Raw genomic sequence first — 286,296 nt, 5'->3', positions numbered from 1 at the left:
CCAAATAAGGAGACAACCTTGTTTAATGAAGCATGCATTTCAGTACAAAAATTCATGATTAACCTAGTCAATCTGGATGTGTACACAGTCCCAAGCAGTATGCAAGAGCAATCTACAGATTTTATAAATAAGTCAACTGCTTGGCATTCTAATGAAACCATATCACTGACTAAATTGTGTGTAGATAAGCCAGTCTTGCCCACTGGATCCCAACATGGCCATAATAAAATTTTTAATGCTTCTCACAACATACCTATGTGAGCATAGATTCTGTATTGTGCATCATACTAGGCTCTTTGTAGAGGATGACCTCAGGATGGATCAGTATACAGTTTGTTTCCCAAAAAAACATACAAAGTGTTATAAGTTTTGAAAAGCCTACAGAATGCCTATAGGATGCACACTACTGTGGGCACATTTCAGATAACAAAAACCTGCTTAATAATATATTTTAGTGATATTATGAATTTCCAAAAAAAAAAAAAAAATAATAATGAATGATTTTTAGTATGAAACAAGTCCATCTTGTATTATTATCCAAATAACCATATGCAAAATATAGGCACGTGATAAAAAAATTCACATGCAAAATACATCTAAACTGTTTTATCCGAGCGCCTCTGCAAAGACAGTGATTATGTATGAGTAATGGTGAAAGTGTTGAATGATGATGAAAGTTTTTTCTTTCTTTATGGATCAATCTGCCTCAGTGGGACACGGCCAACGTGGAAAAAAACAAACAAACAGATTTCATGAAAAAAATACAGTGGTACGCCGAGTTTCATACAGCTCCCAACTTGAACAATATATATATACAGTGGACCCCCAGTTTGCGTTATTAATCCGTTCCTGAGAACTCATCGTAAACCAAAATTATCGAAAAACGAATAAATTTTCCCCATAAGAAATAATGGAAATCAACTTAATTAATCCATGCAAGACACCCAAAAGTATGAAAAAAAAAGTTTACCACATGAAATATTAAGTTCAATGCACACAAACTGAAGAAGACATGCACAGTTTGTAGTACTCTACTAACAATAGAATACATGACACTTACCTTTAATGAAGATCTGGTGATGATTGATGGGATGGGAGGAGGGGAGAGTGTCGAACTTATTGTTTAGAAGGGGAATCCCCTTCCATTAGGACTTTTTGGTCCGAACTGGCAGCATCACCATGCCTAATCACACTATGTATGCCACTACGATTCTTAAATCTTTCAAACCAACCTTTGCTGGCCTTAAATTCACTCACATCACCACTAGTTGCAGGCAATTTCTTTACCAAATCGTCATGCAACTGCCTAGCCTTTTCACAAATGATCGCTTGAGAGATGCTATCTCCTGCTATCTGTTTTTCATTTATCCACACCAATAACAGTTTCTCAACATCTTCTAACACTTGCGGTTGCTGTTTTGTAATCACAGTTGCACCTTTTGCAACAACAGCTTCCTTGATTGCCGTTTTCCTGGTCACTACAGTAGCGATGGTTGATTGGGGTTTTGTATACAACCTGGCCAGCTCCGACACACGCACTCCACTTTCATACTTTGCAATTATCTCTTTCTTCATTTCAATAGTCATTAGCACCCTTTTTCTCAAAGGGTTGGCACTGGAAGCTTTCTTGGGGCCCATGGTGGCTTATTTTGCAGAAACGAGCACACTGGCTGGCTTGTAAACACTGGCACACACGGAGCAGTTCAGGCCACATGTGGACACGTCTTGGACGAATCACGTATACCGGGTTTTTTAATGGGAACCAAGGCAAAATTTTTGCATTAAAATGTATCGAATACCGGATTTATCGGATACCGATGTCATCGCGAACCGGGGGTCCACTGTATATGTAAGAGCGGTATTGTAAGTGCTTTTGTAAGTGTATTTTTGGGGTCTGAAATGGACTAATCTAATTTACATTATTCCTTATGAGAACAAATTCGTTCGGTAACAGCACTCGAACAGCCTTCTGGAATGAATTATGTATGAAATTCGGGGTACCACTGAATATGGAAAATGCAAACAGATCTCATAGCAAAAATACATACGTAAAATACAAACTGCTGTGATAAAAGTAAATTTGATGCTCATTCACCAACTTAAAAATAAAGGTGACCAATCATCCCCCTATGCCCCCCAAGAATATGATCCACTTCTATCAATTACAGTATAGTGGAACCTTGGTTGTCGACTGCATTACTTGTCAAACAAATAGTTTTTCAAACAAGGAATTCAAGAAAAAATGTCCAGGTTTTCGTACATTCGTCTCCATTCACTCCTATCAAACACGCTCACGCACGCCTGCTGGAAGTCCAAGCCCCTCGCACACAAAACCTCCTTTACCCCCTCCCTCCAACCTTTCCTAGGCTGACCCCTACCCCGCCTTCCTTCCACTACAGACTGATACACTCTTGAAGTCATTCTGTTTCGCTCCATTCTCTCTACATGTCCGAACCACCTCAACAACCCTTCCTCAGCCCTCTGGACAACAGTTTTGGTAATCCCAAACCTCCTCCTAACTTCCAAACTACGAATTCTCTGCATTATATTCACACCACACATTGCCCTCAGACATGACATCTCCACTGCCTCCAGTCTTCTCCTCGCTGCAACATTCATCACCAATGCTTCACACCCATATAAGAGTGTTGGTAAAACTATACTCTCATACATTCCCCTCTTTGCCTCCAAGGACAAAGTTCTTTGTCTCCACAGACTCCTAAGTGCACCACTCATCCTTTTCCCCTCATCAATTCTATGATTCACCTCATCCTTCATAGACCCATCCGCTGACACATCCACTCCCAAATATCTGAATACATACACCTCCTCCATACTCTCTCCCTCCAATCTGATATCCAATCTTTCATCACCTAATATTTTTGTTATCCTCATAACCTTACTCTTTCCTGTATTCACTTTTAATTTTCTTCTTTTGCACACCCTACCAAATTCATCCACCAATCTCTGCAACTTCTCTTCAGAATCTCCCAAGAGCCAGGAGAGACAAAAAACCAGTGAGATTAACAAGTTAAGGAAGCCTAGAGAACAAATGGATTTGTCAGTTAAAAATAGGAGAGGGGAGTTATTAAATGGAGAGTTAGAGGTATTGGGAAGATGGAGGAAATATTTTGAGGAATTGTTAAATGTTGATGAAGATAGGGAAGCTGTGATTTCATGTATAGGGCAAGGAGGAATAACATCTTGTAGGAGTGAGGGAGAGCCAGTTGTGAGTGTTGGGGAAGTTCATGAGGCAGTAGGTAAAATGAAAGGGGGTAAGACAGCTGGGATTGATGGGATAAAGATAGAAATGTTAAAAGCAGGTGGGGATATAGTTTTGGAGTGGTTGGTGCTATTATTTAATAAATGTATGGAAGAGGGTAAGGTACCTAGGGATTGGCAGAGAGCATGCATAGTTCCTTTGTATAAAGGCAAAGGGGACAAAAGAGAGTGCAAAAATTATAGAGGGAGAAGTCTGTTGAGTATGCCTGGTAAAGTGTATGGTACAGTTATTATTGAAAGAATTAAGAGTAAGATGGAGAATAGGATAGCAGATGAACAAAGAGGCTTTAGGAAAGGTAGGGGGTGTGTGGACCAGGTGTTTACAGTGAAACATATAAGTGAACAGTATTTAGATAAGGCTAAAGAGGTTTTGTGGCATTTATGGGTTTGGAAAAGGCATATGACAGGGTGGATAGGGGGGCAATGTGGCAGATGTTGCAGGTGTATGGTAGAGGAGGTAGGTTACTGAAAGCAGTGAAGAGTTTTTACGAGGATAGTGAGGCTCAAGTTAGAGTATGTAGGAAAGAGGGAAATTATTTCCCAGTAAAAGTAGGCCTTAGACAAGGATGTGTGATGTCACCGTGGTTGTTTAATATATTTATAGATGGGGTTGTAAGAGAAGTAAATGCGAGGGTCTTGGCAAGAGGCGTGGAGTTAAAAGATAAAGAATCACACATAAAGTGAGAGTTGTCACAGTTGCTCTTTGCTGATGACACTGTGCTCTTGGGAGATTCTGAAGAGAAGTTGCAGAGGTTGGTGGATGAATTTGGTAGGGTATGTAAAAGAAGAAAATTAAAAGTGAGTACAGGAAAGAGTAAGGTTATGAGGATAACAAAAAGATTAGGTGATGAAAGATTGGATATCAGATTGGAGGAAGAGAGTATGGAGGAGGTGAATGTATTCAGATATTTGGGAGTGGATGTGTCAGCGGATGGGTCCATGAAAGATGAGGTGAATCATAGAATTGATGAGGGGAAAAGGGTGAGCGGTGCACTTAGGAGTCTGTGGAGACAAAGAACTTTGTCCTTGGAGGCAAAGAGGGGAATGTATGAGAGTATAATTTTACCAATGCTCTTATATGGGTGTGAAGCATGGGTGATGAATGTTGCAGCGAGAAGGCTGGAGGCAGTGGAGATGTCATGTCTGAGGGCAATGTGTGGTGTGAATATAATGCAGAGAATTCGTAGTTTGGAAGTTAGGAGGAGGTGCGGGATTACCAAAACTGTTGTCCACAGGGCTGAGGAAGGGTTGTTGAGGTGGTTTGGACATGCAGAGAGAATGGAGCAAAACAGAATGACTTCAAGAGTGTATCAGTCTGTAGTGGAAGGAAGGCGGGCTAGGGGTCGGCCTAGGAAAGGTTGGAGGGAGGGGGTAAAGGAGGAATATGTGTGAGGGGCTTGGACTTCCAGCGGGCATGCGTGAGCGTATTTGATAGGAGTGAATGGAGACAAATGGTTTTTAATACTTGACGTACTGTTGGAGTGTGAGCAAAGTAACATTTATGAAGGGGTTCAGGGAAACTGGCAGGCCGGACTTGAGTCCTGGAGATGGGAAGTACAGAAGGAGGGGTGTTAATGTTGCAGTTTAATTCTATTTACATTATTCTTTATGGGAAAAATTACTTTAGTTGTTTTTCCTAAGAGCATAATACCGAATTTGTAGTCCTGAGTTTCTTGACGAGGAATGTACATACATTCACCAAACCTTCACTGATTTACATTTTCCTAACTTTTTCATCAAAGACTGCAAGAAAAGAGCTCTTCAGATCACTAATTCTCCACGCACCAACACCACTCCCAACAAAGTTATAATTCTTCCCAACAGCCAAGTTGCACTGAACGTTTCTAAAGTACTTTAATAAGCTAACACCAGAGTCACCATTGTTTCCAGCACTTCGATAAAGGATCTAACCAGAACAAAATCCAAGCACCACGAACCAGTCAATGCAGCGGTTTACACTACACCCTGTGGAGGCTGCGACAAGATTTATGTAGGTGAAACAGCAAGAAACCTCGACACCCGCCTCAATGAACACATTTACTCATGTAGGAACGATACTTGAACAACGCCTGTGTACAACACCGAAATTCCACCAATCATCTCATGAAGTTCAGGGACGCCCAACTAGCGATCAAGGAAACTAATTTCTGCAGACACAAGTGCCTTGAATCTTCACTAATAGCTGTTTCTAATACAATTAAACAAAACAAAGGAAGCTTCACCATCTCTGAAGTTTTAGCAAGAATCCTCCTGAAAATAGTAAACCCTGCCATCACATAGTCTCTTCTGTTAATACTACACAAGCACATGAACACTGAAACAGCCCTTCTCTATCCAGCCTCCAATAGAAATATTTGTCTAACCTATTTTTATATTTCCCAAATAATAGCCTTCATATCCTTTTACTCATGTGCAGGTTAATTGTTGTAACATATTGTATTACTACTAATACTACTACCTACAACTTATATCACTACTACTACCACTAGTACTGCGCCTCGCTCTGAACCTATATATATCCTCTGTGTCCTTGTACTGTTTGTAACGGCTTGATAAAGCTCCTGGAGAGCGAAACGTTGCCACAATAAAATGTCACATTAGTTGCACTTGTGTCCTTTTACTTTACATATTGTCGGTAATTCTACAAACTTTATTACAAGATTGCAATACTCCAATCCCTAAAGCAGAGATTAAAGTACGTAAGAACATAAGAACATAAGAAATGAGGAACACTGCAGGAGGCCTGTTGGCCCATACTAGGCAGGTCCTTTACAATTCATCCCACTAACATATAATCAGCATATAATCAGTGAGACACACACATCAAGATGAATAAAAACTGACTATATTGTATAATAAACAACAGTGAAAACTTCTAAGTGTAACATCCTGGTAATTTTAGAACTTCCAGACTGTGGATTTAAATTCTCTTTTCACAGAACTACTTATGCTCCCTCATAGTAAATTTCCCAGGAAAACTTAATAAATTTATTGAAAAATTACCACTGAATAAAAAACAACACTAATATTATAGAAAATTCCCCATACAGCACAATAAACACATAATAAATTTATAGAAAATTCAACATGCTGTATCAAAAATATACATACTATAAAACATATCAATCATGCAGTCAAGTCGCTTAATTCTCGTGGACAACATCTCGTGAGGTCTGACGATCTTCTCTGTGAGTAGTTCTACAGGCACCTGAAATACAGCACTGTACAGTATCACTCAATGTTGTATCATGAACTTGTAGAAATAAAAATTATTATTATTATTATTACATACCCATAAAATAAACCCAGCAATCACATAGCTGCTACTATTACTACTGCTACAAGTACAGTAGGGCACTGCTTTACAGCATTTCACCTTATGACATTCTGCTAATATGGTGATTTCAAATTATGACCAAAATTTGCTAAACAGTGAGTGGTCTTTCAAATATGGCGCACCCCACCCGGTTTGTTTACATTCCCCATCAGCACATCTCTCTATTATGTCTGAAAATTTTTCAAAATTTCAAGTGTTTTCAAGTTATTGCATATTTTATATATACTCTGATTATTATACTTATAGAAAAACTTTTGTTTTTCTTTTTAGGCTACCCTGCCTTGGTGGGATACGGCCAGTTTGTTGAAAAAAAAAAATTATACTTATGTGTACCTGTACATAAATATAATTACACACTGTGGTGGTGTGCAGGTACACATTAAAATCACTAAGTCTCTCGCTACTCAACACCATATAATCTCTTGGGCACACTAAATGTCGTCTATTACGTTAATATAAACATTTCCAATAATCCATCTGTGATATTTTTTCAAAATTATGTAATAAACATGCTACATAACATATAAACATGATACATACACCCACAATATAAAAATTAACATAAATATGAGGTTTGTTTACCAAGCGGTTGGTAGGAGAGTCAGAAGAATTTTGTTTTCTCTAGTCAAACACCAGTTACTTAACTGTGGAAAAATATTCCTTTTGTATGCCTTCACTCTAACTATAGCTATTCATGACCCTTGTGGGTTTAGCACTTCTTTTTATTATGATTATAATAATAACTTGAAATAATAATTTGTAATAGTAACTTGTAATAATAATAATTTGCCAGAGCATCATTCCTTCTAAAAATTACATGTGAATGAAAGTGCTGGTCTTTATTTATTCTACTGTATCACTGTGGAGACAACTTGTACACAATGTAAAGTGTTTGCATGAACGTGTATGAACTATTACCAGACAGTTTGTTTATATAAGTACTCTGCGGCTCTGTCATCTTCCTCATTCTCTCTCTCTTGTTTATTCATTTTTATCTCGCTTACTCACCTCTCACCCTATATTAAGACTGCAAATACATATTTTAAGGTAAGTAATGAGTGTACTGTACACTATATGCATTTTATCGCTCTAGAGTGCTTTAAATGTTGTAGCAGGTGGGGTGGCCAGGTGGGCTACCATACCCTACCTCCTACACAACTTTCTACAAATAAATACTTTTCACCTCTCACCCTACATTAAGACCATTAAGACTACAAATATTTTAAGGTAAGTAATGAGTGTACTGTATATGCATTTTATCACTCTAAGGCGCTTTAAGCGTAGCAGTATATTATGCGTGGGTGGGGTGGCCAGGAGGGCTAGCCACCACACCTGACTTTTTACAATAAATACTACTCACCTTTTTGCCCTACATTAAGACTACAAATATTTTGAGGTAAATAATGAGTGTACTGTCTGTGTATTTTACATTTTATTGTTTTTAATGCTTAGTTCTATTGCTAACTTAATATATGCTAGTGTAAACTTGTTATCTGGCATTTATATGCATTTATAAGTGGAAAAAAGGCATTTTGCTTTCCAGCATCGTCTGCTTTGCGGCAGTAGCCTGGAACCTAATCTGCCGTATAAGTGGGGCCCTACTGTACTACTACTACAAGTACTACTATTTCTACTACTACCACCACCACTACTATTACTACCTACAACGATTATATTTTAGTTTTACATCTCAATCTAACAGCTATATATATACCCTCTATGTCCTTGAACTGTTTGTAATGGCTTGACAAAACTCCTGAAGGGTAAAATGATGCCACAATAAAATTTCACATCAGCTGCACTTCGTGTCCTTTTACCTAACATATACCCATAGTTTTAATTAATATTTAATTCTGAGTATTAACCCTTTGACTGTCGCAACCCCCAATCCTGAGGTGTCTCCTGGTGTCGCAAAATTTAAAAAAAAAAAAAATAATTTTTTCTTATGAAATGATAGAGAATCTTTTCCCGATTGTAATGACACCAAAAAAACGAAATTTGATGGAAAACTGACGGAATTACGCTCTCGCGAAGTTAGCGACCTCGGCGCTGTTTACAAATAGGCGATTTCGCCCACTTTGAGCCCTATTCTCGGCTAATTCCATTGTTCCCGTCGACCAAACTCATAGCTATTTCTTTAGAACTCCATTCTTTCTATCGACTGAGTACAAGAAACTGCCCATTTACCGATTTTAACTACCTAATAATGTGGTCAGAAATTTGCAATTTGGCCAATTTCACGAAAACTAAAAAATATGACAATTTCAAAATAAGGTCCAGAATGAACAATGCAGACATTCCTGGCTCTAAAATAACATTTTCTTTGTTCATCAATCATGTCTCCAGGCCTCTCTGATATTACTCTTGCTTTCTATTTTGAATTTTTATTCAAACAAAAAATTGAAGACTTACTATTATGCAGACTACTGCAATACTGTAATAATTGTATAAATAACATCAACTCATTCATGACTGCATATTAGAATGGCTAATTGGACATTTATTGGACAATGGCATCATTTGTTTACTTTTGAACATTGCCAAAAATCAAACATTTCCCCTACTTTGAGCTCCATTTCTAGGTTCTTTTTATAGTAAAATCAATCAAAATCACCTCTATTTCTATAATATGTTTTCCATTCTATCAAATGAGACCAAGAAAACGATAATACAACCATAAATACTATACGAAAATAGACCACAAAGTCGGCATTTTAATTAAAAAAAACGGTCAGAGCTTTTTTTTCCCCATTATGCACTGCGTGCTCCAGGAATTTTTTAATATGGTGCACACTGACCACACAGTCCCATTCTTTCACATGTGGGCCTACCAGCTTTCTCCTGCTTGATTTGAAGCCGCTAGAATTTATGAGTATATATACGTCAAACACGGTACCTCGTAAGACGTACATATACGGCCGCGACAGTAAAAGGGTTAATATCACAGTATTATCTGAAGTTCCATTATAATACACAAAATTAGAAAGAAAATTTCATTTCTTATAAAATAGTTATATATCATTTTACAATTATTATTTCAAAGAAGTTCGGGCGAGATATAAGCGACTATTGGCAGAAAGGTGGGCTAGTGCAAAGATGAGTAGTGGGGGGGTTGAAGAGGGTTGGAATAGTTTTAAAAATGCAGTATTAGAATGTGGGACAGAAGTTTGTGATTATAGGAGGGTGGGGGCAGGAGGAAAGAGGAGTGATTGGTGAAATGATGAAGTAAAGGGTGTGATAAAAGAGAAAAAGGTAGCTTATGAGAGGTTTTTACAAAGCAGAAGTGTTATAAGAAGGCAGAGTATATGGAGAGTAAAAGAAAGGTGAAGAGAGTGGTGAGAGAGTGCAAAAGGAGAGCAGATGAAAGAGTGGGAGAGGCACTGTCAAGAAATTTTAATGAAAATAAGAAAAAATTTTGGAGTGAGTTAAACAAATTAAGAAAGCCTAGGGAAAGTATGGATTTGTCAGTTAAAAACAGAGTAGGGGAGTTAGTAGATGGGGAGAGGGAGGTATTAGGTAGATGGCGAGAATATTTTGAGGAACTTTTAAATGTTGAGGAAGAAAGGGAGGCGGTAATTTCATGCACTGGCCAGGGAAGTATACCATCTTTTAGGAGTGAAGAAGAGCAGAATGTAAGTGTGGTGGAGGTACGTGAGGCATTACGTAGAATGAAAGGGGGTAAAGCACCTGGAACTGATGGGATCATGACAGAAATGTTAAAAGCAGGGGGGGATATAGTGTTGGAGTGGTTGGTACTTTTGTTTAATAAATGTATGAAAGAGGGGAAGGTACCTAGGGATTGGCAGAGAGCATGTATAGTCCCTTTATATAAAGGGAAAGGGGACAAAAGAGATTATAAAAATTATAGAGGAATAAGTTTACTGAGTATACCAGGAAAAGTATACGGTAGGGTTATAATTGAAAGAATTAGAGGTAAGACAGAATGTAGGATTGCGGATGAGCAGGGAGGCTTCAGAGTGGATAGGGGATGTGTAGATCAAGTGTTTACATTGAAGCATATATGTGAACAGTATTTAGATAAAGGTAGGGAAGTTTTTATTGCATTTATGGATTTAGAAAAGGCATATGATAGAGTGGATAGAGGAGCAATGTGGCAGATGTTGCAAGTATATGGAATAGGTGGTAAGTTACTAAATGCTGTAAAGAGCTTTTATGAGGATAGTGAGGCTCAGGTTAGGGTATATAGAAGAGAGGGAGAATACTTCCCGGTAAAAGTAGGTCTTAGACAGGGATGTGTAATGTCACCATGGTTGTTTAATATATATATAGATGGGGTTCTAAAAGAAGTAAATGCTAGGGTGTTCGGGAGAGGGGTGGGATTAAATTATGGGGAATCAAATTCAAAATGGGAACTGACAGTTACTTTTTGCTGATGATACTGTGCTTATGGGAGATTCTAAAGAAAAATTGCAAAGGTTAGTAGATGAGTATGAGAATGTGTGTAAAGGTAGAAAGTTGAAAGTGAACACAGAAAAGAGTAAGGTTATGAGGGTATCAAATGATTTAGATAAAGAAAAATTGGATATCAAATTGGGGAGGAGGAGTATGGAAGAAGTGAATGTTTTCAGATACTTGGGAGTTGACGTGTCGGCGGATGGGTTTATGAAGGATGAGGTTAATCATAGAATTGATGAGGGAAAAAAGGTGAGTGGTGCGTTGAGGTATATGTGGAGTCAAAAAACGTTATCTATGGAGGCAAAGAAGGGAATGTATGAAAGTATAGTAGTACCAACACTCTTATATGGATGTGAAGCTTGGGTGGTAAATGCAGCAGCGAGGAGACGGTTGGAGGCAGTGGAGATGTCCTGTCTAAGGGCAATGTGTGGTGTAAATATTATGCAGAAAATTCGGAGTGTGGAAATTAGGAGAAGGTGTGGAGTTAATAAAAGTATTAGTCAGAGGGCAGAAGAGGGGTTGTTGAGGTGGTTTGGTCATTTAGAGAGAATGGATCAAAGTAGAATGACATGGAAAGCATATAAATCTATAGGGGAAGGAAGGAGGGGTAGGGGTCGTCCTCGAAAGGGTTGGAAAGAGGGGGTAAAGGAGGTTTTGTGGGCAAGGGGCTTGGACTTCCAGCAAGCGTGCATGAGCGTGTTAGATAGGAGTGAATGGAGACGGATGATACTTGGGACCTGACGATCTGTTGGAGTGTGAGCAGGGTAATATTTAGTGAAGGGATTCAGGGAAACCGGTTATTTTCATATAGTCGGACTTTAGTCCTGGAAATGGGAAGTACAATGCCTGCACTTTAAAGGAGGGGTTTGGGATATTGGCAGTTTGGAGGGATATGTTGTGTATCTTTATACGTATATGCTTCTAAACTGTTGTATTCTGAGCACCTCTGCAGAAGCAGTGATAATGTGTGAGTGTGGTGAAAGTGTTGAATGATGATGAAAGTATTTTCTTTTTGGGGATTTTCTTTCTTTTTTGAGTCACCCTGCCTCGGTGGGAGACGGCCGACTTGTTGAAAAAAAAAAAAAAAATTATAAATCTGTAGTGGAGGGAAGGTGAGGTAGGGGTAAGCCTAGGAAAGGTTGGAGGAAGGGGGTAAAGGAGGTTTTATGTGCGAGGGGCTTTGACTTCCAACAACCATGCACGAGTGTGTTAGATAGGAACGAATGGAAACAAATGGTTTTTATGACGACGTGCTGTTGGAGTGTGAACAAGGTAACATTTATGAAGGGATTCAGGGAAACTGGCAGCCCGGACTTGAGTCCTGGAGATGGGAAGTACAGTGCCTGCACTCTGAAGGAGGGATGTTAATGTTGTAGTTTTATAAGTGTAAGTGCGCCTCTGGCAACGCAGTGATGGAGTGAATGATGAGGAAAGTTTTCCTTTTTGGGGCCACCCTGCCTTGGTGGGATATGGCTGGTTCAATGAAAACAAAAATTATAAACAAAAGGTTTTCCCGCTCTCCTCATGTATTACCATAATACAGCCTCTCCTCACTTAGCAACGTACTCGTTTACCGACGACTTGAACTTACGACGGGCTCTCTGACCAGTATGCATAACTAAATACGTAATGTATATTAGAGCTGATTTCCTTCACTCTGTTTATTACAATACTCAGTACTCTATAAACATTTAAAAATATACTAAAACTGTTATAAATGGTGCAAAAGTGACATTAAAACAACATAAAAGATGGTTGACACAAACCCACTACCATTACAGTATCCTCCTTCCTTAGCAATAAATTCGTTTACCGATGTGGCCACTTAGAAATGGAACTTCGTCTTTAACCCTTAAACGGTCCAAACAGATCGACGTTCAAATTCGTAGTGCTACAAGAGTAGATCTACTTTTTTTTGCATATTTTCAAATGTAAAAAAAAAAAATGTAGATAAAAGTTTTTTTTACACGTTTTCACATGTAAAACAAAAAAAAAAGATCTACATTTTTTTACATACTTTCAGATGTTGAAAAAACGTATATATATGTTTGGACCATTTAAGGGTTAAGTGAGGAGAGGCTGTATTATATTCTATGGGGAAGCGATAAACCCATAGAAGGAATACACCTGAGTAATCAGGTTTGATCCAAGAGAAGAGTAGTAGCAATTCCTGAATCAAGAGCTTATCATCAGTACTAATGAACCAGGGGTGACCCAAAATATACGTATCAATAGACACTGGTTAATTCTGATGGCATCCATTTATTTATTTATTTATTTATTTATTTATTTCCAATTTGAGCACACATACAGAGGTACAAAAAAATACAGATAAGAGCAGCATGCCAAAGCCACTTATACTATGCATAGCATTACGGGCTGGCTTAAAATTAACTTAAGATTAACTAAGCAATGATGAAATCAGTGATAAAACATTAATGTAAACAGATTACTATAAAGCACAAGTGAGTATTACAAAGACAGGTCATATGGTTGCATTCAGTTAGGTAGTGATTCTGTTAGGTAGTGTATTTAAAAAATAATAAAGTTAGATTGGGAGAAAAAGAGAGAAGTTAAGAGAGTGGTGAAGCAATGTAAAAAGAGAGCAAATGAGAGAGTGGGTGAGATGTTATCAACAAATTTTGTTGAAAATAAGAAAAAGTTTTGGAGTGAGATTAACAAGTTAAGAAAGCCTAGAGAAAAAATGGATTTGTCAGTTAAAAATAGGAGAGGAGAGTTATTAAATGGAGAGTTAGAGGTATTGGGAAGATGGAGGGAATATTTTGAGGAATTGTTAAATGTTGATGAAGATAGGGAAGCTGTGATTTCGTGTATAGGGCAAGGAGGAATAACATCTTGTAGGAGTGAGGAAGAGCCAGTTGTGAGTGTGGGGGAAGTTCGTGAGGCAGTAGGTAAAATGAAAGGGGGTAAGGCAGCCGGGATTGATGGGATAAAGATAGAAATGTTAAAAGCAGGTGGGGATATAGTTTTGGAGTGGTTGGTGCAATTATTTAATAAATGTATGGAAGAGGGTAAGGTACCTAGGGATTGGCAGAGAGCATGCATAGTTCCTTTGTATAAAGGCAAAGGGGATAAAAGAGAGTGCAAAAATTATAGGGGGATAAGTCTGTTGAGTGTACCTGGTAAAGTGTATGGTAGGGTTATAATTGAAAGAATTAAGAGTAAGACGGAGAATAGGATAGCAGATGAACAAGGAGGCTTTAGGAAAGGTAGGGGGTGTGTGGACCAGGTGTTTACAGTGAAACATATAAGTGAACAGTATTTAGATAAGGCTAAAGAGGTCTTTGTGGCATTTATGGATTTGGAAAAGGCGTATGACAGGGTGGATAGGGGGGCAATGTGGCAGATGTTGCAAGTGTATGGTGTAGGAGGTAGGTTACTGAAAGCAGTGAAGAGTTTTTACGAGGATAGTGAGGCTCAAGTTAGAGTATGTAGGAAAGAGGGAAATTTTTTCCCAGTAAAAGTAGGCCTTAGACAAGGATGTGTGATGTCACCGTGGTTGTTTAATATATTTATAGATGGGGTTGTAAGAGAAGTAAATGCGAGGGTCTTGGCAAGAGGCGTGGAGTTAAAAGATAAAGAATCACACACAAAGTGGGAGTTGTCACAGCTGCTCTTTGCTGATGACACTGTGCTCTTGGGAGATTCTGAAGAGAAGTTGCAGAGATTGGTGGATGAATTTGGTAGGGTGTGCAAAAGAAGAAAATTAAAGGTGAATACAGGAAAGAGTAAGGTTATGAGGATAACAAAAAGATTAGGTGATGAAAGATTGAATATCAGATTGGAGGGAGAGAGTGTGGAGGAGGTGAACGTATTCAGATATTTGGGAGTGGACGTGTCAGCGGATGGGTCTATGAAAGATGAGGTGAATCATAGAATTGATGAGGGAAAAAGAGTGAGTGGTGCACTTAGGAGTCTGTGGAGACAAAGAACTTTGTCCTTGGAGGCAAAGAGGGGAATGTATGAGAGTATAGTTTTACCAACGCTCTTATATGGGTGTGAAGCGTGGGTGATGAATGTTGCAGCGAGGAGAAGGCTGGAGGCAGTGGAGATGTCATGTCTGAGGGCAATGTGTGGTGTGAATATAATGCAGAGAATTCGTAGTTTGGAAGTTAGGAGGAGGTGCGGGATTACCAAAACTGTTGTCCAGAGGGCTGAGGAAGGGTTGTTGAGGTGGTTCGGACATGTAGAGAGAATGGAGCGAAACAGAATGACTTCAAGAGTGTATCAGTCTGTAGTGGAAGGAAGGCGGGGTAGGGGTCGGCCTAGGAAGGGTTGGAGGGAGGGGGTAAAGGAGGTTTTGTGTGCGAGGGGCTTGGACTTCCAGCAGGCATGCGTGAGCGTGTTTGATAGGAGTGAATGGAGACAAATGGTTTTTAATACTTGACGTGCTGTTGGAGTGTGAGCAAAGTAACATTTATGAAGGGATTCAGGGAAACCGGCAGGCCGGACTTGAGTCCTGGAGATGGGAAGTACAGTGCCTGCACTCTGAAGGAGGGGTGTTAATGTTGCAGTTTAAAAACTGTAGTGTAAAGCACCCTTCTGGCAAGACAGTGATGGAGTGAATGATGGTGAAAGTTTTTCTTTTTCGGGCCACCCTGCCTTGGTGGGAATCGGCCAGTGTGATAATAATAAAAAAAAAATTATGAGAAACATTTAAGATATACAATTTATAAGGTTCAGTTATTCAGTATTTATTTGGTTTTGGGTGAGTAAGTGATCTTTGAGAAGAGACTTGAATTTATAAACAGGTAGTGTTTCTTTTATATTTACAGGTAATGAATTCCAGATTTTAGGGCCTTTTATGTGCATTGAGTTTTTGCATAGTGTGAGATGGACACGAGGAACATCAAAGAGTGATCTGTGCCTTGTGTTATGGTCATGTGTTCTGTTGAGGTTGGCAAGGAGATGTTTGAGGGGAGGGTTAATATCAGAGTTAAGTGTTCTATGTATGTAATAGGTGCAGTAATAAGTATGGATGTTTTGTATGGTGAGTAGGTTTAACTAATTTTCAAGGCATCAGGATCGGCTAATTTTGATGGCAACAGTATTGGCTAATTGTGATGGCAACAATATTGGCTAATTGTGATAGCAACAGTATCAGTTAATATTGATGGCACCAGTATCAGTTAATATTGATGTCATCAGTATCAGTTAATACTGATGTCATCAGTATGTGGTCCTCTGGAAAGGCAACTCCTTCACATGTGTTTAACGAATACCAAGATTTTTCATTTGCAATGACTCATTACTATAAATTCTGGAAAAATAACCCAACTTTACCTAATGTAATAGCGCAACCATTACTATTAACAGCATTCAATAAATTGTAGATAATAAGTGTAACCTGTTTAGGCCTAGTCCCTAGACCCATTATGTGCCTCTATTTTTTTTCTGAATACAGTAAGTCCTTGACTGACAAACACATTATGGACCTCCTGAATTATATATAAAATTCATAATACAGGAAGTTTTCAACTTACAAACACGATAGGAACCTTCTGTATTATGTATAATAATGATATTATACACAATAATGATACAATAATGATATTATACACAATATTTTTTTTTTATTTATTATCACGCTGGCCGATTCCCACCAAGGCAGGGTGGCCCGAAAAAGAAAAACTTTCACCATCATTCACTCCATCACAGTCTTGCCAGAAGGGTGCTTTACACTACAGTTTTTAAACTGCAACATTAACACCCCTCCTTCAGAGTGCAGACACTGTACTTCCCATCTCCAGGACTCAAGTCCGGCCTGCCGGTTTCCCTGAATCCCTTCATAAATGTTACTTTGCTCACACTCCAACAGCACGTCAAGTATTAAAAACCATTTGTCTCCATTCACTCCTATCAAACACGCTCACGCATGCCCGCTGGAAGTCCAAGCCCCTCGCACACAAAACCTCCTTTACCCCCTCCCTCCAACCTTTCCTAGGCTGACCCCTACCCCGCCTTCCTTCCACTACAGACTGATACACTCTTGAAGTCCTTCTGTTTTGCTCCATTCTCTCTATATGTCCAAACCACCTCAACAACCCTTCCTCAGCCCTCTGGACAACAGTTTTGGTAATCCCGCACCTCCTCCTAACTTCCAAACTACGAATTCTCTGCATTATATTCACACCACACATTGCCCTCAGACATGACATCTCCACTGTCACCAGCCTTCTCCTCGCTGCAACATTCATCACCCATGCTTCACACCCATATAAGAGCGTTGGTAAAAACTATACTCTCATACATTCCCCTCTTTGCCTCCAAGGACAAAGTTCTTTGTCTCCACAGACTCCTAAGTGCACCGCTCACCCTTTTCCCCTCATCAACTCTATGATTCACCTCATCTTTCATAGACCCATCCGCTGACACGTCCACTCCCAAATATCTGAATACATTCACCTCCTCCATATTCTCTCCCTCCAGTCTGATATCCAATCTTTCATCACCTAATCTTTTTGTTATCCTCATAATCTTACTCTTTCCTGTATTCACTTTTAATTTTCTTCTTTTGCTCACCCTACCAAATTCATCCACCAATCTCTGCAACTTCTCTTCAGAATCTCCCAAGAGCACAGTGTCATCAGCAAAGAGCAACTGTGACAACTCCCACTTTATGTGTGATTCTTTATCTTTTAACTCCACACCTTTTGCCAAGACCCTTGCATTTACTTCTCTTACAACCCCATCTATAAATATATTAAACAACCATGGTGACATCACACATCCTTGTCTAAGGCCTACTTTTACTTGGAAATAATTTCCCTCTTTCCTACATACTCTAACTTGAGCCTCACTATCCTCGTAAAAACTCTTCACTGCTTTCAGTAACCTACCTCCTACACCATACACCTGTAACATCTGCCACATTGCCCCCCTATCCACCCTGTCATACGCCTTTTCCAAATCCATAAATGCCACAAAGACCTCTTTAGCCTTATCTAAATACTGTTCACTTATATGTTTCACTGTAAACACCTGGTCCACACACTCCCTACCTTTCCTAAAGCCTCCTTGTTCATCTGCTATCCTATTCTCCATCTTACTCTTAATTCTTTCAATAATGATATTATACACAATAATAATATAATAATGACATTATATACAATAATGATATAATAATGATATTATACACAATAATTATATAATAATGATATACACAATAATGATATAAAATGATATTGGTATAGGTTCTGTAGACTGGTTTAAGTCCTACCTTAGCAACAGGAGACAAATTCTCAAAATCAACAAAACGGAATCAGAACCCCTGCCGATAGCATGTGGAGTTCCCCAAGGTAGTATTCTGGGTCCCTTATTATTCTTATGTTTTGTCAATGACATGCCTATCAGTGTTAAGTGCAAACTCTTACTGTATGCAGATGACAGTGCTCTGTTAGTGTCAGGTAAAGACCCACAAGATATAGCTAATGTTTTAACACTGGAACTGGAGTCCTGCAGCAAATGGTTAGTAGACAACAAACTATCATTACACCTAGGGAAAACTGAAGCCATTCTCTTTGGCACGAAACATAAACTGAGAAGGGTAAATAATTTTAATGTCCAGTGTAATGGGGAGCCCATCACTTTGGTTTCATCAGTAAAATATCTGGGAATCCCCTTTGACCCATGCATGTCAGGAGAATTGATAGGGAACAGTGTAGTAAAGAAAGCGAATGCCAGACTGAAGTTCCTGTATAGACAAGCACAGTGTCTACCTACTGAGGCTCGCAGGACCCTATGTCTAGCCCTTATACAATGTCATATGGATTACGCTTGCTCTTCTTGGTACTCTGCCTTGACAAAAAAACTGAAAGATAGACTGCAAATCACCAAGAACAAATCGTAAGATTCATCCTGGGGCTGGGACCAAGACAGCATGTAGGCCAGAATGAATTACAGCAGTTGGATATGCTGAATGTTGAAGACAGAGTAAAACAACTGAAGCTAAATCATGTTTATAAAATTGCTCACAAACAGTGTCCAGAATATCTTGCTGTCAATTTTGTCAAGGTTGGGAACCAAAGCAATCATAGTATGTACTAGGGGGAGAGAGCACAACTTTGTAGTACCCACAGTCATTGGCCAGGCTTCAAACACCTTTTATTGTACAGCAATAAAGGAATGGAACAATCTGCCTGCACATGTCAAAGCCAGTCATGGCATGAACCAGTTCAAGAAGAGTGCCAAAAGGTGTCTGATGAATGTAGTTACAGAAAGGGAGGGGAATGATTTTCTATTTTTTAGCTAACATACGCGTAAATATTACCTTATTCCTAGTAATGACCCTCGTCATTGTAGTCATAATGACCCTTGTGCAGTAGATATTTTTTTTAGTATGATAATAAGATGCTATCTTCATTATAGAACAATAAAAAAATATTATAACCTTTATATTATAATAATAAGGTAAAAGGACCCCAATGGAAATAAGTCACTGTGTCTGACTTTTTTGGGTTATCCTAGGTTCTCTACACATATGCTGCTATGTATGATAATTCTATGTAACTGTATTTGTGTATACCTGAATAAACTTACTTACTTACTTACTAATGATATAATAATGATATTATACACAATAATGATATAAAAATATTATACACAATAATGATATTATACACAATAATGATATAATAATGATACTATACTTAATACAAAAGTTTCTCAATCTGTTGTTAAGTCAATGACTTACTGTACCGCCCTCATCAGAGGGAACATTATAAAAATAAAAAACTAATTTTATCAACATCTTACCTTCAACCTCTCTGCCAGATAGTATATACGGTTGGGATGATTGGGAAAATCAGCTGCTTCTAACTTGAATTTTTTTTGATAAACAGCAATTTTTTTCACTGGAAAGTAGCAAAATCCCAAACCATCTGAGAAATTTTGGAATAAATGAGGTTCTAACAATTTCTTGAATTTTTCTTGAAGGATACCTGTTCAGAGAGACGATAACTGTTATATTATATAATCTCCATAAAAAATACATATTCCTTCAAATCATACATGGTATTTTCATATAGCAAACCTTAAACTTTTTAGTCTAAGCAAGATCTACATTTTACTAAATTATTAGAATTCCTCCCATTAAACAAATTGTTATATACTGTATATCATTATATATATACGTATCATTATATATGCTATATGATAGAAAAGGCCTGAAGATGTCATTAGTGAACCATTAATGAATAAAGGAAAGGTTGCTTTAATGGCTGGAATACATACAGTTTACCTTGGACTCTGTTATTCCATTTTTTTTTTTTTTTGTAAAACAGGCTAAATTACTGATTCTGGTTATTTTACAGGGTAGTTCTAATAACTGAATAGGCAGTTTCTTGTACTCAACTGATAGAACAGAAGAAATACTAGCAAAATTGCCTGCATTAGGTTGGTTTGAGCACTGGAATTGTTCTAAAATAAGCCTCAAAGTGGGTGAAAATCACAATTATGTAATATCCTCCTAACCTCTGAGTTTGCACCTCTGTAATTCTGTAAATTTACCATCAAATTTCAAATACTATATGGTGTCATTGCCTCAACAAAAAATCCTTAAAATTTTTGAGGATAAAGTTATCATTATGTTTTTTCAATCGCAGCACTTTAAATTCCAGGAGTCACAACAGTGAAAGGGTTACCAGACACTCAGACAATTCTCCCCCCTATCAGTCCATTACATCAAGTGTATATTGACATATTTTTTTGAAACCCTATTCTCCAAAAGCTGCCACCCAACAACGAGTGAGAAAGTACAACCTGGATTTTAACAGTAAAAATTTAAATGGAAAAATAAGCTATACTTTCAAAATTGTACCATTTGTTCATTAGCTACCTTTCTTATTGTACATATAATTGTAGTTAATTGCATAAGAAATCATACTTGGGTATCCCATAGATCGATCATTAGCACACTCATTTCACACTGAGATCCGGGGTCAATCCCCTATATGGCTGGAAACATTAGGATGTTTCAACAACCCTTCCTCAGCCCTCTGGACAACAGTTTTGGTAATCCCGCACCTCCTCCTAACTTCCAAACTACGAATTCTCTGCATTATATTCACACCAAACATTGCCCTCAGACATGACATCTCCACTGTCTCCAGCCTTCTCCTCGCTGCAACATTCATCACCCATGCTTCACACCCATATAAGAGCGTTGGTAAAACTATACTCTCATACATTCCCCTCTTTGTCTCCAAGGACAAAGTTCTTTGTCTCCACAGACTCCTAAGTGCACCACTCACCCTTTTCCCCTCATCAATTCTATGATTCACCTCATCTTTCATAGGCCCATCCGCTGACATGTCCACTCCCAAATATCTGAATACATTCACCTCCTCCATACTCTCTCCTTCCAATCTGATATCCAATCTTTCATCACCTAATCTTTTTGTTATCCTCATAACCTTACTCTTTCCTGTATTCACTTTTAATTTTCTTCTTTTGCATACCCTACCAAATTCATCCACCAACCTCTGCAACTTCTCTTCAGAATCTCCCAAGAGCACAGTGTCATCAGCAAAGAGCAACTGTGACAACTCCCACTTTATGTGTGATTCTTTATCTTTTAACTCCACGCCTCTTGCCAAGCCCCTCGCATTTACTTCTCTTACAACCCCATCTATAAATATATTAAACAACCACGGTGACATCACACATCCTTGTCTAAGGCCTACTTTTACTGGGAAATAATTTCCCTCTTTCCTACATACTCTAACTTGAGCCTCACTATCCTCGTAAAAACTCTTCACTGCTTTCAGTAACCTACCTCCTATACCATACACCTGCAACATCTGCCACACTGATCTAATTTGCCTGAAATGCTCTGCATAACAATGGGCATTCTATATAGTAGTACATATGCCATTAATGTCAGCTAGGCCTGTATACCTTGTACATGTACTTCTAGAAATAAAGATTATTATTATTATTATTATTGTTATTATTATAGGTAGTAGGTTGGTAGACAGCAACCACCCAGGGAGGTACTACCGTCCTGCCAAGTGAGTGTAAAACGAAAGCCTGTAATTGTTTTACATGATGGTAGGATTGCTGGTGTCTTTTGTCTGTCTCATAAATATGCAAGATTACAGGTACGTCTTGCTACTTCTACTTACACTTAGGTCACACTACACATACATGTACATGTTTATTTATACACACTCATCTGAGTTTTCTTTGATTTTATCTTAATAGTTCTTGGTCTTATTACTTTTCCTTTTATATCCATGGGGAAGTGGAATAAGAATCTTTCCTCCGTAAGCCATGCGTGTTGTAAAAGTCAACTAAAATGCCGGGAACAATGGGCTAGTAACCCCTTTTCCTGTAAAGATTACTAAAAAGAATAAGAAGAAGAAAATTGTCGAAGTGGGAAGTCTGAATGTGCGTGGATGTTGTGCAAATGATAAGAAAGAGATGATTGTGGATGTTATGAATGAGAAGAAACTGGATGTCCTGGCTTTAAGTGAAACAAAGCTGAAGGGGGTGGGAGAGTTTCAATGGAGAGGAATAAATGGGATTAGGTCAGGGGTTTCAAATAGAGTTAGAGCTAAAGAAGGAGTAGCAATAATGTTGAAGGATAAGCTATGGCAGGAAAAGAGGGAATACAAATGCATAAATTCAAGGATTATGTGGAGTAAAATAAAGATTGGATGTGAAAAGTGGGTTATAGTAAGCATATATGCACCTGGAGAAGAGAGAAGTGTAGAGGAGAGAGAGAGAGATTCTGGGAAATGTTGAGTGAATGCGTGGGGAGTTTTGAATCAAGTGTGAGAGTAATGGTGGTTGAGGATTTCAATGCTAAAGTGGGTAAAAATGTTATGGAGGGAGTAGTAGGTAAATTTGGGGTGCCAGGGGTAAATGTAAATGGGGAGCCTTTAATTGAGCTATGTGTAGAAAGAAATTTGGTAATAAGTAATACATATTTTATGAAAAAGAGGATAAATAAATATACAAGGTATGATGTAGCATGTAATGAAAGTAGTTTGTTAGATTATGTATTGGTGGATAAAAGGTTGATGGGTAGGCTCCAGGATGTACATGTTTATAGAGGGGCAACTGATATATCAGATCATTATTTAGTTGTAGCTACAGTTAGAGTAAGAGGTAGATGGGAAAAGAGGAAGGTGGCAACAACAAGTAAGAGGGAGGTGAAAGTGTATAAGCTAAGGGAGGAGGAAGTTCGGGCGAGATATAAGCGACTATTGGCAGAAAGGTGGGCTAGTGCAAAGATGAGTAGTGGGGGGGTTGAAGAGGGTTGGAATAGTTTTAAAAATGCAGTATTAGAATGTGGGGCAGAAGTTTGTGGTTATAGGAGGGTGGGGGCAGGAGGAAAGAGGAGTGATTGGCGGAATGATGAAGTAAAGGGTGTGATAAAAGAGAAAAAGGTAGCTTACGAGAGGTTTTTACAAAGCAGAAGTGTTATAAGAAGAGCAGAGTATATGGAGAGTAAAAGAAAGGTGAAGAGAGTGGTGAGAGAGTGCAAAAGGAGAGCAGATGAAAGAGTGGGAGAGGCACTGTCAAGAAATTTTAATGAAAATAAGAAAAAATTTTGGAGTGAGTTAAACAAATTAAGAAAGCCTAGGGAAAGTATGGATTTGTCTGTTAAAAACAGAGTAGGGGAGTTAGTAGATGGGGAGAGGGAGGTATTAGGTAGATGGCGAGAATATTTTGAGGAACTTTTAAATGTTGAGGAAGAAAGGGAGGCGGTAATTTCATGCACTGGCCAGGGAGGTATACCATCTTTTAGGAGTGAAGAAGAGCAGAATGTAAGTGTGGTGGAGGTACGTGAGGCATTACGTAGAATGAAAGGGGGTAAAGCAGCTGGAACTGATGGGATCATGACAGAAATGTTAAAAGCAGGGAGGGATATAGTGTTGGAGTGGTTGGTACTTTTGTTTAATAAATGTACGAAAGAGGGGAAGGTACCTAGGGATTGGCGGAGAGCATGTATAGTCCCTTTATATAAAGGGAAAGGGGACAAAAGAGATTGTAAAAATTATAGAGGAATAAGTTTACTGAGTATACCAGGAAAAGTATACGGTAGAGTTATAATTGAAAGAATTAGAGGTAAGACAGAATGTAGAATTGCGGATGAGCAAGGAGGCTTCAGAGTGGGTAGGGGATGTGTAGATCAAGTGTTTGCATTGAAGCATATATGTAAACAGTATTTAGATAAAGGTAGGGAAGTTTTTATTGCATTTATGGATTTAGAAAAGGCATATGATAGAGTGGATAGAGGAGCAATGTGGCAGATGTTGCAAGTTTATGGAATAGGTGGTAAGTTACTAAATGCTGTAAAGAGCTTTTATGAGGATAGTGAGGCTCAGGTTAGGGTGTGTAGAAGAGAGGGAGAATACTTCCCGGTAAAAGTAGGTCTTAGACAGGGATGTGTAATGTCACCATGGTTGTTTATTATATTTATAGATGGGGTTGTAAAAGAAGTAAATGTTAGGGTGTTCGGGAGAGGGGTGGGATTAAATTATGGGGAATCAAATTCAAAATGGGAATTGACACAGTTACTTTTTGCTGATGATACTGTGCTTATGGGAGATTCTAAAGAAAAATTGCAAAGGTTAGTGGATGAGTTTGAGAATGTGTGTAAAGGTAGAAAGTTGAAAGTGAACATAGAAAAGAGTAAGGTGATGAGGGTATCAAATGATTTAGATAAAGAAAAATTGGATATCAAATTGGGGAGGAGGAGTATGGAAGAAGTGAATGTTTTCAGATACTTGGGAATTGACGTGTCGGCGGATGGATTTATGAAGGATGAGGTTAATCATAGAATTGATGAGGGAAAAAAGGTGAGTGGTGCATTGAGGTATATGTGGAGTCAAAAAACGTTATCTATGGAGGCAAAGAAGGGAATGTATGAAAGTATAGTAGTACCAACACTCTTATATGGATGTGAAGCTTGGGTGGTAAATGCAGCAGCGAGGAGACGGTTGGAGGCAGTGGAGATGTCCTGTCTAAGGGCAATGTGTGGTGTAAATATTATGCAGAAAATTCGGAGTGTGGAAATTAGGAGAAGATGTGGAGTTAATAAAAGCATTAGTCAGAGGGCAGAAGAGGGGTTGTTGAGGTGGTTTGGTCATTTAGAGAGAATGGATCAAAGTAGAATGACATGAAAAGCATATAAATCTATAGGGGAAGGAAAGAGGGGTAGGGGTCGTCCTCGAAAGGGTTGGAAAGAGGGGGTAAAGGAGGTTTTGTGGGCGAGGGGCTTGGACTTCCAGCAAGCGTGCATGAGCATGTTAGATAGGAGTGAATGGAGACAAATGATACTTGGGACCTGACGATCTGTTGGAGTGTGAGCAGGGTAATATTTAGTGAAGGGATTCAGGGAAACCGGTTATTTTCTTATAGTCGGACTTGAGTCCTGGAAATGGGAAGTACAATGCCTGCACTTTAAAGGAGGGGTTTGGGATATTGGCAGTTTGGAGGGATATGTTGTGTATCTTTGTACGTATATGCTTCTAAACTGTTGTATTCTGAGCACCTCTGCAAAAGCAGTGATAATGTGTGAGTGTGGTGAAAGTGTTGAATGATTATGAAAGTATTTTCTTTTTGGGGATTTTCTTTCTTTTTTTGGGTCACCCTGCCTCGGTGGGAGACGACCAACTTGTTGAAAAAAAAAAAAATTATTACTTAGTAGTCTATGTTTAAATCTTAATGTTTAAACATTAGAATTAGTTTGCCTAAAATGCACTGCATGTTAATGGCTTTCTTCTGTGCATGTAAATCAAGTGTTTCCTAACACTCGCTCTTCCTGTTTACTTAGCAGTAAGTAGGTACCTGGGTGTCAGTTGACTGGTGTGGGTTGCATTCTGGGGGGACAAGACTGAAGGACCACAATGGAAATAAGACAGATAGTCCTCAATAATGAACTGACATTCTTGGGTTACTCTGGGTGGATAAACCTCCAGGTTGATATACTCTTGATAAGTTTCGAGTTTCACTACTCATGGAGCCAGGTCATGGGCCAGGCTTGTCTGGTGCTTGCCTGGTTAACAAGGCTGTTACTGCTGGAGGCCTGATACCTCACATATCCATCACAGTCTGGTTGATCTGGCATCTGGTGAAGATACTTTGTATTGTACTGTATTGGTTTTATTCAATTTACACCAATCATAGCCACAAACCTGATGAATGTAAAAGTATCCATGGTATTCGCTGCAGCTGCTGTGATGTGATGCCATGATCCTTTAGGAAATACAGAGTTTTCCTCATATTTTTATCAGACACCTGTGGACACTGGCTGATGTGCACCATATGGACAGCCTCATCATTACTGATGTCATATATTTGGCTTAAATCTTTCATTGAAGCCTCACTGACATTTATCTATGGCAAGAACACAGAATAAAATTTAGAATTTAACAGATACACTATCTAAAAAATAATAATAATTAATAATCATAATATTTGTAGTTTGGAGGGGCAGCTGAACTGCTGTTTAAAACAGTTTATGACAGAACCAACTAGAGGAAACAACCTGCTTGACTTGGTTCTTGCCAACAAAGAATCACTAGTTATAATCTTGAGGTTAATGATGAGCTTGGGGAAAGTGATCACAAATCACTTAGTCTCAATACATCATGGAATTACCCAGATAACTGCAATCAAGTCACTGTTCCAGACTTTCGCTTGGCTGACTTCATGGGGTTGAGAAATTGCCTGGGTGGGCTAATATGATGCCAATATGATGTGTTTCAGAGCATAGTGCTAGCTGCCCGTACAACTTTTGTTCTGAGTAGGGAAATTAGATCTAACAAAAATGATCCCAAATTGATAAACAATAGATTAAAACATCTCATTGGTCAAAAGAGAGGCACATATAGGCATATCAAAAGAGGGAAAGGGCAGTTGAGAAATCAACATATTCAATTAGAGAGATATAAAAAAAAAGGAATAAGAAAACAAAAAGGGATTATGAGGCTAAAGTCACAAGGGATTCGAAGACTAACCCAAAAGGGTTGTTTCATGTATACAGAGGTAAGGCTAGGGACAAGATAGGCCCACTTAAGAGTAACTCAGGTCAGATCACTGACAGTGATAAGGAAATGTGTGAATTTTTCAATACCTACTTCCTCTCAGGTTTTACTCAGGAAGATACTAGCAAAATTCTAGAAATAATAAATTATGTAGAACAGGACAATAATAAACTATGCACTGTTGGTGTAACTAGTGACACGATCCTCAGACAAATAGAGAAATTAAAACCTAACAAATCCCCAGGAATGTAAAGAGGAAATTAGCATACCTTTGGCTAATCTTTTCAATGTATCACTACACACTGGCATTGTGCCAGACAAGTGGAAAATAGCAAATGTAATAGCTATTTACAAGGCAGGTGACAGGTCCTTAGCTTTGAACTATAGACCAATAAGCCTTACCTCCACAGTTGGAAAATTTATGGAATCAATATTCACTAAAGTATTTGAGGAGGCAGACCACAGTACTGAATATGATAGTGCATATGTGGATTTCAGTAAGGCTTTCGATAGAGTTCCACATCAGAGGAAACTTAAGGCACATGAAATAGGAGAAATTTTTTCCTGCATAGAGGCATGGTTGACAAATAGGCAGCAGAGAGTTTGCATAAATGGGGAGAAATCAGAATGGGGGCATGTCACAAGCAGTGTTTCACAGGGGTCAGTGTTGGGCCCCTTGTTGTTCACAATTTACATAAACAACATAGATGAGGGAATAAATAGCAACATAAGCAAATTTGCTGATGGCACCAAAATAGGCCATCCAATTCATTCTAATGAGGACATTAGAGCACTCCAGGATGATTTGAATAGACTGATGCAATGGTCGGAGAAGTGGCAGATGCAGTTTAATATAGACATATGCAAAGTTCTAAATGTTGGACAGGAAAATAACCATTTTTATTTATTTATTATCACACTGGCCGATTCCCACCAAGGCAGGGTGGCCCGAAAAAGAAAAACTTTCACCATCATTCACATCATCATGTTACATATAAACTAAATAATGTAGACCTTAATACTGCGGATTATGAAAAGGATTTAGGAGTTCTGGTTAGCAGTAATATGAAACCAAGACAACAGTACATAAGTGTTTGCAATAAAGCTAACAGAATCCTTGGCTTCATATCAAGAAGTATAAATAATAGAAGTCCTCGGGTTGTTCTTCAACTCTATATATCTTTCGTTAGGCCTCATTTTGATTATGCTGTACAGTTTTGGTCACTGAATTACAGAATGGATATAAATGCACTGGAAAATGTACAAAGGAGGATGCCATGTATCAGAAATCTTCCCTCTGAGGATAGACTAAGGGCCCTGAATCTGCACTCTCTAGAAAGGCGTAGAATTAGGGGGTATATGACTGAGGTGTATAAATGGAAAACAGGAATTAATAAAGGGGATGTAAATACCGTGCTAAAAATATCTAGCATAGACAAGACTCGCAGCAATGGTTTTAAGATGGTAAAATTCAGATTCAGGAAGGATATAGGAAAGCACTGGTTTAGTAATAGAGTTGTGGATGAGTGGAACAAACTCCCGAGTACAGTCATAGAAACTAAGAAGTTGTGTAGTTTAAAAATAAGATGGATAAATACATGAGTTTATGTGGGTGGGTGTGAGCTGGACCTGACTAATTGTACTACTAGGTCAGATGCTGTGCTCCTACCTTAATGAATGTGACTGACCTGACTAGGTTAAGGCACTGGCTTAAGCCGGTAGGCTTGCTGCAGTGTTCCTTCTTTCTTATGTTCTTAAGAGAGTGATAGAGTGAATGATGGTGAAAGTGTTTCTTCTTTGGGTCACCCCACCTCAGAAGGTGACAGTCAGTGTGTTAATTGTAAGAAGTCAACTGACAATAAAGAACAAATATACACAAATAACCCGCACATAGAAGAGAGGAGCTAACGACGACGTTTTGGTCTACTTGGACCATTTACAAAGTCACACTAACGAGAAGGAGAGCAGGATGGCTATATATAGGCAGGAGGTGGTAGTAGTGGAGGTTGAAGGAAGTAGTAGAGGGGAGGTAGTAAGAGTAGGAGGGGCCAGTCAAATACTAAGAAAGAGGAGCACTGCAAGGGAGCTGGTGCCCAAAGAGGATAAGAGCAAGAACACCGAGGGGGAAAACAAATAAATAAGTAAATAAAGAAGAAACAAATACACAGGGCAGAAGAAAGACAACCCAAAGGAGAAAAAGGAAAGGGGAAGAGGGAGAAGAAGAAAAAAGGAGGAATCAGGTTAGGTCACGAGTGTTCTGAACTTTGGAGCATTTTACAATGTAGTGGGAGAGGAAGGCATCTACAGAGACGAAGCCAAGACTAAGATTCATACAAGGAAAGTTGTGTATTAGGGAGGATTCAACCAGACGGTGACTGTTAAAGTTGGAAGTAGGGAAGACAGTTTTAGCAGAAGACCAGTCAATAGGATGGCTGTGATCTTTGACGTGACAGAAAAGAGCATTGTTAATGTCGGCAAGCCTAACACTATTTTTGTGCTCCCTAGGTCTGTCAGAAAGAGATCGACCAGTTTCTCCAAATTACTGAAGAGGACAGGAGGAACAAGAAATAGAGTAGACACCAGGAGCATCTGTAGAGGAAGGAGAGGTATGAACAAGATTAGTGCGAAGAGTATTAGTCTGGCGGAAAGTAAGTTTGATGTCTAAGGAACGGAGAGAGTTGTTGAGATTAGAAAGACCGGAAATGTAGGGAAGGCAAAGGACAGGAGAGTTCCCAGGAGTAGAGAGTTTGGGAGAGAAGAAATTACGTTTAGCACGTGAGAAGGCAGTCTATGGAATGGGAAGGGTAGCCAAGACGGGAAAATGAATTATGAAGAGTGGAAATTTCTGACTGAAGGAACTGAGGATCACATATGCGGAGAGCACAGAGAAAGAGGGTGGCTAACGCTCTCGCTTCACACGGCGAGGGCCTAGGTTCGATTCCCAGCCAGAGTAGAAACAATGGGAGTGTTTCTTTCCACTTGTTGTCTATGTTCCCCATCAGTAAAATGGGTACCTGGGTGTTAGTCGACTGGTGTGGGTCGCATCCTGGGACACTGACCTAATTTGCCCGACATGTGGAGCATAACAAGGGGCTTTCTATATAGTAGTATGTCATTGTTGTCAGCTAGGTCTGTATACCATGTACATGTACTTGTAGTAAATAAAGATATTATTATATTATTATTATAAACACTTTTCTTGACAGAGGAAGCATGATAAGAAAAGTAGTGAATGTACATGCCACTGTGCATAGCCTTGCAGTAAACGAAAAAGGCAACACCTGTATCTGAGCGGTGGACATGAACATCAAGAAAAGGAAGCAAGGAATTAGATTGCCATTCAGCTTTAAACTTTATGGAAGGGGCAAGATTATTAAGAGCATCAAGATATGGTTGGAAGAGACAAGAGTCACGAGGCCACAGAGCAAAGATGTCATCAACATAGCGGAGCCAGAGTGAAGGGCGCAGATCGATAGTAGGAAGAAGAACAGTCTCAAAGTATTCCATGTAAAGATTAGCAAGAACAGGAGAGATAGATTAGAGCCCATAGTGACACCAAAGGTTTGAGAATAATATTTCCATTGGAAGGAAAAGGAATTAGAGTCTACACAGGGGCGGATAAGATCAAGAAAGACATCAGTAGGTATAGGGAGATGAAGAAACCCTTCATTGGCCTTCTCTCTAAGAAAATCAAGGAATCATCAAGAGGGACATTGGTGAAGAGGGACTCAACGTCAAGACTAAACATCTTACAGGTCGGGAGAGAGCGAACCCATTCAATGAAGTCTGGAGAGTGACGGAGGTGGGCAGGAGAAAAAGTACCAAGAAAGGGAGTGAGGGTTTTGGCCAGTCAAGAAGCAAGAGAATAAGAGACAGAACCTCTAGAGGATATGATAGGACATAGGGGAATATCAGGTTTATGGGTTTTGGGAAGGCCACAGAAATAGGGCAGAGAGGGACAGATGACACAAAAACGTTGAACAAAGTCAAAGTCAGGAGGACAGAGGTCACACAGAGTCCTTAGTTTCTTGTTAAAAGTTCTCTTAATGCGATCAAGAGGGTTGGAAGCTAGAGGAGTGTAGGTACGTGAGTCAGAGAGCAAGACATCAGCTTTACGGAGGTAATCCTCGCAATCAAGGATAACTACCGAATTACCTTTGTCAAAAGATAGTATGACAATGTTGGTATTGGATTTAAGAGAGGAAAGGGCAAGTTGGTAACGGTGTGGAAGGTGGTGGTTCTTTGAAAACAGACTATCAAGAGGAGGAAGGAGAGTGCCACGAAAGGTGGACAAGTCAGGAAGATTACGGGAGCGAGACTTATGAAAAGAATCAAAAGAGCTAATCAGGGCAATACCAGCGTGAGGAGTAGGTGAAGTGGCAAAGTAAAGACCAAAACCAAGAAGTTCAAGCTCATATTGAGAGAGTGTGACAGAAGACAGGTTAGTACCACAGTTGGTAAGGGAGAATTTAGACCAAGGGCTATCTGAGATGAGATGTTAAAAGTGCTTAGGATACAACACTGAGGACAATCAGTTAGCATTGTATAATGTTAGGGAGATTATTTATATATAAAGAAAAATGCAGTACTACTTACTGTCTTACTGAACCCTTTCCAGTCTTGCTCATTTGAATCATTGGTTAATTCTTCCTCTTCAAATGTACACTCTTTATTGACTACTGCATCTTCTCTGCAAATTGTGAAATTAATAGTGCAAGTAAAACACACAAAAGGAATAAGGAAACTATATTAACAGATAATACTTTACTTAGACACCAAGCTTTATCAAGATAGGTATACTTCTATACTAACTTTAATTGGGCAGTTAGCCCAATAAAGAGATAAGATAGAGTACAGTTAACAAAAATCAAGTGAAAAACCATTAACCCTCTAAGAGTCCGTCCTGTAGTTCTACGGCTTTGAAGCCAGAGTCCAAACCATAATACTACGTCACGAGCTAAATTCCCTCAGATAAGCTGTGAGTGGTAAATTTGGGCCTAGATATGAGAGAATGTATCTATGTGGAAAGTGTGCACCATATAAAACAAATCCTGCAGCACGCAGTCCATAACGAGAAAAAAAACTGCGACCGTGTTTTTGGATTAAAACAGCAACTTTACGGTGTATTTTCATATGGTTTTTACAGTTATATTCGCAGTTCTTGGTTTCATTTGACAGATTGGAAGATATATTACAGAAATAGAGATGATTTTGATTGGTTTTAGTACTCAAAATAGCTTGAAATTGAGCTCAAAATAGCAGAAATGTTAAATTTTTGCCGATGTTCAAGAATAAACACATCACATCATGCATCCAATATACATCAGCTGGTAGGTCTAGTGTGTGTTCATGAATGAACTGATATTATTTATACAATTATTACAATATTGCATAACAGTAAATCTTCTATTTTTTGGCGTGAATAAAAATTCTTTATGTGAATAAAAAATCAACATGGAATTCATGTGTAATGTAACTAATAAACTTAAGAAATGTTAATTTAGTGCCAGGAATGCCTGCATTGTTTATTCTGGACCCTATTTTGAAATTGGATTATTTTGAAATTTTTGTGAAATTAGCCAAATTACCAATTTCTGATCACTTTACTGGGTAGTTGAAATAGTTGATGGGACACATACTAGCGAAATAGCTAAGAATTTGGTCTAGTGGAACAATGCAATTGGCCGAAAATAGGACTCAAAGTGGACAAAATCGTCAATGCGTAAATATTGCTGACACAGCAAAATTCACAAGAGCGTAATTTTGTCAGTTTTTTTTATCAAATTTTGTACTTTTTGTTATATTAGCTTCAGAAAAATAATCTCTACCATTTCATAATAAAAAATAATATTTTTTTTTTTTTTAAATTCTTGGACCCTGTGGGGAATTTTCAGATTTGGAGCCTGGACCCTCAAAGGGTTAAAATCAATACTTGGAGTTGGAGGCATTTTCTAACAATTAATTTTTCAGCTAAAATAAGTCAATTATCATACTTTTAATTGATACTTCTGATAATTTACAATTGTAATGCAATTTTCTTATGAATCATCATTTATTGTAAATGCACTGGAAAACATAGAAGAAAAGACTTCAGATTAGTAACCCATGAGACCTAATACCACAGAATAATTTATGAAAATGAAATAATGCGATCTATTTTGATTAGACTCTTTTTATGGCCCTTCCTGAGGATACCACCCATAACAGTTGGCTAACTCCTAGGTATTTATTTCTAGGTAACAGGAGCAACAAGTGTTAAACTTGCCTAAAGTGTAATGAACATTTGTCAATGCTCAATAATAACCCATACTGAGACTGAAACTCAGGAGATTACTTGATCTACATATTTCAACCCCCTTCTGGGATCCTCATCTGAAGAGGATCCCAGAAGGGGATCGAAATATGCAGGTCAATTAATCTCTCGAGTTTCCATGCGTACACGTCTTGCCTCGCCCAGGATCTGATTCCAATTGCTTTTGGCTGAGAGCCAAAAGCATTACCACTGCACTACGAGGTATCCAAGGAAATATTTACCATAACAAATTATGACACTTGAGAAACATTTGGTTATCTTCATTAGAGAGATGTTTTGCTAACCAGTGGCTTCTTCAGTTCATTACAGAGGAGAAAGGTGTTAAGATGAGCAGAGACTGATTACCTCAAACTCCTCCTTACCTGCCACCATTCCTCTCTGTAATGGACTGAAGAAGCCAATGGCTGGCAAAACATTTACATAATCAAGATTCCCAAAAGTTTCACAAATGTCTCGTTCTTCAATAAAATATCACATTAGTTGCACATGTCCTTTTACCTAATTTTTTCAACACACCGGCTGTCTCCCACCGGGGCAACAATTCTGCCGACATTATTATCCTTAAGCATACCTGGTACCAAGTGACTCAGCTTTTGAATATGAAGACAGCAACCCAACAGCAACATCACATCGAACATTCTGCAGCAAGTCATTTCTCCATGAAACACATCTTCTGCTTAATGCTCTTAGAGATGGTATTAACATAGGAGCAGCAGCTGATGTGCTACACCAGCAAGATGAGTTCCTCACTTGAACTACTGAAAAAAACAAGTTTAAATGATAATCATTACCCTATTTTTTTAGCATATAAGTGCACCTTTTTTCCCACAGAAAGTTTGGGAAAAATCACAAAGCACCTTATATGCTCAAGGTCAGGATCAAGGCTTAGGGTTATGCTTTAGCATAAAGTATCAAGGTCATTATCCCTTGAACATAATGACTGATTTATCATTATGATACTTGTCGTGCGCCTTATATGCCAGAAAATAAAGTATATTAATGAGGAAGGGTTATTTAGCACTAGGGAAAGGGGTGGAGGGGGGATGGTAATCAAGGTTGATCCAAGGGAAGTGCTAAATCATAAGTGTAATACAGCATCTTGAGAATGAGAGGAAATCAGGTTAATTCAAGGAAGGAGAGGACAGCTCCAATTTCTTGGATCAAAAGCCCTTCACCAGCATAAAGTCACTTTGACTTTTCATATACGTATTAAAATAATTGGCTAATATTTAGTTTACGAGTTCAATATATAAGTTCTCCAATATGAACTGGTTTGTGTACTGGGTTATCATAGTTAATTTACACTTATGTTACTATGTATGATAATTTGTGTATTATTATTATAATCATAACTAAGTGCTAAACCCGTAAGGGTCATACAATAATAATTTAACTATTTGCATACCTGTACCTAAACGAAGTTTACTATACTTTACGTTACTTTACTTAATTCACTTCCAGATCCATTTCCTTGGATCAAGAGCCCCTCAGCGACCACCAGGGCCCAGGAAATAAGTCAAGGACCCCAATGGTAGTAGTCACTCTTCACTTTTTGTGTTATCCTTGATAATTTATACTATGTATGATAACTGTACTTATGTATACCTGAACCTCAATAAACTTACTTATGTATACTTTATTATTATAAAAGTTGGAAGGTGGATTCAACCTGGCTGGACACAAGACGTTAAGTGTTGACCAATATGAGCCATTTATCTTGTTCCTGGCTGAGTAACACTGATGGAAGACACTTCTTAGTAACATCTCACTATTTAACAACACTTCTAGATGTTATATTTAGTTTTATTTCAGGAATGAAGGTGTAAAATATGATAAAATATTCAGTGCCAGTCCATCTTGTTGTTGTTGAGGGTTTATAGGGCCACTGGCAGTGTGCGCCGTATCGAGCCTTCCAGTGTCCGGAAAAGAAACCTCGACCACAGTGGAAGATATTATTATTATTATGGGGAGCGCTAAACTCTTAGGGATTATACAGGGCCTGTGGTGGGGAGGATGGAAGGAATTGAGGCTTAATTCAGGGAATTGAATCACGGATCCAATGTCCTAGAGCCCCTCACCATTCCTTCCCCCCTTGATGGGGGGAAGGAAATTAAAATTTTGATTGGACTTTTAATTCAGAGGGTTAGTCACCCAGGATAACCAAGAAAGTCAGTGCGTCATTGAGGGATTTTCTTATTTCCATTTTCCCTTCAAGGAAGGTTCCTTGATGTTGGTGAGGGGCTCTTGATTTAGGGAATTGGATCTGTGCTCCAGTTCCCCGAATTAAGCCTGAATGCCTTCCACATCCCCCCCCAGGCGCTGTATAATCCTCCGGGTTTAGCGCTTCCCCTTTGATTATAATAATAATAATAATATTTCCATTGTGGGCCTTCAATCTTGTTCCCCAGGATGCGACCCACACCAGTCAACTAACACCCAAGAACCTACTTACTGCTAGGTGGACAGGGACAGCAGGTATAAGGAAACATGCCTAATGTTTCCCCCCGGCCGTCGATCGAATTATGGACACAGTGTGTGAAGCGAGAGCATTGCCTACCAGGCCATGGGACACCTAACTTATTATATTTCCAGTATGCTCTGAGGCCAGCAAGAAGGCGCAGGCACAATCCAGGATCTCCTGACGTTCTGGAGGGTCAAACTCCTCCCCATTGAAACAAGAGAGGTAGGGTACAAGACTGCACCCTAAATGTGCTCAAGGCCGCACGGAGGAAAAGTCCATGCAGAATGGTAATGGGGGCACCACAGTAGGATGTGCTCCACCGTCTCAGGCTGAGAGGGACGCCATGGGCGTCTGAAGGCAGTGCAGGCAAGTTGCCAGCCATGAATCCCCATCTCAGAGGTGAGTGCAACATCCACTGAACGATTGAGATGACAAGCCCATGGGCAAGGGCCATTGAAAGATCGGACTGAGCTCAGTGCTGAAGAAGGGAGTGTGCCAGATCCTCCTGCCATAAATGGCGGATTTTCCTCCAAACACCTTTGGTGAAATCACTGGGGCCCAGTGCAAGGGAGGTAATGGTAGGGAGTGTGAACATGGGAGGCTGCTCGATCAGTCACTTCATTGCCCCGAATGCCATCATGAGCTGATATCCACTGAAGGAAGATGCTCCAACCTGGACTTCACAAGAAGTGAAACTGAAGCTGTCGGACAAAGAAATGGAGGGACCACGACAGGCAGAAGACATTGGGAATCAGAGAAGAGAACCACAGGCTGAGGAGGAAGGTGAGAAAGGGCGAAAATCAAAGCCTGGTGAATGACAAAGAGCTTCTATCCAAGGACTAACTGAGAGGGGTCTCAATGCCAAGTTTGACACAGAGAAAGATCAGCGATGAAAGCAGCTGTGGACGTTGGAGGGGAAGTTCGTGATGAACCGTCCATGTAGGTAGAGAATGAAGAGCCATACGTGACAGTATGAAACTCTTCAAAGAGAAAGGCTGCCATCCGAGGAGTCTCCCTGTTCCTGCATGGCTAATCCAGGTGGATGTTCCTTTCCAGGTAAATCCAAAAGGTTGACTAGGGAGTGGAGAGGAAAGGGGGTCAGCACCGGCACAGGGAGTGAGGTAGGTCAGGGAACGTCTGGCCCTGGCCATAAAGGAAGGCTGAACCAAACATGGGAAAACAGAGGCTACCACCCACACCTGTGGAGAGGCAAAGAGGCCATACGATGGAGTTGTACCGCAACCTCGCCACAGGCAGCTAACAGCTGCTCCCTCTCACGAAGTCTCCCTTCGATCCCCGCTGGGGAGGGAAAATTTTATTCTACAGACATCACCTCTACTCTTCCATGATGCTGGCACGTCATATGAAGATCAAACCTACCAGTGCTATGGTAAACGATGCCTCCAAGCTTGCTCTTGCAGCTGCCCTTAAAAGCAGCCTGAAAATCAAGTTCTCCTCTTTCAAGGCCTTCATAGTCGTCTACACCAGTGGTGAATAACCCCAAAAAATTATTACTACCACTGTCAAGATTTTAAAAGATCGTGGTTTCACTATCTCTATTTTCTCCATTTCTGAAGGTGAAATGTTCCGTTCTCGTGAATTGGCTTGACAAGATCGTCATGGCCTTCTCCAATGAAGAACTGAAGGCTTCCATCAAAGAACAGAATGCCTGGGCCTCGGTAGACACCATTACCAAGATTCCCATCTCCTCCATGATCAAGATCACCTTTTGACATCACTATGGCTGCCCAAGCTCTTTCTGACAGACTGGCCATCTCTTACATCCACCCAAGCTACATCGAACCTAAATGCTACAAACACATCTCTCCCTGCTGGACCTGCTATTCCTACAAGCATGCTGCCAATGACTGCCCCACCAAGGACAGGAAGTCTGTTTAAACTGTGGAGACGAAGGACACAACTTCAGATCCTCCACCACTACCATTGCTGCAACATGCCTTGTTCGCTAGAATAATCATTATACTCTTGCGGGAAAATGCCCATTAAGGAAGGAAATCATCTCTATGAAAATCCAAGAGGACTTATGCTGCCATTACCAAACTACAATCTGACACCACCAATATTCTCCAAGCCACATAAACACCTTCATCCAGCAACTCCTCAGCACTCCCTGACGGTGCTCCTTCCAATGTGCTGTACTGCATCGTGCAGGCACACCTTGTTAATGCAGCAAACCTTGGTACTCTTAATACCACAGTCAATGAACTCTTCCGTCTAAACATGTCCTTTCAATTTCACTAACACTACACCTTTGGCCGATATCCTTAAGATTATCCCCCAGCGTTGTTAACTTCACCGACCATCTAGGTGAGTACAAATAGGAAGCGTGTCTACCACGCGCTCAGCAGACGGAGGGTCGAGCCTCCACCACCACGTCTTGCGCTGAATGACCCACATGGGTTTAGCGCTTCACAAGAATTAAATATTAAATATTGTTAACTTCACCACACCTGCATACTTGTCACACTCCTCTGGCCAAGACACTGTTCCTGAACCATCTCCAAGTGCAGACAGGACTTCTACCAACAACAAGAATGAGGGGAGATATGATCTTAGTGTATAAGTGGAAGATCAAATCAAATCAAATCAAACCAAATCAAAGTTTATTCTCTATAAGGATTACAATGCGGGGTTTACAGATTTTGGTTATTGTGTGGTTTACATGTAACAAAATACTAATTACAGAGGGGGCCACTAGAACACCAAACAAGGCTGAGCATTTCGGGCAAACTTTGATTAATTCTTAACCCTAAATTATTACAAATTGTGGAGTAAGTTGACTAAATACTAAGTGACTAAATATTAGTTTGTGAGTTTAACAATGTGAATGCTTTTGTTTTGGCACAATACATAGTTTCTATATTGGAGTATAACAGGTATTAACTAAAGGGATATAAATAAGCTCTTTAGGATATCTCTCCAAGAGAGAACGTGCAATAATGGATTCAAATTGGACAAGTTTACATTTAGAATAGAAAGGATATAGGAAAGTATTGGTTTGGAAATACAGTATTTGATGAGGGGGAACAGTCTGCCTAGTAGGGTTATTGAGGCTAAGACCTTGGGTAGTTTCAAATTTAGGTTGGATAAATACATGAGTGAGAGGGCTTGGATTTGAGTGGGACTTGCACATGAGTAAATAGAATTATCAAAGCTTATTGCTAGGGTAGCACTGAAAATTGGGTTGGGCAAATATTGTAAGTGGGATGGGCCAACAGGCCTGCTGCAGTGTTCCTCCTTTCTTATGTTAATTTTAACAACGTTTCTACTGACTTAACCATCACCTCTCAAGTCTATTAGCCAGCTATCAAACTATCAACACATCTTACCACTACTCCTGACGAATCATAGCCACCTGCTAGTACCAATGAAAACCTACCTACTGAATCCTCTTCCGAGAAAGAGGATGAAGAGGACACCCACACCATTACACCAACACGAGACAATCTATTCTACTCATCTCCATCCAACTGCGATACCATGGCTGGCTTGGAACTGTATAAAGGACTCGGTGCTAGGACTGTCAATTATTATTATAATCAAAAAGAAGTGCTAAGCCACAAGGGCTATACAGCTAGGACTGTCAAGGTTTTCCTGTGAGCCATCACATCTCTTTATGCTTACACAAATACTGGAATTCGTCAAACCATACATATACACCTTTGGACACAAAACACAACTGTATCACCTCTCTAGAAGCTTAAATTAGCTTGAAAATGGTTCTTCAGTCAACCCACCTTAAATTATCAGTACAATCAACACCTGCTGCCTTGCTAATCAAGACCCCAATGAAGACCTGCTTGCCCGAGTGCTTAGTTGCTGGGTTTAGCCCTGGTATTTTCTCTTCAACTGAAGACACTTCTCTCCAGTGCTGTTCCCACTTCCCCCACAAGGGTCATACCTAGACTCTCACTCAGTTGTTCGTTCATCCATCACCATTCTTACTGATGAGAGGGGACACTATCCCAGACTCTGTTTCCAAGGCTGTGATAGGGGTGGAGGGAAATACCCCTAACATACTGCAGAGGACTGAATTCTGGAGAATGTCTAGGCAGCAAAAAAGAGTAGGGAGAGGCCGAGCCACATACCTCACTCGCATAGGTGAGCTTGCTGTGATTTATTATTATTATAATCAAGGGGGAAGTGCTAAACCCGGAGGATTATACAGCAGCTTGCTGTGAGCCATAGCCATATAGAATCTATAAAGAAGGCCTTGGTCTACCCCCACTTAGTTTAATATATTTATTATGCACCCCATACTCATCCTGTGGGCAGTAGTCAAAAAGATTAAGAGGTACATAATGGGTCCAGGGACTGGGCCACAAAGTTTTGATAGCTGAACTAGTTACAAAGATAACTAACCATTCACATGTCTACACCTGATCACAACTGCATTGATTTTTTAATGACTGCAATTAAGGTCATTATGGCTCATGTCGTTACATTATTATTATAATCATAACTAAGCACTAAACTCATAAGGGTCATAGAGTGCTGTTCATGGCCATACAGATGCGGGACTGTCTGGGATGTGCAAAATTTTGTTGGGTGATCAAAGTAAGAACAGTGCAATACCATTGTGGTAGGGCCATAAGCTCTCTTACCATCAATCACTGGTCTATACTTACTAATGGGAAATATAAGAATCAATGCAAGTAAATGGTAGATGTAGTACCAACTATCATTGTACAGTGATAGCTCGCATATCCGGCCTGATACTTTCCAAACCTCGCCAGTATCTGAACAGGCCCTGGGAAAGGGCAAAATTCTAAAATTATTGCCAAAACACCAGAACAGCCATTCAGATATTTTCTGCTGCCTCAAAAACTGGAAAAAGTGCCGAAAGAAAAGCGATGGCGAAGCCACAGAGCTTGGAACTCGAGTGCATGATGAAGTGGTACCTGCAACAATGTGGTAGTGGTATGATGGTTCGTGGTGCCAAACTTAAAATGGCTGCAGAAATCTGGGAGGCTGTTATTTGAACCCAGAGTGTCTGGTCCCACTGCCAGACGACGGACTCGTTTTTTAAACCTACAACACTGTTGCCGATGGCAATATGACAATACTGATGCAGATTTTTTTCCCCCTCACACATCCAGAAACTCTGCATTTCCGAACTGGTCTCAGCCTGTATAGTTCGAATATGAGAGGTATCACTGTACATATTATTTTCAGTTTCAGGACAAAGCTTGGGACGGAGGAGAAAAAATTAAACTTCCATGCAGTTTTCCATGGCTCAGGGAAGTGTCGTCATTGTCTAACTTGGCAGTGAATGTGTATTAGATTCATAAAAGTTATTTGTGGTTTTAAATTCCTTTGTAGTGCTCACTAATCTGAAAAAAGTTTGGAGGATTTCTGTACATGGGTTAGGGTGGGTTAGCCCAAAGATGTTAACACCAGTGAGGCTATTTCTTTATATGACACTATCTGATAATAGTGAAAAAAACATGCATTAACCTAGCACGAGTCACAGCAATGAAATGTGTTGCTCAAATTATATTCATGAGGAAGAACTAAACCTATGAGGGTTTTATGGTTAGTAATGTCCAGTTCATTTTTACATGTTAAGAATTTGTCGATAAATATTGACTTCCAAAGATGATCATCACTTCCTTCAATTTTTCAAGCCCTTTAAAACATTCTGACAGATACCAGCGCAAGTAGGGATGTAACAGTCAACTAAGCCATGCAAGATAAAATGATGCTGAAAGGCTTGATCCAGAATTTGGAGCCATTCTATCCTTGCTTAGACCAAATCTGAGTTTCTATTTCCCAAGAATTTTATGATCTCTTATGGGTCATAGTAGCCAACAACCAATATGTATTATCATGGTAAAGTACTAAATTATTAAATCATACAGCATTTGGGGAATAGGAGGGAATCATGTTCAATCCAAGGGAAGAACAGGTTCCATACTTCATCAAGAGCCCCATACTGGCATCAGTGCATCCCTTTAAAAATTAAGTTATTACTTGGCCTGAAAAATTATATAATATACAGTACTGCATATATAGAGCAATAAACCCATCCGTCAATTAACAATGGGTAAGAGAAAGGAGGAAGTCATAGTTGATTTAAGAAATATTTCAGTGAATCTGAACTCAGGGAAGGAGTACGAGCAATGGGAAGAAGCATTTTAATTATATTCAGAGGAAAACCACTAAACCCGTAAGGTTCTTATGGCAGAGGAATCATTATTATACTCGATGCAACATGCTGAAAGGCTGAGGAAGTGTGTTACTGTAAAAGGTGTCCCATAGTATAGCTGCCCTGTAGCTCAATTACTGGCACACTCATTATTATTAATCAAAAGAAGTGGTAAACCTACGATCTATTGCAATCAGCCCACACACTGAGGTCTGTAGTTTGATCACCAGTACGAGTGGAAATATTAGGAAGTGTTTAAGACACCTGCTGTCCCTGTTCACCTATCAGTAAACATGTATCCGAGTGTTAGCCAACTGGTGTCGGTTACAGCCTGGTGACAAAATTGACCTAATTTGCCTGAAATGCTATGCATAACAAGGGGCTTCTGTATAGTATTGTCACTGATGTCAGCTAGGCCTGTATGCCTTGTACATCTACTTGTAGAGCATGTTTATATACGGGTACAGGCGTGTGGATTCCCTAAAAATTAATTTGACAGAGCCGGGCTGCATGCCAAAGCAGTATTTTTATTATTATTATTATTATCACACTGGCCGATTCCCACCAAGGCAGGGTGGCCCGAAAAAGAAAAACTTTCACCATCATTCACTCCATCACTGTCTTGCCAGAAGGGTGCTTTACACTACAGTTTTTAAACTGCAACATTAACACCCCTCCTTCAGAGTGCAGGCACTGTACTTCCCATCTCCAGGACTCAAGTCCGGCCTGCCGGTTTCCCTGAACCCCTTCATAAATGTTACTTTGCTCACACTCCAACAGCACGTCAAGTATTAATCTGTTTTAAATATACAACTGGTAAAGCTCTTCCGATGAAATAGATGTACTTTCCACAAGCTACAGAATTCCTGTTAATGTAGACAAAACAAGTAGTTGGATAACATGTACACCATATTAGGATAAATGTGAATAAAGCAATCAGTCATGTACATTTCTTTATTATATTTAACTGCATTCAATATATTCCACTGTGGATCACAAAATAATTTACATTTTGTACAAGATTCACTATCACTTCATGTAAGTACGTACTTCATATGCAAACATTTACAACAGCAAAAAGTCTGAATAATTGAACATGAAGTGGATAAATGGGTCATAATAGTATTCAAATGAGAACAAAATGGTCACTTCTTGTTCCATGCCTCACGTTCCTTCCTCTCCTTGATCACCTCTGCAAGGTACGGCTGCAGGTAGCGTCCCTTCTCACGATCCTAGATTAAATAGATTTCAGGTTGTCAATTTGCCCAGCACCTCTGACACCAACTTACATAAGTTAAATCATTTTCCTCATTTATACTTTCAGGTTATTACCGGTTTAATATAATGTCGAGAGAAAAAATCTGTTAATAATAGCTGATGACAAAAAATACTGATTGTAGTTTTCCTAAAGCTGTTGTTTAATTTTTTTTTTGTTTTTGCATAAAATCTACTGATACAAGGAGTGAAAATATTCACAATACAATGGTCTAATAACCCTATCACTGTCTGTCACGTAGATCTACGTTATTGATGCCAGGGTTTGTCACATAGATCTATGCCATGAGGCCTGGTCTCAGACCGGGCCGCAGGGGCGTTGACCCCTGAAACCCTCTCCAGGTAAACTCCAGGTAATGCCATGTTCTCAGCTCACTCTGATAAGGTGTGAGAAATAAATGAATGGGTCTGTGCAGCAAGTATGAACAGTGAAGAAAAAAAAATCCTTTCTCACTTGGTGCATGATGGAAAAAAAGCAAAACTGGCCTTGCATTTGATTTAAAACAGAAACTCTGAGGTGTTTTCTAAGATGTTTTATGGTTTTCTTAGCTGCTTCTTGGTATCATTTGATAGACTGGAAGACATACTATTGAAGCAGAGGTGATTTTGCTTAGTTCCAGGGCTGGAAATAGCTTGAAATTGACATCATAGTGGAAATATTTGATTTCAGCCAATTTTCCTGAGAACAAGGAAGGCCCAATGTTCTGTTTTATGGGAATTTACTAGGCCTAATTTAATTGGGGTGCCATAAACCACAATCAATCATTCCTGGTTATGTTTTATTATCCGAGAAATAGCATAAATCCTAGACTCTTTTGTGCTGATGAATTCGAAATGGAAGGCCTAGGGATGTGATTAATGAACAGCAGAAATATTTTAGCGCCTAGAATATCTGGTGTTTATTTTGGACTTTTTGAATATTTTTTTTTTTTAATTTTTGAAAAAAATTGGCCAAAATTACCAACTTAGGTGCACTTTATAGGGTAGTTTTCAAAGTTGACTGGGCAATTTCATATTCAATGAATAGAACGTGAGGTATACTGTACTTGTATACAGTGAACCCTCGACCAACGCTGGCATCGTCTAACGTTAAATCTGACTAACGATACATTTTAACGCATAAATTTTGCCACGACTAGCGCTAAAAAACTCGACCAACGCGATTCGCTCTGTCCGAGACGCGTCCACTTGTGGCCAGTGTTTACAAGCCAGCCAGCCAGCCACCGCGGTCCCATCCAAACATACAATTGGAACATTTCACATTATCACAGCGTTTGTAGTGATTGCACCTGCAAAATAAGTCACCATGGGCCCCAAGAAAGCTTCTAGTGCCAACCCTACAGCAAAAAGGGTGAGAATTACTATGGATATGAAGAAAGAGATCATTGCTAAGTATGAAAGTGGAGTGCGTGTCTCCGAGCTGGCCAAGTTGTACACAAAACCCCAATCAACCATCGCTACTATTGTGGGCAAGAAAACGGCAATCAAGGAAGCTGTTTTTGCCAAAGGTACAACTATGTTTTCGAAACTGAGATCGCAAGTGATAGAAGATGTTGAGAGACTGTTATTGGTGTGGATAAACAAAAAGCAAATAGGAGATAGCATCTCTCAAGCGATCATATGTGAAAAGGGTACGAAGTTGCATGACGATTTAATTAAAAAAATGCCTGCAACTAGTGGTGATGTGTGCTAATGCTAGTGGTGATTGCAAAGTGAAGCCTTGATTGGTGTATCACTCTGAAACTCCCAGTGTTCAGGAAAAACAATGTCTTCAACTTGACACCTCAAGCCCTAATGGAAGGGGATTCCCCTTCTAAACACTAACACCATCCACACTCTTCCCTCCTCCCATTCCATCAATCATCACCAGATCTTCATTAAAGGTAAGTGTCAATTATTCTATTGTTATTAATCTATTGTTATTGTTGTTATTTTAATTATTCTATTGCATTAAACTTAATATTTCATGTGGTAAAATTTTTTTTTTCATACTTTTGGGTGTCTTGCACGGATTAATTTGATTTCCATTATTTATGTGGAAAATTAACTCGACTAACGATAATTTTGACTAACGACGAGCCCTCAGGAACGGATTAATATTGTTGGTCGAGGGTCCACTGTAATAGCTAATAATTTGGTCCGACTGAGCCTTGGACTGCTGGCAAAATATGCTGCTGCGTAAATTACACCCAGACCACTAATTTCGCACCTTGCTAATGCCTTATGTTTTTTTTCACCACATTTTGTATTTTTGGTCTCATTCCCATCAGAATTGTTTTTTAAATATGGACACTGAGCATTTTTAATTTCAGGGACTGGACAGTGAAGTGGTTAAATTAGAAAAAAAAAAAGCTGGTTATCAGATATCCATCATCTTATACATTTTTAAATAAGCCATTCAGTCCTTACATCTACCTGGTTTATTGTTAGGTGGAAAAATATATTGTAAAACATTCACTAAATCACTATGTATGATAGTTAAGAGAGCACCTAGTAGTTTGAGGATAATTAACAGGTTTTTCCTCTATATTTCAACTATCATTTGATAATTTTAACATATCTATGGAGCGAAGTTAACTTTTCTCATGCAGACCTACTCCCTATGTAATAGATTGGTATATAGATCTCACTATCCATGAAATCCCTGGCATGGGCTGCTGTGAAGGTTCCAAAAACTTTTTGTTTCTTTGAGGCCATTTTATAAAAATGGCCTCAAAGATGGCAAGGAGAGAAGACTATTTTGAATGGTTAGCCTTATTGTTACATTAAGTGCTGTGGATATATAGCTGTAAGCCAAGAAATGGGGTTATAAAGGTACTTGTAGAAAGAGTTTTTATACGTTTTACTCACTAAGGGCTCTATTTGTTTGTTCTGGGCCATTGTGACTTTAGTCCAGGAATGATCAAAACATCATAAGGCTTTTGGTGAATTTTTCCAGCCATGATACTGTAACATCCTATTTCAAATAATCAAATACCTTGTCTCAAAAAAAAAAGAAAAAAAAGTTTGAACTTAATTAACAAATTTTGACAAAAAATTAACAAATAGTTATGACAGAAGTGGATAACAATACAGCCTCTCCTCACTTAACAACGTACTCGTTTACCGATGACCCAGACTTACGATGGGCTCTCTGACCACTATGCATACTTAAATGTATATTAGACTTCATTTCCTCTACTCTGTTTATTCAAATACATGTATACAGTACACTACTGCATAAACATTTAAAAATATCCCAGAAATGTTATAAATGGTGCAAAGGTGACACTAAAACAATATCAAAGATGATTAACACAAACCCACTACCATTATAGTATGTTCCTCACTTAGCGACGAATTTGTTTACCAACGGAGTCTTAGGAACGGAACTCCATCATTAAGTGGGAAAAGGCTGTATGCTGTAACAGTTCTCCAATTTAAGATGAAACACTGAACACCAACCTCTTCATAACTAATCCATTGCTCCTTGGGTAGGATGCTTTTTGTCACTGAAAGCTGAAATGCAAGTTGCATTCTGTAGTGACGTTCATCTATCACACTTTGTGGCAAACGTCGCAAGGCTTCCGCTACATCTGGTGTTTCACGTAAGCAGTCATCGTGGTACAATCCTATGAAAATTAATTTAAATTATGGCACAAAGGTGACAAACTGAAGAAGGAAACAATTGCAGAGAGGAACTTTAATGAGATTTTGTTTGTAGAAGCTTCCTCAGTCAATGATTAAGAAGCCTGTTCCACACGTGAAACATCTCAGTTAAGTTTCTACACAACCTGCACACAGCAGAAAGAAACTTATGACTGTTTCAGTCTGACATGGACCATTAACTATTCACACAAAAGCACGAAGGGAAGGGAGCAAGTATATAGACGAGAGGGGAAGAGGGGGGGGGGGCAGGGATGGGAAGATGAAGGAAGTAGTAGAATCAAGTTAGTAGTAGTGGCAGTAAAGTTTCTCTTTGCATCTGTCTTTTTTTCTTCAAATTAAATAATGTATGTCTGTTGACAGTAATATCCTTCTGAAGGACAAATATTTTAACAATTTAGAGTAAATTAAATGCTCAGTTTGGAGAACAATTATACATTTAAAACTTTCTAGCTAGGCAGTACTATTTAAAACATAGTATTAGCACTGATGTTATAGTGTATATTAAAAGTGCTAGCTTTCATAACAAAAATGTACTGGGGTGATAAAAATATTTTTTTAACTAAACATCTGTCTACTACCAAAGCAGGTGACACTCACTATCGTTCATTCAAGCGCCATCTTTCCAGAAGTGTGCTGACATCACTATCTTATTACCCGTGGCTTGGTTGGCAACGTTCTCACCTCATACACTGAGTGACCATGGTTCAATCCCCAGCATGGTTGGAAACACTGGGGACAATTCCTTACACCTGCTGACCCTGTACACCTAGCAGTAATTAGGTACCTGGGCGTTAGCCGACTTGTGTGGGTGGCATCCTGGGAAACGAGACTGAAGGACTCCAATCGAAAGACAGTCTTGGGTTATCCAGGGTGGCTAACCCAAGGAAGAGTTCAGCAAATCATGGAAAATGCCTCACTCATAGGAACCTGTTGTCCAGTTTGGGCAGCTAGTTTCACACGTTCTGTCATTTACGTAATTTTGTATGCATTTCATTTCAGTGTGTGTGAAATTTGAAAAAATGGTGATTTAAAAAATCCAAACATATCTTAACAGGTTTGCCTGAATCCCATTTCATAAACCCAGCCACTCCAGGGTACAATATATAAGGTATTTGATTTTATTTACTTCAATTTCTACTGCAGTACTAGATAATGGTAATAGTACATTCATTATCAAAGACAATGATACTATATTCTTTAACATGATAATGATCATAGTATATTCATTAACAATGACAATATAGTAGCATATTCATTACCAAAGAATGATACAATATTCATTAACATGATAAAAAGAGTATATTCATCAATAAAGACAAAGTATATTCATTAACAGGATAATGGTCATAGTATATTCATTAACAAATTCATAACGAAGACAACAATAGCAGTATATTAACACAATAACGGTCATAGTATATACATTAACAAAGACAACAATAGCAGTATATTCATGAACATAATAATGGTTATAGTATATATATTAACAAAGACAATGACAGTAGTATACTGATTAACATAATAATGATCATAGTATATACATTAACAATGATAAAGACAGTACAGTACTATACAGTATACATTAAGATAAAATAAGATTAAGAGAGATAATGGTAAAAATCTTGCAATTTCATGAACTAGTAAATTGTAATAATATTCGTAGAATTACCGACAATATGTGAAGTAAAAGGACACAAGTGCAACGAATGTGACATTTTTATTGTGGCAACGTTTCACTCTCCAGGAGGTTTATCAAGCCGTAACGACTTGACAAAGCTCCTGGAGAGCGAAACGTTGCCACGATAAAAATGTCACATTAGTTGCACTTGTGTTCTTGTACTTTACAAGTAGTAAATTATCCTGCATTACTAACCTTCCAGGTTAATAATCCAAACAAAAGCTTATATATCTTACCAAGCTGATTGAAGCCTGAAGCCTTAAATGTGTATCTTTTGAGTGCGTTGGTAAGCTGGGCTGTTGAAACAGTAAGAATATTAAAATAAACAATAATTATAATAATAACTGAGATGTTGAAACATTAAAATGAAAAATAATTATAATAATTATAACTGGGATGGTTGAAAGAAATATCATTAAAACGAAGAATAATTATTAGCATAATAATAGGGTAGGTGACACAATTATTAAGAATATTAAAACAGAATAATTATAATAATAAAGTTAAGCGCTAAACCTGCAAGTCACGCAGCATTAAAATGAAGAGTAATAAGAAAATTTAATTGATATTTTCAAGCTTAACCTCTAATTCCCTGTAAGGTGGTTCCTTGGTGCTGGTGCGAGGCTCTTGATCTGAGGAATTGGATTTTTCCTCCCCCTTGGATCGAACCTGACTGTCTCCCATTCCCTCGGGAGCTGAATGACCCCTGTGGGTTCAGCGCTCCCTCACAGTAATTTAACACTACTGTATTCACGAGAGCGCTAAACCCGTATGAGACACAATCAGATTCGACCCCAGGAAAGGCAGAACTGGTCCAAATCCTTGGATCAAGAGCCCCTCGCCGGCATCAATATGTCGTAATAATCAAGGCAATTTCAGCTCCATTTACACAATAAAAAACAGGTTAAAGTAGCATTAATAATCGCAGACCATCATCAATTTTAGTAATGCATTTTGGAGTTAAGGATAATTGACTATTTACCCAAAAAACCGACGGATTTTGCAGTTGTGGCGGCCATGTTGCCTGGGTGGTGCAGGAGGTGTTAAGGGCCACCACCGCTCAACCTTTATTAACACCTCCTTATCTAAGCCAAAGTAGTAAATATAATAAGTAGATAAAGTAAATATAGTAAGTAAAGTAAAATATAGTAAATAAAGTAGGTAAAGTGTGGTAAGTAAAGTAGACAAAGTATAGTAAAGTAAGTATGGTAGGTAAACTAGGTATAGTAAATAAAATAGGTAAAGTAAATATAGTAAGTAAAGTAGGTAAAGTAAGTATAGTAAAATAAGTGTTAAAATATAGTAAGTAAAGCAGGAATAGTAAGTAAAGTACAGTAGAAAAGTAAGTAGGAACTCTCTCCAGGTAATAAGTAGGTGTCCCGTGTCCTGTAGAACTGTTGGTAGTGCACTCAGCTCACACACTGAGGTCCACAGTTCGATCCCCGGTACGGGTGAAAACATTAGGGACATGTTTCCATAAGACAACTGCTGTCCATGTTCACTTATCAGTACAATAGATAATGGGGTGTTAGTGGACTGGTGTGGGTCGCATCCTGGGATAAAACTAACTTAATTTTCCCGAAATGCTCTGCATAACAAGGGTCTTTCTATTATTAGTAGTATGTCACTGATGTTAGCTATGGTCTGTATAAGTTGTATTATGTACTTGTATTAATACTTGTTGTATTATGTACTTGAGTAAAATGAAGTAGGTAAAGTGAGCAAGTAAGTTTATTTAGGTACAGGAACACAAGTGCAATTATCATATATTGAGTGATAGCATAGTCACCTTATTTTCCACCATCCACAAGCAATTATGGAGGTCCCGCAAATTTCCTGTCCCAATTCTTCAGCCGGGGACATTAACACGGGTTCCTATTACAAATTCGGGCCGAAATACCCAATTATGACCTCGATGACACTGGATTAAATTTCACTATGAACAGTCCAGTGCTCACATTTATACTATGGCATTATCTTCCCTGTATCACTCTGCGGCCGCTGCACACCCTCCTTCACACAAAATTTATTGAAGGGTCAACTCAGCATCACATTTTAATACGAAATTATATAATAACAATGGTTATAAATGACCATAATTTTTAAAGGGGTGGAGGGGTAAGCCAGTGGAAGGCCTCGATCAGATGACCAAAAGCTCCAACGGCAGGTCATCATCTAAGACCCGCGTCAGGAAACACTTGTCCTGTTTCCTGACGAACCTTACCTAATCTAACCTACGAAATTATGTTATTCACATTTACGCATCCTGAATTTAGGAATATAAAAAAAATTCCACATACGTAGTGACCTGTAGTGGGATCGAATCCTGGTGACTGTGATTTTTTTCTGTATATACCTACTTGTTTCTGCATGATATAAAAATCGCTTGTAATGTCAGAACATACAGGAGACTGAAATACCTTGAAACCATAATTGAGGTCCACTGATGTGCCCAGGCTGGGAAGAAACATGGCTTGTAAACCAGGCTGCCCAGCTTATGAGGCATCTGTGACCGAGGTATCTAGAGCGTCACTTTGGGAACCTTGCTAACCTCTCTGTAGTGGGATCGAACCCTGCTGACTGCGATCTTTCTCTGTATAGTAACATATGTGTAAATTACTCACCAGGATAAATAATAGTTCTTATGCAGTGAAAATTTGTCTGTCATTCCAAGACACGTGTGCTAGATGTGTTAAGTGCTGCGGGTTTGGAGTAATTAACAAGTAGTACAGTGTTGGTAACTCTCGAGACGACTGTGGGCCCAGTGAATGACCTTGAAAATCGCACTGCGACCCTCAGGCCACTACACCCATATTGTCTGTGTCTAGCGAGGTGAATATTCCTTCCTTGTCCCTTCTCTCTTATGGAATAAAGGCGGTTTCGCTGACCCAAAAGTAACAGACTAACTCTTCAATCTCAAGCAGCTGAACTAAAAGTGACCTATGGATGTGAACGAAGTAAATGATGGTGAAGGCGAATTCGTACGTTTTAGAAGTAAGGGAGCTTTGAAAAAAGAAAGAGGATTTCAAAGGAGGCTTGCTGCAAGAAACAACGAGAGCAACAACAACCATTGCAAAACGGTTAGGCTTGATTTCCCTGCTAACACTGAGTTTGAGGTCAAGTTTAGATGGTTTTACGAAGCTTCATTAGACAACCCAGAAAAAAACCTTCGGATTCGCTTTCGTCATGACGAGGATAATTACGTTTTTGTTACTAACGACCCAACATTCATAGAAAAACTTCTTACTCATAAATATGCTATCATCCAACTCCAAGCTGCCCCACCAAGATCACCTAAAGTACTTATTGTTATCCACAATGTCAATAAGTACATGGATCCTAAATTCCTGTTGTCAGATCAAGTTGCAAACCCTCGTCGACTTCCAAATGATCTGATATTGGCTGAGTGGATTGGTCAAGGGACTCCACCATCATATATCTACTCTCGTGCAGCGCTTAACAGGAGTTACAAAATAGCTTTGTACAAACCACCTCACCGTAGATGCTACAAGTGTCAGCGTTGGGGTCACGTTGCTTTTAAATGCTTTAGTAAGTCACACTGGTGTGCAGTGTGTGCCAAGGCCCATCCTTCTCACCAGTGCTATGATATGATCAAGAAACACCAGACCGTTGCATTAGAATGTATCAATTGTAAGACTCCAGGAGTCACAGCTGCTCATGCTGACTGCAGAGCGAAAGCTGCCCACATCGCTAGCCGCAGGGCTCCCGCCTCACCCATCACCCCCATGATGAGGCAATAGGCCTACCAGATACTTCATGTCTGAATACTGACCCATGCCTGAACTCAGACAATATGGTTGAGCGAGTCACTCTGGGAGTACATCAACAGAGCACGATCACGTCTGCTATCAACACTAGTAATGCTGCTGGTGTTGACACCATCTGTCTGGCTGAGTCAGCTGTCAGTCAGCCACCTGACTCAGCTGATCGGGACTTCATACTTCCTGATGACGCTAGTCTTGCTGGGGTGGTACACAACATGCAGCTGCGCATAACAGTACTGGAGAAGCAACAATGGTGTTTGAAACAACAACTTGAGCACCACGAGGAAAAACTTACAGAGGTTGCAAATGAGTACATCAACCCACAGATTGTCAGCCATTATGAAAATGAGTGTGGTGATGATGAACAAACTGATGATTGCAGTGGTGTTAATAATTACAAAAACGATGAATCTGATAGTGGTGTTTACAATCACAGTGAAGATGATAAGGGCAGTGAAGACCATCATGATAGTCAACCTGATGAGTGTAATGTATTGGTAGATACTGAGTGTGGAGATGACCCGGTTGTTGATAATGGTGTATGTATCACTGGTATGTATCACTTGGGCCCCTACTTAAACAAGATGGGTCCTACACAGATGACAGCAAGGAAATGAGTGAGCTACTCAAGTCCCAATATGACTCAGTTTTTAGCAAGCCGCTAACCAGACTGAGAGTCGAAGATCAAAATGAATTTTTTATGAGAGAGCCACAAAATTTGATTAACACAAGCCTATCCGATGTTATCCTGACGCCAAATGACTTCGAACAGGCGATAAATGACATGCCCATGCACTCTGCCCCAGGGCCAGACTCATGGAACTCTGTGTTCATCAAGAACTGCAAGAAGCCCCTATCACGAGCCTTCTCCATCCTATGGAGAGGGAGCATGGACACGGGGGTCGTCCCTCAGTTACTAAAAACAACAGACATAGCCCCACTCCACAAAGGGGGCAGTAAAGCAACAGCAAAGAACTACAGACCAATAGCACTAACATCCCATATCATAAAAATCTTTGAAAGGGTCCTAAGAAGCAAGATCACCACCCATCTAGAAACCCATCAGTTACACAACCCAGGGCAACATGGGTTTAGAACAGGTCGCTCCTGTCTGTCTCAACTACTGGATCACTACGACAAGGTCCTAAATGCACTAGAAGACAAAAAGAATGCAGATGTAATATATACAGACTTTGCAAAAGCCTTCGACAAGTGTGACCATGGCGTAATAGCGCACAAAATGCGCGCTAAAGGAATAACAGGAAAAGTCGGTCGATGGATCTATAATTTCCTCACTAACAGAACACAGAGAGTAGTCGTCAACAGAGTAAAGTCCGAGGCAGCTACGGTGAAAAGCTCTGTTCCACAAGGCACAGTACTAGCTCCCATCTTGTTCCTCATCCTCATATCCGACATAGACAAGGATGTCAGCCACAGCACCGTGTCTTCCTTTGCAGATGACACCCGAATCTGCATGACAGTGTCTTCCATTGCAGACACTGCAAGGCTCCAGGCGGACATCAACCAAATCTTTCAGTGGGCTGCAGAGAACAATATGAAGTTCAACGATGAGAAATTTCAATTACTCAGATATGGTAAACATGAGGAAATTAAATCTTCATCAGAGTACAAAACAAATTCTGGCCACAAAATAGAGCGAAACACCAACGTCAAAGACCTGGGAGTGATTATGTCGGAGGATCTCACCTTCAAGGACCATAACATTGTATCAATCGCATCTGCTAGAAAAATGACAGGATGGATAATGAGAACCTTCAAAACTAGGGAGGCCAAGCCCATGATGACACTCTTCAGGTCACTTGTTCTATCTAGGCTGGAATATTGCTGCACTCTAACAGCACCTTTCAAGGCAGGTGAAATTGCCGACCTAGAAAATGTACAGAGAACTTTCACGGCGCGCATAACGGAGATAAAACACCTCAATTACTGGGAGCGCTTGAGGTTTCTAAACCTGTATTCCCTGGAACGCAGGAGGGAGAGATACATGATTATATACACCTGGAAAATACTAGAGGGACTAGTACCGAACTTGCACACGAAAATCACTCACTACGAAAGCAAAAGACTTGGCAGACGATGCACCATCCCCCCAATGAAAAGCAGGGGTGTCACTAGCACGTTAAGAGACCATACAATAAGTGTCAGGGGCCCGAGACTGTTCAACTGCCTCCCAGCACACATAAGGGGGATTACCAACAGACCCCTGGCAGTCTTCAAGCTGGCACTGGACAAGCACCTAAAGTCAGTTCCTGATCAGCCGGGCTGTGGCTCGTACGTTGGTTTGCGTGCAGCCAGCAGCAACAGCCTGGTTGATCAGGCGCTGATCCACCAGGAGGCCTGGTCACAGACCGGGCCGCGGGGGCATTGACCCCCGAAACTCTCTCCAGGTAAACTCCAGGTAAACTCCAGGTCATAATGATGAGGGAAGTGATACATGTGATGATAGTGATGACTGTAATAAAAGCGGAGAGGTGAGTGCGAGGGATAGTGACACCTTCCATACATTCACAGACAAAGAGCGCAGTGACCTCTGTGTACAAAGACTCCCAAGAGGTCTCACTAATGGAAGTGCACTTAGGAGACTCATGGATAAGGATAATACTGATGATATTGATATTGATTATGTCTGTTTGTTATTTAGTAAGTTTTTTCATTTTGCTGAGAAATTGAATACTATCCCTGGACTTTTATAATGGAACCAAACTCGTATAAACTATCCATTTTAAGTTGGAATATTGCGTCACTTAGAAAAAGATTTTCTGACCTGCATCATAAAGTAACCACTGAATCCATTGATATTGTGTGTCTACAAGAGTGCAGAATCCCTGAAAAATCCCAACCCCCTAAATTGCCATCGTTTGTTGCATATAACCTCAAATCTACTAATTCTTGTGTTCTATATATTAAAAAATCACTTCCCCATCAACTTCTTGCACATAAGAAAACAGAGGGGCTACAGTATCACGGTGTTAGGATTTATATTGGGAACTCTGCTCTCAACATATTTAACTTGTACGCTCCTGCTGATAAGTTTAATTACTTGGAGCTCCCAACTTGTGCTCAGTCTGAACCTACTCTCATTATTGGTGATTATAATGCAAGACACAAAAGCATTGGAAACTCTCAGTTTGGTAATCGTAATGGCAATCAACTGTTGTCACTCTTAAACAGTCATGATAATGTGCAAATTGTAGGTGACCTTGAACCCACACATATCTATGGAGGCGTCCTTGATCTGTGCCTGGGCTTCAACATTACTTCTGCCAGCTGTGAGTCTTCCATTGTAACAGATATAGCGTCTGATCATTTCCCAAGGCTAACCTCTCTAGATATTGGTAATACTATTCTCCCTGGTGGGATATTCAAACGGAAACGTCTTAATGTTTCCCCTGATCAACATGATGACTTTGTTGCACATGTGACTGACTGGTATAATTCCTATGAGTGTACCTCTGTCGAGACTTTTAACAATGACCTTGTGAGCAGTATTCAGAACTTCTTAGAGCTGCCTCTGAAGCCTCCAACTACTATAAATCCAAATGACTTCCATAATAATCATAAGTCTTATAAAAATCATACCTATTACAATGATTCTAAACTTCGAACATTGAAACGTACTGCTCGCAGACTAGGCCTAGCCTATAGAAACCATCGTACCCCTGAAATGCTGAGCCTCTTCCAAACTGCCCTTGCTGCTGCCAGAGAGCGTATGACAGAGCTGCGGCAAACAGACTGGGAACAATTTGTCAATGGTCTCAATGCTCACACCCCACTTAGCCGGGCATGGAGGGACATAAATAGAATTAAGGGTAACAGAACTGGGCAGATCGCGCACCCTCATCCCTTGCATAGGGCGAATGAGTTAGTCAGTGCTTGGGCTGCTACATCTAGCTATGACAGTCTTCCCAGTACCACACAGGCGAAATTAATGGACACATATGATGCAAGGGAGAGACTTGTTTGCTTTATGTTCAGCAAGGCAGATGACTGCAACATTCCTTTCACTAATTATGAACTTGATGCAGCACTAACTAAGGGCAACTCCACGTCGCCTGGTGAGGATGGTATTACTTACAACATACTCAGATTGCTGTGTCGAGTACCAGGTAATCCTTTACTTGAATTATATAACATGAGTTATGTCACTGGGGAGCTCCCTATATCATGGACCAATAGCCTCATTATTCCCATTCCAAAGCCCAATCAACAAAACTCATTTCGCCCAATATCCCTTACTAGCTGCTTGTGTAAAACATTCGAAAGGATGATTCTTAATCGTCTTATGCACAGAATTAAGGAATTCTTGTCACCCCGGTTGCATGGCTTCTTGCATGGAAGGAGTGTGCATCATTGCATTACCACCTTTCTCACTCTGCACACTGACAGCTCATACACTACGTTCCTTGACCTTAAATCCGCTTTTGACGTAGCCAACAGACATGTAATCATTAGTGAACTTGCCAGAATGGATGTTGGAGGATGGCTTCTCCGCTGGATTAAAGGTTACCTGTCCAACAGAAAGTCGTCTGTGTTGTTCCAGGGACATAGAAGTGTAACTAAAGATTTTGAATTAGGAACCCCACAGGGAGGTGTGCTTAGTCCCACCCTTTTCAACATTTTGATTAATGCCTTACTTAATGCCATGCCTAGCCAGCCCCATCATTATATGGTTAGTTTTGCTGATGACATAATGATTCACACTACCGGATTCTCCAACACCCAAAACATTCTTAATCATGTACTAGCCTCGTGTCAGGACCTGGGATTAATAATCTCAGGGGATAAAACAAAGATACTCAACAGGCGTCCTCCTCGGCAGAGAGGCACAGTTCGTCAGATCCAGTTGCATGATGGGTCTCTTCTAGAATATGTAAGCAGATACAGGTATCTAGGCTTTGAGGTTCCACTACTTGGACCTGTTGTAACGAGACTTTGTCGCCAATACAAAGAAAGGCTGAGAGCACTTAGAGTTGTGGCAGGTTTTCATCCCAGGTATGGTGCTAATGTTAAAATTGTGAAAATGATGTATCTTGCTTATATTAGATCATTGGTTGATTATGCGGCGCCACTACTTGCACTCGTGTCTGACTGGAAGCTTGGAGGGCTGGAAAAACTGCAAAACGAAGCAATGAGGATCATCCTAGGATGCCCTCGTACTGCCAAAATTTTAAATATGCGGAAAGAACTTAATATTCCAAGCATTAGAGATCGTGTTACTGAAAGAAATATCCTTATTGGGGTCAATATGCTTAGGCTAGCCCATTCAAACCCCTGCACAGAAGCCCTCCAAACTTTCCTCAGCACTGGTGAACATCCTTCCAGATGGATCGAGAAAACTGGAACCGACCTCCGCATGAACCAGCTACATGATCTCTGTTGTCTAACTTGATAAGATAAGATAAGATAAGATTTCGTTCGGATTTTTAACCCCGGAGGGTTAGCCACCCAGGATAACCCAAGAAAGTCAGTGCGTCATCGAGGACTGTCTAACTTATTTCCATTGGGGTCCTTAATCTTGTCCCCCAGGATGCGACCCACACCAGTCGACTAACACCCAGGTACCTATTTGCTGCTAGGTGAACAGGACAACAGGTGTAAGGAAACGTGTCGAAATGTTTCCACCCGCCGGGAATCGAACCCACACACGGAGGGCCCGGGTTCGATTCCCGGCGGGTGGAAACATTTCGACACGTTTCCTTACACCTGTTGTCCTGTTCACCTAGCAGCAAATAGGTACCTGGGTGTTAGTCGACTGGTGTGGGTCGCATCCTGGGGGACAAGATTAAGGACCCCAATGGAAATAAGTTAGACAGTCCTCGATGACGCACTGACTTTCTTGGGTTATCTTGGGTGGCTAACCCTCAGGGGTTAAAAATCCGAACGAAATCTTATCTTATCTTATCTTATCAAGTTAGACAACAGAGACATTTCCCTGCTCCATGGGATATTACCCCATTCCAAACTACCATTCCTCCATTTCCCCCCAAAACTCTTCTTAAATCACAACCAAAGCTTCGTCTTGAAGCCAAACATGATGCCTTAAGCTGTATTGATAACTTAGTCACACAGAACAATCTTTCACAAATTATTTACGTCGATGGTTCTGTTCACCAGTCCACTGGTGCAGCTGGTAGTGCTGCTGTTGTCACACAGAGTGATGGCTCTCATAAAGAAATTGGAGCACGCATCAATAACTGGGCCTCTACCCTTCAAACAGAACTGTTTGCCATACTCCTTGCACTCAAATGTGTCCATGTATCAAAGGTTGACACTTTAATTGTAACTGATTCTCTGTCATCCATAAATGCTCTCAACTCATTAAGTATAAATTGTGGCATGCTTGTGTCAGAAGCCAGACATAGATATGGTAAGATTGTGGACAGTGGAGTCAGAGTGCACATGCTGTGGATTCCATCTCACATTGGTCTTCAGATGCATGATAGAACTGATAAATTGGCTAAGCTGTATGCTTTCAAAGAGGGGGTAGATTACAATCTTGGGTTGTCAGTTAGCAGTTTGAGAACAATAATACGAAAAGAACTTCAAATGAACTTTATTGACTTAAGACTTAGGGAGATTGACACAAGTCAGTCCATCTATCATCATTCCATCATGCAAGAGGAGCCACATGTCTATGGTGCATCCAACAAGATAAGCAGACTCTTGGATGTCACTACTGCCCGGCTTCGGCTGGGTTACAAGTATCTATGGCAGGTTAAATCACCACCACCAGATGTAGACCAAACGAAATGTAAACTTTGCCAGATGGACTATTGTCACACATTGCGTCATTATGTACTGGAGTGTGATCAAATTAATGAATTTAGAAACAACTCGCTCAGAAATGTTCAAGAAATGGCAAAGTATTTTATCCACAGTGGTATATTGCAGACCATTCTGGAGAAATACCCTGACTTTGCTAGCTGTAAATAAAGCATTACCACATGTGTGCATGTGTGTGTGTGTGTGTGTGTGTGTGTGTGTGTGTGTGTGTGTGTGTGTGTGTGTGTGTGTGTGTGTGTGTGTGTGTGTGTGTGTGTGTGTGCGTGTGTGGGTGTGTGTGTGAGGGTGTGTGTGTGGGTGTGAGGGTGTGTGTGTGTGTGGGTGTTGGTGTGTGTGTGTGTGTGTGTGTGTGTGTGTGTGTGTGTGTGTGTGTGTGTGTGTACTCACCTATTTGTGGTTGCAGGGGTCGAGTCCTAGCTCCTGGCCCCGCCTCTTCACCGGTTGCTACTGGGCCCTCTCTCTCCCCGCTCCATGAGCTTTATCAAACCTCGTCTTAAAACTGTGTATGGTTCCTGCCTCCACTACGTCATTTTCTAGGCTATTCCACTGCCTTACAACTCTATGACTGAAGAAATACTTCCTACTATCTCTCTGACTCATTTGTGTCTTCAACTTCCAATTGTGGCCTCTTGTTTCTGTGTCCCCTCCCTGGAACATCCTGTCTTTGTCCACCTTGTCTATTCCATGCAGTATTTTATATGTCGTTATCATGTCTCCCCTGACCCTCCTGTCCTCCAGTGTCGTCAGGCCGATTTCCCTTAATCTTTCTTCATAGGACATTCCCCTTAGCTCTGGAACTAACCTTGTCGCAAACCTTTGTACTTTCTCTAGTTTCTTGACGTGCTTTATCAAGTGCGGGTGTGTGTGTGTGTGTGTGTGTGTGTGTGTGTACTCACCTAGTTGTACTCACCTAGTTGAGGTTGCGGGGGTCGAGTCCGAGCTCCTGGCCCCGCCTCTTCACTGATCGCTACTAGGTCACTCTCCCTGAGCCGTGAGCTTTATCATACCTCTGCTTAAAGCTATGTATGGATCCTGCCTCCACTACATCGCTTCCCAAACTATTCCACTTACTGACTACTCTGTGGCTGAAGAAATACTTCCTAACATCCCTGTGATTCATCTGTGTCTTCAGCTTCCAACTGTGTCCCCTTGTTACTGTGTCCAATCTCTGGAACATCCTATCTTTGTCCACCTTGTCAATTCCTCTCAGTATTTTGTATGTCGTTATCATGTCCCCCCTATCTCTCCTGTCCTCCAGTGTCGTCAGGTTGATTTCCCTTAACCTCTCCTCGTAGGACATACCTCTTAGCTCTGGGACTAGTCTTGCTGCAAACCTTTGCACTTTCTCTAGTTTCTTCACGTGCTTGGCTAGGTGTGGGTTCCAAACTGGTGCCGCATACTCCAATATGGGCCTAACGTACACGGTGTACAGGGTCCTGAATGATTCCTTATTAAGATGTCGGAATGCTGTTCTGAGGTTTGCTAGGCGCCCATATGCTGCAGCAGTTATTTGGTTGATGTGCGCTTCAGGAGATGTGCCTGGTGTTATACTCACCCCAAGATCTTTTTCCTTGAGTGAGGTTTGTAGTCTCTGACCCCCTAGACTGTACTCCGTCTGCAGCCTTCTTTGCCCTTCCCCAATCTTCATGACTTTGCACTTGGTGGGATTGAACTCCAGGAGCCAATTGCTGGACCAGGTCTGCAGCCTGTCCAGATCCCTTTGTAGTTCTGCCTGGTCTTCGATCGAGTGAATTCTTCTCATCAACTTCACGTCATCTGCAAACAGGGACACCTCAGAGTCTATTCCTTCCGTCATGTCGTTCACAAATACCAGAAACAGCACTGGTCCTAGGACTGACCCCTGCGGGACCCCGCTGGTCACAGGTGCCCACTCTGACACCTCGCCACGTACCATGACTCGCTGCTGTCTTCCTGACAAGTATTCCCTGATCCATTGTAGTGCCTTCCCTGTTATCCCTACTTGGTCCTCCAGTTTTTGCACCAATCTCTTGTGTGGAACTGTGTCAAACGCCTTCTTGCAGTCCAAGAAAATGCAATCCACCCACCCCTCTCTCTGTCTTACTGCTGTCACCATGTCATAGAACTCCAGTAGGTTTGTGACACAGGATTTCCCGTCCCTGAAACCATGTTGGCTGCTGTTGATGAGATCGTTCCTTTCTAGGTGTTCCACCCCTCTTCTCCTGATAATCTTCTCCATGGGTGTGTGTGTGTGCGTGTGTGGGTATGTGTGTGGGTGTTGGTGTGTGTGGGTGTTGGTGTGTGTGTGTGTGGGTGTGTGTGTGTGGGTGTGCGTCCTTGTGTGCATGCATATATTTGTACGCTCGTGTGCACATGTCCGTGCGTGCGCCCTCGTGTGTGTATGTGCGCGCGCGCGCTAGTGTGGGTGTATGATCCACTTAATATTTGTATTTATAACTCATTACAAGTGTGACCAGGTGTGGACGTATCAGTGGTTCATTACTTTGTAATTTGCTCATGACTGTAACCATGTATAGGAGTGAAGCTGATTCATTACCTCTGTAACTTGCCATGATTGTGACCAGATCTACCTGGAGTTCATTACCTTTGTAACTAGTTCAGCTATCATAACTTTGGGGTCCAGTCACTGGACCCATTATGTACCTTTGTAATCTTTTGACTACCGCCCACAGGATGGGTATGGGGTGCATAATAAAGATATTAAACTAAAGTGTGTGTGTGTGTGTGTGTGTGTGTGTGTGTGTGTGTGTGTGTGTGTGTGTGTGTGTGTGTGTGTGTGTGTGTGTGTGTGTGTGTGTGTGTGTGTGGTGTGTGTGTGACTCAACAATCAATATTTGCACCAATAACTCATGAAGGGGTTCAGGGAAACCGGCAGGCCGGACTTGAGTCCTGGAGATGGGAAGTACAGTGCCTGCACTCTGAAGGAGGGGTGTTAATGTTGCAGTTTAAAAACTGTAGTGTAAAGCACCCTTCTGGCAAGACAGTGATGGAGTGAATGATGGTGAAAGTTTTTCTTTTTCGGGCCACCCTGCCTTGGTGGGAATCGGCCAGTGTGATGATAATAAATAACTCATTACAGTTGTGACCGGGTGTGGAAGTGTGAATTGCTCATTACTCTATAATTTATTCATGATTGTAGCATGTATAAACGTAAGTAACCATTCTACAGAATTCATTACCTTTGTAACTTGTGAGCTCATTACCTTTGTACCTAGTTCAGCTATCAAAACTTTGGGGGCCCAGTCCCTGGACCCATTACGTACCTCTGTAATCTGTAAATACCTTTGTAACTTGTCATGATTGTGACCAGACCTACCTGGAGTTCATTACCTTTGTAAATTGTGAGTTCATTACCTTTGTAACTTGTCATGATTGTGACCAGACCTACCTGGAGTTCATTACCTTTGTAAATTGTGAGTTCATTACCTTTGTAAATTGTGAGTTCATTACCTTTGTAAATTGTGAGTTCATTACCTCTGTAACTTGCTCAGCTATCAAAACTATGGAGTCCAGTCCCTGGACCAATTATGTACCTCTGTAATCTTTTGACTACCGCCCACAGGATGGGTATGGGGTGCATAATAAACATATTAAACTAACTAACTAACTAAATAAAAGAAATCAAAGTGGTACTGTGGGTATTGTGGGTTATTTGTGTATTGTTCCTGTCATGGTATTGTGGGTTATTGTGCATTGTTCCAGTCATGGTATTGTGGGTTATTGTGCATTGTTCCAGTCATGGTATTGTGGGTTATTGTGTATTGTTCCTGTCATGGTATTGTGGGTTATTGTGCATTGTTCCAGTCATGGTATTGTGGGTTATTGTGCATTGTTCCAGTCATGGTATTGTGGGTTATTGTGTATTGTTCCAGTCATGGTATTGTGGGTAATTGTGTATTGTTCTAGTCATGGTATTGTGGGTTATTGTGTATTGTTCCAGTCATGGTATTGTGGGTTATTGTGTATTGTTCCAGTCATGGTATTGTGGGTTATTGTGTATTGTTCCAGTTTACCTGGAGAGTGTTCCGGGGGTCAACGCCCCCGCGGCCCGGTCTGTGACCAGGCCTCCTGGTGGATCAGAGCCTGATCAACCAGGCTGTTACTGTTGGCTGCACGCAAACCAACGTACCAGCCACAGCCCGGCTGGTCAGGAACCGACTTTAGGTGCTTGTCCAGTGCCAGCTTGAAGACTGCCAGGGGTCTGTTGGTAATCCCCCTTATGTATGCTGGGAGGCAGTTGAACAGTCTCGGGCCCCTGACACTTATTGTATGGTCTCTTAACGTGCTAGTGACACCCCTGCTTTTCATTGGGGGGATGTTGCATCGTCTGCCAAGTCTTTTGCTTTCGTAGTGAGTGATTTTCGTGTGCAAGTTCGGTACTAGTCCCTCTAGGATTTTCCAGGTGTATATAATCATGTATCTCTCCCGCCTGCGTTCCAGGGAATACAGGTTTAGGAACCTCAAGCGCTCCCAGTAATTTAGGTGTTTTATCTCCGTTATGCGCGCTGTGAAGGTTCTCTGTACATTTTCTAGGTCAGCAATTTCACCTGCCTTGAAAGGTGCTGTTAGTGTGCAGCAATGTTCCAGCCTAGATATTATTATTATTATAATAAAAAAGAAGCGCTAAGCCACAAGGGCTATACATCCAGCCTAGATAGAACAAGTGACCTGAAGAGTGTCATCATGGGCTTGGCATCCCTAGTTTTGAAGGTTCTCATTATCCATCCTGTCATTTTTCTAGCAGATGCGATTGATACAATGTTATGGTCCTTGAAGGTGAGATCCTCCGACATGATCACTCCCAGGTCTTTGACGTTGGTGTTTCGCTCTATTTTGTGGCCAGAATTTGTTTTGTACTCTGATGAAGATTTAATTTCCTCATGTTTACCATATCTGAGTAATTGAAATTTCTCATCGTTGAACTTCATATTGTTTTCTGCAGCCCACTGAAAGATTTGGTTGATGTCCGCCTGGAGCCTTGCAAGGTCTGCAATGGAAGACACTGTCATGCAGATTCGGGTGTCATCTGCAAAGGAAGACACGGTGCTGTGGCTGACATCCTTGTCTATGTCGGATATAAGGATGAGGAACAAGATGGGAGCGAGTACTGTGCCTTGTGGAACAGAACTTTTCATGGTATTGTGGGTTATTTGTATATTGTTCCAGTCGTGGTACTGTGGGTTACTGTGTGTTGTTCCAGTCATGGTATTGTGGGTTATTGTGTATTGTTCCAGTCATGGTATTGTGGGTTATTGTGTATTGTTCCAGTCATGGTATTGTGGGTTATTTGTGTATTGTTCCAGTCATGGTATTGTGGGTTCTTGTGTATTGTTCCTGTCATGGTATTGTGGGTTATTGTGCATTGTTCCAGTCATGGTATTGTGGGTTATTGTGTATTGTTCCAGTCATGGTATTGTGGGTTATTGTGCATTGTTCCAGTCATGGTATTGTGGGTTATTATGTGTTGTTCCAGTCATGGTATTGTGGGTTATTGTGCATTGTTCCAGTCATGGTATTGTGGGTTATTGTGCATTGTTCCAGTCATGGTATTGTGGGTTATTGTGTATTGTTCCTGTCATGGTATTGTGGGTTATTGTGAATTGTTCCTGTCATGGTATTGTGGGTTATTGTGTATTGTTCCTGTCATGGTATTGTTGGTTATTTGTATGTTGTTCCAGTCATGATATTGTGGGTTATTGTGTATTGTTCCTGTCATGGTATTGTTGGTTATTTGTATGTTGTTCCTGTCATGGTATTGTGGGTTATTGTGTATTGTTCCAGTCATGGTATTGTGGGTTATTGTGCATTGTTCCTGTCATGGTATTGTGGGTTATTGTGCATTGTTCCTGTCATGGTATTGTTGGTTATTTGTATGTTGTTCCAGTCATGATATTGTGGGTTATTGTGTATTGTTCCTGTCATGGCATTGTGGGTTATTGTGTATTGTTCCAGTCATGGTATTGTGGGTTATTGTGTATTGTTCCAGTCATGGTATTGTGGGTTATTGTGCATTGTTCCTGTCATGGTATTGTTGGTTATTTGTATGTTGTTCCAGTCATGGTATTGTGGGTTATTGTGTATTGTTCCTGTCATGGTATTGTGGGTTATTGTGTATTGTTCCTGTCATGGTATTGTGGGTTATTGTGTATTGTTCCTGTCATGGTATTGTGGGTTATTATGTATTGTTCCTGTCATGGTATTGTGGGTTATTGTGCATTGTTCCTGTCATGGTATTGTTGGTTATTGTGTATTGTTCCTGTCATGGTATTGTCTTTTTAATTATTTATGTAATAATCTTGTAATTCACATTTTAACCATGCAAAAAAAAATTGTCACTACCTTCTACTGTAATTTCTACCTCATATTTTTTTTTATTTAGGCCTCATGGCACAATTTCAAACTTTTACAATGGTCAAATACTATAGTAAATTGTTTAGATTTTAATCAAGAAAATTAATAAAGTGAAAAATTGATTTGTTTACACTGTGATTTTTTTATTCATATTCCTGGTGTTGCCTGAAATAATATATATATATATATATATATATATATATATATATATATATATATATATATATATATATATATATATATATATATATATATTCATATTCTTAGCTAGTCAAATAATATTGATAATGCTTTGAATATACAATTTTTGACATGATTTTTTTGAAAATGGCCATGAATTGCATCACATATGCCCGAAATGCCGAAAATACTACTGATTTTCTCTCCAAAAAATCTGTACTTCAATTGTTTTTTTTTTTTTTGGGGGGGGGGACTTTTATTTCAAGCAGCTTACTAAAATTATATACAATTTTCTATAATGATCTAAGTTAGTATATAGGCTCCCAGATAGTAATAATTTATATATACATCCATATTATGTATATTCACATGATAGTTTCTAAATTTATAGTCAGTGACCTTCAAGTTAATAGAAACGCTTATCTATATACTTCAACATTATAAACAAGTGTTTTTTTTTAATTATATTCAACATTTACTTGGCTTTTTAACGTTAAAATATGAAGGTTAGTATTTGAGATTTTTCTAATGTTAAATTTTGAGTTTTAAAATGAGGTGAAAGTAATTTGAAAGTGGTTAATACTTGCTTTCTCTTATAACAGATCTTGATCCAGGGATGTGGAGTTGTTTTGGTTTCCAATTACCCATTCTTACCCTCCCATTGCCCCATTTTCTGATTGTCTTATATTTCCCCCATTCTCCATGTGAAATATGGTGTAAAATAAGGTATCATGGGGTGGCGTTCCTCAAGGCAGTAATGAACCTCATGTGAACGTCCCGGGTACTGGGTGGCCCATATGGGCTTAGCGCTTTCCCTGTGGACTCTTATAACTGGGATTGACCTACACTGCCTTAGTGTCAGTGATGGGCTCTTGATCCGAGGGACGGGGCTTACCCTTCCCTTGGATCAAACCTGATTGCCTCCCATTACTTATGCATTTTATGACCCATGTGTGTTTAATGCTCTCCCTGGTTAAAATAATTACCTTATTTTTGCAAATATAATATTTTTTGCTTTACAGATAATTCATATATTAACTTCAGAGCAGGGCCCTTGATGCTGAAGAAAGGCTCTTGATCCCAGTGAAACTCAAGGAACCAAATGAGAACCAGTTATTCCAATGGAAATACAGTGCTGTATAACCTTCATGGGTTTAGCGCTTGTAATCGTAATAAGAATTATGTACTAGTAAAATGGAAATAAGTCACTTTGAGTATTGGGTTATCCTTAGTTAAATTATAAAATAAGATTCTGTTCAGATTTTTAACCTGGAGGGGTTAGCCACTCAGGATAACCCAAGTCAGTGCATCATCGAGGACTGTCTGTCTTATTTCCATTGTGGTTCTTCAATCTTGTCCCCCAGGATGCCACCCACACCAGTCGACCCCCGAAGATGCCACCCACACCAGTCAACCCCCCCAAGATGCCACCCACACCAGTCAACCCCCCCAAGATGCCACTCACACCAGTCAACATCCCAGGTTGCCACCCACACCAACGACACCACCCCTGGATGCCACCCACACCAATCAACACCCCAGGATGCTGCCCACACCAGTCAGCTAACACCCAGGTAGGGACAGCAGGTGTAAGGAAACATGCCCAAAGTTTCACTTGTACCGGGGATTCAACCACAGTCACTCTGTGTGAGGCAAGAGTGTTGCCAGCAGCAGCAACAGCAGTGACAACAACATGGAGGCCTGGTCATAGACCGGGCCACGGGGGCGTTGATCCCCGGAACTCTCTCCAGGTAAACTCCAGGTCTCCAGGCAAGCCACAAGAGACAATTTTCTACAAAAAAACTACTGTAAAACTTTAAAATTATGATTAACCTTAAGAAAAGGGAAACAGCGCGGGGCAAGTTCAACTCATCCATGCACACATACTCACATACTTGTCCAACCTGTATTTAAAGCCTGGTACGCAATCCTCTCGCCTCACACAGTGAGTATTCGTGGTTCATTCCCTGGATTTGGTGGAAACATTGGGTGTGTTTCCTTACACCTGTTGTCCCTGTTCACCAGCAAGACTGAAAAGGCAATAAATGACATGCCCATGCACTCAGACCCAGGTTCAGACTCGTGGAACTCCGTGTTCATCAAAGGTTGCAAGAATCCCCTATCACGTGCCTTCAGCATTCTATGGAGAGGGAACATGGACACAGGGGTCATCCCACACACACTAAAAAAACAGATATAGCCTTACTCCACAAAGCTGGCAGTAAAGCATTTGCAAAGAACTACAGACCTTCTCCTATACATAAATGACCTACCAAATGCTTCGCAATTACTCAAACCCACACTATTTGCTGATGACACAACATACGTCTTCTCCCACCCGAGCCCAGTCACGCTAGCCAATACTGTAAATACCGAATTACAGAAAATATCTACCTGGATGAGTACTAACAAACTTACACTAAACATTGACAAAACCTACTTCATTCAGTTTGGTAATAGAGCTACAGATGTCCCTCTTAACATAATGATAAACGGATCACCTATCACAAAGCTAACAGAGGGAAAATTCTTAGGAATCCACCTTGATAATAGACTCAAATTTCATACACATATACAACAAATTTCTAAGAAAATTTCCAAGACTGTAGGCATACTATCGAAGATACGGTACTATGCTCCACAGTCAGCCCTCCTGGCCCTATATCACTCTCTTATTTACCCCTATCTCACCTATGGAATTTGTGCATGGGGCTCAACAACAAGTAACCATCTCAGACCACTAATTACCCAACAAAAGGCTGCAGTTAGAATGATAACAAATTCTCACTACAGGCAGCACACTCCACCAATATTCAATACACTCAACCTACTCACCATACAAAACATCCATACTTATTACTGCACCTATTACATACATAGAACACTCAACTCTGATATTAACCCTCCCCTCAAACATCTCCTTGCCAACCTCAACAGAACACATGACCATAACACAAGGCACAGATCACTCTTTGATATTCCTCGTGTCCATCTCACGCTATGCAAAAACTCAATGCACATAAAAGGCCCTAAAATCTGGAATTCATTACCTGTAAATATAAAAGAAACACTACCTGTTTATAAATTCAAGTCTCTTCTCAAAGATCACTTACTCACCCAAAACCAAATAAATACTGAATAACTGAACCTTATAAATTGTATATCTTAAATGTTTCTCACAATTATATCACATAAATGTTAAACCTAAAACCCAATCTAACTTTATTATTTTTTAAATACACTACCTAACAGAATACTCCATTCTACTGAATTTACAACAATGCATGCAACCATATGACCTGTCTTTGTAATACTCAATTGTGCTTTATAGTAATCAGTTTACATTAATGTTTTTCACTGATTTCATCATTGCTTAGTTAATCTTAAGTTAATTTTAAGCCAGCCCGTAATGCTATGCATAGTATAAGTGGCTTTGGCATGCTGCTCTTATCTGTATTTTTTTTTGTACCTCTGTATGTGTGCTCAAATTATAAATAAATAAATAAATAAATAAATAGCGCTAACATCCCATATAAAAATCTTTGAGAGGGTTCTAAGAAGCAAGATCGCCAACCACCTAGATACCCATCAATTACACAACCCAGGGCAACACGGGTTTAGGGCAGGTCACTCCTGCCTGTCCCAGCTACTGGATCACTATGACAAAGTCCTGGATGCTGTTGAGGATAAACACAATACAGATGTAGTATACACAGACTTTGCAAAAGCTTTCAACAAGTGTGACCATGGTATAATAGCACACAAAATGTGTGATAAAGGAATAACAGGAAAAGTTGGTAGATGAATCTTTAACTTCCTGACAAATAGAACACAAAGAGTAATAGTACACAGAGTAAAGTCTCAGGCAGCTACGGTGAAAAGCTCTGTTCCACAAGGCACAGTACTCGCTCCCATTCTAATCCTCATCCTCATTTTGGACATAGAGATGTAAGCCATAGCTCCATGTCTTCCTTTGTGGATGACACCTGGATTGCCATGGCAGTGACCTCCATCAAAGACACCGCAAGACTCCAAGCAGACATCAACCAAATCTTCAAATAGGCCACTCAAAACAGTATGAAGTTCAGTGAGGAGAAATTTTAACTACTCAGATATGGAAAACTTGAGGAAATTAAAAATGTATCGGGGTATATGACAAATTCTACCCATACAGTAGAGCGAAAAAGAAATGTGAAGGACCTGGGAGTGATAATGTCAGAGGATCTCGCCATCAAAGACCACAACAATGTATCTACCTCATCTGCTAGGAAAATGATAGGATGGATAATGAGAACCTTCAAAACTTGGGATGCCAAGCCCATGACAATCCTCTTCAAATCGCTTGTTCTCTCTAGGCTGGAATACTGCTCCCCTCAAGGAAGGTTCCTTGATGTTGGTGAGGGGCTCTTGATTTAGGGAATTGGATCTGTGCTCCAGTTCCCCAAATTAAGCCTGAATGCCTTCCACATCCCCCCCAGGCGCTGTATAATCCTCCGGGTTTAGCGCTTCCCCCTTGATTATAATAATAATACATAATGGAATACTGCTGTACACTAATGGCCCCTTTCAAGGCTGGAGACATTGTAGACCTGGAGAGCATATAAAAGAACTTTCACGGCACACATATGTACGATAAGGCACCTAAATTACTGGGAATGGTTAAAGGGCCTTGATCTGTATTCCCTGGAATGCAGGCAAAAGAGATACATGATAATATACACTTAGAAGATCGTGGAGGGATTGGTACCAAACCTGCCCACGAAAATCACTCCCTATGAAAGCAAAAGACTTGGCAAGAGATTCAACATTTCCCCAATGAAAAGCAGGGGTACCACGAGTACAGTGAGAGAGAACACAGTAAGTGTCCGGGATCCAAGACTGTTGAACTGCCTCCCAGCATACATAAGGGGGATTACCAGTAGATCCCTGGCTGTCTTTAACCCTTTGACTGTCGCCGCCGTATATATACGTCTTACGAGGTACCGTGTTTGACGTATATATACTCATAAATTCTAGCGGATTCAAATCAAGCAGGAAAAAGCTGGTAGGCCCACATGTGAGAGAATGGGTCTGTGTGGTCAGTGTGCACCATATAAAAAAAATCCTGGAGCACGCAGTGCATAATGAGAAAAAAAAACTTTGACCGTTTTTTTTTAATTAAAATGCCGACTTTGTGGTCTATTTTCGTATAGTATTTATGGTTGTATTCTCGTTTTCTTGGTCTCATTTGATAGAATGGAAAACATATTATAGAAATAGAGGTGATTTTGATTGATTTTACTATAAAAAGAACCTAGAAATGGAGCTCAAAGTAGGGGAAATGTTTGATTTTTGCCAATGTTCAAAAGTAAACAAGTGATGCCATTGTCCAATAAATGTCCAACTAGCCATTCTAATATGCAGTCATGAATGGGTTGATGTTATTTATACAATTATTACAGTATTGCAGTAGTCTGCATAATAGTAAGTCTTCTATTTTTTGTTTGAATAAAAATTCAAAATAGAAAGCAAGAGTAATATCAGAGGGGCCTGGAGACATGACTGATGAGCAAAGAAAATGTTATTTTAGAGCCAGGAATGTCTGCATTGTTCATTCTGGACCTTATTTTGAAATTGCCATATTTTTTAGTTTTCGTGAAATTGGCCAAATTGCAAATTTCTGACCACATTATTAGGTTGTTGAAATCAGTAAATGGGCAGTTTCTTGTACTCAATCGATAGAAAAAAATGGAGTTCTAAAGAAATAGCTATGAGTTTGGGCGACTGGAACAATGGAATTAGCCGAGAATAGGGCTCAAAGTGGGCGAAATAGCCGATTTGTAAACAGAGCCGAGGTTGCTAACTTCGCGAGAGCATAATTCCGTCAGTTTTCCATCAAATTTCGTTTTTTTGGTGTCATTACAATCGGGAAATGATTCTCTATCATTTCATAAGAAAAAATAATTTTTTTTTTTTAAATTTTGCGACACCAGGAGACACCTCAGGATTGGGGGTTGCGACAGTCAAAGGGTTAAGAAGGCACTACCTGACCAACCAGGCTGTGGTTCATACGTTAGTTTGTGTGCAGCCAGCAGCAACAGCCTGGTTGATCACACCCTGATCCACCATGAGGCCTGGTCTCAGACCGAGCTGTGGGGGTGTTGACCCCCGAAACCCTCTCTAGGTAAACTCCAGGTAAGTAAGTAGGTGCCTGGGTGTTAGTAAACTGTTGCGGGTTGCATCCTGGGGAACAAGATTGAGGACCCCAGTGGAAATATAACAGATATTTCCTCGATGACACACTGGCTTTGTTGCGTTATCCTGGGTAGCTAAGCCTCTGGTTTAAAAATACGAACAATTCTTATCTTACCCAAATAACTCGCTTGAAGGACTAAAACGTCACAAGTTTCAGCCTCCTAAATTGGTAGGTAAGACACATAGGCAACAGTTAGGCAACTTCATTCCGAAATGTTCTGCCTACACAGTAGGCTTCTTCAGTCGAGTACAGGAAGTAGGCAGGAGCAGTAGGGATGTGAAGACGATGTAATCAGTCCATGGCCTTTGAAGTCGTAAATTTGAGGTCGTCAGTCCTTCAGCCTGAAGAAGAGTTCTGTTCCATAGTCTGAAACAATCAGATTGTTTCAGACTATGGAACAGAACTCTTCTCCAGGCTGAGGGACTGACAACGTCAAATCTACAACTTCAAGGGTGATGGACTTATCACATCGTCTTCATATCTCTACTGCTCCTGCCTACTTCCTGTACTCGACTGAAGAAGCCTACTGTGTAGGCAGAACATTTCAGAATAAAGTTGCCTAATTGGTGCCTATGTGTCTTACCTACCAACCTGTCGGCATTGTATACCATTTTGATATAACCTCCTCAGCGCTGGTTATTTGTGTATTGTTCCAGTCATGGTTTTGTAACATTATTTGCTTCGGTTAGCCATTTTCAGTACTTCAGTCATATTCCCTTTATTTATTCCTTTTTCCCATTTGTACACTTCATTGATATCCTTCCTAAATGACATGCATAGTTGTGGGCTTTACCATGTATGTATATGTAAATCATGCAATCTCGTATTTTGTACATATGTATATGTTATTATGGTCAATAATAATTCTACATCTTTCCAGAGAGTGGAGATTCAGTGTCTTCAGCATATCTTCATAGGAAACATTTCTGATGCATGGGATCAACTTCATCATCCTTCTCTGTTTTCCAGCATGTTTATGTCCATTCTGTAATACTGAAACTCAACATGATCTAAATGAGGCCTTGAATATTTCTTGATATGAAGCCAAGAATTCTATTAGGTTCATTGCAAACTCTTATGCACTGTTGTCAAATACAAATTTTTATTTCTTTATGCAGTACAAAATAATGTAGTTTACGTGTAATAAAAAATTAATACACAAAAAAGAGCCACCAGTATGCAGTGTGTTTTGGGCTAACTAATCCAAATGCTTAATGACTACTTAAGATTATAATAATAATAATAATAATAATAATAATAATAATAATAATAATAATCTTCATTTCTACAAGTACATAATACAACTTATACAGACCATAGCTGAGATCATTGACATACTATATTGAAAGCCCATTGTTATGTAGAGCATTTCACAAATTAGGTTAATATTGTCCCCAGGATGCGACCCACAACAGGGACAGCAGGTGTCTTAAGGAAATACATCTTAATGTTTCCAGCTATGCTGGGGATCGAACCATGGCCCTCAGTGTGTGAGCTGAGTACACTGCCAATGAGCTGCGGGACATAGATTATTAAGTCTTGTTAAGCAGAACTCCCAAGTCTTATTCCCATTCAGTCTGATTGAGGAAATAACTAAGGAGTCCTGGTTAAAATGAATTTAAAGCCAAGACAACTGTGCATCAGTGTCTGAAATAAAGCGAATACAATTCTTCCCTTCATATCAGGAAAAAAAAAAATACTGCAGTGAAAAATAGGAAATAAAACCTGAGCACTTTCATGTGCTTACACAAATTTTATTTCCTATTTTCACTGTGGTATTTTTTCATATTTTCAGTCACTAGTATTATTGTGATTTCTTTCATCAGGAACTATAAATAATAAAAATCCTAAGGTTGTACTTCAACTTTATATATCCTTGGCAAAGCCTCATTTAGATTATGCTGCTCAGTTCTCATATCCATATTACAGAATGCCTCCCTTTACCCATTGCTGTCTGACCCCTAGCTCAAGAGGAATCCCATAATATCGAGGAGGAGGCTCTTGATTCAAGACATTAATCCTGACCTCACTTTCCTTGAATCACATCTGATTACCTTCCACTCCCCTTGACACTGTATGACCCCTATTGGTTTAGCACTCCCACCATTAATTAAATAATAATAAATCTCTAAAAAAAATTTTTAACTATACAGGAGGGCCCCCGCTTGTACAGCAGGTTAGGATCCAGGCTACTGCTGTAAAGTGAATCATACCCTTTTTTTTTTTCACTGTCAAATGCATATAAAATCCTGATAACTTATTTACACTATCATGTATTAAGTGAGCAATAGAGCTAGGCTTAAAAATGGATATACAATGCACACACATTTCTTACCTTAAAATATTTTCATCCTTAGGTTATAGTCTGAATAAAAGAAGAAAGAGTATAATTGAAAACTGCTGTATTAGCGAAACACCATAAAGTGAAGCATTGTAAAGAGGGGCCTGCCTGTATGTATCTTATTTTTATTTTATTTCTTCTAGGTATCTGAAATACAGCCAAAAGTATTCCCAACACTATACAGTGGACCCCCGGTTAACCATATTTTTTCACTCCAGGTGCCAGTACTGACCGAATTTGTTCCCATAAGGAATATTGTGAAGTAGATTAGTCCATTTCAGACCCCCAAACATACACGTACAAACGCACTTACATAAATACACTTACATAATTGGTCGCATTTGGAGGTAATCGTTATGCGGGGGTCCACTGTATTCCTGCATTTTAACCCTTTGAGGGTCGACAGGCCCTCTCCGAGACTCGTTCTCAGGGTTGGCCAAATTTAAAAAAAAAAATAATAATAATTTTCTCTTATGAAAAGATAGAGAATCTTTTCCTGATCATAATGACACCAAAAGTTTGAAATTTGATGGAAAACTTAGGGAATTATGCTCTCGCGAAGTTAGCGGTCTCGGCGATGTTTACGCATCGGCGATCTTGCCCACTTTGAGCCCCATTTTCGGCCAATTCCAATGTACTAGTCAACAAAAAACATGAATATTTCGCTAGAACTCCATTTTTTCTATCGAATGAGTGCAAGAAACCACCCATTTATCAATTTCAACTATCCAGTACAGTGGTCAGAATTTAGCAATTTTGCCAATTTCACACAAATTTCAAAGAATGCCAATTTCCGAATAGGGTCCAGAATAAACAAGAAAGACATTCCTGGCATTAAAATGGCATTTCCTCTGTTCATTAGTCATGTCTCAAGGCCCCTCTTACATTCTTTTGCTTTCCACTTTGAATTTTTATTCTCACAAAAAATAGAAGATTTACTGTTATGCAGACTACTGCATTAGTGTAAAAAATGGTATAAATAATATTGGCACACTTGCGAAAGAATATTAGACTCACCAGTTGACGTGTATTGGACACTTGGCATGATTTGTTTACTTTTGAACTTTGGTAAAAATCGAACATTTCTGCTACTTTGAGCTCAATTTCAAGCTACTTTTCATTGTAAAACCAGTCAAAATCATCTCAATTTCTGTAATATGTCTTCCATTCTATAAAATGAGACCAAGAAAACTAGAATACAACAATAAATACCATATGAAAATACAGTGCAAAGTCGCGGTTTTATTCCAAAAAAACGGTCAAAGTTTTTTTTTTCTCATTATGCACTGTGTGCTGCAGGATTTTTTTTATACTGTGCACACTGACCACATAGACCCATTCTTTCATATGTAGGCCTACCAGCTTTCTCCCACTAGATTTGAGGGCGCTAGAATTTAGGCGTACTAGTACGTCAAAAACCCTGGGTCGTAAGCTGTACTAGTACGGCCGAAACCCTCAAAGGGTTAATACAAAATTGGAGCATTTCACAATTGTAATTCGAAAATAGAGCCATATTTTAAGACATCATTAATATTTATTCGTTTGGGTAAAAACCATAAAACAACTTATTGACTCCTATATAATAGTACAAGTGCTCTTCGACTTATGATGGGTCGACTTACAATATTTTGACTACGATGGTGCAAAAGCAATTACTCTGGAGATAAAACTTAATAATAATCACCAAGCATGAAGGCAACAAGTCCATAACTTGTATTTATTTATTTATGTTTCAACACTGGTATATAGTTACAGTAATTATTTGTTTATTTACTCATTTCAGTGATAGTAGTTATTTATTTACTTATTTATTTAGCATAAACAGTGGTACCCCGAGTTTCGAGCTGCTCCCAACTCGACCAATTAAGTAAGTGTATTATTGTAAGTGCTTTTGTAAGCATATTTTTGGGGGTCTGAAATGGACTAATCTAATTTACATTATTCCTTATGGGAACAAATTTGTTTGGTAACGGCACTCGAACAGCCTTCTGGAACAAAGAAAGTTCGAAACTCGGAGTACCACTGTATTCACATTTGACATATGGTGGGTTTGTTGGACGATAACCCCATCATAAATCAATTAGCGCCTGTACTTTATAATGCATTGCTTCATCTTTCTCTGTATTATTGTCTACAGTGAGCAAGCACATGAGAAGATAAAATACTTTATTAAAGTTTATGCAGCACCAAGTCAATTTTTTCCCCTGTGAATAAATCTGTAGTTTTTTGTTGCTATTCTGTATGTTTTTTATATGTAACACATGTTATATTGCTTATCTGTGTATATACTTGTATTAGGGTTCCTTCAAGGGATGGTAGTGGAGAGCTTATTTTCCAAGGAACTGGGCTTATCCTCCCTTTTCTTGGACCAAACCCAAGTGACTCCCATTCCCTAGTTGCTATATGACCCTTATGGGTTTAGCACTCCTTTGGTTTAAATAAATATATATCATGTCATAGCTTACACTAAAACTCATGAAAATATGGATGCAAGAACACTTAGGATTTCTTTATCCAGTAAAGATATCATAAGTGTTATGTACTTGTATCCTAACATCCACACTGTTGGTATTTGTTATACCTTGTACCCTTATGATATATGTCAAATATGCATCACCATCAGCAGAGATTAGTTTTTGCTCTGGCTGCCAGATAGCAGCAGTTACTGGACTGAAATTCCACCTTGTCTGCGGACTCAGCACACAGCGTGGGATATTCAAAACGTTTTTTTGTTGGCTGGAGAGAAAGCACAACTTAATGGTTTAGAAGTTGGACTACATATCACAGATTTGTGATGTATGTGACTAAAGACCTAGTATGTTGTATAACCCTTTTGCATTTAACATTTTCATGAATTTAATACAGTAATATTTATATACATAACAGTAATTTCAATAGGTGGCCAGTGAAGTTGCCAATTTTTTAAGTCACCAGTATCAATGAGTTATCAAAGCAGCTGGTTGGGTGATGTGTTAAAATATAACAAGTTATTCAAAAATATAATTTTGGTTTAAGTTAGGGTAGGATATGTTGTATTATAAAATTAAATTACTGGGAATGCTTTAAAAGTTCTAAATTTGAGCTCCCTGGAGTGTAGGAGAGAGAGAGAGAGAGAGAGAGAGAGAGAGACATGATAATGTATACATTATACCTGGAAAGTACTTGACGTTCTTCCAAACCTGCAAAATAAACCCAGTGAAAAGCAGGGGTGCTGTGGGCACAGTAAGAGAACACTGTATCAACATTTGCAGCTCCAGACTATTCAACATCTTAACCGGAAGATACCAGAAAGACTGCTGGGAAAAATGTAGAAGTCTATAAAAAAAATAGGTAAGTATCTTCATCAGGTGCCAGATCAACCAGGCTGTGATGGATATGGCGGTCAGTGGGTCACCACCAGCAATAATCTGGTTGACCAGGCAAGCATCAGACAAACCTGGCCCAAGGCCAGTCTCCAGAAGTAGAAAAACTTGAAACTCATCAAAGGTATACTATAGTTCTTGCTGATGGTTTTAATAAAACAGTAAACTATTTGCCAGTAGGAAAATACAAGATCTCTGGCTGATCTATACCATGGCAACATAGGTGGGATCATTCAGCATTCATAAAATATACAAATTTCAAATGTATAACAGAAACTTCATGCACTGACATTTGTTCTGCTGATTTATTTTTGTAGCAGCTATGTCTTTCTGGCAGAAAAAATTTTGGGTTCGATTCCCGGGCGAGTCAAAATTCATTAACAATAAGCATTGTTCAGGATACCTAAGAGTTACTTTACAAACAGTATTCTTTATTGCTGTGTAGATGGTGTTAAAGAACAGTAATGTGTTACCAGTTCATGTCATGGCCAGTAATAGTGTAAACCGGTTTAAAACTAGAGAATAAGAATATGGATCATGAGATCTTTTTATATAATGAGAATGTACAAGTTCCCTTATAAAACTAATGTACATACAGTGGACCCTTGGTTATTGGCCGTAATCCGTTCCAGAAGCTTGGCCTAAAACCGAAATGGCCGAAAACCAAAATAATATTTCCCATGAGAATTAATGTAAATACAATTAATCCATTCCAGACACCCAAAAATATCCACAAAAATTTTTTTTTTTAAAGATTAATTATAGTTTTACATACACTAAACAATGAGAACTAAATAAAATAAATACATCAACAATTAAATCAGTATTACATACCTTTATTGAAGACTCTTCTTGGCTTATGGAAGATAGGGAGGAGGAGAGAGGCTTGAGAGTCACTGTACCCCTGCAACTCGCTCCACTTTGCACACACGTCCTTAATCACTGAAGAAGGAACATTCTCCCCTCTCTCTTCCTCCTCCTCTGAAGCAATTTCCTCAGCTGTGGTCTGTTGCTGTTCCAAATGAAGGCCTTGCAGCTCTTCCCTCTACCACCACCACAACCACTACCACCCTCTACCACTATCGCTACCACCACCACTTTTGTACTTTACTACAATTTCTTTCTTAAATTCCATTGTGTTTCTCACTTTCTTTACCAAAGGAACATTACTAGGAACTTTCTTTGGGGCCATGGTTACTTATTTCGCAGTTTCACTTCAAAAAACCACCAAAAACAATGAATGTATAGTGAACTGTTTGAATGAATGAGAAGAAGCTTCAAGCGCCCAGAGACACAGCCAAACTGACGTGCAAGTAGCTGGGCCTTTTCACGGTCTATTCAGTTTGGGATGCACTTTTTCAATCACATTTACAACAAAATATATCTGCATAGAGAAACTTTGTAAGTGAGCTTACTATACCAACATTTTGCTGTTAAACAATTGTTTTTTAAATTGGACATTTTCTATCTTGTTAAAAAATGCAAAGGCCACAAAAATTGCCACATGTGAGTAGGCCATATTTTGTTAAATTACTTTTGTACTGTGCTGTGTAAGCATGAGTATGGTGTTGGAGTTCTCTTGATCCAAGGAGTATGAGTTACCCATCCCTTCCTTGAATCTAACTTAGTTACCTCCCATTCCCTAGACACTATGACCTTAATGTGTTTTGTGCTTCCTTGTGCATATGAGAATTATATACATTTTGTTAGTAAATTCAGTGTTAAATCATTTTTTCCAGAACTATTTTGTTCCCACTAAGGTAATACTTAGGAATGTAGTTTCATTTCTTGGAACAGATCTTGAATATGTAATGGGGGTTTGCTTTTAACAAATAACCTGAATTTTGGAGAGGAACTTTGTTCCATTCTGATCCATCTGGGATAGACCCAAATGTATTAAAATTCATATCTTAAATGTGGGTTATTTTAAAACTGCAGTATTGTATCCTTTTATTCTTTAACAAGGCATGCCAATGTAGTTAATATTACAATTAGTATTTCTGTTAAGTGATGCAGGATTGTATTTACATATTGTATGGTAAAATGAATTTTGATCAATGTAAAAAATATTATTTACTCTTAAAAATAATTCCTTATTTCTTTATCCTGACAGGCAATGACTATTTATTACTGAGGAAAAATTTTCTGCTAGTGATTAGATGAAAAACAGTACGAGATTAAAACGGAGCTAAAACATTATTGTACCTTCATGCAGTTATGTCATCTGTTGGAAATAAAATGTTGGCACATAATAAAAACGAAGGCCATCATAGTACAAGAGAAACTGTTAATAACCCTAATGGTGTAGAAAATGAAAGACTGTTAACCATTTCAAGTTTGCCTAGTGAAAGGGTCTCTACAAGTCATGAATCCCACAATGATTCTCTCACTCTTCATACATTGGACCCTTCAGTTATGTATGCAGATAATTTATTTTCATTTTGCAGTGGCAGTGATTCAGACTTTAGTGGTTTTCAAGTTTCAGGTAAAGATGCAAAAGGAAAAAATTTTAGTAAGGAATCTTTTTGTGACGATTTTAGAAAGGATAACCCTAGTACCAGCATGGCTGATAGTTTACCCCATAATAGCCAAGACAAAGGAGATGAACAAACGAGGTTTCGAGAACTTCGCAAGTTTGCAAACACTTTGGAATGGCACCAAGTATGTGTCTACACTGCTTATCAGAAATATATTATTAAGAGTAAGCTGGTAATTTATTCACATATGAAATTATGATTAATCAGTTGTAAGATTTCTTGGTGTAAAATAGTTTCAGTTTCCAGGTAAACTCCAACTCTCTTTTCTTTACAGGGTACCAAACAAGATACCAGTAAACGCTTAAAGAGTGCAAACTATAGCGAAGCTGAGAGAGAGAATAATAGTGATGACGACAGCGACTCGTCTTGTGAAGTAATGTTAAACGTAAGATATTATTTCTTTTGCTTAACCCGTAAATGGTCCAAACGTATATACATGTATACGTTTTTTCAACATTTGAAAGTATGTAAAAAAAAGATCTTTTTGTTTTTTTACATTTGAAAATGTGTAAAAAAACTTTGATATACTTTTTTTGTTGTTACATTTGAAAATATGTAAAAAAAGTAGATCTACTTTTGTAGCACTACACATGTGAACATAGATCTGCTTGGACCGTTTACGGGTTAATGGAAAAAAGTCTTAAGTTTTGATTGTATGGTTACATGGGTAATTGAAGTATACCTGGAGAGGGTTTTGGGGGTCACTGCCCCTGCGGCCCAGTCTGTGACCAGGCCTCATGGTGGATCAGGACCTGATCAACCAGGCTGTTAATGTTGGCCGAACGCAACCCGACGTATGTACCACAGCCCGGCTGGTCAGGTACTGACTTTAGGTGCCTGTCCAGTGCCTTCTTGAAGACAGCCAGGGGTCTGTTGGTAATCCCCCTTATGTATGCTGGGAGGCAGTTAACAGTCTTGGGCCCCTGACATTTATTATGTTGTCTCTTATCGTACTAGTGGCACCCCTGCTTTTCATTGGGGGGATGTTGAATTGTCTACCAAATCTATTGCTTTCATAGGGAGTGATTTTTGTGTGCAAGTTTGGTACTAATCCCTCTAGGATTTTCCAAGTGTATATAATCATGTATCTCTTCCACCTGCATTCTAGGGAGTACAGATTGAGGAACTTCAAGCATTTCCAGTAATTCAGGTGTTTTATTGCAGTTATGTGTGCTGTGAAGGTTCTTTGTACATTTTCTAGGTCAGCAATTTTGAAAGGCCTTGAAAGGTGCTGTTAGTGTGCAGCAATATTCCTGCCTAGATAGAACAAGCGACCTGAAGAGTGTCATCATGGGCTTGGCATCCTTAGTTTTGAAGGTTCTCATTATCCATCCTGTCATTTTTCTAGCAGATGTGATTGATACAATGTTGTGGTCTTTGAAAGTGTGATCCTCTGACGTTAATCACTCCCAGGTCTTTTACATTAGTTTTTCGCTCTATTGTGTGGTCGGAATTTGTTTTATACTCTGATATAATTTTAATTTCCTCATGTTTTCCATATCGGAGTGATAGAAATTTCTCATCATTGAACTTCATATTGTTTTCTGTGGGCCATTTAAAGATTTGGTTGATGTCCACCTGGAGTCTTGTAGTGTCTTCAATGGAGGACACTGTCATGAAGATTCGGATATCATCTGCAAAGGAAGACACGGTGCTGTGGCTTACATCACACTTGCTGTTTCCCACTGAGGCAGGGTGACCCGAAAAAAGAAGAAACACTTTCATCCCATTTTTATAAAGTTTTTCTTATTATTATTTTAAGTAATTTATGCAGGAGAAGGGGCTACTGGCCCATTGCTCCCAGCATTTTAGTTCCCTCTTTGGAAATGCATGGCTTACAGAAGAAAGATTCTTCTCCACTACCCCATGGAGATGAAGGGAAATAGATAAGAACAAGAACTATTTAGACAATAGAAGAAAATTCAGATCATTGTGTATACATATTTGTGTATGTGTAGTGTGCCTAATTGAAAGTAGAAGTAGCAAGATGTACCTGTTTTCTTGAGTGTTTATGAGACAGAAAGAAAAGACACTAGCATTCCTTCCATTGTTAAATTAAACTGTAAAGCTGAGGAGCCTAAACTGCTAACTTGACACCTGTGCAATTTTGTAAGTTTTTCCTCAATAGTTCCACCTCTTTTTTTTCTTTACAGGGTACCAAAAAAGATACCAGTAGGCGCTTAAGGAGTGCCAACTATGAAAGAGAGAATGATAGTGATGACAACAGCAACTCTTCTTGTGACGAAATGTTAAACGTAAGATTCTGTTTCTTTTGCTTTATGGAAAAGACGCCTTTAAGTTATAACTGTATTGTTACATGGGTAACTAACATAATTATTTATATATTTAAGTTAAACTGTAAACCTGAGGAGAGCCCAGACTATTAACTTTGCACCTTTGTAGTTTTTGTAAGTTTACCATCAAATTTCATACTATTTTTTTTACCTTCAGAAAAAGGTTCTCTACCATTTCAGAAGAATTTCTTTTAATTGTGCACACAGAGCAATTTTATTTTTGGGGGGTTGTGACAGTGAAGGGGTTAATATTAATTTATATTGTTTAGCAGTTTAACAGTAGCTATCATTTATAAATTCTGTACATCCATTACTTGGTAATTATTTTCATGCTTTTTTTATTATCCACCCCTACCCATCTTGTGGTCTGTAATTAAGAGGAATAATGGTAGAATTACCAACAAAATGGTAGGTAAAAGGGGCACAGATGCAACTAATGTGACATTTTATTGTGACAATGTTTTGCTCTCCAGGAGTGAAATGGCTTGACAAAGCTCCTGGTGAATGAAACATTGCCACAATAAAATGTCACATTAGTTGCATCTGTGTCCTCTTACCTATATTTATGAGACTAGAAGCACAGTGTATGGTAGAGTTATAATTGAAAGAATTAAGAGTAAGACGGAGAATAGGATAGCAGATGAACAAGGAGGTTTTAGGAAAGGTAGGGGGTGTGTGGACCAGGTGTTTACAGTGAAACATATAAGTGAACAGTATTTAGATAAGGCTAAAGAGGTCTTTGTGGCATTTATGGATTTGGAAAAGGCGTATGACAGGGTGGATAGGGGGGCAATGTGGCAGATGTTGCAAGTGTATGGTGTAGGAGGTAGGTTACTGAAAGCAGTGAAGAGTTTTTACGAGGATAGTGAGGCTCAAGTTAGAGTATGTAGGAAAGAGGGAAATTTTTTCCCAGTAAAAGTAGGCCTTAGACAAGGATGTGTGATGTCACCGTGGTTGTTTAATATATTTATAGATGGGGTTGTAAGAGAAGTAAATGCGAGGGTCTTGGCAAGAGGCGTGGAGTTAAAAGATAAAGAATCACACACAAAGTGGGAGTTGTCACAGCTGCTCTTTGCTGATGACACTGTGCTCTTGGGAGATTCTGAAGAGAAGTTGCAGAGATTGGTGGATGAATTTGGTAGGGTGTGCAAAAGAAGAAAATTAAAGGTGAATACAGGAAAGAGTAAGGTTATGAGGATAACAAAAAGATTAGGTGATGAAAGATTGAATATCAGATTGGAGGGAGAGAGTATGGAGGAGGTGAACGTATTCAGATATTTGGGAGTGGACGTGTCAGCGGATGGGTCTATGAAAGATGAGGTGAATCATAGAATTGATGAGGGAAAAAGAGTGAGTGGTGCACTTAGGAGTCTGTGGAGACAAAGAACTTTGTCCTTGGAGGCAAAGAGGGGAATGTATGAGAGTATAGTTTTACCAACGCTCTTATATGGGTGTGAAGCGTGGGTGATGAATGTTGCAGCGAGGAGAAGGCTGGAGGCAGTGGAGATGTCATGTCTGAGGGCAATGTGTGGTGTGAATATAATGCAGAGAATTCGTAGTTTGGAAGTTAGGAGGAGGTGCGGGATTACCAAAACTGTTGTCCAGAGGGCTGAGGAAGGGTTGTTGAGGTGGTTCGGACATGTAGAGAGAATGGAGCGAAACAGAATGACTTCAAGAGTGTATCAGTCTGTAGTGGAAGGAAGGCGGGGTAGGGGTCGGCCTAGGAAGGGTTGGAGGGAGGGGGTAAAGGATGTTTTGTGTGCGAGGGGCTTGGACTTCCAGCAGGCATGCGTGAGCGTGTTTGATAGGAGTGAATGGAGACAAATGGTTTTTAATACTTGACGTGCTGTTGGAGTGTGAGCAAAGTAACATTTATGAAGGGATTCAGGGAAACCGGCAGGCCGGACTTGAGTCCTGGAGATGGGAAGTACAGTGCCTGCACTCTGAAGGAGGGGTGTTAATGTTGCAGTTTAAAAACTGTAGTGTAAAGCACCCTTCTGGCAAGACAGTGATGGAGTGAATGATGGTGAAAGTTTTTCTTTTTCGGGCCACCCTGCCTTGGTGGGAATCGGCCGGTGTGATAATAAAAAAAAAAAAAATAATAATAAAGCACATGATGAGTCCAGGACTAGTCAGTGTTCTTTTGGCTAAGCAAATTAGTGCTACTATAGTAATATTTTAAGCAAGTAATAGTTAGGATACCTGACTAGGATGTTTAGTAATATAATGTATCATCACAGATGAAATATTATGACATTTCTGGAATACATATTTGTGAAGGAGCTTTCTCTAATTTTTCCTGTACATATTGATACTGAGAGGTACATACTGCCTAGTCAAATAACAAATGTCATCTTTTACCCATATTCTAGTTTATTACCAGCTTGTTTTAAATTTCTTATGTCAACCCTCAATTCTTTCAGTATTTTATGTATTTTAGTTATTTTTGACCTTTTCGGATATCCTCATGCAATTTCTTACAAAGCTTCCTCAAACTCAGTTGTTCTAGACTTCAAAAATATTTCACAACTTGGTTACTTCTATATTAATAGTTCTCATATTTGGGAAAGTTTCTATTTTTAAAACTATTTTAATTGAGACATGCAATTTTTTTAATTTCATCTAACTTTTAATTTCAAATCTTGAATCTTGCCACAAAATTGCATCACCTTTTATAATATTATTCTCTTGGTCTCAGAATCTTCATGTATGGTGAGCCAATACTCTCCAGTTACTTTCACATCAAAATGTTATTTTCTTACAGTAACATAAGCATACAATAGTGTGCATATCAATTGGGACAGTGATGAAATATGTCATTTATTTGGAAAAGTAATGTTTATTTGGAAAATACATGGCAATGATATGACAGATAACTGATTTTTTTTTTATCAGCATTGCTACACACTTTGGCAAGTTCTTTGTCATGGTAACAGGTCCTAATATCAGCAGCAATTACCTTCTCCACAGTTGAACAGTCCCGTTTCACAGTCCTGCATTTGCCTATTGATCATAGATTCTCAATTGGGTTGAGGTCAGGAGAGTTTCCATGCCAATTTAGAATACTTAGCTCATTCTCTTCAAAGAATGTCAGGATTTTTCTGGAAGTGTGGCATGGAGCAAGATCCTGCTTGAAAATGCCTTCTCCATCAGGAAAGTCTATCCACAGTAGGAAACAAATGAGCTACCAGGATTGCCTTGTATTTGTCAATGTTTATGGTTTCCTTAACAATAACAAGCTGTCCAGGACCTTTAGCAGTAAAACTACCCCAAAACAACTTACATGGGTGTTTTGGCACTTGATGAATGTGTCCCTTCCAAAGAGGGTCACCTTTGCTCCATCTCACTAACACTGATCTGTACCCATTTACATCAAAATGCACTTATTCTGAAAATATAAAGTTTCTCCATTCACCTGTCATCCAGCTGTTTTTTCTTCATAGAAGCAGTCAATAATTGTACAGTAGGAACAAAGGGCCATACAGGATATTGCAAGAAACCCAAAATATTTCTATTCCCATGCAAAATCCAAGCTAAGAACTAACTACCTGTAGAATTGGACCACTACTGAGAGGAGATTCATATACTGACGATGAACAGAAAATGAGTGAAATCCTAAAAGAACAGTTTGAGTCGGTGTTCAGCAACCCACTAAATGACAGCAAGGTAGAAAATGCCGAAATATTTTTCACTCCAGAAGAAGGCCATGCAGACCATCTAACTGACATTAGTACAAATCCCATGCCCACTCACTCAGCACCTACACCAAATTCATGGAATGCTCTATTTATGAAGAAGTGTAAAGTACCATTAGCACGAACACTCAGCATTCTTTGGAGAAAGAGCTTAGAACTAGGTGAAATACCAGAGGCCTTAAAGAATGCAGACATAGCTCCTTTGCATAAGGGAGGTAGTAGAGCACTAGCTAAAAGTTAAAGACCAGTAGCCCTAACTTCTCACATCATAAAAATATTTGAAAGAGTGATGAGACTGCAGATTACAATTTCATGGACCAACACGACCAGCATAACCAGAACCATCATGGTTTTAGAGCAGGGCGATCATGCCTGTCACAGCTGCTGAACCATTATGACAGAATTACGGAGGCACTGGAAGATGACCAAAACGCAGATGTAATTTACACAGATTTTGCAAAGGTGTTTCACAAATGCGATCTTGGAGTGATAGCGCACAAAATGAAGGCCATGGGCATTACGGGTAAGGTAGGCAGATGGATTTTTGGGTTCGCAACACACAGAACACAAAAAGTAGTAGTGAACAGGGCAAGATCCAGCATCAGCGAGGTCAAAAGCTCAGTGCCCCAAGGCACTGTCCTGGTACCTCTGCTGTTTCTCATCCTCATAGCAGACAAAAACACCCGGCACACTTTTGTATCATCATTTGCAGATGACACTAAAATAAGCATGAAAGTCACTATGGTAGAGGACACTGAAAAATTACAGGAAGGCATAAGCAGGGTTTTCCAATGGGCAGTGGAAAACAATATGACGTTCAATGGTGATAAGTTCCAGCTGCTTAGGTATGGAAAGAATGAAGAACTCAAAAGGAACACTATATACAAAACTCAAGTGGGTCACCAAATAGAACGTAAGGAACACGTAAAAGACCTGGGAATAATCATGTCAGCTGACTTTTTTTAAAAGACCATAACAAGACAAAGATCATGACAGCCAGGAAGATGATGGGGTGGGTATTGAGAACTTTCAAAACAAGGGAAATCATGCTGATGGTGACACTTCAAATCGCTAGTGCTCCCTCACTTAAAATATTGCTCAGTGCTGATGGCCCCGTTCAAAGCAGGAGAAATATCGGAGCTGGAACAGATACAAAGATCGTTTATGGCTCACATTGAGCCAATAAAGCACCTAAACTACTGGGAACGTTTTCAAGTCTTGAACACGTACTCGTTGAAGCGGAGGAGAGAGAGATACATTATATATACCTGGAAAGTACTCGAGGGCCTGGTCCCAAATCTGCACACTGCCATAACAATATACTTGAGTGAGAGATATGGGAGGAAGTGTAAAATAAACCCAGTGAGGAGCAGGGGTGCAGTGGGCACAATAAGGGAACAGTGTATCAACATCCAGAAGATATAAGAACATAAGAAAGGAGGAACACTGCAGCAGGCCTGTTGGCCCATACTAGGCAGGTCCTTTACAATTCATCCCACTAACAAAACATTTGACCAATCCAATTTTCAATGCTAACCAAGAATGTGATGAATGGTTTGAAAAACCGACAAGTTGAAGATTGAGACACTTATGCAGCATATGGGAATCTTTATTCTGGAAACGTTTCACCACACAGTGGCTTCATCAGTCCAATACAAAGAGGAAGGCGTAAGGAGAGGAGGAGAATGAGGTAATCAGTCCCTCAACCTGGAATCGATGTGTTCAGTCCATCAATGGCTGGAACAAGTGCAGAAGCCTTCAAGAGGAAACTGGACAAGTATCCTTACAAGGTGCCAGATCAACCAGGTTGTGATGGATATGTGGGGCAGCAGGCCTTCAGCAGCAACAGTCTGGTTGACCAGGCAAGCACCAGACGAGCCTGGCCCATGGCCAGACTCAGAGAGTTGAGAAACTCTTGAAACTCTTCAAAGGTATATCAAAGGTACATATATCTATACCAGCTTTCTAGCGGTTCTGCCAACTGGTGCCTTTGTTGAACAGTCGAAGAATCAACATTTACGCCAGCTGAAGTCAAATCTCTCTGTAGATCTTTTCTGGTTTTCTTGGGATCCTTCATATTATTTATGATAACCTTGTCATTGTGAGGTGTTCTCTTGCATCTTCCTTGATGCAGTGCTTCACAATCACTATTGTCATCAGCTCTCTCCAAAATCTGACCAACAGTTGATTGCTAAGTTCAGATTTTCGTCAGTCTGTCTGATACTCAAATCAACATGTTTTCTAAGAACTACAATACTTGCATGCTTCCTAGGTGTAACATCCATCGTGAATTTCAGCAGTAATCGTGAATTGAAGGAGAGAATTTGGCAAAACCACATTCACTCATGGAGCAGGCCTGCAGTAGCCTTACAGAACAACAGCAGTTGTAGCACTGATGTGAGTCACAAGGTAACACCACAGCTGGATGGTTGCCAGAAGTTGGTAGCAAATTCTAAAAGAAAAGAACCCAAACTACATTAATTAAGCGAGAGACTAAAACGTGAGATAATCACAAAATTTACACCTGTCTCAATTAATTTGCACATTCCTGTAGATCATATCCTGTTTAGTTTTTCCAGTTCATGTAAAATAAAAAAGAATCACATTACATCACATTCGATGGCTTTGTATATGCAGTATTTAATGGCATGTACACTGCATAATGTACTTTCAGAATTATTGGATATCATGAGTGATAAATAATTTCCTTGTTACCAAATTTTTTTCTTTTTAACACACCTGCCATCTCCCACCAAGGCAGGATGACCTGAAAAAGAAGGAACTCTTTCATAAAGTTTTTCTTCTTACATTCAGTAATTTATACAGGAGGAGTTACTAGCCCCTTGCTCTTGGCATTTTAGTCACCTCTTACGACACCCATGGCTTATGGAGGAAGGATTCTTCTGTACTTCTCCATGGAGATGTTATAGAAATAATGTATTGTAATTTTTTCAGGCTCCAAGAATTTTAAGACCGAAGAAGTTGATCTCACCAGATGTTTCCCTCATAAGCAACACTGATTACGGGCGACTTGTGTGGGCGAAAATGTCAGGATTTAGGTTTTGGCCATGTAAATATATATTGTTGTTTATAGACTCAGTACCTTCTAGGGATCAAACCTGATTACCTCTCATTCTTCTCCTACAGGTTTTGTGCTTCCCTTATACAGGTGCTCCTTGACTTACAATGGAGTTACATTCCAATGAATTCATCACAGGTTGAATATCATAAGTCGAATAGGAATGTATGATCAATAAGTAAATAAATAACAATTGTCACTGAATAAGTAAATAAGCAAATAATTTTTGTAACTAAATACCGGTATTGAAAAGTAAATAAATGACTGAAAGTTTTTCCGATGAATAAATGTACAATACTCTATACAACAAAAAAAAAGTTTTACAGTACACTGACTTGAATGTGCATCGTTGTCACACCATCGTAAAGTTGAAATATCATATGTCGAACCATCATAAAGCGAGGAGCATCTGTATATAATCATTGGAAATAACAGTAATGTTGTAATAAGTTTGAAAGTATGCAGTGTACCAAGGATGTATTTTTTGTATAATCTCAATATGTTGTTGCAAGGAAAATATAGAGTAGAACCCTCGTATCTGTGGACTCAGTTACCTCGGTCTCAGTTATCCTCAGTTTACCATGGCCTGAAAATAAGCCTTAATTTTGCTTAATAACAATCCTAAAGCACAAAAGTAGTGATGCAGGCAGTTCTTCACAGCCTAGGAGAAGCTGTGAAGTGCTTCCCATCAGTGAAAAAGTGCTAATTTTTTACTTATTTTGTGTAATTTACTACAGCCTCTCTTCACTTAGCGACGTACTCATTTACTGACGATTCAGCTTACGACAGACTCTCTGACCAATATGCATACCTAAATAATGTATATTAGAGCTGATTTCCTCTATTCTGTTTATTACAATATACAGTAAACTACTGTATAAACATTGAAAAATGTACTAAAAATACAGTGTCTGATTTCTGTAGAAACAAGGAGAGACTTACTTACCTTACATCAACACTTAACTTACTCGTAAGTTAAGTGTTGATGCTAGCCATATTATTATTATTATAATCAAAAGGAAGCGCTAAGCCACAAGGGCTATACAGCGCTGCATGCTAGCCATAAAGGTTCAACAGTTGGTCCTAGAAAATGCATGGAAACTGCCCATGATAAAAAAAACTTGTAGTAGTTCATAATTATATAAGAAACAAGTTACATAGCATATAAACATGCAATGTTTATATGCTATTGAGGGGTAGGTCAGTAGAGGAAAAGCAATGTTTTCTCTGGTCCAGCATTAGAGAAAACTATGAATCTGCGTGTGGCCCAGTCACCACCATTAATACATAACGCTTTTGTTTACAATTCTCGGCATGAATTATTCATTACTTCTCCCTTTGTTTATGATGGTATCTAAAGGTGGTTGTTAGAAACGATTAAACTCAGTGAACATGATATGTCAATGATAATAATATGGCTCTGGCTACACCTACTGGCTGCCTACACTGACTTCCTACAAATAAATACTACTCACCTCTCACCCTACATTAAGACTACAAAAATTTTGTAGTAAATGAATGTACTGTGTATGTATTTTACTTTTTATTGTGTTTTTAATGCCTAGTTCTATTACTAACTTAATATAAGTTAGTGTAAACTTGACAACCCTATGCCTGTTGTGGAATCTATTGTGGCTTTGGGAAGTCCCTGGGGTTGGATGTGAGTGGCCAGGATGTGGAAGAGTGGTTGATGACCACAGGGAAGAGCTAACCACTGAAGAGCTGCAACTCTATAGTTATTCTTTATAAAATTTAGTTTTTGTTAATATTTTTGGGCATCTGGAACAGATCAATTGGATTTACATTATTTCTTATGTCCATTTCGGATTTTGGCTGACCTCCTGGAATGGGTTAAGGACGAAAACTGGGGCATTACTGTATGTACTTCATTTAAAACTGTATCTTCCTTGCGTTTTGATTTTATATCAAAATAACAATGTATAGCGAATTTAAATTATTCTTCGTGTCATGGTGCCATTTTTTATGTGCCCTTAAAACTAGTTGCAGGGAAGGAATTTCTAAACCCCTTTCTCTGTAACCTGTTCCAAAGGGAAGGGGCACTGAAAATCCTAAGGATGCCCTAAATGTGTTAAGCGATTGTATATGGTCGTAGTAAATTTGAGGTAAATTTAAGCTTGGGTAACCCTTAATATAATGGACTAATAGAGGAAATCACGTGGCTGGTAATGCTGGATAGAGTTGAGAAATTAAGTTTGTTTTGCTATGACAGTAACTATAACTGACATTTTCATAACCAGTGGACTGTGCCACTTGTTTTCAGTTCAATTCACCAGTGTATTGTATTTCATATTACTGTAGTGTCTTAATTCAGTTACGTACAGCATTCCATTAAGGGTTAAATATTTTCAGATGAGTTGTGCTAAAAATACTTGGGATAAATCCTTTAATAACTAATGTATTTCAGTCATTTCTAATTGATTCCTTTGCATGGTATAAACTAACATACAATATTCGTTCTTTTCCCAGCGGTTATTATCAACTGTCATGACTGTGGCATGGAAGCACCTAGTCAACAGAGTGCCTGGGTATTCTGGTTTTCTGATAATAGAGTATCACAGGTATGTTCTATATGCAAGCTCTTTTATTAAGCTCCTCTGTATAATAGTTTTTTGTAAATGCAATTGAAAAAGTGCATGCAACATTGAATAGCACCTGAAGGAAGTTTCCAGGGGGTCTATGCCCCCATGCTTGGTTCCAGAGCAGGCTTCCCCTAAAGGATCAAGACCTGATCAAATAGGTTCTTACTGCTGGTTGCATGCATTGCAATTTATGAACCACAGCCCAGCTGGTCAGGTACTAATTTGAGGAAACCATACCATGGGTGGGGTTAGAACCTGCGATCAGTCACAAAACTCCAGACCGATGTGTTAGCCACTAATTTGAGGAACTTGTCCACTTCCCTGGTATACCTGGAGTAAATCTGGAGGGTGCTCCAGGGGTCATCACCCCCACGGCTCAGTCTATGACCAGGCCTTGCGATGGATCAGGGCCTGATCAGCCAGGCTGTTACTGCTGGCTGCATGCAAACCGATGTAGGGACCACAGCCCATCTGGTCAAGCACTGACTTTAAGTCCCTTAGGTGTTTTAGGTTTTTGATGCCCTTTATCAATTTCATTTGCAGCAATTGTACTGTAAGAGAGTTTACTGTATTGCCATTGTCATTTATCATCCTTCAAGGCGGGGATACCATGAGTCCAGTAAAGGAGTCTTGATACAAGGATTTGTGGCTACCGTCCCTATCTTTGGATCAAACCTGATTACCTCTCATTCTTCAGGGGCTGTATAACTTACAAGTTTACCACTGCCCTAATAATGAAAATAAAATTTCAATACAATTTTATACTTTGTCTACTAATTATATTTTTAACTTTATAACTCATCCTTCACCTTTGTAATACATAAATCATTATGTCAAATTCTTAAACTAATATTGTAAGTATTTGAGTAGTACTAGTAAATGTGAGCAGAGATAGTTAGTGTGAGCACAGATAGTCAACGTGAGCACAGATAGTTAGTGTGAGCACAGATAGTCAACATGAGCACAGATAGTCAACGTGAGCACAGATAGTTAGTGTGAGCACAGATAGTCAACGTGAGCACAGATAGTTAGTGTGAGCACAGATAGTCAACGTGAGCACAGGTAGTCAACATGAGCAGAGATAGCATGAGCAGAGATAGTCAACATGAGCAGACATAGTCAACATGAGCAGAGATAGTCAACATGAGCAGAGATAGTCACTGTGAGCAGAGATAGTCACTGTGAGCAGAGATAGTCACTGTGAGCAGAGATAGTCAGCATGAGCAGACATAGCATGAGCAGAGATAGTCAACATGAGCAGACATAGTCAGCATGAGCAGAGATAGTCAACATGAGCAGAGATAGTCACTGTGAGCAGAGATAGTCACTGCGAGCAGAGATAGTCATTGTGAACTTAGATAGTCAGCATGAGCAGAGACAGACAGCATAAGCAAAGATAGCATAAGCAGAGAGATAGTCAACATGAATATAGTTATCATGAGCAGAGATAGTCAGGGTGAGCAGAGATAGTCAGCACAAGCAGAGAAAGTCAGCACGAGCAGAGATAATGAGGGTGAGCAGAGGTAGTCGGGGTGAGCAGAGATAGTCATCGTGAGCAGAGATAGTCGGTGTGAGCAGAGACAGTCAGTGTGAGCATAGTCAGCATAAGCAGAGATAGTCAATTGCAGAAAGATTTGTGGAAGAATCTGCTCATGATCATTCCAAACTCATTTGTTAAGCTAGACACAAATATCATACTACTCAATTAAGTACATGTATTTTATCATTGCAGATACCATTATCGAAAATCATGGACTTCGCAAAGAACTTTGCAAGTCTACATATGAAGATATACATGAGCCCAAGTAATTCAGCAACCCTAGAATGCCTTAAAGTAAGTGAATACTGTACAGCTTAGTTAATTATTAGTGATTCATGCCATTTTGTTTCTTCAGTGGGAAGTAGGAGGGGGAGGGGTGTACTCTAATTCTGGTGAAGGGATCTTGATCTAGGGAGTACAGTGGACCCCCGCATAACGATCACCTCCGAATGCGACCAATTATGTAAGTGTATTTATGTAAGTGCATTTGTACGTGTATGTTTGGGGGTCTGAAATGGACTAATCTACTTCACAATATTCCTTATGGGAACAAATTCGGTCAGTACTGGCACCTGAACATACTTCTGGAGTGAAAAAATATCGTTAACCGGGTGTCCACTGTATATCATTTTTGAGAGTACTTCAGTGATTAAATTTCCTTTCCTTATATCAGTATACAAAACTTGTATATGGTCAGGTCTTGCATAAAATTTAAGAGAATAAGTTGTTGACAGTAAAAATAAGTGATGGTGAATATGACTTCTTTGTAACACCCTAACTTGGTAGGAAATGCCTCTTATGCTAAGAAAACATATGTAGTTTGCTGAATCACGGCCAGACAGGTGACCGACGGACACTTGGCCGACAGACATTTGACCAAAGGACAATTGGTCAAATGGACATTGTGCTGACAGCCTTTTGGCCGAATGGACAACAGACTGAATGGAAAATTAGGTTAGGTTAGGTGATGAATGCCATTTTGTCCATTCAGTGAAATGTCCGTTTAGCCAAATGTCCGTCAGTGAAATGTCCATTTGGTCAAATGTCTGCCAGTGAAATGTCTGTCGACCATCTGTCCGAGAGTTGTGCTGAATATCTGACATGCATGGGAAGGGTGCACAAGTGGTTACATGGTTAAAAATGCACTGGTTGTTGGCATTATTCTTCAAGTTTGCACCATGTGGTCACACCTTCAGTGGTTTAAGGGTTCCATAGGCAATAAGGCATCAAAAATATAGATACTATATGTTTCCCATCTATGACCCTAGTAGGTTCTTTAACCCTTAAACTGTCCAAACGTAGATCTACGTTTGCTCACGTAGCGCTCCGAATGTAGATCTACTTTTTTTTTACATTGTTTCTTATGGAGAAAATGAAGGTCGGAGCGCTACGCGTGCAAACGTAGATCTACGTTTGGACAGTTTAAGGGTTAAAACTGATTGTTACTTAAATTTTTGGAACTCTAAATCTGTTTACCTGTAAACACCAAAATTATAAGTGGAGGTGTATTTTCTAAGCTAGTAGATTGCAATCTTTTATGTGGATTGTGTTCCTGAAATCAGAGCATTACATAACAAGGTAAAATGTGGATTGAAAACTTAAAGGATAAACTGAGTTATGTTCCATAACACGTAGAAGAATGTCAAACAAGTTTTTAAATTCTTTCCTCAGCTAATACGATAATACAGATGTAATGGGTACATTTTATAGAGTTAAATTAGAGTCACCCTGCCTCGGTGGGAGACGGCTGACTTGTTGAAAAAAAAAAAAATTAGAGTTGAGTTAAATTAGAGTTAAATTACATTAGAGTTAAATTAAGTTAAACAGTGTGAATACTGTACTGTACTTTTATTTTTTTTATTATCACACCGGCTGATTCCCACCAAGGCAGGGTGGCCCGAAAAAGAAAAACTTTCACCATCATTCACTCCATCACTGTCTTGCCAGAAGGGTGCTTTACACTACAGTTTTTAAACTGCAACATTAACACCCCTCCTTCAGAGTGCAGGCACTGTACTTCCCATCTCCAGGACTCAAGTCCGGCCTGCCGGTTTCCCTGAATCCCTTCATAAATGTTACTTTGCTCACACTCCAACAGCACGTCAAGTATTAAAAACCATTTATCTCCATTCACTCCTATCAAACACGCTCACGCATGCCTGCTGGAAGTCCAAGCCCCTCGCACACAAAACCTCCTTTACCCCCTCCCTCCAACCCTTCCTAGGCCGACCCCTACCCCGCCTTCCTTCCACTACAGACTGATACACTCTTGAAGTCATTCTGTTTCGCTCCATTCTCTCTACATGTCCGAACCACCTCAACAACCCTTCCTCAGCCCTCTGGACAACAGTTTTGGTAATCCCGCACCTCCTCCTAACTTCCAAACTACGAATTCTCTGCATTATATTCACACCACACATTGCCCTCAGACATGACATCTCCACTGCCTCCAGCCTTCTCCTCGCTGCAACATTCATCACCCACGCTTCACACCCATATAAGAGCGTTGGTAAAACTATACTCTCATACATTCCCCTCTTTGCCTCCAAGGACAAAGTTCTTTGTCTCCACAGACTCCTAAGTGCACCACTCACTCTTTTTCCCTCATCAATTCTATGATTCACCTCATCTTTCATAGACCCATCCGCTGACACGTCCACTCCCAAATATCTGAATACGTTCACCTCCTCCATACTCTCTCCCTCCAATCTGATATTCAATCTTTCATCACCTAATCTTTTTGTTATCCTCATAACCTTACTCTTTCCTGTATTCACCTTTAATTTTCTTCTTTTGCACACCCTACCAAATTCATCCACCAATCTCTGCAACTTCTCTTCAGAATCTCCCAAGAGCACAGTGTCATCAGCAAAGAGCAGCTGTGACAACTCCCACTTTGTGTGTGATTCTTTATCTTTTAACTCCACGCCTCTTGCCAAGACCCTCGCATTTACTTCTCTTACAACCCCATCTATAAATATATTAAACAACCACGGTGACATCACACTGTACTGTACTTCTAACCTTAAATTCTGATTGTTGATGAATGATGAGTTTGACGTCAGTGGAGAGGGTTGCTGTTACCCTACTAGACTGAGATGGATGGCTGGAGGATCTTGGGATGAGGTAGATGTCTGTGTGTATGACATGAGTTTCTTACACACAAATAAGGACTGTATATAAAAATCAGTGTTTCTTTTTTATTTACAGGAATATCGTCATCAATCTAAATTAGTACCTCTAGAGTCTCAAGAGTCTCTGATGGCTTGGGCTAATAGTGCCTTTCCTGGTGCTGTGAATTTTGAACACAACACAGGTGAGCCAATCTTTAGGTGTTGGTAATATTTATTCAGGTCATAGCTTGTGTGTTTAAAAAGAGGACTTCCTCATAATGGTTTTTTCTGTAGCTTTTCTAGTGAAGACACTTGTATCAGACAATATTTTGCTCAAGTGTTAGCATTTTTTTTATTACATATTGAGTATCCTTTTTCCAAAATGCTTGGGGCCAGAAGTGTCTTGGTGGCTTTCAGAATTTCTTGGATTTTTGGAATACAATGAGATAGCTTAGGGATGGGGCCCAAGTCTAAACACAGAATCCATTTAAATTTCATATACAGATTCTATGCATAGCGTGAAATACAATAGTTTTAATAATGGAATATCACAGCAGTATTGGCAGAATACCTGCCTCAGCTATTAAACAGAACAAACAACTTTGCCTTGCAGTCTCCACCTGTAATGCAGTGTTTTGATTAAAAATACTACTATGCACTGTATCTGTTTCTTATCACTATTACCCATGGTGGTATTTGCAGGCTTTTTTAACATTTTCAACAACATCTTTGCACCAAAGAACAGAGGATAAGGGCAAAATACATTGTAATCACAGTGAGTAATGCATGTTGGTCTATCGGTGTCAACTGATACTGATAATGATAAAATGACACGAACAAAGCATCAGAGCCCCACCCAGGGTATGTGAGGTCATGTGTCACAACTGTCTGGATATGCAGAGACCTGTGCAGCACCTGGGAACCTCCCCAGAGATGACTGGAATTTTCGACTTATGGCATTATGTCAACACTCGGCATGGCATCACACATGGAAAAGTTTTAGTTTTTGAAACATTTTAAATTTTGGACAAGGGATACTCAACCTTTAATAGTGTTGTCTAATAAAGATTTCCTTTCAATGGGGTAACTTGATAACTTTGAAGAGCTCTTGGTTCAAGGAACTGGAGATATTCTCCACTACCTTCTCTCTTCCTCCTCTCTTTCCTGTCCCTGTCCTCCTCTCGTATGTATACTGGCTCCCTAACCTTTGTGTGTTAGTGTGTGACTAGTTAATGGTCCAAGTTGGACTGAAACATCTTCATAAATTTCTTTCACCTATGTGCAGGTTATTTATGTATTCTTTTCCTTGGATTAAACTGATTGCCTCCCATTTCACAGGTGCTGACTGACTCCCTACAAATTTAGCCCTTCCTATAAGTGAACATAGAAAAGAGTAAGGTGATGAGAGTATCAAATGATTTAGATAAAGAAAAATTGGACATCAAATTGGGGGGGGGAGGAGTATGGAAGAAGTGAATGTTTTCAGATAGTACTTGGGAGCTGATGTGTCGGCGGATGGATTTATGAAGGATGAGGTTAATCATAGAATTGATGAGGGAAAAAAGGTGAGTGGTGCGTTGAGGTATATGTGGAGACAAAAAACGTTATCTTTGGAGGCAAAGAAGGGAATGTATGAAAGTATAGTAGTACCAACATTCTTACATGGGTGTGAAGCTTAGGTTGTGAATGCAGCAGCGAGGAGGCGGTTGGAGGCAGTGGAGATGTCCTGTCTAAGGGCAATGTGTGGTGTAAATATTATGCAGAAAATTCGGAGTGTGGAAATTAGGAGAAGGTGTGGAGTTAATAAAAGTATTAGTCAGAGGGCTGAAGAGGGGTTGTTGAGGTGGTTTGGTCATTTAGAGAGAATGGACCAAAGTAGAATGACATGGAGAGCATATAAATCTGTAGGGGAAGGAAGGCGGGGTAGGGGTCGTCCTCGAAAGGGTTGGAGGGAGGGGATAAAGGAGGTTTTGTGGGTGAAGGGCTTGGACTTCCAGTGAGCGTGCGTGAGCGTGTCAGATAGGAGTGAATGGAGAGTGAGCGTGTTAGATAGGAGTGAATGGAGACGAATGGTATTTGGGTCCTGACGAACTGTTGGAGTGCGAGCAGGGTAATATTTAGTGAAGGGATTCAGGGAAACCGGTTATTTTTATATAGCCGGACTTGATTATTATTATTATTATAATCAAGGGGAAGCGCTAAACCCAGAGGATTATACAGCGCCTGGGGGGGGATGTGGAAGGCATTCAGGCTTAATTCGGGGAACTGGAGCACAGATCCAATTTCCTAAATCAAGAGCCCTCACCAACATCAAGGAACCTTCCCTGAGGGGAGCCGGACTTGAGTCCAGGAAATGGGAAGTACAATGCCTGCACTTTAAAGGAGGGGTTTGGGATATTGGCAGTTTGGAGGGATATATTGTGTATCTTTATATGTATATGCTTCTAAACTGTTGTATTCTGAGCACTTCTGCATAAACAGTAATTATGTTTGAGTGAGGTGAAAGTGTTGAATGATGATGAAAGTATTTTTTGGGGGGGATTTTCTTTCTTTTTGGGTCACCCTGCCTCGGTGGGAGACGGCCGACTTGTTAAAAAAAAAAAAATAATAATAATCAGGGTTTGCTCTTCTGTGTTGGTATAGCACCATTCTTGTCAGCAGTTTGCCTTGCAGCTGTTGGGTTGCATGTTGCTTGTCTTACCTATGTTGATTTTTTTTCTTCTTTTTTTTTTTGTTTTTTTTTTTTTTTTTTTTGCAGATTTAGATTTATCTTCTAAGGTCAAGCGATGTTTAAGCCGCATTAAGAAGATGAAACTTAGAGAGCTAACCCTAAAGGACTTGAGCTCATCGACCAGTTCAGATGAGTCGAGTTTGGAGGAAAGACAAAACCGAAAAAAGAAAGGTAAATTTGTTAAATATGTGTGAAATTTTTTTTTATCATTTTACCCCCTTTACTATTTATTCAGGAGTACGGGGAGAGTTTTTAGTTCTCATTTTCTATTATTTTCACCCAGTTACACTTCACATTAACCTCTAAATAAAATCAAAATTTAATTGTATTACTAAAGTGAACTTTTCTTTTGAGAGGGGACAGTAACCTTTGTAGGTCAGTAGAATCTAAAATTTATTTATAAAAAATACAGTATTCATAGTACAGGTACTATTAAATATCTATTGCACTGGAAATATTCCAAGTTGAACAGTAGAGTATTCTTCCTTTGAGGAGGATATGCCTCAATGTTGGTAAAGGGTTTTTAATCCAAAGAATTAGAGCTACTCTCCTCTTTTTTTTTTTTTTTTTTGATAAAAATTTATTATCTTTCAGGTTGATCACGTCCCAATAAATATGTTAATTCCCAGTTCACATCCCATTGACTTTCATGCTAAATTCATTAGTGTAAAACATTAATAGTTAAACCCCCAGTTTAACAAATCCTGATTTTGAGTTAGAATAACTCAGAAACTCACTCATTTGTGAAAGCAACTGACAGTTGACCCACAGAAAATATGAGACACAAGTGACATATTTGTCACATCACTATATACATGACTTCATTTTTTAGCTAAAATATGTAAATTATCACACTTTCATGCAATGCTACATTTAAAATTGTATTTTATGGGAAATGTTAAGCCATTTCATATTATTTTATTTCAAGTTGTTAACCATAATACTCTTGTACAATGATAATGAACTTACACTGATATCACTATGGACCTTTGATATGAACAGGAGATAAAGTCTATTGGTTACAGAATTGTCCATTGTTGTTATGATCACTGAAAAACAATATCATATCTGTCTACCACAATTACCATTGTGTGCCACACACTCCCCCATTTCCCCTCATTAGTCCTTTAAATTGAGGGTTTTACTGTAGTATTGTACTTTTTTTTTTTTTATCTGCCCCAAAACCACTTTGCATATACATAAGTGAGGAGTCATTTTATTTTCCTTTTTAGCACATCAGCTATGTCCCACCAAGGCAGGGTTACCCAAAAGTATTTTTTTTTTTTTTTACATTTAGTAATTTATACAGGAGAAGGAATTATGAGTTCCTTGCTTCCAGCATTTTAGTTACCTCTTACGACACATGGCTTACAGAGGAAAGATTCTTCTCCACTACCTCATGGAAAACGAGTCAATTGTACAGGCTTAAAACTCCCTCTTGCATTACTGTTATTTGCCTTAACCTAGATTGTTAGCATCATTCCCAGATGAAATACCTGTAATTTGTTTCAAGAGTTCTATCCTTGCAGCCTATCCTGTGGCCAGAATTCTCTGGCTGCCTGTTCAGCCAGGCTGTTGCTGCTAGTGGCTCACAGGTCTACATAGCCCCTCCCCCCTCACAGCCTGGCTTATTTAAATTTTTAAACATATTCCATAATAGGAAGGAATAACTAAACCATGTCACTCAAAAGATGGAAAATATGCACACACAGAGTGAAAATAATAACTGAAGGGAAATACACAGTGCTTTCATTTATTTGTACAAACATCTTCAGAGAATGTGTTTGTAAAATGAACTTTGGTATTTTACTCTCTTATTTTTCACTGCTGCACATTTTTTTCATAGTTCCGCAAGAAAGAACCCTTTCTAAAACAGCGTAATTTTTTCAGTGTCCCTTATGCAGGCAGTCCGTGAAGGAACTCACGACATTGAGACACTGTGTATAGCGTGTAACCGAATGGACTGTGAAGTAGTGTCCCCACACCCATATTTTTTAGGTGGCATCTGTCAGTCATGCAAGGTAAAGAAACTATTGCTAGTTCTAGGACTGGCTTGCCATGAGTTTGAGCCCTTTGTTCAGTTCTTGTTGAATGCTAATATGCATTTGGTTTGTTCACTGAAAAATATTAACTAGCAGCTTTCTCATACCAGTCTAATTAAGCTATTAATTAAATACATAATGCAATTGATTAGAAATTCATTTAATACACATATGCAAAAGTTAATAAATTAATTAAAAATGAATCATAGATTAAAACTTGAGTTAATATGGAATAGGCAATAAATATGAATTCCTATACATGTAAAGTAGGGCCCTGCTTTTCGGCGTTTCGCCTTACAGCATTCCGTTAATACAGTAATCTCAAATTATGACCAAAACTTTCTATACGGCAAGTGGTTTCAAATACGGTGCGGGCCACCCAGTTTGTTTACATTCTCCATGAGCACATCTCTCTGTTATGTAATAATAATCACTCTTGGACACATTAAATGACTAATTTTATGTCAATATAGACATTTTCATTAATCCATGATATTTTCTTCAAAATTATATAAGAAACACGTTACATAGCATATAAACATGCTGTTTATATGCTATGGAGGTGTGGTTGCCGGTTGGAGGGAAAACATTACGTAATATTAATAATAATCACTCTTGGACACATTAAATGTTTAATTTTATGTTAATATAGGCATTTTCATTAATCCATCTATTATATTTTCTTCAAAATTATATAAGAAACACATTACATAATATATAAACATTTTATGTTTAGTATATACTAAGGAGGTGTGGTAGCCAGGCGGAGGGAAAACATTACATCACTCCCCTTAATACCTAACGCTTTTGTTCACAATTCTCGGCTTGAATTATTCATTACTTCTCCCTTTCTTTATGATGGCATCTAAAGGTAGTTGTTAGAAACGATTAAATTCAGTGAACATGGTATGTCGATGGTAATAATATGGCTCTGGGCCACATTAAATATCGTGTAGCTATGTAGGTAGTTGTAGGTATGTAGCCCAGGCGGACTACATACCGACATTATTACTACAACTGATAATTATACGTATGTGTACCTGTACCTAAGTAAACTTACACACTGTGCTGGCATGCAGGTACATATTAAATTCACTAAGAGTGTCTTATTAATCTTGAAGATGCCATATTAATAATGATAATAATAACACAATAATAATCACTCTGAGGAGCATTAAATATCGTATAAAATGTTAATACAGTGGACCCCCGCTTAACGATCACCTCCAAAGGCGACCAATTATGCAAGTGTATTTATGTAAGTGCGTTTGTACGTGTATGTTTGGGGGTCTGAAATGGACTAATCTACTTCACAATATTCCTTATGGGAAAAAATTCGGTCAGTACTGGCACCTGAACATACTACTGGAATGAAAAAAGTTCGTTAACCGGGGGTCCACTGTATAGACATTTTGCTTAATCCGTCTAAATACACCCCGCAGTAGAATAAATTAACAAATATGAGATGTGGTAGCCAGGTGACTTGTAGGACTTGTGGTAGCCAGGCAACTTGTAGGACTTGTGGTAGCCAGGCAACTTGTAGGACTTGTGGTAGCCAGGCAACTTGTAGGACTTGTGGTAGCCAGGCAACTTGTAGGACTTGTGGTAGCCAGGCAACTTGTAGGACATGTGGTAACCAGGCAACTTGTAGAACTTGTGGTAGCCAGGCAACTTGTAGGACTTGTGGTAGCCAGGCAACTTGTAGGACTTGTGGTAGCCAGGCAACTTGTAGGACTTATGGTAGCCAGGCAACTTGTAGGACATGTGGTAGCCAGGCAACTTGTAGGACTTGTGGTAGCCAGGCAACTTGTAGGACATGTGGTAACCAGGCAACTTGTAGAACTTGTGGTAGCCAGGCAACTTGTAGGACTTGTGGTAGCCAGGCAACTTGTAGGACTTGTGGTAGCCAGGCAACTTGTAGGACTTGTGGTAGCCAGGCAACTTGTAGGACTTGTGGTAGCCAGGCAACTTGTAGGACTTGTGGTAGCCAGGCAACTTGTAGGACTTGTGGTAGCCAGGCAACTTGTAGGACTTGTGGTAGCCAGGCAACTTGTAGGACTTGTGGTAGCCAGGCAACTTGTAGGACATGTGGTAGCCAGGCAACTTGTAGGACTTGTGGTAGCCAGGCAACTTGTAGGACTTGTGGTAGCCAGGCAACTTGTAGGACTTGTGGTAGCCAGGCAACTTGTAGGACTTGTGGTAGCCAGGCAACTTGTAGGACATGTGGTAGCCAGGCAACTTGTAGGACTTGTGGTAGCCAGGCAACTTGTAGGACTTGTGGTAGCCAGGCAACTTGTAGTCCAACATCAGAGAAAATGTGTCACTATAATATTACTGGGGGTAGCCAGAAAATTATTCCTTTCGTATGCCTTCACTCAGAGTGTCATTTTTTTCTAAAAATGGTGTTACATGAGAATGGGAGTGTTTCCCTTTATTTATTCTACTGTATCAACATGGAGACAACTTGTACACAATGTAAAGTGACGAAAACCAAACACGTTCATCTAGTTTGTTTACATTATGTGTGGGAGGGGTGGGGTGGTGAGGGCTGCCCTTCATGGCTGCCCATACTTCCCAACTTGACTTTATACAAATAAAACTCACCTCTCACCCTACATTAAGACTACAAATATTTTAAGGTAACTAATGAGTGTACTATATATGCATTTTATCGCTCTAGGAAGCGTAATGTTGTAGTAGGTGAGAGTGGCCAGGCAGGATGCCATGCCTCCCACATGACTTTCTAGAAATAAATATTTTCACCTCTCAACCTACATTAAGACCATTAAGACTACAAATATTTTAAGGTAAGTAATGCGTATACTGTATATGCATTTTATCACTCTAGGGAGCTTTAAGCATCATAGTATAGTATGTGTGGGTGGGGTGACCAGGAGGGCTACCACACCTGACTTCTTAAGAGTAAATACTACTCACCTTTTGCCCTACATTAAGACTACAAATATTTTGAGGTAAATAATGAGTGTACTGTGTGCGTATTTTACTTTTTAATGCCTAGTTCTGTTGCTAACTTAGTATATGTTAGTGTAAACTTGTCATTTGGCATTTATATGCATTTATAAATGGGAAAAAATGGAGTTCTGCTTTCTGGCGAAGTCTGCTTTCCAGCAGTAGCCTGGAACCTAACCTGCCGAATAAGTGGGGCCCTACTGTAGCACATTTTCTGTCATGTAAGATGCACTGCCACATTAAACATTTACTTTATGGAGCTTTTAAAAAGCATTTTGTGGCACATTGTTATATATATACTTATTGTTACTGCCATTAAGGAAAGAAAAAACAAATTCACATTCATTTTAAAGTGTCTTCTTTTGACCAGATGTTTTAATGGTTGATTTTTTAATCCTTCGTGCCAACAAACTTGTTTGATATAACCGAACATTTAATGATCATCGTCCGTATTTCATACATGAGAACTCAACCAACTTCTTTCCTTACACCAGTTACTTACTTTTCAAAATTAAAAATTTTCTGTTCATATTCGCCATGCATCTTTTGCTCTGTGGACAACACATTGTCTGCCATCTCGAACCATATTCTTCTTTTGGTTCTCCCACAATTACCATATAACACCCCTGTAACAAATTGCAAAGAATTTTTTACAATACAGCCTCACCTCACTTAGTGATGTACATACTCATTTATTGATGATTCGGATTTACGACGGGCTCTCTGATCAGTATGCATACCTAAATAATGTATATTAGAGCTGATTTCCTCAATTCTATTTATTACAATATACAGTACACTGCTGTATAAACATTTAAAAATATACCAGAAATGTTATAAATGGTGTAAAGGTAACATTAAAACAATATCAAAGATGGTTCACACAAACCTACTACAGTGGTCCCCCGCTTTTCGTAGTTCCCGGCAATCGTAAAATTCGCCAATCATGGGGGTATTTTCGTATAAACATGGACTCGCTTTTCATAGGTTGACTCGCAAGTCGTAGTTCGTCCGGGACGCGTACGCACGGCGTGGGCCAGGGCGGCAGCCAGTCTGGCATTGTTTACCAGTGAGCGAAGGTCCCCTCGCGTGCTCCAGCGAAATATTTTATAATATTCCATTTATTTTAGTGCTTGCAAGTACTAAATAAGCTACCATGGCTCCAAAGAAAGCTCCTAGTGCCAAGCCTGTGGTAAAGAAGGTGAGAAATATGATTGAATTTAAGAAAACCATCATTGAACAATATGAAAGTGGTACAAGTGGGGCCGAACTGTCCAGGATGTATAAGAAACCCTACACAACCTTATGTTCCATAGTGGCCAAGAAAAATTAAATAAAGGATGCTGTTGTTGCAAAGGGAGTAACTATGCTGACAAAAATGAGATCACCAGTACTGGAAGAGGTTGAGAAGTTATTATTGGTGTGGATAAATGAGAAACAATTAGCAGGAGATACTCTTATGACTTCGTTTATTTGTGAAAAGGCTAGGCAGTTGCATGAAGATTTGGTAAAGAAATTGCCTGCAAATAGTGGTGAAGTGAGTGAATTTAAGGCCAGCAAAGGCTGGTTTGAGAGATTTAAGAACCATACTGGCATACACAGTGTGGTAAGGCATGGTGAGGCTGCCAGTTCAGACCACAAGGCAGCTGAAAAATATGTGCATGAATTCCAGGAGTACATATACAGTGAAGGACTGAAACCTGAACAAGTGTTCAATTGTGACGAAACAGGCCTCTTTTGGAAGAAAATGCCAAATAGGACCTTCATTACACAAGAGGAAAAGGCAATGCCAGGACATAAGCCTATGAAAGACAGGCTGACGCTAATGTTCTGCGCTAATGCTAGTGGGGATTTCAAAGTGAAGCCATTACTAGTGTACCATTCTGAAAATCCCAGAGTGTTCAGGAAAAACAATGTTATGAAGAGTAAATTGTGTGTGTTTTGGAAATCTAATAGTAAGGCATGGGTCACGAGGGGAATTTTCGTCGAGTGGTTCAATGAAGTGTTTGTCCCTAGTGTGAAGGAGTATCTCCTGGAAAAGAAATTGGATCTCAAGTGCGTGCTAGTAATGGACAATGCACCTGCTCATCCTCCAAACTTGGATGACCTAATTTTCGAGGAGTTTGGGTTCATCACAGTAAAGTTCTTGCCCCTGAATACCACTCCTCTCCTCCAACCCATGGACCAGCAGGTTACTGCAAACTTTAAAAAACTCGACACAAAAGCAATGTTTCACAGGTGCTTGACTGTGACCACAGACACTCACTTGACCCTAAGGGAATTTTGGAGAGAACACTTCAGCATCCTCCACTGCATAACCCTTATAGGTATGGCTTGGGAGGGAGTGACTACCAGGACTTTGAACTCTGCCTGGAGAAAATTGTGGCCAGATTGTGTCAACAAGAGGGATTTTGAAGGATTTGGGACTGATCCTAATGAGCCTATGTCTGTTGTAAAATCAATTGTGGCACTGGGGAGTTCCATGGGGTTGGATGTGAGTTTGGAGGATGTGGAAGAATTGGTGGAAGACCACAATGAAGAGCTCACCACTGAGGAGCTGCAAGAGCTTCAGCAGGAAGAGCAACACATCGCATCTCAGAATCTTGCTGCAGAGGAGGAGGAAGAGAGATGGAAGAAGGTGCCTTCTTCAGAAATTAAAGAGATTTTTACTATGTGGGGTAAGATGGAAAGCTTTATGGAGAAACATCACCCTAACAAGGTTGTTGCAAGCCAGGTTGGCAACATGTACAGTGACAAAAGCCTTGGGCCATTTTAGGGAAGTGTTAAATGACGCCAGAAACAGAGCTCTCTCCACAGTTATTTTGTGAGACAGGACTCCAGTGACTCTCAAGGTGGTCCTAGTGGCATTAAGAAACAGAGAAGAGAAGCAACCCCAGAAAAGCAAATGGTACCTGAGGTGTTGATGGAAGGGGATTTCCCTTCCAAACTATAAACAATCCACTCTCTCTCCTCCTCCAGTCTCCCATACACTAAGAAGAATCTCCAATAAAGGTAAGTGTTATGCTGTTAATGTTTCATTCATCATTTCCCATTGTATTGTTTATGTACTACATGTATATTTCATGTTAAAAATTTTTTTGTTTTAATACTTCTGGGTGTCAGGAACGGATTAATTGTATTTACATTATTTCTTATGGGGAAAATTGATTCGTAAATCGTAAATTTCATTTATAGTAATGGCTCCAGGAACGGATTAATTACGAACAATGAGGGACCGCTGTACATGTACCATCATAGTATGCTCCTCACTTAGTAACGAATTCGTTTACCGACGTGGTCTTAGGAACAGAACTCCATCGTTGAGTTAGGAGAGGGTGTATTGTACTTTCACCTTTTCTTTCGAGATGTAGTGTATTTTTCATCTAAGAATAAAAAGTCACAATACACAAACAACCCGCACATAGGAGAAAGTTATGATGATGTTTTAGTCTGACTTGGACCAGGTTATTTATGTATTTTTCTTCTATGTAGTACTGTATATGTAAGTCGCAAAACAAAGCACAAAATACAGTGGACCCCCGGTTTACGATATTATTTCATTCCAGAAGTATGTTCAGGTGCCAGTACTGACCGAATTTGTTCCCATAAGGAATGTTGTGAATTAGATTAGTCCATTTCAGACCCCCAAACATACACATACAAACGCACTTACATAAATACACTTACATAATTGGTCGCATTGAGAGCTGATTGTAAACCGGGGGTCCACTGTACAGTGGACCCTCAGATATTGGCTGTTCTGGATATCAGCTAATTCAGATTTCGGCCTCTTTTTTGGCTGAAATTCTATCCTGGATTTTGGCTGGCAACTCGGAAATTGGCTATAGTGGATGCGTCCGCCCGCCACTCCGCCTTGTTCGTGAGTCAGTCTGGCTATGCCTCTGGGTGAGTGAGCAAGGCTCTGCGCATTCATCCAAACATTTTGTTGTAATTCATTGTTTTTTGTGGTTGTATATTAAGGGCAACTGCGTAATAAGCCACCATGGGCCCAAAGAAAGTTCCTAATGCCAGCCCTTTGGTAAAGAAAGTGAGAAACACGATAGAATTCAAGAAAGAAATTGTAGCAAAGTATGAGAGTGGTGTACGGGTGCTCGACCTTGCCAGGATGTATGGGAAATCCAAATCAACAATCCCTTCCATCCTGGCAAAGAAAGTAGAAATCAAGGAAGCTAATGTTGCAAAAGGGGTAAATATGCTAACGAAACAAAGATCACCAATAATCAAAGATGTGGAGAAGTTATTGTTGATGTGGATCACCGGTAAACAATTAGCAGGAGATAGTGTTGTGGACTCACTCATTTGTGAAAAGGCAAGGCATGTGGATCTCGTAAAGAAAATGCCTGGAACGAGTGGTGCTGTTAGTGAATTTAAGGCCAGCAAAGGCTGGTTTGAGAGATTTAAGAAGCGTAGTGGCATACACAGTGTTTTAAGGCATGGTGAGGCTACAAGTTCAGATAAACGTGCAGCTGAAGAATTCGTGCATGAATTCAAGGAGTACGTAGAAGCTGAAGGATTCCTCCCCAAACAAGTGTTCATTTGTGACGAAACAGGCCTCTTTTGGAAGAAAATGCCAAAGAGGACCTACATCATGCAGGAGGAAAAGGCACTACCAGGACACAAGCCTATGAAGGATTGGCTTACTCTTTTGTTCTTTGGTAATGCTAGTTGAGTTATCAAAGTGAAGCCTTTACTGGTGTATCACTGAAAATCCCAGAGTCTTCAAGAAAAGCAATGTCGTCAAGAGTAAATTTTATGTGTTGTGGAAAGCTAATAATAAGGCATGGGTCACAAGGCAAATTTTCAAAGAGTGGGTAAATGATGCATTTGGCCCAAGTTTGAAAAAATACCTCCTGGAAAATAAATTGCCACTCAAGTGCCTCCTGGTACTGGACAATACTCCTACTCATCCTCCAAACTTGGTAGACCAATTGTCTGTGGAGTTAAATTTTATAACAATGAAGTTCTTACCTCTTAACACCACTCCTCTCATCTAGCCCATGGACCCGCAGGTAATTTCTAACTTCAAAAAACTCTACACGAAAGCAATGTTTCAAAGGTGCTTTGAAGTGACTTCGGACAATGACTTGACCCTAAGAGTGTTCTGGAGTAATCACTTCAGTATCCTCCAATGCATAAGCCCTATAGGTAAGGCTTGGCAGGGAGTGGCTTCCAGGACTTTGAACTCTACTTGGAAAAAATTGTGGCCAGAATGTGTCCAAGGAGGCCTGGTCACAGACCGGGCCGTGGGGGCGTTGACCCCCAGAACTCTCTCCAGGTAAACTCCAGGTAAGAGAAGGATTTTGAAGGGTTTGAGGCTGAGGCTGACCCTGACCCTGTCGACCCTTTGCCTGTTGTGGAATGTATTGTGACTTGAGGGAAGTCCCTGGGGTTGGATGTGAGTGGCCAGGATGTGGTGGAGGACCACAGGGAAGAGCTAACCACTGAAGAGCTGCAAGACCTTCATCTGAAACAGCAATAGACCACAGCTGAGGAAATTGCTTCAGAGGAGGAGGAGGAGGAAGAGAAAGGGGAGAATGTGCCTTCTTCAGTGATTAAAGACATGTGTGCAAAGTGGAGTGAACTGCAAAGTTTTGTGGAAAAATATCATGATGACCAAGCTGAAACAAGCCATATCTGCAACATGTTCAGTGACAAAGCCTTGTCCCACTTTAGGCAAATCTTAGAGAGACGCCAGAAACAGACATCTCAGGACAGTTTTTTTGGTGCGACAGGGGTACAGTGACTCTCAAGTTGGTCCTAGTGGCAGTAAAAGACAAAGGGAAGTAGCCCCAGAGAGGGCTTTGATAGCTGAAGTCCTTATGGATGGGGATTCCCCTTCCAAACAATAAACTCTCCTCCTCACCTTTTTCCTTATGCCAACAAGAGTCTTCAATAAAGATATGTAATGTTTATTTATTAGTAAAATTAGTGCTTTATATTTCTTTCTCATTTTTTTGTATATGTAAAACTATAATCTTTAAAAACTATATATTTTTTTACTATTTTTGGATGTCTGGAACAGGTTAATTGTATTTACATTAATTCTTATGGGAAATATTATTTTGGTTTACGGCCTTTTCGGATTTAGGCCGACCTTCTGGAATGGATTACGGTCGATAACTGAGGGTCCACTGTACAATAAATAAAAAGGTGGGCAGTAGCATTTATGAGTTGAAGAAAAGGACATCCAGCCAAGTACAGTGGACCCCCAGTTAACGATATTTTTTCTCTCCAGAAGTATGTTCAGGTGCCAGTACTGACCGAATTTGTTCCCATAAGGAATATTGTGAAGTAGATTAGTCCATTTCAGGCCCCCAAACATACACGTACAAACGCACTTACATAAATACACTTACATAATTGGTCGCATTCGGAGGTGATCGTTATGCGGGGGTCCACTGTACTGAGTCGGCCTAAATTGTTAGCTCCTGTTTACTTGCTATTTTGAGTTCCAAATAATTTTGCTTGATTTGTAGTGTATATTGTATTAATTTTGCTTTCATTTGTATGGACCTACAATAAGTATGTTTTTTACATTAATCCAGGATAAAATAAAACTCTAGGCTTATCTAAACATTTAAAAGAACCATTATTTTTTTAGGTTTGTAATGTTGAATTTCTGACCCATAAATACAAGGTAAGTTGAGGACTAAAGTAATATTTTAATTCATGTGTTATATATGAAAGAAACTCAGTATATTATGAGTGATATGTATATGTGCATACATTGATGATACTGTACTGATGATGTACTCTGCCCATGGAAGAAAGAGATGCAGGTAAACTTTGTTATCTTGTAAATAAACCATGGAACGGGTGGGACTTGAATCCATAGCAGGCGAGCCCTAAAATTCATGGGCTCAAGCCCCACCCATTCCATGATTTGTTTGCAATTGTGTTATTATGATTCCATGAATTTTGTCTTTGTCCACATGAGCACATGAACAGTCATCTCCACAAATTCACATGGGACTTTGATCTATTGGTAACATGACTAACAAATGCAGATACAGCGAACCCTCGATTAACACTTTACATTTCTGAAAATTGCCACTTTTTTCAACTTAAGTGTCATTCATAGTGAAGAATTTATGGGAATATCCTGGGTTATATAAACATAATGTAATTTCTGTATGCTCATAAGAACTGTCTTCAAGACCACTGTGAAACATATTTACAAGTACATCATAATATATTACAATTATTCAGTGTGTAATACTCATCGAAACATGGAAATAAATTACATTGTTTGACTACATCGGTAATCCTAGGTTAAATCTGCATAGTCTGTTATTTTTACTGAATTCATGAATTTGTAATCAAACTGGAATGAACAGGCATTTTCCTGTCAATGCCAAACATTAACTGCTGGTGGTGGAACAACAGGTCTTGGTTTCATTGTTTACTTATGCTAGCTAAGCGATGTTATTTGTGATGCACTACATTGGTCTGTTTGGTCTCAGATTTTTTCAAAGGCATGAAGAGGCTGTAGGAGACCCAAAGAATTGTGATGAGATAAAAAATATTAGCAAGTGGTGTATTTGAAACCACAAAAAGAAGTGCACATTAACCCCTTGACTGTCGCAACCCCAAATCCTGAGGTGTCTCCTGGTGTCACAAGATTTCTGAAAAAAAAAAATTATTTTTTTCTTATGAAATGATAGTGAATCTTTTCCCAATTGTAATGACATCAAAAGAACAAAATTTCATGGAAAACTGACTGAATTACGCTCTCGCAAAGTTAGCGACCTCGGCAATATTTACGAATCGGTGATTGCCCACTTTGAGTCCTATTTTCAGCTAATTCCATTGTTCCAGTCAACCAAACTCATAGCTATTTCTTTAGAACTCCATTTTTTCTATCAAATGAGTACAAGAAACTGCCCATTTACCGATTTCAACTACCCAATTACGTGGTCAGAAATTTGCAATTTGGTCAATTTCACGAAAATTAAAAAATATGACAATTTCAAAATAGAGTCCAGAATGAACAATGCAGACATTGCTGTCTCTAAAATAACATTTTCTTTGTTCATCAGTCACGTCTCCAGGCCCCTCTGATATTACTCTTGCTTTCTATTTTTAATTTTTATTCAAACAAAAAATAGAAGACTTACTGTTATGCAGACTACTGCAATATTGTAATAATTGTATAAATAATGTCAACCCATTCATGATTGCGTATTAGAATGGCTAGTTGGACATTTATTGGGAAATGACATGATTTGTTTACTTTTGAACATGGTGGCTTGTAAGGCGCATACATGTATATACGACCGAAACAGTCAAAGGGTTAATGCATCAAACACTATGTTGGATACAATTAAAAGGCTTAGTCCTTTGACTGTTTCAGCCGTATATATACGTCTTACGAGCCATTGTTTTCAATGTATTAATACACCAAAATTCTAGCCACTTAAAATCAAGCAGGAGAAAGCTGGTAGGCCCACATCTGAGAGAATGGGTCTATGTGGTCAGTGTGTGCAGTATAAAAAAAAAACCTGCAGCACGCAGTGCATGAGGGAAAAAACTCAGTCTGATCGTGTTTTTGGATTAAAATGCTGACTTTGAGGTGTATTTTCGTGTGGTATTTTTGGTTGTATTCTCATTTTCTTGGTCTCATTTGATAGAATGGAAGACATATTACAGAAATTGAAATGATTTTGATTAGTTTCACAATGAAAAGGACCTTGAAATTGAACTCAAGGTAGCAGAAATGTTCGATTTTTGATGTTCAAGAGTAAACACTCACACCACGCGTCCAATACACGTCAACTGGTGAGTCTAATATTCTTTAACAAGTGCACTGATGTTATTTATACCATTTTTACAATAATGCAGTAGTCTGCATAACAGTAAATCTTCCATTTTTTGTGTGAATAAAAATTCAAGATAGAAAGCAAGAGTAATACAGTGGACCCTCAGTTATTGGCAGGGAGGAGGAGAGAGGGAAGACTGATTATTGTTTGGAAGGGGAATCTCCTTCCATAAGGACTTCAGGTATCAAAGCCCTCTCTGGGGTTACTTCCCTCCCTGCCTGCTACACTCACTGCCTTCCTTCCACACTCCCTGTTTCCCTGCTACACTCCCTGCCTTCCTCCTACACTCCCTGCTACACCCTGCCTCCCTACTATACTCCTTGCCTGCCTACTACACTCCCTGTTTGCCTACTACACTCCCTCTATCAGTGCTACACTCCCTGCCTTCTTCCTACACTCTCTGCTACACCCTGCCACCTTACTACACTCCCTGCCTCTCTGCTACACTTCCTCCTTCCATGCTACACTCCCTGCATGCCTGCTACACTCCCTCCCTCTATGCTACACTCCCTGCCTCCCTGCTACACTCCCTCCCTCCATGCTACACTCCCTGCCTGCTACATTCTCTACCTCCCTTCCACACTCCCTGTTTTCCTGCTACACTCCCTGTCTCCCTTCTACACTCCCTGCCTGCCTTCTAAACTCCCTCCCTCCATGCTACACTCCCTGCCTGCCTGCTACATTCTCTACCTCCCTTCCACACTCCCTGTTTCCCTGCTACACTCCGTCTCCCTTCTACACTCCCTGTTTCCCTGCTACACTCCCTTTAGCAACATTAGCTTCCTTGATATTTGGATGAATGAGCAGAAGTGTCCTCACTCGCCCAGAGACACAGCCAGACTCACGAACGCTCGAGCTGCTGGCGGGCAGGCAGGTGGACTTGTCCAGTACGGCTGATAAGCGAAATAACGGCCGATAACTGGAAGCCAAAAAACCGAGTTGGCCAGTAAGCAGAACGGCCGATAACCGAGGGTCCACTGTATAAGAGGGGCCTGGAGACATGACTAGTGAACAGAGAAAATGTTATTTTAGTGCCAGAAATGTCTGCATTGTTTATTCTGGACCCTGTTTTGAAATTGGCATCATTTTTAATTTGTGTGAAATTAGCCAAATTGTTAATTTCTGACCACTTTATTGAGTACAGTGGACCCTCAACCAATAGCATTAATCCATTCCAGAGAGCTTGCCGTTAGTCGAAATTGCCGTTGGTCAAATTAATTTCCCCCCTAAGAAATAATGGAAATAGAATTAATCCGTTCCTGAGACCCCAAAGTCTGATTTTTTTTTTTTTTACATGAAATATACATTTCCTGACACGAAAACGAATGGGACATGCAAAATAAACAATAATTAAATGCCACTTACCCTTATTGTGGAGTTATTGATGAGTAATGTGCCAGCAGCAGGGGAGATTCAGGATTGTCTATTGCTTGGAACGAGAATCCCCTTCCATAAAGACTTCAGGTACCAAGTCCTTTGGTGGGGTTACCTCCCTTCTTGGTTTTTTAATGCCACTAGGACCAGCTTGAGAGTCACTGGACCCCTGTCGCACAAAATAACTGTCCAGAGAGCTCTGTTTCTCACGAGCCAGTAGGATTTCCCTAAAATGGGACACGAGTGTCATTGTACATGTTGCCAATGCGGCTTGCAACTTCTGCGACAGGATAAAATTCATCCATAAATGCTTGCACCTTTGTAAACATTGAACACATTTCCCTAATTCTTGACAAAGTCATCTTCCTCCATCTCTCTTCATCCTGCTCTGAAGAACATTCCTGAGATGTCATCTGTTGCTGTTGCACCTGAAGCTTCTGCAGGTCTGCAGTGGTTAGTTCTTCCTCGTCGTTCTGCACCAACTCTTCCACATCTTCGTCACAAACTTCCAACCCCAAGGACTTCCCCAATGACACAATAGCTTCCACTACTGGCATAGGCTCCTGAGGGTTAGCCCCAAACCCTTCAAAATCCCTCTCTTGTACACATTGTGGCCAGTTTCCTCCAAGCAGAGTTCAAGGTCCTCTTAGTCACTCCCTCCCAAGCCTTACCTATAATGTTTACACAACTGAGGATATTGAAGTGAACTTTCCAAAACTCTCTTAGGGTCAATTGGGTGTCTGAGGTCACTTCAAAACACTTTTGAAACACTGCTTTTGTGTAGTGTTTTTTGAAGTTTGAAATGACCTGCTGGTCTATGGGCTGGAGGAGAGGAGTTGTATTAGGAGACAAAAACTTCACCTTAACAAAACCAAACTCCCCTGCAATTTCCTCTTGCAAGTTGTGAGGATGAGCAGGAGCATTGTCCATTACCAGGAGGCACTTGAGTGACAATTTCTTTCCCTGGAGGTATTTTGTCACATTGGGGTCAAACACACCATAAAACCAGCCCAAGAAAAATTCCCTAGTGACCCATGCCTTACTGTTTGATCTCCACAGCACACACAAATTACCCTTGATGATATTGTTTTTCCTGAACACTCCAGGAGTATCAGAGTGATACAACAATAAAGGCTTCACTTTTCAATCACCGCTAGCATTACTACACAACATTAATGTTAGCCTGTCTTTCATAGGCTTATGTCCTGGGAGTGTCTTTTCCTCCTGAGTAATGTAGGTCCTGTTTGGCATTTTCTTCCAAAACAGGCCTGTTTCATCACAATTAAACACTTGTTCAGGTTTTAAGTTTTCAGTCTCTATGTATTCCTTAAAGTCCTTCACATATTTTTCAGCCACATTTTTGTCTCAGCTGGCAGCCTCACCATGCCTTACCACACTGTGTATGCCACTATGAATCTTAAATCTCTCAAACCAGCCTTTGCTGGCCTTAAATTCATCAGCAGCAGCACTACTTTGAGGCATTTTCTTAATGAGATCATCATGCAGCTTCTTTGCCTTTTCACAAATTACAGACTGAGAAACACTATCACCGGATAATTATTTTTCATTTATCCATACCAATAACAGTCTCTCTACCTTTTCAATTATTTGCGATCTCCGTTTTGAAAACATACTTGAACCTTTCGCAACAACAGCTTCCTTGATTGCCTGTCTGTTCGCCAAGATAGTACTGATGGTTGAATGTGATTTGTTGTATTGCCTTTCCAACTCAGCCATACGCACTCCACTCTCGTATTTTTCAATGATCTCCTTCTTCATTTCCATCGCAATTCTCACCCTTTTTAACACAGGCTTGGCACTAGAAGCTTTCTTGGGTCCCATGGCAGCTTATTTAGCAGTTAAAGCACTAAAAACAGTGGAATAATCCAAAATATATTGGAGGCACATGTGGAAACTGACCGCAACAGCTTGTAAACAATGGCACACTGAGTGGTGGAGTGGCTGGGCCACCTGCTCAGGCCACGCTCCAGGCACAAGGACATGTTCCAGACGAATGTCTTTGGTACTTTTTTCGCTGTTGGTTAAGGCATTTTTTTACGGCAAAAAGCGCCGTTAGATGAAACTGCCATTACTTAATGCCACCGTTAGTCGAGGGTCGACTGTAGTTCAAATCGGTAAACGGACGGTTTCATGTAATCAGTCGATAGAACAAATGGAGTTTTAAAGAAATAGCTGAGAGTTTGGTCGCCTGGAACAATGGAATTGGTCGAAAATAGGGGTCAAAGTGGGCGAAATTGCCGATGCGTATTCATAGCCAAGATCGTTGACTTCGCAAGAGCCTAATTCCCTAAGTTTTCCATTAAATTTCTTACGTTTGGTTTCATTACCATCGGGAAAAGTTTTTCTATCATTTCATAAGAAAAAATAATTTTTTTTTTTTTAATATTTTGCGACACAGAGAGACACTTCAGGATTTGGGGTGGCGACAGTCACAGGGTAGATGTAGATCTACGTTCACTCACGTAGCACTCTGAACATTTTGAAAAAAAAAAAATGCATTTTTCTGCATGTTATAGAATAAAAAGCAAACATGTTATATGATAAAAAAAATTTTTAGGGTCAGTACTTACTGGCAGGATGACACTACCAATGGTATCAGAAATGAAAGGATGTTGCACAAATGTTGCGCACTGGTTATTATCGAGATTTTTTATATTTCCTCGACCACTTGTGGCCACATCCATCTCAGAGCCACTAAACTCTGGGTCAACATCGCTTTCCTCTTAACCCTTTGAGGGTCAACAGGCGCTCTCCGAGACTCGTTCTCAGGGTCGGCCAAATTTAAAAAAAAAAAAAAATTCTTATGAAAAGATGGAGAATGTTTCCCCGATCATAATGACACCAAAAGTATGAAATTTGATGGAAAACTTACGGAATTATGCTCTCACGAAGTTAGCGGTCTCGGCGATGTTTACGCATTGGCGATTTAGCTCACTTTGAGCCCTATTTTCTGCTAATTCCACTGTACTAGTCGACAAAAAACATGAATATTTCGCTAGAACTCCATTTTTTCTATCGAATGAGTGCAAGAAACCACCATTTACCAATTTCAACTATCCAGTACAGTGGTCAGAATTTAGCAATTTTGACAATTTCACACAAATTTCAAAAGATGCCAATTTCTGAATAGGGTCCAGAATAAACAAGAAAGACATTCCTGGCACTAAAATGACATTTCCTCTGTTCATTAGTCACGTCCCAAGGCCCCCTCTTACATTCTTTTGTTTTCCACTTTGAATTTTTATTCTCACAAAAAAATAGAAGATTTACTGTTATGCAGACTACTGCATTAGTGTAAAAAATGGTATAAATAATATTGGCACACTTGCGAAAGAATATTAGACTCACCAGTTGACGTGTATTGGACGCTTGGCATGATTTGTTTACTTTTGAACTTTGGTAAAAATCGAACATTTCTGCTACTTTGAGCTCAATTTCAAGGTACTTTTCATTGTAAAACCAGTCAAAATCATCTCAATTTCTGTAACATGTCCTCCATTCTATAAAATGAGACCAAGAAAACTAGAATACAACAATAAATACCATACGAAAATACAATGCAAAGTCTGTGTTTTATTAAAAAAAACAAAGTTTTTTTTTTCTCATTATGCACTGTGTGCTGCAGGATTTTTTTATACTGTGCACACTGACCACATAGACCCATTCTTTCATATGTAGGCCTACCAGCTTTCTCCCACTAGATTTGAGGGCACTAGAATTTAGGCGTACTAGTACATCAAAAACCCTGGATCGTAAGCCGTACTAGTACGGGCGAAACCCTCAAAGGGTTAAAAGGGGAGTGTTAATTTGACAAGGCATCAGTGAATCCCTGGTGTTTCGCCACGTTATTTGCTCTAGCTGGCGCTTAACTGAACTGGCACTCCCACAAGGTACTAAGTGGTCCCAGAATTTTTTAATACTGCGCACGCCGAGTGTTAACCCTTTGACTGTTTTCGACGTATAAATACGTCTTACGAGCCAATGTTTCTGACGTATATATACTCAATAATTCTAGCGGCTTCAAATCAAGCGGGAGAAAGCTGGTAGGCCCACATGTGAGAGAATGGGTCTGTGTGGTCAGTGTGCACCACATAAAAAAAATCCTGCAGCACACATTGCGTAATGAGAAAAAAAAAACTGATCGTTTTTTTGGAATAAAACGCCGACTTTGAGGTGTATTTTCGTATAGTATTTATCGTTGTATTCACGTTTTCATGGTCTTAGGTGATAAAATGGAAAACATATTACAGAAATAGAGATGATTTTCATTACTTTGACGAAAACGACCTTGAAACTGAGCTCAAAGTAGCGGAAATGTTCGATTTTTACCAATGTTCAGGAGTAAATAAATCACACCACACATCCAATACACGTCAACTGGGGAGTCTAATATTCTTTCACTAGTGCACTGATATTATTTATACCATTTTTACAATAATGCAGTAGTCTGCATAACAGTAAATTTTGTATTTTTTTGTATGAATAAAAAATCAAAATAGAAAGCAATAATAATATAAGAGGGGCCTAGAGATGTGACTAATGAACAGAGCATATGTTATTTTAGTGCCACGAATGTCTACCTTGTTTATTCTGGACCCTATTTTGAAATTGGCATCTTTTTTAGTTTGTGTGAAATTGGCCAAATTGCCAATTTCTGACCACCATATTGGGTAGTCCAAATTAGTAAATGGGAGGTTTCTTGTACTCAGCTGATAGATAAAATGGAGTTCTAAAGAAATAGCTATGAGTTTGGTCAACTGGAACAATGGAATTGGCTGAAAATAGGGCTCAAAGTCGGCAAAATCGCCGATACGCATATGTCGCCGAGACCGCTAACTTTGCGGGAGCATAATTCCATGAGTTTTCGACCAAATTTCTTAATTTTGGTGTCATTACCATCGGGAAAAGATTCTCTATCATTTCATAAGAAAAAATAATTTTTTTTTTAAAAATTGAGCGACATAGAATGACAGTTTCAGAAAGGGGCCTGAAACAGTCAAAGGGTTAAGATCCATTCTATACTGAGCAGGCATCTCGGGCTAATCGTGCCAAATTTAGAGGCAGGAAAAATAAAGCGTAGATCTACATTTGAGCGCTAGCAGTACAAATGTAGATGTATGTTTGGACAGTTTAAGCGTTAAAAGGTTGTGGGTGGTGTTAAGTAGGTCACTGATTTTTTTATTAACATGTTGGCCACTTCCAACTAAAGCAGGGTGACCCAAAAAGGAAGAAAAAGCTTTCGTCATTCAACACTTTCACCATTACCCATACATAATCACCATCTTTGCAGAGGCACTCAGATATGACAGCTTTGATGTCCCTCCAAACTGCCAATATCCCAAAACCCTCCTTTAAAGTGCAGGCATTGTACTTCCCATTTCCAGGACTCAAGTCCGGCTAACCGGTTTCCCTGAATCCCTTCACAAAATATTACCCTGCTCACACTCAAACAGCTCGTCAGGCCCCAAAAACCATTCGATTCCATTCACTCCTATCTAACACACTTATGTACACTTGCTGGGAGTCCAAGCCCCCTCGCCCACAAAACCTCCTTTACCCCCTCCCTCGAACCTTTTTTGGAGACGACCCCTACCCCGCCTTCCTTCCCCTACAGATTTATACACTCTCCAAGTCATTCTACTTTGTTCCAGTCTTTCTGAATGACCAAACCGCATGAACAACCCTGCCTCAGCCCTCTGACTAATACTTTCAATGACTCCACGCCTCCTCTTAATTTTCATAAACCCATCTGCTGACAAATCAACTCCCAAATATCTGAAAACATTCACTTCTTCCATACTCCCTCCCTCCAATGTGATATCCAAATTTTCCTTTATCTAAACTGTTTGATACCCTCATTACCTTACTTTTATCTATGTTCACTTTCAACTTTCTACCTTTACACACCCTCTCAAACTCATCCACTAACCTTATCAACTTTTCTTTAGAATCCCCCAGAAGCACAGTATCATCAGCAAAAAGTAACTCTCATCTGCCATTTTGTATTTGATTCCCCATAATTTAATCCCACCCCTCTCCCCAACAACCCCATCTGTAAATATGTTAAACAACCATGGTGACATTACACATCCCAGTCTAAGACCTACTTTTACTCTCCTAGACACCCTAACCTGAGCCTCACTATCCTCATGAAAACTATTTACAGCATTTAGTAAACTTACTACCTATTCCATATACATGTATTTGAAACATCTGCCACATTGCTTCCCTATCCACTCTATCATATGCCTTTTCTAAATCCATAAAAGCAATGAAAACTTCCCTTTCTTTACCTAAATATTGTTCACATATATGCCTCAATGTAAACACTTGACCTACACATCCCCTACCCATTCTAAAGCCTTCTTGCTCATCTGATATTTAATATAAATGAGGAAAGGAAGAGGGCCCAGAATGCTATCTTGGGAGACAACTAGGTTATAGGTAGGGTGCTAGATGAGGTGTCAATTTTGTCTACAAGATGTTGTCTATTACCGAGATAGGATTGGAAATATGTGCAACTATGCTCTCTTGAGTCAATAGTGGTTAACTCGTTAACTGTCCAAACGTAGATCTATGTTCTTACCGCTAGCTCTCCAAATGTAGATCTACATTTTATTTTTCCTCCCTCCAAATTTGGCACGATGGGCCTGAGATGCCTGGTCAGCATAGAATGGGTCTTAAAACTCAGTGTGCACAGTATTAAAAAAATCTGGGACCACTGAGTACCTTGTGGGAGCACCAGTTCAATTGAGCGCCAGCTAGAGCAAACAGCACGACAAACACCTGGGATTCATTTATGTCATGTATTATTAACATTCCCATTTTAAGAGGAAAGTGATGTTGACCCCTCGTTTAGTGGCTTTGAGGTGGATGTGGCCACAAGTGGTCAAGGAAATATCAAAAACCTCGATAATAACCTATGTGTAACATTTGTGCAACACCCTTTCAATTTTGGTACCACTGGTAGTGTCATCCTTCCAAAATGTCTTATAACCTATGCCCTAAATAAAGAGAAACAATTCTGGAATGTGTAATACGTGTTCGGCAGGCTGGCTGGCTGGGGGGTAGGGATGGCTGCTTGGCTGGCCGGTGGCTGGCTGGCTGACTGATTGACTTTAGCTGTCTCTATCTTTGTCTCTGTCTGTATCTATATCTGTCAGTCTCTGTATCTCTGTCTAGCTGTCTCTGTCTCACATGTACACATAAATACAATTATACATAGTGCAAATTTCCTAGGATAACCCAGAAAATCCTGACAAAGTGCTATACTATGCTTGTAGATATAATGCATAGTAAGCATGAGTGGCAAATAATACGTATTTACTCGTGCTCAGGAACCAGACGTGATGACGCAGTTGTGTGTAATACCTGTTGGTTCACTAGTGGATCTCTCTGAGACAGAGAGACAAGCAGAGAGACAGAAAGACAAGCAGAGAGACAGATAAGCAGAGACAGATAAACAGAGAGCTAGACAGACAGATAGAGAGCTAGACAGACAGACAGACAGATAGACATGTTTATGTGTAACAGTGAAAACAAATAAAGCCAGGGTCATGGACGCTCATCAGATGTCACCACTGCACTGTCAGCAGTGGACTAACACTGTCTTACATCATGCTTCAAAGGTACTAATTATTATTAATAACATGACTCACGAAATCGTAATGACACGATTACAAACAAACCATACCACGAGCGGGGATAGAACCAGCGATCATCTCCGATCGCGGGTTCTATTCCTGCCTGTAGTATGGTTTATTATTATTATTATGTACTCCCATGTATCCAAAACATTGCTGGGACCTATAAATACTGTACTTTGTAAGATAAGATAAGATAAGATTTTGTTCGGATTTTTAACCCCGGAGGGTTAGCCACCCAGGATAACCCAAGAAAGTCAGTGCGTCATCGAGGACTGTCTAACTTATTTCCATTGGGGTCCTTAATCTTGTCCCCCAGGATGCGACCCACACCAGTCGACTAACACCCAGGTACCTATTTGCTGCTAGGTGAACAGGACAACAGGTGTAAGGAAACGTGTCGAAATGTTTCCACCCGCCAGGAATCGAACCCGGGCCCTCCGTGTGTGAAGCGGGAGCTTTAGCCACCAAGGCAGGTGAAAATGTTCACCTATCAGTGTGTATGTGACAATTTGAGTACAATTTCAGTACCTAATATGTATCAGTGTCAGAACAAAGATTGGCTATGAAATAACAAGAACTAATATAAATTGTAATTATCAAAACATAAAAATTATATAAAATAATATAAAAACGAGAAAAAAAAAGGTACTGTATATTGGCAACACTTCTGCAAGCAGCAGGATTCGATTTTACCATCAGGTGAGCATCCAGTGCCAACTTCGTGGTCTTATTTCTCGGTAAGTACTGTTCCTAAATTTTTTTTTTTGGTCTTATTACACATAAAATTACCCTCTTCAATTAAAAAAAAAAAAAAAAATCAAAATATTCCGAGCGCTGGGCAAGAGACCGTAGATCTACGTTTGGACAGTTAACGGGTTAAGCTTGAGTAGGAGTGTGCTGTGGTCAACATTATCAAAAGCTTTTTTGCAGATCAGTGAAAAATTAAGTAGGATTTGGTATTGTTCTCTTCAGCACTCTATTATTGCACCATTAGTACTCGTTTTTGGCTGAATCCAAAATGACAAGAAGTATATTGTGCCTAGTCAGGTAGGTGCACAGTTGTTTGTGTACAGGTTGGCCATCACTAATCTGGCATCATTGTGGCCTGTAGTGTGCCGGATTAGTGAGTCTGCCGGATTACAGAGTGGTTAGGTTAGAATACACTTAATTAACTTATCAATAGAGACTTTCTGCTACATCTTCCTCATTTTCATCACTGCTTTTTCCTCCACTGGCTTGCTGCTGTGGATTTACAACTATGTGCACAATTTCTGAGTCAGTATAATGATGAAATTTGAAATTATGCTAGCAGAAATTAGTGCCGGATTACTGATGGAACCGGATAACTGATTACCGGATTAGTGATGGCCAACCTGTATTAATTTCTAAAATATTTTTGATAGTAGTGGAAGATTAGAGATTGGGTTGTAAACATATTTTTGTGGATGGGTGTTACCCTGGGCCATCTTGAGAGCATCTGGAAAGGTTTGCTCTTCAAGTGATTTGTTGGAAAGTATTGTTACAGTTGGAGATTATACTTGTGCAACTGTTTTTGTAGATTATTTTCGGTAGTATTTCATGTGCACTACTACATGTATTTTTAAGTGATTGTATTGTTGAAGCTATTTCTACAGGGTGGTAGGAGCCAAGTAGAGAGAATTAGAAAATTATTATTATAATAAAAAAAAAGAAGTGCTAAACCTGCAAGGGTCATACAGCACCGGTCAGATATTTACTGATGTAGACTTGAGCTTCAGAAATGTTGATTGCAAGATTAATTCCCACTGTAGCAAAGAAGCTATTATTTGTTATCAGTATTGATGGGTGAGAGGGTTGGGAGTTCATTTGCCTTACAGAGGATTATTTGTTCCTTGGAGATGTTTTTTTTTTCCAAGAATTTGGGAGAGGGTTCTCCAAGTTTGTTTTAGTATATCTCCTTTGGAATTATTAAATCTAATGGAATAGTAATCTTGTTTCATTTTTCTGGTATTACTTGTGAGGGTTGTTGAGTATTTTCCTACTATTTCCTTAGAAATGAAGCCTAACCTGTACTTACTATCATGTTTCTTATCTATTGATCAGAGTAAGCCTCTTGTGAGCCTTGATTTATTTTGCCTTTTGCTCACAAAAGGCCTACTTGGATCAGTCGACAACATGATAATGATAAGTACAGATTAGGCCTCATTTCTAAAGAAAGAGTAAAGAAAAACTCTGCAACCTTCATAAATATTATTGAAAAATCAAAACAAAACTATGCTTCCACTAGAGGAAGAAAAGGACGACTTGTTACCAGAGGGTTAGTAACCCAGGATAACCTAGTACAGCCAGCCATCAGACTTACTCTTTTATTATAAGACAGAATTGTCTGTCCTATCATCTGACCGCTAAACAGAGAACATTTTTTTTTCCTCAGTCCACAAGTTCAACTTTCTTTCTTGGACCCTGCTCATAAGACAATAAGAATAGAGAAGCACTGTAGTAGGTCCTTTTCAAATCCAACCCTTCTCACTTCTACCCTATTTTTAAAGTTACCCAAATAATTGAAGCTAATAGCTTTAGTAGGTTTAAAAATAGGTTAGAAAATACATGAGTGGGTGGGAAGACTGATAAATGATGATTCAAGGCCTCCCCTAGGAACAACAGCTTCACCCTCTAGTGTGGAGGGAAAATGTCCTACCGCTCACTGACCGTAAGTCTACCAGCAGTTACTGCACGTTCATAGGAAACAAGTGAGTGCAAACTGATGTTACTGGGGTCACATTATCCAAGGGTCTCCTGTAATACCAAATAGTATGTGTACTAAATTGTTCAAATTTGGATAAATTTTGCAGTGCAGAGATTCTCTTTAATATAATGTATCTCTAGTCTGGTTAATATTGATATTCATATGAAAGAAGGTCAGAATGGAAAAAATTTGGTCAGAAGAGGGCTATTGAGTGTACGAGTACCTGCAGAATACCCTTGGACACTTGAATCTATTTACAGGATGCCCACCAGTAAAAAATATTGGCTAATCAAATTGAAAAAAAAAAAAAAATCCACAAATTTGTGATGATGACTGTAATGATAAACACTTTGGTTTGAAAGACTTTTTGTGTGTGCAGAAATTTTGACTCAAAATCTCACATTGGGAAATACTGGTATATTGCACTCGCAGACATGCTGGTAACTGCGTGTGCAACTCGTATGATGGAAAGTGACCGGGAGACCCTGCATCCTGATGGTTGTGCCAGGGAAGTCCAACCAGGTATTGTTCTTACCTGCAAAGTCATAGATCAAGATAACTGTGCACTGCTGTGCATTTAATTTTGTACAATAAAAATATGTACAGTCTAACTCCCAAATTCGCAAGGGTTACATTCCTGGAAATCTCGTGAATCTGGAATTTACAAATGATACAAAATTCTGTTTGCATAATGAAGTTTGCTTCAGGTTTGAGCTCATTTGGTGTAAGAGAGAATATATCTCTAGATATTGCTCTAATCTGATTAATATTGACATTCATAAGAAGAATGTCCAAACTCAAAGATTTGGGAGTGGGAAAGCCACAGAAAACTTTGGAAAAAATTTCCTATAATTAGATTTCAGTTTACAGATTGTGCTCTAAACCCTAAAAAAGTCTACGAAAGAATTCATAAACAGTCGAAGCCAATTGCAAGATTCCTTTCAAGTAAAAAAATATTATATCTTGCAAATTACGAAGCTCATGAATTTGGGGGTTTGCCTGTAGTACACTTTAATGAATCTTCACTAATGTGACTTATGATTGCATTTAAAGTACATCTTTAAGCATTTATATAAAGCACTGTTATTTCAGATATTTGATTGGATATATAGATGGTAGAGAATACTGAAACATGACTTGAGATTCCTACATTTATACTTAACTTGTAGTTTAGAGGAGAAAGTGGTCATCTAGATTGTCAGCATTGGTAATTCATCCTGAGTGATCGCCCTACGATATTTTGACGACTTGTACATTGATAACAGCTGCCACTCTAATATTTCATTTAATAAGGAAACTTGCCTTTTTTTATGCTGTGCACTGGATCATTAATTTTGACAGGAAAGCAACCCATGTATAGTAAAGGTTTGTATGTACCCATCCTGTAGCATGTACATAATGTGTGTTCTGAAACTTGGCTTAACTTATTTATAGACCATATAATTAGAATTTTTTAATTGAATCATTGCCAGTAAGTTGCCTTACAGCCATGGTACTTGTGTTTGTTAACATGCTGCCATATCTGGGATTCAGAACCTCAGATACTTCAATAAAATCTTTGGACTCTGTGCACTAGAAGAACCATCTTTTTCCTTGTATTCCTTGCTTAGTGTGGACTCCTTCAATCTATCCTCAGAATGCTCACACATCTTTGTTCTCTACAATGCCTGTACCAAACTGAGTATGTCTATTATCTTTCTCTGGGCATGTTAACTCACCTTACAGTCATGTTTACAGTCTATATTGTCCATATTGGATTACAAATAGGTTCTGTCATTGGGACAATCTCACTTCAGCAAAGAAATGGGAATACGGTAAAGGATGGAAGGAAGTGGGAGTCCAAACTTAGCAGAAAGGAGCAGGGGGGCCCAAAACTGATATTCTGATAATATTGATACCTGAGATGGCTTATTTAAAATTGTGCAAAGATTTACACATACAGGATGGCCTCACTTTACAGCTTTTCACTAACGCATTGGTTTTCAATTACAGTGGAACTTCGGTTTTCGTTTGTCCTGGTTTTTGTCGAATTCGGTTTTCGACAACTTTTTTCTGTCAAAACCTTGTCCCAGTTTTCGCTCATCACCTCGGTTTTTGTCCGCCGTACCGAACATGTCTGCCTGCTCATGCCCACACAAACCATCCCTTGCATGCGTTCTGAGTCAATCTGGCTTTGTTTCTCGTCAAGTGAACATTACCCTGCACTTTCATATGAAACATATCGTAATAATCCATTTTTTTTTTTGCTTGCTTATTGAGTGCAACTGCTAAATAAGCCACCATGGGGCCAAAGAAAGTTCCAAGACACAACAGAATTGCTTCAGAGGAGGAGGAAGAGAGAGGGAAGAATGTGCCTTGTTCAGTGATTAAGGACATGTGTGCAAAGTGGAGTGAGTTGCAAAGTTTTGTAGAGAAATATCACCCTAACAAAGCTGTTGCAAGCCATGTCTGCAACATGTTCAATGACAATGCCTTGTCCCATTTTAGGCAAATCTTAAAGAGACATCAGATCTCTCTGGACAGATTGTTTATGCGACAGGGGTGCAATAACTCAAGCTGGTCCTAGTGCCAGTAGAAGACAAAGAAGGGAGTAAACCCCAGATAGGGCCTTGATACCTGAATTCCTTATAGAAGGGGATTTCCCTTCCAAACAATAACCTCTCCTCCGTCTCCCCTCCTCGCTGTCTTCCATACGTTAACAAGAGTCTTCAATAAAGGTAAAAGTTATGTTAATTGTACATTTATCCATTTCATTAGTGCTTTATATTGATTTCTCATTGTTTCCTTCCTGTATGTAAAACTATACTTATGCTCTATAAAATGTATTTTTTGTTAATACTTTTGGGTGTCTTGAACTGATTAATTGGATTTACATTATTTCTTATTGGAAATATTGCTTCAGTTTTCATCGAATTTGGGTTTTGTCAGACTTTCTGGAACAAATTAAAGACAAAAGCTGAGGTTCCACTGTATACCTATTTTTCATTTATTCTGACTTACTACAATAAATATATTCACCACTCACTATAAAACAAAAATATTTTAAGGTAAGTAATGTGTATACTGTACATGCATTTTTTAGGCCTAGTTTTACTGCTCACTTAATACATGATAGTGTAAACATGTTATTAGACTTTTAAAAGCATTGGAAAGTGAAATAAAAAAAAGCTATGTTTCACTTCACGATGATTTTCGCTTCACACCAGTAACTCGGAACCAAACCTGCTGTATAAGTGGGGCCCACCTGTACATTCTAATTCAGATTTTTATTACTTTTTATGCAGTACAAAAATAAATCAGCTTGTGGGTCATAGACTGGGACACGGAGACATAGACCCCTGAAACCCTCTCCAGGTATACATGTAATAAAATGCTGTTAGACACACAAGAAAGCCACTAGTATGCATCTGCATGCATTGTATCCTGAATGGTAATGCTGTATAAGTTTCTAAGATTTACCTGTCAACTTTAATGTTAGAAATTATAGATCAGTTTTCCTGCCAGAATACAAAACATTTAAGAGAGCAACATTTAATGTTGCAGTATATGACAGGATGATAGTAGCATAATATGACAGGATGATAGTATAATATGACAGGATGAGAGTAGCATTATATGACAGGATAACAGTAGTATAATATGATAGGATGACAGTAGCATAATATGACAGGATGACAGTAGCATAATATGACAGGATGACAGTAGCATAATTTGACAGGATGACAGTAGCAAAATATGACAGGATGACAGAAGCAAAATATGACAGGATGACAGTAGCATAATATGACAGGATAACAGTAGCATAATAGGAAAGGATGACAATAGCATAACATGACAGGATGACAGTAGCATAATATGACAGGATGATAGCATAATATGAGGATGACAGTAGCATAATATGACAGGATGATAGCATAATATAAGAGGATGACAGTAGCCTGCTGGGTGGTTGCTCTCTAACAACTTATTACCTACCCATCAAGTTATGTATATTTATTGATAATAAATCTAATTTATTGAAACTAAGATTTCATTAAATGGTTCTTCTTTATTTTTGTACAGGAGGAGCTTGAAGATAATGTAATGACGATTGGTGATGACGGAGACCCTGTAAGTTTAATTTCTTAAGTGCTTGTTGTGCATTCTTTTACTCACGAATAATTTTTTTATGCCTCGATTAGTTTTCACTAAAGCATAATTACCTAGAGAAGGAAATATATTCACCAAGTGCTTGGAAGCACTTGACTTATATTCACTGGAGCACAGGTGAGAGACATGCATCATAATCTACACCTGGAAAATCCTAGAGGGACTGGTCTCTAATCTGCACACAGAAATCATTCCCTATGAAAGCAAAAGACTTGGCAGGTGATGCAACATATGCCCAAATGAAGATTAGGGGCACCATTAATACACTAAGAGAAAAAACAGTAAGTGTCTGGGGACCAAGACTGTTTAACAGCCATAAGGGGAATTACCAATAGACCCCTGGTTGTCTTCAAGAGGGAGCTGGACAAATACCTCAAGTCACTGCCAGACCAGCCGGACTGTGATTTGTATGTTGGACTACGTATGGCCAGCAGTAACAGCCTAGTTGATCAAGCCCTGATTCACTGGGAGACCTGGTCATGGACCAGGCCACGGGGACGTTGATTCCCAGAATACTCTCCAGCTAGCCTCCAGGTAGGTAGACCATCATGCTCAGTCTATTGTTATTGCAAAAGTATGCAGATATTGCAATTCAAATTATGTACTTCAGAAGTTCTTATTGATTATGTAACTTCATCTTAAAGCACATTATTATTATTATTATTATTATTATTATTATTATTATTATTATTATAAACAAAAAGAAGCATTAAACCACAAGGGCTATACAGTGCTGCAGGGCAGGGAAGGAAGCGAGGGTATCGGGCGGCAGAAGGGGAGAGGGATGATCGGTTACAGAAAACAGCAGGGCAGGGGATAGTGCGGGGGTAGAGGGTAGCAAGAGATTGAGGTAGAAAGGGCTGAAGGTATCATCATCAGAGTTTGTGGAGTAAGTCAGTTGTTGTCAAAAAGTCAATGAGAGAGTCTGGATGAAAGGTGGGTCCATCAGCAAGAAGGGAAGGTAAAGAGAGAGCAGCAGAGCAAAGACGACAACGGAGGTAAATTCTGCATGCTCGTTGATAAAGTGGGCAGTCTTACAGAATGTGGCTGACCGATACTGGAACCTGACAATTCTCACAGAGAGGGGCAGGGCGCCTCTCCATGAGATATCCATGAGTAAGATGAGTGTGGCCAATGCGAAGGCGGGAGAGAGTAGTCTCCCAACCTCGACACTGATGACAAGAAGACGGCCAGTAACCTATACTCGGTTTAATAGAACAAAGTTTGTTATTGAGCAGAGCAGACCAATGTTGTTGCCAAAGGATGTGAAGGTGGGTAGCTATAACAGCAAAATAGTCTGTGAATGGAACACCTCTATATGATCTTAAAGCACAAAAAGTTCTATTTTTGTAAGTGAAACTTGCTAAAGCTATCATGAGTTCTGCAGTAGCTAGTGACTTAAAACCTTATTTACACCAAATACTATAGTACACTACTAGACATACTAGAGGTGGATATTTGTAGAGGGACATTAATTAATAAAGGAGTAGAATTTATAGTCAAGGTATTGAATATTAAACTGTTAAAGAATGATTGTAATGCTACACAGTAACTCTGTTTTGAGTGGTTGCTTTACTTAGCTCAAGAACAGTTTATATTGTCTGTCTGTGGAGAATTACACACAGTTTTAATTCCATCTCCCATCGTCTTAACCATCAGTGGGGGTTTTTCCTCCTGTTTAATGCTTTATTCCAGTATTTTATCAGTCCATTGATTCTATATACCTGGTGTACACCTGGAGAGGGTTCCGGGGCTCAGTGCCCCTGTGGCCTCATGGTGGATCAGGGCCTGATCAACCAGGCTGTTATTGTTGGCCGAACGCAACCCGATGTACGAACCACAGCCCGGCTGGTCAGGTACTGACTTTAGGTGCCTGTCCAGCATTTTCTTGAAGACAGCCAGGGGGCTATTGGTAATCCCCCTTATGTATGCTGGGAGGCAGTTGAACAGTCTTGGGCCCCTGACACTTAATGTGTTGTCTCTTTTCGTGCTAGTGGCACCCCTGCTTTTCATTGGAGGGATGTTGCATCATCTGCCGAGTCTTATGGTTTCATAGGGAGTGATTTTCGTGTGCAAGTTTGGTACTAATCCCTCTAGGATTTTCGAAGTATATATAATCATGTATCTCTCCCGCTTGCATTCTAGGGAGTACAGGTTGAGGAAATTCAAGCGTTTCCAGTAATATAGAACTATGGTAATTTTTTTTTTTTTTCAACAAGTCGGCCGTCTCCCACTGAGGCAGGGTGACCCAAAAAAGAAAGAAAATCCCCAAAAAGAAAATACTTTCATCATCATTAAACACTTTCACCTCATTCACACATAATCACTGTTTTTGCAGAGGTGCTCAGTACACAACAGTTTAGAAGCATATATGTATAAAGATACACAACATATCCCTCCAAACTGCCAATATCCCAAACCCCTCCTTTAGAGTGCAGGCATTGTACTTCCCATTTCCAGGACTCAAGTCCGGCTAAATAAAAATAACCGGTTTCCCTGAATCCCTTCACTAAATATTACCCTGCTCACACTCCAACAGATCGTCAGGTCCCAAATACCATTCATCTCCATTCACTCCTATCTAACACACTCATGGACGTCTGCTGGAAGTCCAAGCCCCTCGCCCACAAAACCTCCCTTACTCCTTCCTTCCAACCTTTTCGAGGACGACCCCTACAGCGCCTTCCTTCTCCTACAGATTTAAATGCTCTCCATGTCATTCTACTTTGATCCATTCTCTCTAAATGACCAAACCACCTCAACAACCCCTCTTCAGCCCTCTGACTAATACTTTTATTAACTCCCCACCTCCTCCTAATTTCCACACTCCGAATTTTCTGCATAATATTTACACCGCACATTGCCTTTAGACAGGACATCTCCACTGCCTCCAACCACCTCCTCGCTGCTGCATTCACAACCCAAGCTTCACATCCATATAAGAGTGTTGGTACTACTATACTTTCATACATTCCCTTCTTTGCCTCCATAGATAACGTTTTTTTGACTCCACATATACCTCAACGCACCACTCACCTTTTTTCCCTCATCAATTCTATGATTTACCTCATCCTTCATAAATCCATCCGCCGACACGTCAACTTCCAAGTACATGTATCTGAAAACATTGACTTCTTCCTTACTCCTTTTTCCCAATTTGATATCCAATTTTTCTTTATCTAAATCATTTGATACCCTCATCACCTTACTCTTTTCTGTGTTCACTTTCAGCTTTCTACCTTTACACACACTCCCAAACTCATCCATTAACCTTTGCAATTTTTCTTTAGTAGAATCTCCCATAAGCACAGTATCATCAGCAAAAAGTAACTGTGTCAATTCCCATTTTGTATTTGATTCCCCATAATTTAATCCCACCCCTCTCCCGAACACCCTAGCATTTACTTCTTTTACAACCCCATCTATAAATATATTAAACAACCATGGTGACATTACACATCCCTGTCTAAGACCTACTTTTACCAGAAAGTAGTCTCCCTCTCTTCTACACACCCTAACCTGAGCCTCACTATCCTCATAAAAACTCTTTACAGCATTTAGTAACTTACCACCTATTCCATATACACTTTCAACATCTGCCACATTGCTCCCCTATCCACTCTATCATATGCCTTTTCTAAATCCATAAATGCAATAAAAACTTCCCTACCTTTATCTAAATACTGTTCACATATATGCTTCAAAGTAAACACTTGATCTACACATCCCCTACCCACTCTGAAACCTCCTTGCTCATCCGCAATCCTACATTCTGTCTTACGTCTAATTCTTTCAATTATGACCCTACCGTACACTTTTCCTGGTATACTCAGTAAACTTATTCCTCTATAATTTTTACCATCTCTTTTGTCCCCCTTCCCTTTATATAAAGGGACTATACATGCTCTCTGCCAATCCCTAGGTACCTTCCCCTCTTTCATACATTTATTAAACAAAAGTACCAACCACTCCAACACTATATCCCCCCTGCTTTTAACATTTCTGTCATGATCCCATCAGTTCCAGCTGCTTTACCCTCTTTTATTCTACGTATTGCCTCACATACCTCCCCCACACTTACATTCTGCTCTTTTTCACTCCTAAAAGATGGTATACCTCCCTGGCCAGTGCATGAAATTACCGCCTCCCTTTCTTCCTCAACATTTAAAAGTTCCTCAAAATATTCTCGCCATCTACCTAATACCTCCCTCTCCCCATCTACTAACTCCCCTACTCTGTTTTTAACTGACAAATCCATACATTCCCTAGGCTTTCTTAACTTGTTTAACTCACTCCAAATTTTTTTCTTATTTTCATTAAAATTTCTTGACAATGCCTCTCCCACTCTATCATCTGCTCTCCTTTTGCACTCTCTCACCACTCTCTTCACCTTTCTTTTACTCTCCATGTACTCTGCTCTTCTTATAACACTTCTGCTTTGTAAAAACCTCTCATAAGCTAACTTTTTTTCTTTTATCACACCCTTTACTTCATCATTCCACCAATCACTCCTCTTTCCTCCTGCCCCCACCCTCCTATAACCACAAACTTCTGCCCCACATTCTAATACTGCATTTTTAAAACTCATCCAACCCTCTTCAACCCCCCCCATCCCCCCACTACTCATCTTTGCACTAGCTCACCTTTCTGCCAATAGTTGCTTATATCTCACCCGAACTTCCTCCTCCCTTAGTTTATACACTTTCACCTCCCTCTTACTTGTTGTTGCCACCTTCCTCTTGTCCCATCTACCTCTTACTCTAACTGTAGCTACAACTAAATAATGATCCGATATATCAGTTGCCCCTCTATAAGCATGTACATCCTGGAGCCTACCCATCAACCTTTTATCCACCAATACATAATCTAACAAACTACTTCCATTACGTTCTACATCATACCTTGTATATTTATTTATCCTCTTTTTCATAAAATATGTATTTCTTATTACCAAATCTCTTTCTACACATAGCTCAATTAAAGGCTCCCCATTTACATTTATCCCTGGTACCCCAAATTTACCTACTACTCCCTCCACGACATTTTTACCCACTTTAGCATTGAAATCCCCAACCACAAGTACTCTCACACTTGGTTCAAAACTCCCCACGCATACACATAACATTTCCCAAAATCTCTCTCTCTCCTCTGCACTTCTCTCTTCTCCAGGTGCATATACGCTTACTATAACCCACTTTTCACATCCAACCTTTATTTTACTCCACATAATCCTTGAATTAATACATTTATAGTCTCTCTTTTCCTGCCATATCTTATCCTTCAACATTATTGCTACTCCTTTAGCTCTAACTTTATTTGAAACCCCTGACCTAATCCCATTTATTCCTCTCCACTGAAACTCTCCCACCCCCTTCAGCTTTGTTTCACTTAAAGCCAGGACATCCAGCTTCTTCTCATTCATAACATCCACAATCATCTCTTTCTTATCATCTTCACAACATGGTATGGTAATATATAACCATCATAAACAAAAACTTAACAAGTCATGTAATGTAGTAATAATTGCTGGTGGCTCTAATATGACCCTGTCAATCCAGTGACACTCAGCTCTCAAGTTTCCCAAATAGTAATTTTTTCAACCATGTCAGCCATTTTTCACCATGGAAGGATGATCCAAAAAAGACACATTCACCATTACTCATTGAATTTCTGTCTCACTAGGAGTGCATGGAGATTTAATCTGCTATTTATTCAACACTTAGATATCCTTATTGCTGTTTTTGGCAATGAAGATACCCAAGTGTTACACATACTATATCTTACACATCAACTTGTCAGTACTGTAAACTTTCAGCAATTATTACTGCTAGTGAATTAAAAAGCTGTTCCTCCACTGGAACTCTCCTACATAGTGGCCTTCAAAAGACTCAAAAATAATATTAATAACTATAGTTGTCCCTCATTTTATATATGGTTTATTTTAAACATATTTACCTTTAGGAGATGTATTTCTCTTGGCAATCCTGGATGTGTGACATACATTTGCCTTATGTGATTGGTGCAGTTAGAAAACATGTTGAAACATTGCATTCATGACCTGATTGAGCTTAGTTCTGTTACCATGGACTTGGAATGCATTTATTGTATAAAATTAGGGACACTTGTATCTTATCAATGGCTACCTTATTCTCTCCGCTTATCACCAGCTGTGACCTATGAAGTTTACTGAACAATACAACCACTCTAAAATACATAAGATACTGAACATTTTTTTTAAACACATTCACCATCATTCACTCAATCACTGTCTTGCCAGAAGTGTGCTGATATCACAGTTGAGATGGCCCTCTGAACTGCCTCACCCCTCCAGAGTGCAGGCACTGCTCTTCCCACCACCAGGCCTCAAATCTGGCAAACTAGTTTTCCTTCACACTTACACTTCACCAGCACATCAAGTTGTAAAAACCACTTGCCTCCACTCACTGACCATCATGTACATGAATCCTTCACAAGTACTATATCACCCTGGAGGACAGAAATCAGTAGAATTGGTTGATAGGAGGTAAAAGTCAAGGCTGGGAGTTATGACTCAATCCCTGGAAATACTACTAGGCAAGAACAACTAGATGAGCATCATCTATTGCAATACTCATCAGATTCTAAACATATCTAGACATCCTCAAAATAGAATAACTCACATATTGTTCTGAAATACCCAAATATTGAAAATATTATATTTCAAATTAACAGTCTCTAAAATGTTAGGTAAAGGGACACAAGTGCAACTAATGCGACATTTTATTGTGGCAACGTTTCACTCTCCAGAAATTTTGTCAAGCCGTAATGGCATGATAAGGCTTCTGGAGAGTGAAACATTGCCACAATAAAATGTCACATTAGTTGCACGTATCCTTTTATCTAACATATTCTCAGTAATTCTACCAACATTATTACAGTCTCAAATGTTTTACAAAACAGAAGTATTGTGCTGTATGTGGAGGTCCTGGAGAAGTTCTTCTCTGTGATGAGCCACAGTGTGAAAGGTAATGTATACTTTGCATTTGTTATCAATTACCAGAAACCTGATTGCACTAGAGTTAGTATTGTAATAAAATATGAGACAGTGAAATTATTGCCTGCCTTAAATGTCAATAATAAAAATGTTTTCAACAATTCAGAGATTTGCTTCCTGAGGGAAAGAGTGAAATACAGCAAGGTCTGAATTAGTGGAAGCTCAATTAGTGCAAACTTGATTAGTGTAAGCTTGATTAGTACAAGTTTGATTAGTGTGAGCTTGATTAGTGCAAGCCTGACCTAGCTATACCTATGCAGATGTTTACAAGCTAGATAAATTTACTCTGTATTACATAAATTTTAGCAAAGTTTGTTTAAGTTGCTAGGTTAGTTTTGGGTCACCCTGGGTTACCATGCCTTGGCAGGAGGCAACCATTGAGGTAAAATAAGAAAAATATTGTGTATCTGTATTTCATAGTTTTGCTTTGGGGAGGAAGGTGAAACCTTGTGTATCCAAAATAAAATATACAGGTGCTTCTTGACTTATGATGGTTTGACTTACGATATTTTGACTTTGTGATCGCGCAAAATCAGTTACTCTGGAGATGAAACTTAAGGTAATTACCCAGCATGAATGCGACAAGTCCATAACTTATATTCATTTATTTTATTTTCAATACTGGTATATAGTTAGTTACAATAATTACTTGTTTACTTATTCAGTGATAGTAGGTATTTGCTTATTTATTCAGCTTATCTTATTCGCCTTACCATGGATTTGTTGGAACGTTAACCCCATTGTGAGTCGAGGAGGACCTGTATAACATAAAATAAAACGCTAAAATCAATCTTTGTCTGTTTTCCACAGAGTGTTCTGTACAGGGTGCATAGAGTTGCTGGTATCTCCTGATGCTGTACAAACTATAATGGACATTGACCCATGGTACTGTTTCCTGTGTGAGCCCTACCATCCTGACACCCATGGTCTTATCAGACCAAGACCTGATTGGAAGAATAAGGTAATTATATTTATTTTTATTTTTGTACTTTCTGCACTAGTGACATTCAATGCACACCTCATTTTATGCCATATCTATATACACTATACAGGTATATCTCATTAACCCTTTGACTGTCACAAGCCCCTTTCTGAAACTGTCATTCTGTTGCAAAATTTTTTTGAAAAAAAAAATTATTTTTTTCTTGTGAAATAATAGAGAATCTTTTCCCGATGGTAATGACACCAAAAGTACAAAATTTGGTTGAAAACTCATGGAATTACTCTCCCGTGAAGTTAGTGGTCTCGGCGACATATATGCATCGGCGATTTTGCTGACTTTGAGCCCTGTTTTTGGCCAATTCCGTTGTTCCAATTGACCAAACTCATAGTTATTTCTTTAGAACTCCATTTTTTCTATCAGTTGTGTCCAAGAAACCGCCCATCTACCGATTTGAACTATCCAATAAAGTGGTCATAAATTGGCATTTTGGCCAATTTCACGCAATTAAAAAATATGCCAATTTCAAAATAGGGTCAAGAATAAACAATGTAGACATTCTTGACACTAAAATAACATATCCTCTGTTCATTAGTCACGTCTCTAGGCCCCACTTACATTACTATTGCTTTCTATTTTGATTTTTTATTCAAACAAAAATACAAAATTTGCTGTTGTAAAGACTACTGCATTATTGTAAAAATGGTATAAATAACATCAGTGCATTAGTGAAGCATATTAGACTCCCCAGTTGACGTGTATTAGACGTGTGGTGTCATTTGCTTACTCCTGAACATTGGTAAAAATCGAACATTTCCGCTACTTTGAGCTCAATTTCACGGTCGTTTTCATCTTGAAACTAATCAAAATCATCTCTATTTCTGTAATGTTTTCCATTTTATCACATGAGACCATGAAAGCGAGAATACAACGATAAATACTATACGAAAATACACCTCAAATTCGGCATTTTAATCCAGAAAAATTATCAGTTTTTTTTTCTCATTATGCATTGCGTGCTGCAGAATTTTTTTTGTGGTGCACACTGAATTAATCTAAATTTGCCCAAAATGCCTAGCCATGCTAAGTGTTCTAGTGGCCCCCTCTGTAATTAGTATTTTATTACATGTAAACCACACAATAACCAAAATCTGTAAACCCCGCATTGTAATCCTTGTAGAAAATAAACTTTGATTTGACCACACAGACCCATTCTCTCACATGTGGGTCTATCAGCTTTCTCCTGCTTGATTTGAAGCCGCTAGAATTTATGCGTATTAATACGTCCGAAACACTGGCTCGTAAGACGTATAAGACCAAAACAGTCAGAGAGTTAATACAGTGCTCACTTTAGAGTGCTCCGCTAGTATGGCACTTTCCAGTTATATTCATGCTTATTATTTTTGGAGTTTGCCTTGCTCTTAAGATGATTTTTGGCAATTTTTAATTTTATTTTTACTTTTGCATTTTTTAGGCCTGGTGCTACTGTGCACTTAATAAATGATAGTGTAAGCATATTTTTAAGCTTTTATATGCACTGGCAAGTGAAAAAATAGGCTGTGATTTGCTTTAAGACAATATTCAGTTTAGGGCAGTGGTCTGGAACCTGACCTGCTTTATTAGTGAGGTATGCCAGTACAGTAAAAAAGTTTTCTGGCATGATTGATATTAAGTTACTAGAACTCATTTGTACAACAGAAACTATTTACCTATTATTGCATAAATTCATTGTTTTTTCATTTAAGCAATATAATTTGTATTAGAGTAGACCGTCATTTAACATGGTAGTTACGTTCCTGAAAATACCATGTTAGGTAAAAAACCATGCGAGATGAACTGAATAACTTACGGGAAAAATAGGGTTACGTTCCTGGGAACCTCAAAAAAGCCAAACATCTTTTTTTTAGGCCTCCACATCTTACAAAAATAAAAGTGAATATATAATGACTCACGAAATCATAATGACACGATTGCAAACAAACCATACCCCGGCTGGGATTGAACCCGCGGTCAGAGAGTCTCAAAACTCCAGACCGTCACGACGGTCTGGAGTTTTGAGACTCTCTGACCGCGGGTTCAATCCCGGCCGGGGTATGGTTTGAATATGTAATTGTAGTTCATTGTCATGATGTATTGTTGTTGTTGTTTTTACTGCATAAGATTACAAATGCAACAGAAATGATAGTATTTCTTACCTTAAATTGTGGGTATTGGCGTTTGTGGATGATTGTGGAGAGTGGAGAGTTATGCTGTGGCCCTACTGGGCTGAGGTGGATGGTAGAGGTTCTGCTACTGAAGTCAATGATTGTACAGGAGCGTGCATAAATTCTGCAATGAATTTCTGTTCTGTTTTACCCTACAGTACATTATACAATTGACGGTAAGGCATCAACTGCTCTAGACACCGTTTCAGGGTCCTCTTCAGTAAAAAAGTCCAATTTTACATCATTCAGTAAGTCAATCAAGTCAGTAAGTCAGTAAAGTCATTCAGTCAGTTAGTCAAGTCATTCAGTCAGGTCTGATTCAGTCAAGTCAGTAAGCCATTCAGTCCAGTCAGTCAGTCACTAAAGTCAATTAATCAAGTCAGCAAGTCATTCAGTCAAGTCTGTAAGTCATTCAGTATCAGTAAGTCAGTCAGTGAAGTCATTCAGTCAGTAAGTCAATCACACAAACTCATGTTTACCTCATTTTATGTGCACAAAGAGAGCTAAAGTAGGAGAAACTTTTAGAGAGGGTGTGGTAGGTAAGTTTGGGGTGCCAGGTGTAAATGATAATGGGAGCCCTTTGATTGAACTTTGTATAGAAAGAGGTTTAGTTATAGGTTATACATATTTTAAGAAAAAGAGGATAAATAAGTATACAAGATACGATGTAGGGTGTAATGACAGTAGTTTGTTGGATTATGTATTGGTAGATAAAAGACTGTTGAGTAGACTTCAGGATGTACATGTTTATAGAGGGGCCACAGATATATCAGATCACTTTCTAGTTGTAGCTACACTGAGAGTAAAAGGTAGATGGGATACAAGGAGAATAGAAGCATCAGGGAAGAGAGAGGTGAAGGTTTATAAACTAAAAGAGGAGGCAGTTAGGGTAAGATATAAACAGCTATTGGAGGATAGATGGGCTAATGAGAGCATAGGCAATGGGGTCGAAGAGGTATGGGGTAGGTTTAAAAATGTAGTGTTAGAGTGTTCAGCAGAAGTTTGTGGTTACAGGAAAGTGGGTGCGGGAGGGAAGAGGAGCGATTGGTGGAATGATGATGTAAAGAGAGTAGTAAGGGAGAAAAAGTTAGCATATGAGAAGATTTTACAAAGTAGAAGTGATGCAAGGAGGGAAGAGTATATGGAGAAATAGAGAGAGGTTAAGAGAATGGTGAAGCAGTGTAAAAAGAGAGCAAATGAGAAAGTGGGTGAGATGTTATCAACAAATTTTGTTGAAAATAAGAAAAAGTTTTGGAGTGAGATTAACAAGTTAAGAAAGCCTAGAGAACAAATGGATTTGTCAGTTAAAAATAGGAGAGGAGAGTTATTAAATGGAGAGTTAGAGGTATTGGGAAGATGGAGGAAATATTTTGAGGAATTGTTAAATGTTGATGAAGATAGGGAAGCTGTGATTTCGTGTATAGGGCAAGGAGGAATAACATCTTGTAGGAGTGAGGAAGAGCCAGTTGTGAGTGTGGGGGAAGTTTGTGAGGCAGTAAGTAAATGAAAGAGGGTAAGGCAGCCGGGATTGATGGGATAAAGATAGAAATGTTAAAAGCAGGTGAGGATATAGTTTTGGAGTGGTTGGTGCAATTATTTAATAAATGTATAGAAGAGGGTAAGGTACCTAGGGATTGGCAGAGAGCATGCACAGTTTATTTGTATAAAGGCAAAGGGGACAAAAGAGAGTGCAAAAATTATAGGGGGAAAGTCTGTTGAGTATACCTGGTAAAGTGTATGGTAGTTATTATTGAAAGAATTAAGAGTAAGACGGAGAATAGGATAGCAGATGAACAAGGAGGCATTAGGAAAGGTAGGGGGTGTGTGGACCAGGTGTTTACAGTGAAACATATAAGTGAACAGTATTTAGATGAGGCTAAAGAGGTCTTTGTAGCATTTATGGATTTGGAAAAGGCGTATGACAGGGTGGATAGGGGGGCAATGTGGCAGATGTTGCAGGTGTATGGTGTAGGAGGTAGGTTACTGAAAGCAGTGAAGAGTTTTTACGAGGATAGTGAGGCTCAAGTTAGAGTATGTAGGAAAGAGGGAAATTATTTTCCAGTAAAAGTAGGTCTTAGACAAGGATGTGTGATGTCACTGTGGTTGTTTAATATATTTATAGATGGGGTTGTAAGAGAAGTAAATGCGAGGGTCTTGGCAAGAGGCGTGGAATTAAAAGATAAAGAATCACACATAAAGTGGGAGTTGTCACAGTTGCTCTTTGCTGATGACACTGTGCTCTTGGGAGATTCTGAAGAGAAGTTGCAGAGATTGGTGGATGAATTTTGTCAGGGTGTGCAAAAGAAGAAAATTAAAAGTAAATACAGGAAAGAGTAAGGTTATGAGGATAACAAAAAGATTAGGTGATGAAAGATTGGATATCAGATTGGAGGGAGAGAGTATGGAGGAGGTGAATATATTCAGATATTTGGAAGTGGACGTGTCAGCGGATGGGTCTATGAAAGATGAGGTGAATCCTAGAATTGATGAGGGGAAAAGGGTGAGTGGTGCACTTTGGAGTCTGTGGAGACAAAGAACTTTGTCCTTGGAGGCAAAGAGGGGAATGTATGAGAGTATAGTTTTACCAACGCTCTTATATGGGTGTGAAGCATGGGTAATGAATGTTGCAGCGAGGAGAAGGCTGGAGGCAGTGGAGATGTCATGTCTGAGGGCAATGTGTGGTGTGAATATAATGCAGAGAATTTGTAGTTTGGAAGTTAGGAGGAGGTGCGGGATTACCAAAACTGTTGTCCAGAGGGCTGAGGAAGGGTTGTTGAGGTGGTTTGGACATGTAGAGAGAGTGGAGCGAAACAGAGTGACTTCAAGAGTGTATCAGTCTGTAGTGGAAGGAAGGCGGGGTAGGGGTCGGCCTAGGAAAGGTTGGAGGGAGGGGGTAAAGGAGGTTTTGTGTGCGAGGGGCTTGGACTTCCAGCAGGCATGCGTGAGCGTGTTTGATAGGAGTGAATGGAGACAAATGGTTTTTAATACTTGACGTGCTGTTGGAGTGTGAGCAAAGTAACATTTATGAAGGGGTTCAGGGAAACTGGCAGGCCGGACTTGAGTCCTGGAGATGGGAAGTACAGTGCCTGCACTCTGAAGGAGGGGTGTTAATGTTGCAGTTTAAAAACTGTAGTGTAAAGCACCCTTCTGGCAAGACAGTGATGGAGTGAATGATGGTGAAAGTTTTTCTTTTTCGGGCCACCCTGCCTTGGTGGGAATCGGCCAGTGTGATAATAAAAAAAAAAAAAAAAAGAGAGCTTCATTACGACCACAGGTTATCTCTTGTCTAATATCTCTGTTTTCTTAGTTAATTCTAAGACTTAAATGCTTATACCTTTTCTTGCCATTTTCAGCAACACTGGTATGCCTGCTGGGTATCATGATTGCTTGGCAGATACAAGATATGGTAATTAAAAGATCAAAACACAATTCACAAACACAGCTAGCTTGTAGCAGGGAAGAGGAACTGGACACGTATGAAGTACGAATACTGGGATGGTGTGTCAGGAGTGTTGGGGGTGGCAGGGAATGGCAGGAGGTCTTCCCCGCTGATCCACAACAAGGCAGCCACTTCAGGAAAAGGGAATTTTTTCCCCTCCTGCAAACTGAACAGTGTTAAATTAATTTTACAAAGTGTTGTATAAAATTGTGGCGCAATTCTTCAATCGTGCTATACCTGAATCGTGCCAAATAAACTCGTGTTAAATGATGGTCTACTGTATTTAACGTTTGTGTGTGTATGCAAACTCATTTGTATTCAGATCCTGGCCTCCCTCTTAACTTGCCAGTGTTCAGTCACTTTAACCTCTTGGACCCTATCCTGTTTTCTACTAAAACTTCGTGGAACCTATCTTGCTTTCTGCTAAAACTATGTATGGACCCTGCCTACACCACTTCCGCACCAAGATAATTCCACCTCCCAACCACTCTTGAGTTTGAGGAAGTACTTCCTTCATCCCAGTGGTTCATCTGTGACAACTCCCAAACAGCCTTTCCCTGTCTATCTTATCAATTGCCCTGAGTATTTTGGATGTTGATATCATGTTTTGATGAAATGAAAAAAAACTAATTTTGAAACATCCTTGCAGCTCCCATCAAAATCTCGTGGTCAAAAGACAAGTAATGTTGAGGATGACACACCTGATGCTTCGACCTTTCCCAGGAGACCTCTCAGAGTGTTGTCACTTTTTGATGGTATTGGTACAGGTTTGTAGCTTTATTGAAGTGTACTGTTGTTTTTGGGCACCTCAGATTAGGCAAATCAGTTTACAGTTTTCTGATGAACAGAATACAAAGAAAAACAGGAAACACTGTAAAATCTTAAGGGGATGCCCCTTGATCTGGTTCTTTGGATCAAAAGCATATATTTATATTGTATTTTAGTAGATAGTAAGTATACTAGTGTAAGCTGTTGTCTTTGAATGGCTAGTAGATATGTTAGAACATGGTATTGTGTTTGGGTGTTGATACTGGCTAAATTTATTTTAAGGCATGCTATCCTTTTTTTTATTTTAATATCCTAACTTGTGTCTGTATGCATGGCATTTAATTCAGTGTGTAACTGTATTTGAGTCCTTTAAATGTAGTATGCATATTGTTATGCAGGAATAGTCTAGATATACTGCACTCCCTGTGAAAGCAAAACTAGGCAGACAGTGCAACATTACCCCAATGAAAAGCAGGGGTACCATGAGTACTCTGAGAGAAAAGACGGCAAGTGTCTGGGGCCCAAGACTGTTCAGCATCCTCCCACCTTGCATAAGGGAAATTGCACTAATTTTCTAAAATTATACAATTAACATTAAAATTAATAAATGGACAGCAGGTGATGGACTACATGTATATGTTTGTTACTGTCTTAGACAGCTCCATCAGGGGTTCCAGTTTATAAGATGGCAGATAATATTTATAAACTTAATTTTTTTTTACTTTATCACAGGTTTTACATTTCTGTAACCATTTATTTCAACCTCCTGAGGAAATGGGTTACAATTCCTTCTTCTTTTGTTATGCATTTACAACATTTGAATATTTATTTATGCTAAGTTTCACTACATTTCTAAACTAACATTTTTTTTGCTATTTCTTACTCTGTAATGTGAATCATTCCAGCAGTTGTAACCTAGCTAGCTCTAGCTCTAGCTCTAGCTCTAGCTCTCTCTCTAGCTCTCTCTCTAGCTCTCTCTCTAGCTCTCTCTCTAGCTCTCTCTCTCTCTCTCTCTCTCTCTCTCTCTCTCTTTGTTCTATTTTGTGACAAACCAAACACAGATCCTCTCTTTTTTTTATAACATATTAGCGATTTCCTACCAATTCAGGGTGACCCCAAAAAAAGAAGAAACACACTAATCATCACTTACTCTATCGCTCCCTTGCCAGAGGCATGCCAATACTACAGGTGGGAAGTACAGTGCAGGCACTGTACTTCCCATCTTCAAAACCCAAGTCTGGCCAACCAGTTTCCCTGAATCCCTTCATAAATATTACCTTGTTCCTGCTCTTGTAAATACAAATAGGTACAGTGGACCCTCGGTTATCGGCCATAATCCATTCCAGAAGTTTGTCCTAAAACCGAAATGGCCGAAAACCGAAATAATATTTCCCATAAGAATTAATGTAAATACAATTAATCTGTTCCAGACACCCAAAAATATTCACAAAAAAATAATGTTTTATTAAATAATGAATTAAAATAAATACATGAACAATTAAATCAGTATTACATACCTTTATTGATGACTCTTCTTGACTTATAGAAGATAGGGATGAGGAGAGAGGGAGTTGGGGTTATTGTTTGGAAGGGGAATCCCCCTTCATAATGACTTCAGGTATTAAGTCCCTCTCTGGGGTTACTTCCCTTCTTTGTCTTTTAATGCCACTAGGACCAGCTTGAGAGTCACTGCACACCTGCCGCACAAAATAACTGTCAAGAGTGCTCTGTTTCTGGCGTCTCTTTAAGATTTCCTTGAAATGGGACAAAGTTTTGTCACTGAACATGTTGCAGATATGGCTTGTTTCAGCTTGGTCAGGGTGGTATTTCTTTACAAAAGCTTGTGCCCTAGTCCACATTGCACAAATCTCTTTAATCTCCAAAGAATGCACCTCCTTCACTCCCTCTTCCTCCTCTTCTGAAGCAAGTTCCTCAGCTGCAGTCTGTTGTTGTTCTGGCTGAAGCTCTTGCAGCTCTTCAGTGGTTAGCTCTTTCCTGTGGTCATCCACCAACTTTTCCACATCCTTTCCACTAACCTCCAACCCCATAGAGTTCCCCATTGCCACAATAGAATCCATAACAGGCAGAGGGTCATCAGGGTCAGCCTCAAACCCTTCAAAAACCCTCTCTTGGACACAAGCTGGCTACAGTTTTCTCCAAGCAGAGTTCTAAGTCCTAGAAATCCCTCCCTCCCAAGCCTTACTTATAAGGCTTATGCAATGGAGGATATTGAAGTGATTCCTCCAGAACTCTCTTAAGGTCAGATTTGTGTCCGCGGTCACTTCAAAGCACCTTTGAAACACTGCTTTGGTATAGAGAAATTTGAAGTTAGAAATGACCTGCTGGTCCATGGGCTGGATGAGAGAAGTGGTGTTAGGAGGCAAAAACTTCACTGTTATAAAGCTGAAGTCTCTAAACAACTGGTCTTCTAAGCCTGGAGGATGAGTGGGAGCATTGTCCAGTACCAGGAGGCACTTGAGCGGCAATTTATTTTCCAGGGGGTATTTTTTCACACTTGGGCCAAACACGTCATTTACCCACTCTCTGAAAACTTGTCTTGTGACCCATGCCTTATTATTAGCTTTCCACATTACACAATTTACTCTTAAAGACATTCTTTTTCTTGAACACTCTGGGATTTTCAGAGTGATACACCAGTAAAGGCTTCACTCTGAAATCCCCACTAGCATTAGCACAAACAAAAAAGAATATGCCTGTCTTTCATAGGCTTGTGGCCTGGCAGTGCCTTTTCCTCCTGAGTAATGTAGGTCCTGTGGTATTTTCTTTCAAAACAGCCTGTTTTCTCACAATTGAACACTTGTTGGGATTTGAATCCTTCAGCCTTTATGTACCCCTGGAATTCCTGTACGAATTTTTCAGCTGCACATTTGTCAGAACTGGCAGCCTTGCCATGCCTTACCACACTGTGTATGCCACTTTGCTTCTTAAATCTCTCAAACCAGCCTTTGCTGGCCCTAAATTCATTAACATCAGCACTTGTTCCAGGCATTTTCTTTACAAGGTCCACATGCAACTGCCTTGCCCTCTCACAAATAATGGATTCCGCAACACTGTCTCCCGCTAATTTTTTTAGGTGATCCACAGCGACAATAACTTCTCCATATTTTCAATTATTGGTGGCCTTTGTTTGGTTAGCACATTTGCCTCTTTTGCCACATCAGCTTGCTTGATTTGTTCTTTCTTTGCCAGGATAGAAGTGATTGTTGATTTGTTTTCCCATACATCCTGGCAAGCTTGAAGGCCACTCATATTTTTCAACAACTTATTTCTTAAATTCCTTGGTGTTTCTCATTTTCTTTGCCAAAGGAACTTTACTAGGAACTTTCTTTGGGGCCATGGTAACTTATTTTGCAGTTGCACTTAATGAAAAACCTCCAAAAACAATGGAAATGTTTGGATGAATGAGCACAAGCTTCCTCACTTGCCCAGAGACACAGCTAGACTGATGCGCAAGCCGCAGTGGCCGGCTGGTTGACATGTCCCATATGGCTGATAACCAGAAGCCGAAAACCCGGCTGATAACCGAGTTGGCCGATAACGGAACAGCCAATAACCAAGGCTCCACTGTAATTATACACACAGTAATTAATCATTACTCCTTAATAGGTTTGCTAGTACTGGACAGACTAGGCCTGGAAGTCGAGAAGTATTATGCTTCTGAAGTCGAGGAAGCTGCAATGAACGTCTCACATTTAAACTTTGGACCAAGAATTACTCGAGTGGGAAATGTCCAGACATTGTCTAGTAAAAAGGTATGTTGAGTACATTTCCCTAATTCTTGCAAATATTTTTTTGAAAAAAAAAAAATTGCTTTTGTAATGTTCTGTATTGACATGCTTTTAATTATTAAATACATTACCAAGTTCAGTAAATACATTTCTTATTTTTCATTTCCATAGTTTAGTAAAGGCAAGCATGCATGTTTTCACCCTCCTTCACCTTTGCTTCCTCCATTTTGTCTTTATTCATTTTTTTATTCTCTTCTTTTCTTTTATAAAATTTGATGTAATTTTCTTACATGCCCTTTGCCCCCCAAAAACGTTAAGTAATCTTGTACTATAAAAGATACACAATAAAGGAGGTGCTTTGATGCCAGTGAAAGGTTGATCCCAGAATATCGAAGTCACCCTTCCCTTACTTGAATTTAATCTGATTGCCTCCCATCCCCTATTACCCAGGTGCTGTGTGATCCCTGTAGGTTTAGTGCTACCCTATAAATGTAATACTGTACTGTAATAATAACATTGAGCAGAATACAGTTGATTTTCACCCAGAAAAATGCAAAACCAGTTCTTATTTTTTAACATACTTGTCCTCTAGTATCTTGGTAGCATTACCTAAAAAAAAAAGGAGGAAATACATTCATCATCACTTATCACTGTCTTGTTAGAAGGGCACTGACATCACAGTTCAATTGGTCATCCAGACTACAGTATCCCCACCCCTCCGTCCATATGCAAGCACTGTGCTTCTCACCTCTAGGACTCAAGTCCAGCTAACCAGGTTCCTTGAATCCCTTTCTTGCATTATTTTAGAAGAAATATTATCCTACCTCGCTATCTTTATTGTAATTTATATATTGCTGTATCTTTTAAGAATTGGGCATCATTCATATAGGACACTGGGTACAAGATGAGCCTAACCCAAGGCCAGGCTCTGGGAGTAGAAAAACTCATGGCGCTTATGAAAGGTGTTTTATTTCAGATTGCTGAGTTATACCCAATTGATCTACTCATAGGAGGTTCTCCATGCAATGACCTTAGCGCTGTCAATCCCAAAAGGAAGGGACTGTATGGTAAGTGGATTATAAATTTATAATGAAAGATTCCCTTATTTATTCCCATATATGAAATATTAATTTTACACATTACCTCTCAGGTGTACTTACACAATAAATTTTCCATTAAGGAGATTAAGATGCATACTGGTGCATAATAACAAAATTGATACATTATCATATGCAGTATGAAATTTGTGCTTGAAGACTAAAATTTTTGTCTTTTTCAGACCCCACTGGCACTGGAATACTTTTTTTCCATTATTACCGTATCCTTAAAATACTCCAAGCCGAAGCCAGAGCCAAAGCCATTCATCTTTTTTGGCTGTTTGAAAACGTTTCTAGCATGCCTCGGGAATTCATGACAGAAATAAGTTTGTAAGTTGTCTGATTTTTTAAGAAGAATTATAATTATTGTATTATGTAAGTATAGGGTACAGTTTATTTACAATACAAGTTTATTTCAACATGATATATTATTTGTTCTCCATGGGGAAGTAGAAGAGAATTCTTCCTCTGTAATCCATGCATGTCGTAAGAGGTGACTAAAATGCTGGGAGCAAGGGGCTAGTAACTTCTTCAGTATTAATTATTAAATTTAAAAAGAGAAACTGTTATTTTTCTTTTTAGGTCACCCTACCTTGGTGGGATATAGCCAGTTTGTTGAAAAAAAAAATTATTATTTGTACAGAAATGGGTGATACTTCAGCACATGTTGAAAGCTCATGGTTATGCAGAGCATTTCGGGCAAGCTTAAGGGCATATCATTGTACATAAGAAAAAATTTGTTGGGTTATAGTCTAATAAATTTATACGTACTATTTTTTACATTAGATAATTATATTTATGTGTACATGTACCTAAATAAACTTACAACTGTACTGACATGCAGGTACACATTAAAATCACTAAGAGTGTCTCACTAGTCTTGATGCCGTAATAATAATACATAATACTAATACTGGGGGCACATTAAATGTCATATATTACATAGTAAATTGGTAGACAACAACCACCCAGGGAGGTACTACAGTCCTGCCAAGTGAGTGTAAAACAGAAGCCTGTAATTGTTTTACATGATGGTAGGATTGTTGGTGTCTTTTTCTGTCTCATAAGCATGCAAGATTTCAGGTACGTCTTGCTACATTTACTTACACTTACGTCACACTACACATGCATGTACATGCATGCATGTGTATATATATATATATATATATATATATGTGGATTAAAGTAAAGGTTGGATGCGAGAAGTGGGTCATAATAAGCGTGTATGCACCTGGAGAAGAGAGGAATGCAGAGGAGAGAGAGAGATTTTGGGAGATGTTAAGTGAATGTATAGGAGATTTGAACCAAGTGAGAGAGTAATTGTGGTAGGGGACTTGAATGCTAAAGTAGGAGAAACTTTTAGAGAGGGTGTGGTAGGTAAGTTTGGGGTGCCAGGTGTAAATGATAATGGGAGCCCTTTGATTGAACTTTGTATAGAAAGGGGTTTAGTTATAGGTAATACATATTTTAAGAAAAAGAGGATAAATAAGTATACACGATATGATGTAGGGCGAAATGACAGTAGTTTGTTGGATTATGTATTGGTAGATAAAAGACTGTTGAGTAGACTTCAGGATGTACATGTTTATAGAGGGGCCACAGATATATCAGATCACTTTCTAGTTGTAGCTACACTGAGAGTAAAAGGTAGATGGGATACAAGGAGAATAGAAGCATCAGGGAAGAGAGAGGTGAAGGTTTATAAACTAAAAGAGGAGGCAGTTAGGGTAAGATATAAACAGCTATTGGAGGATAGATGGGCTAATGAGAGCATAGGCAATGGGGTCGAAGAGGTATGGGGTAGGTTTAAAAATGTAGTGTTAGAGTGTTCAGCAGAAGTTTGTGGTTACAGGAAAGTGGGTGCAGGAGGGAAGAGGAGCGATTGGTGGAATGATGATGTAAAGAGAGTAGTAAGGGAGAAAAAGTTAGCATATGAGAAGTTTTTACAAAGTAGAAGTGATGCAAGGAGGGAAGAGTATATGGAGAAAAAGAGAGAGGTTAAGAGAGTGGTGAAGCATTGTAAAAAGAGAGCAAATGAGAGAGTGGGTGAGATGTTATCAACAAATTTTGTTGAAAATAAGAAAAAGTTTTGGAGTGAGATTAACAAGTTAAGAAAGCCTAGAGAACAAATGGATTTGTCAGTTAAAAATAGGAGAGGAGAGTTATTAAATGGAGAGTTAGAGGTATTGGGAAGATGGAAGGAATATTTTGAGGAATTGTTAAATGTTGATGAAGATAGGGAAGCTGTGATTTCGTGTATAGGGCAAGGAGGAATAACATCTTGTAGGAGTGAGGAAGAGCCAGTTGTGAGTGTGGGGGAAGTTCGTGAGGCAGTAGGTAAAATGAAAGGGGGTAAGGCAGCCGGGATTGATGGGATAAAGATAGAAATGTTAAAAGCAGGTGGGGATATAGTTTTGGAGTGGTTGGTGCAATTGTTTAATAAATGTATGGAAGAGGGTAAGGTACCTAGGGATTGGCAGAGAGCATGCATAGTTCCTTTGTATAAAGGCAAAGGGGATAAAAGAGAGTGCAAAAATTATAGGGGGATAAGTCTGTTGAGTGTACCTGGTAAAGTGTATGGTAGAGTTATAATTGAAAGAATTAAGAGTAAGACGGAGAATAGGATAGCAGATGAACAAGGAGGCTTTAGGAAAGGTAGGGGGTGTGTGGACCAGGTGTTTACAGTGAAACATATAAGTGAACAGTATTTAGATAAGGCTAAAGAGGTCTTTGTGGCATTTATGGATTTGGAAAAGGCGTATGACAGGGTGGATAGGGGGGCAATGTGGCAGATGTTGCAAGTGTATGGTGTAGGAGGTAGGTTACTGAAAGCAGTGAAGAGTTTTTACGAGGATAGTGAGGCTCAAGTTAGAGTATGTAGGAAAGAGGGAAATTTTTTCCCAGTAAAAGTAGGCCTTAGACAAGGATGTGTGATGTCACCGTGGTTGTTTAATATATTTATAGATGGGGTTGTAAGAGAAGTAAATGCGAGGGTCTTGGCAAGAGGCGTGGAGTTAAAAGATAAAGAATCACACACAAAGTGGGAGTTGTCACAGCTGCTCTTTGCTGATGACACTGTGCTCTTGGGAGATTCTGAAGAGAAGTTGCAGAGATTGGTGGATGAATTTGGTAGGGTGTGCAAAAGAAGAAAATTAAAGGTGAATACAGGAAAGAGTAAGGTTATGAGGATAACAAAAAGATTAGGTGATGAAAGATTGAATATCAGATTGGAGGGAGAGAATATGGAGGAGGTGAATGTATTCAGATATTTGGGAGTGGACGTGTCAGCGGATGGGTCTATGAAAGATGAGGTGAATCATAGAATTGATGAGGGGAAAAGAGTGAGTGGTGCACTTAGGAGTCTGTGGAGACAAAGAACTTTGTCCTTGGAGGCAAAGAGGGGAATGTATGAGAGTATAGTTTTACCAACTCTCTTATATGGGTGTGAGGCATGGGTGATGAATGTTGCAGCGAGGAGAAGGCTGGAGGCAGTGGAGATGTCATGTCTGAGGGCAATGTGTGGTGTGAATATAATGCAGAGAATTCGTAGTTTGGAAGTTAGGAGGAGGTGTGGGATTACCAAAACTGTTGTCCAGAGGGCTGAGGAAGGGTTGTTGAGGTGGTTCGGACATGTAGAGAGAATGGAGCGAAACAGAATGACTTCAAGAGTGTATCAGTCTGTAGTGGAAGGAAGGCGGGGTAGGGGTCAGCCTAGGAAAGGTTGGAGAGAGGGGGTGTGCGAGGGGCTTGGACTTCCAGCAGGCATGCATGAGCGTGTTTGATAGGAGTGAATGGAGACAAATGGTTTTTAATACTTGACGTGCTGTTGGAGTGTGAGCAAAGTAACATTTATGAAGGGGTTCAGGGAAACCGGCAGGCTGGACTTGAGTCCTGGAGATGGGAAGTATAGTGCCTGCACTCTGAAGGAGGGGTGTTAATGTTGCAGTTTAAAAACTGTAGTGTAAAGCACCCTTCTGGCAAGACAGTGATGGAGTGAATGATGGTGAAAGTTTTTCTTTTTCGGGCCACCCTGCCTTGGTGGGAATCGGCCAGTGTGATAATAAATAAAAAAATAAATATATATATATATATATATATATATATATATATATATATATATATATATATATATATATATATATATATATATATATATATATACGTATATATATAAACACTGATCTCTGGCTGAACCTACGAACCTTAGGACAAGGTACGCAGTGCTTTACCAATCTACCCACACTGGACAATACCTTGGCATGTAGCATGTGCTACTTGTTTGATCCAAGGCAGCTAGCTTTCAGGGAGAAGGCTTACAGCTTTTCATCTCATCCCTTGCATGCATCAGCCTTACTAGAGATTTTAACAATGCAAGGAATTCGCGAGAGCAGGCGAAATATACACAAACACTGATCTCTGGCTGAAGGAGACCCGAACCTACGAACCATAGGACAAGGTACGCAGTGCTTTACCAATCTACCCACACTGGACAATACCTTGGCGTGTAGCATGCGCTACACGTTTGATCCAAAGCTGGCTGCCTTGAAGGGGATTCCCCTTCTAAACACTAAGACCATCCACACTCTCCCCTCCCCCCATCCCATCAGTCATCACCAGATCTTCAATAAAGGTAAGTGTCATGTAACTGTGCATGTCTTCTTCAGTTTGTGTATTAAAATTAATATTTTATGTGGTAAAAAAATTTTTTTCATACTTTTGGGTGTCTTGCACGGATTAATTTGATTTCAATTATTTCTTATGGGGAAAATTGATTCGCTTTCCGATAATTTTGGTTTACGATGAGCTCTCAGGAACGGATTAATATCGTGAACCGGGGGTCCACTGTATATATATATATATATATATATATATATATATATATATATATATATATATATATATATATATATATATATATATATATATATATACACACACACCCAAATAACCCACACACATAGGAGAGAGGAGTTCATGACGTTTTGATCTGACTTGGATCATTTACAAAGTCACACTGACAGAAAGGAGAGAAGGGGCAGTATATTTTGGCCAGCAGACAAGGGCAGGACAAGAGAGGTAGATGAGGAGGAGGAAGAGGAGGAGATGGAAGAGGATGAGGAGGTGGTGGTATTGGTGGTAGTAGTTTTAGTGGTAGTAATAGTTTTAGTGGTAGTGGTGGTAGTAATAGTAGTAGTAGTAGTAATAGTAGTAGTAGTAGTAATAGTAGTAGTAGTAGTAATAGTAGTAGTAGTAGTAATAGTAGTAGTAGTAGTAATAGTAGTAGTAGTAGTAATAGTAGTAGTAGTAGTAATAGTAGTAGTAGTAATAGTAGTAGTAGTAGTAGTAATAGTAGTAGTAGTAGTAATAGTAGTAGTAGTAGTAATAGTAGTAGTAGTAGTAATAGTAGTAGTAGTAGTAATAGTAGTAGTAGTAGTAATAGTAGTAGTAATAGTAGTAGTAGTAGTAATAGTAGTAGTAGTAGTAATAGTAGTAGTAGTAGTAATAGTAGTAGTAGTAGTAATAGTAGTAGTAGTAGTAGTAGTAATAGTAATAGTAGTAATAGTAGTAATAATAGTAGTAGTAGTAGTAGTAGTAGTAGTAGTAGTAGTAGTAGTAGTGGTGGTGGAGTCAAAGACCAAGAAAGAGGAGCACTGCAGGAGAGCTAGGGGCCCATGAAGAGTAGAAACAAAAACACAGGAAGGGGGAAGGGAGGATAAAATAAAGGACCAGACACCCAATCCCAAAGAAGAGGAAAAAGGAAAGGGGAAGAGGGAGAAAGAGAAAAAGGAATCAGGTGAAGTCACAGGTGTTCTGAAGTTTGGAGCATTTTACAATGTAATGGGAAAGGAAGGCATCTACAGAGACAAAGCCAGGACAAAGACTCATACAAGGAAAGTTGTGTATAAGGGAGGATTCAAGCAGATGGCGACTGTGAAAGTTAGATGTAGGGTAGGCAGCTTTAGCAGAAGACCAATCTAAATGTGATGCATAGTGGACCCTCAGTTATTGGCCGTTCTGGATATCGGCCAACTCGGTTATCGCCCAGTGTTTTGGCCAAAATTTTATTCTGGCTATCGGCCGTTATTTCATTTATCAGCCGTATTGGACGAATCCACCCACCTGCCCTCCAGCCGCTCACGCATTCGTGAGTCAGTCTGGCTGTGTCTCTGGGAGAGTGAGGAAGCCTCCGCTCATTCATCCAAACATTCAGCTATACAGTGGAACTCCGGTTTTCGCACGCTCTAGCTATCGGACATTTCAGTTTTAGGACTGTTTTTTTGTGTGAAGTTTTGTTCCAGATATCGGACCTTGATCCGGTAATCAGACGTATTATATGTGTCCACTTGGGCCGCTCATACGTTCGTGACTCACTCTTGGGCATATTAAATGTCTTGTTTTATGTTATTATAGACATTTTCATTAATCTATGATATTTTCTTCAAAATTATATAAGAAACATGTTACATAGCATAGTATAAACATGTAATGTTTACAGTGGACCCCCGCATACCGTTGGCATCACATAACGTTAAATCCGCATACCAATACATTTTATCGCTAAGATTTTGCCTCGCATACCGCTAAAAAACCCGCTCAACGCTATTCGTCCAAGACGCGTCTAATGTGCGGCCTGAGCCAGCCTCACATGTTCCGCCGGTGGCATTGTTTACAAGCCAGCCTCCGCGGTAACATCCAAGCATACAATCGGAACATTTCGTATTATTACACGGAACATTTCGTATTATTACAGTGTTTTTGGTGATTTTATCTGCAAAATAAGTGACCATGGGCCCCAAGAAAGCTTCTAGTGCCAACCCTGTGGTAAAAAGGGTGAAAATATTATCGAAATACTGTGGTACCATGGTCAACTGCTGATGCTGCTGCTGCTGTAGCACTGTCAGCTGCTGCTGCTGCTGTAGCACCATCAGCTGCTGCTGCTGCTGTACCACCGTCAGCTGCTGCTGCTGCTGCTGCTGTAGTACCATCTGCTGCTGCTGTAGCACCGTCTGCTGCTGCTGTAGCACTGTCAGCTGCTGCTGCTGCTGTAGCACCGTCAGCTGCTGCTGCTGCTGTACCACCGTCAGCTGCTGCTGCTGTAGTACCGTCTGCTGCTGCTGTAGCACCGTCTGCTGCTGCTGTAGCACTGTCAGCTGCTGCTGTAGCACTGTCAGCTGCTGCTGCTGCTGCACTGTCAGTTGCTGCTGCTGCTGCTGTAGCACTGTCAGCTGCTGCTGCTGCTGTAGCACCGTCAGCTGCTGCTGCTGCTGTACCACCGTCAGCTGCTGCTGCTGCTGTACCACCGTCAGCTGCTGCTGCTGTAGTACCGTCTGCTGCTGCTGTAGCACCGTCTGCTGCTGCTGTAGCACTGTCAGCTGCTGCTGTAGCACTGTCAGCTGCTGCTGCTGTAGCATTGTCGGCTGCTGCTGCTGTAGCACCGTTGTTGGTGTGGCTTATTGAGAATACCAAGAAACAATTAACCCCAGAGGGTTAGCCACCCAGGATAACCCAAAAAAGTCAGTGTCATCGAAGACTGTCTAACTTATTTCCATTGGGGTCCTTAATCTTGTCTCCCAGGATGCAACCCACACCAGTCGACTAACACCCAGGTGAACGGGGAAAAATGTCTGGAACTAGTGCTCATATTGGTGAATTTAAAGCCAGCAAAGGTTGGTTTGAGAGATTTAAGAATCGTAGTGGCATACACAGTGTGATAAGGCCTGTTCTGGAAGAAAATGCCAAACAGGACCTACAGTACTCAGGAGGAAAAGGCACTCCCAGGACACAGTGTCTCATCAGTCATTGCTGCATCTTCAATAAAGGTAAGTGTCATTTATTCTTCATTTAGTAGAGTAGTACATGCACAACATATATTGTGCATGTACTACTCTACTATTGTGCATGTATCCTTCTCTTTGTGTGTAGGAAAATGTATATTTCATGTGGTAAAATTTTTTTTTTCATACTTTTGGGTGTCTTGCACGGATTAATTTGATTTCCATTATTTCTTATGGGGAAAATTCATTCGCATAACGATAATTTCGCATAACAATGAGCTCTCAGGAATGGATTAATATCGTTATGCGGGGGTCCACTGTACAGTATATGCTATATATATTTAACCCCTTGACTTCACAACCCCAAATCCTGAGGTGTCTCCTGGTGTTGCAAAATCCCCCCCCCAAAAAAAAATCTTATGAAATTATAGAGAATCTTTTCCCGATTGTAATGACACCAAAAGAACAAAATTTGATGGAAAACTGACGGAATTACGCTCTCGCGAATTTAGCGACCTTGGTGATATTTACGAATCGGTGATTTCGCCCACTTTGAACCCTGTTTTCGGCTAATTCCATTGTTCCAGTCGACCAAATTCATAGCTATTTCTTTAGAACTCCATTTTTTCGATTGAGTACAAGAAACTGCCCATTTACCAATTTCGACTACCTAATAATGTGGTCAGAAATTTGCAGTTTGGCCAGTTTCACAAAAATTAAAAAATATGACAATTTCAAAATAAGGTCCAGAATGAACAGTGCAGACATTCCTGGCTCTAAAATAACGTTTTCTTTGTTCATCAGTCATGTCTCCAGGCCCCTCTGATATTACTCTTGCTTTCTATTTTGAATTTTTATTCAAACAAAAAATAAAAGATTTACTGTTATGCAGACTACTGCAATATTGTAATAATTGTATAAATAATGTCAACCCATTCATAACTGCGTATTAGAATGGCTACTTGGACATTTATTGGAAAATTTCATTATTTGTTTACTTTTGAACATCGGCAAAAATCAAACATTTCCCCCATTTCAAGGTTCTTTTCACAGTAAAACCAATCAAAATCACCTCTATTTCTATAATATGTTTTCCATTCTATCAAATGAGACCAAGAAAACGAGAATACAACCATAAATACTATACGAAAATAGACCACAAAGTCGGCATTGTAATTATAAAAAAAATGGTTGTAGTTTTTTTTTCTCATTATGCACTGCATCCTGCAGGATTTTTTTTATATGGTGCACACTGACCACACAGACCCATTTTCTCACATGTGGGCCTACCAGGTTTTTTCTGCTTGATTTGAAGCCGCTAGAATTTATGAGTACAGTGGACCCCCGCTTAACGATCACCTCCCAGTGCGACCAATTATGTAAGTGTATTTATGTAAGTGCGTTTGTACGTGTATGTTTGGGGGTCTGAAATGGACTAATCTAATTCACAATATTCCTTATGGGAACAAATTCGGTCAGTACTGGCACCTGAACATACTTCTGGAATGAAAAAATATCGTTAACCGGGGGTCCACTGTATATATATACGTCAAAAACGGTGGCTTTTAAGACGTATATATACGACCAAAACAGTCAGAGGGTTAATAATAATCACTCTTGGTACATTAAATGTCTTACTTTATGTTAATATAGACATTTTCATTAATCTATCTATGATATTTTCTTCAAAATTACGTAAGAAACACGGTGGTAGTCGGTGGAGGGAAAAATTACGCTTTCTCTTTTTCTCTGGTCGAGCATTAGAGATAACTGTATGAATCTGCATCTGGCTTTTGTTAACAATTCTCGGCAAGAATTATTCATTACTTCTCCCTTTGTTTATGTTGGCATCTAAAGGTAGTTGTTAGAAACGATTAAACTCAGTGAACAAGGTACATTGATTGTAATAATATGGCTCTGGGCTGCATTAAGTATCGTGTAGCTATGTAGGTAGGTGTATATATGTAGCCCTGGCTACCTACCTCTACCGGCTACCTACCTCTACTGGCTACCTACATCTACTGGCTGCTTAGTAAGTTTATTCAGTATATACAAATACAGTTACATAGATTATCATACATAGCAGCATATGTGTAGAGAACCTGGGATAACCCAAAAAAGTCAGACACATTGACTTCATACAAAAAAGTACTACTCACCTCTTGCCCTACATTAAGGCTACAAATATTTTAAGGTAAGTAATGAATGTGGAAGAGTTGGTAGATGACCACAGGGAAGAACTAACCACTGAAGAGCTGCAACACTAGTTAATCTTTAAAAAATTTAGTTTTTGTTAATATTTCTGGGTGTTTGGAACGGATTAATTGTATTTACATTATTTCTTAAGGGAAATATTGATTCAGTTTTCACATGTTCCAGTTTTAGAATGAGCTGGAACTAATTAAGTTCGAAAACTGGGGTTCCACTGTAATCCATTTTTTTTGTGCTTACTGATTGATTGCAACTGCAAAATAATCAACCATGGGCCCAAAGAAGTTCCTAGTGAAGTTCCTTTGGTAAAGAAAGTGAGAAACACGATGGAATTTAAGAAAGAAGTTGATGAAAAGTATGAGAGTGGTGTTTGAGCGCTAGAACTTGCCAGGATGTATGGGAAAGCCAAATCAACAATCACTTCCATCCTGGCAAAGAAAGTAGAAGTCAAGGGAGTTTAGCAGGGAGTGTAACAGGAAAACAGGGAGTGTGGAAGGGAGACAGGGAGCATAGCAGGGAAACAGGGAGTGTGGAAGGGAGGCAGGGAGTGTAGCAGGGAAACAGGGAGTATGGAAGGGAGGCAGGGAGCATAGCAGGGAAACAGGGAGTGTGGAAGGGAGGCAGGGAGCATAGCAGGGAAACAGGGAGTGTGGAAGGGAGGCAGGAAGTGTAGCAGGCATGCAGGGATTGTAGCAGGGAGGTAGGGAGTGTAGCATGGAGGGAGGGAGTGTAGCAGGGAGGCAGGGATTGTAGCAGGCAGGCAGGGAGTGTAGTAGGGAGCCAAGGTGTAGCAGGGAGTGGACTAGGAAGGCAGGGAGTGTAGCAGGCAGGTAGGGAGGGAAGTAACTCCAGAGAGGGCTTTGATACCTAAAGTCCTTATGGAGGGGATTTCCCTTCCAAACAATAATCAGTCCTCTCTCTTCAATAAAGATGAGATAACATTAGATTACAGCTGATATTTAATAAGCATACGGGATGGTGTGGTGATAACACTTGATAAGATTAGAGGTGGCATTTGATGAACATCAGCCCTCGCTTTGTGCTTTGTTTTCGCTGGTACACAAACATGTCTGTCTATTTGTCTGTCAAGCTACCTGTCTATCTGTCTATCCATCTAGCTCTCTGTCTCAGAGAGAGCCACAAGACTGCATCATCACATTCATTCATATCTTCAAGCAGAGTATTGCACTTTGTCTGGATTTTTGGGGTTATCCTAGGTAATTTACACTATGTATACTTGTATTTATGTGTACCTGTGAGACAGAGACAGATAGAAAGAGATACACAGAGACAGAGATAGAGACAGAGAGATAGACAGAGACAAAGATAGACAGAGGCAGACATAGACACAAACAAACAAACGGAGCCAGGCCGCCAGCAGCCGGCCAGCCACGCAGCTGGCCACCCAGGTGGCCAGCCAGCCAGCCAATCAGCCAGTCAGCCAGCCTCCTGAACAAGTATTACATTCCACAATAGCTTCTCTTTACTTAGGGCGTAGGTTATAAGACATTCTGAAAGGGTGTTGCACTCAATTCGGGGTCAACATCACTTTCCTCTTAAAATGGGAGAGTTAATACTACATGAAATCAGTGAATCCCAGGTGTTTGCCGCGCTGTTTGCTCTAGCTGGCGCTCATTTGAGCTGGTGCTCCCACAGGGTACTAAGTGGTCCCAGATTTTTTTTAATATGGTGCACACTGAGCGTTATGACCCATTCTATGCTGACAAGGCATCTCAGGCCAATCGTGCCATATTTGAAGGCAGGAAAAATAAAATGTTTATATATGATTGGGGCACCAGCGGTACAAACGTATATATACGTTTGGACCGTTTACGGGTTAATGAAGCACTTGTGCAACACTTGAGTATTTTTATTGGGGAAATGTTTTGCCAGCCAATGGCTTCCTCAGTCCAGTACAGAGAAGAATAGTAGAAGATCAAAAGGAGTTTGAGGTAATCAGTCCCTCACCTGGAGTCTATGTGATTACCTCAAATGCTTTCTGATCTTCCACCATTCTGTACTGGACTGAGGAAGCCATAGGCTGGCAAGATGTTTCCATAATAAAGATTCATAAGTGTTGCATGAATGTCTCATTCATCAATGTTTTGGCTTTCTGAACCAGTTATCCACAACTGCTATGAATATTGTGTTAATGAGGTTAAACTAGTTTCTTTGTGATGTTGCCAAGTGTCAAACACTGCATAAAATGATGGTGTCATTGTGTATTGTGAATCCATTCCTCATGTAGTATTCTTCAGCCTTTTACAAAGCAAAATACAGTAAGAAAGCAGTAATACAATAATGCTTGGCACAATACCATGAGTAGAACAGTACATACAACCTTCGCATAGGAGAATGAAACTTATCATTCCGGGTGACCCCCGGAACTCTCTCCAGGTAAACTCCAGGTAAACACATTGGGCATCTCCCAACAAGGCAGGGTGGCCCAAAAAAGAAAAACTTTCATCATCATTCATTCCATCACTGTCTTGCCAGGTGTGCACTTACACTACAGTTATGTGAAAAAAGACACTTATGTACAGTTCAGGACATTTATTAGAGGAAACGTTTTGCCACGAGTGGAATGAAGAGTCCACTCGTGGCGAAACGTTTCCTATAATAAATGTCCTGTACTGTACATAATTGTCTTTTTCCACATCTTGTCGGTATCACCATACCATTTCCTCACTACAGTTATAAAACTGCAATATTAAAACCCCTCCTTCAGAGTGCAGACACTGTACTTCCCATCTCCGGCAGGCCAGACTCAAGTCTGGCCTGCCAGTTTCCCCGAATCCCTTCATAAATGTTACCTTGCTCACACTCCAACAGCACATCAGGTCCATTAACCATTTGTCTCCATTCGCTCCTATCTAATACGCTCACACATGCTGGCTGGAAGTCCAAGCCCCTCTCACACAAAACCTCCTTTACCCCCTCCCTCCAATCTTTACTAGGCTGACCCCTATCCTGCCTTCCCTCCACTACAGATTTATATACTCTTGAAGTCATTCTATCTCATTCCATCCTCTCTGCATGTCCGAACCACCTCAACCACTCCTGAACTTATGACGACATTTTAGTCCGACTTGAACCATTAACTAGTTAATGGTCCAGGTTGGGCTGAAATGTCATTATAAATTACATTCTCTCCCATGTGCAGATTATTTGTAATGCTTAGAGACATAAATAAAATTAAAAAAAAATAACATAGTGTAATTTATGACTTGGAAATAATTGAACTGCATTCTTTTTATCATTACAGATTCTTTGAGAGAGAGCCATGTGTAATAGATGCAAAACATTTTTCTCCACAGAGAAGAGCCAGATATTTTTGGGGAAATTTGCCAGGTATGTAATATATTGTAACTACAGTGACTCTTTTAAATTTGTATTAGGTTTGTATCGAGGATATGTAGTAAATTTTAGAAATCATACTTATTAACTGTAGAATTGTGTGATCCAGGCGGATTAATGCCACAGTCTAGCGGGTCACTACCTCGGGGCTGGTACATGTCCCCCACGGTTACAGGTGACAGTGAAGGTTGCTCCATCACTCCAAAGTACTTCAGACCACTGTTGAGGAATCCAGTGAAGATATTTCTTTGCTTAATCCAGCTGATGGTTCTTCTGTGGCTTAGAGAGGATTGGTTTCTTACCCTGACGGTGACTACTGTAGCCCAGTTCTGACACGTGTCTGTTAACAGTTCTTACAGACACCTCTGAGAGAAGATGTGGGTTTTTTCTTTCAATTCTCTAGCAGTTATCTTAGGTGTACTCTCTAACTGCTTCTTTAACACAGTTAAGGAGCAAACAGATGCCTTTTTCGAGGGGTCAGGCTGAGGTTTGGCAGATGGTAACTCAACACCACCACCAGCCTTGAAAACGCTGCACCCAGTTTCTCACCGAACGCTCACACACACCAACATTTTTCACTATTTCTTTCGTCTGGTGCCCAGCTTTGCGAAGCCGTATGATTTGAGCTATAGTTTCAGGTGTTAACCCTTTGACTGTTTCAATCTTATATATATACACGTCTTATGAGCCAGTGTTTCGGACGTATACTCAAAAATTCTACCGGCTTAAAATCAAGTGGGAGAAAGCTGGTAGGCCCATATGTGAGAGAATGGGTCTGTGTGGTCAGTGTGCGCTGTATAAAAAAAAACCTGCAGCACGCATTGCATAATGAGAAAAAAAAAACTCCCACCATGTTTTTGGATTAAACTTTGAGGTGTATTTTTGTATAGTATTTATGGTTGTATTCTCGTTTTCTTGGTCTCATTTGATAGAATGGAAAACATATTACAGAAATAGAGATGATTTTGGTCAGTTTCACAGTAAAAATAACCTTGAAATTGAGCTCAAAGTAGCAGAAATATTCGATTTTTGCCAATGTTCAAGAGTAAACAAAGCACACCACATGTCCAATACACGTCAACTGGTGAGTGTGATATTCTTTCACAAGTACACTGATATTATTTATTCCATTTTTACAATAATGCAGTAGTCTACATAACAGTAAATCTTCTGTTTTTTGTATGAATAAAAAATCAAAATAGACAGCAAGAGTAATATAAGAGGGGCCTGGAGACATGACTAATGAACAGAGAAAATATTATTTTAGTGCCAGGAATGTCTGCACTGTTTATTCTGGACCCTATTTTGAAATGGGCATCTTTTTTAATTTGCGTGAAATTGGCCAAATTGCCAATTTCTGACCACTTTATTGGGTAGTTGAAATCAGTAAATGGGCGGTTTCTTGTACTTAATCGATGGAATAAATGGAGTTCTAAAGAAATAGCTATGAGTTTGGTCGACTGGAACAATGGAATTGGCCGAAAATAAGGCTCAAAAGTCGGCGAAATTGCCTATGCGTATATATCGCCGAGATCACTGACTTTGCGAGAGCATAATTCCATAAGTTTTCCATCAAATTTCGTACTTTTGGTGTCATTAGCATCGGGAAGATTCTCTATCATTTCATAAGAAAAATAATTTTTTTTTTTTTCAAATAATTTGCAGCATAGAATAACATTTTCAGAAATGGGCTTGCAACAGTCAAAGGGTTAAAGACTTCCTTTTACCCATAATCAAGCATGTTCAGTAGGGCCCCACTTTACGGCGTTCTGCTAATACAGCGATTTCAAATTATGACCAAAACTCTCTATACAGCTTCTAGTCTTTCTAACAAGGCTCACGCCACCTGGTTTGTTTACATTCTCTGTGAGTACATCTATTATGTTTGGAAAATTTCCAAAATTTCAAGTGTTTTAAAGTTATTGCATATTTTATATGTACTCTGATAATTATACTTATGTGTACCTGTACCTAAATACACTTACACACTGTGCTGGCGTGCAGGTACACATCAACATCACTAAGAGTGTCCCTCTAGCATTAATGCCATAGCAATAAAACTAATATGTATTAATAATCACTCTTGGGCATATTAAATGTTTTATTTTATGTTAATATAGACATTTTCTTTAATCCATCTATGATATTTTCTTCAAAATTATATAAGAAACATGTTACATAGCATATAAACATGCTATGTTTATATTCTATAGAGGTGTGATAGCTGGGTGGAGAGAAAACATTACGTTTTCTCTGGTCCAGCACCAGAGAAAATGTGTTTGAATCTGCATTTGGCCTAGTCACTCCCCTTAACACTCCGCTTTTGTTTACAGTTCTTGGCGTGAATTATTCATTACTTCTCCCTTTGTTTATGATGGCATCTAAAGGTAGTTGTTAGAAACGATTAAACTCAGTGAAACAAGGTATGTCGATGGTAATAATATAGCTCAGGGCCACATTAAATACATGTAGCTATGTAGGTAGGTGCAGCTATGTAGCCAGGTGGACTACATAGGTACATTTTTCTGCTACTTACACCTGACTTCCTACAAATAAATACTACTCACCTCTCATCCTATATTAAGACTACACATATTTTAAGGTAAATAATGAGTGTACTGTATGTGTATTTTATCTCTCTGGGTTGCTTTAAATATCATATACACCTATCATCCGACTTACGACCTGCTTGACTTACGACCACTCGACTTACGACCGTGTTTTTTATGCCAAATTTCTGGGAAATAAACAACTATTTGTGTTGTACACAGTGTTTATCCTAAACCTTACAGTATAAAATACAGTACTAACAGCATAAAAAGTAAAGTAAAATATGAAATACCAAAATAAAACAATAAAATAAAGTCATTACAAAAAATATTTTGTTGATATTCAGTACGTAGTAAAGTTCGACTTACGATCATTTCGACTTATGACCGGTTTCTCGGAACCGAACTCGGCCGTAAGTCGGATGGTAGGTGTATTAGGTTTGGGATGGGGAGCCAGAGCTACCTACACCTCACTTCCTACAGATAAGTACTATTCACCTCTCGCCCTACACTAAGACTACAAATATTTTAAGGCTAGTAATGAATGTGCTGTTTGTGTTTTACTTTTTATTGTGTTTCTAATGCCTATTTCTATTACTAACTTAATATAAGTTAATGTAAACTTGTCTGGCATTTAAATGCGTTTGTAAGTGGAAAAATGGTGTTCTGCTTTCCGGCAGTAGCCTAGAACCTAACCTGCCATGTAAGTGGAGCCCTACTGTATAGTCCCAAAACCAAAGGGAACACCGGACAAAAGATAGGGTGGATGAGAGACAAAAGTGCAACACTTCCTCTCACCATGCCAGCCATGTGAGCACTGAGGAGTCACTGTGGAGTGTGGTGGCAGGTTGTGATGTCTTGCTAACAGCTGCTACCCAGCATAATACACTGACAAAAAAAGATCCCCCTGCATTATAGGCCTTTGATTTTCATCATGGCATTATGCCGGGACGCTCACCAGGCGTTATGCCATGACTAGCACTGTATATACAGTAGACCGTCGTTTAACACAGTTTTGTTTGGCATGTTTTGGTTATAGCACTACTGAAGAATTGCGGCATATTTTTGTATAACACTTTGTAAAATTAACTTAACGTGGTTCAGTTTGAGTAAATATGAGTTTGTGTGATGACTGACTGACATATTTGACTGATTGACTTACTGGCTTTACTGATTTACTGACTGACTTACTGATTTACTAACTTACTTGACTGACTGACTGCCTGACTTACTGACTGACTGTCTCCATTAATGACTGACTTACTGACTTGACTGACTGATTTATGCACACTCCAGTACAACCATCGACTTCAGTACCAGAACCTCTACCATCCACCTCAGCCCAGTAGGGCAACAGCATAACTCTCCACTCTTCACAATCATTCACAACCACCACCACCCACAATTTAAGGTAAGAAACACTATTATTTCTTGCGCATTTGTAATCTTAAGAAGTAAAAACAACATAATACATCATGACAATGAACTACAATTGCATATTCACCCTTATTTTTGTAAGATCTGTTGGTCTAAAAAAAGTTGTTTGGCTTTTTGAGGGCTCCCAGTAACGTAACCCTATTTTTACTATAAGTTCTTCAGTTTGTCTTGCACGGTTTTAGCTACTATGGCGTTTCCAGGAACTTAACTACAGTGGTACCTCAAGTTTCGAACAGCTCCCAACTCAAACAATTATGTAAGTGTATTTTAGTAAGTGCTTTTGTAAGTGTATTTTTTTGGGGTCTGAAACGGACCAATCTAATTTACATTATTCCTTGTGGGAACAAATTTGTTCGTTATCGGCACTCGAACAGCCTTCTGGAACGAATTAAGTTTGTAACTTGAGGTACCACTGCACCATGTTAAATAACTGTCTACTGTATACAGTGGAACCTCAAATATCGAAATTTCTTCAGTCTAGAAGGCTGTCCAAGTGCCGTTACCAAATGAATTTATTCCCATCAGGAATAATGTAAATTAGATTAGTCCATTTCAAACCCTCAAAAATACACTTATAAAAGCACTTACAAAAATACACTTACATAATTGGTTGAGTTGGGAGCAGTTCGATTTTTGAGGTTCCACTGTACAGTGGACCCCCGCATAACGATGGCATCGCATAGCGATTTTTCCGCATAACGATTACTTTTATCGCAAAATTTTTGCCCCGCATACCGATTAAAAACCCGCATACCGATTTTCGTCCGAGACGCGTCCAATGTGCCCTCACATGTGCCGGCCGTCCCATTGTTTACCAGCCAGCCTCCGCGGTAACATCCAAGCATACACTCGGAATATTTCGTATTATTACAGTGTTTTCGGTGCTGTTTGTGGAAAATAAGTGACCATGGGCCCCAAGAAAGCTTCTAGTGCCAACCCTGTGGTAAAAAGGGTGGGAATTAGTATGGAAATTAAGAAAGATTTTGAAGGGTTTGGGGCTAACCCTGAGAAGCCTATGCCAGTTGTGGAATCCATTGTGCCTACTTCAAAGATTAAGGAAATGTGTGCAGAGTGGGTTGAACTGCAAACCTTTATAGATGAAAATCACCCTGACACAGCTGTTGCAAGCCGTGCTTGTGACTATTTCAATGACAATGTTATGGCCCATTTTAGGAAAGTCTTGAAGGAACGGGAGGTACAGAGCTCTATGGACAGATTTGTTGTGCGACAGAGGTCCAGTGACTCTCAAGCTGGTCCTAGTGGCATTAAAAGAAGAAGGGAAGTAACCCCAGAAAAGGACTTGCTACCTCAAGTCCTAATGGAAGGGGATTCCCCTTCTAAACAGTAAGAAGATAATGCTCTCCCCTCCTCCCATCCCATCAATCATCACCAGATCTTCAATAAAAGTAAGTGTCATGTAATTGTGCATGCCTTTTTCAGTTTGTGTGTATTAAAATTAACATTTCATGTGGTAAAAAAAAAATTTTTTCATACTTTTGGGCGTCTTGCACGGATTAATTTTATTTCCATTATTTCTTATGGGGAAAATTGATTCGCATAACGATTATTTCGCATAACGATGAGCCCTCTTGCACGGATTAAAATCGTTAACCGGGGGTCCACTGTATATATATTTTTTATTATTATTAACACACTGGCCGATTCCCACCAAGGCAGGGTGGCCCGAAAATGAAAAACTTTCACCATCATTCACTCCCTCACTGTCTTGCCAGAAGGGTGCTTTACACTACAGTTTTTAAACTGCAACATTAACACCCCTCCTTCAGAGGGGTGTTAATGTTGCCGTTAATGTCGGCCGTCTCCCACCGAGGCAGGATGACCTAAAAAGAAAGAAAATCCTCAAAAAGAAAATACTTTCATCATCATTCAACACCTTCACCTCACTCACACATAATCACTGTTTTTGCAGAGGTGCTCAGAACACAACAGTTTAGAAGCATGTACGTATAAAGATACACGACATATCCCTCCAAACTGCTAATATCCCGAACCCCTCCTTTAGAGTGCAGGCATTGTACTTCCCATTTCCAGGACTCAAGTCCGGCTATATAAAAATAACCGGTTTCCCTGAATCCCTTCACTAAATATTACCCTGCTCACACTCCAACAGATCGTCAGGTCCCAAATACCATTCGTCTCCATTCACTCCTATCGAGCACGCTCATGCACGCCTGCTGGAAGTTCAAGCCCCTCACCCACAAAACCTCCCTTATCCCTTCCTTCCAACCTTTTCGAGGATGACCCCTACCCCGCCTTCCTTCCCCTACAGATTTATACGCTCTCCATGTCATTCTACTTTGATCCATTCTCTCTAAATGACCAAACCACCTCAACAACCCCTCTTCAGCCCTCTGACTAATACTTTTATTAACTCCACACCTTCTCCTAATTTCCACACTCCGAATTTTCTGCATAATATTTACACCACACATTGCCCTTAGACAGGACATCTCCACTGCCTCCAACCACCTCCTCGCTGCTGCATTTACCACCCAAGCTTCACACCCATATAAGAGTGTTGGTACTACTATTCTTTCATACATTCCCTTCTTTGCCTCCATAGATAACATTTTTTGTCTCCACATATACTTCAATGCACCACTCACCTTTTTTCCCTCATCAATTCTACGATTAACCTCATCCTTCATAAATCCATCTGCCGACACATCAACTCCCAAACATCTGAAAGCATTCACTTCTTCCATACTCTGCCTCCCCAATTTGTTATCCAATTTTTCTTTATCTAAATCATTTGATACCCTCATCACCTTACTCTTTTCTATGTTCACTTTCAACTTTCTACCTTTACACACACTCCCAAACTCATCCACTAACCTTTGCAATTTTTCTTTAGAATCTCCCATGAGCACAGTATCATCAGCAAAAAGCAACTGTCAATTCCCATTTTGTATTTAATTCCCCATAATTTAATCCCACCCCTCTCCTGAACACGCTAGCATTTACTTCTTTTACAACCCCATCTATAAATATATTAAACAACCATGGTGACATTACACATCCCTGTCTAAGATATACTTTTACTGGGAAGTATTCTCCCTCTCTTCTACACACCCTAACCTGAGCCTCACTATCCTCATAAAAACTCTTTACAGCATTTAGTAACTTACCACCTATTCCATATACTTGCAACATCTGCCACATTGCTCCCCTATCCACTCTATCATATGCCTTTTCTAAATCCATAAATGCAATAAAAACTTCCCTACCTTGATCTAAATACTGTTCACATATATGCTTCAATGTAAACACTTGATCTACACATCCCCTACCCACTCTGAAGCCTCCTTGCTCATCTGCAATCCTACATTCTGTCTTACCTCTAATTCTTTCATTTATAACCCTACCATACACTTTGCCTGGTATACTCAGTAAACTTATTCCTCTATAATTTTTACAATCTCTTTTGTCCCCCTTCCCTTTATATAAAGGGACTATACATGCTCTCTGCCAATCCCTAGGTACCTTCCCCTCTTTCATACATTTATTAAACAAAAATACCAACCACTCCAACACTATATCCTCCCCTGCTTTTAACATTTCTGTCATGATCCCGTCAGTTCCAGCTGCTTTACCCCCTTTCATTCTACGTAATGCCTCACACACCTCCCCCACACTCACATCCTGTTCTTCACTCCTAGAAGATTGTATACCTCCCTGGCTAGTGCATGAAATTACCGCTTCCCTTTCTTCGTCGACATTTAAAAGTTCCTCAAACTATTCTATCCATCTACCCAAAACCTCCATCTCCTCATCTACTAACTCCCCTATTCTGTTTTTAACTGACAAATCCATTCGTTCTCTAGGCTTTCTTAACGTGTTTAACTCACTCCAAAATTTTTTCTTATTTTCATTAAAATTTCTTGTCATCTGCTCTCCTTTTGCACTCTTTCAACACTCTGTTCACCTTTATAAACTAAAAGAGGAGGCAGTTAGGGTAAGATATAAACAGCTATTGGAGGATAGATGGGCTAATGAGAGCATAGGCAATGGGGTCGAAGAGGTATGGGGTAGGTTTAAAAATGTAGTGTTAGAGTGTTCAGCAGAAGTTTGTGGTTACAGGAAAGTGGGTGCAGGAGGGAAGAGGAGCGATTGGTGGAATGATGATGTAAAGAGAGTAGTAAGGGAGAAAAAGTTAGCATATGAGAAGTTTTTACAAAGTAGAAGTGATGCAAGGAGGGAAGAGTATATGGAGAAAAAGAGAGAAGTTAAGAGAGTGGTGAAGCAATGTAAAAAGAGAGCAAATGAGAGAGTGGGTGAGATGTTATCAACAAATTTTGTTGAAAATAAGAAAAAGTTTTGGAGTGAGATTAACAAGTTAAGAAAGCCTAGAGAACAAATGGATTTGTCAGTTAAAAAATAGGAGAGGAGAGTTATTAAATGGAGAGTTAGAGGTATTGGGAAGATGGAAGGAATATTTTGAGGAATTGTTAAATGTTGATGAAGATAGGGAAGCTGTGATTTCGTGTATAGGGCAAGGAGGAATAACATGTTGTAGGAGTGAGGAAGAGCCAGTTGTGAGTGTGGGGGAAGTTCGTGAGGCAGTAGGTAAAATGAAAGGGGGTAAGGCAGCCGGGATTGATGGGATAAAGATAGAAATGTTAAAAGCAGGTGGGGATATAGTTTTGGAGTGGTTGGTGCAATTATTTAATAAATGTATGGAAGAGGGTAAGGTACCTAGGGATTGGCAGAGAGCATGCATAGTTCCTTTGTATAAAGGCAAAGGGGATAAAAGAGAGTGCAAAAATTATAGGGGGATAAGTCTGTTGAGTGTACCTGGTAAAGTGTATGGTAGAGTTATAATTGAAAGAATTAAGAGTAAGACGGAGAATAGGATAGCAGATGAACAAGGAGGCTTTAGGAAAGGTAGGGGGTGTGTGGACCAGGTGTTTACAGTGAAACATATAAGTGAACAGTATTTAGATAAGGCTAAAGAGGTCTTTGTGGCATTTATGGATTTGGAAAAGGCGTATGACAGGGTGGATAGGGGGGCAATGTGGCAGATGTTGCAAGTGTATGGTGTAGGAGGTAGGTTACTGAAAGCAGTGAAGAGTTTTTACAAGGATAGTGAGGCTCAAGTTAGAGTATGTAGGAAAGAGGGAAATTTTTTCCCAGTAAAAGTAGGCCTTAGACAAGGATGTGTGATGTCACCGTGGTTGTTTAATATATTTATAGATGGGGTTGTAAGAGAAGTAAATGCGAGGGTCTTGGCAAGAGGCGTGGAGTTAAAAGATAAAGAATCACACACAAAGTGGGAGTTGTCACAGCTGCTCTTTGCTGATGACACTGTGCTCTTGGGAGATTCTGAAGAGAAGTTGCAGAGATTGGTGGATGAATTTGGTAGGGTGTGCAAAAGAAGAAAATTAAAGGTGAATACAGGAAAGAGTAAGGTTATGAGGATAACAAAAAGATTAGGTGATGAAAGATTGAATATCAGATTGGAGGGAGAGAGTATGGAGGAGGTGAACGTATTCAGATATTTGGGAGTGGACGTGTCAGCGGATGGGTCTATGAAAGATGAGGTGAATCATAGAATTGATGAGGGAAAAAGAGTGAGTGGTGCACTTAGGAGTCTGTGGAGACAAAGAACTTTGTCCTTGGAGGCAAAGAGGGGAATGTATGAGAGTATAGTTTTACCAACGCTCTTATATGGGTGTGAAGCGTGGGTGATGAATGTTGCAGCGAGGAGAAGGCTGGAGGCAGTGGAGATGTCATGTCTGAGGGCAATGTGTGGTGTGAATATAATGCAGAGAATTCGTAGTTTGGAAGTTAGGAGGAGGTGCGGGATTACCAAAACTGTTGTCCAGAGGGCTGAGGAAGGGTTGTTGAGGTGGTTCGGACATGTAGAGAGAATGGAGCGAAACAGAATGACTTCAAGAGTGTATCAGTCTGTAGTGGAAGGAAGGCGGGGTAGGGGTCGGCCTAGGAAGGGTTGGAGGGAGGGGGTAAAGGAGGTTTTGTGTGCGAGGGGCTTGGACTTCCAGCAGGCATGCGTGAGCGTGTTTGATAGGAGTGAATGGAGACAAATGGTTTTTAATACTTGACGTGCTGTTGGAGTGTGAGCAAAGTAACATTTATGAAGGGATTCAGGGAAACCGGCAGGCCGGACTTGAGTCCTGGAGATGGGAAGTACAGTGCCTGCACTCTGAAGGAGGGGTGTTAATGTTGCAGTTTAAAAACTGTAGTGTAAAGCACCCTTCTGGCAAGACAGTGATGGAGTGAATGATGGTGAAAGTTTTTCTTTTTCGGGCCACCCTGCCTTGGTGGGAATCGGCCGGTGTGATCATAAAAAAAAATAAAAAAAATAAATATATATATATTTTATCAGTAGTGTATAATATATTAATACTTTTTCAGGAATGTATGATCCTATCCCATCACACCTGCAAGAGAATTACAGGCTCAGCCAGTATCTCCATAAGGTTTGTGTTAAGATTTTTATAAAAGCTTTTATTTTCATATAATGTTGACTGTCAGTTAACCCTTTCAGGGTCGAGAGGCCCTCTCCTAAACTCGTTCTGAGGGTCGAAAATTTTTCCAAAAAAAAAAAAAAAATTCTCATGAAATTATAGAGAATCTTTTCCCGATCATAATGACACCAAAAGTATGAAATTTGATGGAAAACTTACGGAATTATGCTCTCGCGAAGTTAGCGGTCTCGACGATGTTTGTGCATTGGTGATTTTGCCCACTTTGAGCCCCATTTTCGGCCAATTCCAGTGTACTAGTCGGCAAAAATCATATCTATTTTGCTAGAACTCCATTTTATCTATCGAATGAGTACAAGAAACCACCCATTTACCGATTTCAACTATCCAATAAAGTGGTCAGAATTTGGCAATTTTGCCAATTTCACATAAATTTCAGAGGATGCCAATTTCCAAATAGGGTCCAGAATAAACAAGACAGACATTCCTGGCACTAAATAATATTTCCTCTGTTCAATAGCCACATCCCCAGGCCCCTCTTACATTTCTTTTGCTTTCCACTTTGATTTTTTATTCTCACGAAAAATAAAAGATTTACTGTTATGCAGACTACTGCATTAGTGCAGATATGGTATAAATAATATCAGCGCACTTGTGAAAGAATATTAGACTCACCAGTTGACGTGTATTGGACATTTGGCATGATTTGTTTACTTTTGAACTTTGGTAAAAATTGAACATTTCTGCTACTTTGAGCTCAATATCAAGGTACTTTTCATTATGAAACCAATCAAAATCATCTCAATTCCTGTAATATGTCTTCCACTCTATAAAATGAGACCAGGAAAACTAAAATACAACCATAAATACCACACGAGAATACACTGCAAAGTCACTGTTTTAAACCAAAAACACGGTTGGAGTTTTTTTTTCTCATTATGCACTGTGTGCTGCAGGATTTTTTTTATACTGTGCACAGTGACCACATAGATCCATTCTTTCATATGTAGGCCTACCAGCTTTCTCTCACTAGATTTGAGGACACTAGAATTTAGGCGTTCTTGTACGTCAATAACCCTGGTGTGTAAGCCGTACTAGTACAGTGGTCCCTCGATAATCGTAGTTCTCGAGAATCGTAGATTTCGGAAATCATAGGGATATTTTCGTATAAACATGGGCTCGCTAATCGTAGATTGACTCGCAAATAGTAGTTCGTCCGGGACAGGTACACACAGCCCCAAGCTGCCTCACACTTCTTTCCCAGTCAGTGTGCCATTGTTTATCAGTGAGTGAGGATGATCCCACGAGTTCATAGGATACATTTCATAATATTCCATTCGTTTTAGTGTTTGCAACTGCTAAATAAGTCACCATGGCTCCAAAGAAAGCTTCTAGTGCCAGCCCTTTGGTAAAAAATGTGAGAAACACATATAGTAGGTAAGTACTGGTTTTCTAACAGAGTGGGGTGATAGAGGCTAGGACCTTGGGTAGCTTTAAGAAGAGACTGGACAGATATATGAGTGGGAGGGGCTGGGTTTGTTTGGTGTCATTGGGTACGGGAGTTATTTCATGGGTAGCTTTGGGTAGAGGTCGTTTTGATAAGGACCTGCCTTGCATGGGCCAGTAGGCCTTCTGCAGTGTTCCTCCATTCTTATGTTCTTATGTTCTTAATTTAAGAAAAAGTTTGTAGAAAAATATGAAGGTGGTGGTGGTAGAGTGGAAGCAGTTGTGATAGTGGAAATAAATGGTATTAAATACCAACACAGTGGAAATATAAACACATATGCAGTATAATGTGATCCTTTATTGACAACGTTTCACCCACACAGTGGGCTTTTTCAAGTCACACACAGATCTACCTGGGGTGGAAGGTACGGGAGTATTTATAGTCATGTTCAGAATGTTGAGGTCAGGTGGAGAATGCTGCATCTGATGATCTACCGGGTGGAGTTATAGAGTCTTGGGTAGCTTGGCAGGGGTATTGGACAAGTTGTGAGTAGACCTTCTGCAGTGTTCTATGTTCTTATGTGGGATAGCGATGAAGAAGTTTCTTGGCGAGTGGTTCAGCTATGTTATAGAAGCCGTTGTTCTGGTTGAAATTGTTGGTTATAGAGATAAGCGATGATTCCAGGATTCTTCGGTATTGAGTGTTGTCTTCTGTGGCGATAAGTCTTGAGTTTCTGTAGTTAAATAAATGGTTGTGTGAATTGCGATGTTGTACACAGGCATTCCTTGTATCGTCAGTCCTGCTTGCATATTGGTGTTCTGAAATACGTGTTTGGAGGTCTCTTGATGTTTCGCCCACATATAATTTGTTGCAGTCATTACAAGGGATTATGTATACCCCTGCAGAGGACGGTGGCTTGTCCTCTCTACTACTGGTGATGTCCTTGATGGTCGTGGTTGTGGAGGTAGATACTTGGAATGATGTATTGGAAAAGATGTTGGAAACATGTTTGGCAATGGAGTTGGTGGGGGGGACTATGTATCTCTTCTCGGCAGTGTCTTCTCTGGGTGTGTTGAAGATGTTTAATGCCCGCCGTCTGCAGTCTCTGATGAAGTGACGAGGATAGTGGAGTTTAGAAAATACTTGTTCAATTATAGTGCATTCTTCCTCAAGGAACTCATTGCTGCAGATTCTGAGTGCACGCAGGAAGAAGCCTATAATTACACCACGTTTGGTTTTGGTGTCGTGGTGAGAGTAGAAGTGGAGAAGATCGTTTTGGTTGGTGGGTTTTCGATAGACTTCAAAACGAAGTTCGTGGTCAGCTTTGCAGAGCAGAACATCAAGGAAAGGAAGAGTGTTGTCGACTTCTTCTTCAAGTGTGAACTGGAATGAAGGCTCGACCTGGTTGAGCTTGTCTTGGAGAGCTTGAACGTTGAAGCGTTTAGGAGTTATGAGGAGAATGTCATCAACATAACGGAGCCAGGTGACAGACGAAGGAATAATGGTGGAGAAACGTTCGGCTTCTAGATGTTCCATGTATAGGTTCGCCAGGACCACACTGAGTGGCGAACCCATGGGTAGTCCAAAAGTCTGCTGAAAGAGGTGATTTTCGAAAGAGAAACACGTAAAGCCAACACATAGTTCAACAAGGTCGATGAAATCGCTGGCTGGAATGGGAAGATTAAGTGAATCGTCAATTTTCCTGCGCAAGAGATCGATGGCTTGTGTAGTAGGTACTTTGGTGAATAGAGAAGTCACGTCAAGGCTGGAAAGTTTCTTGTTCCTGATGTTGATGTTGCGAATGCGATTGAGAAGATCACCCGAGTGTTTGAGATGTGCTGGACTGATAGTGCCCAAGAGTTTAGAGAGGTGTTTTGCGAGAATTCCTGAGAGCTGGTGGGGAGCACTGCCTATTCCCGAGGATATGGGCCTCAGTGGGATACCAGGCTTGTGAGTTTTTGGCAGGCCGTACATTCTGGCAGGTCTGGGGTTGCTTGGGATGGTACTCCCGTACCTTCCACCCCAGGTAGATCTGTGTGTGACTTGAAAAAGCCCACTGTGTGGGTGAAACGTTGTCAATAAAGGATCACATTATACTGCATATGTGTTTATATTTCCACTGTGTCGGTATTTGATACCATTTATTTCCATCGTGTCAAACACTGCAGTAGAAATGGATCCTTCACACAGAGAATACCTGGACCTTCTTCTAAAAGCTTACTCACTTCGCAACAGACACAATTTTCTTCGTGATTGCATCCAAGAAATGGTCTTACCAAGATCTACTCCTCCTCAAATTGCCAACATCAAACCACCTTTCTCCGCTACAGCTCGGACCTACCTTGAAGAGTGTGCAGATGACTTAAACAATGCTACAAAGGAAGCTTTTCTCCAAGCCAGAACACTAGGCACAACACTCCAGGGCAACATGAACAGACGCACTGCTGAAATCATTCGCAGCAGAGTTACCACGGCGAATGTTCAACAGAAGATCAGACTTACTAGGAAACTACAAACACTCTGCGATAATAGTAATTGGAAAAGTTTAGGAAGACCTGAAATTATTCAAAATCTTTCATCTCGTCCACTGTCAACCACAGAAACTGAAGCCCTCAGCTTAGGCCTCAAATTCGCAACAGGAGTTACGAAACCAAAACAAGACCTCAATTTCATCGCCAGAAACTACAGACACAATGACTCCGACTTCCAAAAAGGCTATCTTCAAGGCATCATCTCAGCAGCCATCTCAACACGCAGCTCACCAGTCATACCTCGACGTTACATCAATGCACTTAAAGGTTTAGTAGAAGACACGACCATCAGGGTCACCACCGCTGATAAAGGAGGTGGTGTTGTTATCATGAACACTGACGATTACAGGAACAAAATGCTCAATCTACTTAATGACCCAGATACCTACAAACCTCTCACAACTAACCAAGTGGACAACCTTACTAAAACTTTTCTTCAAAGGACTCGCCGCATTCTGAGGGGCTCAGAACAAGGGAAGAAACTTCTGCACACCATCCCAAGCAACCCCAGACCTGCCAGAATGTACGGCCTGCCAAAAACTCACAAGCCTGGTATCCCACTGAGGCCCATATCCTCGGGAATAGGCAGTGCTCCCCACCAGCTCTCAGGAATTCTCGCAAAACACCTCTCTAAACTCTTGGGCACTATCAGTCCAGCACATCTCAAACACTCGGGTGATCTTCTCAATCGCATTCGCAACATCAACATCAGGAACAAGAAACTTTCCAGCCTTGACGTGACTTCCCTATTCACCAAAGTACCTACTACACAAGCCATCGATCTCTTGCACAGGAAAATTGACGATTCACTTAATCTTCCCATTCCAGCCAGCGATTTCATCGACCTTGTTGAACTATGTGTTGGCTTTACGTGTTTCTCTTTCGAAAATCACCTCTTTCAGCAGACTTTTGGACTACCCATGGGTTCGCCACTCAGTGCGGTCCTGGCGAACCTATACATGGAACATCTAGAAGCCGAACGTTTCTCCACCATTATTCCTTCGTCTGTCACCTGGCTCCGTTATGTTGACGACATTCTCCTCATAACTCCTCAACACTTCAACGTTCAAGCTCTCCAAGACAAGCTCAACCAGGTCGAGCCTTCAATCCAGTTCACACTTGAAGAAGAAGTCGACAACACTCTTCCTTTCCTTGATGTTCTGCTCTGCAAAGCTGACCACGAACTTCGTTTTGAAGTCTATCGAAAACCCACCAACCAAAACGATCTTCTCCACTTCTACTCTCACCACGACACCAAAACCAAACGTGGTGTAATTATAGGCTTCTTCCTGCGTGCACTCAGAATCTGCAGCAATGAGTTCCTTGAGGAAGAATGCACTATAATTGAACAAGTATTTTCTAAACTCCACTATCCTCGTCACTTCATCAGAGACTGCAGACGGCGGGCATTAAACATCTTCAACACACCCAGAGAAGACACTGCCGAGAAGAGATACATAGTCCCCCCCACCAACTCCATTGCCAAACATGTTTCCAACATCTTTTCCAATACATCATTCCAAGTATCTACCTCCACAACCACGACCATCAAGGACATCACCAGTAGTAGAGAGGACAAGCCACCGTCCTCTGCAGGGGTATACATAATCCCTTGTAATGACTGCAACAAATTATATGTGGGCGAAACATCAAGAGACCTCCAAACACGTATTTCAGAACATCAATATGCAAGCAGGACTGACGATACAAGGAATGCCTGTGTACAATATCGCAATTCACACAACCATTTAATTAACTACAGAAACTCAAGACTTTACACAAATAACCCGCACATAAAAGAGAGAAGCTTACGACGACGTTTCGGTCCGACTTGGACCATTGTGTTGTGCATGTGTCTTAATTTCATCCTGTCGGTATTATATACAATTCTTGTACTACTTCTACTACTACTACTACTTCCACCTCTTCCTGCCTATATATAGCCGTCCTGCTCCACCTCTGTTTGTGTGACTTTGTCAATGGTCCAAGTCGGACCGAAACGTCGTCGTAAGCTTCTCTCTTTTATGTGCGGGTTATTTGTGTATTGTTCCAGTCACGGTATTGTGCCTTTTTGTTATTTATTTAATAACTCAAGACTTATTGCCACAGAAGACAACACTCAATACCGAAGAATCCTGGAATCATCGCTTATCTCTATAACCAACAATTTCAACCAGAACAACGGCTTCTATAACATAGCTGAACCACTCACCAAGAAACTTCTTCATCGCTATCCCACATAAGAACATAGAACACTGCAGAAGGTCTACTCACAACTTGTCCAATACCCCTGCCAAGCTACCCAAGACTCTATAACTCCACCCGGTAGATCATCAGATGCAGCATTCTCCACCTGACCTCAACATTCTGAACATGACTATAAATACTCCCGTACCTTCCACCCCAGGTAGATCTGTGTGTGACTTGAAAAAGCCCACTGTGTGGGTGAAACGTTGTCAATAAAGGATCACATTATACTGCATATGTGTTTATATTTCCAGTTGTGATAGTGGTTGATGGTGGTAGAGGGTGGTAGTGATGGTGGTAGTGATGGTTGTAGCAGTTGTAAAAGTGGTAATAGTTGTAATAGTAGTTGTAATACTGGTTCTTATGTTATTGAGGCTAGGACTTTGGGTAGTTTCAAATTTAGGTTGGATAAATATATGAGTAAGAGGGGTTGGATTTGAGTGGGACTTGCAGATGAGTGGATAGTTATTAAAACTTATTTCTTGGGTAGCATTGAAAATTGGGTTGGGCAAATGTTTTGTTAGTGGGATGGATTGTAAAGGACCTGCCTAGTATGGGCCAACTGGCCTGCTGCAGTGTTCCTCCTTTCTTATGTTCTTATGTTCTCTGATATGCAAGTCCCACTCAAATCCAACCCCTCTCACTCATGTATTTATCCAACCTATCCTCCTTATGGAGGGGGATTCCCCTTCCAAACAATAACCTCTCTTCCCTCTCTCCTCCCTCTCTTCCATTCATCAACAACAACAGTCTTCAATAAAGGTAACTGTCATGTTGAATGTTCATTCTTTTGTGCATGTAAATCTATCTTTAAGGTAAAAAAAAATTTTTGTTGATACTTCTGGGTGTCAGGAACGGATTAATTGTATTTACATTATTTCTTATGGGGAAAATTTATTTGAAAATCGTAGATTTCGATAATAGTAGCACCTCCAGGAACGGATTAATTACGAAAAACGAGGGGCCACTGTACGTTGGAAACTCTGAAAGGGTTAACAATGGTAATTACATTCCTGTAAATGATACGTAAAAAAAATTGTGTAAAATGAACTGAAGAACATATGGGAAAAATAGTTACATTCCTTAGACACCCAACAAAACACCCAAATTAATTCTTTGTAGTTTAATTAATATGGCATGTTCAGTAAAAATATACCACAATTTTAGCAGCCCTGTTAACTCTTTGACTGTCGGTATCATATAAATATGTCTTACGAGCTGGTGTTTTTGACATATTATATGCCAAAATTCTAGCAGCTTCAAATCAAGCGGGAGAAAGCTGGTGGGCCCACATGTGAGAGAATGGGTCTGTGTGGTCAGTGTGCGCAGTATAAAAAAAATCCTGCAGCACGCAGTGCATGAGAAAAAAAAAAACTCCAACCGTGTTTTTGGATTAAAACGCCGACATTGAGGTGTATTTTTGTATAGTATTTATGGTTGTATTCTCATTTTCTTGATCTCATCTGACAGAATGGAAGACATATTACAAAAATAGAGATGATTTTGATTGGTTTCACTATGAAAAGGACCTTGAAATTGAGTTCAAAGTAGTGGAAATGTTCGATATTTGCCAATGATCAAGAGTAAACAAATGATGTCACCATTTTAGTGCCAGGAATGTCTGCACTGTTTATTCTGGGCCCTATTTTAAAATTGGCATCTTTTTCAATTTGCGTGAAGTTGGCCAAATTGACAATTTCTGACCACTTGATCGGGTAGTTGAAATTGGTAAATGAGCGGTTTCTTGTATTCAACTGATAGAACAAATGGAGTTCTAAAGAAATAGCTATGAGTTTAGTCAACTGGAACAATGGAATTGGCCAAAAATAGCACTCAAAGTGGGTGAAATCGTTGATGCGTATGTATCGCCGAGATCGCTAACTTTGCAAGAGCATAATTCAGTAAGTTTTCCATAAAAATTTGTACTTTTGGTGTCATTACCATCAGGAAAAGATTATCATTTCATAAGAAAAAAAAGATTTTTTTTTTTAATATTTTGTGACACAGAGAGACACTTCAGGATTTGGGGTCTCGACAGTCACAGGGTTAATGCAACAGTATTGACTCATGACATGTTAGCCAACTGTATACTGTACAGTACTGATACGTTAGTTAAGCCAGGTTAATTTCTTATATATTGATTGTGAAATCTTAAGTGGAAATAAAGGTGAATCCTACATAACTGTTACTCAGAATTACAATTAAAAATATACTGTAGAACCAGTTTTAGTATGGTAAACAGGCTGTTTTCAGCCTCCTCCTCACTGCATCATTCAAACCCTGTATGGGTGTGAAGCATGGGTTTTGAATGTTGCAGTGAAGAGGAGGCTGATGGCAGTGAAGATGTTGTGTCTGAGGGCAATGTGTGGTGTGAATATTATGCAGCATATCAGAAGACTGAGGAAGGGTTGTTGAGGTGGTTTGGACAAAGAGATGATGCAGAAAATGGGATGACTAGGAGGGCATATAAATCTGTGGTGAAGGGAAAGATGAGTAGGGGTTGTTCAAATAAAGGTTGGAGGGAGGAGATAAACAACAGCTTGTGTGTGTTAGACGGAAGTGGAGGCAAGTGGTTTATGTGATTTGACGTGTTGTTGGTTTAATGAAGGGATTTAGGGAAATGTGTTAGCCAGACTCAAGTCCTGGAGGTGGGATGTTGGAAGTACAGCACCTGCACTCTGATGGAGGGGTAGGGATGTTGCAGTCTGGAGGATCCTCTGAACTGTCAGACAGTGATTGATTAAGTGCAAGTGTTTTCTTCTTTGTTGGGTCACCCTACCTCAGTGGAAGACAGCCAGTGTTAAAATAAAAATTAAACAGTACCGCAAATATCTTTCCAGTTCTTAACTGTGTGCTGCAAGAATGTAATTGATCAGGGTGTCACTGAGTACGTTTGGTTTCAGATTCTAATTTTATGAAGCCAGTATACGATAAATTTCAGGCATGCTGTCAGTTATTTTATTGTTTATGACTTTCCTACAGATAGGTGATCGTGAAGCTCTAGTTCAAAAGGTGAACTGCATCACAACCAATACGGCATCCTTACGACTAAATCTAGGAAAGGTCTGGCCAATCAGAATGAACGAAAAGGGAGATGTGCCATGGGTCACAGAAATTGAAAAGGTATAGTTTCTTATTCTCATTTTGGGCATCACTGGTAGACAAATACAGTAGGGCCCCACTTATACAGCAGGTTAGGTTCCAAGCTACTGCCGGAAAGCAGACATCACAAGAAAGCAGAACGCCATTTTTTCCACTTATAAATGCATATAAATGCCAGATAGCAAGTTTAATTTATTATTATCACACTGGCCGATTCCCACCAAGGCAGGGTGGCCCGAAAAAGAAAAACTTTCACCATCATTCACTCCATCACTGTCTTGCCAGAAGGGTGCTTTACACTACAGTTTTTAAACTGCAACATTAACACCCCTCCTTCAGAGTGCAGGCATTGTACTTCCCATCTCCAGGACTCAAGTCCGGCCTGCCGGTTTCCCTGAACCCCTTCATAAATGTTACTTTGCTCACACTCCAACAGCACGTCAAGTATTAAAAACCATTTGTCTCCATTCACTCCTATCAAACACGCTAACGCATGCCTGCTGGAAGTCCAAGCCCCTCGCACACAAAACCTCCTTTACCCCCTCTCTCCAACCTTTCCTAGGCTGACCCCTACCCCGCCTTCCTTCCACTACAGACTGATACACTCTTGAAGTCATTCTGTTTCGCTCCATTCTCTCTACATGTCCGAACCACCTCAACAACCCTTCCTCAGCCCTCTGGACAACAGTTTTGGTAATCCCGCACCTCCTCCTAACTTCCAAACTACGAATTGTCTGCATTATATTCACACCACACATTGCTCTCAGACATGACATCTCCACTGCCTCCAGCCTTCTCCTCGCAGCAACATTCATCACCCATGCTTCACACCCATATAAGAGCGTTGGTAAAACTATACTCTCATACATTCCCCTCTTTGCCTCCAAGGACAAAGTTCTTTGTCTCCACAGACTCCTAAGTGCACCACTCACTCTTTTCCCCTCATCAATTCTATGATTCACCTCATCTTTCATAGACCCATCCGCTGACACGTCCACTCCCAAATATCTGAATACATTCACCTCCTCCATACTCTCTCCCTCCAATCTGATATTCAATCTTTCATCACCTAATCTTTTTATCCTCATAACCTTACTCATTCCTGTATTCACCTTTAATTTTCTTCTTTTGCACACCCTACCAAATTCATCCACCAATCTCTGCAACTTCTCTTCAGAATCTCCCAAGAGCACAGTGTCATCAGCAAAGAGCAGCTGTGACAACTCCCACTTTGTGTGTGATTCTTTATCTTTTAACTCCACGCCTCTTGCCAAGACCCTCGCATTTACTTCTCTTACAACCCCATCTATAAATATATTAAACAACCACGGTGACATCACACATCCTTGTCTAAGGCCTACTTTTACTGGGAAATAATTTCCCTCTTTCCTACATACTCTAACTTGAGCCTCACTATCCTCGTAAAAACAATTCACTGCTTTCAGTAACCTACCTCCTACACCACACACTTGCAACATCTGCCACATTGCCCCCCTATCCACCCTGTCATACGCCTTTTCCAAATCCATAAATGCCACAAAGACCTCTTTAGCCTTATCTAAATACTGTTCACTTATATGTTTCACTGTAAACACCTGGTCCACACACCCCCTACCTTTCCTAAAGCCTCCTTGTTCATCTGCTATCCTATTCTCTGTCTTACTTTTAATTCTTTCAATAATAACTCTACCATACACTTTACCAGGTATACTCAGCAGACTTATCCCCCTATAATTTTTGCACTCTCTTTTATCCCCTTTGCCTTTATACAAAGGAACTATGCATGCTCTCTGCCAGTCCCTAGGTACCTTACCCTCTTCCATACATTTATTAAATAACTGCACCAACCACTCCAAAACTATATCCCCACCTGCTTTTGACATTTCTATCTTTATCCCATCAATCCCGGCTGCCTTACCCCCTTTCATTTTACCTACTGCCTCACAAACTTCCCCCACACTCACAACTGGCTCTTCCTCACTCCTATAAGATGTTATTCCTCCTTGTCCTATACACGAAGTCACAGCTTCCCTATCTTCATCAACATTTAACAATTCCTCAAAATATTCTCTCCATCTTCCCAATACCTCTAACTCTCCATTTAATAACTCTCCTCTCCTATTTTTAACTGACAAATCCATTTGTTCTCTAGGCTTTCTTAACTTGTTAATCTCACTCCAAAACTTTTTCTTATTTTCATCAAAATTTGTTGATAACATCTCACCCACTCTCTCATTTGCTCTCTTTTTACATTGCTTCACCACTCTCTTAACCTCTCTCTTTTTCTCCATATACTCTTCCCTCCTTGCATCACTTCTACTTTGTAAAAACTTCTCATATGTTAACTTTTTCTCCCTTACTACTCTCTTTACATCATCATTCCACCAATCGCTCCTCTTCCCTCCCGCACCCACTTTCCTGTAACCACAAACTTCTGCTGAACACTCTAACACTACATTTTTAAACCTACCCCATACCTCTTCGACCCCATTGCCTATGCTCTCATTAGCCCATCTATCCTCCAATAGCTGTTTATATCTTACCCTAACTGCCTCCTCTTTTAGTTTATAAACCTTCACCTCTCTCTTCCCTGATGCTTCTATTCTCCTTGTATCCCATCTACCTTTTACTCTCAGTGTAGCTACAACTAGAAAGTGATCTGATATATCTGTGGCCCCTCTATAAACATGTACATCCTGAAGTCTACTCAACAGTCTTTTATCTACCAATACATAATCCAACAAACTACTGTCATTTCGCCCTACATCATATCTTGTATACTTATTTATCCTCTTTTTCTTAAAATATGTATTACCTATAACCAAACCCCCTTCTATAGAAAGTTCAATCAAAGGGCTCCCATTATCATTTACACCTGGCACCCCAAACTTACCTACCACACCCTCTCTAAAAGTTTCTCCTACTTTAGCATTCAGGTCCCCTACCACAATTAATCTCTCACTTGGTTCAAAGGCTCCTATACATTCACTTAACATCTCCCAAAATCTCTCTTCTCCAGGTGCATACATGCTTATTATGGCCCACTTTTCGCATCCAACCTTTACTTTAATCCACATAATTCTTGAATTTACACATTCATATTCTCTTTTCTCCTTCCATAACTGATCATTTAACATTACTGCTACCCCTTCCTTTGCTCTAACTCTCTCAGATACTCCAGATTTAATCCCATTTATTTCCCCCCACTGAAACTGCCCTACCCCCTTCAGCTTTGTTTCACTTAGGGCCAGGACATCCAACTTCTTTTCATTCATAACATCAGCAATCATCTGTTTCTTGTCATCCGCACTACATCCACGCACATTTAAGCATCCCAGTTTTATAAAGTTTTTCTTCTTCTCTTTTTTAGTAAATGTCTACAGGAGAAGGGGTTACTAGCCCATTGCTCCCGGCATTTTAGTCGCCTCATACATATATTAAGTTAGCAATAGAAATAGGCATTAAAACAAAAGAGTAAAATACACACACAGTACACTCATTATTTACCTCAAAATATTCGTAGTCTTAATGTAGGGCAAAAGGTGAGTAGTATTTACTGTAAGAAGTTAGGTGTGGTGGCCCTCCTGGCCACCCCACCCACACATAATATACTACAAAAATGCTTAAAGCTCTGTAGAGTGATAAAATACATGTACAGTACACTCATTACTTACCTTAAAATATTTGTAGTCTTAATGTAGGGTAAAAGATGAAAATTATTTATTTGTATAAAGTCGTGTGGTAGGTAGGGTAGTGTAGGGAAGCCAGTCTGGCCACCCCACCCACTATGTAAACAGACGATGCGTCTCGTTATGGTTCATAAACGTTCATACAAACACCTTACATTGTGTACAAGTTGTCTCCACAGTGGTACAGTAGAATAAATGAAGACCAACACTTCCATTCTCATGTAATTTTTTGATGGAATGATGCTCTGACAAATTATTATTATTCTTTCTTTCTTTGTTGGGTTTATCAGGGCCACTGCCAGCATAAGCTGTACCGAGCCCGGTTTCTCGATGGTACGAAGAAGATTTGTTGCCCAAGGCTGGGCGATGAAAGAAAAGGAACAAAAGTGCCTTTGTAAATAGAGATAGAGACTTGAAGTTTCCAATTAGATCTGGTGGACCCCCTTGCCAAGCCCCAGCAGAGAGGGATGCCCACACTCCCACCTGAGTTCAGTAACCAGCTTCCCACCAAAGACCATTAGAGAATTTTCCACAGAGCAGAAAAAAGGAACTGGCTAAAGTAAGCCGATGAACAGGTGCCCCTCCTGTAGAGTGCCCGGCGGTTAAAATAGATGAGGAAAAGCGTCCCAGAGAGAACAGTGGAAATTTGTCACTGATACACAGGCAAGAGAGAGAGACGTCTACATCCGACGAAGGCTGGCGCAGAAGTCAATTATTATTTTTTTTTTTTTTTAACAAGTCGACCGTCTCCCACTGAGGCAGGGTGACCCAAAAAGAAAGAAAATCCCCAAAAAGAAAATACTTTCATCATCATTCAACGCTTTCACCTCACTCACACATAATCACTGTTTTTGCAGAGGTGCTCAGAACACAACAGTTTAGAAGCATATACGTATAAAGTAGGTAGTAGGTTGGTAGACAGCAACACCCAGGGGGATACTACCGTCCTGCCAAGTGAGTGTGAAACAAAAGCCTGTAATTGTTTTACATGATGGTAGGATTGCTGGTATCTTTTGTCTGTCTCATAAACATGCAAGATTACAGGTACGTCTTGCTACTTCTACTTACACTTAGGTCACACTACACATACATGTACATGTTTATTTATACACACTCATCTGAGTTTTCTTCGATTTTATCTTAATAGTTCTTGGTCTTATTACTTTTCCTTTTATATCCATGGGGAAGTGGAATAAGAATCTTTCCTCTGTAAGCCATGCGTGTTGTAAAAGTCAACTAAAATGCCAGGAACAATGGGCTAGTAACCCCTTTTCCTGTAATAATTACTAAAAATAAGAACATAAGAACTTAAGAAAGGAGGAGCACTGCAACAGGCCTGCTGGCCCATACTAGGCAGGTCCTTCACAAATCCAACCCACTAACAGAACAAATGCTACCCAAGTAATAAGCTCAGGTGCAAGTCTGACTCAAATCCAACCCCTCTCACTCATGTACTTATCCAACCTAAATTTGGAACTACCCAGTGTTTTAGCTTCGATCACCCTACTAGGCAGACCGTTCCACTCATCAACTACCCCTATTACCAGTGTTCATTTATACATTTTATTAGTGCTTTACATTTATTTGGCATTCTTTTCTGCATGTAAATCTATATTTAAGCTAGGGAAGTGACCTAGAGTCCTTATGGAGGAGGATTTCCCTTCCAAACAATAATCTCTCTTCCCTCTCTCCTCCTCCCTGTCTTCCATTCATCAACAACAGCCTTCAATAAAGGTAACTGTCATGTTGAATGTTCATTTTTCTGTGCATGTAAATCTATCTTTAAGGTAAAAAAAAATTGTTGTTGATATTTCTGGGTGTCTGGAATGAATTAATTGGATTTACATTATTTCTTATGGGGAAAATTCGAAAATCGTCAATTTCGATAATAGTCACACTTCCAGGAACGGATTAATTACGAAAAACGAGGGATCACTGTAGAGTGAAGGCATACGAAAGGAATATTTATCTACAGTTATCCCCCAGTGTTTGACTAGAGCAAACGTAATTCTTCCGACACTCCTACAAAGCCGCTTTGTAAACAAATCTCATATTTATGTCAATTTTTATTCTGTGGGTGTATGTATAATGTTTATATGCTATGTAACGTGTTTCTTATATAATTTTGAAGAAAATATCATAGGCGGATTAATGAAAATGTCTATATAACATAAAATAAGAAATTTAATGTTCCCAATAGAGATTATTATTACGTAGTATAGCTATAGCATCATAGTAGAGGGACTCTTAGTGATTTTAATGTGTACCTGCACACCAGCACAGTGTTTAAGTATATTTAGGCACAGGTACACATAAGCATAATTATCAGAGTACAGTGGTCCCTCGTTTTTCGTAATTAATCCATTCCTGGAGGAGCTACTATAAACAAAATTTACAATTTGCGAATCAATTTTCCCCATAAGAAATAATGTAAATACAATTAATCCATTCCTGACACCCAGAAGTATTTAAACAAAAATTTTTTTTACATGAAATATACATGTAGTACATAAACAATACAATGGGAAATGATAAATGAAACATTAACAGCATAACACTTACCTTTATTGGAGATTCTTCTTAGTGTATGGGAGACTGGAGGAGGAGAGAGATTGGATTGTTTACAGTTCGGAAGGGGAATCCCCTTCCAGCAACACCTCAGGTACCAATTGCTTCTCTGGGGTTGCTTCTCTTCTCTGTTTCTTAATGCCACTAGGACCACCTTGAGAGTCACTCTAGTCCTGTCTCGCAGAGTAACTGTGGAGAGAGCTCTGTTTCTGGCATCTCTTTAACACTTCCCTAAAATGGCCCAAGACTTGTCACTGTACATATTTCTCACCTTCTTTACCACAGGCTTGGCACTAGGAGCTTTCTTTGGAGCCATGGTAGCTTATTTAGTACTTGCAAGCACTAAAATGAGTGGATTATGAAATATTTCGTAGGAGCACTTGAGGGGACCTTCACTCACTGGTAAACAATACCAGACGGCTGGGTAGGGAGGCCGCCCCGGCTCACACCGTGCGTACGCGTCCCGGACGAACTATGTACTATTCGCGAGTCATCTTATGAAAAGCGAGTCCATGTTTATACGAAAATACCCCTATGATTGGCGAAATTTACGATTGCCGAGAACTACGAAAAGCGAGGGACCACTGTACATATAAAATACGCAGTAACTTCAGAACACTTGAAATTTTGGAAAGTTTCCAGCCATAATAGATGTGCTCACGGAGAATGTAAATAAACCAGGTGGGGCGCGCTGTATTTGAAGGACTGCTTGCCGTATAGCAAATTTTGATCATAATTTGAAATTGCTGTATTAGCGGAACGCCGTAAGGCGAAACGCTGTAACGCGGGGCCCTACTGTATTTTTTTTTTTTTAATTATTTTTGGAATGTCTCACTGGACTTGTTTTAATATTAAAGATAAAATGTCATTAAATCACTTTAAAGTATTAATACACACTTTCAACTGTACCATTGTAAACTACTAACTGTAATATTTTACTTATTACAGTGGAACCTCAGTTTTCGTATGCCCTAGTTGGAGACAATTCTTGGAGAAAATTCTCCTTAAAATGTATTTTTTTTTTTTTTTTTTTAATATTTTTGGGTGTCTGGTATGGATTAGTAATTGGTTCCATTCGAGACACCCAAAAATATTAACAAAAAATACATTTTATAGAGAAATATCTCCATGAATTGTCTCCAACTAGGGCATACGAAAACCGAGGCTCTACTGTATAATATTTTTGCTACCTCTTTTTTTTTTGTAATAATGCATAATTAAAATTTACCACTCCTTAACCTATATCTAGTCTTAAGTAGTCTGTAAGCATTAGAATTAGTCTGCCCAAAATGCACATGCATGCTAGTGGCTTTCTTTGTGTTTAACAATATTTTATTACATGTAAACTATATTTTTTGTACACTACACAAATAAAATTTGATTTTATTTAATTTGAATGAGCTTGTCAGAGAGAGGAAGCATAAGACTGCCTCTTTGCTTCCTCCCTCCCTCCCTTCACTCATCACTTGTCTAGTTTTCTTAGTACCAGCATACCTCACTAATACAGTGGGTTAGGTTCCAGACCATCACCGTAAAGTGAGTATCACCATAAAGTGAATCACAGCCTTTTTTCTTCAATTGCCAGTACACAAAAAAGCCTAAAAGCATGTTTACACTATTATTTATTATGTGTGCAATAGCATTCATAAAGGGATTAAGGGAAACCAGTTAGTCGGACTTGAGTTCTGGAGGTGTAAAGTACAGTGCCTGTAGTGTGATGGAGGCGTGGGGATATTGCAGTTTGGAAGGTACCCTCTGAACTGTCAGTGATTGAACAAGTGAAAGTGTTTCCTTTGTCGGGTCACCCTCCCTACCTCAGTAGGAGACGGCCAGAATGTTAAAAAAAATTAAACAGTACCACAAACATCTTTACAATTCTTATCTGTTATGATCGATGATAAGAGAGTTATAGTTGTTGTCGTGTTTGAACATTTGTGCAGCTCTAAACCTAGGAACCAAAAAGCACCTGGGAAATGGTAGGTAATTAGCTTTGATCCATATGAGACAGTGTCCCCAATTCCTTGAATGAAGAGCTCTTAACCAGCATCAAAGTACCTTACATAAAGACTTTTACCTCTGGCAGCCCTTGGAGGCCCTTACACATAAGCCTACCATTTCTGTTGGTTAATCCAGCACTGATATTAAGATTAACTCTTACATTTGTTTGGCATTATAATTGGCATTGGGATGTCTTCATTTTTCATTCAGACACTCAAATACTATACACAAATAACTCGCACATAGGAGAGAGGAGTTTACGGTGACGTTTCGGTCCGACTTGGACCATTTACAAAGTCACACTAGCAAAAAGGAGAGGAGGGAGTATATATAGGCCAGCAGACAGGGACGGGACAAGAGAAGTAGTAGGAAAGGGGGAAGAGAGGTAGTGCTAGAAGTAGTAGTGGAGTCAGTCAAATACTAAGAAAGAGGAGCACTGCAAGGGAGCTTGGGACCCACAAAGAGTAGGAACAAGAATACAGAAGGGGGAAAATAATAATAATGTACGCAATACCCAAGGCAGAAGAAAGAAAACCCAAAGGAGAAAGAGGAAAGAGAAAAGGGAGAAGGGGAAAAAAGAAAAAGAATCAGGTTAAGTCATGGATGTTCTGAAGTTTGGAGCATTTTACAATGTAATGTGAAAGGAAGGCATCTACAGAGACAAAGCCAGGACTAAGATTCATACAAGGAAAGTTCTGTATAAGGAAGGATTCAACCAGGGTTATTGACGTACTAGTATGCATAAATTCTAGCGCCTTCAAATCTAGCGAAAGCTGGTAGGCCTACATATGAAAGAATGGGTCTATGTGGTCAGTGTACACAGTATTAAAAAAATCCTGCAGCACACAGTGTGTAATGAAAAAAAAAACTTAGACCGTGTTTTTGGTTTAAAACAGCACTGTATTTTCGTATGGTATTTATGATTGTATTCTAGTTTTGCTGGTCTCATTTTATAGAATGGAAGACATATTACAGAAATTGAGATGATTTTGATTGATTTCACAATGAAAAGTACCTTGAAATTGAGCTCAAAGTAGCAGAAATGTTCGATTTTTGCCGAAGTTCAAAAGTAAACAAATCATGCCACACGTCCAATACACGTCAACTGGTGAGTCTAATATTCTTTTACAAGTGCACTGATATTATTTATACCATTTCTACACTAATGCAGTAGTCTGCATAACAGTATATCTTCTATTTTTTGTGAGAATAAAAATTCTAAGTGGAAAGCAAAAGAAATGTACAAAAGAAATGTAAGAGGGGCGTGGGGACATGACTAATGAACAGAGGAAATGTTATTTTAGTGCCAGGAATGTCTGTCTTGTTTATTCTGAACCCTATTTGGAAATTGGCATCTTTTGAAATTTGTGTGAAATTGGCAAAATTGCTAATTTCTGACCACTTTATTGGATAGTTGGAATCAGTAAATGGGTGGTTTCTTGTACTCATTTGATAGAAAAAATGGAGTTATAGTGAAATACGTAGTTATGATTTTTGCCAACTAGTACACTGGAATTGGCCGAAAATAGGGCTCAAAGTGGGCGAAATCGCTGATGCGTAAATATAGTTGAGACTGCTAACTTTGTAAGAGCATAATTCCCTAAGTTTTCCATCAAATTTCATACCTTGGTGTCATTATGATCAGGAAAAGATTCTCTATCTTTTCATAAGAATTTTTTTTTTTTTCCGAAAATTTTTTGACCCTGAGAACAAGTTTAGGAGAGGGCCTCTCGACCCGAAAGGGTTAAACGTGATTTTTGCAGACAGTAATCAGATTAATTTATATGTTTGAGTAAACATGCTTAATTCTTGACCTACTATATTAATCATCATTTATTGATAGATTTAATAACAAAAAAAGGCACAATACCGTGACTGGAACGATACACAAATAACCTGCACATAGAAGTGAGAAGCCTACGACGACGTTTTGGTCTGACTTGAACCATTTACAAAGTCGTAAGCTTCTCTCTTCTATGTGTGGGTTATTTGTGTATTGATAGATTTAATTTGGAGCTACTGATCTTTTGTGATAATGTTCATTTAAGAATTGCCTGAGACAATGAATTACAATAGTTGAACCTTGAAATCTAAGAGGGTTATGTTGCTGTTGACTTTGTGAATCTTGAATTCACAAATGATGCAGAATTATGCACATCTGTAATTTTGTCCATTTAATTTTAGCTTTTCAAAAATCACTCAATTTTGGTTAAAATTAACCTGCATTAGAAAGAAAAAGTTTTGTGCATTGGAAATTCCTTAAGCACATTTTGAATGCACTCTTATAGTTAGTTTTCAATTTAAGGGGTATGCACCAATACCAAAACAAATAGACTGGAAAAAACTCATGGCTAATTATGAGATGCCTTTTAGTAAAAATGTTACTTAAGCAAAGCACACAAATTACAAAGATTACAAATTTCATGGTTCAGCTATGTAAAAAATTAATTAAAATTTTTTACTTTGTTCATCAAGAAATTTTCACACTGTTGATGAGAAACTCAGTTTTTTGTATTTTTTTACTTTTCCCATCAGATTTTTGGGTATCCAGAGCATTATACTGATGCTGGCAATCTCTCCATTAAAGAAAGACAAGTTCTCTTAGGGAGAGCTTGGAGTGTTCCTGTGATAATGCACATCTTGAAACCTTTAGGAAAATATTTCCCAAATAAGAATAATCACCTCAATGCTGAAGATAATTCTGGGGTTAGACTCAAGGCTGATGATAAACAGTCAGCAGCTACAGAGGACATTGAACACTTTGCTGACAGCTGCATTGATGATCATCTTGAAGTTGACAGTAACAGTAAAGAGCATGAGAATATGCTGAATGATATAGAAATAATTGCAGTAATGCCACCTCAAGCACAAACTGTTGGGAAAAGAACCCCACTGAATAAAAACCAAGAAAATGTAAGTGATGCTGTGGCACCAAGCATGATAATAAATCAGTGTGCCACACAGAGTGCAAGTGAATCAGAAGACGAAAAAGATTCGTTGCTTCAAACATCTCTTACAAAACATTTGGTTACTGAATCTATTGCTCATAATATCACTGTGGAAAAGTCCAGTAATCATATAAAAAATGTGTTAGCATTACAGTCTAAGGATTGCTCCTCAAGGTCTTTGCCACAAATATCCAAATCTCGCCCCCAGAAAGTAGCGAATAAAAGTTCTTCAAAATTCACTTTTAAACAAAATATGAGGTCGTACATGTTACGCAGTAATGAGCTCAGAACTAGAGCTGCTAAAAGAGCTGGCAAAATTGTTAAACCATTGCATCTGAGATGTAAGACTTCCTTGAAAAGAATACTGAAAAAAAAGTCACAAAGTGAGAATTGTAAGAAAAGTGGAACAAGTGGAAGTGACAAGGAAGTGAGACAACCACCTAAAAAGAAAAGAAAAATTGTTGTAGGACTCAACAAGAACACAACTGATGCTAGTGACACAAATGAGAGAGATTCATGTACAGAACACAAGTTAGTGTCTTTTAACAAAGAAAATCTTAATGTCAGTAGTCTAGATTTTATTGTAGATAGTGATAAGCTAATACCATCATCAATGTGCATTGGTGTAAATATTTCAGACGAGTGCAGGAATTTTGGGTCTGATGTCAATGATCCAAGTGAAGAGGTACTGAATTTCGTTGATATATCAGGTGATTTAGACAACCTTGAGTCAGTTCAGCCAAATAATGGATCAGCATGTCTTGTAGGTAATATACTCAAAGAAAATAATGAAACTAACCCACTTATTGACATTGAAGAAACTGAAGATAATTCTCATCATGACATCATTGAAGTTCCCATGGAAAATCAACATCGACACCCAATTCTTTCCTTAACTTCTCCTGAAGTTAATTTGAACAAATGTAAAAAGAATGCAGATGTGGCCAAAATGAAAATAAGAAATTTTACAGAATCAGAAATTTGTGCTGAATTCAACCCTGAAAATGAGAATTCAGAATCAGTTGGTGATAATGTCATGTCTGATAAAAGCAATTGTGTATTTATTTCCATTGATATGAAATCATGGTGTATTGTTGATGAATATGATGCTGACCACTCAGGAAATAATAGCAGTGACCCTCTTAGTGATAATTAGAATAATTTTTATGTGGTTTATCTCTTCAGTGGGGTGCCTTGAGGAGGGTGAAGGGCTCTTGATCGAAGCAATTAGTGTGTCTCACCCCTCCCTTGGATTAAACATGATTACCTCTCATTGCTCAGGTGCTGTATGACCCCTACAGATTTAGCACTCTCCTATGATTAGAAAATAATTGTGATAGTGTACATAATTTTTGTTTTTCACCGGTTAAAACACTGCAGTAATGCATAACTCACCCTTCAGATTTTATTAAGATACAAATTAAATTGTGTACTTTCCTAGAAATAGATGCACTGGAACCTTGGTGTTTAAACATACTGGACCTTGAATGAACTGGAATCCAAGCAATTTTTTTCATAAAAAATTTACCTGGTCTTGGAACATTTTTCTGGAGTCCGAATGCGCCGGTTTGTTTAAAATTCAGTTGTAAGAAAACTTTACATGAAAGGCTTGTTTCAAAAGCGCTTTGAAATGACCTCTGACACTGACTTAACTCTCAGAGACTTTTGGAAGAGTCAATTCAACATCTTCCAGTGTGTGAGGCTGATAATTAAAGCCTGGCAAATACTGTTTTGGACATCGAACTTTTTGCAGTTCCAACACCACCTAGGAACCAATTAAGTTCAAACACTGGGGTTCCACTATATAACAAAAAAATTATAGTATTTACTAGTTAATCAACTTTTTTGTCCCTTCAAGGGGACTTAAGTGTCTTGTTCAGGTGAAGGGCTTGTAATCCAAGTACCTGCATTTACCCTTCCTCATCCTTGGATCAAACCTGATTACAGTAAACTCTTGATATAACTAACTAATAAGGGGTGTTCTTTATACCAGATTGAAGTTAAAAGAAGTGCATAAACATAGTCTAATATGTCTGATATAGTCTTTACACACAAATTAAACTGTAATAAATATTGAGAATAAAGAAATTGTAAGTACAAATTAACTAGTGAATTTTGTATATAATTTTAAGAGTGTTATATCGAGGTTTGTTATATACCTCCTCTTTCCTAGGATCTGTATAGCCCATTATAGGTGAAGTAATTCCCCATGTATATAATAAAGTTTTTTGCATTTATATCTCAATTACAGAGTCAAACAGAACTAGCTAGACATGCCTATACTTCTTTTAATTTACATATTGTAAAATATACAAATGTATACTAGTGTATATATACTGTGCTGATTATTTTTGTACATGATGCAGTCTTGGCCTTCATTATATCCAAGCATTCACAAAAATAAGTGTAGCTGTTGTACCAATCCCTCACTTATTAGGTAAATGGACATAGATGCAACTAATGTGACATTTTATTGTTGCAACATTTTGGTCTCCAGGAGCTTTGTCAGGACATTACCAGAGGGCAAAAAGTTGCCACAATAAAATGTTTCTTTGCGTTAGTGTGACTTTGTAAACGGTCCAAGTCAGATCGAAATGTCATCATAATCTTCTCTCTTCTATGTGCGAGTTATTTGTGTATTGTTCCAGTCACGGTATTGTGCCATTCTGTTCTTCTAAATGTTACATTCGTTGCATCTGTACCAATTTGCCTTACAGTTTGTGGGTAATTCTACCATTATTACTAATCCCTCACTTAGCAACCAGGATGTATTCCAAAGAAAGGGATACTACACAAGACGTCACAAAGAATGCTCTTTTTTCCATGAGCCCTCTTGTTATAATTTTTATGCTTTCAGGGATTATTTTTAGAATATTTTTTATGTTAATCTAAATGTTTGATTAAAGGCAATAGTCACCTGTAAATATCCAATTTCTTATGTTAATCTAAATGTTGATTAAAGGCAGTAGCCCATGGCTGGGCTCTGAGAGCAGTGAGACTCTCGAAACTCGTCAAAGGTATAATATCACAGCTATAGTATATGGCTTCCCACAAAATGCAATTAGATTTTGTCATTTGTTTTTCGATCAGAGGTTTTTATTTTTCTACAGTAAACCTTCCCATAATGCCAGGGTTATTCTCCTAAAAATCACAATGCAAGGTAAAATTGCATTATGTAAGGTGAAGAATCTACAGTGAAAAAATCACATTATGTGTTGTGAAGAATCTATAGGAAAAATAGGGTAACATTCTATATGCCTCCATACACAAATAACCCGCACACAGAAGAGAGGAGCTTACAAGGACGTTTCGGTCCGACTTAATACTCTTGCTCCTTCCATTAAGTTTAAAGCTGAATGGGAATTTAATTCCTTGTTTCCTTTTCTTGATGTTCATGTCCACCACTCAGATACAGGTTTTGCCTTTTCTGTTTACCGCAAGCCTGTGCACAGTGGCATGTCCATTCACTGCTTTTCTTATCATGCTTCCTCTGTAAAGAAAAGTGTTCTCATCTCCTCCTTTCTCCATGCTCTCCACATATGTGATCCTCAGTTCCTTCAATCAAAAATTTCCACTCTTCATAATTCATTTTCTCATCTTGGATACCCTTCCCATTTCATAGACTCTGCCTTCTCACGTGCTAAACGTAATTTCTTCTCTCCCAAACTCTCTACTCCTGGGAACTCTTCTGTCCTCTGCCTTCCCTACATTTCTGGTCTTTCTAATCTCAACAACTCTCTCCGTCCCATAGACATCAAACTTACTTTCCGCCAGACTAACACTCTTCGCACTAATCTCGTTCATACCTCTCCTCCCTCTACAGATGCTCCTGGCGTCTACTGTATTTCTTGTTCCTCCTGTCCTCTTCAATACTTTGGAGAAACCGGTCTATCTCTTCCTGACAGACTTAGGGAGCACAAAGTGTTAGGCTTGCCAACACTGACAATGCTCTTTTCTGACACGTCAGAGATCACAGCCATCCTATTGACTGGTCTTCTGCTAAAACTGTCTTCCCTACTTCCAACTTTAACAGTCACTGTCTGGTTGAATCCTCCCTAATACACAACTTTCCTTGTATGAATCTTAGTCCTGGCTTCGTCTCTGCAGATGCCTTTCTCTCCCACTACAGTGGACCCCCGCATAACGATTACCTCCGAATGCGACCAATTATGTAAGTGTATTTATGTAAGTGCGTTTGTACGTGTATGTTTGGGGGTCTGAAATGGACTAATCTACTTCACAATATTTCTTATGGGAACAAATTCGGTCAGTACTGGCACCTGAACATACTTCTGGAGTGAAAAAATATCGTTAACCGGGGGTCCACTGTACATTGTAAAATGTTCCAAACTTCAGGACACTCATGACCTAACCTGATTCCTCCTTTTCTTCTTCTCACTCTCCCTCTTCCCCTTTCCTTTTTTCTTTTTCTCCTCTGGGTTGTCTTTCTTCTGCCCTGTGTATTTGTTCCTTCTTTATTTACTTATTTACTTGTTTTCTCCCCCCCCTCGGTGTTCTTGCTCTTACCCTCTATGGGCACCAGCTCCCTTGCAGTGCTCCTCTTTCTTAGTATTTGACTGGCCCCTCCTACTCTTACTATCTCCCCACTACTACTTCCTTCCACCTCTACTACTACTACTACTACTACTACTACTACTACTACTACTACTACTACTACTACTACTACTACTACTACCACTACCACTACTACTACTACTACTACTACTACTACTACTACCACCACCACCACCACCACCACTACCACCACCACTACCACCACCACTGCCACCACCACTGCCACCACCACTGCCACCACCACTGCCACCACCACTGCCACCACCACTGCCACCGCCACCACCGCCGCCGCCGCCACTACCTCCTGCCTATATGTGTATACCCATCTTGGTCTCCTTCTCGTTAGTGTGACTTTGTAAATGGTCCAGGTCGGACCGAAACATCGTAAGCTCCTCTCTTCTATGTGCGGGTTATTTGTGTATAGTTGCAGTCACGGTATTGTGACTTTTTTTGTTATTTATATGCCTTCACCACAAATTTTTTTATTACTATTGTATTACATAAAAATTACTAGTGTATATCTTCCCTAGCATTCTGGTAGTGTATTGCTCTTTACATCGATAAGGGTCAGTGTGAGGTTTCTGTGTTAAGAAGGATGGCTGTGGTTCTTGTGTTAATGTGGATCCACAAAGCTTGTTTTCAAGATGACTGCACTTTATTAAAAAATTTCAAACCATCGAACAGTAAGCATACACTGCTGTGAAGGGTTACCTTCCTTCTCACACAGTTTTGTAGTAAGATAGGGCTTTGTGCCTTCTGATGTTTTCACCGCCCTAACAAATTCATTCAAACTGACTTCAGTTGAAGTCCCATCTATGATGTGGACTCCCTCACATTATTTTTTACAGAAACTATTTTATTGCATTGACTATATTTTAAATTTTATTCTTGTACTGACTTCCATCTATACTAACCCCTACCCTCACATACCTTAGTCCCCTCACACACCCCTGCCCCCTCACACCCCCTACCTTCACACACCCCTGCCCCCTCGCACACCCCTACCTTCACACACCCCTACCTTCACACAGCTCTACCCTCACACACCCCTGCCCCCTCACACACACCTGCCCCCTCACACACCCCTACCTTCACACAGCCCTGCCCTCACACACCCTGCCCCCTTACACACCCCTACCTTCACACACCCCTACCTTCACACTCCCATACCCTTGCACACCCCTGCCCCCTCACACACTCCTAACCTTCATACATTCCTACCCCTCACACAGCCCTACCCAGAGTTCTGAATGACCCATATGGGTTTCTTGCATAATTTATTATTATTAGTATTATTGTATGCCTTGTTATCAGAGCACTAAGCTGGAGGCCATGTGCCAAGCTTGTATAAATTGAATAAATGAAACTGTTCTGAGACTGCTCATAAGTAAAAACAGATAATTGATATCCACCTGCTGCCTCCCCTACAATACATATAATCAGATATGCATGCCTGTATCACTGTTCTGTATCTGGGTTCATTCATTTTAAATAATGAAGAAAAATGTACAGCACTCAGAATAGTTCCCTGCCCCCCCCTCTCTCTCTTTTTCCCTCTCCTTTCTCTTCCTCCCATTCCCTCTCTCTTATTCTCTTACTTCCTTACCATTGTGTCTAACGTAATAATTTACATTTTATGTGCAACCCTCCTGACACTATATTCCTTACTATATTTCAATTTAATTAACATGTAATTTTTTAATGTAAAAGCCATCTCCTGCTGAGGCAGGGTGACCTTAAAAGAAAACCAAATTTTTTCTTTTTATATTTAGTAATTTATACAAGAGAAGGGGTTAGTAGTCCCTTGCTCCCGCATGGCTTACGGAGGAAGGCTTATTTTCCACTTCCCGGCCTGCCAGTTTCCCTGAACCCCTTCATAAATGTTACTTTGCTCACACTCCAACAACATGTCAAGTATTAAAAACCATTTGTCTCCATTCACTCCTATCAAACACGCTCACGCATGCCTGCTGGATTCTCTACATTACATATATCCATACTGCACGGTGCTCTTAGACATGACATTTCCACTGCCTCCAGCTTTCTCCTTGTTACAACATTCATCACCCATGCTTCACACCTATATAAGACCATTGGTATAACTATACTCTCATACATTCCCTTCTTTGCTTCCTTGGATAACGTTCTTTGTCTCCAAAGCCTCTTCAGTGAACCACTCATCCTTTTCCCTTCATCAGTTCTGTGATTCACCTCATCTTTCACAGATCCATCTGCTGACAAGTCCACTTCCAAATATCCGAATACATTCACTTCCTTGTCCATGGGGAAGTGGAAAAGAATCTTTCCTCCGTAAGCCATGCGTGTCGTATGAGGCGACTAAAATGCCGGGAGCAATGGGCTAGTAACCCCTTCTCCTGTAGACATTTACTAAAAAAGAGAAGACAGTTAGGGTAAGATATAAACAGCTATTGGAGGATAGATGGGCTAATGAGAGCATAGGCAATGGGGTCGAAGAGGTATGGGGTAGGTTTAAAAATGTAGTGTTAGAGTGTTCAGCAGAAGTGTGTGGTTACAGGAAAGTGGGTGCGGGAGGGAAGAGGAGCGATTGGTGGAATGATGATGTGAAGAGAGTAGTAAGGGAGAAAAAGTTAGCATATGAGACGTTTTTACAAAGTAGAAGTGATGCGAGGAGGGAAGAGTATATGGAGAAAAAGAGAGAGGTTAAGAGAGTGGTGAAGCAATGTAAAAAGAGAGCAAATGAGAGAATGGGTGAGATGTTATCAACAAATTTTGTTGAAAATAAGAAAAAGTTTTGGAGTGAGATTAACAAGTTAAGAAAGCCTAGAGAACAAATGGATTTGTCAGTTAAAAATAGGAGAGGAGAGTTATTAAATGGAGAGTTAGAGGTATTGGGAAGATGGAGGGAATATTTTGAGGAATTGTTAAATGTTGATGAAGATAGGGAAGCTGTGATTTCGTGTATAGGGCAAGAAGGAACAACATCTTGTAGGAGTGAGGAAGAGTCAGTTGTGAGTGTGGGGGAAGTTCGTGAGGCAGTAGGTAAAATGAAAGGGGGTAAGGCAGCCGGGATTGATGGGATAAAGATAGAAATGTTAAAAGCAGGTGGGGATATAGTTTTGGAGTGGTTGGTGCAATTATTTAATAAATGTATGGAAGAGGGTAAGGTACCTAGGGATTGGCAGAGAGCATGCATAGTTCCTTTGTATAAAGGCAAAGGGGATAAAAGAGAGTGCAAAAATTATAGGGGGATAAGTCTGTTCAGTTTGTGGTTACAGGAAAGTGGGTGCGGGAGGGAAGAGGAGCGATTGGTGGAATGATGATGTAAAGAGAGTAGTAAGGGAGAAAAAGTTAGCATATGAGAAGTTTTTACAAAGTAGAAGTGATGCAAGGAGGGAAGAGTATATGGAGAAAAAGAGAGAGGTTAAGAGAGTGGTGAAGCAATGTAAAAAGAGAGCAAATGAGAGAGTGGGTGAGATGTTATCAACAAATTTTGTTGAAAATAAGAAAAAGTTTTGGAGTGAGATTAACAAGTTAAGAAAGCCTAGAGAACAAATGGATTTGTCAGTTAAAAATAGGAGAGGAGAGTTATTAAATGGAGAGTTAGAGGTATTGGGAAGATGGAGGGAATATTTTGAGGAATTGTTAAATGTTGATGAAGATAGGGAAGCTGTGATTTCGTGTATAGGACAAGGAGGAATAACATCTTGTAGGAGTGAGGAAGAGCCAGTTGTGAGTGTGGGGGAAGTTCGTGAGGCAGTAGGTAAAATGAAAGGGGGTAAGGCAGCCGGGATTGATGGGATAAAGATAGAAATGTTAAAAGCAGGTGGGGATATAGTTTTGGAGTGGTTGGTGCAATTATTTAATAAATGTATGGAAGAGGGTAAGGTACCTAGGGATTGGCAGAGAGCATGCATAGTTCCTTTGTATAAAGGCAAAGGGGATAAAAGAGAGTGCAAAAATTATAGGGGGATAAGTCTGCTGAGTATACCTGGTAAAGTGTATGGTAGAGTTATTATTGAAAGAATTAAGAGTAAGACAGAGAATAGGATAGCAGATGAACAAGGAGGCTTTAGGAAAGGTAGGGGGTGTGTGGACCAGGTGTTTACAGTGAAACATATAAGTGAACAGTATTTAGATAAGGCTAAAGAGGTCTTTGTGGCATTTATGGATTTGGAAAAGGCGTATGACAGGGTGGATAGGGGGGCAATGTGGCAGATGTTGCAAGTGTATGGTGTAGGAGGTAGGTTACTGAAAGCAGTGAAGAGTTTTTACGAGGATAGTGAGGCTCAAGTTAGAGTATGTAGGAAAGAGGGAAATTATTTCCCAGTAAAAGTAGGCCTTAGACAAGGATGTGTGATGTCACCGTGGTTGTTTAATATATTTATAGATGGGGTTGTAAGAGAAGTAAATGCGAGGGTCTTGACAAGAGGCGTGGAGTTAAAAGATAAAGAATCACACACAAAGTGGGAGTTGTCACAGCTGCTCTTTGCTGATGACACTGTGCTCTTGGGAGATTCTGAAGAGAAGTTGCAGAGATTGGTGGATGAATTTGGTAGGGTGTGCAAAAGAAGAAAATTAAAGGTGAATACAGGAAAGAGTAAGGTTATGAGGATAACAAAAAGATTAGGTGATGAAAGATTGAATATCAGATTGGAGGGAGAGTGTATGGAGGAGGTGAATGTATTCAGGTATTTGGGAGTGGACGTGTCAGCGGATGGGTCTATGAAAGATGAGGTGAATCATAGAATTGATGAGGGAAAAACAGTGAGTGGTGCACTTAGGAGTCTGTGCAGACAAAGAACTTTGTCCTTGGAGGCAAAGAGGGGAATGTATGAGAGTATAGTTTTACCAACGCTCTTATATGGGTGTGAAGCATGGGTGATGAATGTTGCAGCGAGGAGAAGGCTACAGGCAGTGGAGATGTCATGTCTGAGGGCAATGTGTGGTGTGAATATAATGCAGAGAATTCGTAGTTTGGAAGTTAGGAGGAGGTGCAGGATTACCAAAACTGTTGTCCAGAGGGCTGAGGAAGGGTTGTTGAGGTGGTTCGGACATGTAGAGAGAATGGAGCGAAACGGAATGACTTCAAGAGTGTATCAGTCTGTAGTGGAAGGAAAGCGGGGTAGGGGTCGGCCTAGGAAAGGTTGGAGAGAGGGGGTAAAGGAGGTTTTGTGTGCGAGGGGCTTGGACTTCCAGCAGGTATGCGTGAGTGTATTTGATAGGAGTGAATGGAGACAAATGGTTTTTAATACTTGACGTGCTGTTGGAGTGTGAGCAAAGTAACATTTATGAAGGGGTTCAGGGAAACCGGCAGGCCGGACTTGAGTCCTGGAGATGGGAAGTACAGTGCCTGCACTCTGAAGGAGGGGTGTTAATGTTGCAGTTTAAAAACTGTAGTGTAAAGCACCCTTCTGGCAAGACAGTAATGGAGTGAATGATGGTGAAAGTTTTTCTTTTTCGGGCCACCCTGCCTTGGTGGGAATCGGCCAGTGTGATAATAAAAAAAAATTAAAAAAAGTCTGTTGAGTACACCTGGCAAAGTGTATGGTAGAGTTATTATTGAAAGAATTAAGAGTAAGACGGAGAATAGGATAGCAGATGAACAAGGAGGCCTTAGGAAAGGTAGGGGGTGTGTGGACCAGGTGTTTACAGTGAAACATATAAGTGAACAGTATTTAGATAAGGCTAAAGAGGTCTTTGTGGCATTTATGGATTTGGAAAAGGCGTATGACAGGGTGGATAGGGGGGTAATGTGGCAGATGTTGCAGGTGTATGGTGTAGGAGGTAGGTTACTGAAAGCAGTGAAGAGTTTTTACGAGGATAGTGAGGCTCAAGTTAGAGTATGTAGGAAAGAGGGAAATTATTTCCCAGTAAAAGTAGGCCTTAGACAAGGATGTGTGATGTCACCGTGGTTGTTTAATATATTTATAGATGGGGTTGTAAGAGAAGTAAATGCGAGGGTCTTGGCAAGAGGTGTGGAGTTAAAAGATAAAGAATCACACATAAAGTGGGAGTTGTCACAGTTGCTCTTTGCTGATGACACTGTGCTCTTGGGAGATTCTGAAGAGAAGTTGCAGAGATTGGTGGATGAATTTGGTAGGGTGTGCAAAAGAAGAAAATTGAAAGTGAATACAGGAAAGAGTAAGGTTATGAGGATAACAAAAAGATTAGGTGATGAAAGATTGGATATCAGATTGGAGGGAGAGAGTATGGAGGAGGTGAATGTATTCAGATATTTGGGAGTGGACGTGTCAGCGGATGGGTCTATGAAAGATGAGGTGAATCATAGAATTGATGAGGGGAAAAGGGTGAGTGGTGCACTTAGGAGTCTGTGGAGACAAAGAACTTTGTCCTTCGAGGCAAAGAGGGGAATGTATGAGAGTATAGTTTTACCAACGCTCTTATATGGGTGTGAAGCATGGGTGATGAATGTTGCAGCGAGGAGAAGGCTGGAGGCAGTGGAGATGTCATGTCTGAGAGCAATGTGTGGTGTGAATACAATGCAGAGAATTCGTAGTTTGGAAGTTAGGAGGAGGTGCGGGATTACCAAAACTGTTGTCCAGAGGGCTGAGGAAGAGTTGTTGAGGTGGTTCGGACATGTGGAGAGAATGGAGCGAAACAGAATAACTTCAAGAGTGTATCAGTCTGTAGTGGAAGGAAGGCGGAGTAGGGGTCGGCCTAGGAAAGGTTGGAGGGAGGGGGTAAAGGAGGTTTTGTGTGCGAGGGGCTTGGACTTCCAGCAGGCATGCGTGAGCGTGTTTGGTAGGAGTGAATGGAGACAATGGTTTTTAATACTTAACGTGCTGTTGGAGTGTTGGTTTTTAATACTTGACGTGCTGTTGGAGTGTGAGCAAAGTAACATTTATGAAGGGGTTCAGGGAAACCGGCAGGCCGGACTTGAGTCCTGGAGATGGGAAGTACATTGCCTGCACTCTGAAGGAGGGGTGTTAATGTTGCAGTTTAAAAACTGTAGTGTAAAGCACCCTTCTGGCAAGACAGTGATGGAGTGAATGATGGTGAAAGTTTTTCTTTTTCGGGCCACCCTGCCTTGGTGGGAATCGGCCAGTGTGATAATAAAAAAAAAAAAATTAAAAAAAGTCTGTTGAGTATACCTGGCAAAGTGTATGGTAGAGTTATTATTGAAAGAATTAAGAGTAAGACGGAGAATAGGATAGCAGATGAACAAGGAGGCCTTAGGAAAGGTAGGGGGTGTGTGGACCAGGTGTTTACAGTGAAACATATAAGTGAACAGTATTTAGATAAGGCTAAAGAGGTCTTTGTGGCATTTATGGATTTGGAAAAGGCGTATGACAGGGTGGATAGGGGGGCAATGTGACAGATGTTGCAGGTGTATGGTGTAGGAGGTAGGTTACTGAAAGCAGTGAAGAGTTTTTACGAGGATAGTGAGGCTCAAGTTAGAGTATGTAGGAAAGAGGGAAATTATTTCCCAGTAAAAGTAGGCCTTAGACAAGGATGTGTGATGTCACCGTGGTTGTTTAATACTATATTTATAGATGGGGTTGTAAGAGAAGTAAATGCGAGGGTCTTGGCAAGAGGCGTGGAGTTAAAAGATAAAGAATCACACATAAAGTGGGAGTTGTCACAGTTGCTCTTTGCTGATGACACTGTGCTCTTGGGAGATTCTGAAGAGAAGTTGCAGAGATTGGTGGATGAATTTGGTAGGGTGTGCAAAAGAAGAAAATTGAAAGTGAATACAGGAAAGAGTAAGGTTATGAGGATAACAAAAAGATTAGGTGATGAAAGATTGGATATCAGATTGGAGGGAGAGAGTATGGAGGAGGTGAATGTATTCAGATATTTGGGAGTGGACGTGTCAGCGGATGGGTCTATGAAAGATGAGGTGAATCATAGAATTGATGAGGGGAAAAGGGTGAGTGGTGCACTTAGGAGTCTGTGGAGACAAAGAACTTTGTCCTTGGAGGCAAAGAGGGGAATGTATGAGAGTATAGTTTTACCAACGCTCTTATATGGGTGTGAAGCATGGGTGATGAATGTTGCAGTGAGGAGAAGGCTGGAGGCAGTGGAGATGTCATGTCTGAGAGCAATGTGTGGTGTGAATACAATGCAGAGAATTCGTAGTTTGGAAGTTAGGAGGAGGTGCGGGATTACCAAAACTGTTGTCCAGAGGGCTGAGGAAGAGTTGTTGAGGTGGTTCGGACATGTGGAGAGAATGGAGCGAAACAGAATAACTTCAAGAGTGTATCAGTCTGTAGTGGAAGGGAGGCGGAGTAGGGGTCGGCCTAGGAAAGGTTGGAGGGAGGGGGTAAAGGAGGTTTTGTGTGCGAGGGGCTTGGACTTCCAGCAGGCATGCGTGAGCATGTTTGATTGGAGTGAATGGAGACAATGGTTTTTAATACTTGACGTGCTGTTGGAGTGTGAGCAAAGTAACATTTATGAAGGGGTTCAGGGAAACCGGCAGGCCGGACTTGAGTCCTGGAGATGGGAAGTACAGTGCCTGCACTCTGAAGGAGGGGTGTTAATGTTGCAGTTTAAAAACTGTAGTGTAAAGCACCCTTCTGGCAAGACAGTGATGGAGTGAATGATGGTGAAAGTTTTTCTTTTTCGGGCCACCCTGCCTTGGTGGGAATCGGCCAGTGTGATAATAAAAAAAAAAATAAAAAAAGTCTGTTGAGTATACCTGGCAAAGTGTATGGTAGAGTTATTATTGAAAGAATTAAGAGTAAGACGGAGAATAGGATAGCAGATGAACAAGGAGGCCTTAGGAAAGGTAGGGGGTGTGTGGACCAGGTGTTTACAGTGAAACATATAAGTGAACAGTATTTAGATAAGGCTAAAGAGGTCTTTGTGGCATTTATGGATTTGGAAAAGGCGTATGACAGGGTGGATAGGGGGGCAATGTGGCAGATGTTTATAGCATTTAACAAACACATTTTGCTTCTACTACTTAACTATATACAATATTAATACAGTAAGATCACAGTAAACAGGTGACATCAAAATAAATAAAATAACCACAGTGAAAATTATAGTGAAATTCCAGCACTTTCACTATTTTTTCCTGGTTATTTTACACAGTATTGAATGTGACTTTTTTTTTTTATATTATTTTTTTCAAGATGTTGGTTGTCTCCTACCAAGGCAGGGTGACCCTCCCCAAAATGAAAATACTTGCATCATCATTCATCACTTTCACCACACTCGTACATAATCACTGTCTTTGTATAGGCGACAGTTTAAAAGTCAACTTCCAAACTGCCAATATCCCAAACTCCTCCTTTACAGTGCAGGCATTGTACTTCCCATTTCCAGGACTCAAGTCCGGCTAACCAGAATAAAAATAAATACAATGATAAATACAGTAATAAATTGTAAGTGTTATCCTCTCGGCAAAATTTAAATTTTTAACGTAGGTTTTTTTTTTCAACAAATCGGCCATCTCCTACTGAGGCAGGGTGACCCAAAAAAAAAAAGAGAGTCCCCAAAAAGAAAATACTTTCATCATCATTCAACACCTTTCACCTCACTCATACATAATCACTGTCTTTGCAGAGGCACCCATATACAACAGATTAGAAGCATACATAAAGATATATAACATATCACTCCAAACTGCCAATATCCCAAACCCCTCCTTTAACCTTTTGACTGTCGCAAGCCCCTTTCTGAAACTGTCATTACACGTATATGTCGCAAAATTTTTGGAAAAAAAAAAAATATTTTTTCTTATGAAATGATACAGAATCTTTTTCTGATGGTAATGACACCAAACGTACGAAATTTGGTTGAAAACTCGTGGAATTACGCTCCCACAAAGTTAGCGGTCTCGGCAACATATACGCATCAGCGATTTCTCAGACTTTGAACCCTGTTTTTGGCCAATTCTGTTGTTCCAATTGACCAAACTCATAGCTATTTCTTTAGAACTCCATTTTTTCTATCAGTTGAGTACAAGTAACCGCCCATTTACTGATTTGAACTACCCAATAAGTGGTTAGAAATTGGCAATTTGGCCAATTTCATGCAAATTAAAAAAGATGCCAATTTCAAAATAGGGTCCAGAATAAACAATGTAGACATTATTGGCACGAAAATAACATATCCTCTGTTCATTAGTCATGTCTCTAGGCCCCTCTTATATTACTATTGCTTTTTATATTCATACAAAAAATACAAAATTTACTGTTATGCAGACTACTGCATTATTGTAAAAATGGTATAAATAATATCAGTGCACTAGTGAAAGAATATTAAATTCCCCAGTTGACGTGTATTGGACGTGTGGTGTGGTTTGCTTACTCCTGAACATTGCTAAAAATCAAACAGTTCCGCTACTTTGAGCTCAATTTCAAGGTCGCTTTCATCGTGAAACTAATCAAAGTCATCTCTATTTCTGTAATATGTTTTCCATTTTATCACGTGAGACCATGAAAACGAGAATACAACAATAAATACTATACGAAAATACACCTCAAAGTCGGCATTTTAATCCCCCCCCCAAAATTTTTTCTTATTATGCACTGCGTGCCGCAGGATTTTTTTTATGTGATGCACACTGACCACACAGACCCATTCTCTCACATGTGGGCCTACCAGCTTTCTCCTGCTTGATTTGAAGCCGCTAGAATTATTGAGTGTACATGTACATGTATATATGTCCAAAACACTGGCTCGTAAGACGTATATATACGACCAAAACAGTCAAAGGGTTAAAGTGCAGGCATTGTACTTCCCATTTCCAGTACTCACGTCCGGCTATATAAAAATAATCAGTTTCCCAGAATCCCTTCACTAAATATTACCCTGCTCACACTCCAAGAGCTCATCAGGTCCCAAAAACAATTTGTCTCCATTCACTCCTATCTAACACGCTCACGCACACTTGCTGGAAGTCCAAGTCCCTCGCCCACAAAACCTCTTTTACCCCCTCCCTCCAACCTTTTCAAGGACGACCCCTACCTCGCCTTCCTTCCCCTACAGATTTATATGCTCTCCATGTCATTCTACTTTGATCCATTCTCTCTAAATGACCAAACCACCTTAAGAACCCCTCTTCAGCCCTCTTGACTAATACTTTTATTAACTCCACACCTTCTCCTAATGTCCACACTCTGAATTCTCTGCATAATAATATTTACACCACACAGTGCCCTTAGACAGGACATCTCCACTGCCTCCAACCACCTCCTCGCTGCAGCATTTACATCCCAAGCTTCACACCCATATAAGAGTGTTGGTACCACTATACTTTTGTACATTCCCTTCTTTGCCTCCAGAGATAACATTTTTTGTCTCCACAGATACCTCAACGCACCACTCACTTTTTTTCCTTCATCAATTCTATGGTTAACCTCATCCTTCATAAACCCATCCACTGACACGTCAACTCCCAAATATCTGAAAACATTCACTTCTTCCATACTCCCTCTCTCCACTGTGATATCCAATTTTTCTTTATCTAGATCATTTGATACCCTCATCACCTTACTCTTATCTATATTCACTTTCAACTTTCTACCTTTACACACCCTCCCAAACTTGTCCACTAACCTTTGCAACTTACATTTGGACTTATATTTGTGTAACCAATTAATATTTTACAAACTCTTAGTATTTTATGAGTACAATATTTTACACACTGCAGTTACTCTTATAAGAAAATTGCATAATATAAGTAAAAACAAAAGTGTATTTATCATTAATTTAAATTAACATTTGAGATATCATTGTTAAACTATGTTATGCAATGGAAACACACACACAAATACAGTGTAATGAGATTCTTTATTGACAATGTTTTGTCCATGCAGTGAGCTTTTTCAGGTGACCTTAATAAACCAATAGACTGGATGAAACACTGACAGTAAAAGATCTCATTACACTGCATTTGTCTTTGTTTCCATTATGTTGGTATTTTATATTATATATCTTCATCAATGTTATATAGTGATTGTACTCACCAATAAGTGGTTGTAGGGGTTAATTAACAGCTCCTGGCCCTGACTTCACTGGTTGCTACTACGTCCACTCTCTCCCTGTTCCAAGAGGCTTATTATACTTGTTAATGCTATGTATGGATCTTGCCTCCGCTACTGCACTCTCCAGATTGTTCCATTTCTTGACAGCTCAAATGCTGAAGAAATACTTCCTAACATCCCTATAACTTACCTGAATTTTCAACTTCCAGTTGTGTCCCCTTGTTCCTATGCCCCATCTCAGAAACATTCTGGCCCTGTTCACCTTGTCAGTTCCTCTCAGTATTTTATACATGTCTCCCTATTCCTCCTGTCCTCCAGTGTCATCAGGTTGAGTTCCCTTAACCTCTTCTCATGGGACATACTCCTTAGCTCAGGGACTTGTTGCAAACTTGAATGCACACATGCACACACAGAGAGCTGTGATTTGACTCTTGCAACCACACACAGGTGAATACACTTACACATATATACAAGAGTACAAATATTATATTTAATATGTTATTATTTGACCACTTAGCAAATACTGTTACTGTATTTCCTTCATATTGCTAGCTTAAGAACAACTGAAGTTTGTATACATTATGAAGTTTTGTGCTATAGAAGACGGTGTCCCAGAACTTGACCCCATTTTCTAGCTTTCTGGCATTTACATAACTATAAATACAAATAGTACAGGTGCTCCTCAACTTATGATGGGGTTACTTTCCAATGAACTCATTGTAAGATGAAAATATTTCAAGTAGAATATGAATATGATATGATAAATAAAAAATATAGTGGAACCTTGGTTTTCATATGCCCTAGTTTGTATGTAAAACTATAGTTATTCTCTATAAAATGTATTTTTTGTTAATATTTCCCATAAGAAATAATGTAAATCCAATTAATCCATTCCAGACACCCAAAAATGTTAACCAAAAATACATTCTATAGAGAATAACTAGTTTTACATACAAACTATGGTGAGGTTCCACTGTAAATAACTACTGTTACTGAATAAGTAAATAAACATATAATTACCATAACTTGCTAAATACACTAGTATTGAAAAGTAAATAAATGAATACATGTTACAGACTTACTGCCTTCTTGCTGGATAATTATCTTAAGTTTCATCTCAAAGGTAATTGCTTTTGCACAATCATAAAGTCAAAATATTTTAAGTCGAACCAACATAAGTCAAGGGGCACTGTATACGGTAGGAAGTACAACTTGAAAGTAAAACCTTGAAATTACTGCAAACTTATGCTCAGTGTACAGTACCTAACCACTCTTTTGAGTAACTCTTGCAACTTATTTGCATACTACATTAACTCATATTCATTTCTTCACTGTAAAAAAAATAAAGAGGAGGTAAATCAGATTGCAGAGTGGATTGGATTCAATCCCATAGCAGGGGAGCCCTGTAACTCCCAGGTCAGCAGTTAGCACACTGGCCTGGAAGTTTGAGAAGTTACCTACCATGGATTTGAACCCCACCCTTTCTGTGATTTGTTTGCATTTGTGTTATCTTTCTGTGATTTGTTTGCATTTGTTATTATGATTTCGCGAGTCATAATGAATGATAAAAGAAACACTTCTATCTGAAAACTGATTCCTACTAATATAGTTTCTTTCACAAAATATTTCGGGAATTGAGGGTTGGAATAAATTTTAATAACCAACTTGCTTCTCTGTGTTATGATTGAAATATCTAGTTAAAAAATTTATATGTGCAGGCAGTAACTTTTATGTTTTTATGTTAACTAAGAAGTTTATAATGTTAATATTTTTTTTCTTTAGTCACCATAGGATGTTTTGTAATAGTATTTCTGTAAGAATTGTCCTAGACAAATCTAACATTTTTTAAATATATTTCTATTAAAGTTTGAGAGTAACTTAGTCTTTATCTTTTTGCTTTTCCACCAGATATTTGGGTTCCCCCTGCATTTTACAGATGTTGGCAACCTCTCCAGTAGAGAAAGACTAGCTCTCCTGGGTAAGTCATGGAGTGTTCCAGTGATAGCATACATCCTAAAACCTCTCACAAATTACTTCCCAAGAAAGAATAATTGCCTTGCCACTGATGTAGTGCAAAGAGAAGGGAGACAAGATATATCTTGGGTCAGACCCGCACTTGAAGAGTCGGAAATTGGAACCACAGCTGAGAGCTCAGAAATTGAAACCACAGCTGAAAATTTTGAAATTGAAACCACAGTTGATAATTCTGAAATTGAAACCACAGCTGAAAATTCTGAAATTGAAATTACAGCTGAAAATTCTGAAACTGAAACCACAGCTGAAAATTCTGAAACTGAAACCACAGCTGAAAATTCTAAAACTGAAGTCACAGCTGAAAATTCTGAAATTGAAACCACAGCTGAAAATTCTGAAATTGAAACCACAGCTGAAAATTCTGAAATTGAAACCATAGCTGAAAATTCTGAAATTGAAACCACAGCTGAAAATTCTGAAATTGAAACCACAGCTGAAAATTCTGAAATTGAAATTACAGCTGAAAATTCTGAAACTGAAACCACAGCTGAAAATTCTGAAACTGAAACCACAGCTGAAAATTCTAAAATTGAAGTCACAGCTGAAAATTCTGAAATTGAAACCACAGCTGAAAATTCTGAAATTGAAACCACAGCTGAAAATTCTGAAATTGAAACCATAGCTGAAAATTCTGAAATTGAAACCACAGCTGAAAATTCTGAAATTGAAACTACAGTTGAAAATTCTGAAATTGAAACCACAGCTGAAAATTTTGAAATTGAAACCACAGTTGAAAATTCTGAAATTGAAACCACAGCTGAAAATTCTGAAATTGAAATTACAGCTGAAAATTCTGAAATTGAAACCACAGTTGAAAATTCTGAAATTGAAACCACAGCTGAAAATTCTGAAATTGAAACCACAGCTGAAAATTCTAAAACTGAAATCACAGCTGAAAATTCTGAAATTGAAACCACAGCTGAAAATTCTGAAATTGAAACCATAGCTGAAAATTCTGAAATTGAAACCACGGCTGAAAATTCTGAAATTGAAACCACAGCTGAAAATTCTGAAATTGAAACCACAGTTCAAAATTCTGAAATTGAAACCACAGCTGAAATTTTTGAAATTGAAACCACATTGAAATTACAGCTGAAAATTCTGAAATTGAAACCACAAAAATTCTGAAATTGAAACCACAGCTGAAAATTCTGAAATTGAAACCACAATTGAAAATTCTGAAACTGAAACCACAGCTGAAAATTCTGAAACTGAAACCACAGCTGAAAATTTGGAAACTGAAGCCACAGCTGAAAATTCTAAAATTGAAATCACAGCTGAAAATTCTGAAATTGAAACCACAGTTGAAAATTCTGAAACTGAAACCACAGCTGAAAATTCTGAAATTGAAACCACAGCTGGAGAGGTTTCTGAAATCAAGTGCTCAACTAAAAATATGAGAGTGAATGCTTATAGTCACCCAAAAACTACATACATTCCTTTAGTAGAACAGTTTGCTGGCAGTCACATTGGAAATGACCTTCAATCTGGCAACATTAATAAGTGTGAGAATGTGTTAAAAGATCTTAACGTAAGGAAGGCAGTGAAAATACGAGTAATAACTTTTGGGGAAAACGTTCCATTAATTAAAGACCACAAAAACATTAATAACAGTACTCAGAGATACAAATATGTCCAAGATTCGTTACTTAAAAATTCCACTTTGAAAGATAAATTAATTGAATATGTAAATAACAATAAAAGTATAAGTGAACTAGAGGAGGTATTGAGAAAAATGAAAAAACTTACTGTGAATTTATCTAGGTGCATAGTGAAAGAGTCGCAAGGGAAATCCATTAATAAACCCAACAAAACAGAGGCATTGAGAAAAATGAAAAAGCTTACTGTGAATTTATCTAGGTGCATAGTAGAAGAGTCACAAGGGAAATCCATTAATAAACCTAACAAAACAGAGGCACTGAGAAAACTGAAAAAGCTTACTGTGAATTTATCTAGGTGCATAGTGGAAGAGTCACAATGGCAATCCATTAATAAACCCAACAAAACAGAAACTAAACAACTAACAAAGGTATCAAAGTTGCATTCTAAAGACTTTGTCTCAAAGTCTCTGCAGCAAAATTCAAATAAAAGAATTAAATCTTGCCATAATTTAACAGATACAGTAGATACTTTGAACTACACATTACGAAGCAAGGAGAAAGAAAATAAAAGACGACTAAGATCACAAACTGAGGAAGAAAAATGTAACACACACGAGAATCTACCCCCCAAAAAGAGGAAAAAAAATAACCAAGATTACAAAAAAAAAATGAGAAACCAGTAATCTTAGTGAATGAAAAGAGAGGACTGTACTGAACAGCAGTTAATGTCTACTCATGAAAACCTTGTAAGAAACCTCTTTATCAGCTTACATTAATGGTAATTTTTGTAAGATCTACAGATTTAATACAAAAGTGAAATCTAAAAGCTTTGGGTCTAAAAACATAAGAAAGGGGGAACACTGCAGCAGGCCTACTGGCACATATCTGGCAGGTCCCTGTCAAATCCAAACCCACTAACAAATATATTCGCCCAACCCATTATCAAGGTGGAAGATGGAGAGTCTGAGGTAATCAGTTTACTTTAATCCTTATTTTTAGGGCATAAATCATTCTTGGTGAACAGATGACATGCAATCTAAATGGCCCTCATATAGTTAATAGGTTGTAAATCACATTCACATTAACCAACCAACCAGAAGCTCCAGAACTGAGAATTTTTGGTACAGTAGACTGTCGTTTAACAAGGTAGTTACATTCCTGAAAACACCATGTTAGACAAAACCGTATTAGACGAACTGAAGAATTTATGGGAAAAATAGGGCTACGTTCCTGGGAGCCCCCAAAAAGCCAAACATTTTTTTAGACCACCAGATCTTACAGAATAAAAGTGAATATGTAACTGTAGTGCATTGTCGTGATATATTACTGCTTAACCCTTTGAGGGTCGACAGGCCCTCTCCGAAACTCGTTCTCAGGGTCGGCCAAATTTAAAAAAAAAAAAAAATTATTTTCTCTCATGAAAAGATAGAGAATCTTTTCCCGATCATAAAGACACCAAAAGTTTGAAATTTGATAGAAAACTTACGAAATTATGCTCTCGCAAAGTTAGCGGTCTCGGCGATGTTTATGCATCGGCGATTTTGCCCACTTTGAGCCCCATTTTCGGCCAATTTCGCTGTACTAGTCGACAAAAAAACATGAATATTTCGCTAGAACTCCATTTTTTCTATCGAATGGGTGCAAGAAACCACCCATTTATGAAATTCAACTATCCAGTACAGTGGTCAGAATTTAGCAATTTTGCCAATTTCACACAAATTTCAAAAGATGCCAATTTCCGAATAGGGTCCAGAATAAACAAGAAAGACATTCCTGGCACTAAAATGACATTTCCTCTAGTCATTAGTCACGTCTCAAGGCCCCTCTTATATTCTTTTGCTTTCCATTTTGAATTTTTATTCTCACAAAAAATATAAGATTTACTGTTATGCAGACTACTGCATTAGTGTAAAAAATGGTATAAATATTATTGGTGCACTTGTGAAAGAATATTAGACTCACCAGTTGACGTGTATTGCACGCTTGGCACGATTTGTTTACTTTTGAAGTTTGGTAAAAATTGAACATTTCTGCTACTTTGAGCTCAATTTCAAGGCACCTTTCATTGTAAAACCAGCCAAAATCATCTCAATTTCTGTAATATGTCTTCCATTCTATAAAATGAGACCAAGAAAACTAGAATACAACAATAAATACCATACGAAAATACACTGCAAAGTCGCTGATTTATTCCAAAAAAATGGTCAAAGTTTTTTTTTTCTCATTATGCACTGTGTGCTGCAGGATTTTTTTTAGACTGTGCACACTGACCACGTAGACCCATTCTTTCATATGAAGGCCTACCAGCTTTCTCCCACTAGATTTGAGGCCGCTAGAATTTATACGTACTAGTACGTCAAAAACCCCTACGCGTAAGACGTACTAGTACGACGAATTCCATTTTACACTCTTTAATTTATTATTATAATCAAGGGGGAAGCGCTAAACCCGGAGGATTATACAGCGCCTGGGGGGGGGGATGTGGAAGGCATTCAGGCTTAATTCGGGGAACTGGAGCACAGATCCAATTCTCTAAATCAAGAGCCCCTCACCAACATCAAGGAACCTTCCTTGAGGGGTACACTCTTTAAGAACCCTTGAAAAAAGTTCATCAGGGCCCGGGGATTATTTTGCTTTAACCGGTCTATCTGTTTGATAACCAGTTCAGTAGTGACTGTGATAATGCATAATCTATCATCATCAGGCCCACTATGAAAATTAATTACTGGGATATTGTTAGTGTCTTCCTGAGTGAAAACCGAGAGAAAATAATTATTAAGAATAGAGCACATTTCATTCAGCATAGAATGACTAAATTAATACATAGCATTAGAAATTCTCCTTGTCAGTGAGATGCCCACAGTTATTTTTAAGGGGACCTATCTTATCTCTAGCTTTTGTTCTATAAACCTATAGCCTCAATAACCCAACTAGGTAGACTGTTCCACTCATCAACTACCCTATTTTCAAACCAATACTTTCCTACATCCTTTCTAAATCTAAACTTGTCTAATTTAAATCCATTACTGCGGGTTCTCTCTTGGAGAGATATCCTCAAGACCTTATTGTCCCCTTTATTAATACCCATCTTCCACTTATACACTACTTTTATGTCTCCCCTCATTCTTCATCTAACAAGTGAATGTAATTTAAGGGTCTTCAATCTTTCTTCATAAGGAAGATTTCTAATGCTATGTATTAATTTAGTCATTCTATGCTGAATGAAATAAATCCTTATTGCACAAACTTAGGCACTGCTGTATTGGCTTTATATTTCTGCTTACCATGACTCCCAAGTCTTTTTCACATTCTGTATGATCAAGCTCTATTTCACCTAGTTTATAATTTTGAGGGTTATTTTCATTCCCAAGGACTAGGACTTTACACTTGTCTACATTGAACTTCATCTGCCACTTTTCAGACCAAGACATTAATTTGTCCAAATCCTCCTGGAGTTCACTGGTATCCTCCCCAGAATGAATCATATGGCCTATTTTTGTATCATCAGCAAATTGTTCATATCACTTGTAATTCCCTCATCAAGGTCATTAATGTAAATTATGAAAAACAATGGGCCTAAAACTGATCATTGTAGAACTCCACTAGTGACCAGTCCCCATTCAGATTTGACCCCATTAATGGAAACTCTCAGCTTTCTGTTGGTAAGCCATGCCTCTACCCATGCTAGAACTTTACCTCCTATACCATGAGCTTCTACTTTTTTTTAAGTCTTTTGTGAGGGTATATCCTCTGACCCCATGTTCTAGTTTAACCCTTAAATGGTCCAAATGTATATACATATACGTTTTTTCAACATCTGAAAGTATGTAAAAAATTGTAGATTTTTTTTTGTTTTACATGTGAAAACGTGTAAAAAAACATTTATCTACATTTTTTTTTTTGTTATATTTGAAAATATGTAAAAAAAAGTATATCTACTTTTGTAGCACTACGAATCTGAACGTCGATCTGTTTGGACCGTTTAAGGGTTAAGGTGCAGGATATTGCGGTCCACTGTATCGAATGCTTCCCGCAGGCTCTTTGAAGAATCTCATAAGATATTAATTTTTTTCAAGGGATGCATTAAGTAGTTCAGGCATTTGAACAATTGCATCGTTTGTACTTTTTTCAGCCTAAAACCAACTAGCAGGGGTTGATTATTATTATTATAATCAAGGGGGAAGCGCTAAACCTGGAGGATTATACAGCGCCTGGGGGGGGGATGTGGAAGGCATTCAGGCTTAATTCGGGGAACTGGAGCACAGATCCAATTCCCTAAATCAAGAGCCCCTCACCAACATCAAGGAACCTTCCTTGAGGGGAGCAGGGGTTGAGTATATTGTGAGATACTAGGTAGGAGTAAACTCACTTGTGGATTATTTTTTTGAACATTTTACACAGTAATGGTAAGTTAAGTTGAAGATTTTATGATTTGTTAAACAGAGTTGTTATAGCGTGTGACAGTATGAGCTGCATTTTTGTATATTAGTGGCAGCAAATTATTTAGGCTTCATGTCTTGTTTTTCAGTGGCTTAATTATAAGTGAGACTTCTGAAGGATTAATTGGAGCTAGATTTAGTGAATTTGGATAATTTCCAGTAAGGCAGTCATACAGCTATGAAGCTCAAGTACTCTGTTATGGGGCTCTGTGCTTATCTTGCAAAAAGTTACCATATTTTGTTATGGGGCTTTGTGCTTATCTTGCAAATGCAGATGACATCATCTGCACAGGAAGACAAACATTTAGATATTAATTTATCCCCTAACCTGGATTCTGGCCATGGTGGTCCTTCTACTACATAATGCCTTTCATGTTTTATTGTACATACAGCTTTGTTATTTCCAATTACTGATTTAGACTTGGTTTTCAGACAGTACAAAATTCCTCACTTAGCGACATACTCGTTTACCAACGACTCGGACTTACAACAGGCTCTCTAACCAGTATGTTTTATTTTTATTATTATTAACACACTGGCCGATTCCCACCAAGGCAGGGTGGCCCGAAAAAGAAAAACTTTCACCATCATTCACTCCATCACTGTCTTGCCAGAAGGGTGCTTTACACTACAGTTTTTAAACTGCAACATTAACACCCCTCCTTCAGAGTGCAGACATTATAACCAGTATGTATACCTAAATAATGTATATTAGAGTTGATTTCCTCTATTCTATTACAAAATATTACAGTAAACTACTGTATAAACATTTAAGAACATACTAAAAATGTCTTAAATGGTGCAGGGTTGACATTAAAACATCAAAGATTGTTGATACAAATCCACTACCATTATAGCATGCTCCTTGCTTAGCGACGAATTCGTTTACCTATATGGTCTTGGGAACGGAATTGTCGTTAAGTGAGGAGAGTCTGTATTACATATAAGTTGACCCCTTCAGTGACAACGTCTAGAAGCCAGTGAGGCATTATTGAACCATGGAAATGGACTTGCCCTTCCTTCCTTGAATCAAACCTGATTGCCTCCCATCCCCCATGAGGTTTATTACCCCTGTGGGATTACTGCTTCCTCCAGATTATAATACAGCAGAACCCCAGTATCTGCGGGTCCAGTATCCATAGTTTCAGTTATCCATGGTTTATAGTGGCCTGAAAATAACCCTTAATTTTGCTTAATAATAACTTCAAAGTGCAAAAGTAGTGATGGTAGTAGTTCTTCAAAGCCTAAGAGAAGCTGTGAACTGCTTCCTATCAGTGAAAAAGTGCTAATTCTTGACTTAATTGAAGTGTAATTTATCAATTAATCTTTATAAAAGGTATGTATGTAAATGAAAAACCACTTACATACAGTGGAACCTTGGTTTTCATCTTTAATTCATTCCAGAGAGTCTGACGAAAACCAAATTCAACGAAAACTGAAGCAATATTTCCCATAAGAAATAATGTAAATCCAATTAATCTGTTCCAGACACCCAAAAATATTAACAAAAAATATATTTTATAGAGAATAACTAATAGTTTTACATACAGAAAACAATGAGAAATAAATATAAATGACTAATGAAATGTATAAATGAACATTTAACATCACTTTTACCTTTATTGTAGACTCTTGTTGGTGTATGTAAGATGGTGAGGACAGGAGAGGGAGGAGGAGAGGTTATCTCTGCCACTATCACAACCACTACCACCCTCTACCACCATCACTACCACCCTCTACCACCTTCTACCACCCTCTACCACCATCACTACCACCCTCTACCATTATCTCTACCACCCTCTACCACCATCACTACCACCCTCTACCACCTTCTACCACCCTCTACCACCATCACTACCACCCTCTACCATTATCTCTACCACCCTCTACCACCATCACTACCACCCTCTACCACCATCACTACAACCTTCTACCATCATCACTACCACCCTCTACTACCATCACTACCACCCTCTACTACCATCACTACCACCCTCTACTACCATCACTACCACCCTCTACTACCATCACTACCACCCTCTACCACCCTTTACCACCATCACTACCACCCTCTACACCATCACTACAACCTTCTACCACCATCACTACCACCCTCTACTACTATCACTACCACCCTCTACCACCATCACTACCACCCTCTACACCATCACTACCACCTTCTACCACCATCACTACCACCCTCTACTACCATCACTACCATCCTCTACCATGGTGGCTTATTTAGCAGTCGCACTCAATAAACAAGCACAAAAAATGGATTATTACGAAATGTTTTGTATGAATGTGCAGGGTAATGTTCGCTCGACGAGAAACAAAACCAGACTGACTCAGAATGCGTGCATGGGATGCTTTTAGTGGGCGTGGGCAGACAGACACGTTCAGTACAGTGGATGAAAACCAAGGTGATGAACAAAAACTGGGACAATATTTTGACGAAAAGTCGTCAAAAACCGAATTCGATGAATACCAGGGCAAACGAAAACTGAGGTTCCACTGTATAGGGTTCACTACTATCTGTGGTTTCGGTATCTGCGGCAGGTCCTTGGAACACAACCCCCACGGATACAGGGGCCAACTTTACAGCCATGTAATTACATGGTTGTAAAGTGTTGTAGTTACTTTCGCTAAACTTTTTTCTTTTTAACATGACAATCTCAGTATTTAGTGTAGTCCAATACTGATACTGAAACTTGTGTTTAAACAAGACTTTATAAGGTAATGTATTACTTATACTAATTGTGCAACAAAAAGATACCTGTGTTTTTATTTAAAATGAAGACTGGAACACCCTGTTTATTTTTCAAGATGAAAATTTTTATTTATAAAATCAATATAGGTTTTACACTATTTTAATAAAATAATAATTGTATAAAGTTTATCTTTTTGTGTCATTTTTGTTTTAAGGTTAGAATGGTGGCCATGTATATTAACTATATATTTATCATTTATTCTTCCTCCGTAAGCCATGTGTGTTGTAAGAGGCGACTAAAATGCCGGGAGCAAGGGGCTAGTAACCCCTTCTCCTGTATATATTACTAAATGTAAAAGGAGAAACTTTCATTTTTCCTTTTGGGCCGCCCCGCCTCGGTGGGATATGGCCGGTGTGTTGAAAGAAAGAAGAAATTTATCATTTATCTTAAAACTTTTTAAACCTAAAATGTTTTAAAACTAAAATACACTACATGGAACACTTGTTTAGTTCTACATGCTCATGTGATTTTTCTCTTTACATAATTAAATTATGTACTTTCATACCAATAATAAGTGATGTATTGAAAGCTCCACAGACATAATGTGTTCAAAAAAAAGTCTGGAACATATTACTAAAGTTCCATGCTTCAACAAAAAGCCTTACCTATAATATAATGAAGGGTTCTTGATCTAAAGAATTGGAGCTACCCCTCCCATTCCTCAGATGTAGTCTGACTGTCCCTCCCTTTCCTCAAATGGAGTCTGATTGTCCCTTCCCTTCCTCAGATGTAGTCTGAGTGTCCTTCCCCTTCCTTAAATGATCTGATTGTCCTTCACCACTTCCAAAAGGTGTACCCGGTGACCTTTTTTTTTTTTTTGTACATGTATTTCTAATGTTCAAGGGTAATGTACATTACTTTGTAATGTACAGTGTTTGAAGTTATAGTATCTGAAATATATGTAGAAACATGGCAAGCCTTATCCTGAGAAGCAATGTGCAATATAAATTTATATAAATAATTTTTTATCTCTATTAATAGACTGTTGTCATTTAATACTATGTAGAAGGAAATGTTATGATATAATTTTTTCAAACTGAAACAATTATTGGGTTATAGAATAATTCTTCAGTGTGCTTTATTTTTTGGCTGAATTCCACAGTTAGGATCATGATATAATAAATTTGAAACAAATAAGACTTTTTCCTGCCCTTTCAAGGTGTGATAGTCCTCAGAACATGGAAGTCACACTATTTGACTACTGGATTATCATGAGTAAATTACATACTGTCTTGTGCTTTTTAACTTATTCTATTATTAGTATCATGAAAGTGTAATAAATTTGAAACAAATAAGGTATCTTCCCTCCAGTTTCACATCCTATTTTCTGGAGAGAAGTTGTTGGTGATAAGACAGGTCCTGGATGCAATGTTTATATGTGCTTTTTAGGCAGTTTTTCCCATGATGCACTGCATGGACCCACCTGGTAATATACTTTTTCCAAGGTAGGTGACCCAGACAGTTGAGCCAAGACCTAAAATGGCAGCTCATGGAAAATTTCAAGGCACAAAAAATTGGCCTACGTCACAGCTTGGTTCCCTGATGTATGGCGTACATCAGACAATGTTCAAGGGTTACCCACTGAAAAAGCTCTGGACTTTTTTTTCTAAATCCACAGAATAATGATGAACATAAAAACAAAGAATTTTAATGAACACAAAATTGTGAATCTACTATTAACCTAGTTAAATCTTGTTTTCTATATTTCTGAGGTGCTACTGGCAGTGATCAGTGAGGGGAATAGTGATATGGTAAGGACAACTAGGAAGCAAGCTCTGTTTTCACTGCCCAAATCTTTAGCAAAATTTCATCTTGGCAATAAAAAAATTTTGAAGGGAAATTCTAACATCGGAATGCATTTCACAGCATATTAATATAAACTCTATTTACATGGATTTTAGAAATATTGGATTTATATTAATAATTTGTATGTTATGTTTGGCAGTGGTATATCATTTTTGGCAGTGGTATATCATTTTACCCTACAAGAACACAGGTGACACTGCAAATCCAATGTTGTGTACTCTAGCGACAGATTTTGAAGTGGGGAAACTCTCCTATCTAACAAGTTTTGGGGTTTAAACTCACCCATACATTACAAATATGCAGAAAGTTAGAGAAGAAAATTTGTTTGCATTGCATATTCTGACATTTCACAGCTGGTTGAAGAATTTTCTAACATCTTTGAAATTTTAGCCACAATATGTATATCAATAACAGATTCACAAATAACCCACACATAAGAGAAAGCAACTTATGACTGGTTAATGTTCCAAGTCAGACTGAAATGTCGTTATAAGTTTCTTTCTCCTGTATGTGGGCTATCTGTATATTGTTCCGGTTGCAGCACTGTACCTTTTTATTAGTTTTTAAATAACATAATTTGTGTTATAATGTGCAGAAACTTGATCATATTTAAATATCTGGTAACTAAAAAAAATATTTTACTGTAGAAGGAAAGACTTTTTATAATCAATGCTAACCTTGCCTTTTATGAATCCACACCACTGCTGTCATGGTGTAGTGGTTAGATCATTGGCCTGCTAATTTTAGGAATGACTTCCCCTGAGTTCAAATCATGTCCACTCCTTTAATTCCTATTATTTAGTTTTTTCACAAAAGTAAAGAAAAATGCATATGGTAAAACTGAAATTTATTTTTAACAAGCCCCAATATAAACATACAAGAAGTTAGTGTTTCAACAATTCCAAATACTGCACCATGGCTGCAGTATTTAAAGTATAAATTTTATACTCAAAATAAAATCAAACATTCCCCAGTTGTACAGATAATGACCCTCAAAAGTAATGAAATTATAATTTCTTATAATTCACTTTACCTGAACATTGGACAGAGTTTGTGCAATAATAATCCCTTTACCAGGAACAGTAAATGGAACACCTTTGTAAACAGCTACTTTGTTAGCATCTGTTTTCAAGTCAGGTGCACAGGTTTCAAATATTTTCTTCTTGGGATTAAGGACGGAATCTGGGTTTCTGGTATAACCTTCAAATTCTACAAGGTCACCTGGTTGGCTACCTTCTGGTGGGGTCAGAATTTCCACCTGAAAAATAATTTAACAGTTAAGAAAAGATAACTAATAAATAATAATGTTTCCCATGACAAAACTTATTTGCAGATACACTTGGTTATTATTAGTGCATTCTTAACCCTTTGACTGTTGCAAGCCCCTTTCTGAAACTATCATTCTATGTCGCAAAATTTTTGGAGAAAAAAAAAATTTTTTTCTCATGAAATGATAGAGAATCTTTTCTCGTGGTAATGACACCAAAAGTACGATATTTGGTCGAAAACTCACGGAATTATGCTCCCACAAAGTTAGCGGTCTCGGCGACATATATGCATCGGCAATTTCGCCGACTTTCAGCCCTGTTTTTGGCCAATTCCGTTGTTCCAGTTGACCAAACTCGTAGCTATTTCTTTAGAACTCCATTTTTTCTATCAGTTGAGTACAAGAAACCGCCCATTTACCGATTTGAACTACCCAATAGTGGCCAGAAATTGGCAATTTGGGAAATTTCATGCAAATTAAAAAAGATGCCAATTTCAAAATAGGGTCCAGAATAAACAATATAGACATTCTTGGCACTAAAGTAACATATCCTCTGTTCATTAGTCACGTCTCTAGGCCCCTCTTATATTACTATTGCTTTCTATTTTGATTTTTTATTCATACAAAAAATACAAAATTTATTGTTATGCAGACTAATGCATTATTGTAAAAATGGCATAAATAATATCAGTGCACTAGTGAAAGAATATTAGACTCCCCAGTTGACGTGTATTGGACGTGTGGTGTGGTTTGCTTACTCCTGAACATTGGTAAAAATCGAACATTTCCGCTACTTTGAGCTCAATTTCAAGGTCGTTTTCATCATGAATCTAATCAAAATCATCTTTATTTCTGTAATATGTTTTCCATTTTATCAAGTGAGACCATGAAAACAAGAATACAACGATGAATACTACACGAAAATACACCTCAAAGTCGGCTTTTTAATCTAAAAAAACGGTCAGTTTTTTTTCTCATTATGCACTGCGTGCTGCAGGATTTCTTTAAGTGGTGCATACTGACCACACAGACCCATTCTCTCACATGTAGGCCTACCAGTTTTCTCCTGTCTGATTTGAAGCCGCTAGAATTTACACGTATTAATACGTCTGAAACAGTGGCGCATAAGATGTATATATACGACCAAAACAGCCAAAGGGTTAATATATCCATGAGAAAGCAAACCCACAAAGCTTGTATAACACCTGGCAAATCAGAGATAAATATATTTCATTTGAGGAAGGGTAAGGTAGCTCAAGTTCTTCAAATTAAGAGGATTTCATTGTACATTTAGTTAAACAGTATCATTAAGCCATAAAGTTAGTGCTTTATGACCCATTTGCTTTAGTTCTTTCTCGTGAATATACAATTACAATCTAGTTAGGTACAGTACTACATGTAACTTATTTTTTCTCTATTACTCAGAGATTTGTCTCACTTTTCCAGGTGTCATGGTTGTGACAACAGGCAAGCTAGTAGGTACGAGATGCCATTAGTGTATAAATCAATCACAGTAAACCAGTTTGCAGTATGTACAGAAAGAAAATTCTAACCTAAGCAAAATGAAGCACAGGAATGTGCTAACCTACAGCTCTCAATGGGAAATGTCATACATGTGTGACAGCAAATTTGAATAAAAAAATTTAAAGCCAATTTCTGTTTGAGTAGAAAAGATTATCTACTATTATTATTATTATTATTATTATTATTATTATTATTATTATTATTATTATTATTATTATCATCATCATCATCATCATCATCATCTTTACCATTCTCCTTAGTGTCAGTACTCTCAATACAAGGAATTGAATAAATCCTTCCCTTCTTTAGATCAAACCTGACTGTCTCACATTCCCCAGGTACAGTATGACCACTACTGGTTTTGCAATTCAACGATGAATGTGTTGTTATAATTATTATTATATGCCAAGTGCCAAGACCATGTGAGTCACTTAATGGTGCATAGCATGAGTGAGAGGGTGGATATGTTGACCTGTGGGTGCACGAAAGACAAGTTGAATCACGGAAAATAACAAGCTAAGACAGGTGGAGTGATGAGGCACATTTTCTTTTTTTTTTTTTTCAACAAGTCAGCCATCTCCCACCGAGGTAGGGTGACCCAAAAAGAAAGAAAATCCTCAAAAAGAAAATACTTTCATCATCATTCAACACGTTCACCTCACTCATACATAATCACTGTCTTTGCACAGGCGCTCAGATACGACAGTTTATAAGTCCCTCCAAACTGTCAATATCCCAGACCCTTCCTTTAAAGTGCAGGCGCTGTACTTCCCATTTCCAGGACTCAAATCCAGCTAAATCTATAATAACCAGTTTCCCTGAATCCCTTCACTATTACCCCGCTCACACTCCAACAGTTCATCAAGTCCCAAAAACCATTCGTCTCCATTTACTATCTAATACGCTCACACACACTTGCTGGAAGTCCAAGCCCTTTGCCCACAAAACATCCTTTACTCTCTCCCTTCAACCTTTTTTTAGGACAACCCCTACCTCTCCTTCCTTCCCCTACAGATTTATATGCTCTCCAAGTCATTTTACTTTGATCCATTCTCTCTAAATGACCAAACTGCCTCAACAACCCCTCTTCAGCCCTCTGACTAATACTTTTAGTAACTCCACACCTCCTAATTTCCACACTCCGAATTCTCTGAATAATATTTACACCACACAGTGCCCTTAGACAGGACATCTCCACTGCCTCCAACCGCCTCCTTGCTAAAGCATTTACAACCCAAGCTTCACACCCATGTAAGTGTTGGTACCACTACACTTTCATACATTCCCTTCTTTGCCTCCATAGATAACGTTTTTTGTCTCCACAGATACCTCAACACACCACTCACCTTTTTTCCTTCATCAATTCCATGGTTAACCTCATCCTTCATAAACCCATCTGCTGACAAGTCAACTCCCAAATATCTGAAAACATTCATTTCTTCCATACTCCCTCTCTCCAATGTAATATCCAATTTTTATTTATGTAAATCATTTAATACCCTCATAACATTACTCTTACCTATGTTCACTCTCAACTTTCTACCTTTACACACCCTCCCAAACTCTTCCACTAACCTTTGCAACTTTTCTTTAGAATCTCCCATAAGTATAGTATCATCAGCAAAAAGTAACTGTGTCAACTCCCATTTTGTATTTGATTTCCCATAATTTATCTCACCCCAACACCCTAGCATTTACTTCTTTGAGAACTCCATCTATAAATATATTAAACAATCATGGTGACATTACATATCCCTGTCTAAGACCTACTTTTACCAGGAAGTAATCTCCCTCTCTCCTACATAACATGACCTAAGCCTCACTATCCTCATAAAAACTCTTCACAGTATTTAGTAACTTACTACCTATTCCATACACTTGGAACATCTGCCACACTGCTCCCATATCCACTCTATCATATTTTTGTTTTTTCAACAAGTCGGCTGTCTCCCACCAAGGCAGGGTGACCCAAAAGGAAAGAAAATCCCCAAAAAAGAAAATACTTTCATTATCCTTCAACACTTTCAACTTACTCATACATACTCACTGTCTTTGCAGAGGCACCCAGATACAACAATTTAGAGGCACACATAAAAATATATAACTATCATATGCCCTGTCTAAATCCATATATGCAATGAAAACTTCCCTACCTTTATCTCAATACTGTTCACATAAATGCTTCAATGTAAACACTTGGTCTACACATCCCCTACCCACTCTAAAGCCTCCTTGCTCATCCACAATCCTACTCTGTCTTATCTCTAATTCTTTCAATAGTAACCCTGATGTACACTTTACCTGGTATACTCAGTAAAGTTTTTTTTTTTTAACAAGTCTGCTGTCTCCCACCGAGGCATGATGACCCAAAAAGAAAATACTTTCATCATCATTCAACACTTTCACCTCACTCACACATAATCATTGTTTTTGCAGAGGTGCTCAGAACACAACAGTTTAGAAGCATGTACATATAAAGACGCACAACATATCCCTCCAAACTGCCAATATCCCGAACCCCTCCTTTAGAGTGCAGGCATTGTACTTCCCATTTCCAGGACTCAAGTCTGGCTATATAAAAATAACCGGTTTCCAGGAATCCCTTCACTCACACTCCAACAGATCATCAGGTCCCAAATACCATTTGTCTCCATTCACTCCTATCGAACACACTCACGCACGCCTGCTGGAGGTCCAAGCCCCTCACCCACAAAACCTCCTTTACCCCTTCCTTCCAACCTTTTCAAGGATGACCCCTACCCTGCCTTCCTTCCCTTACAGATTTAAATGCTCTCCATGTCATTCTACTTCGATCCATTCTCTCTAAATGACCAAACCACCTCAACAACCCCTCTTCAGCCCTCTGACTAATACTTTTATTAACTCCACACCTTCTCCTAATTTCCACACTCCAAATTTTCTGCATAATATTTACACCACACATTGCCCTTAGACAGGACATCTCTACTGCCTCCAACTGCCTCCTCACTGCTACATTTAAAACCCAAGCTTCACACCCATATAAGAGTGTTGGTACTATTATACTTTCATACATTCCCTTCTTTGCCTCCATAGATAACGTTTTTTGTCTCCACATATACCTCAACACACCATTCACCTTTTTCCCTCATCAATTCTATGATTAACCTCATCCTTCATAAACCCATCCGCCGACACGTCAACTCCCAAGTATCTGAAAACATTCACTTCTTCCATACTCCTCCTCCCTAATTTGATATCCAATTTTTCTTTATCTTAATCATTTGATACCCTCATCACCTTACTCTCTATGTTCGCTTTCAACTTTCTACCTTTACACACACCCAATAAACTTCTTCCACTATAATTTTTACAATCTCTTTTTGTCCCCCAGTCCCTAGGTACCTTCCCCTCTTTCATACATTTATTAAACAAAAATACCAACCACTCCAGCACAATATCTCCCCCTGCTTTTAACATTTCTAACATGATCCTGTCAGTTCCTGCTGCTTTACCCCCCTTCATTCTACGTAATGCCTCATGCATCTCCCCCATACTCACATCCTGCTCTTCTTCACTCCTAAAAGATGTTATACCTCCTTGACCAGGGCATGAAATTACTGCTTCCCTTTCATCATCGACATTTAGAAGTTCCTCAAAATATTACCGCCATCTACCCAATACCTCCAGCTCCCCATCTACTAATTCCCCTACTCTGTTTTTAACTGACAAATTCATTCACTCCCTAGACTTTCTTAACTTGTTTATCCCACTCCAAAATTTTTTCTAAATTTTTATCAAAATTTCTTGCCAGTGCCTCTCCCACTCATCTGCTCTCCTTCACTCTCTCACCACTCTCTTCACCTTTCTTTTACTCTCCATATACTCTGCTCTTACAACACTTCTGCTTTGTAAAAACCTCTCATAAGCTACCTGTTGCAACCCCTGAATGGGTTAACTTTTCATATAATTTTATATTGCTTATATTTGCGATAATAGCTAAATCGTAAATATATTGCTTTATATTATTATTTGACTTAGTTACTTTTGTTAGGTAGGATGTAATACATATATTATGTGCTCAAAGTTCAAGTCTTGATTGTCTAACCACTGTAATTATCGCTCTTTGCTCGTTACTCTGCCGGCTTCTGTTGCTGGGCAGCAACTGTCCACGGAGCTATCACGTGATAGAAGGGGAAGGGGGGTTCACACCTCGCCTGAAGTATTCAGTCTGGTCTAGACTCGCTTGGTGGTTGGACGTATTCCTGACAAGAAGTGCCTAATTCTCCCTTATTGGCCCTTGTTGGAAGATCGTCTCTGTAGCTTTCTTGTTAGTTCTGTAAAACTCTGTTCACAGAACATTGTATAGACTTAGTGATTTTCGACGTTGTACTGAGGTTGTGTGTCGCATAGACACTCTAAGCAACTCAGGTCCTGAGCTGTAGCTTCTGACCTAGTTTGTACTGGTATCTGTGTACTGTCACAGTTGGGTATTTTCTTATGCTGAACTTAGATTCAGTAGTATGGGAGTTTTGTGACTTTTTTGGAGGATCTGCTGATGGTCCCTACTTCGTGTCGTTATATTATCTCCTTGATCCTGATTGTGTCGCAGTTGCTTGTTATATTGCTATTGGGCTTAGCATTCTCTTTATTGTTCAAGCAGACTGTTCTAATTGCTAGTTGGTCAAGAAGTTAGTTTATGTGAGGACTTTGTCAGTCACTTGTTTAAGTCTAGTCGAGTCGTGAGACATAGCGAACTACTTAGAGCACTTACACACATACACACAAACTTACTTGTACATATTTGTAATATCTTATTAAATGTTAATGTACCAGACGGTACTTAAGAATTATAAATGTGATATGTGCTTTCAGCACAATAATACTGTATACGAGAGAAGTGATTAATATTATTTTGATTACTGTGATTAATTTAATTTAATTTAATTTGATAATATACCTCTAGACTATGATTAATAATTTATTAAATTTTAATTTCTCTAGTTAGTAGCCTACCAGTTGTAATCCTGAAGCACTAATAATTCTTATTGAATTCTAATGGATAATTGGACAAGGATACTGACTAATTGTTACGAAACCCCAGTAACAGGCTGGATGCTAGAAGGGCAGTCCTTTCTAGTATTCACTGGAGATCTCTAAGCTTTTAGAATTGCGCTTTTTGTAACACTACCCTTTTCTCTTTTATCACACCATTTACTTCATCATTCCACCAATCACTTCTCTTTCTTCCTGCACCCACCCTCCTATAGCCACAAACTTCTATCCCACATTGTAATACTTCAGTTTTGCATACAAACAAAACTATCCCACTTACCTTAAAATATTTATACCCTCTTCAAGGGTCAGGAGTAAGTAAATGAGATAAAACGAATAAATGAGAGAGAGAAAGAATGAATACCCCCCCCCCCCCACTACTCATACTTGCATTAGTGCACCTTTCTGCCAATAGTTGCTTATATCTCACCCTAACTTCCTCCTTCCTTAGTTTATACACTTTCACCTCTCTCTTACTTGCTGTTGCCATTTTCCTTATGTCCATCTACCTCTTACTGTAACTGTAGCTACAACTAAATAATGATCCAATACATCCATTGCCTCTCTATAAACATGTACATCCTGAAGCCTACCCATCAACCTTTTATCCACCAATACATAATCTAACAAACTACTTTCATTACGTACTATATCGTATCTTGTATACTTATTTATCCTCTTTTTCATAAAATATTTATTACTTATTACCAAGCCTCTTTCTAGACACAGTTCAATTAAAGGCTCCCCATTTTCCTTTACCCCTGGCACCCCAAATTTACCTACTACTCCCTCCACAACATTTTTACCCACTTTAGCACTGAGATCCCCAACCACAAATACTCTCTCACTTGGCTCAAAACTCCCCAAGCACTCATTCAACATTTGTGTAGCGTGAATATTATTCAAGGAATTATAAGCACAGAAACCAGAAGAGAGTGTGTGGTAGTATGAAAGGTATAATTCAGAGGGTGGCAGAAGGGTTGTTGAGATGGTTTGGTTACTAGGGCAGAGCATAAGTTGATAAAAGGCTGTACAAGTCCAGGGTAGAAGGAAGGAGGGGTACGAGTCTTCCCAGGAAGAGTTGGAGAGAAGTAGTGTAAGCTTATTTAGGTGCAGGTACACAGTTCCATTGGTGTCTTTGTAATATAATATTATTTAAAGCCTACCTGTAAATTACAGTGGAAATCAGTCATGAATTATAACCTTAAAAATTAATATAGCTAAGTCAACTGTGTGAAAATCAGTTACAGTAAAAGGAGATACAATAGGAATGAAATGAACTGAGTTATTTGCAAGAACAGCAGAGATCTATTAGTTGGACTCTAGTTCTAGATGTGGAACGTACAGTACCTACACTCTGAAGGATGGGTAAGGATACTGCAGTTCTGATATATGTTAATGTTTCAAACATTTCCCAAGACATACATCAACATCAATAACTTAATTTGTTGTACCTTATCAGGAGATGATGCACACATAACCATAGCTTCAGATGTGATACCTCGCATCTTGGCTGGTTTCAGGTTGCACAACAACACTGCCATGCGATTCTGCATTTCCTCCACTGGAATAAATCTCACAAGTCCAGAAACAACAGTGCGCGTCTTCTCTTCTCCGATATCAACCTGGAAATAATATTGACACATTTCTTTTCATTTTATGTTGATCTTAAATACACAAAACTATTTTGACATCATAAATTTTGCTTTTTACCATTCCTTCAAGGGAGGTGCCATGATGCCAGTAAAGAGCTCTTGATCAAAGAAACTATAAACTATAGCTAACCTTCCCTCCCTTGAATCAAATGATTACTTTCCAGTTCCCATATATACTCTGTTTATCTGACAGCTACAAGATTCTTCTAACCTGCATTAACCTAGATTTAAAATTATTTGCAGAGCTGCAATATGTTATACATGCTCAATACAAGAAACAAATACCTCTGATATCACACATGTATGAGCAATGCAAACGAAAGACCCTAAATCACTGACTGGGTTCAAGCCCCACCCATTCCAAGATTTGTTTGCACTTGTGTTATTACAATTTTGTGCCTCAAAGGATCCTCAAATGTGGTACAGCTTACACAAAGATTAAAAATTGGTTAAAATTTTTTCTCCTAGATTAAAAGAAAACACACAGTAATACAGGTCCTCCATCACAAATCCAGCATCATTGGGACCTGCAGTGTGCCGGATTACTGAGTTTGCCGAATTACAGAATGGTTAGGTTAGAATACACTTAATAAAATTAGCCAACTTGACTTACACAGTTCATTGAACATCGGCAAAATTCGAACATTTCCGCTACTTTGAGCTCAATTTCAAGGTACTTTTCGTCATGAAAGCAATCAAAATCATGTCTATTTCTGTAATATATCTTCCATTCTATCAAATGAGCCCAAAAAAATGAGAATACAACCATAAAAACCATACGAAAATATACTGCAAAGAGGCGGCTAATGGCTGAGAAGTTAACTCCCTTATTTATCGTCTGTCTTTTTTATTTTTGTTGTACGTTAAAAGGCATCTTTCCATCATACATTGCCCAAGTTTCAGTGAGATAGCCCAACAAACAACTGAGAAAAATTTTTTTTACCAAAAATCATATATGGCAAGCCCAAGCCAGGTACTGGAAACAAGTCACTTTGTCTGACTTTTCTGGGTTATCCTAGGTTCTCTATACATACACTGCCATGTATGATAATCTATGTAACTGTATTTGTGTATACCTGAATAAACTTATTTACTTTTAGTCTGTCGACTGAGTACAAGAAACCGCCCATTCACTTATTTCAACTACCCAATAAAGTGGTCAGAAATTGGCAATTTGGCCGATTTCACACAAATTTCAACAGATGCCAATTTCAAAATAGGATCCAGAATAAACAATGCAAACATTCCTGGCACTAAAATAACATTTTATCTGTTCATTAGTCATGGCTCCAGGCCCCTCTTATATTACTCTTGCTTTTCATTTGGAATTTTTATTCACAAAAAAAAAAAAAATAGAAGATTTACTGTTATGCAGACTGCTGCATTATTTTAATAATTGTATAAATAATGTCTATCCATTCTTGACTCCGTACTGGAATTTAGACTGGCAGGCGGACAGGTATTGGACGGTGACGTCATTTGTTTACTCTTGAGCTTCACTAAACAATAGAACATTTTTGCTACTGTGAGCGCAATTTCAAGGTACTTTTCGTCATGAAAGCAATCAAAATCATATCTATTTCTGTAATATGTCTTTCATTCTATCAAATGAGACCAAAAAAATGAGAATATAACCATAACAACCATACAAAAATATACCGCTAAGCGGCCGCTAATGGCTGAGAAGTGAACTCCGCTATTTATTGTCTGATTTCTTTCATTTTTGGTGTAAGTGAAGAAGTATCTTTCCATCATACATTGCCCAAGTTTGAATAAGATAACCCAACAAACAACTGAGAAAATAATAATATAATAATAACAATAATAATAATAATAATAATAATAAATAATAATAATAATAATATCTTTATGCCCTCCGCCAATCAGCATAAAGATATTATTATTATTATTATTATTATTATTTATTATACTGGCGGAGAGCATGTATAGTCCCTTTATATAAAGGGAAAGGGGACAAAAGAGAATGTAAAAATTATAGACCAATAAGTTTACTCAGTATACCAGGAAAAGTATACGGTAGAGTTATAATTGAAATAATTAGAGGTAAGACAGAATGTAGGATTGCGGATGAGCAGGGAGGCTTCAGAGTGGGTAGGGGATGTGTAGATCAAGTGTTTACATTGAAGCATATATGTGAACAGTATTTAGATAAAGGTAGGGAAGTTTTTATTGCATTTATGGATTTAGAAAAGGCATATGATAGAGTGGATAGAGGAGCAATGTGGCAGATGTTGCAAGTATATGGAATAGGTGGTAAGTTACTAAATGCTGTAAAGAGCTTTTATGAGGATAGTGAGGCTCAGGTTAGGGTGTGTAGAAGAGAGGGAGATTACTTCCCGGTAAAAGTAGGTCTTAGACAGGGATGTGTAATGTCACCATGGTTGTTTAATATATTTATAGATGGGGCTGTAAAAGAAGTAAATGCTAGGGTGTTCGGGAGAGGGGTGGGATTAAATTATGAGGAATCAAATTCAAAATGGGAATTGACACAGTTACTTTTTGCTGATGATACTGTGCTTATGGGAGATTCTAAAGAAAAATTACAAAGGCTAGTGGATGAGTTTGAGAATGTGTGTAAAGGTAGAAAGTTGAAAGTGAACATAGAAAAGAGTAAGGTGATGAGGGTATCAAATGATTTAGATAAAGAAAAATTGGATATCAAATTGGGGAGGAGGAGTATGGAAGAAGTGAATGTTTTCAGATACTTGGGAGTTGATGTGTCGGCAGATGGATTTATGAAGGATGAGGTTAATCATAGAATTGATGAGGGAAAAAAGGTGAGTGGTGCGTTGAGGTATATGTGGAGTCAAAAAACGTTATCTATGGAGGCAAAGAAGGGAATGTATGAAAGTATAGTAGTACCAACACTCTTATATGGATGTGAAGCTTGGGTGGTAAATGCAGCAGCAAGGAGATGGTTGGAGGCAGTGGAGATGTCCTGTCTAAGGGCAATGTGTGGTGTAAATATTATGCAGAAAATTCAGAGTGTGAAAATTAGGAGAAGGTGTGGAGTTAATAAAAGCATTAGTCAGAGGGCAGAAGAGGGGTTGTTGAGGTGGTTTGGTCATTTAGAGAATGGATCAAAGTAGAATGACATGGAAAGCATATAAATCTTTAGGGGAAGGAAGGAGGGGTAGGGGTCATCCTCGAAAGGGTTGGAAAGAGGGGGTAAAGGAGGTTTTGTGGGCGAGGGGCTTGGATTTCCAGCAAGCGTGCATGAGCGTGTTAGATAGGAGTGAATGGAGACGAATGATACTTGGGACCTGACGATCTGTTGGAGTGTGAGCAGGGTAATATTTAGTGAAGGGATTCAGGGAAACCGGTTATTTTCATATAGTCGGACTTGAGTCCTGGAAATGGGAAGTACAATGCCTGCACTTTAAAGGAGGGGTTTGGGATATTGGCAGTTTGGAGGGATATGTTGTGTATCTTTATACGTATATGCTTCTAAACTGTTGTATTCTGAGCACTTCTGCAAAAGCAGTGGTAATGTGTGAGTGTGGTGAAAGTGTTGAATGATGATGAATGTATTTTCTTTTTGGGGATTTTCTTTCTTTTTTGGGTCACCCTGCCTCGGTGGGAGATGGCCGACTTGTTGAAGAAAAAAAAAAAAAAAAAATCTTTATTTACTACATGTACATGTACAAGGTATACAGGCCTAGCTGACATCAGTGACATACTACTGTACAGAAAGCCGCTTGTTATGCTGAGTATTTCAAGAAAATTAGGTCAGTGTCCCAGGATAACACCCACACTAGTCGGCTAACACCCAGGTACCCATTTACTGATGGGTAAACATAGACAACACATGTAAAGAAACACGCCTAATGTTTCTACCCTGGCTGGGAATCGAATATTTACCAAAAATCATATATGGCTAACCCAAGCCAGGTACTAAAAATAAGCCATGTTGACTTTTTTTTGGGTTATCCTAAGTTCTCTACACATATGCTGCTGTGTGTGATAATCTATAGAGAGAAAATAACTTTTTTGTTTCAGGTTTATGGTGCAGTACGAGTGTATATCACAGTTAGCCCTGTGCTACACTCCGTTTTCTCTAATATAAGCCACCAAGACAAGGATAGGAGAATGGTGTTTGTATACTAAATCCTCTTCATACCTCCGTCAAACTGCTCAGTGTTATGCCAAATATTATTTATTCTGGAGTATTTAACACGTTTTATGTTATTTACATTGTTTCTTATGTCATATTAGATCAATTGTGATAGGCAAATAAGCTGTAGTGTTGATATTAGCATAATAATAAAGCATATTCTCCTGCTTCATGAGACTGAGCTCATGGCAATCGACAGTGGCTTCAAAGCCACCTTATCTTTAATGGATAATGTACTGTGCAGGTGCTTTACATAATGAGAAGCATTTCTTTTATTCATTGGAACCATGGCTAGGGCTAAAAGTAAGCAGGTTAAAACAATAAATGGAGAAAAAGAAATTAGAATGACTTATGCAGCAAGTAGCGCCACCAAACAGTACCAGCAGGTTGGTGTGGCGACCCTGGAAATTTGAAATTATGCTAACCAAAATTAGTGCCGAATAACTGAAGGAACCGAATAACTGATTGCCGGATTTGTGTTGGCGGACCTGTACTAACAGCTTCAAAATTAATTTAAAATCATTACTTGAACTACCATAATTGTAAAATGATTCAAGTTTGCTTTTTTAGAAATTTAAAAAATCTATAAAATATTGTACCTCTTCAACATAGAGAGAATCTGCATCTGGATGCTTCTTTGCCGACACAATTTTTCCAATTCTGAAATCTAAACGTGACACATCCACAGGCGCTTCATCATCTGATTTTTTTAATCCTCCTCCCTCTTCCTTTTTCTCTTTCTTCTCAGGTCTCTTATCACTCTTCTAAAAAATCCAATAAAAAACTAATTAAACATTAAATAAGAGCTAAAACAACAAAATTTACAAAAACATAATATTTACAGTATATAAATTAACAATGTAGGTAGTTGGTTGGTAGACAGCAACCGCCCAGGGAGGTACTACTGTCCTGCCAAGTGAGTGTAAAACAGAAGCCTGTAATTGTTTTACACGATGGTAGAATTGCTGGTGTCTTTTTTTCTGTCTCATAAACATGCAAGATTTCAGGTACGTCTTGCTACTTCTACTGACACTTAGGTCACAATACACATACATGTACAAGCATATATATAAACACCTCTCTGGGTTTTCTTCTATTTTCTTTCTAGTTCTTGTTTATTTCCTCTTACCTCCATGGGGAAGTGGAACAGAATTCTTCCTCCATAAGCCATGCATGTTGTAAATGGGCCACCCCGCCTAAGTTGCTTATAGGACAAGCTTAGGGCATTTTACATTAACTGTACACAATACCTTTACACATCCACACTAAATTTAAACCCTAATTTGCTAGATGGGCAAACTGAGCACTTAACAAAACACAACAGCTGACTACAGAAAATTCAACTGCCCTTAGTGTTTAAATTTGAATGTGACGTCTGAGTGTGAGAAGACCTTGTTAGTGTTGTGCTACTTGTATGGCGAGCATGTTATAAACAAAGGAATAATCTATGAAGAGAGAGAGAGGACAAACTCAAACCATACAACATACTCAGGTTCAAAGACAGAGGAGACAAAGTAGAGAGACAATGGAAAAAGCTGTCAAGTGGAATAAAGACACTTGACAGCAAAGGATTCTTTTAATACAGTGGAACCTCAAAAATCAAATGTATCACATATCGAACGTTTCGAAAATAGGACCATTTTTTCGGAGAAACTGTGTCCCTATTATCGAATGTGCCCCTATTTTCGGACAGCCGGGTACAGGACCTGTCTGCCGGCCTGCTCTGTCCACGTCCCCGAGCAGGCGCCGTGAGCAGTCTAGCTTTGTTTATGCTTGAGTGAACACTAACCTGCGCTCTCATTCACGCATTTTACGATTGTTACGTTGTGTTTAGTTCTTGTGGGACTGTGAAATAAGCTGCCATGGGCCCAAAGAAACTTGCTAGTGGTACCCCTGTGGTAAAGAAAGTGAGAAACACCATAGATGTGAAGAAGGAAATAATACAGAAGGATGAGAGTGGTGCGAGACTTGTTGAGCTTGCCAGGATGTACGGGAAAAACAAGTCGACCATCGGTTCTATCCTGTCAAAGAAAGAACAAATCAAGGAAGCTGATGTTGCAAAAGGTGTTAATATGCTAACCAAAAAACGACCACAAATAGTTGAAGAGGTTGAGAAGTTGTTGCTGGTGTGGATCAAGGACAAAGAGATTGCAGGTGATAGTGTTTCAGAGACGATTATTTGTGAAAAGGCGAGGAAGTTGCATGCCGATCTGGTACAGAAAACTCCTGGAACAAGTGCTGATAGTGAATTTAAGGCCAGCAGAGGCTGGTTTGACAGATTTAAGAAGCGTAGTGGCATACACAATGTTGTAAGACATGGTGAGGCAGCCAGTTCAGACAAATGGGTGGCTGAGAAGTTTGTACAGGAGTTTAAGGGGTACAGTAGGTTGGTAGACAGCAACCACCCAGGGAAGTACTACCGTCCTGCCAGATGACTGTGAAACAGAAACCCGTAACTGTTTTGCATGATGGTAGGATTGCTGGTTTCTTTTTCTGTCTCATAAACACGCTAGATAACAGGGATATCTTGCTACTCCTACTTACACTTTGGTCACACTTCACAGACACACACATGCATATATATATATACATGTACATACATCTAGGTTTTTCTCCTTTTTCTAAATAGCTCTTGTTCCTCTTTTTTTCTTTTATTGTCCATGGGGAAGTGGAAAAGAATCTTTCCTCCGTAAGCTATGCGTGTCGTATGAGGCGACTAAAATGCCGAGAGCAATGGGCTAGTAACCCCTTCTCCTGTAGACATTTACTAAAAAAGAGAAGAAGAAAAACTTTATAAAACTGGGATGCTTAAATGTGCGTGGATGTAGTGCGGATGACAAGAAACAGATGATTGCTGATGTTATGAATGAAAAGAAGTTGGATGTCCTGGCCCTAAGCGAAACAAAGCTGAAGGGGGTAGGGGAGTTTCGGTGGGGGGAAATAAATGGGATTAAATCTGGAGTATCTGAGAGAGTTAGAGCAAAGGAAGGGGTAGCAGTAATGTTGAATGATCAATTATGGAAGGAGAAAAGAGAATATGGATGTGTAAATGCAAGAATTATGTGGATTAAAGTAAAGGTTGGATGCGAGAAGTGGGTCATAATAAGCGTGTATGCACCTGGAGAAGAGAGGAATGCAGAGGAGAGAGAGAGATTTTGGGAGATGTTAAGTGAATGTATAGGAGCCTTTGAACCAAGTGAGAGAGTAATTGTGGTAGGGGACCTGAATGCTAAAGTAGGAGAAACTTTTAGAGAGGATGTGGTAGGTAAGTTTGGGGTGCCAGGTGTAAATGATAATGGGAGCCCTTTGACTGAACTTTGTATAGAAAGGGGTTTAGTTATAGGTAATACATATTTTAAGAAAAAGAGGATAAATAAGTATACAAGATATGATGTAGGGCGAAATGACAGTAGTTTGTTGGATTATGTATTGGTAGATAAAAGACTGTTGAGTAGACTTCAGGATGTACATGTTTATAGAGGGGCCACAGATATATCAGATCACTTTCTAGTTGTAGCTACACTGAGAGTAAAAGGTAGATGGGATACAAGGAGAATAGAAGCATCAGGGAAGAGAGAGGTGAAGGTTTATAAACTAAAAGAGGAGGCAGTTAGGGTAAGATATAAACAGCTATTGGAGGATAGATGGGCTAATGAGAGCATAGGCAATGGGGTCGAAGAGGTATGGGGTAGGTTTAAAAATGTAGTGTTAGAGTGTTCAGCAGAAGTTTGTGGTTACAGGAAAGTGGGTGCGGGAGGGAAGAGGAGCGGTTGGTGGAATGATGATGTGAAGAGAGTAGTAAGGGAGAAAAAGTTAGCATATGAGAAGTTTTTACAAAGTAGAAGTGATGCAAGGAGGGAAGAGTATATGGAGAAAAAGAGAGAGGTTAAGAGAGTGGTGAAGCAATGTAAAAAGAGAGCAAATGAGAGAGTGGGTGAGATGTTATCAACAAATTTTGTTGAAAATAAGAAAAAGTTTTGGAGTGAGATTAACAAGTTAAGAAAGCCTAGAGAACAAATGGATTTGTCAGTTAAAAATAGGAGAGGAGAGTTATTAAATGGAGAGTTAGAGGTATTGGGAAGATGGAGGGAATATTTTGAGGAATTGTTAAATGTTGATGAAGATAGGGAAGCTGTGATTTCGTGTATAGGGCAAAGAGGAACAACATCTTGCAGGAGTGAGGAAGAGCCAGTTGTGAGTGTGGGGGAAGTTCGTGAGGCAGTAGGTAAAATGAAAGGGGGTAAGGCAGCCGGGATTGATGGGATAATGATAGAAATGTTAAAAGCAGGTGGGGATATAGTTTTGGAGTGGTTGGTGCAATTATTTAATAAATGTATGGAAGAGGGTAAGGTACCTAGGGATTGGCAGAGAGCATGCATAGTTCCTTTGTATAAAGGCAAAGGGGATAAAAGAGAGTGCAAAAATTATAGGGGGATAAGTCTGTTGAGTATACCTTGCAAAGTGTATGGTAGAGTTATTATTGAAAGAATTAAGAGTAAGACGGAGAATAGGATAGCAGATGAACAAGGAGGCTTTAGGAAAGGTAGGGGGTGTGTGGACCAGGTGTTTACAGTGAAACATATAAGTGAACAGTATTTAGATAAGGCTAAAGAGGTCTTTGTGGCATTAATGGATTTGGAAAAGGTGTATGACAGGGTGGATAGGGGGGCAATGTGGCAGATGTTGCAGGTGTACGGTGTAGGAGGTAGGTTACTGAAAGCAGTGAAGAGTTTTTACGAGGATAGTGAGGCTCAAGTTAGAGTATGTAGGAAAGAGGGAAATTATTTCCCAGTAAAAGTAGGCCTTAGACAAGGATGTGTGATGTCACCGTGGTTGTTTAATATATTTATAGATGGGGTTGTAAGAGAAGTAAATGCGAGGGTCTTGGCAAGAGGCGTGGAGTTAAAAGATAGAGAATCACACATAAAGTGGGAGTTGTCACAGTTGCTCTTTGACTATGACACTGTGCTCTTGGGAGATTCTGAAGAGAAGTTGCAGAGATTGGTGGATGAATTTGGTAGGGTGTGCAAAAGAAGAAAATTGAAAGTGAATACAGGAAAGAGTAAGGTTATGAGGATAACAAAAAGATTAGGTGATGAAAGATTGGATATCAGATTGGAGGGAGAGAGTGTGGAGGAGGTGAATGTATTGAGATATTTGGGAGTGGACTTGTCAGCGGATGGGTCTATGAAAGATGAGGTGAATCATAGAATTGATGAGGGGAAAAGGGTGAGTGGTGCACTTAGGAGTCTGTGGAGACAAAGAACTTTGTCCTTGGAGGTAAAGAGGGGAATGTATGAGAGTATAATTTTACCAACGCTCTTATACGGGTGTGAAGCATGGGTGATGAATGACTCAAGAAATCGTAATGACACGATTGCAAACAAACCATACCCCCGGCCGGGATTGAACCCGCGGTCATAGAGTCTCAAAACTCCAGCCCGTCGCGTTAGCCACTAGACCAACTAGCCACAATAAGATTCATCCAACTAGGTATATTTCTACACCATAGGAAGGTTAGTGCTAACCTTCCTATGGTGTAGAAATATACCTAGTTGGATGAATCTTATTGTGGCTAGCTGGTCTAGTGGCTAACGCGACGGGCTGGAGTTTTGAGACTCTATGACCGCGGGTTCAATCCCGGCCGGGGGTATGGTTTATGGGTGATGAATGTTGCAGCGAGGAGAAGGCTGGAGGCAGTGGAGATGTCATGTCTGAGAGCAATGTGTGGTGTGAATATAATGCAGAGAATTCGTAGTTTGGAAGTTAGGAGGAGGTGCGGGATTACCAAAACTGTTGTCCAGAGGGCTGAGGAAGGGTTGTTGAGGTGGTTCGGACATGTGGAGAGAATGGAGCGAAACAGAATAACTTCAAGAGTGTATCAGTCTGTAGTGGAAGGAAGGCGGGGTAGGGGTCGGCCTAGGAAAGGTTGGAGGGAGGGGGTAAAGGAGGTTTTGTGTGCAAGGGGCTTGGACTTCCAGCAGGCATGCATGAGCGTGTTTGATAGGAGTGAATGGAGACAAATGGTTTTTAATACAGTGGACCCCCGGTTAACGAACTTTTTTCATTCCAGTAGTATGTTCAGGTGCCAGTACTGACCGAATTTTTTCCCATAAGGAATATTGTGAAGTAGATTAGTCCATTTCAGACCCCCAAACATACACGTACAAACGCACTTACATAAATACACTTACATAATTGGTCGCATTTGGAGGTGATCGTTAAGCGGGGGTCCACTGTACTTGACGTGCTGTTGGAGTGTGAGCAAAGTAACATTTATGAAGGGGTTCAGGGAAACCGGCAGGCTGGACTTGAGTCCTGGAGATGGGAAGTACAGTGCCTGCACTCTGAAGGAGGGGTGTTAATGTTGCAGTTTAAAAACTGTAGTGTAAAGCACCCTTCTGGCAAGACAGTGATGGAGTGAATGATGGTGAAAGTTTTTCTTTTTTGGGCCACCCTGCCTTGGTGGGAATCGGCCAGTGTGATAATAAATAATAAATAGACAGTGAAGAATTGAAACCTGAACAAGTGTTTGTGAGGAAACAGGCTTGTTTTGGAAGAAAATGCCAAAAAGGGCCTTCATCACACAGGAGGAAAAGACACTGCCAGGACACAAGCCTATGAAAGACAGGCTTACTCTTTTGTTCTGTGCTAATGCTAGTGGTGATTTTAAAGTGAAGCCTTTACTTGTGTATCATTCAGAAAATCCCAGTGTGTTTAAGAAAAACAATGTCTTTAAGAACAAGTTATGTGTCTTGTGGAAAGGTAATCATAAGGCATGGGTCACAAGACAAATTTTCAAAGAGTGGGTCCATGAAGTGTTTGGCCCCAGTGTGAAACAATACCTCCAGGAAAAGAAACTGCCACTCAAGTGCCTCCTGTTAATGGACAATGCTCCTGCTCATCCTCCAAACTTATTAGACCTCTTGTCTAATGACTTCAGTTTTATAAAAGTGAAGTTCTTGCCTCCTAACACCACTCCTCTCCTCCAGCCCATGGACCAGCAGGTCATTTCTAACTTCAAAAAACTCTACACAAAAGCAGTGTTTGAAAAGTGCTTTGAAATGACCACAGACACTAAGTTGACCCTAAGAGAGTTCTGGAGGAATCGCTTCAACATCTACAGCTCCATAAGCCTTATAGGTAAGGCTTGGGAGGGAGTGACTTCCAGGACTTTGAACTCTGCTTGCAGACAATTGTGGCCTGATTGTGTCCAAAAGAGGGACTTTGAAGGGTTTGAGGCTGACCCTGACCCTGACCCAGCTCACCCTCTGCCTAATGTGGACTCTATTGTGGCATTGGGGAACACCCTGGGGTTGGAGGTGAGTGGTGAGGATGTGGAAGAGTTGGTGGAGGACCACAGGGAAGAGCTAACCACTGAAGAGCTGCAAGAGCTTCATCTGGAACAGTATCAGACCACAGCTGAGGAACTTGCTTCAGAGGAGGAGGATGAGGGAGTGGATGAGGTGCCCTCTTCAAAGATTAAGGAGATTTGTGCCAAGTGGAATGATGTCCAAATGTTTGTGCAGAAGTACCACCCTGAGCAAGCTGAAACAAGCTATCTTTGCAACAAGTTCAGTGACAGAACCATGTCCCATTTTAGGGAAATGTTAAAGAGGCGCCAGAAACAGAGGACTGTGGACAGTTATTTTGTGAGACAGGGGTCCAATGACTCTCAAGCTGGTCCTAGTGGCATTAAAAGACAGAGAAGGGAAGTAACCCCAGAGAGGGCTTTACCTGAAGTCCTCATGGAGGGGGATTCTCCTTCCAAACACTAACCCCAACTTCCTCTCTCCTCCTCCCTATCTTCCAGATGCCATCACCAATCTTCAATAAAGGTAAGTAAAAATGTTATAATTAAAAACTATAGTATTTGTTGTATGTAAAACTGTAATTAATCTCTATAAAATGCATTTTTTGAGTGTATATTTTTGGGTTTCTGGAACGGATTAATTGTATTTCCATTATTTCTTATGGGAAATATTGCTTCGAATTTCAGACTTTTCGAATTTAGAACTAGCTCCTGGAACGGATTAAGTTCAATTTTTGAGGTTCCACTGTACTATGTTTCACCCAAGGCTGGGTTTTATCAAGTACACAGGAATGAGCAAATACACTGCTTTGTAATGCAAATGATCACCATGAGGTCAGTCCTAGAGAAAGACATATGATATGTCTTTCTCTGAGCCTAACCTAAATGTTTCTGACTAAATAACAAAAAAAAAAGGCACAATACTGTAACTGGAACAATACACAAATAACCCACAAATAGGAGAGAGGAGTTTACAATGACGTTTCAGGCCAACTTGGACCATTTATAAAGTCACACTAACAAAAAGGAGAGGAGGAGGGCATATATATAGGCTAGCAGACAGGGACGGGACAAGAGAGGTAGTAGGAAAGGAGAAAGAGAGGTAGTAGTAGTGGTAGTAGTAGTGAAGTGAGTCAAATAAGGAAGAGGAACATTGCAAGGGAGCTACGTGCCCACAGAGGGTAGGAGCAAGAACACAGAGGGGGAGGAAATAAATAATAAAGTATAAATACTCAAGGCAGAAGAAAGAAAACCTAAAGGAGAAAGAGGAAAGAGGAAAAGGGAAAAGGGGAAAAAACTATCAGATTAGGTCAAGGGTGTTCTGAAGTTTGGAACATTTTACAATGTAATGGGAAAGGAAGGCATCTACAGAGACAAAGCCAGAAATAAAATTCATACAAAGAAAGTTGTGTATAAGGGAGGATTCAACTATATGGCAACTCTGAAATTTAAAAGTAGGGTAGACAGATTTAGCAGAAGACCAGTCAATAGGATGATTGTGATCTCTGACATGACAGAAAAAGAGCATTGTTGGTGTCGGCAAACGTAACACTACTTTTGTGCTCTTTGAGTCTGTCAGAAAGAGAATGGTCCATTTCTCCAAAGTTCTGAAAAGGACAGGAGGAACAAGAAATAGACTAGACACCAGGAGCATCTATAGAGGGAGGAGAGGTATGAACTAGATTAGTGTGAAGAGTGTTAGTCTCGTGAAAAGTAAGTTTGATGTCTAAGGAACGGAGAGAGCTGTTGAGATTAGAAAGACTGGAAATGTAGGGAAGGCAGAGGACAGGAGAGTTCCCAGGAGTAGAGAGTTTGGGAGAGAAGAAATTATGTTTAGCATGTGAGAAGGCAGACTCTATGAAATGGGAAGGGTAGCCAAGATGGGAAAATGAATTACGAAGAGTGGAAATTTCTGATTCAAGGAAACGTTGTAAGCTCCTCTCTATGTGTAGGTTATTTGTGTATGTTTCTATTTTCACATGAGGTTTTCAACCATTTTTAGGAAATTTCAATGTCTGCTCTAAAATTTTTGGTTAAAAAGCATATGCATGCAAAAATGTTACATAAATAAGTATGGAACTTCTTAAACAAATGCGATGAGAATTACCTTTTGTTTTTCCACCTGAGGCTTAGGCGACAGTGACTGTACTGATGACTGGACCAGAGGATCATTACCAGGGATAACATTATCAGGAATGGACGGTTTGGTCTTCTTAACGAAGTCATAATACTGTGGAAAAAATGCATGAACTTGTGTTGTTCTTGATTATTCATCCCCCCGCCACTTAAGTGGAAAAATATTGTACTCCAGATTTTTTTTAACACACCAGCCATTTTCCACTGATGCAGGATGATTCAAAAAAGAAACACTTTCATCATCACTCACTCCATCACTGTCTTGCCAGAGGCATACTGATACTACAGTTCAAAAACTGTAACATATCTCCACCCCTTGTTCAGAGTACAGGCACTGTACTTCCCACCTCCATGACTATAGTCTGGCTAACTGGTTTCAAAATGCACAGGGTCAAATGATTCAGAAACTACAAAGTCTAGTGGTTACAAAACTGTCCATTGGAAACAATGGACAAAATCCTTTGGTTACAAACTATTCACTGTTACAGTTACGGCAAAAAAATTCTCTAGCCATTACACGTGCTATTACTGGCCATCCACTCCCCATTTAGTCCATTAAGTAGAGGGTTTACTGTACATATTGGTTGGAAAAGTAAGCCATTATATGAATATATGTCTATAAGCAAACAGTTCTGTGTAGAAATAATAATAATAAAGAAATAATAATAATAATAAACATCTGAAATTAGGACCCCAATGAGGGAAGAACTACATGGGGGAAAGCACTCTACCCACAGGGGGTCATACAGTTCCTGGAAGAATATTCATAATCGTAATCTTTATTTCAGAATGATACAATATTTGTAGGGAGATGGATAACATTTAGGTATGAATGCAGAAAGCCCATTAGTATGCAGAGCATACCAATGGGAGGCAATAAGGAAGAGGTGCAAAGGTATAATTTGTTTGATCAAGAGCCCCTCACCATCATCAAGAAACCTCCCTCAAGGAACAAAGTGCATTTACAAAAGACATACTGCATAAAGCAGACTTATGCCCATCATTACATTATTGTATTAATGGTAAGCATTATACCACTAGGAATCATACAGTGCCTGAGAAATCAAAGTAACCAGGTTTGCTCTAAGGAAGGGGACGGTAATTCTAATTTCTTGGGTAAAGAACCCTTTACTAGCATCACTGTCTCATACACAGATCTACAATTTTAAGCACAGCTTCTTCAAATACGCTGTGAGCGGTAACATGAGAGAATGTGTCTTTGCAGTGAGTGCATTTCAGGAAAAAAATTGTGCCCCATGTAGTGTGCAGTGAAAAAAGTTAACCTCTAACCTTGTCTTTAAGGTATTTTCTAAGGTGGGTTTTACGGTTTTACTGGCTATTTCTTGGTATCATTAGATAGAATGGAGGACTTACTAGTGAAATAAATTTTTACTAGGTCTGCTTTAATTACTGGGACAGCCTAAACCAATAATCAATAAAATAGAAGGCATACTAATAAAATAAATAGGAACTGGGTCAAAATGAGCTTGGAAATTGCTTAAAACAGGACTCCAAGTCTGCAAAATTACCAATGTGTAAATGCACCCAATATGCCAATTTGTGCCTGTGTAATTCCATGAGTTTCCATCAAATTTCACATTTTTGAGATCATTAATATGACAATTACAAAGCCCTGGAGAAAAGAAGAACAAAATGGTGTACAGTATATCTAACCTGAGTGATGCCCTGGGTTTTCTCTAGACTCAACAAATTTTGCTTTAGCCTATCCACTTCTTTCCGTAGTTCTTGATTCTCATTTTTCAGTTGATCTTTGCGTGCCTCCACAGCAATGGCCTGCAACTGGTTGACCTGAGGGCAATAAGTGACGATGGATTTTGTTCTAACCACAACTTGTGAAGTCATTCATTACTTCATTTAAAAAAAAAAAATCTTAAATCTACTGGTTCTAGGTATAATTTTCAAATACATTCAGTACACCTAAAAAAAAAAAAAAAAAAAAATCACAAAATTCCTATTTTCATCAAGAGTGTCAAAGAAAGCTAAATGGCATATCAATTTCCACATGAAATTTTTATTACTGAAAGTTTTGCTACATGTAATTGAACTTATAATATACAGTGGAACCTCAAATATCGAACTTTCTTTGGTCCAGAAGGCTGTTCGAGTGCCTTTACCGAATGAATTTATTCCCATGAGGAATAATGTAAATTAGGTTAGTCCATTTCAGACCCTCAAAAATACACTTATAAAGCACTTACAAAAATACACTTACATAATTGGTTGTGTTGGGAGCAGTTCGATTTTTGAGGTTCCACTGTAATCTTTGACTAATCCACAGTACAGCAGCTGTCTACACTTCTGTACGAACTTCTTGTGTTTTATAAGAAAAATGTGCTTAAAGTTACTTTCAATACTGCACACACATTTTCAACCTGCATTACATATAACTCTAGTAGCTATCCCTATAACATATATTAGCTATTCCTATAACCAGCATTAATTATCCCTTTAATCTGTGTTAACTACTGTGGTATCCCTGTAATCTATGTGAACTATCCCTATAACCTGTATCTATTTCTGTAACCTGAATTATATATCCTTTTAACCTGTATTAGCAGTTCCTATAACCAATACAAATCCATCCCTATAACCTATATTAACTAGCAATAATAGGTTGGTAGACATCAACCACCCAGGGAGATGCTACCTTCCTGCCAAGTGAGTGTAAAACAAACCAGTAATTGTTTTACATGATGGTAAGATTGTTGGTGTCTTTTTTTTGTCTCATAAACATGCAAGATTTCAGGTACGTCTTGCTACTTCTACTTACACTTAGGTCACACTACACATGCCTGTACAAGGACACAAGAATATACAAGCATATACACATGCATGTACAAGCATGTACAAGAACTAATAAGAAAATAGAAGAAAAAGGCAGAGCTCACAAAAAGGGAAGGAGAGAGTGGTTCTCAGCAAATGAAGGAAGCTAGAAGAGCTTGGCAAGAAAATGGAGAGGATAGCTGCAAAGAGCAGGAAATGGGAGCTACAAGCCAGAGCAGTAGAAGCTAAGATAGAGTGCTTAAAAGAAGAACTAAAAAATCTGAAACAGCTTAAAGAGCCAAATGACAGTACAGCCATGCCATCATGAACTTCTATATCAGTCACAGACAAGGGGACTGCAGAGAGCAGTGGAGCTTTACTGTATGCAAAGGGCCTATCAGACCCACGTGGGGCCCAGGAAAAGATGAGGAGCACACTAAGAACAAATGAGAAGTCTGAAGACAATGAAAGAGCTATACTATATGCAGAGGCTCTAACAGACAACTGCAATGGCCAGGAACATCTGAGCAGGAAAGACAGACCACTGAGCACAGGGGCATCAGTCAAAGAAGGGTTTGAAGGAAGGAATGCTTCAGTGGAAGGAATTAAATAACCTCAGAGGATGCAAAGGGAGATACAGTGGGAGGACAAAAGACATAGGTCAGTTTTTGTCTATGGACTCCAGGAAGTCGAATGGGGAATCCTATGATGAAAGAAAATAGGTGGAGAAAAAAAGTGATTGAAAGTATCATGAAAGCAACAGGTGAGGATGACATTATCCAGGTGACAAATTTTCGGAGAATTGGGCGATTTGCAAGCGGAAGAAAACGGCCTGTCAAAATAATCAAGGCAGAATCAGCTCGAACCTTAGTCCTGCAGGAGAAAGCACAAATGAGGGACAAACCAGAGTACTGGAGCATGTACCTCGATTGAAACAGAACATAAGAAGATAGGATGATACTGAAAGAGAGGGTACAAAGATGAAAGAAGGAGCGATAGGCAATGATGAAGACAAGCACAATAACCCAGACCCAGGTGACAGAGCAAACACACCCTCCTCCAGAATCACCCAGAGAAGGGCTCCAACCACAACAACCCCAAAGCAACTAAATAATCTAAACCAAAACCCACACACTGTTCCTTCTGTCTCCACCCCCCACATCACAAACCCCACCCCTACAGCAACCACCTATGGGCATTCTGCCCCCACCCCCTCATCACAAACACCATCCCCAACACAACCCCCCATAGGCCCCCACCAGGGCTCCCACTTCCCAACCCCAATATTCTCCCAGGACCACAGTTTTACAAGAGAAGTTGAAGGGTTGGTACACGAATGTGGATAGAATAACAAATAAATATGAGGGTTGGCATGAAAGAATCGATGAGAAGTCCCCAGACATCATAGCAGTCACAGAAACGAAACTCACTGAGACAATAACAAATACATTCTTCCCACTGTGATATCAGATCCAGAGGAAAGATATAAGGAGCAGAGGGGAGGATGGTTCCACTGCTCATTAAAAACCAATGGGGATTTGAGGGAATGGAAAGCATGGACGAGACTGGAGAAAGGGATTATATAGTAGGTACAATTCAGTCTGGGGAACAAAAAATAGTCATTGCAATGATGTATAACCCACCACAGAACAGCAGGACGCCAAGAGCGGAATATGAAAAGAGCAACATAGCAATGGTGGACACACTGGCTCAGGTGGCAAGAAGGGCTCACTCGAGCAGAGTAAAGTTACTGGTTATGGGCGATTTCAACCTCAGGGAGATTGATTGGGAAAACCTGGAGCCACATGGGGGTCCCAAAACATGGAGAGCCATGATGATGGATGTGGTACTGGAAAACCTGATGCACCAACATGTTACTTACATTACCAGAGTGAGATGGTAGGATGAACCCGCAAGACTGGACCTTGTGTTCACCCTGGGCAGTTTAGACATTGAGGACATCACATATGAGAGTCCCCTAGGAGCTAATGATCAAGTGGTTCTGTGCTTTGAATACATAGTTTCAAGTGGAGAGGGTAACAGGAGCTGAATGGGAAAAGCCAAATTATAAAAGGGGGGACTACACAGATATGTGGAACTTCCTGCAGGAGGTTCAGTGGGACAGAGAATTGGAATGAAAAACAGTAAACGAAATGATCTAATACATAACAGAATGCAAGAAGGCAGAGGGAAGGTTTGTTCCCAAGGACAATAGAAATAATGGGTAGGCTAGAACGAGACCTTGGTTTACCCGAAGGTGTAGGGAGGCAAAAACTAAGTGCACTAGAGAATGGAAAAAGTACAGAAGGCAAAGGACCTAGGAAAATAAGGAGATTATTTGAAAAGCCAGAAACGAGTATGCACAGATAAGGAGGGAGGCCCAGCGACAGTACGAAAACAACATAGCATCGAATGTCAAGTCTGACCCGAAACTGGGGTATAGCCACATTAGGAGGAAGACAACAGTCAAACACCAAGTGACCAGGCTGAGGAAAGAAGGTGGGGGAACTCACAAGAAACGATCAAGAGGTATGTGAGGAGCTCAACACGAGATTTAAGGAAGTATTTACAGTGGAGACAGCAGCAACTCTGGGAAGACAGCACAGAGGGGGACACCAACAAAGACTAAACCAGCAGTTGTTGGATGACGTGCACACAACCGAGGAGGAGGTGAAGAACCTGCTAAATGACCTAGATACCTCAAAGGCGATGAGGACCAGACAACATCTCCCTGTGGGTCCTTAGAGAAGGAGCAGAGATGCTGTGTGTGCCACTAACCACAATCTTCAACACATCTCTTGAAACTGGCAACTACCTGAGGTATGGAAGGCGGCAAATGTAGTCCCCATTTTTAAGAAAGGAGACAGAAACGAGACACTAAACTATAGACCTGTGTCACTGACGTGTATAGTATGCAGAGTCATGGAGAAGATTATCAGGAGGAGAGTGGTAGAGCACCTGGAACGGAACAAGATTATAAACGACTGCCAGCATGGATTCATGGAAGGCAAATCCTGTGTCACAAACCTACTGGAGTTTTATGACAAAGTAACAGATGTAAGACACGAGAGAGAGGGTAGGTTGACTGCATTTTCCTGGACTGCAAGAAGGCCTTCGACACAGTTTCCCACAGGAGATTAGTGCAGAAGCTAGAGGATCAGGCATGTATAACAGGAAGGGCACTGCAATGGATCAGAGAATACCCAACAGGGAGGCAACAACGAGTCATGGTACGTGATGAGGTATCACAGTGGGCGCCTGTGACGAGCGGGGTCAAACAGGGGTCAATCCTAGGACCAGTGCTGTTCTTGGTATAAGTAAATGACATGAAGGAAGGGATAGACTCAGAAGTGTCCCTGATTGCAGACGATGTGAAGTTAATGAGAAGAATCAAATCAGATGAGGATTAGGCAGGACTACAGAGACCTGGACAGGCTGGACACCTGGTCCAGCAACTGGCTACTCGAATTTAACCCCGCCAAATGCAAAGTCATGAAGATCGGGGAAGAGTAAAGAAGACAGCAGACAGAGTATAGGCTAGGTGGCACAAGACTGCAAACCTCGCTCAAGGAGAAAGATCTTGGGGTGAATATAATACCGAGCACGTCTCCGGAAGCACACATCAACCAGATAACTGCTGCAGCATATGGGCGCCTGGCAAACCTGAGAATAGCGTTCCGATACCTTAGTAAGGAATCGTTCAAGACACTGTATACCGTGTACGTCAGGCCCATACTGGAGTATGCAGCACCAGTTTGGAACCCACACTTGATCAAGCACGTCAAGAAATTAGAGAAAATGCAAAGGTTTGCAACAAGGCTAGTTCCAAAGCTAAGGGGAATGTCCTACGAAAAAAGGTTAAGGGAAATTGACCTGACGACACTGGGGGACAGGAGGGTTAGGGGAGACATGATAACGACATACAAAACACTGCGTGGAATAAATTAAGGTGGACAGAGACATGATGTTCCAGAGAGGGGACACAGAAACAAGGGGTCACAATTGGAAGTTGAAGACTCAGATGAGTCAAAGGAATGTTAGGAAGTATTTCTTCACTTGTCAGGAAGTGGAATAGTCTAGCAAGTGATGTAGTGGAGGCAGGAACCATACATAGCTTTAAGTACACGAGGTATGATAAAGCTCATGGAGCAGGGAGAGAGAGGACCTAGTACTCATCAGTGAAGAGGTAAAGGTAGCCAGGAGCTGAGTCTCGACCCCATGGGCAACCACAATTATCGTGTTACTTGGAAAAACATTCTGAATTTGTCTTTGATTCCCTTGCAACTTTAATTTTGTAGTCTCATTTAGCTTTTCTTATCCCTTTTTAACCTCTTTTAATATGAAGACATTGATCAACAAGATGATCTTCACTTTTACTGATACTCTTGATATGCCACAGTGTCACTGTACTGAGTTGAGTCATCCCTGGTTCATCCTGGACCCTAGCCTGAATCACCCCAGGATATCTAGTCACCATGGTTGAAAAGCACTGCTATAACTTGCATTAGCTATCCCTATGATCTTTATCAGCTATTTGTATAACCTGTATAATTTACCCCTAATATGTACAGTTTCTATCTTTATAATTGTTATAAACTGTATGAATATTAACTATGAGTAGTATTAGGAAAAATATACACCACATAGGGACCATAGTGAAAATAAATCCTAAGTAATCATATCAAGCCACTTAGTGTACCTGTTCATGACTTCAGGGATCATATAAAATATGACTTGGTCTCTGACTAGACATCCAAAATTAGAAATACATACAGGTACAACATCGATCTTCCAGACACTGATGGTCCAGAAACTCATAGTCCATACAAATTTACGAGCAGGAACTTGAAATTCCCACGGCAGTGTATTTACCACCCAACTGTACGTCACTTATCCAACCTTAAGACCAAGGAATACATACTGCGCTCTCTAAAGGCGGAAAACTCAGTAATCCGGAAAGGCTTTGGAACCAAAGGGTCCGGAAAATCAATGTTGTACCTGCATTACAGAATTAATACCTGATTAGAAATACAGTGGACCCCCGATATTCGATATTAATCCGTTCCTGAGGGTCATCGAATACCGATAATATTGAAAACCGAATCAATTTTCCTCATAAGAAATAATGGAAATCAAATTAATCCGTGCAAGACACCCAAAAGTATGAAAAAAAAAAATTTTACTACATGAAATATTAAGTTTAATGCAATAGAATGATTACAATAACAATAAAATACAGTAATTGACACTTACCTTTAATGAAGATCTGGTGATGATTGATGGGATGGGAGGAGGGGAGAGGTGTTAGTGTTTAGAAGGGGAATCCCCTTCCATTAGGACTTGAGGTAGCAAGTCCTTTTCCGGGGTTACTTCCCTTCTTCTTTTAATGCCACTAGGACCAACTTGAGAGTCACTGGACCTCTGTCCCACAACAGATCTGTCCATAGAGCTCTGTACCTCCCGCTCCTTTACGATTTGTCTAAAATGGGCCACAACATTGTCATTGTAATAGTCACCAGCACGGCTTGCAATAGCTGTGTTAGGGTGATTTTCATCCATAAAGGTTTGCACTTCAACCCACTGTGCACACATTTCCTTAATTTTTGAAGTAGACACAATGGATTCCACAACTGGCATAGGCTTCTCAGGGTTAGCCCCAAACCCTTCAAAATCTTTCTTAATTTCCATACTAATTCTCACCCTTTTTACCAAAGGGTTGGCACTAGAAGCTTTCTTGGGGCCCATGGTGACTTATTTTGCAGAAACAAGCACCAAACACAGTGATAATATGGAATGTACCGAATGTATCCTTAGATGCGCGCACACTGGCTGGCTTGTAAACACTGGCGCACACGGGGCAGTTCTGGCTACACATGGACAGGTCTTGTACGAATCGTATCAAATACCGGGTTTTCAATCGAATACCGAGGAAATTTTTTTGCGATATAATGCATCAAATACCGGATTTATCGAATACCAATGCCATCGAATACCGGGGGTCCACTGTACTGGTACACAAGAAAATAAAGATAACTGTACAGTATACCAAGTTCAAGTAGAATTTTACAATCTTGACATGCTATCTTTCATAGTTTTGAAGTGGAAAGAAACAAACAGCAATCCTTGCAAAGTGCAATGTTGCAAAACGAAGACATTAAGGAAGAATGAGCACTTTATTAAGACAAAGTTTTAGTTAGAAACCAAGCTTTATCAAAACTACAGAGTACATGCAAAATGTGAGAAATATACAAGTTAAATGAAGATAGGAGGGGCGACTGACCTAAGCAGGTGAATAACTGCAAGTCTTGGAGTTTGCCAAGTACAATGGGTTTGGCTAACTGAAAATTACAGTGGACCCCCTCTTTACGAACGCAGTGCATTACGTTAAATCCGCCATGCGAAGCATTTGAACGCAAAAAATTTGCCTCGCCTTACATGATTCGTCCGGGACGCGTCCCACATGTGGCCTCAGCGCCAGTGTTTACAAGCCAGCCGGTACGGTCGCATCTATGCATACATTCAGTACATTTCACATTATCCCAGTGTTTTTAGTGCTTGTAACTGCAAAATAAATCACCATGGACCCCAAGAAAGCTTCTAGTGCCATCCCTGTGGTAAAAAGGGCAAGAATTAGTATGAATTGAAAAAAGAGATTAAGGAAATGTGTGCAAAGTGGGTTGAACTGCAAACCTTTAAGGATGAAAATCACCCTGACACAGCTACTGCAAGCCATGTTGGCAACCTGTACAATGACAATGTTATGGCCCATTTTAGGAAAGTCTTAAAGGAACGGGAGATACAGAGCTCTATGGACAGATTTGTTGTGCGACAGAAGTCCAGTGACTCTCAAGCTGGTCCTAGTAGCATTAAAAGAAGAAGGGAAGTAACCCTGGAAAAGGACTTGCTACCTCAAGTCCTAATGGAAGGGGATTCCCCTTCTAAACAATAACTTCCATACTCTCCCCTCCTCCCATCCCATCAATCATCACCAGATCTTCAATAAAGGTAAGCGTTATGTATTCTGTTCTTAGTATAGTAGTAATTGTGCATGTCTTCTTCAGTTTGTGTGTATTAAAATTAATATTTCATGTGGTAAAAAAATTTTTTTTTTCATACTTTGGGGTGTCAGAAACGGATTAATTTGATTTCCATCATCTCTTAAGGGGAAAATTAATTTGGATAACGATAATTTCGGCTTACGATGAGCTCTCAGGAACGGATTAATATCGTAAGGCAGGGTCCACTGTACTTTGTTCCCGTATTTTTATGATGGTGTTCCTGGTACAGATTAAGTTTATACTTCTGACCTCTGGTCTGATTATGGTATGTATTCCAATGGCTGTTGGAAAATGGAGATGTGTTAACAAGTACAGTAGTCTTCAAATGAACATTGGCAGTAGTGAAAATACAGTGGTACCTCGGGATATGAACTTATTTCCTTCCAGAAGGCTGTTCGAGTGCTGATACCGAATGAATTTATTCCCATACGGAATAACGTAAATTTGATTACTCCATTTCAGATGCCCAAAAATACACTTGCAAAAGCACTTACATAAATACACTTACATAACTGTTCGCATTTTGAGCTGCTCGTACCCCGAGGTACCACTGTACTGATTATTTCCAGCTGTGTCCCTGTCCCAGAAGCTGCTTACTAATTCCTTGGTTGTGTGTCTGTGGGAACTAGAGGCTGGCTAAGGGTTCAGACTACTGAACTCTTGGCCAACTGCAGTTACATATCTATTTATTTATTTATTTATTAATTTGAACATAATACAGAGTAGTACAAATGAATACAGTTAAGTGCAACATGCCAAAGCTCCTTGTATGCAGAGCATTATGGGCAGGCTTAAAATTAACTTAAGATTCACTAAGCAGTGATATATTCAGTGGTAAAACATTATTATTTTATTTTTTTTTTATTATCACACTGGCCGATTCCCACCAAGGCAGGGTGGCCCGAAAAAGAAAAACTTTCACCATCATTCACTCCATCACTGTCTTGCCAGAAGGGTGCTTTACACTACAGTTTTTAAACTGCAACATTAACACCCCTCCTTCAGAGTGCAGGCACTGTACTTCCCATCTCCAGGACTCAAGTCCGGCCTGCCGGTTTCCCTGATAACAATCAGGCACAAATGAGTATTACAAAAACAGGTCATATGGTCATTTACTGTATTGCTGTGCATTCAGTATTCTGTTGGGTAATGTAATTAAAAAATAACAAAGTTTGATTGGGTATCAGGTTAAACATTTATGAGATACAATTATTAGAAACATTTACGAGATACAATTTTTAAGATACAATTATTCAGTATTTATTTGGTTGTGGGTGAGTAAGTGATTTTTGAGAAGAGACTTGAATTTATAAACAGACAAGTGTTTCTTTTATATTTACAGGTAATGAATTCCAGATTTTAGGGCCTTTTATGTGCATTGAGTTTTTGCATAGCGTGAGATGGACACGAGGAACATCAAAGAGTGATCTGTGCCTTGTGTTATGGTCATGTGTTCTGTTGAGGTTGGTAAGGAGACGTTTGAGGGGAGGGTTTATATTCGAGTTAAGTGTTCTATGTATGTAATAGGTGCAGTAATAAGTATGGATGTTTTGTATGGTGAGTAGGTTTAGGGTTTTGAATACTGTATTGGTGGAGTGTGCTGCCTGTAGTAGGAATGTGTTATCATTCTGACTGCAGCCTTTTGCTGGGTAATTAGTGGTCTCAGATGGTTTGTTGTTGTTGAGCCCCATGCACAAATTCCATAGGTGAGATAGGGGTAAATAAGTGAGTGATATAGGACCAGGAGGGCTGTCTGTGGAACACAGTACCGTATCTTCGATAGTATGCCTACGGTCTTGGAAATTTTCTTGGAAATTTGCTGTATATGTGTTTGAAATTTGAGTCTATTATCAAGGTGGATTCCTAAGAATTTTCCCTCTGTGAGTTTTGTGATAGGTGATCCATTTATCATTATGTTAAGAGGGACATCTGTAGCTGTTACCAAACTGAATGAAGTAGGTTTTGTCAATGTTTAGAGTAAGTTTGTTAGTCCTCATCCAGGTAGATATTTTCTGTAATTCGGTATTTACAGTACAGTGGTCCCTCGTTTTTTGTAATTAATCCGTTCCTGGAGGAGCTACTATAAACGAAATTTACGATTTGCGCATCAATTTTCCCCATAAGAAATAATGTAAATTCAATTAATCCGTTCCTGACACCCAGAAGTATTAAAACAAAATAATTTTTTACATGACATATACATGTAGTACATAAACAATACAATGGGAAATGATGAATGAAACATTAACAGCATAACACTTACCTTTATTGGAGATTCTTCTTAGTGTATGGGAGACTGGAGGAGGAGAGAGATTGGATTGTTTACAGTTTGGAAGGGGAATCCCCTTCCAGCAACACCTCAGGTACCAATTGCTTCTCTGGGGTTCCTTCTCTTCTCTGTTTCTTAATGCTAATAGGACCACCTTGAGAGTCACTCTAGTCCTGTCTCGCAGAGTAACTGTGGAGAGAGCTCTGTTTCTGGTATCTCTTTAACACTTCCTTAAAATGGCCCAAGACTTTGTCACTGTACATATTTCTCACCTTCTTTACCACAGGCTTGGCACTAGGAGCTTTCTTGGGAGCCATGGTAGCTTATTTAGTCCTTGCAAGCACTAAAATGAGTGGAATATTATGAAATATTTCGTAGAAGCACTTGAGGGGACCTTCACTCACTGGTAAACAATGCCAGACTGGCTGGGTAGGGAGGCCTCCCCGGCTCACACCGTGAGTACGCGTCCCGGACGAACTACTATTTGCGAGTCAACCTATGAAAAGCGAGTCCATGTTTATACGAAAATACCCCTATGATTGGCGAAATTTACGATTACCGAGAACTACGAAAAGCGAGGGACCACTGTATTGGCTAGCATGACTGGGCTCAGGTGAGAGAAGACGTATGTAGTGTCATCTGCAAATAGTGTGGGTTTGAGTAGTTGCGATGCATTTGGTAGGTCATTAATGTACATGAGAAAGAGAAGAGGGCCAAGGACACTTCCCTGTGGGACACCAACTGTAATTGGCTGTGCTTAAGAGTTTGCTCCATTTATGTACACATATTGGCTTCTGTTGCTGAGATATGACTAAGTAGTTGAGGGAGTGCCCTCTTATACCATAGTGTGACAATTTTATATAGAGCAAGTCATGGTCAACTGTATCAAAAGCTTTACGTAAGTCAATGAAGATCCCCAGTGGGACTTCTTTTTTCTCTATTGCAGTGTATATATGTTCAAGCATGTGTATAATAGCATCATTAGTATTTTTATTAGGCCTGATCCCAAATTGACAGGGGTTGAGTATGTTTTGGGAGATGAGGTAGGAACAGATTCGCTGATGAATTAATCTTTCGAAGATTTTAGAGAGAGGGTGTAAGTTGGATATTGGCCTATAGTTATTCAAGTCTATTTATAGCTACAGAAGAGAAGTTATGCTCATTGTGTCCTGTTATACAGGAGAGAGTGAAAGCAAGATATTTTTATGACAATGTACTGTTGGAAAGTAAGCAAGATGACATTTATGAAGGGATTCAGGAAAATCGGTTAGCTGGACTTGAGTCTTGGAAGTGGGAAGCACAGTGCTAGGACTCTGAAAGAGGGAAGAGTCTGCTGCAGTTCAAAAGGCCATCTGAATTGTGATGTCAGCACACTTCTTGTAAAACGGTAAATAAGTGATGATTTTTTTTCTTTTTGAGGGGGGGTCACCCTTCCTCAATGGGAGATGGTTGGTATGTTAACAATACATAAAAAAAAAAAATCCAGTGGTTGGAGTACTTACTACATCCTTTCTTAATTCATTCCACTGGTCTACAACTCTGTGAAGAAAAAAATTCTAGAATCCCTTCGGTGCTACCTTTTTATCTATTTACAACTGTGGTATCTTGTTCTCTCTGTTTCAGGTAAAAAAATCCTCTCTATCTAATTATTCATGTTTTACAACCTTATGTGCGGTTATCATGTCTCCTCTCCTCCTATCAGCCACATGGGCATCGTCGATGCTTTTAAACTTTTATCATAACTAGTATTTTTTTAAATCTGGTAGTGTTTTTGTAGCTTTACTTTGGGTCTTTTCTATATTGTCTACATTTCTTTTAGGTGTGATAAAATTTGTTTGGATTTTTAACCGGAGAATTAGCTACTCAGAATAACCCAAGTCAGTGCATCATCGGGGACTGTCTTTCTTAATTCTATAGTTGTCCTTCAATTTTGTCCCCCAGGATGCCACCCACAACAGTCAACCATCTACCAAGTACCTACTTACTGCTCACCATCTGGAAAAGACCCGGGCCAGGACAAGACAGGCGAACCTACAACAACAATACTTACTTCTAGGTGAGCAGAGACAACAGGTGTAAGGAAACATGCCCAACGTTTCTACCTATAATGAGGATTGAACCATGGACGCTCAGTGTATGAGATGAGAGTGTAGCCAACCGAGCCACAGGAACCACACCACTGCTGCATATTTAAATTTCAGCTTAATATATGTTGTAAGCATAATTTTAAATATTTCTTCATCTCCATATATTTCAAGGGTATTTTAAATATTATCTACATCTGTAGTGTTGAATGAAGCTAATCTCTGAACTTTCAATCCTTCCAATAGCTGCTGGGAAACAGTGTTGAGAGTATGTATATGGGTGACCATAAACCTTCGATGAACTATGACAGTGGTGACTACATTACATATATTTTGCTACTGCTGGATATTCTCCCATATATACATGTATATGTAGTAAAACTATCAGCAAGCACTAACTTAAGAGCATAAGAACAGTGGAATCCTGAAGTAGGCCTATTGGCCCATGCTAGCCAGATCAAATTCACACCCAACTGCATCCATTCATGCATATACCTATCCAACTTATATTTAAAGCTACCTCAAGTTCTTTCTTCATTGACACTACTTGAGAGTTTGTTCAACTCATCTACAACCTACTGCAAAATCAGGGCTTCTCTATTTTTTGTTTTTCACACGTTGGCTGTTTCCCAACGAGGCAGGGTAACCCAAAAAGAAAGAAAAAACTTTTATCATTCAATACTTTCACCATCATTCATACATAATCATTGTCTGCTTTGCAGAGGCAATCAGATATGACAGTTTAGATGGTCCCCCAGTCAATATCCCAAACCCACGTAGGAAAAGGAAGGCGGGGTAGGGGGTTGTCCTAGGAGAGGTTGGAGGGAAGGGGTAAAGGAGGTTTTGTGGGCGAGGGGCCTGGATTTCAAGCAAACGTGCGTGAGTACGTTAGATAGGAGTGACTCCAGAACATATGGTTTTCAGGACTTATGAACTGTTGGAGTGTAAGGTTATATTTTGTGAAGGGATTCAGAGAAAGTGGTTAGCTGGACTTGAGTCCTGGAGGTGGATTATTATTATTATAATCAAAAAGAAGCGCTAAGCCTCCTGGAGGTGGAAAGTACTTCTCTATATCCTTTCTAAATCTATATTTGTCCAACTTAAATCCACTGTTATTTTTCAATCATATCTCCCCTAATTCTATGTCTTTCCTGAGAGTACCAATTCAGTGGCCTCAGCCTATCTTTGTAGGAAAGGTTTGTGATATATGGGATCAACTCTGTCATTCTTCTCTGTATGTTTTCCACAGCAATTACTGTACATCCATTCTGTTAAACAGACTCCAGAACTGTGCAGATAATCTGAGGCCTTACCAAGTATATATAATATTATTATTATTATAATCATAACTAAATGCTAAACCCATAAGGGTCATACAATACTGACTAAGGATATACATGTGTCAAGTTGAAATATAGCCCTAGAGGTTTTATTTATACTTCTTGATATGAAGCCAAGAATTCTATTAGTTTTATTGCACTTTATGCACTGTTGTCTTGGCTTTAAATTTCTGCTAACCAGAGCTCTTAAGTCTTTTTCACATTCAATTTGACTAAGATCTACAGCACACTATTTGGCTTATAAGTGCCATAATCATATAATGTAGCAAAAATAAATAATATTGTTGAATAATTTGTGGTCATATTTTATTAGTCACTGAGCCTACCACCTGGATAACTTCATATGATACTACCATTACTTCCACTAACACTAAACGTGATGCTCAATATCAATATTTATTACAGTAGACCGTTGTTTAACATGATTTTGTCTGGCACGTTTTGGTTATAGCACGATTGAAGAATTGCGGCATATTTTTGTGTAACACTTTGTAAAATTAACACGATTCGCGGGAGGGTAAAAAAATTTGAGTGTGTCGCCTACAGGATACAAACCATCCTCTGCTAGGAGTTTATATCTTTTTCTTGCCATATCTTAAATCTGCCAAGCAATCATGGCACCCAGTAGGGATACAAGTGTTGCTGAATGTGGCAAGAAAAGGTTTAAGAGTTTAAGTCTTAGAATTAACAAAGAAAATAGAGATACTATTAGGCAAGAGATAGCCAGTGGCCATAATGAAGCGTCTCTTGTGCACATAAAAAGAATGAGATAAATACAAGTCTGTGTAATGACTGATTTACTGACTGATTACGGACTGACCTACTGACTGACTGACTTACTGACTTGACTGACTTACTTGACCTACTGGCTTGACTGACTTACTGACTGATTTACTGATTGACTGACTTAACTGATTTACTGACTGACTTAAAGTTAGACTTTTTCACTGAAGAGGACACTGAAACTGTATCTAGAGCAGCTGATGCCTTACCGTCAGCTGTATAACGTTCTGAGGAAAATAAAACAGAAACCCATTACAGAATTTATGCACACTCCAGTACAACCATCGACTTCAGTACCAGAACCTCTATCATCCACCTCAGCCCAGTAGGGCCACAGCATAACTCTCCACTCCACACAATCATCCACAAACACCAGCACCCACAATTTAAGGTAAGAAATGCTATTATTTCTGTTTCATTATAAGTTCTTCAGTTTGTCTAACACGATTTTAACTAAAATGGCGTTTTCAGGAACGTAACTACGGTGTTAAACGATGGTCTACTGTATTATCATGACTCATGAATCAAAATATCAAAGTAACCAGCCACAAAATGCACCAGCCTGGAGGTTTAGGAGTTATTATTATTGTAATAAAAAGAAGCACTAAACCCACTGTGGCATGCAAAGAGTATGTAACCTTTATTCGGCACATGTACACACCCCAACCAGCGAACCAGGTGCTAAGGGTTAATGATGGGGCCCCATCATTCAATCAGTACCCAGGTTCCAGCCAATGAGAAGATGGTTTTGGCAATCTCGTGCAGCTTGTCCTAGTCGACAACCTGCTGGAGTCTGTGGGACCAGAGGTTCGAGTCTTTCTGCAGGATCATGACTTAACCACTGCATTGGAGGCATCCAGGTTGGCTGATACCTTTGAAACTAACTGCTCCTTGTCCAGACGGTCCCATCTCTCTTTTCAACAGCCTGGCATAAGCAGAAATTGTCAACCTTGGAGGATGAAGTGCCAGTAGGAGGGAGAACGTTTACGTCAGCCAACTAAGTCACCTGGTGAGCCACGCTACTCAACTTATGGTCCACCTGGTGAAAGACAAAAAACTCAACATGGTGCAACTCTACAACAGTATCCAGAGAGACACCAGCCAGAGTGACACCAGTTGCAACGTCAGCAGGGAATTAAGGGAAAGCCTGTCGTCTGCTTCCTCTGTAATAAAGTAGGTCACATCCATCCCAATTGCCCCCACAAACCCCAACCCATGGGAAAAATCTAGTGTCCCTAGTAAGATGACCCTGAAAGAAGTAGAGAAAGGGATGGCTCCTTATTACTGTCAGTCTTATTTCCCTTCAGGAAGACTCAAAAACAACTGAAGTCAGAACCTTTAGAGATATTAGAGCATATTGCTCACTTATAAGAGAGGGAGTACTTCCCCTTTCTGAAAACACTTCATTACAATCCTCTGTTTTGCTGGAAGCATTCGGAGGAGCTATCTTTTCTGTCCCCTTGCATAGAATTTATGTACAGTGCAAATATTGCACTGGATACTTGACTGTTGGTGTATCCGAAGAATTCCTTATGAAAGATGTCATGTTATTACTGGGTAATAACATTACCACTGCTAGTGTATGTCCTGAACCCATAATGATTAATTCTTCTCCGGTGTTAGCCATAACTCAGACTCAGATCAAGCCTTCCTATTCCATTGTTGCAGGATTGCCAGATATTTGTTTCCATGTCCAAGGGATTGTCCTTCCGGGAGGAACAACAAAAAGACCCTTCTTTGAATTTTGCTTTTCAGGCAGCCATGGGTAAATCTTTTTCGGATCACCCGGTCAGGTATAGTTAAGTTTATACTTATATACGACTATTTGATCTGCACTGAGACTGGTAAGGAGATAGAGAGCCCGCAGCTGTCAGACAGGTTAGTAGTTCCAACAAAGTTTAGACCTCAAATATTGAATATAGCTCATAATACTTCATTAGGAGGTCACCTAAGAATTACTAAAACATTATATAGAATCATAAAAGAATTCTATTGGCCAAAATTAAGGCAGGATGTGAAGAATCATATCCAATGTTGCCGAGAATGTCAGCAAGTAGGGAAACCTGGACATTCCACTAAACCTGCACCTCTCCAGCCCACACCTGCTTATGGAGAACCTTTTGCAGAATTAATTATAGATTGTATAGGTCCACTATATAAGTCAAAGTCTGGAAATCAGTACTTATTTACCATTATGGATACAGTAACTAGATATCCAGAAGCAATTCCCATGCCCAGTATTAATACAAAAGCCATTCTCAAGGCTTTAACCAGATTTATTTCTTGTTTTGGCATTCCTAAATCTATTCAAAGTGATCAAGGTACTAACTTCACTGCCAAAGCATTTAGGGAAGCATTAACTAGGTTAGGGATAATCCACAACTTATCCAATGCCTATCATCCTTAGTCCCAAGGCACCTTGGAAAGATTCCATCAGACGTTAAAAACCATGATGAGAACTTTTTGTATGCATTTTCCTACAGACTGGGATGAATCACTACCTCTGTTGCTGTTTTTAATAAGAGAAACTGTGCAGGAGTCTACTGGGTACAGTCCATTTGAGCTGATCTTTGGGCACAATGTACGAGGTCCTCTTCAGGTGCTCAAAGAAGGATAGATGGGAGAAGACGTTAGCTCAACACTCTACAACCCATCTTCAAGGTTGCAGGTGGCACGTCAGTTAGCCAAGGCTAACCTAAAGGCAGCTCAAAACAAGATGAAACAGAGGTATGAGAGAAATGCACAATTCCACTCCTTCCATCCAGGAGACAAGGTGTTGGTATAGGAACCTATACCTGGCCACACCTTGAAAGCTAGATTTACGGGACCTATGCAAATTGTAAGTAAATTATCTGATGTAAATTATGTGGTATCTCCCCTTGATAAGACCTCAAAAACTAAAACTTACCACATTAATCAATTAAAATCTTTTCATACACCAGATAAAGTCCCAGTAATGACTCTGTCCTCTACCTCTGAGGATGACTTTGACTCTTTGCACTCTATTTCTGAAATTAATGTCAAGCTTCCAAACTCTGTCCTTCTCAAGGACCCTAGCCCTTTAATGGCGGGGCTGTCTGAAACTTGACCAACAAGTCTAACTGTGCTTCTACAATCATACCCTGATATTTTTTCGGATGTGCCGAAAAAAATGTACGTTAGGTTATCATGACGTAGATGTGGGAAACTCTAAACCTATTAAACTCTCCCCCTACAGAGCTAATCCTGAAGAGCAGAAGCTACTTCAGCAGGAGGTAGAATTTCTGTTAGAGCATGGGTTAGTGGAGGAGTCATCCAGTCCATGGGCTTCACCGTGCATCCTTGTTAAAAAAGCTGATGGATGTTTTCGTATGTGTACAGACTACCGTAAGGTGAATGAGGTCACAATCACAGATGCTTACCCTCTTCCTCGTCTGGATGACGTAATAGACTTTGTGGGTAAGGCTACTTTTGTGTCAAAGTTAGATCTCCTTAAAGGTTACTATCAGGTACCTTGGCGGATAAGGCGAAGGAAATCTCTGCCTTTGTAATTCCAGGAGGTCATTATCAATATACAGTTACCCCCTTCGGAATGAAAAACTCCCCCTCTTCATTCAGGAAACTTATCCATCAGGTTATTAAAGGACTTAAAGGCACGGCAGCTTACCTAGATGACATCGTAGTGGTGTCTGATACTTGGGATCAACACCTATTTAGGCTTAAGGCTCTTTTTGAGACCTTTCAGAGTTCCCATTTAACTGTTAATTTATCTAAGTCTTCCTTTGGCCAGGCCACTGTTACTTTCCTGGGCCACGAAGTAGGTAGTGGCAAAGTTGCTCCTAAATTTGCTAAAGTTCTTTTCATTAAAGATTACCCAATTCCCCATGATAGGAAATCTCTTCAATGTTTCCTAGGCATAATAGGGTTTTACAGAAAATTCTGTAAAAAATTTTCAGATATTGTAGCCCCTCTTACCTCTTACCAGTCACAAGGTTCCCTTTAATTGGACCCCGGAATGTCAAAATGCTTTTACGAAAGCAAAAAGATTATTGTGTACTGCACCCATTCTTTTGTCTCGTCTTCTCCAAACCTTTCTCGTTACAGGTTGATGCTTGTGAGTCTGGGGTTAAGGCAGTACTGATGCAAAACGGGGACGAGGGGTTGCAGCCTGTAGCATTCTACTCGTCAAAGTTCCAGCCACACCAGAGGGCTTACTCTACTATCGAAAAAGAAGCCCTCACGCTGGTACTGGCTTTGGAGCACTTCGATGTTTACGTGGGCCAGACTTCACAGGTGGTCACTGTCTATAGTGACCACAACCCTCTAGTATATCTCCAAGCCATGAAGAACCACAATACATGGCTCATGAGATAGAATCTACGACTGCAACCCTATTCTCTCAAAATATTACACAATGCCGGCAAAGAAAATAAGTTGGGAGATACATTATCAGATACATTATTATTTTAGGTTAGGATGTGTTTGGGACCTGTGGTGACCAGTACAAGCTCTTTTTTTTGTCCCCTTGTGTGGGTTTTTTTTAGTGAGGGGATGCGGGGTACCGTCCACCCATGTCTTGGACCTATATTATCCCTACTGTCTGCTGTCTCGCTCTGAGTTTAGAGTTTGGCTTTATGTCGCAAATAAAGCTGAGCTCTAAGAGCTGGATGGTTGAGAGGAAAGGCAGTCCCATTATATGGTGCCATGGTGGCACAGTTACCAATGGGAGGTGGGAGCCTATTCCTGAGCCTCTCAGGGTGGGGGTGTGGCATGCAAAGAGTACATAACCTTTATTCGGCGCATGTACACACCCTCATTGAAAGGCTATCTCCTCCAACCAGCAAACCAGGTGCTAAGGGTTAATGACAGGGCCCCATTGTTCAATCAGTACCCAGGTTCCAGCCAATGAGAAGATGGTTTTGGCAATTGCAGAGGTGATGTGGGTACCACACACCTGTCTGCCCTTGTCATTTCCATTCTAGTGGCTTCTATTCTGCCTTGCTTATCGTGGAGTGCACTAATACCTATTGTTGTACATAGTGTATATTTTTTGTACATAGTGTATATTTTTTTTTTTTTCAACAAACCGGCCATATCCCACCAAGGCAGGGTGGCCCAAAAAGAAAAACGAAAGTTTCTCTTTTTAAATTTAGTAATTTATACGGGAGAAGGGGTTACTGGCCCCTTGCTCCCAGCATTTTAGTCGCCTCTTACAACACGCGTGGCTTACGGAGGAAGAATTCTGTTCCACTTCCCCATGGAGGTAAGAGGAAATAAACAACAACAAGAACTAGAAAGAAAATAGAAGAAAACCCAGAGGGATGTGTATATATACATATATATGCTTGCACATGCATGTGTAGTGTGACCTAAGAGTAAGTAGAAGTAGCAAGACGTACCTGAAATCTTGCATGTTTATGAGACAGAATAAAAAGGACACCTGCAATCCTACCATCATGTAAAACAATTACAGGCTTTCGTTTTACACTCACTTGGCAGGACGGTAGTACCTCCCTGGGCGGTTGCTGTCTACCAACCTACTACCTAGAATAAGAGTGGCTACTCTCACCGCTGGGCAACGGCGACCAGTGCTATATAGTGTACATAATTCTGTTCTTACTTGGTGAAGGATAATATAAGTCAAATTTTTCTGCTGTGTTTATTTTGCTCCCTTTACACCATGATAACAGGCCTTAGGACTCCTGGGTTGTAAGACCCACTAGGGTCATACTAGGACTCACTTGCCGTGGGCTCAATCTCCACCCATTCTGTGGTTTATGATCTTCACAAGATTTATTAAGCCTATAATGATGATGCAACACTGGGGAAATGGCTGGCAATTAGAAATTATCCACAGGGGATAACTGCTCATATTCCTCATATTCAGAGCCTTTCACCAGTATCACGTGGACTGGAGTTTTTGTTTGGATTAACAAAGGACAACCCAATTAATTCATGTCATCAGACACTTTGTCTCATTTCCATTGGGCTTCTTCAATCCTCCTCCCCCAGGATGATATAAGATTTGTTGGGATTTTTAACCCCAGGGATGGTTAGCCACCCAGGATAACCCAGGGAAGGGATAGCCACCCAGGATAACCCAGAGGAGGGTTGATCACCCAGGATAACCTAGGGGAGGGTAAGGCACCCAGGATAACCAAAGGGAGGGTTAACTACCCAGGAAAACCTGGGAAGGGTTAGCCACCCAGGATAACCTGGGGAAGGGTTAACCACCCAGGATAACCTGGGGAAGGGTTAGCCACCCAGGATAACTTGGGGAAGGGTTAGCCACCCAGGATAACCTGGGGAAGGGTTAGCCACCCAGGATAACCCAAGAAAGTCAGTGCGTCATCAAGAACTGTTCGTCTTATTCCCATTGGAGGTTCATTAATCTTGTCTCCCAGGGATACTTCCAGAATATAAATGGGGCATGTGTCTGTGTAATGCTCAGCAGATAGAGGATTGAGCCTTCACCACATCTTCCACTGAATGACTCACATGGGTTTAGTATTTAGTATAAAAAAAAGTTACTCCCAGGATGCGACCCACACCAGTCGGCTAACACCCAGGTACCTACTTACTGCTAGGTGGACAGGGAAAGCAGGTGTAAGGAAACATGTCCATGCCGGAAATCGAACCCTGGTGCCTTAATGTGCGAGCTGAGGCCGCTACCAACCGAGTCACGAATATTATATTTACGAGGGAGCGCTAAATCCACAGGGGGTCATGCGTCTGGGGAATGAGCACTCAAATTCAACCCAAGGAAAGGAATGACAGGTCAAATTCCTTGGATGTTGAGCCCATCACCAGCACGAATGAGCTTCCCTGGGGGCGGATATCAAAACATGTGGATTATTATTACAATCAAGGGGAGCGCTAAACCCGTAGGATTACGCAGCGCATATAAGGGGGGGGACGTGGAAGGTATTCCGGCTTAATACAGGGAACCGGAGCACAGATCCAGCTCCCTAGATCAAGAGCCCTTCACCAGCGTCAAAACATGTGGAGTTCCGGCAGCATAGTCTCTATTTTACCTGTTTTGTGAGGAGCTCTATCATTTTCTCTGTCTCTATGGCTTTCTGCTCTAGTCTGCTCAGAACATCACGTGACGCCATGATGAAAAAGAGCCTCCGTTGGTTCCCAGTAATCACCGTGTTGCAGACACACTCACAAGGCTCCACCAGCGCTGCCTCGTCTTGTTGTTGTTGTTGTACAGCTGGTACCGTCCAGGGGTCGCATCAACCCTTTCACCCACCTGCTCTTGCAAATTCAACTGATGGTCCTGCAAGTTTATTCACGTATACACAAATACAGTTACATAGATTATCATACATAGCAGTACATGTATAGAGAACCTGGGATAATCTAAAAAAGTCAGAGTGACTTATTTCCATTGGAATCCTTTTGGTGGCCTTTTGATACCTCTTTTGGAAACCTTGATTAGTATTTTTTTTAACATGTAAACCACACAATATCCAAATCCTGTAAACCCCACATTGTAAACCCCTTATAGAGAATAAGCTTGATTTGATTTGATTTGATGGCCCTATGAACCTTCTAATAGCGCTTTGAATCCTTTGATATCCCTATGAACCCTTCGATGGTCCTATGAACCCTTCGACGGCCCTTTGATAGGCCTATGAACTATTTGACAGGCCTATGAATCCTTTTATAGCCCTATAAATTATTTGAAGGCCTTGTGAATAGTTTGATGGTCATATGAATCCTTTGACGACCCAATGAACCCTTTAATAGCCCTATGAATGGCCCTACAGTGGCCCGTGGCCTGGTGGCAAAGCTCTCGCTTCATACGCTAATGTCCGGGTTCGATTCCCGTCAAGGGTTGAATCACTGGGTGTATTTCCTTACACCTATTGTCTATGTTCACCCGTTAGTAAAAATGGGTACCTCGGTGTGGGTCGCATCCTGGGACAAAACTGACCTAATTTGCGGGAAATGCTCTACATAACAAGCCACTTTCTATTTAGTAGTATGTCATTGATGTCAGCAATGGTCTGTATACCTTGTACATGTACTTGTAGAAATAAGGGTATGTATTTTTATCATATTATGAATCATTGGATGGTCCTATGAACCATTTGAAGGTCCTTTAATAATAATAATATATTTATTTCTACAAGTACATGTACAAGGTATACAGACCATAGCTGACATCAATGACATACTACTATATAGAAAGCGGCTTGTTATGTAGAGCATTTCCCGCAAATTAGGTCAGTTTTGTCCCAGGATGCGACCCACACCTATTATGGGTTAATTGGTGGTTCTTGGTAGCGGGGAGTAATGATAAGGCTTTGGAGGCTTCTTACTTTATTTGCTATTTCGTGGGGTACATAGGCAGTGTGTTAAGACCCCATGGCCCAGGAGGGCCATGCCCGCAAGGGAGAAAGGAGTACGCCTTGTTGACTGAGTGAAGGCCGCTGAATGAGAGGCAGGTCTGGGCATACTGAAGTGACATAGGCCTATAGGTGGCAGCACAAGCATGGCACAAAATATGAACTCAGCTGGCAGACAGCATAGACTGTCTATGCAGACAGTACAGGCTGTCTACATTCACTCGGTCATGCACCACCATGGTCGTCCCTGACCATGAATGGCTGTAAAAAAAAACTCAGTCTCTCTCTCGCAGGAACAGAGCAGAGAACACAAAATAAAAGCATGTATATATACATACATGGACATGGAAAAAAAAACTTCCTACTGGGAGGGAAGAGAAAAACAGGTAGGGTGTGCTAAACATCATGGTCATAGGCAGTGAGCGTCGAGGGGCATCACTGAACGCCTTCCTGCGTCTGGACAGATACTGCAGCACAGGAGACATCGCTGCGGCTGAGCTGTGACATAACAGGGTACGGTCTCCTCTGGAACGGTGAAGCAGTCATCGTATGAGTCGCTGCAAGATTTCACTCAACCTGGGGCACAAACTGCTGGTGCCCTCGAGTGAGGCATCGTCAGTACTTGGCAACTGGGCAGGACTACTTCTGGCAAGCGACTCAGGACATTTCTCGACTGGTACTGTCACTGGGGCTGTCACTGCCAGCGAGCGTGGAGTGAGTCATGGCAGAGACGACTCGGCGAAACATCTGGGAGTCATAACATCATACACCATACTGCAGTGAGCAGGCTAGCAGTCAAAGTGGCATCATCTTTGTGCAAGCTGCTCACTGAAGCTATGACACGAGGCTGACACAGCGCCTGCCATCAGGGTCTAACTGCGACTTGACGAGTGTCATTCTCTCGGCAGTTGGAGTTATAGCAGAGGTTAGTCTAAGCATCCCCAGACTTGTTTCTCTACATATAACTGCACTCTGATGGTCTGGAGGTGAAGTGTAATAAATCTTGATGGGAATCATAGCAGGTACGATTCTGCAGGACATCCCAAGCGATGGGCATAAGAACTTTCTGTACAAGAGGCTCAGGCACTCAGGGCTGACTAATATCAGCTGTCGAACGCGCGGGTCACACTGGGTGACAAGTAACACGAGGTACTACACAGTGGTCTGGGCTCAAGACCACACAGGACACACGGAAAACTGCACACACCTGCACTGCACATGCGGTACTACATGGCTTACACTAGCAAATGACGCTTTTCTGTGCAAAAATCGACACTAAGCTATACACAAACATGTGAGAACACTGAGAAGAATGAATTAACACATGACATATATCTTCCCTCAATCTTCTCGATAATACAACATATTGCTCACTGTGAAACTAACACTGTCGATCAGGCATGACGTCGTGAGGTGATGTCATGGGGTGACATTGCGAGGTGATGATAGCAGCATGGTGATGTCGTGAAGTCGGGCAACATCGTGGGTGATGTCGTGAGGTGACGTCAGTGGAGTGATGAGGCAGCAGACCGCAGCATGTGGCCTGGGACGTCTGGCTTGTAGATCCACATGACATCGTCCACACCCCACGTAGCTTGCTCCACATGGCTTGGTGATCTACATGGCTTGGTGATCTAAGTAGCTTGGTGATCCACGTGGCTCCGAGTGGCCTCGGGCACTCAGATACACAGCTCTGGCAATGAATTCACACAGAAAACAACAGAAAACACAGCAGAGGGAGTGAGAGCAACGGTGAGTAGTGTATGGTGCAGTGTACAGCAGGGTGAGCGTGGACTAGGCAAGGAACGGCCACTTCCTCCTCTCCCACCCACAACCACAGGAGAAACACTCACAATGGATGCAGAAATAACCACAAAACTCACCTCTGACTTGCTGAAATAGCTATGTTGAGCTGAACAACAACAGCAGCAACATACAAGTAACGCTAAACACGTGACTTGAGAAAAAGTGTGGGACGCTGTGGTGTGGAGTCAGAGAGAAGCCACTTACAATTCTCGAAGAAATTCGGTAAATTTCGGCCAAATCCCGATTGTACCTGTGTCTGGATGCTGAAACGTGTAGACAGGACATCAGGATAACTCGTTGAGAGAAGGATGCTTCTCGTGAGGGGTGATGAAGTGAAGACAACTTCATACCTCTTCCTTCCTTTCTCTGGGCAAAAACACTTGCTGCGACCACAGCTTCCACCATTTATTATGGGTTAATTGGTGGTTCTTGGTAGCGGGGAGTAATGATAAGGCTTCGGAGGCTTCTTTATTTGCAGTGTCATGGGGTACACACGCAGTGTGTTTAGTGCCCATGACCCAGGAGGGCCATGGCTGCGAGAGAGAGAGAGAGGAGTAGGCCTTGTTCCTTTCATCCGTGGACTGCTTGCAAAGGCAAAGGCAATGTTCGCGGCTTTCACAGAGACCCACATAAAGAATCACTTGGACAACGAAATATGGATCCCAGGTTACAACCTATACAGATGCGAGAGTGAACAGGCAAAAAGGTGGGGGGGGGGGGGTTGGCCTGTATATCGCAGTCACTCATTTGGAAAGAACTGCTTAATGATGTAGTGGAAGTTTTAGCAGTAAAGATCGAGAACTAAAACCTAGTCATTGTGGTAGTCTACAAGCCTCCGGATGAAACATCCCAGCAATTCCAGGAACAGCTGTTAAAAATTGACCACTGTCTGGAAAATCTTCCAGCTCCTGCCCCCAACATATTGCTCCTGGGGGATTTCAACTTGAGGCTCCTAAAATGGAGGAATATAGCAAATAATGTTGAAGTGATAACACCAGGAGGCAGCTCTGACGAGAACTCACACACAAACGAGCTTTTAAGTCTCTGCACAAAATTCAACTTAAACCAGCAAATAATAGAGCCTACTAGAATGGAGAATACACTAGACCTCATCTTCACTAACAATGATGATCTGATACGAAATGTCACCATATCAAAAACAATATACTCAGATCACAACATAATCGAGGTTCAGACATGTATGCACGGAGCCCCAGACCGACAAAACGAGATCAATCACGAGGGAGCCTTTACCAAATTCAACTTCAATAACAAGAACATAAAGTGGGATCAAGTAAACCAAGTCCTAAACGATATAAGCTGGTAAGATAGACTAAGCAACACAGGCCCCAACTTATGCCTAGAACAGATTAACTCTGTGGCACTCGATGTATGCTCAAGGTTTATTCCTTTAAAAAAAAAGTAGATGTAAATTTAGAAAGAGACAGACGCTTCCTTTACAGGCGACGGAAAAGAATAACAGAGCGGCTAAAAGAGGCCAATATATCTGAAATGCGTAGGGAGACATTGGTCGGAGAAATAGCAAACATCGAACTTAAGCTAAAGGAATTTTATAGGAGTCAGGAATTGCGGGAAGAACTAAAAGCCATAAATGAAATCGAAAGAAACCCCAAATATTTCTTTTCTTATGCCAAATCAAAGTCGAGAACAACATCCAGCATTGGGCCCCTACTTAAACAAGATGGGTCCTACACAGATGACAGCAAGGAAATGAGTGAGCTACTAAAGTCCCAATATGACTCAGATTTGAGCAAGCCGCTAACCAGACTGAGAGTCGAAGATCTAAATGAATTTTTTATGAGAGAGCCACAGAATTTGGTAAACACAAGCCTATCTGATGTTCTCCTGACGCCAAATGACTTCGAACAGGCGATAAATGACATGCCCATGCACTCTGCCCCAGGGCCCAACTCATGGAACTCCGTGTTCATCAAGAATTGCAAGAAGCCCCTATCGCGTGCTTTTACCATCCTATGGAGAGGGAGAATGGACATGGGGGTCGTCCCACAGTTACTAAAAACAACAGACATAGCCCCACTCCACAAAGGGGACAGTAAAGCAATAGCAAAGAACTACAGAACGATACCACTAACATCCCACACCATAAAAATCTTTGAAAGGGTCCTAAGTAGCAAGATCGCCACCCATCTAGATACCCATCAATTACACAACCCAGGGCAACATGGGTTTAGAGCAGATCGCTCCTGTCTGTCCCAACTACTGGATCACTACGACAAGGTCCTAGATGCACTAGAACACAGAATGCTGATGTAATATATACAGACTTTGCAAAAGCCTTCGACAAGTGTGACCATGGCGTAATAGCGCACAAAATGCGTGATAAAGGAATAACAGGAAAAGTTGGTAGATGGATCTATAATTTCCTGACAAACAGAACACGAGAGAGTAGTCAACAGAGTAAAGTCTGAGGCGGCTACGATGAAAAGCTCTGTTCCACAAGGCACAGTACTCGCTCCCATCTTGTTTCTCATCCTCATATCTGACATAGACAAGGATGTCAGCCACAGCACCGTGTCTTCATTTGCAGATGACACCCGAATCTGCATGACAGTGTCTTCCATTGCAGACACCGCAAGGCTTCAGGTGGACATCAACCAAATCTTTCAGTGGGCTGCAGAAAACAATATGAAGTTCAACGATGAGAAATTTCAATTACTCCGATATGATAAACATGAGGAAATTAAAGCTTCCTCAGAGTACAAAACAAATTCCGGCCACAAAATAGAGCGAAAAACCAGTGTCAAAGACCTGGGAGTGATCATGTCGGAGGATCTCACCTTCAAGGACCATAACATTGTATCAATCGCATCTGCTAAAAAAATGACAGGATGGATAATGAGAACCTTCAAAACTAGGGAGGCCAAGCCCATGATGACACTCTTCAGGTCAATTGTTCTATCTAGGCTGTTGCTGCACACTAACAGCACCTTTCAAGGCAGGTGAAATTGCTGACCTAGAAAATGTACAGAGAACCTTCACGGCGCGCATAACGGAGATAAAACACCTCAATTACTGGGAGCGCTTGAAGTTCCTGAACCTGTACTCCTTGGAACGCAGGCGGTAGAGATGCATGATTATATACACCTGGAAAATCCTAGAGGGACTAGTACCGAACTTGCACACGAAAATCACTCACTACGAAAGCAAACGACTCGGCAGACGATGCAACATCCCCCCAATAAAAAGCAGGGGTGTCACTAGCACGTTAAGAAACAATACAATAAGTGTCAGGGGCCCAGGACTGTTCAGCTGCCTCCCAGCATACATAAGGGGGATTACCAATAGACCCCTGGCTGTCTTGAAGCAGGCACTGGACAAGCACCTGAGGTTGGTACCTGACCAGCCGGGCTGTGGCTCGTACATTGGATTGCATGCAGCCAGCAGTAACAGCCTGGTTGGTCAGGCTCTGATCCACCATGAGGCCTGATCACAGACCGGGCCGCAGGGGCGTTGATCCCCGGAACTCTCTCCAGGTAAACTCCAGGTAAACTCACTAAAATGGGTACCTGGGTGTTAGTCGACTGGTGTGGGTCGCATCCTGGGACACTGACCTAATTTGCCCGAAATGCGGAGCATAACAAGGGAGTTTCTATATAGTAGTATGTCATTGTTGTCAGCTAGGACTGTATAACATGTACTTGTAGTAAATAAAGATATTATTATATCGATGGTCGTATGAATTCTCTGACGGCCATACTTACTCAGCTATTAAAACTTTGCGGCTCAGTGCCTGGACCATTATATACCTCCAATCTTTTGACTACCACCACAGGATAAGTATGGGGTGCATAATATGATACCTACATCAACCCTTTGATGGCTCCAAGAACCCTTTGACGGGCCTATGAACCCTTTGATGGCCATATGAACCCTTTGATGTCCCTATGGATCCTTTGAAGCCGCATGAACCCTACGGCAGCCGTGTGAACTCTATGACAGCCGTATTTACAATTTGAGCACACATACAGAGGTACAAAAAAATACAGATAAGAGCAGCATGCCAAAGCCACTTATACTATGCATAGCATTACGGGCTGGCTTAAAATTAACCTAAGATTAACTAAGCAATGATGAAATCAGTGATAAAACATTAATGTAAACAGATTACTATAAAGCACAAGTGAGTATTACAAAGACAGGTCATATGGTTGCATGCATTGTTGTACATTCAGTCATATGGAGTATTCTGTTAGGTAGTGTATTTAAAAAATAATAAAGTTAGATTGGGTTTTAGGTTTAACATTTATGTGTAAAACCCCATAACAGCCATATGAGCCCTGTGGCATCTATATGAACCCCGTGATCCCTTTAACAACCTTATTTCCCCTATGAAAACCATATGAACCCATGACTACTGTATAAACCTTATGACAGCCTAATAAGTCATATGCCAGCCATATGAACCCTGTGACAGCCGAATGAACACCGTGGCAGTCGAATAAGCCCTGTGACAGCCGAATGAACCCTGTGACAGCCGAATGAATCTTATAAACCCTGTGACAGCCGAATGAACCTTATGAACCTTGTGACAGCCGAATGAACCCTATAACAGCAGTATGGACCCTATGACAGCCGTATGGACCCTATAACAGCAGTATGGACCCTATGACAGCCGTATGAACCCTATAACAGCAGTATGGACTCTATGACAGCCGTAAAGACCCTATAACAGCAGTATGGACCCTATGACAGCCGTATGAACCCTATAACAGCAGTATGGACCCTATGGCAGCCGTAAAGACCCTATAAGAACAGTATGAACCTTATGACAGCCGTATTAACCCTATAACAGCAGTATGAACCCTATGACAGCCGTATGAACCGTATAACAGCAGTATGAACCCTATGACAGCCGTATGAACCGTATAACAGCAGTATGAACCCTATGCCTGAAATAACGTTAATATTACTCGTTGTAAATTGTTCTATATTTATGTATGAGGGATTGAAGTATTATTGCTAATATGTGGAAACGCATAAACCCGTGAGGTTATAAAGCACATAAGGAATAGGAGGTAACCAGGATCCAGAGCTCTTCACTAGCATCAATGTAGTCCTTCGCCAGCATCAAGACAGTCCTTCGCCAGCATCAAGGTAGTCCTTCGCCACCATCAATGTAGTCCATCGCCAGCATCAAGACAGTCCTTCGCCACCATCAATGTAGTCCATCGCCAGCATCAATGTAGTCCTTCGCCAGCATCAATGTAGTCCTTCGCCAGCATCAAGACAGTCCTTCGCCAGTATCAAGGTAGTCCTTCGCCAGCATCAATGTAGTCTTTTGCCAGCATCAAGACAGTCCTTCGCCAGTATCAAGGTAGTCCTTCGCCAGCATCAAGACAGTCCTTCGCCAGCATCAAGACAGTCCTTCGCCAGCATCAATGTAGTCCTTCGCCAGCATCAATGTAGTCTTTCGCCAGCATCAAGACAGTCTTTCGCCAGTATCAAGGTAGTCCTTCGCCAGCATCAAGACAGTCCTTCGCCAGCATCAAGACAGTCCTTCGCCAGTATCAAGGTAGTCCTTCGCCAGCATCAATGTAGTCCTTCGCCAGCATCAATGTAGTCTTTCGCCAGCATCAAGACAGTCCTTCGCCAGTATCAAGGTAGTCCTTCGCCAGCATGAAGACAGTCCTTCGCCAGTATCAAGGTAGTCCTTCGCCAGCATCAAGACAGTCCTTCGCCAGTATCAATGTAGTCCTTCGCCAGCATCAATGTAGTCCTTCGCCAGCATCAAGACAGTCCTTCGCCAGTATCATGGTAGTCCTTCGCCAGCATCAATGTAGTCCATCGCCAGCATCAATGTAGTCCTTCGCCAGCATCAAGGTAGTCCTTCGCCAGCATCAAGGTAGTCCTTCGCCAGCATCAATGTAGTCCTTCGCCAGCATCAAGACAGTCCTTCGCCAGTATCAAGGTAGTCCTTCGCCAGCATCAATGTAGTCCTTCGCCAGCATCAATGTAGTCTTTCGCCAGCATCAAGACAGTCCTTCGCCAGTATCAAGGTAGTCCTTCGCCAGTATCAAGGTAGTCCTTCGCCAGCATCAAGACAGTCCTTCGCCAGTATCAAGGTAGTCCTTCGCCAGCATCAAGACAGTCCTTCGCCAGCATCAAGACAGTCCTTCGCCAGTATCAAGGTAGTCCTTCGCCAGCATCAATGTAGTCCTTCGCCAGCATCAATGTAGTCTTTCGCCAGCATCAAGACAGTCTTTCGCCAGTATCAAGGTAGTCCTTCGCCAGCATCAACACAGTCCTTCGCCAGCATCAAGACAGTCCTTCGCCAGTATCAAGGTAGTCCTTCACCAGCATCAATGTAGTCCTTCGCCAGCATCAATGTAGTCTTTCGCCAGCATCAAGACAGTCCTTCGCCAGTATCAAGGTAGTCCTTCGCCAGCATCAAGACAGTCCTTCGCCAGTATCAAGGTAGTCCTTCGCCAGCATCAAGACAGTCCTTCGCCAGTATCAATGTAGTCCTTCGCCAGCATCAATGTAGTCCTTCGCCAGCATCAAGACAGTCCTTCGCCAGTATCATGGTAGTCCTTCGCCAGCATCAATGTAGTCCATCGCCAGCATCAATGTAGTCCTTCGCCAGCATCAAGGTAGTCCTTCGCCAGCATCAAGGTAGTCCTTCGCCAGCATCAATGTAGTCCTTCGCCAGCATCAAGACAGTCCTTCGCCAGTATCAAGGTAGTCCTTCGCCAGCATCAAGGTAGTCCTTCGCCAGCATCAATGTAGTCCTTCGCCAGCATCAAGACAGTCCTTCGCCAGTATCAAGGTAGTCCTTCGCCAGCATCAAGGTAGTCCTTCGCCACCATCAATTTAGTCCTTCGCCAGCATCAAGACAGTCCTTCGCGAGCATCAATGTAGTCCTTCGCCAGCATCAAGACAGTCCTTCGCCACCATCAATGTAGTCCATCGCCAGCATCAAGACAGTCCTTCGCCACCATCAATGTAGTCCATCGCCAGCATCAATGTAGTCCTTCGCCAGCATCAATGTAGTCCTTCGCCAGCATCAAGACAGTCCTTCGCCAGTATCAAGGTAGTCCTTCGCCAGCATCAAGGTAGTCCTTCGCCACCATCAATGTAGTCCATCGCCAGCATCAAGACAGTCCTTCGCCACCATCAATGTAGTCCATCGCCAGCATCAATGTAGTCCTTCGCCAGCATCAATGTAGTCCTTCGCCAGCATCAAGACAGTCCTTCGCCAGTATCAAGGTAGTCCTTCGCCAGCATCAATGTAGTCCTTCGCCAGCATCAATGTAGTCTTTCGCCAGCATCAAGACAGTCTTTCGCCAGTATCAAGGTAGTCCTTCACCAGCATCAAGACAGTCCTTCGCCAGCATCAAGACAGTCCTTCGCCAGTATCAAGGTAGTCCTTCGCCAGCATAAATGTAGTCCTTCGCCAGCATCAATGTAGTCTTTCGCCAGCATCAAGACAGTCCTTCGCCAGTATCAAGGTAGTCCTTCGCCAGCATCAAGACAGTCCTTCGCCAGTATCAAGGTAGTCCTTCGCCAGCATCAAGACAGTCCTTCGCCAGTATCAATGTAGTCCTTCGCCAGCATCAATGTAGTCCTTCGCCAGCATCAAGACAGTCCTTCGCCAGTATCATGGTAGTCCTTCGCCAGCATCAATGTAGTCCATCGCCAGCATCAATGTAGTCCTTCGCCAGCATCAAGGTAGTCCTTCGCCAGCATCAAGGTAGTCCTTTGCCAGCATCAATGTAGTCCTTCGCCAGCATCAAGACAGTCCTTCGCCAGTATCAAGGTAGTCCTTCGCCAGCATCAAGGTAGTCCTTTGCCAGCATCAATGTAGTCCTTCGCCAGCATCAATGTAGTCCTTCGCCAGCATCAAGACAGTCCTTCGCCAGCATCAATGTAGTCCTTCGCCAGCATCAAGACAGTCCTTCGCCAGCATCAATGTAGTCCTTCACCAGCATCAAGACAGTCCTTCGCCAGTATCAAGGTAGTCCTTCGCCAGCATCAATGTAGTCCTTCGCCAGCATCAAGACAGTCCTTCACCAGCATCAATGTAGTCCTTCGCCAGCATCAATGTAGTCCATCGCCAGCATCAATGTAGTCCTTCGCCAGCATCAAGACAGTCCTTCGCCAGTATCAAGGTAGTCCTTCGCCAGCATCAATGTAGTCCTTCGCCAGCATCAAGACAGTCCTTCGCCAGGATCAAGGTAGTGCTTCGCCAGCATCAATGTAGTCCTTCGCCAGCATCAAGACAGTCCTTCGCCAGCATCAATGTAGTCCTTCGCCAGCATCAAGACAGTCCTTCGCCAGCATCAATGTAGTCCTTCGCCAACATCAAGACAGTCCTTCGCCAGCATCAATGTAGTCCTTCGCCAGCATCGACAGTCCTTCGCCAGTATCAAGGTAGTCCTTCGCCAGCATCAATGTAGTCCTTCGCCAGCATCAATGTAGTCCTTCGCCAGCATCAAGACAATCCTTCGCCAGCATCAATGCAGTCCTTCACCAGCATCAAGACAGTCCTTCACCAGCATCAATGTAGCCCTTCGCCAGCATCAAGGTAGCCTTTCGCCAGCATGAAGACAGTCCTTCGCCAGCATCAAGGTAGTCCTTCGCCAGCATCAAGACAGCCCTTCGCCAGCATCAAGGTAGCCCTTGGCCAGCATGAAGACACTCCTTCGACAGCATCAAGGTAGTCCTTCGTCAGTATCAACGTAGTCCTTCGCCAGTATCAAGGAAGCCCTTCGCCAGTATCCAGGATGCAGATGTAATATATACAGACTTTGCAAAAGCCTTCGACAAGTGTGACCATGGCGTAATAGCGCACAAAATGCGTGCTAAAGGAATAACAGGAAAAGTCGGTCGATGGATCTATAATTTCCTCACTAACAGAACACAGAGAGTAGTCGTCAACAGAGTAAAGTCCGAGGCAGCTACGGTGAAAAGCTCTGTTCCACAAGGCACAGTACTCGCTCCCATCTTGTTCCTCATCCTCATATCCGACATAGACAAGGATGTCAGCCACAGCACCGTGTCTTCCTTTGCAGATGACACCCGAATCTGCATGACAGTGTCTTCCATTGCAGACACTGCAAAGCTCCAGGCGGACATCAACCAAATCTTTCAGTGGGCTGCAGAAAACAAAATGAAGTTCAACGATGAGAAATTTCAATTACTCAGATATGGTAAACATGAGGAAATTAAATCTTCATCAGAGTACAAAACAAATTCTGGCCACAAAATAGAGCGAAACACCAACGTCAAAGACCTGGGAGTGATCATGTCGGAGGATCTCACCTTCAAGGACCATAACATTGTATCAATCGCATCTGCTAGAAAAATGACAGGATGGATAATGAGAACCTTCAAAACTAGGGAGGCCAAGCCCATGATGACACTCTTCAGGTCACTTGTTCTATCTAGGCTGGAATATTGCTGCACACTAACAGCACCTTTCAGGGCAGGTGAAATTGCCGACCTAGAAAATGTACAGAGAACTTTCACGGCGCGCATAACGGAGATAAAACACCTCAATTACTGGGAGCGCTTGAGGTTCCTAAACCTGTATTCCCTGGAACGCAGGAGGGAGAGATACATGATTATATACACCTGGAAAATCCTAGAGGGACTAGTACCGAACTTGCACACGAAAATCACTCACTACGAAATCAAAAGACTTGGCAGACGATGCACCATCCCCCCAATGAAAAGCAGGGGTGTCACTAGCACGTTAAGAGACCATACAATAAGTGTCAGGGGCCCGAGACTGTTCAACTGCCTCCCAGCACACATAAGGGGGATTACCAACAGACCCCTGGCAGTCTTCAAGCTGGCACTGGACAAGCACCTAAAGTCAGTTCCTGATCAGCCGGGCTGTGGCTCGTACGTTGGTTTGCGTGCAGCCAGCAGCAACAGCCTGGTTGATCAGGCTCTGATCCACCAGGAGGCCTGGTCACAGACCGGGCCGCAGGGGCGTTGACCCCCGGAACTCTCTCCAGGTAAACTCCAGGTAGCCCATCGCCAGCATGAAGACAGTCCTTCGCCTGCATCAAGGTAGTCCTTCGCCAGTATCAATGTAGTCCTTAGCCAGCATCAAGGTAGTCCTTCGCCAGCATCAAGGCAGTCCTTCGCCAGCATCAAGGTAGTCTTTCGCCAGCATCAAGACAATCCTTCGCCAGCATCAAGGTAGCCCTTCGCCAGCATCAAGACAGTCCTTCGCCAGCACCAAGGTAGCCCTTCGCCAGCATGAAGACAGTCCTTCGCCAGCATCAAGGTAGTCCTTCGTCAGTATCAACGTAGTCCATCGCCAGTATCAAGGTAGCCCATCGCCAGCATCAAGCTACCCCTCTCCCCTAGACGGGTTAAGTGTACTGTTAGTGTTTATTGTAGAAAAAATAACAGTTTTTTCTTTGCATAAAGAGGTCATATATGGTGAGGAGGAAAGAAATGGAGTTGAGTGTTGCGAAATATCCCACCACTGCCAATATTAAGGCCAATATAACAGAAAATATGTATAGTGTGTGGAGACAAAGCCATTTCGTCATCCTGCGCCAGGCCTGCCAACCTCTCCGTGCTGCACACACCAAAACACCTTATCGATTTTTACTCCTAAAAATGCAAATACTGGTTGTATTACTTATTTTAAGACTTTATTATTTTAGTATAGTGTGTTTGTATGTGAGTATAAGGGGTAAATAACTGAGAATAAAGTGTGAGGGTGAATTACGTGGTGGATATATCTGAGAGTGAAGATCCAAGTCATTCCCAACTATGGCTACAAGAGAGTAACACGCACTAGTGATATTTTACGAATTTTCGTATTCCTGACCTGTTTGTTTAATTTTTCTTGTGTGGGAAGCTGACAGTGACGCAGATGAAGTAAGGAAGCGTAAGTACACCAGTTGTCACTGTCATATAGCTGGTAACAAGAGGGAAATTGTGTGTGTAAAGTGAGGGTTGAGTGGAGTAGTGAGCGGCGGTGTTGGACACATGATGCAATACACGTATTCTAGATGTCGTCATAGTCTAGTAATATTTATTCTATCGTAGGTCATGGCAAGCATTGCACGTGTAGACTTTAGCTTGTTGGATATTCTTGTCTGTTTCAAGGCGTCGTCTAGAGAGAAAATATTGGCTCATTGAAAGGTAAGACAGTTTGTTTTACGGAAGTTTGATGTGAGAAGTATACGTGAGTGATTTCAAATCTTCAGCAGCGCTGTATAGCCCTTGTGGTTTAGCGCTTTTTGATTATAATAATAATAATAATAATAATAATAATAATTCATATCTTCAGAGGTTCTGTTAGTAAATACGGTTATTTAGGTACAGGTACATAATTACATATACTGCGGCTAGCAGTAACAGCCTGGTTGATCAGACGCTGATCCACCATGAGGCCTGGTCTCAGACCGAGCCGCGGGGGCGTTGATCCCCCGAAACCCACTCCAGGTAAACTCCAGGTTATGTTACTCAGTAACATATATGTAAATTACCCAGGATAATCCAAAAAAAGTCAGGCAGACTTATTTCCATTCATTTTGGCCGAATTTAAAGATATTTGACAGTTGAGTTGCTACTCAGGTATGCCTCTCAGTGGAGGTTCCCTGATTCCGGTGAGGGGCTCTTGATCCAAGGAATTAGACCTGATGTCAAGATTAGATTTTGTTCTAATTATCATCCCCAGTGGGTTAGCCTCCCAGGATAATCTTGGAAAGTCAGTGCGTCATCATGGGGACTCTTATTTCCATTGGGGTCAGTCTTGTCCCCCCAGGGTGGGACCCTCACCTGTCGACTAACACCCAGGTACGTACTTGCTAGGTGAACCTACTTGCTACCAAGCCCGTGGCCTGGTAGGCAACGCTCTTGCTTCACACATTGTTAATGGTTCGATCCCTGGCAAGGGTGGAAAGATTGGGCGTGTTTCCTTACACTTGTTGTCTCGTTCACCTAGCAAGCAAGTAGGTACTTGGGTGTTAGTCGATTGGTGTGGGTAGCATCCTGGGGGACAACATTGAGGACCACAATGGAAATAAGTTAGACAGTCCTCGATGACGCACTGACTTTCTTGGGTTATCCTGGGTGGCTAACCCTCCAGGGTTAAAAATCCGAACAAAATCATCTCTCTTATCGTGTCCCCTTCCTTGGGTCGAACCTTATTGCCTCCTATACCCGTATGTATTGTATGACAACTACGGGCTTAAAGCTTCCCCATAAATATGTAATGCTTTCATAAAAGATGCCTTAAACCTTGTGTAAGGCTGTTGCTCTAAGGAATTGTAGCCACTCTCCCCTTTTTGCATGAAACTAAATTTCCCCTCATTTCCAAGGTTCTGTATGACCCTTACGAGCTTAGAGATTCCCCCAAAATATAAACTAGACGAAATGTTTGAAGCACTGATATTTAAACATGCAGTTTAATAAACGTTTACTCTTCGGGGAGCAGAATAATCTTTCAGCAATAATCACTGGTACAAAAGCTTCTGACAAGATCAGTCGGAAGGGCAAAGGTTAGATAGGGGTCACTGTTTGTGGTTTAGTTTTCTTGATGCGATCAGAGGGTAGAAGATCAGAGAAATGTGAGAGGAAGGGAGCACGAGAAGGAGTGAAAGAAAGGGCTTGCAAGAACTCATGAGAGTGAGAGCTTCCAGGAGTGGGAGGACTTGGCGTTCTTGAGCTAATGTTAATAAGAATATTTCTACAAATACATGTACAGGGTATACAAGCCTAGCTGAAATAATGGCAGTACTATGTAGATGATTCTTGTTATGAAGAACAGCTAAATTGTCATTATCAGAATAAAAATATCTTTATTTACTACAAGTACATGTACAAGGTATACAGGCCTAGCATTTCGGGCAAATTAGGTTAGTTTTGTCCCAGGATGCGACCCACACAAGTCGACTAACACTCAGGTACCCATTATACTGATGGATGAACATGGACATCCGGTGTAAGGAAACACATCCGATGTTTCCACCCCTTCGCCGGGAGTCGAACCCTGACCCTCACCGTGTGAAGCGAGAGCTTTTGCCACCAGATTTAAGAGAGGAATTTTATTCGATAATAATAGTAAGTGATATGATCTTGTTTACCTAGGATAACCCAAAAAGGTCAGACAGTAGCTTATTTCCATTGTCGTCCTTGTAATATTTTATTATTTAAACCTTAAAAGTTAAAACAGCTAACAACCATGTGAAAATCATTTACAATTAAAGGAGATATATTAAGAATAAGGTAAACTGAGTTATTTACATTAACATTCAAGAGAGGATCAGCTTACAATAATAGGTACACGAATGTTAGCTATACAAGACATTTCTCCTCTCTGCCGTGTTTGCCTACAATTAAGTAAACTGTTAATCAGATACTGGGGAAGAGGACCCAGCGACCTCAGCGGCAATATACCATTACTGGACTTTCTTAGTTATTTTGGGTTATTATTATTCCGGGATTAATACTTAGATGAATCTTCTTGGCCCACTGCTAATGGGTGGATTCTTGAGGGGTGGCACTATACCATAGATAAGACGATATTGAAACGAGGTAGGCTAACTGCTTTTAGCTTGTAAGTCGAATTGTTGAGGCTAAACATTGTTGTCATAATGCATATTTTGTGTGTGTAATGCCGAGTGTTTAGAACAAGCAGATGCCTCTCGGCGAAACAAACTGGATGGTCGTTAGTAGTGCTGCAGGAGAAGCTGGTACTGTGTGGCAACAACAGCCTTGAGCAAGTACCCGATAAGTTATGAGCTGCACTGGCGCCTTCCTGTCCAGCGGAAGCCCTCGAAAGAGGTTATGTTCACAGGGAAGAGCTAAACCGTAGGGCGTTATACAGCGCCAGGGAAATGAGAGGTAATCAGGTTCTACGTGAGGAAAGAGGGGGTAGCTCAAGTTCCTCGTATCATGAACCCTTAACCAGCATTGAGGCACCTTATTTTGAAGCAAACAATAAACAACATTTTAAGCAGCCCTTCCAGGAAGGCGAATTTACTGTGCTGGAAAATGTAGAGAATTTTAATTAATAGCTCGTATAAACTCAGACACCCAAATTACTGGTATTACTTGGAATCCCTAGAGCTGTACTCTCGCTTCAAACGGTGAGGGTCCGGGTTCGATTCCCGGCAAAGGGTGGAAACATTGGGAGTGTTCCCCTCTACCTGTTGTCCATGTTGGCCTATCAGTAAAAATGGATACCTGGGTGTTAGTCGACTGGTGTGGGTCGCATCCTGGGGACAAAATTGATCTAATTTGCCGGAAATGCTCTGCATAACAAAGGGCTTTCTATAGGGTAGTATGTCATTGATGTCACGTAGGCCTGTATATCTTGTACACGTACTTGTAGAAATAAAACTATTGTTATTGTCATAATCTGTGGAGGGAGTGGCATCAAACTTACCGAAATTACTGCTTACGAACACAAGGATACTTCCAGTGAAAGCAGGGAAGCGATGAGTATACTGTGAGAGAGTAAGCGTTAATTAAGGGATCACAATTCAACACAGCTACCCCTTTTCATGCATAAGGGAGATTACCAATAGACCTTTACGTATCTTCAAAAGGGCACTACAGATTCTTCAAAACAGTTCCTGATGATCAGCCGGGTTGTGCTACATGCGTTGGACTGCGGGCGGCGGGCATTGAAGGCTGATTAATTCGGCCAGCAGCCGGAATCGAGCCGCGGGGGCGGTGACCTCCGAAAGTGACTCCAAGTTATTACTTGTCATTCCCCAGGTGCTGTAATGATCCCCTACTGATATATTAATCAGATGCTAGTTCGAATTTGGCAGAAAAATTATACTATACTAGTTTATATTTGTGAGTAGTTATAAACCGATGAATTCTGGTTTGTCATATATAATTTTAACGCCTTTGTTATTTACAACTATGTACATTACGATTAGAAATCAAGTTGTAATTTAGAAGCCAACAAACTGAAATCTGGCCGATGTTTCGTTAGGCCTTGTACGATTATCAAGTCAAGAATGAACCGAAATGTTCATTTTCATTTTGTGATTTATTGCAGCTCTTACCGTGG

General features: G+C 39.9%; 5 protein-coding genes across 13 annotated transcripts in view; 2 read left to right on the top strand and 3 right to left on the bottom strand.

Moving 5' to 3' along the window:
* Nucleotides 1-35,267, bottom strand: part of LOC128700911 (uncharacterized) — a 64,481-nt gene extending 29,214 nt beyond the window's left edge. The window contains exons 1-6 of one of the 2 annotated variants that reach the window (XM_053794391.2): nt 34,993-35,267; nt 33,939-34,125; nt 31,651-31,744; nt 26,203-26,404; nt 19,811-19,995; nt 6,394-6,490 (exon numbers count right to left, since the gene is read on the bottom strand). In XM_053794391.2, coding sequence (XP_053650366.2) covers nt 6,394-6,490; nt 19,811-19,995; nt 26,203-26,404; nt 31,651-31,744; nt 33,939-34,125; nt 34,993-35,131 — 904 coding nt within the window. In that variant the 5' untranslated portion in view covers nt 35,132-35,267. The remainder of the gene's footprint in view (nt 1-6,393; nt 6,491-19,810; nt 19,996-26,202; nt 26,405-31,650; nt 31,745-33,938; nt 34,126-34,992) is intronic. The other variant, XM_070104737.1, reaches the window with a different exon arrangement.
* Nucleotides 35,268-42,937: 7,670 nt separating this feature from the next.
* Nucleotides 42,938-52,410, bottom strand: LOC128700880 (cytochrome b-c1 complex subunit 7). 2 transcript variants are annotated; one of them, XM_070104734.1, is made up of 4 exons: nt 52,392-52,410; nt 48,835-48,894; nt 46,717-46,883; nt 42,938-43,229 (listed from the first exon to the last, which is right to left on the bottom strand). In XM_070104734.1, exons 1-4 carry the CDS (start codon nt 52,393-52,395, stop codon nt 43,143-43,145), a joined length of 318 nt encoding a protein of 105 aa, XP_069960835.1. In that variant the 5' UTR covers nt 52,396-52,410; the 3' UTR covers nt 42,938-43,142. The 2 variants fall into 2 exon arrangements, with proteins under 2 accessions (XP_069960835.1, XP_053650326.1); XM_053794351.2 differs by lacking the exon at nt 52,392-52,410 and adding an exon at nt 49,581-49,678.
* Nucleotides 52,411-66,108: 13,698 nt separating this feature from the next.
* Nucleotides 66,109-200,895, top strand: LOC128700877 (DNA (cytosine-5)-methyltransferase 3A). 4 transcript variants are annotated; one of them, XM_053794345.2, is made up of 21 exons: nt 66,118-66,224; nt 79,770-80,317; nt 80,468-80,578; nt 82,347-82,448; nt 89,138-89,252; nt 91,749-91,840; nt 93,594-93,695; nt 96,612-96,717; nt 99,273-99,416; nt 101,136-101,266; nt 128,926-128,973; nt 135,952-136,016; nt 136,856-137,006; nt 143,278-143,395; nt 147,024-147,169; nt 148,122-148,212; nt 148,425-148,572; nt 161,494-161,579; nt 171,968-172,032; nt 181,246-181,386; nt 192,156-200,895. In XM_053794345.2, the coding sequence occupies exons 2-21, from the start codon at nt 79,874-79,876 to the stop codon at nt 193,722-193,724; spliced, it is 3,975 nt and encodes a 1,324-aa protein (XP_053650320.2). In that variant the 5' UTR covers nt 66,118-66,224; nt 79,770-79,873; the 3' UTR covers nt 193,725-200,895. The 4 variants fall into 4 exon arrangements, with proteins under 4 accessions (XP_069960834.1, XP_053650320.2, XP_069960833.1 ...); XM_070104732.1 differs by lacking the exon at nt 79,770-80,317 and adding an exon at nt 67,083-67,292; XM_070104733.1 differs by lacking the exon at nt 79,770-80,317 and having other exon boundaries at nt 66,109-66,224.
* Nucleotides 200,896-222,565: 21,670 nt separating this feature from the next.
* Nucleotides 222,566-268,322, bottom strand: AIMP1 (aaRS-interacting multifunctional protein 1). 2 transcript variants are annotated; one of them, XM_053794350.2, is made up of 6 exons: nt 268,128-268,320; nt 246,471-246,605; nt 244,768-244,890; nt 235,948-236,112; nt 231,013-231,183; nt 222,566-222,991 (listed from the first exon to the last, which is right to left on the bottom strand). In XM_053794350.2, the coding sequence occupies exons 1-6, from the start codon at nt 268,206-268,208 to the stop codon at nt 222,758-222,760; spliced, it is 909 nt and encodes a 302-aa protein (XP_053650325.2). In that variant the 5' UTR covers nt 268,209-268,320; the 3' UTR covers nt 222,566-222,757. The 2 variants fall into 2 exon arrangements, with proteins under 2 accessions (XP_053650325.2, XP_069960832.1); XM_070104731.1 differs by lacking the exon at nt 235,948-236,112 and having other exon boundaries at nt 268,128-268,322.
* Nucleotides 268,323-282,001: 13,679 nt separating this feature from the next.
* The window catches only part of LOC128700876 (CCAAT/enhancer-binding protein gamma), a 42,385-nt gene continuing 38,090 nt past the window's right edge, over nt 282,002-286,296 (top strand). For 2 of the 3 annotated variants that reach the window (XM_053794342.2, XM_053794340.2), the window contains exon 1: nt 282,002-282,150. The gene's annotated coding sequence lies outside the window, so the exon portion shown is untranslated. Of the gene's footprint in view, nt 282,151-282,311; nt 282,408-286,296 lie in introns of all 3 variants that reach the window. The other variant, XM_053794341.2, reaches the window with a different exon arrangement.

This window comes from Cherax quadricarinatus, chromosome 94 (assembly GCF_038502225.1).
Source record: "Cherax quadricarinatus isolate ZL_2023a chromosome 94, ASM3850222v1, whole genome shotgun sequence".
NCBI lineage: Eukaryota > Metazoa > Arthropoda > Malacostraca > Decapoda > Parastacidae > Cherax > Cherax quadricarinatus.
This window is presented reverse-complemented; position numbering and strand designations above follow the sequence as displayed.

Coding starts and splice junctions, on each gene's coding strand:
- LOC128700877 (XM_053794345.2), top strand. CDS start 79,874: ATGTCATCTGTTGGAAATAAAATGTTGGCACATAATAAAAACGAAGGC. Junction 91,841..93,593: donor CTGATAATAGAGTATCACAG/GTATGTTCTATA, acceptor TTATCATTGCAG/ATACCATTATCGAAAATCAT. Junction 99,417..101,135: donor ACAAAACCGAAAAAAGAAAG/GTAAATTTGTTA, acceptor TAATTTTTTCAG/TGTCCCTTATGCAGGCAGTC.
- AIMP1 (XM_053794350.2), bottom strand. CDS start 268,208: ATGGCGTCACGTGATGTTCTGAGCAGACTAGAGCAGAAAGCCATAGAG. Junction 246,606..268,127: donor TAGAGCTCCTCACAAAACAG/GTAAAATAGAGA, acceptor TATTGCCCTCAG/GTCAACCAGTTGCAGGCCAT. Junction 236,113..244,767: donor CTCAGGTGGAAAAACAAAAG/GTAATTCTCATC, acceptor TGGATTTTTTAG/AAGAGTGATAAGAGACCTGA.
- LOC128700880 (XM_053794351.2), bottom strand. CDS start 49,617: ATGGCCGCCACAACTGCAAAATCCGTCGGTTTTTTGG. Junction 46,884..48,834: donor TTCAGGCTTCAATCAGCTTG/GTAAGATATATA, acceptor TAATTTTCATAG/GATTGTACCACGATGACTGC. Junction 43,230..46,716: donor AATGGATTAGTTATGAAGAG/GTTGGTGTTCAG, acceptor TATTTAATCTAG/GATCGTGAGAAGGGACGCTA.